Source organism: Leucopleurus acutus (genome assembly GCF_964270905.1).
Source record: "Leucopleurus acutus genome assembly, chromosome: 1".
NCBI lineage: Eukaryota > Metazoa > Chordata > Mammalia > Artiodactyla > Delphinidae > Leucopleurus > Leucopleurus acutus.
The window spans coordinates 201157052-201430019 of NC_139142.1; the positions used below are offsets into that span (position 1 = coordinate 201157052).

The following is a 272968-nucleotide window of genomic DNA, read 5'->3' on the forward strand; positions in this document are numbered from 1 at the left end:
CACCACCTGGCCACTGACCTGGGGGAAAGACGAATTGCTCACCACAGTCTATGTGCTTCTTGTTACGGGCACAAAACAAGTTGTTGACAAACCGAGCCCAAGGATGCGTGTTTCTAGCCTGTGTTAAGACTTCAAGTTTCTTAGCAAGATCCAAAAATTGGGAGATTTCATATCTGATTTCTAGCTTCTCTTAAAGAAAAAGATATGCTAATATTAGTCTCCAAATTCCTGCGTGAGTAGAATCGACAAAAGCCTGGTAACGGCTCCAGGTTAACCGTCCAGGTTAACACAGCCCCCACCTTCCCCATTGCCTTAGACCTCCTCAGACTCCTTTGCCTCTTTGCTTAATATCCAGCCTCCCTCATTCTATCCTTCCATCCATCCATCCATGTATCAATCCTTCCTTCTATCTTTCCTTTTTCCTTTCCTTCCTTCCTGTACTAACCCTTTCCCTGTCGAAGAGTCTCTCCTCTCATGCTTCCTTCAGCGTACCTCACCTCTTCTGTAAAGGTTTTCCTGACTGCCCAGTATCCCCACCTCCTAGTTAATCATTGACTCTTCTCTAGCTACTCTCTCTGACATGCATATCTGCATGTATTTATCTACACATATTGGACAACCAAGATGTCTATTGAGAGACTAGCATGCAGTAGGCACTCAGCGAGGGGCTGCACGTATAAAATCAAGTACAATATGGTCCTGGGCGGCATGGGGTGCACAGTGTGTGGCAAGTGTCAGGATAAAAGGTCCACAGAGTGTGGTGGAGAAGTGAGGAAAGGGCCCTCCATCTGGACCAGGCTCTCCAGAGCAAGGGACTTCCTTGATCAGAGATTTGAAGGACAAGGAATTAATGGCTTAGCTAATAAATTGAGGAAAAGTGAATTTTAGGAAATCATAATCTGAGAAGGCACAGAAGCATAAAGGGAATTGCAATCAGCTCTATATTGTTACAGATAAGGGTACATTTCCTGAAGCAGCAAAAAAATGAGGCAAGAATCATTTTAACCTCTTTGTTCAAATCCATGGTTTCCTTTCACTCCATTTTTTTTTTTAAGAAGATGTTGGGGGTAGGAGTTTATTAATTAATTTATTTATTTTTGCTGTGTTGGGTCTTTGTTTCTGTACGAGGGCTTTCTCTAGTTGTAGCAAGCGGGGGCCACCCTTCATTGCGGTGCGCGGGCCTCTCACTATCGTGGCCTCTCTTGTTGCGGAGCACAGGCTGCAGACGCGCAGGCTCAGTAGTTGTGGCTCACGGGCCCAGTTGCTCCGCGGCATGTGGGATCCTCCCAGACCAGGGCTTGAACCCGTGTCCCCTGCATCGGCAGGCAGATTCTCAACCACTGCGCCGCCAGGGAAGCCCTGAGTCCATTTTAAGTGGTAGAATTGATTAAAGATCACGGTTAAAATACATAAAGGTGATTGTATTTTAGAAGAGAGACTTAATTTTTAACTTAAGAGACCTACATTTTTCATCTTAGTTCTGTGATTTTATGTGACTATGGAGCCCGCTCTCGAGCTTTCTTTGGAAGCTAGAGTTTGGAAGGGAATTTGGAAGCGGGAACACAATACAGGCCATTTTTAACACGAAGCCTATCATGCTGCTTTGTTCTCACAAGCACAGATAGAAAGATTAAAGAGAAGAGGTTCACAAATGGTCACGACAGTTGGATAGGGCTGTACAAGGACAGCTCACTTATTGGGGGTAAAATAAAAACTTGTTTTACCCCAGATTTTTCCAAATTATTTTTGGAAGTTACAACACAATCAAATTTGATTCCCCAAATCTTCTCCTGGGGATTGTTTGGCAAATATGAAATGTAAGTGAGGAAAAATTTCCTCCCAACCTTCCAAATGGAGTTTTCTGTCATCATATCAGGAAAATAGAACCTGAATTTATCTTGCAAGCAGACTAGATGTTATTTCACCTTTTATTTTCCCCTGAAATTACTTTCAAGGATTAAGTCAGAAAGAGAAGGGCTTCCCTGGTGGTGCAGTGGTTAAGAATCCGCCTGCCAATGCAGGGGAACATGCGTTCGAGCCCTGGTCTGGGAAGATCCCACGTGCCGCAGAGCAGCTAAGCCCGTGAGCCACAACTACTGAGCCCGTGAGCCACAGCTACTGAGCCCGCGTGCCTAGAGCCCGTGCTCCGCAACAAGAGAAGCCACCGCAATGAGAAGCCCGCACACTGCAATGAGGAGTAGCCCCCGCTCGCTGCAACTAGAGAAAGCCCGCGCGCAGTAACGAAGACCCAACACAGCCAAAAATAAACAAATAAAAATAAATAAATAAATTTATTTTTTTAAAAAAAAGAAGAAAGAGAGGGATTATTTTGTACCAATAATGTGTTCTCTCTATAGCTGGATTTTAGTTATCACCGCCTGAAGCATACTTAGCACACTTTAACATTGGTGTTTAGTGCTTAAAATTTCAGGTTCCACATACAAAGTTCCAAATATATCTGCCAAATGCGGCAAACCCCCCATGAAAGTTATTCATTTTGAAGTAGTAGTTTCCTTGATGTTCTAAAGATAAGGACCCCTGCATTCTTTAGCCAAATACCTTGTCTTCTGATAGCTAATAAACTTCAGAATTGAACATAAGAACTTTGTCGTGAACATTCAAATATTCACAAAGGAAGGCGTGTGCTCTAGCGCTTTTCATGGGGTTGGCTACCTTGATAATGACATGAGTAGTCCTCATAGACTGCTGGGCAGGGTTTTAGATGCTCCCAGTGAATAAATCTGATTTTTTTCCCCTGCTGAATTCTTCACTGTGAATCCAGTGTTACGGGAGCATCACCCCTGCACATTCCAATCCATGTTTTTAAGCTCATTTGTTCAGAAGAATTTTGAAAGGGCTTCAAAGATATTATTGGTTTGGTTGTAGCCCCCAAGGCTTGAGAAACGGCTTCCTTACTTCCACACCATCTTTAACCACAAGTCACGCATAAAGATAAGGTGTAACACAATGTTCTTGAGGATAATCATAAGATTCATCAGACTAAGGGGAGGAAAAAGCCAGGATTTAAGCTTTTGCAAAACTTAAAAATGTGGCCTCAGCAGATAAGACCTTCTAATTCCTGACTATAGAATTCGAGAAAAAAATTCTGGAACAGCTTTGAAATATCCTCTCAAAGAAACTTTTGGGAGCCCTCAGAATGAATTGTTCCCCGAGAATTTCTCCAGCGTTGTGAAGTTTGGTCCTCCAGTGATTTAAAAGGGATACTTGATACAAAATCTTTACAGCCATTACAGTTTTTCTTAATATGTTCTAATATTGTTTAATATTATATACCACAGAGAATTGCACTCTAGTAATAAGATCGACCCGTATAAAAATAAGGTTCGTGTGAATCCAATTTAAATGCCATGATAAATGAGGAGTTTGGGATTAACATATACCCACTACTCTATATAAACTAGGTAATCAACAAGGACCTACTGTATAGCACAGGGAACTCTACTCAATATTCTGTAATAACTTATGTGGGAAAAGAATCTAAAGAAGAATGGATATATGTGTATGCGTAACTGATTCACTTCGCTGCACACCTGAAACTAACACAGCATTGTAAATCAACTAGACTCCAATATAAAATAAACATTAAATTAAAAAAATAAATAAATGCCATGATACCCGCGGTGGGGACGACATAGTTCCTTTGATCCGTGTACTTAGGCACAAAAAAGTTGAACGCTTGTCGTCTGTGATAACCTGCTTCCAACCTTGACATACAAGTGAGCCTCATCAGGTTTGTGTTTTGGCTGGCATCTTCAGTTGCCTTCCAGAAAAAATTATTCCTTTTTAATGAGGAGTGTTTCCAAGAGTGCCAAGCTGGTTTTGAAGAATAAATCGATGCTGATGGCAGAAGACGACCGCCTAGTTCCGCCTCATACCTGAGCCCAGGAAGCAAAATATTTGTTCGTTTTGTGTGTTTACCCATGTCGGCCTGACACATGCCACCGTTGCATGGAGACTTAGACAAATTTAAAATAGTTTTATGGTTCTCTGACTTTATTTGCTGTTGGGCTAACGCCATTGTCAAACAATACAGAGATATAAAAAGAGAAAAGAATGATTCCCCTTCTCTTACCAATTCATCCTTCTGAGGTAAGTCGAGTTATGTACCCATCCTCTTCTTCATATGCTCCTGCAAATACATCTTTATATTAACACACAAATACGTAGTGTTTTTACCTTATAAAAGTAGCGTTATATTGCACAGTTTTCTGCAACTTGCTTTATCACTTACCAGCTTCTCATGGGGGAATCCCCCTGGACCATACAGACAAATTATTCATTTTCATTTTAAAGAACACCCAAAACTTAAGATTCTGATTCACTTTGCATTAAAATGTATTAAAATGGGGAAGGAATTTTTTAAATCATACTGTATTTCTATCTAGTAACATAAGTTTTCATTTATTGAGGTGTTTTTTGTTTGTTTTGTTAGTTTGTTTTTTGGCTACACAGCTTGTGGGATCTCAGTTCTCTGACCAGGGATTGAACCTGGGCCACGGCAGTGAAAGCCCAGAATCCTAACCACTAGGCCACCAGGGAACTCCGTTATTGAGGTTTTATTTTACATCTTTCAAGAGGAAAAAAAAGGTTTTCATGTAGCTATTGTAATTCTTTGTTAAATTTTTTATTTTTTAGATTTTATTACTGTCATGAAAAAGCTTTTATTTTCCATTTATGTTTAAGTGGTTATCACTAGTATGGTAGATTGTACTATTCGTCATTATCTACTTCCTCCATGGTACGAGAGGTCTGCTTGTTGGACATCATTTGCAGTACCTTCTTAGAGATGAAGCACCCATCCATCCTATCCCCATTTGTGTTGGCCATGCGACTTGCTTTGGCCAATGAATATATGACATAAACACAGCAAACCGAAGCTTGAAATTCAAGTGTGTGATAATACTTGTCCTCTTGAGCTCCTGCTCTCTGGCATGAACATGGCCAGGTTGGGGCTACTTCTTCAGCCTAGATCCTGGAACAAGAATGCTCGTGAAGCAGACCTGCAGCCAACCCGTAGCTTGGAGCAGGGTAGCTGCCAACCATCAAGACCTGTGAAGGGTGTCATAATTTACTTTACTTTCAAGTTAAGACGTTCATTTGCCCATTGCATGGATGCTGACAGAAGACACAACTCCTAGACCAGAGACAAAAGACGGCAGCCAGAGTGAGTGTCAGCACGTTTGTGTTGGTTCCCCGAGTCTTCATTCCTATGGTGGGGCCCGGATCCATGCCTGAACACAAAGTCGGTTGCATCACAGGAGAGGGACAGTGAACTTGAAATCCCATCACGTCATAGCAAGCAGTAAGCAAGCCTGCTCTTTGCCCCAGAGGTAGGTATTACCTTCTCCCTCAAGGTTGCTCACTGCATACTCAACCCTGAGGAATGGCTGGGTAAAAAAAAATGATCGGGGTTTTGAAGGCTTAACATACCCAGCAGGACACATAGGGACACAAGAGGCTCATGGAAGAGTATCTCCCACCACCAACCCTCAGGCCTCATGGAATGTCAGTGAGAAATAAATGTTTGCTATTGTATCAGGGTTGTTTTGCTACAGAACAAAGTTAACTGATGCAACAAGTACAGAGAAAAATCCATTGACATCTGTATATTTATCTTACATCTTGCCACCATACCTTAGTCTCTTATTTAAAAAAATAATTTAGTATAGTTTCTTGAGTTCTCTAAGTATAACAACATCTTCTGCAAATAAAGTGAATTCTCGCTGCCCTCCCCCAGTATTTATGGTGATTGTTATTATTTTGTGTTCTTACCTTCAGCATTAGCCTGAGTTTCTAATTTTTGAATAATAATGGTGATAGCAAACATGCCACTCTTCATTCCAAACCTAACCTTTGATGCTTTGCTTGTGATGCTGGGGCTGGAATTCAGCAGACCGTGTTTTTGCTTTGCAAGGTGGCACCCTGTTAAACTGTGCTGATAAAGAGTTCACTGGCAGAGAGCTCCCAGGAAGGAGAAGGAAGCAGGGATTGTTCCTTACTGTTTGTTTTCTGGTCACTCCTCATTTGCTCCCTGTTCTATGAGCGTCAACCTACCGATGCTGCTTCATCCTGACAGAGCAGTTCCTTCCCACAGCAGCAGGACAATCCCATGAACAGTTTTCTAACATGTGTAGGAACCGCCTCTTTGCAGCCCCAACCCAGAGATACATGACATCTGCGTTTCATTTCCTCGAGGCCTTTCTCTAAGCGTCTAAGCTTTAAAAACTCCAATTTCTCTTCTTGATCCCACTCCATCATATAGTGGTAGCTGTTTTCTGCAGTTGCTACCACTGTGATCCCAAGTTCTCTTTTTGTTTTTAAGCTACCTTGTGAAGTTGACACCTAGGTAATAATTCTTTATATTAAATTCTCTCTGCTAAAATAACTGGTGTGGTGTCTGCCTCTTGACTGACCTCTGATTGAGAAAGTAGCTTTCCCTATTTATTTTCTGATTTTAATGATGACGCTTTACCCATTAGCCTTTTAGCCCTGTAACTGCTGGGTTTTGGTTTTTGGTTGATTGTTACTGAAGTTTATCAAGTGTGTTTCTTGTATATATTGACAAATGCATTTTTTCTTTCTTGTTAATGTAAGAAACTAGACATTTTCGTAATGTTGAATCATCCTATTCCATATTTCTGGAATAAATAGCTAATAGTTAACACATTTGTAGCACTTACTACATATGCTCCAGGCATTTTATATATATAAATTCACTTAGCAAACCTCCTTGGTCATGGCTCATAATTACATTGCCAAATGTTTATTTAGAACTTATATTGATAACTGAAATTCAACAATATTTAGAGTTTTATCTCTTGTATTGATATTACTTGTTCCTACTGTCTTATCACCTCTATCGAACTGAAAGATCCTTGAAAATCAATGTCTTACTATGCAGTCAGTACCTCAGTATCATGCAAGAGTGTGTGATTGATGTTTGTTGAATGAGTAAACACACTTAATAGATCTAAAGTAAGTCTACTTTATGAAAATTAGCATTTCTTCTGTAACATAAATTCTGATTTAAAAATTTAAAAATTTAAATTTAAAAATATTTAAAAATTTAAAAATATTTGTATTTGTAAGTACACATTTAAAAATATTTGTAAGTAATCAAAATACATAAAAATGGATACATTTAATATTAAACTAGACTTTTCTGGGCATATGTATGCATTTCAGAACTCTAACATTTTAAGAATTATCGCTTATCCTGTCTCCTTAAATGTCTCTTCATAGAGTTTTAAAATTCTCCAACATTTTGTTAATAGCAATAATTACTGTTGTATATTTTTGAGTTACTGCATTATGTTTTGTGATGTAGATTATATCAAAATTATTCCTTTTTCCAGAAGATTAAAGACAAATTAGTAAAAGATATGCATCAAGGATTCTTAATGTATGAAACCATTTTCAACAAAATGTTTTTTATTTAAGTCAAAATTGGATTTCCACGGTTTAGGGCTTCAGGGCTTCTAAGCCATTGCTCCCACAGATTTAAGACTTGAACTGGACATCGAAGGCTATCGTGCGGCCTCTTCAAGGCACTAGCTAAAGTTTTGGTAACCGTTTTCTGTGGTTTAGCTTTGCTTGAATCCTTCCCTTCAAAGCAGCTGTTGCTATGTCATTGAGATTAAGTTTAAGGACAAGATGTGTTATAATTTATTTGTATGTTTTTTTCAATTATATTTTAAGGATCTTCTGTGTGCACAGGAAAATACTGGCAGGCGGGTAAGTAAAGATGTTATCGTCTACCACCAAGGATTGTGCAACATAAGGACCCACATGCAGACCCACATTTTATATAGAAATAACATTGTGGGACAAACTTTTTTTTGCAATCCCAAAGCAATAGGAAAAAGAAAAAAAAAACCTATCATAAGGAGAGGAGCACAGCGCTATATTGGCACCCTGAGGATTTTTTCCTTATTTGTTTTTGCTGTTGTTGTTTTAATTCTAGGTTCTGATTTTATGTAGTTTGGGGGGTAATGACTGGGCATTTATGATCACAATCACAAAGGATCTTTTTCTCACACCCTTTCATCATGTTTGGAAGCAGTAATATAAACCATGGTAATAGAAATTATTTTACTATTATTTATTTTTTCACCTTCCCTAATACCCTAAAGTTTATAACTCTAATTTTCATGAGTAGGAATGACATATGTGTGTGTGTGTGTGTGTATATATATATATATACACACACTGAAAACTGAAACACAGTAGTTTTATAAAGCTTGGGCTGGATTTATTTGAAAAAATACTCTATTTTAATTCATTATGTAGCCTTTTTAATAAAGTCTAACTTTATTAAAGTGACCTAAAATTCATTTTATCAGTTCAATTCACTTATCTCAGCCTATGTGGTTTCTGTGTGTGTGTATCATCCACCTGATGGTGGCAAAAATGCTACACAGTTTCGAAAACTACAAATATAAAGAGCTATTTTGATGATCATCTAATTTTAGAAGCAAATTATGGCATAGAACTACAGTTTAATTATATTAAGTATAGTCTCCATTACTGTCATTACAATTACTCCATTACTCCATTACAATTTTTATCTCAGTTTTCACTTTACCTCTGAACATAGATTCTTCTTTTCATAGGTTTTCCTGAATTATGATTTAAAGACAAGGAAATAAGAAATGCATATAGTTTATAGTGTGTTAAGTGACAGACACGAGGATCTATTTCAGGAAATTAAAATGGCAACCTGGGGGAATTTGTTTCCTATAAATTAGGTTTATTAAGAAATACAAATTTTCTCATTCACATCAATTACATAATATTTAGAAACACTAGAAAGTCGGTAGTTTAAAACTTCACACAATTGACTTAAAGAAGAGGTTTGTTCAAAGTTTTTCACCAACTCTCTGGAATGCCAGTCCTAGGATAAAACATAAGACATACTATCTATTTTTTTCTGGTGCTAGCAGCCCCTTTATTGGGTGGCTTAAGAACTGTTCAGTTTTCTGTACAGTTTTTGATTGCTTTTTAATGGTTTTTTTTTGTTTCATTCTTTTCAAAATGTTGATACTATTTTCACAGAAAAAAAAGAAGCATAGACCAAAATAAGAAAATTATGTTGAGCAAATGTTAATGGAAATTGACTTAGGTTTTAAAACTGAAGTGGACACTTTTGAGCTGTGAAGTTCTGAGTTTTGTTTTATTTTCATCAAAAATTCTCAGATTTTATGAGAGCAACTGAAGTCAGGAGACCATCCTGAAGGAAAAATTGGGGGGGAAAAGGTGAAAATAGAATATTTCAGTTGCACAGCAACATCTTTGCTGTTTTGAAAATAAACCTTTGCAGGTGTGTTTCCGATCTGACTTTCTGGCTCAAGGAAGAACGTTTATCATTTTCTGAATTTACCAGCAATTGGTGTGCACTGAGGGCTCATTTATTTCTTACAAAATGTCGCTAACTCACTCCTGTCCTCTTAAATTCAAAACAGCTGCTAGCCACTGGCAGGATCTAAATCTTAACAGAGACAGAATTCCAGACTCTCTGGATGCCTGTATTACACTCTTGTTAATAAGGATCTCTGTCCATCAAGGTGACGACAGGACAACGTGGGGCTATACACGTTTTCTCTGTCCATATGTAAAAAGCTAGAGCTTTTATTTTGTTAACAAAACCCCATGATTTCATTAAATAACCCCTCTGATTATTGGTGTCATTTGATGAAGCACTATAATTTAGTTTTGCTTGAAGCCCCCTAACTTCCGAAGTTGTTTCCTTTCTAGGCAGTTATATTTTTAATGTTATCTGGGAGTTAGAGTAGCCTTATTTACTGGAAGTAGCAGAGGGATCCAAACTCAACTTTAAAAGGTGAGGCAAATTTGGGAAAAGAAACATATTCTTTAGTTTTCAATTGTTTAGAATTTTATTTTCAGATACCATTTTCACAATGTAGAATTTATAATCTCAGCATTTCCTTGTAAAGAAGACAATAATTTCAACTTTTCCAATGACTACCTCACTGTTTAAAGTAAGAATTTTGACATAAGCCTTAAATACCGAGATTTTCAGTCAAAGATACAATACTGCTTACTTTACCAAAAAGAAATCATTTTGTTTTTCTTAGGTTTTCTTGCAGAACGACTGTTCAATTTCTATAAAGATAGATTCATCTGTTGTGAACAAGGCTGAAGATTATTTTCATGCATAAGATAAATCACTGGAAGAGACAGTAAAGCATTCAAAATGTACTTTATGTCCTACCAGAGAAAAATCCAAATCACTCTTCTCCACAGTGAATTCCTGGTTTCCTGCAAGATAAGATCTCATCCTGTTAAGGACTTCATCTTGGAAGAAGAGAGAACATCATCTCTCAAGGGAGCTCCAGTATCATAATTCATAAAATCAAATATATCAATAAACACAGCTCTAATTTTAAAATAGCCATCCAAGTCTCTGGAACCTAGAGCCTAAACACTCGATGTTAAACTGTAGTATTTTATAATAACATAAATCTGTAAAAGAGAACAAATAATTGTTTAATTATTTAAAAGTTTTCATTCTCATGAATAAAATTTAAATGCTCAGCAATCCTTAATTACAACATTTGGAATCCCTTCCTTAGTGATGAGAATTAACTTTGCAATTTAATTTGCCGCTTTACCATGTGAAAAAGAAAGATAAAAAATAAGCCTCTTGGGAACGGGAAGAAAATTTCTAGTCTCTCACCAGCCAATCCAGTTTTTAATCAGCACTCTCTCTCTCTTTCTCTCGACATTATTGGCATTTTCACCCCCATTCCTCCCCCAGTTCTGGTTTACAGACATAACTAACTGTACAGATCTGAGGTTTGGATTTCATTTCACCTTGAAGTGTTTGCCTAGATTTGTTTTACTGGTCAGCATGGTAGTCCAGAATGCAGAAAAGATTTTAAACAAATTATAGATTCTGCTAAAGAAGATGCATGATATTCTAGGTATAAGATACCAGGAAAGAAGTATAGCAAAAATTTCCAAATGTTTACTACTTTTTCTTATAGTGTCAGGCTTACCTCTAGGTGGTCACAAAGCACTGAGCTGATCTCCCTGTGCTATGTGGCTGCTTCCCACTATCTATTTTACATTTGGTAGTGTATATATGTCAATACTACTCTCTCACTTCATCCCAGCTTACCCTTCCCCATCCCCGTGTCCTCAAGTCCATTCTCTACGTCTTTATTCCTGTCCTGCCCCTAGGTTCTTGAGAACTTTTTTTTTTTTTTTTTTTAGATTCCATATATATGTGTTAGCATATGGTATTTGTTTTTCTCTTTCTGACTTACTTCACTCTGTATGACAGACTCTAGGTCCATCCACCTCACTACAAATAATTCAATTTCATTTCTTTTTATGGCTGAGTAATATTCCATTGTATAAATGGGCCACATCTTCTTTATCCATTTAGCCAATGATGGACACTTAGGTTGCTTCCATGTCCTGGCTATTGTAAATAGTGCTGCAATGAATATTGTGGTACATGACTCTTTTTGAATTATGGTTTTCTAAGGGTATATGCCCAGTGGGATTGCTGGGTCATATGGTAGTTCTATTTGTAGTTTTTTAAGGAACCTCCATACTGTTCTCCATAGTGGCTGTACCAATTCACATTCCCACCAGCAGTGCAAGAGGGCTCCCTTTTCTCCACACCCTCTCCAGCATTTACTGTTTGTAGATTTTTTGATGATGGCCATCATGAATGCATTTTAAAGTATTTAAATAAATGAAGTTTTTTACAAGGAAGTTTTAAGTGAACTGAGAAGTTACCAATCTAGTCTCTTAATTAGCTGAGAAAAGCTTCTTGAGAAAAATGGGGTTTAAGGAGTACAAGCTACAGAATATCTGGATCTTCTCCTTCCTGCAAACTGGGGGGTTCTTGGAGTTCAGCTGCCACCTTGGATGGAGAGGTGACTTTGAGAATGTAGATCAAGCATTGACTGAGCAACAAGATGGAAAGAGCCTGAATCCCTGGCACCACTGTGGGCGAACTTGTCCTGGACCACATATATCCAGGCAGTTTTACGCATCGAGAAATAAACTTCAAATTTGTTTAAGCCTGTTATCTCAGGGGGTTTCTGTCACTTGCATCCAAACCTTATCTTGACTAATGTCAACAGCAGTACCTAAAGTATGACTAGACAAGAGAATTTCCCCCAAATAACAGACTTATTAAATACCCACATTCTATACAGCCTCGGAGCTCACTTTAAAGTATAATTTAAAGGTGATTGAGTCTACCATTTGTGGTATAGAACAAAACGGAAACGTGATAATTAACAAGATAATTAACTTTCCTTCTCCCATGTTGTTACCTGAGAACAGAGGCCAAGGAAAGGAGAGAAACTTCTGTGACTCTCTGCTGGGTAAGCCTGTGTGCTCTGTGAATGCAATCCGTACAACACGCACGTAGGCCTGGCCATACTGTGCATCCAACCCTCTATATTGCACTTCAATTTCTCTTAAGTATTTTTCTTTTTTGTTTAAATACCAAAAAGCAATATCTTATTGGAAAAAATCTCTAATGCACAAGAAGTTTATTCTCTAGAAGACAGACATAGAAACAGTGAAAAATCTATCTATAGGGCAAAATGTAACTATTGAAAATCATTACTTCACTTGGAGCATTAGTGGATTTCTGAGCAAAGCTGTTTATTTTGCAGGTTTTATGATCCTTCTTAAGCTAGAGTCTTAAATGATCCAGCCCTTCACTTTCCAGATCCATCATAAACTCCAGTGCCACGTGGGTAGCTTAAATAGCCCCCAGTTGGGGTTATGGGAAAACAGGGAACATCTGTGTCTCTGAACTGGGCAGCTTCACTCCAACGATGAATGCCCTGGGTGAAGAGGGGGGCTCACATCATCAGAGCCTCTGATATTTGGAAGAAGCCAAAATACTTGCTTTTTAAATGTTATCTTCTGATATTCAAGAATTTAAAAACACAACATGGACCAAATCGAACACCTCAGTGACCTGAGCACCATCTCTAGCTTAAAGTCCAGGTGCAACTGGATCTGACCTTGCAAAATCAGATTTTAAAATTTAACTTTAATTTGGCCTCATTATATTGCTTTAACTGATTACAAACTGCCTGAACCCAACATAAAGGGTAAACAATAAATGACATTTTGTCAAGTAGAGAAGAGACATGCCAAATTAATTACCAAGGGGAACCTTCACATACCTTTAGAGCCAAATAGAACTCAACTGGGATAAAACTCAGAGAAGTTGTGACTTTGTTTTCCCAGAACAACAGGGCTTTGCAGATAATCAAAGAGTTTGGGTGATGACAGTGATGACTTTTGTCTCCTAGGTTGCACCCACCTGCCACCTGTCAGGGAGATGACATACCCTCCTCAACTGAATTCAAGAAAGTTGCCCAAGGCCTTTCACATTCCGGAAACTGTGTTAGGTGCTAAGGACACAAAGTTGAGTGAATCAATCTCCGTCTTCAAAGAATTCATAGCTTAGTGGGGAGAAAGACGTATAAGCATTTATAAAGCAGTATACTGTGTGCTATTAAATCAAAGATGCTATCTGTGATAAGATAAATCATTTTTTTGTAAAACTAAGAAAAAAATTAAATTATGTTATCCTTTCCATTTTAAGATGCATTCTGATTTGAGAGACATTTAAATGTCATGTGCTATAGAAGTTTCTTTAAGGAGCAGAGGGAAGAGATGGTTTGACCACCTGGGCAAAGCAATGAGCTCCAGGGTAGTATTTAAGGCTGAAATTGGGAGTCAGATAACTTTAAGCTACGTGACCTAGGGCAAGTCACTTAACATCACTTTTTCTCTCATCTGTAAAAGACATAAAAATAGTAGCTACTCTGAAGAGTTGTTGTGAAGATTAAATAAAGATTTCACATAGAGCGCTGATCAGTGATTTAGATCTAAGCGCTCAAAAAAGTTGGCTGTTTTTAGCAGAGAGAGTTAATGATAGGACTTGAAGAAAGACTAGGTCTTTTCCAAGAGATAAGGGAGAAAACAGATCCCACGGAGGAATAACAGAATACACAAAGACTTCAAGCCTGTTTCTGGAACATTCTGCTTGACTGCGGTGCTGTGGTAGGTGAGGTTTCTTCCTTGAGGAATTCTGGGTCTTTCTGACACCTTCTTCTTTCTCCTGCACCTTCTTCCCCTGCCCTCGAATCCCAACACACCCACAAGGCAGCTTGGTTCCTTCAGCTTTTCACTCAAAAGCATGCACCTGGCCCTTTACTCAGTCACGGACTTGGCCTCTCAGAGCCACACCACTAGTGACTTGCTTTCCTTTTCCCTCCTCACTCCCCCACCCCACTCTTGCCTTTGGGAGAAGCCTTTGTCCAATATCCTTTGTCTGAAAGGATTCACTGCTGTTCCCTAGTGCCTGTCAATTTCTTTCCAGGGACTTCATGCAAATAAGGGTGCAGGTGGCCTGCCCTGATTTCGCAGAGTTCCCTGAGGGCTAACACCCTATTAGGGCTTTCACTCTGAACAACGTTCAGTGATCCTAATCCCCTCTGAAGCTTGGAGAAGTTACTGGATTTCTCCAAATAACTGGGCACAGAAGTACCCAGGCAAGCGGACCCTGTTCAGGGTTTTGCGATATTATGCTGCACCATCCTTCAAACAGTTATTCCTCCTAAAGGATTTTTCTTCTCGGTATTATTTCTATTAACACAGTGCCCCCTGTTTAGGAAGCAGCTAGTATCCTGAGTAAGAAACCAGCCAGTGTGTGGATTTGAGGTCATGTATCCATCCGTTCATTCCTCCACACATCTTTAGTGAGTACCTGCTCAGGGTAGGGTCCTCAGGTACCAGTAAACCTTTGAGGTTGAACAAGACCAATATTACCCCTACTCTCACAGAGCATACAGTCCAGCAGGGGAGGAGGTGAAAATCATTTCCAAGGCCCAGAGCAAAGGCAGTTTAGGCAAAGCTTCTCGGGGGAAGCTTCTGCAAAGGAGAGACCACAGGATGGGGAGAATTAGCTAAGTAAAGGGATGAGAGAAGAGAGGTGATAAAATGAGATACGAAATAGAACTTTGCAAACCGTGTCACAGCAGCTGTAAGATTGTGGGCTTATGAACGTACCTCCTTCTGCAGCCCCCCAATCTCTGTCCCCAGTCTTTCTTCCACCAAGCTACCCATCTCTGCTCCTTTCTCATGACAACCTCTCTTTTTTTGGGTGTAACTCTTGTTTTGTGGCTGTTTATCATGTTGTCATTATTACAGTCTTGGTTTTTGTCCTGGAGACAAGAGCCCTTCTGGATGTAGAAGTGACCTGGTTATTGTGTTGATTACCTCGACCAGATCCTGGAGCTGGGAGGGATGCAAGGGGGTTGGAATGGGATTTGGTTTGTCTTGATCTTGATTCTGAATGCTGAAATATGCATAGAAGTCAGGCAAGTGGTGGTTATAATAGTGTTTCTGAAACTTTTTGAATTGAGATCCATGGTAAGAAATACATTAACATAGCAACTCGGAAAACACACACGTTATTGAAACAGTAGTTTACTGAAGCTTGTGTTTTGGGAACAATTACCCTTATTGCACGGGATACAATTTGATATTTGGGATTCTGATTAGTGTTTTTCAGGCTGGTAATCCATTAATGGGTCACAAAATCAATTTACTAGGTCATGATGAGCACCTCAAAAATGGAAATAGAAGTGCGGAGACAGGCCAGGAAATGGTGAAGAAGATACCCCTACACTGTGGTCAGTCTTTAGGAGCTAGAATTTACAGACCTTGCACTTTCCAAGTCCCTGTTTCTTGCCTTGTTACTTGAAACTCAATACAGATCGGTGGTTATGGCTGCAGATTCTAGAGTATCTTGACTCTGTTACTCAGAGGCTGTGAGACGTGTGACACATGGTCTCCTGCACTCTGCTTGCCCCGTGTGTAAATGGGAGATAATAACAGCACTTTCCTCATCCAGTTGCAAGGATTAAATGAATTAATGCAGTGTCTGGTGCATATAAACACTCCACAAATATTAGCCATTATATTTCAACCTTTTGTTTTGCCCTAGTGTTAAGGTTCAGCTTTTCGCAGTTTGCCAATAGGACAAAAGGAACAGTTATGAAGTACAGGGCCCTGGAACCCAGCTTGCTAGGGGCAGCAGATACCAAAGTGAAACAACCACCAGGGGAAACTGAAACTGAAACCCCAAGGGCCAGAGTGAAGGAAGGTCCTTAGTCCTTCCAGTGGTAACCCTTGAATGTCCAGGGATTTGTTTTGTTTTTGTTTTTCCTTAAAGAAAGCAGTTCTCCTAACAGTTCCTCTCTCTAATATCAACATACGTTTGACCCTAGCTCCTGGCTACTTATCTAGATCAGATTCCAGTCTGTTACAGAAACTTGACTGTATCTGATCATGTATTTCCCCCAAATTTCTACTTGATATTCCCTGAGGTTCCTCTCCTTGTTTGGGTACGCTTCCTGCCTGTCAATCTTTTGTTGGCCGCATTACTTCTTTCCTGCATCTAGCAAGACAGGAGGCTTTTGTTTTTGTTTTGTTTTGTTTGAAAATCTTGGGGTATCAAGAGAAAAAAATTGCTAAATAATAAGATGAGAAGAAAGGAATGTCTTCTGTCATACCATCTTACAGAGGCAAAAGTATTTTGTATTGAAGAACTTTTAATGCATTTGGTGTATACCTCTTAACCATTTCCATTCCATACAAGGACAGATGACATATACGATGTGTGGGACGCTCCCATAGGAGTATCTAGAATCTCCTTAAAAAAGGATTCCAATTTTGGGGCTTTTATAAGCATGTAAATAATGAAATTAACAATTTAAAGGTTTCTTAAAATTGTTGTTTTGCAAGGAAAATATACTGTCATTTGTTCAATATGCAGAAGTTTTAAAAAGTGCTTATTTTTCTATAACTGCTCCACAGAACAAAAACCTTATTTTTGTTAAAATTGTTATCTACAAACTCTAAAAATTTCTTATGTCATTTGATAATGATCGTTAAAACCTTGTATGATATATTAAGATAAAATGTACGAATAATATCCAAATCAGAAACTTCTCTAAGCTTTAATTACTTACGTGGATTTTTCCTGAATAACACGTTTATTTCTAACCAGCCCAGATATCAGGCGTTAAAGGCTAACATTCCCCAGCATCACTCTTTCTTATAAAAATACTGCAGTATTTTCAGCGAGAGTGTAAACAAACAATTGTTTCAGGTTTTATTTACACTGGAGCTGCCGGGCAAAATCCCCTGCTTCATCTAGCTATTTGTCGTGATTCCAAGTAAGTTTTTAAAAGTGATCCTTTCTCTCTTCAGTACTTCCTCCTTAGCGTCTATTTCCAAGGCCTGTTTTCCCCATTCTTTATTTTTCCTCAAGACATATTTGCCTGAGCCACTTTAAGCATCAAGTTTTTTTTTCTGCCTATAAGAGTAATAATATAAGAATCCAACAAGTCAGAAATAAATGTGTAGTATATTGCTGTCGGCTTTTCGAGCCTTCCTTTTTCCTTCCACTGAGCCATCTTTGAACCAGCACTTCATTTTTAAGAGCACAGGAAAGAGCCTAAAAAGGGGCAGAGACCCGTGGGACGGGCGCAGGAAGGTGTCGTCACGCGAGGAGGAGGTGGCGGAAAGTTTACAAGAGCGAAGAAGCGAACATCCTTGTTTGTACAGATCATCGCCTGCTAAGCTTAATAGAGGAGAACGGTAGTCTGCAAGTCGTCTCACTGAGCCAAAGCGGGAAACCCAGTAGGAAGGGTAGAGGCTAAAAACTCAAGTAAACGGCTAGGGGAGCCGCCGGGACAGGGTGGGGCCGCCGGGCGCCCGCCTAGCCTCGAGCGGGAGCCGGAAGCGCGGGCCCTAGGGGGCGGGGCCGAGCCGATGTGGGCGGGACCAAGCCGGAGCAGGTCCGGTTGGGGCGGGGCCTGGGGCGGGGCATAATCAGAGTGGGCGGAGCCAAGCCAGGGCCTATCCAGTTGGGGCGGAGTCTCGAGGGGGTGAGGCAGGAGCAAGGGCCGGTGGGGGAGCTGACCCCGCCCGGCCGAGGGGCCCGTGGCACCTGGTGAAGAGCAAATGGCTGTTTCCTCATGTGGAGGACTTTTAAGGAACACGTGAGGGAGGGAAGGCAATGTCTGTGGAAAATCTACCTCACAACCCTGGCGTCCTGCTCCAGCCCCCGGGCGACAGCCCGCTTGCTGTGTTCCCAGGGTCTTTGCAGCCACGTGGGCCGTCTGCGCCTGCGCCCACGCCCAGGACTCCGCGGCGGGGCGGGGCCGCTGAGGAAGGGCGTGTCTCCCGCCGGCGCGCGGGGGGCGGGGCCGTGGGGGGGCGGGCGGCGGCGACCCGCGGCCTGACCTGCCCGGGCGCCGGGTCTCATGACGTCACCTCGCCGTGACGCGCACGCGGTAGGAAAACTGTAAGTTTCTGAGGATTCCTGCAGTTCCCCGGGCCTGCGGGGCTAGCCCGGCTGCTCGCACCCCCGGAGTCGGTGGTGGCCGTGGGTTCTGCTCCTGGGGCGGTCCGGGGAGCCGCTGAACGCGGTGACGGGACAGGTGCCCGCCCGGGCCGGGAGCGCGCCCTCCGCGGCGGGAGGGACGGGCGTGCGAGCAGGCGAGGCCGCGCCCCGGCAGCACCGCAGCGTCTCCCCTGGGGCCGTGATCGAGGCCGGGGAGGGGGGAGTCCGGGGGGGAGAGGCCCCTTTCTTTCTTCCCCGATGGGGGCACTGGGTTCCCCTCTGCACATACTGAGTCAGGGGTGCAGGGTTCCTGCGGAGACACCCCCCCACCCCGCCCGGGCTTCCTCTGGGGTCCCGCGAGCGACCAGGTGGCTGAGGCGGAGACACTTGCAGGGATGACCACTTGCTGCCTCAGTGCCCTTTTCGCGTACACTGGAGGCGAAGCGGCCTCCGGCCTCCCCCCGAGGCAGCCCCAGGGCCGGGCGCGTCGTGAGAGCACGCGAGGTGACACTAGCATGTGACCGCGCCAGGAGAAAGCGTACAAAGGCAGTGGGCTACCCTGCGAACGTGGGGACCCGCAGCCCTCTGACAGAGGTCTCGTGGGCCGGGGTCCTTGCCGCGGGTCTGCCTCCCGCCTTCCTCCGCCCGCTCTGATCCTGGACCGCCCTCGAGCCCGACGGCCGATCTGAACGTGGTGGACGGGGGCCAAGAAGTCGCTGGAAGCGTCACCGCAGCGCTCTCGGCGATTATGAGGCCCCGCCGTGCGGGTTTGCAGAGAGAACTCTGAGCGCCCCGGAAGAGTCGCGGGGTGCTGCCGTGTCCCTTTGGAACGCCCCGCCGTCGTAGCTGCCTGCCCGCCCGGGCTTGGTGCGCCGCCGACGCGTTAGTGCTGTGCCAGAATCGTTCTCAGATGCAGGGCAGGTGCTTGTCAGGAACTTCGAAGGGCGGAGGACCAGGCACCCCCGGTGTATTTATTCAGGAGACTGAGATCACGTTTCCGTAGAGTCAGCTCCAGGGCCTAATACTCTTCCATCCTAGTTTGAAGGGCCTTAGGCTGGGAACGCAGGTGTTCGAACCTTTGTTCTGCTCGTTACTAGCCTTTGCGTCCAAAGATGAGTCACCCAAACTTGGAACTTGAATCTTCTCCCTAAAATGGGAGATGACGGTATGCGTAGTGTCGCTCTCCTGAGGTTCAGCTGTGGTCATGAAGGTGAAAATGAGAGGCTGGCTCAGTACGGTGTCGTTACTAAGAAATTCACGCCGGTTCCCTTACCTGGGGAAGAGGTGTGTTGTGCTCTCAGAGTCAGGTCCTGGGTCAGAAGCGGAACTAGAGCATCAAATGAGATGACATGTCCAACCTAGTGGAGCTCACGTTCCGGCGGGGCACTGGGCAGCAAAGAGCAAGGACGTGATGTTATTTCAGACGGCAGTAAGTGCGGTGAAGCAAAGGAAGACAAGGCCAAGAGTGGGAGAGCAGGGCAGGTCGTTTCAGAGGGGGTCTGTCTGGGGACACCTCTCAAAGGGGGTGGTAGTTGAATGGATTGACGGGAGAGGAAGAGCCTGAGGTAAGAGCATGTCAGGCAGGAATAATCATAGCAGTGAACCTTGCCTGGAGCTTACTGTGTGTGAGGCCCTCGTCTAAACGCCTAATGAAGTTTTTACAGCCTTCTGAGGTCTGTATTACTATCTCCATTTTTATCGATGGGGATAGGGCCTTTGTAGGCATGGGGCAGTGAAGATGCTCCTCGAAGCGTGATGGAAAGCCACAGGGAGGTTTGCATCATGGGAATAGCATCTGACTTTAGTGCTCTTGGAGAGTTAGCCGGAGGGTCGTGGAGCGGGGAGTGTTGAGAGTGGGGAGGTGGGAGAGTCTTCCTGCCCCCTGGGAAGAGACGCTGGGCGCCTGCACTAGGGAGGTACTGGCGAGGTGATGGTATGTGGGGAAAGTCGTGGAAAGCTTCTGAAGCCAGGAGTGCTGGTGTGGACTTGCTAGTTGGAGGGTGGGGAAAAGGAAGAAGTGATGACTTCTCAGGTTTTAGGCTGGAACAGCTGGATGGATAGTGGCGCTGTTTCCCGGGACGAGAGAAAGGGGTTTGGGAAGAAAACCGTGCATTCTGTTTTGGACGAGTTTTAGATGCCTGACAGACATAGTAACAGCAGTACTGGCGCTAGGAATAACAGCAAGCACCGTGTAAGCGTGAACTGTGTGCCCGATGGGGTTTTAAGCATGTTTACACATGTTAATTCATTTAATCCTTATATCACAGCTGTGTGTGCCAGGAGCCCTCAGGGCCCCCACTTTACGCGGGAGAAGACAGAGGCACAGAGAGGTTCAGAGTGACCCGCCTGCTGGCACCCAGCTGGGCAGTGATGGAGCTGGGATTCAGACCCCAAGCCCTCTGACTTCCAAGCCCATGCAGTTTATCCCTGTAACGCCCTGCAAGTCGACACGTTGAGTAGGCCCTTGGGTGTATGGATGTGGAACTCAGGGGAATGGTCAGGGCTGAAGACACACGTTTGTGTTTCTTAAGAGAAAGCCCTCTTTGGTTCCTCATTAAGCCTTGATTGGCAAGGGGAGAAAGGAACACAGGCAGTTGGCGCTGTGCTAACTGGCCTTTCATTACTTGATTCCGTTCAGGCAGCCAACATCCGTCCAGGCTGAGGTTCGTATCTCTTCTACTTCTCTGTCTCTAGTCCCGAATCTGGTGCTTGCCATGGAGTAGATGTTAGGCATGACTTTATATGCAGGATATTGGCCGAGGTTTGGGGAGTTCAGAGATGAATAAAACATAGCTCTCTTTCTGGAGGAGCAGAGTGTGAGGAAGGACCCGTGGGGATAAAACTAGAGTGGACGGACCGCACGCTAATGAGCTCATCCTGGCCTTCTTGCCGCCCCCGCTCTGCCCCGCACGCTTGAGGGGTGGGGCGGGGCGGGGTCAGAGGAGCAAAAGAAGGCCTGAGCGGTCGGTCGCAGGATGGATTCGAGGTTCCCCAAGAGTCCTTTTCAAGAAAGAATGACTCAGAGCCTTGCCTAGTTTACTATATTTGCATTAGTTTTATTTGGCAACCGTATAATTTTTCCCAAGTGAAATACAGTTTGATATTTGAATATCATGGTGGAGTGATGAGTTTTTCCAGTTCTGTTACATCAGTGTTGACAGGGCCAGCTGGTGAAATAAGGGAGTTGCCTTAAAATGTTGCAGCTTGCATAATAGAGGGCGATGGAGGGGTTGTGTGAAGTGTTTAGGCAGGTTTCCGCCCGGTTAAGTGAATCAGGCCAAAGTTCCACACATCGGAATGAGTTTGAGTTTCTCTGCGGATCATCCCGTTAACACTGAGCTGTATTTCTTGTCAGAGAAAGAGGATCTGGTGATATTTGTCATGAGTGGAATTGTGTGGAACAATGTGGAAACACAGGAACTTGAACCATACATACAAAAATAGGTATGTTATTTCTGTGGGTTTCTTTCAGGGCGTACTATAACCTCCATACATTTATCACAATTTTATTACTTCCTAATGTGAGTATTTCACATCTGAACCATTGCAGATTATATATTGATAAATTTATGCCATTGTAGATTTCATGATTAATTTCAGAGCTTTTCCCCTACAACAGATAACAGTTATATTTTGTTTAGCTTTTTTAGCTTTCAGTGGGAGAGTTGATCTGAATAACCAAGTCCCAGGACTCTAAAACAGGAATCCTCCGCAAGTATAGAAGTGGAGATGTGCTATCTCATTTTGCAGTTCACAAAATCTTAAATCTGCTATTGTAGCGTCCCTAAATTTAATGGAGTTGAAGTGATTATCACTATTTTTTTTAACCACAATTGCAGTTAGCTTCCTTAAGAACATTAGATATGGTATAAAGTAGAATTGCGTCTTAAGTGGCCTGTTGATGACTCAGGCTTTGTCACTTTTTAAGTTCAGGCTCTGGGACAGCAGGTTGACGATTAATTGTGTCAGGTAGCTCCCGGCAGAGGGGCAGTGATGGTCAGCCGTCCTGTTTGAAGACAACAGAAGCCACTCTTTCTAACACTGACCAGGTGAAATATAGCATCCTAGATAACTTATCCAAATTGCGTTTAAAATTTATATTTACCTAGGCAAATTTAAAAACTACCATGTTAAGAGTACCAGTGTAAGTACTGATATTATGGAAATTGTTTCTTGTAGAAAACCATGCGTCTAGCCCAGTGATGGAACGTAGTAGGCATTAAATGTAATTCTTAAAATTCTACTTCGTATGGTTTCTTTTATTTTTGCACATTACCTTCAACATATATATTATATATTTACAGTAATAGCTGAATACTAATTTGGGTAATTTTACTTAATATTTTAAATGTTTAAATATGTTTAATTTTAATAATTTAAATAGCTATGGAACACTTAATTTTGATTAATTTCATATTTGGTTGCTTAGAAATTAAAACGTCAAGGCTTGATTTTTTTTTTTCTTTTTCAACGTAAACACTAACGAATAAGAATTAGTAAGTCTGGGTGGAGACTAAGCTTTAGTGACAGGCTAACCAAATTGTTACCCCAAAAAAACTCCCAAGAAGAGAATTCTTAGAGAGGATGAAGTAAAAACAGCATGTTGATGGAAGAGATAATTGAACCGTAACTCCCTACCGTACCTGTAATTCTTCTTACGACGTTACTGTCCTACAGACAGCATTCTTTTCTTGAGTTCTTATGTTGCAAAACTGTTAGTTTTTCAGACTGCATTGTAAGCCACCAGTCTATAGGGAGAGAGAGAGAGATGTGAGATAAATACGACTGGAAGGTAGTACTATGGCTGTAGCTCAGTGGATCGCAACTGGGGATGATCTTGTCCCCTCCCCAGCTCACCCTGGGGACATCTGGCAATGCCTGGAGACATCTTTAGGTGTCACAGCTGTGTGGGAGGGGTGCTGCTCTGCGCATCCAGTTGGTGGCGGCCAAGGATGCGCCTACATACCCTACGGTGCACAGAGCAACCCCGACATTGAAACATGATCTGGTTCAAGTGTCAACACTGCTGCTGTTGAGAAACCCTGCAATGTATAGCTTTCTTCTTTTCCTTTTTTTCCCTGATGCTTTAGAAATTGAAGGGGTAGTTTTAAGTGGCAGACACCCGACTCGAACAAAAGAGTGTGTTGAACTGCTTTTAGTTCATTGGAGAGCTGAGCCAATTTGGTGCGTTCATTGCGTGGAAAAGAATTCTTGTAGCTAATGGCCGAGTGGTTGCCAACGGGTCTGGTGTGTCGGGTATGTTCTTAGGCGTGAAATGTTTTTCTTAGTAAAGTTAATTTAATTGGAGCATTATATAATCCTGGGTTGTAACAAGTTTGTTAGTATGAATCCTCTTCATTTTTGTGGGTGTGGAATTAATTATCTCCCAGTCAAAACTCCCAGGGTTTCTCTATATTTGAGAAATCCTTTTCACATTAATTGTCATAAATACCCCATGAAATGTGTAGGGTATGCGTTACACCACTGTTTGACAGATGAGGAAACCGACTTAGATCAAATGACTTGTCATGTGTATTATAGCAAGTTAGTGACAAAAGTAAGTCTAGGACTCAGAGGTCCAGATGCTTAGGACACTTTTAAAGTTACTATTTATCATTATCTCTTTTAATCTTTCTGACAGTCCTGTGAAATAATTCCTATTTTATAGGCGAGGAAACAGGTTCAGAGATATTAAGTAACTTATTCAAGGTCACCAAACTCATAATGTAGTTTTGACTGTTTCCTCTGAGCTATACTGGCTCTCCATGGATTCTTCTCTAGAAATAAATTTGACAGTTTCTGTATGAATTCACCAAATCTATGCCTAACCTAACTAAGTAGGCCTCTTGGCACTGTAGGTGAGGGAAAATTCTCGTCTACCCTCTTTGGGTCTCTAGCTGGGCCTGAGAATTAAACTGACATAAAACAGATTAACAGGAGAAAAACATACACATTTTATTAAACTTTTACATATGCATGGGAGCCCTCACAAGAGAATGAAGACCTGAAGAAGTGACCAGAGCAGGAAGCTTTTGCACATTTTAGACAAACGATAACTTTGTGAAGAGTTGACAAGACAAAGGGGTGTGGGCCAGGGGCAGTGAGTGGTGAGGAGGTAACAGCAAGACAAGGGTTTTACTGTAATAAGGTCTGTTTGTACAGATTTCTCAGCCCCCAGTTCCCCGCCTCTGCTGCTAAGAATGTCTTCCTCCTGGTACAGAGAGAGTGCCTTTCACATGGGAGTTTATCTCTTGCTTTCAGGAAGGACAAAGGAGACTCAGAGTGTCTTTCTTGCACCTGCTATTTCTTAAGTGCCTTTAATTCAAAATAACCAATATGCCAAAATGGCAGATCTTGCGGTGACATTCTGGTTTCCTTTAACACCTAGTCAAATGTTCATGTTAACTTGAATCAATTGGTAATTCAGTGTTCGTAATCCTACTCTGACTGGACTCGAGTGGAAACTTCACGGAGCTTTGATAAACCGTAAGGTAACACCACTTGCCATTTAGAATTTATTTTTTGAGAACGCTAAGTCCACAAGCCATCCAAAACGTGGCCCTCAGCCGTATCTGAGTGCACTTGGGTCAGGCAGCCCTCTCGCACGATTCACTTTGCCAGTCTGATGGAGGGATTTATATTTGGGATAGGACTCCCATTCATTCTAATTTTCTAATTAGAACCTATATTACTCTCTTCAGCCATCTTTTGTGTCAAATTGAGACAGTTTTTCTTACTTTTTTCCATGCTGACCTAAACCTCAAACAAAATAACATAATGGTTGGGTTTTATTTGCCTTTCTGAAACATTGAGAGTTCATCTTACTCTAAATGAGCACAGACACCATTGTTGTGAGGTGGCAGGAGCTGGGGTGGTCGCTTTATTTTCTAGACTGAAAAATTTAAGAAGAGATGATCAGCTTACCCAAGCAAACCAATCTCAAAGATGGGATTTAGAATTTACGTTTCCAGATCTTAAAAAACCAAGCCACACTGTCATTTCTATTAGGTCAGAAAGAGTATCTACTTAAATATTTGCTCAGTTACCATATTCTTTGAAGACTATTTGATGACACTCAATTCTTGATACAAGTTTCAGTAATTGGAAATTTTGGTGTTTCATATGGTACATCCATCGGCTGGGTTTGGACCATTGATAGTGTGAGGTGTGGGTCTGGGATGGAGAGGAGAAGGAAAGGGACCCCTTTGTTAGTGCAGCTGTGTATTGGGCTAGAAGGATTATACTTAGGCTTGAAAGGCAAAGACTCTCAACTTTCCATAAAATTGAATTATTATAACAAATATTTTTCTTAGCTTCATGAAGAAAAATGCTAATAACCAAGTAACCATAATATTTATCGTATTATTGAGGGAAGAGCCCACCACTCCAGTGTAGCTAAATCAAAGCTGAATTTCATACTTGCTGAGCAAGGGAGAATCATGCCTGCAGAATATAGTCCTCACAACAGGCAGAGATGTGCTTAGGTGGGATTTGGAGGAAGCATGGAGTTTCAGGATTTTTGTTTTTCAAAAGTGAGACAGTTTAAGGATTGGTTGACTTTAAACTTGGAGTTTAGGGACTGGCCAGCTTTGAGGAGCGAGGGTACTGAAGGGGGGGCAGTTCCGGATTGGCTTACTTTCTCAGCTGCGTACTTAAGTGGAGATATTGAGTAGAGTTTAAGGATTGATTGATTGGGGCTTATTTAAAACCGGTTCTGTGTTTACTTGTTCCCAGCTTGGGACAAGAGCCAAGGAATAATCTTTTCCTTTCTTGAAGTTGAAGAATAGGTACTTTAAATTTTCCACGTTTATGTCAAACCTTTGTTAGCAGTGGTGCTAATATAACACTTCTGATTTTGCTTTTCTTCTGAAACATAAAAGAAAAAAAAAAAGAGTGCAGTGAATATCATTTGTTTCCTACCCAGTAGCCTCAGGACTCTATGATATTTGGGACCCAGGCTGTTTCAAGGATTATTTTTATATGTAGTTAAAAAGGTAATATGTGATTTATGGAAATACTTTAATGCCTTAGACTTTACGGTGAAAGCTGTGTGACTTCTATGTTTACCTTTCTCTCTTGTGGGGGTGTGTTGTGTCAGATGCCTGCCACAGTTCGTCCTGATGGAGGCTGAATTATAGATCTAAAAGCTTGCTGGGTTTGCTGTTGTTAGAGGTACCTCCAGAAGTGATCTCCTTTTGAAAGCAAACTAGCAATTTTCCCTATACCAACACTTTAGAAGTGTTCACGATTATATTGCATGTCTTTTATATAAGGGAGGCTGAGTCACGTTAGTATCTGTAAATCAGTTTACCACAACTATTATATTAGAGTACCATTCATATAAAGTATTTTGGTTTAGTATTTATTTTGAAATATTTTTATGCTTCGGAATGAAATAAAGAGCTATTTATGACTATTTCTCGGAACTGTGCCAAAATGTTGGTCTTTTTCTAAATTGATCTCTCATAGTAAGAGCTTAGTTTTAAAAATGTTTTCCTCTGGAGATGTTAAAATCAACTCAGAGGGCATTATTTATCCTAGAAGTTCAAGAAGGCAAAATGAGTTGTTGGTGTACTTTGTGTTTTGAATCGAAATTTTATTTAAAATAGCATACATGCTGTATTTACACGAAATAAGCTCATAATATTTAAAAAAGAATGGGTGCTGGGCTTCCCTGGTGGCGCAGTGGTTGAGAGTCCGCCTGCCGATGCAGGGGACGCGGGTTCGTGCCCCGGTCTGGGAAGATCCCACGTGCCGCAGAGCGGCTGGGCCCGTGAGCCATGGCCGCTGGGCCTGTGCGTCTGGAGCCTGTGCTCCGCAGCGGGAGAGGCCACAACAGTGACAGGCCCGCGTACCGCAAAAAAAAAAAAAAAAAAAAAAAAGAATGAGTGCTGTATACGTTGTGTTTATAGGCTTCTCCTATTCCCTTCCCTTTTTTTAAAAAAAATATTTAATTTATTTATTGTTTGGCTGCGTTGGGTCTTCGTTGCTGTGCGCGGGCTTTCTTTGGTTGCGGTGAGCGGAGCGGGGGCTGCTCTTTGTTGAGGTGCGCGGGCTCTAGGCACGCGAGCTCAGTAGTTGTGACTCGCGGGCCCTAGGCACGCGGGCTCTGTAGTTGTGGCGCGCGGGCTACGTTGCTCCACGACATGTGGGATCTTCCTGGACCAGCGCTTGAACCCGTGTCCCCTGCGTTGGCAGGCGGATTCTTAACCACTGCGCCGCCAGGGAAGTCCCCCTATTCCCTTCCTTAACCTACAGCTTTTGCGTCTTACCTCTGCCTTCCAGATGGATATCATCCAGTGCTAAAGCTATAGTTGTGATTTAGATAAAGCATTTTTACGTGAAAGCTCTTTGAAACCGTGAAGCCTGATTCTCGTTTTTATTTACAGTCCAAGTTTCTGACCTGCTATGAGAGTTAACCTTAAGAGGTTAATCTTCATCTAGTAGCAAAATTAACGTTATGATGTTCCTTATGAAAGAGCTGTTGATTACGAAATGATACTCAAGCATATTCAATCCTCAACATTTCATTTTTACAAATTTATTCTAAATAGGTACTTAAGTTTTCTAGGAAAAAGTCTATGATGCCTGACCATGGTTACTGGGATTATTCCTGTACTACCTACTGTATGAAGTTATGATTTGAAGTGTGGTTTTTCTCTGTGCACATGCAGTGAATAGTTGGGCTTGTATTGCCTAGTGGTGTGATGAAAAAAGAATCTTAGGCTAGGTGATCTTTTGTAATAAAATGGAAAAATACAGGGTTATATGCACTTCAATAAAAGCCTTGTTTTCTGGACTTTGCTAATATAAAAGATATAAAATGGTATCACGTAGGTTTAATTTGCATTTCTTTGATTACTAGTGAGACTCAGCTTCTCTTCATTCACTTGTTAGCCACGTGGATTTCACCTGTGCTTGCCAGATTTAGAAAGTAAAAATACAGGACATTATAAAATTTGAATTTCAAATAAACAACAAATAATTTTTTAGTATAAGTGTATACTGTGTAGTAGTCAGGCCATGCTTATACTGAATTTTTTTCATTATCTATCTTTAATTCAGAGTTAATGGGGCAGCCTGTATTTTATCTGACCACTTGGATTTTATTTTCGGTGAATTGTCTGCTTGTCTCTTACCCACTTTTCAATTGCACTTCCTGTCTTTTTATTGTTATTTTTCAAGAGTCCTTGGCATACAATGGCTATTAAATCCCTTGGTTCTTTTTAGATGTTGCGAATAGGTAGTCCCAGTCTTTTGCCTGTCTGTTAACTTTGTCTAGAACGTCCTTTGTTGAATAACAAGTCCTTAATTTTGAGGGCCTTGTTGTTATTACTTGTTAAATTCCATCAAAATTTCCCCATGGCCAGGTAGAGCTGCACTTAAAAACACAAAGTCTCAGCTCCCTTACAGCAACAAAGGTTGATTTCTTACTCATGACATGTCCGTGGCTCTGTTCCACATCGTCTGTTCCACTAAGCCAAAGGAATAGGCTTTTTGGAGACATTGCTGTTCTGTGGCAGAAGGAAAAGGATGTGGCAGAATCAGGTGCTTGGACGTGGCATGTGTTACTTCTGTTCATATTTTATTGGCCAAAGCAAATTAAATGGTTGAGCCTGAAATCAGTCAGACGGGAAGAACCGTCTCAGGTCACGTGGCCTGCCTGACATCACTGGGGTGTGGTGGTTTAATCCTCCTGTCATGAGTCAGATGACCTCAAGGTAGCTCACCTTGAATTGAGGGAAAGATGGGTCTGCCACAGAAGCCAGCAAGTGAAGGAGGAGAAAAGACAAGCTTAGTATCTATGACGGGACTGTCTTTAGTTGTGGTTGCTTTCATGTGGTACTGACTGAAGGCAAACAGACCTGTTGAATTTTTGAGAGGTTTACATTGGCAAAGATGCCACAAGTTTGGCTTGTAAAAGCCTGTGGTGGGTTTGACATTGACACCTAAAGCAACCCTTGACCCCCAAATTGGCACCAGCTGTTTGCCACGTCTTTGGAGCACATAGTTTTCCGTATCCACTTCACATATGACTAGAAAGGATGATGGAAATTTAAAAAAAAAAAAAGAATTTTCCAGAGGCAAAGCCAGGCTCCAGCAGACAAACTGATAAAGGAGATCCCTCCCCTTCCCCCCAGAGGACAGGACTGGGTTTAACCAAGGGTCTGGCTTCCTTGGCGGAGGGGGGATTCTTCACCTTTCTTTTCCAGCTGTATCTCATCATTGGTAAGAATGTGTATTTGCCATTCTTTTCTTTTCAGAATGGGAGACTTAACTGCATTCATCTTATTTTCGTTTCGTTGTATTTTGGTTGCTATGGTGGTGGTGGAGAGCAAAAGGTTCCTGGTCTGTTAGTTTGTAGGTCACTGGGCTGGGCTGGAGCCACGTCGGTATCTGTTGCAGAGACTGTGCGTTGCCCAGAGATCGTAGACTCGGAGTGGAATCCAGGGATTGGATGGGCGCCCCTTTAGGAAGGAGACGACTCTTCCAGAGTCGGGAGAAGGATACCCTCTCACCTCTGACATTTAGCTCGGCCTACAGAGAAATTGTATTTCTTAGGCTCCTTGTAGGCGGATGAGGCCACATGTCTAAGTTTTGGCCAGTGGGTGGGAGTGGAAACGATGAGTGCAACTTCTAAACCACATTTGTATTCAGATCCGCTGTTAGTCCTGTTCTTTTCCCCCACCCACAAGAGCAAGGTGTTGTTAGCCAGCTTCTGTCCTGCAGACCAGGGCAGTGTCCACAGGGGGTGGTGGGACAAGACAGAAGGAACCTCAGTCCCTGGACCTTCCTGAGACCACCTGTCTGCCCCCGAACTGTTACATGGGAGAGAAACAAACTCCTCTTTCATTTGAGCCACTGTATTCTTGGCTTTGTCACAGCAGATTGGCCTATATCCTAGTTAGTACAGATGGCAATGAGGTTAGCAGGAAACAAACAGGGAAAGTTAGATTTGAAATTGTTCTTAGTGATTTTTTTGTTCAGTTGAAGTTTTTCACTTATATAGTCTTTCTATGAAAATTTATTTTTCAAACTGCTTAGCCAAGAGTTTAGAAATAAGCTCTTTTACTGGAACCTCACTCTGATGACGATTATGATATATTCCTTTTTATTTCATATGTGTATGTTTTACATGTTGATATAAAATTTTGTAGCCTGATATTTTCATGTGATACCCATTTTCTCTGCTGCTTTAGAGTTCTTGTACTTGCACAGTTATTGTTACATAACATTCAGCTTTACCACGCTTTAATTAAAGTGCAATTATCGTTGGCTGCTGTGGACTGAATTGTGTCCCCCCAGATTCACGTCGAAGCCTTGACCCGCCATGTCACCGTGTTGGAGATCGGGCTTTTAAGGAGGCGATTAAGGTTAAGTGCGATTATGAGGGTGGATCCCGATCCTACTGGTGTCCTCACAAGAAGGGGAAGAGACACCAGAGAGCTTTCTCTGCCATGTGAGAACGCGGTGAGAAGCAGGCTTTCTGGATCCCAGGAAGAGCGCTCTCACCAGGACCCAACCATGCTGGGCTGCCAGCCTCCAGAACTGTGAGGAAATGAAGTTATGCTCTTGAAGCCACCTTAGTCATGGTACTTTGTTACAGCAGCCCAAGCTGACTAAGCCCAAGCCCGGGCTTGTAACTGCTACACCACATAGAGAGGCTTTTCTCAGATCACACAGTAGATAGCAAAGCAGACTGCCAAGAAGGGTCCAAAAAAGTCAAGCACCAAGAAAGAATAATGCCACTGAAGCCAAGAGACAAGCACTAATGTCACTGAAGCCAGGAGACAAGATGCCGATGTTCAATTGACAGGTTTAATAAATTCGTAGTGGATTTTCAGCTAAGAAGTCACATGTGTTTGCAGGCAAAATCCAGATCTCAGGGGGTCGAGCAGTGAATTGGGAGTGGGGAAGCAGAACCGCGAAAATAGTGAGTTCAAGCTGTCTTACAAGACACTTGGCTGCGCAGAGAAAAGGGAAAAGAGGACAAAGGCAAGAGAGAGACATAATGTCTGGGGCAGTTGTATTAGTTTTGTTTGTTCATTTGTTTTGTGATGGGAGAATTTGAGCCTTTGCGTGCAGTGGGGCAGAAGCCTGATGAGAAGGGGAAGGGGAAGGGGAAGATGGGGAAGGGGCAGGTGGACCCGTGACGGGGTAGATCCCTGAGGAGGTGGGCTGCCTCGCGTGCCTTCCAGAGCTCTGGCTGGGGTTCACTTCGGGCAGGAAGAAGGACATCCGCCCTCCGCGCTGCCAGGAAGGAGGTGAGAGCGGGCGTGTGGTCGGTGATCGGAGGGACGGAGGAAACGGAGGGAGTCTGACCTAATGACCTCTCTTGTTCCTGTGGAGGTGATGTCGCTTACGGAGTGGGGGGGAGGGGAGGAAGCGTGAAGAAAGTGATGGAAGCCTGGAATTGTTTCTGTCGGCTGTGAGAGAGGGACTGGATTGGGAGCCCTAAAAAAGATGGATGGGCTCCTGGTGGGGGACCGTGTGTTTGCAGAGTCCCCCGTCGGCACGGCTGGGGCTTTTTATAGCAGCGACCTCTGGGTGGCTGCGGTGTGCGAGTGAAGAAGTAGATCCTTAGGCTGGTTGAGGGGAAGGACAGGCCGGCGAGAAAGTTGAGAGTTTAGGCAAAGGAGTGATTGCAAACCTGGGTGATCAGATCCTAGGTCACAGTGGACAAGCAGTAAAGCTGAGCGCGTGGTTGATGGGTCAGGTACGAAAGGAGAAGGGTTTGGGGAAACGCTGGAGGCCTAAACGCATTTCAGATCACGCAGGACTGATTCATTCGCTCATTCCATAAATGGTGAACATCTGTCCTCCAGGCACTGTTCTCAGTGGTCTGGCTCCCAAGACCAAAACAGTGATCAAAACAAAGTCCCCGCCCTGGTAGAGCTTCCTCCTAGGCGGGGAGGCAGATGGCAAACAGGGATAATTTCAGACAGAAAGAAAATGTTCAAGAGAAAAATGAAGAAAGGTCAAGGGTCAGAGAGCGATAGCGTGAACAGGAAGAGGCGACCTCGGAGCAGACTCGAGCGTCATCAGGACACAGCAGTGCACGTGGGTCCGGACGCAGCCCGGGCAGAGCCCCGGCCAGGGCTCGGAGCACGAGTGAGAGAGTGAGAGGAGAGAGGCGTGGTGTGTCCAGGCTGCCCTGAGGAATTAGGGTTTGGTTCAGGTGTCGTGGGAAAGACACCCACCAGTCAGAGGAGTGACGGTCTACTTTCTGACGGTTCACGTTGGCTGCTCTGTGGGAGGCTGGTTGGCAACGGAGGCCAGGGATCTGGGGAGCAAGAAGGAGAGACTGGGGCCAGCAAGCGGCATTTTGGAGTTGAAGGTTTGAGCAGTTGAGTGGTGCTGGGTGAAGGAGCCCAGGCTGTTCCTTTAAGCAGACGCACCCACTCCACAATAGGCATTCTTTTCAGTGGATAAAGGCCTGACCCTGACCCCTGGCTTATTCCACACCCTTTCCTGTTTTTGACTCTGCTCCCCACCGGCTTCATTACCCATTCTCCCCTTTCTTCCTCACCTCGTCTTTCAGATCTGATGCACATTGTTGTCTGCCTGGCCAAGACTTCCTCTAGTCTTAAGGTTTTCAGACCTTTTCGTTGCAGTCTAATTTCAGTCTTCAGAAAGTGTCCGTGGAGGCCCAGTACGTAAGACAGGTGAAGTGCAGTGCTCTGCCCACTTACAGCTCTTCTGTGATCCTCCCTGAGCAACCCTGAGATGCCTCCAGAAAACGCCTAGCCTCCCAGGTCACAGTGTGGAAAAGGCCCGCCTTGAACTGGGGTGCTGCTGCTTGCAGCCAGCATCCCTGGGGTCACCTCAGGTCATGCTCCCCCAGCTGATCTGTGCCTCGTAAATCCTTAGGCACCTCTACGAAGGGAGTGTGGGAACCTCCAGTTACAAAGTGGCGTGCTGAGGGCACTCAAAACTAGGAGGCGGGCATGTCTTCCCCAGCGTTAGCTTTACTTGCTGGCTGTCATTTAATTTACTAAATTTGCGTGGTAAAGATGGATGAGCGATGAGTTACTGATAAGCCATGAGTTCTGTCTTTCCTTCTCAACAGATTCGTATATTGACCCTCATCGAGAATGGTAAATTTTTTTTATAACAAAAGAACATCGATGTATTATAGTTTAGAATATAACATTGGTGGGAACTCTTTAAGAGAACAGTCTAAGAAATTTTAAGTTTGCCTGGGCCCGTTAGGGCTGGGCCTTCAGTCTTCTGAGGATTATTTGGTCCCTCTGCTCTGTACTAGGAATGCTTTGATAGACAAGGTTAGAACTGCCTTTGTAAGTTAGTGAATTTTTGTTCTGTATTTTTGTTTTTATGTTTAATGGAGCTAGTATAACTTTTTTTTGCTCAGCATGGAGTAGGAACTGGCCAGGATAGAGACTCAGGACCTTCAGGTTTTTCTGATTAAAGGTAAAACTGTGAGTATTTTCCTCTTCTAGTCAAGTTTCATTTTGACAAATGTCATTAAACTAAGCACTACTGCATTATAAAAAGGATTTACAAGAAGCAAGGGATGGCCTATTAAGGCCAATACTCAAAAACAAGGTCGTCCTAGGCCACAAAATAAGTTTGGCACTTCGGATTTTTTGAAAAACAGGATATCGCCTACATTAAAATCTGTAGTGTTTCATCTGAGTTGAGGGTGGATCTTTAAGCAGTAAGATGAAAAATTGCTTTCTTTGGATTGTTTGCTATTAAGAAATTTTTTTAGGGCTAGGGACTTTGCATAACACTGCCAAGTTATCAGACTAATGAGGGTAAGGATTTGGTTATGTTCAGGAATGCATCCTGAGCTAGGAGTCAAACAGTGCCTGCGACGTAACACTTCATAACTATTTTTTCCAGTGAATGAAGGAACCATCTTTTATATAACTTGGAAATAACATTGTCAGATTATAGATACAAGATAGCATCAGGGTTGAACTGGGGGAGACTTTGTGGAAGTTCTGCTGCAGTGTCATCAGTATACATTGATAACAATGTATATTCATAACAATGAATGAATATCAATATTCATTCATCTTTAAATGAATAAAACCAGGAGCACAGCTGTAAGCTTACTTTTGAGTCAGCCAGTTGTCAAGTCTGTTTAATGACATGCCAATTCTATCTGTAAAATGGGGATACCAACACGGCATCTGTTTATTTAGTGCAAGTAGCTGCACTAAGATGAGATGAGATACACAGAGTGGGAGAAAATACATAAAAATTATATATCTGATAATGTACTTGTATCTAGAATTTATACAGAACTCTTACAGCTCAGTAGTAAAAAGGACAAATGACTCAATTAAAAAATGGGCAAATGATCTGTATAGACATTTCTCCAAAGCAGACTTACAAATGCCTGGTAAGCACATGCAACGATGCTTAGCAGCATTCGGCATAGGGGTGTGCAAATCAGAACCACAGAAGGTAGTGTGCATAGCCACTACCCGGCTGCAATCAAAGATGGGTGTCAGCCAGGATCTGGGGAAGCTGGAACCTTTATACATGCTGCTGGGAATGTATAAGGGGGCAGCCACTTTGGAAAACAGCTTGGCAGTTCTTTAAAAGGTTAAAAACGTCAAGTTACCATGGGTTACCTAGCAATTCCATTCTTAGGTATATACCCCAAAGAAATTAAAACGTACATTCACACAAACACTTGTACATGAATGTTTATCGCAGCATTATTCCTAATAGTTAAAAAGTAGAGACAGCCCAGATGTCCATCAAATGATGACTAGATAAACAAAATGTAGTATAGCCACACGGTGGAATATTATTCAGCAAGGAAAAAGGAATGAAGTGCTGACATATGCTGCAACATGGATGGATCTCAAAACGTTATAATACATTGTATGATTCCATTTATATGAAATGTCCAGAATGGGCCATTCCATAGGGACAGAAGTAGATGAGTAGCCTGGGGGCATTGGAGGCGGGGGGACGGGGAGTGACTCCTGATGGGCAGGGAGCTTCTTTTCAGGATGACGCAAACAGTCTGAAATGGCTTTGCTGATGGTTGCACAACTCTGTGAATATACTAAAAGCAATGAATAGTGTACTTTAAAAGGGTGAGTTGTATAGTAGGTGAATTATATCTCAGTAAAGCTATTAAAAAAAGAATATATGAGGTAATATGTAGGGATATACTTTGAGCTATTTGAGAAGATCCTAGTAATATTATAGTTTGACTGTAAGGCCTTTAAATAGTAGCAGGATGACTTAGATATGTTTCCTTGCTTGCAGGGCTGTGATTTTATGCCATGACTCAACTTTATAAGGCTGTAACTCAGCAGTATAAAATATTGAAAATGTTGAAACATAAAATGAAAACTGCTTGGCTTACTATTTTTATTTAATAGGATTTTCTGAATCAGTTAATTAGCAACAAGTAGAATGTGTCATTAAGGAGTTAGATTTTAGAATCATAAAATTTTAGAGCTGGAAGAAACTTTAAAGTCATCTATTTGAGGTTCCCTCATATTATTTTGTAAGTGAGAAAACGGAGTCCTGCAGAGGTTAAATATGATAGCTTAGGTCACAAAGTTGAGTAAACTCTAGAACTGAGTCAGTGTTCTTTGGGTTGATTACTGTTGGTTTTAGTGCATTAATAGTATTAGCACTGACAGTATCAATAGCAGCTATTTAAGTGCTTCCTATGTACTTGGCATTCTGTTAGGTACTTTATGTGTGTTATCTTGGCTCATCTGCACAGCAGTCTATGGGTGATTTGTTTCACCTGTGTATGAGTTTCCTGTTGCTGCTGTTACAAATTAACAAAAACTTCATGCCTTGAAATAGCACAAATTTATTTCACAGTTCTGGAGGTCAGAAGCCCAAAATGGGTCTTACTGAGAGCTGGTAGGGCTGCATTCCTTTCTGGAAGCTTCAGTAGAGATGCGTTTTCTTGTCTGTTCCATCTTCTATAGGCTGCCCACACTTCCTTTGCTCGTGGCCTCCTTCCACTGTCCGCAGTGGCAGATTGAGTCTTTCAGATGCTGTTTCTCTGGTTCTGATTCTTCATCCCTCTTCTCCCATTAAGGACCCATCTCAGTAATCCAGTATACTCTCTTTTTCTTTTTTTTGCGGTACGCGGGCCTCTCACTGCTGTGGCCTCTCCCGTTGCGGAGCACAGGCTCCGGACGCGCAGGCTCAGCGGCCACGGCTCACGGGCCCAGCCGCTCCGCGGCACGTGGGATCTTCCCGGACCGGGGCACGAACCCGCGTGCCCTGCATCGGCAGGCGGACTCTCAACCACTGCGCCACCAGGGAAGCCCCAGGATACTCTCATTTTAAGGTCAGTTGATTGGCACTTGCAATCATAATTCCCCCTTGTCATGTAACCTACCATGTTCACAGATTTCAGGGATTTGCACCTGGATATCCTTGGGGGAGGGGTCATTATTTTGCCTCCTGCAATCTGTTAATGAGAGAGATTGAGGTCCAGAGAGGTTAGCTAAGTTGTCCACGGTCGCAACGTTAGTAAATGAAAGAGCTCATAGTTTAACCCAGGTCTGTTATTTAGCATATCTTTCGCAATGATGCAATCTTTTCTACAAATGCCATTTGATTCTTGTCTGGAAGAGAGAGTAGGATGGTTGGCAGTATTCAGATGGTAAATAGCTATTTCTTCTTAAAGTAAAATCACATTTACTTTAATAATATCAAGAAATAGGCTATGGGCTTCCCTGGTGGCGCAGTGGTTGGGGGTCCGCCTGCCGATGCAGGGGACACGGGTTCGTGCCCCAGTTGGGGAAGATCCCACATGCCGCGGAGCGGCTGGGCCCGTGGGCCATGGCCGCTGAGCCTGCGCGTCCGGAGCCTGTGCTCCGCAACGGGAGAGGCCACAGCAGTGAGAGGCCCGCGTACCGAAAAAAAAAAAAAAAAAAAATAGGCTATATTATTGTGAAGCAATTAAAAGAATGGTAGAGAATTACATTTATTGATGTGGGAAAGTGTTTATGACTCCTTGAGACTTTCAGTTCGTTCCTCCCCCCCCATTTCTCTCTATTCATGAGTTCCCCGTGGTCATCAGTTCCTTCCTCATCCAGGCTTCTGCCCCAGTTCCAGGTACTCGCCTGCAGACTCCCCCACCCCTTTGCACCCCTTTGATCTCCTGCCTGGCGAACACTCAGGGCTGGACGAGCCCGACTACCTGCGTGTTGGTTTCACGTTAATGGTACGTACACTCTGCAGCCTCAGAATTGCCGGTAGCCTCCCCAGGTGCCTTTTATCTCACTCCCCACAGCATCCCGCCTCCGGGCTTTCAGACCTCTCACCCGTCCCGTCCCGTGTTACCTGGCATCTCAGCAGTCCTCCGCGCAGTTGACCGCAGTTGCCCATTGCTTCATTGCGGGAACCCCCTGCTCTTGGCCTTTGTCACCCCACCCTTTCCTGGCTGCTCCTTTTCAGTCTTCTGTGTCGGCCCCTCCGCTTCTGCCTGACTGCTCGGTGAGGAGCCCTCAAGGTCTAGTCCTCTTTTTCTCCCCTCGCCCTTTTGATTTTAACTATGATCTATTTGAGTCAGTCTCCCGTGTTCATGTCTCTCGCCCACGCTCTCTCAGCCTCGGCACTAGTGACGTTTGGGGCTGGATGACAGTTTGCTGCAGGGCTGTCTTGTGCATTGCAGGATGGTCAGCAGCATCTCTGGCCTCTACCCACTAGATGCCAGTAGAACCCCTCTGTCCCCGGTGTGACAACCGCAAGTGTCACCACTCATTGCTGAGTATCTCCTGGGGGCAAAATCGCCCCCAGTGGAGACCCACTTACCAAGCCTGAAGCTCCCTTCTGAGGCTCTAAGGATAGCGCCTTTTGGCAGCTCCGTCTGCCCGTCTCCTAACAAATTTAACAGAACCAAAGTGGACTCTCGTTCTTTCTCCCGACTCGCTGCCCTCCAGCTTTCCTCATTTCAGATCATGCGTGACCTTGCAGGGCACTGGAGGTACTTCAGCTTTTATTCTGAGTGAACTAGGGAGCTGTCAGAGAGTTTGGGGCTAAGAAATGATAGGCTCTCATTTAGATCAGGTCTTTGTTGAGAACATACTGTAAGTTGGAGGGTTGAAGCAGGAAGACTAGTTAAGAATACTGCGGTGATCCAGGTGAAAAGGTAGGAGGAGCTTGTACCAGGGTGGTGGCAGAGGAGGTGGTAAGGAGTACGGTATCTTTGGTTTACGCCTTAAATATAGGTATCCCTGAGAAGAGGAATGCATGGTGGCATCATGAGATTAACATCTTTGTGTGATTTGTTTATCAAGTATTTTCTAAGATCTTGAAGGAAGCAGGATTTGGTAGATCAGAGAAGAGAGTAGCCAAAGCCGGGACCCTGTGGGGATGTTACCTGAACGAATGCAGGCCAGGTTGGGTGGCGAAATGAGAGACCCCATGGGGGGAGGGTAAGCAGGGCATCCAGTACAGCCAGGCCCACCTCACAGTCTTCTCCTGGGCTGGCCCTCCCACTCTAAAACAAGTACCTGTGCCAGGGCAGGTAGAAGCAATGGAAGTCAGGAGACGTGTCTTCACCAGACCTTGTGAGCAGTTTGTTTGGGCTGTAAGGCTCTCAGCTGACGTGGGGTGGCAGTTGGCATTTGGGGTGGGAAGGTTGTTGTCATACAGGGTGGCCCTGCACGTTGTGGAACACTGAGGATCTCTGGTCCCTCACTGAGAGCAGCGTGTGTGTGCTCCCTCATCGTGACATCTAAACCGTGCCCCTGCCCTCTAAGTTCCACATTCCCATGGGCGTCGGTCACGTTCAACTGCAAACCACCACGGACTAAGCCCTTTTTATTTATTTAAATTTGGTAGTTTATTTTCATGAATTTTTCCCTTTTAAAAAAAATTGGAGTATAGTTGATTTACAGTGTTGTGTTAGTTTCACGTGTATAGCACAGTGATTCAGTTATATATATATATCTATATATATACATATGTATACATATATATCCTTTTTTTTTAAGATTTTTTTTATATGCACCCTTTTTAAAGTCTTTATTGAGTTTGTTACAGTATTGCTTCTGTTTTGGTGTTTTGGCCTTGGGGCATGTGGGATCTTAGCTCCCTGACCAGGGATCGAACCTGCACCCCCTGCATTGGAAGGCGAGGTCTTAACCACTGGACTGCCAGGGAAGTCCCTATATATCTATTCTTTTTCAGATTCTTTTCCCTTATAGGTTATTACAAAATATTGAGTAGAGTTCCCTGTGCTATGCAGTAGGACCTTGCTGGTTGGTTATCTGTTTTATACAGAGTGGTGTATGTATGTTAATCCCAAACTCCTGATTTACCCCTTCTCTCTGCCGCCCCAGTAACCATACATTTGTTTTCTATGTCTGAGGGTCCATTTCTGTTTTGTAAATAAGTTCATTTGTATTTTTTTTTTTTTAGATTCCACATATAAGTAATATATGATATTTGTCTTTGATTTACTTCACTCAGTATGACAATCTCTAGGTCCATCCATGTTGCTGCAAATGGCATTATTTCTTCTTTTTTATGGCGGAGTAGTATTCCATTGTATATATACCACATCTTCTTTATCCATTCATCTGTCGATGGACATTTAGGTTGCTTCCATGTCTTGGCTATTGTCAGTAGTTCTACAATGAATGTTGGGGTGCATGCATCTTTTTGAATTATAGTTTTCTCCAGATACTTGCCCAGGAGTGGGATTGCAGGATCGTTTGGTAGCTCTATTTTTAGTTTTTTAAGGAACCTGCATACTGTTCTCCATCATGGCTGCGCCAGTTTACATTCCCACCAGCAGTGTAGGAGGCTCCTTAAGCCCTTTTTTCAATTTGAAAATTGTCTTCCATAACATGAAGTCAAAGGGCCATGGCATGGCAGACCCTTAAAGAAAACCTAGATATTTGATTTCTAGTTTTAGGGGCTTAGAAAGTAGAGCAGTGAATATTGCCGCCAGTACTTTAAAATTAGCATCCCTTAAATGTTTTCTGTCCCCAATAGGTACCTTAAAATATTCATTCTTAACTCTTCTGTAGAGGGTGTGGGTGTCTCAGGGCCATCTCTAAAGATAGTGCACAGGGCACCTGTTCCAGCTGCTGCCTTCCCAGCCTTGAAGTGTGAGGGAATTTGAATAAAATAAGCGAGGAGTTGGGATGAAAGCAAATTCCCTGGCTGTATCTTAGGAAAGGGGTGGGAGTAGAGTTGGAAGAGGAAGGTTAATGGCTGTGTGTGAATGTTTATGCACGTCATGTGTTTATCAGGTCTAGCTGCTATCCAGAGCGAGGTATCTTTACAATCACATTTTAGACAAAGTAGTAGGAAATAGAATGTACTACTCATCAGATTTGTGAAAGTTTGATAACTCAGAATTTGGAGCAGTGAAAAACTCACCAAAGAAAAGATCATCAATTTGGATATATAAAATTGAAGACTTGTTCACAATGGAAAAATAATATAACAGACTGGGGGAAATGCTCATATCACGTGTGACTGAGGGTTAATATCTGTAATACCGGAGGAGTTCTCTCAAACTTAATGAGGAGAAAACTGTCAAGATTTAGGACATAGGTGGACAGAGAATTTTAGCAGGTAAGGAATACAATTAGTAATAAAAATGGGTAATCAAAGAAGTGCATTTTAAATCAGCCTTCTCTCAGAAGTACTGGAAATTAAGATAATTCCCGATTCCAGCGAGGTTTTAAGGGATTGGGGCCGTTTTCTGTTTTCTGTTTCTTGTGCTGTAGCTACCCCCAGCCGCTGCCTTTGTCTCAACGTGACATATGACTCTTCTGCCTCGTCCATATTGCGTCTTTCACCTCTTCCTCCTGGGCTCTGTCTTCTCTCGAGAGCAGCAACCCGATAGGAGCGGGGCATCCCACCCGACCCAGCGCTGCTGCTGAGCCGCCCTCTGAGTTGACTCCGCACCATACTGTGGTCTTGGGTGTATGAGTCAACCCCTGCCACCTGTCTGGGGGGTTCCTGAAGTTAGGGGTGGGCGATGGCGCCTCAGAGCCTGGCGCACAGAAGCTGTTCAACCACGTGGGCTCTCTCAAACTTCATAGCTGTACAGCTGAATGTCTCTTCTGAAATTCTGGCTGACAGCCAACGGTTAGAGGACTGAGTTGGACTAAGAGACCACTGCCGTGTCCCAGACAGGAGGGGTGGCTTACATCAAGGCAGTGACGGCAGAAATGGGTGGCAAGGAGCATGTTTGGGACAGTTTCCTGTGTAGACTTAATGACAGAGTTGATGTGTAGGGGTAGGGAGAACGAGGAGTTGTAGATCGATGTTTCTTAACTTTTAGTGTGCATATGAATCGCCTGGGGATTTTGTTTAAAGGTAGCTCCTGATTCAGCAGGTCTGGGGTAGGGCCAGAGACTCTGGGTTTCCAGGAGATGAGCCGCACCGTTGGTCTGTGGACCAGTCTTTAAGTAGCAAGGGTGAGATAACTTGAGTTTCAGGCTCCAGTGCCTAGATGATGTCTATATCAGAAATGGGAAACACGGGAGAAAAGAAAGGGTGAGGAGGACCTGGGAGATGGAGTGAAGTCCTTGTGGGACGTTCAGGTTGAAAATTATAGACAGCTGCACACTTGGATGTTCAACTCAAGAGAAAATCAGGCCTAGAGATACAAGTTTGGGAATCAGCACTTCATCAGTTATAGTAAGTAAAAGCCACAAGAATGAATGACATTACCTGCAAGAAAGAGATAAAGGTATTATTAGAAAATATGCTTATTCCTGCTTGCGAGAATTTTAATGTTCCAAGTTACTTTGTAAACCAGCAGTATGGAGGAAGTTGGATAGGTGAGCCCCTGCATGTGAACAAGCTGTAGGGATAAATCCAGAAGTGGAGAAGTCTTCTTTGGAAGACCTCTTGAGTCCTTGGTAATGACCATAGATCAGGTTAAGTATTCCATAGATCAAGTTTAAAAAGCATTGGTGTACCTTCTCTTAGGAAAATTCATTCATACAAACAAATATGTATTAAACATCTTCAAATGCCAGCCACTCCTCTGATCTCTGGGCTTAGGATAACACACAGAATGTATCCCCAACACGGCAGAGATTATGGGGGAGACTGGCAAAGTGGGTTCCCTGCAGTGTGATGCATGCTGTTGTGGGGAAGTGTGGCAGGGCCCCACGACTCAGCATGGGGACAAGGGACAGCTTTTTTGTGGAAGCAGCATGTAAACAGAGACCGGAAGTCCGAGAGGAGGTGACCACGAAGAGGACGGGAAGGGCTTGACAGTGACGACTTGGAGGGGAGAAGGCTCTGCAGGTTGAAGGAGGGTGGTATGGCTGGACCACAGAGTGTGGGGAGGGAGAGTTGTGAGGGATGAGGCTGGGGAAGGGAACAGAGTCCATGATGAGGCCCTTTCCCCCTGGGACCTGGTGGAGGGTGGAGGGAGAAAACGATGTATTTTCCAAAGGAAAAAGTATTATTCTGCCTGGGGGTAGTTCAAACAATAGTCCTATGCATGTGGTTTCATAAGGCTTTTATGGACTGGCCTAGTAATGGAATGACTCATAGTAACATTGTTTCTGTAGGAAAATGTTTTGGGCTTCAAAAACTTACAATTTAACTTACAAAACAATTTTTTTTCACCATTTCGGGACTGCTTGGATGGGCATACAACTCTAGTGCGTTTTGTTATTTGTGCTCCAATCATGCTTTCTCTGGTGTTTATCTGTGTGGCTCCAGTGTTGATTTTCCACCCTCTGATAGGAATCAAAGGAATCATTCCGCAGACGGAGGAACAGGTTGAGAAAATATGTGGAAATAAAAATAGAAATCCTTTTACAAGTTGTTTTGTTTTCAGAGTGTTTGTTCTTTAAAGTTAAGGATTACTCCATAAACTATATTGTGGTGTCGTGTTGTATACTATGAAAGTATGGAAAATGAAACTGACATGGAAATTGTAAACGGAAAGTAAGAGAGAGTGGTAGGGTTTCACTACTGAAGTCAAATGGAATGCTGAAGGTAAACTACACGGATAAAATACCTGTCTTTCAAAAAGACTTTAATAACCATGAGCTTAGCTTAGCACCATCATAATTATCATCATCGTTATCTTCATTACAGCTATTGTTATCATTAGAAATACTAGATTATTTTTTTTTTAAGCAGAAAAGAACTGTTAAGGCCAGTCCCTTTATAAAATAGAACTACATGAGCTTCATTTTGTTTAATAAGTGGAACTTGAGGCTGAAACTCCTTCAAATTCCCAGGTCTCCAGTAGGCCAAGTTAATTTCATCCACACCCATCTCGTGAAAATCTTTCTTTCTGTATTAGTTAGAATGCTTTCAGCTGACAAATAACTGAAGACTCAACTGTGAACAACTTAAATAGTAAGTAAATTTAATGCTCTCATATAACTAGAAATCTGGAAGAAAGATGGTTTTATAGTTGGTTCACGTAGCAGCTGACTGCTGTCATTAGGCTCTTGGGATCTTTCTGTCTTTCTGTTCTGCTGTCATGCTGAGTGAGCTTTTGTCCTCAAGCTTGTCCCTTCCTGGTCTCAAGATGGCAGGCGGCTTTAGCTCCAAGATCGACATCCTCATATCAAAGCACCCAAGACTGTAAGAAGCGGTGTCTCTTGTCTTGGTTCGGGCTGCTATAACAAAATGCTGTATACTGGGTGGCTTCAGCAACAGACATTTTATTTCTCACAGTTCTGGAGTCTGGGAAGTCCAAGATCAAGGTGCCTGAAGATTTGATTTTTCACGAGCTTGCAGACAACTATCTTTTTCCTGTTTCCTCGCACGGCAGAGAGAGAGAGCTCTAGGCTCCTATATTATAAGGACACTAAACTCATTTTGGGGCTCCATGCTTCTAAACTAATCTAACCCTAATAGCCTCCAAAGACCTCACCTCCAGATACCATCACATTGGGGATTAAGGCTTTAACATAGGGTTTTTGGGGGGCACAAATATTCAAGCCATAGCATCTTTCTTATGTCTTTTTTCAGAGAGAAAAAGAAGCCTCCCAGAAGACTTGACTTCACTAGCCAAATTTACACGATATATCCCATTTCTAAACCAGTCAGTGGCAAGGGATATAGAAGTCCAGTGATTGGCTTTGGCTACTCAAGATTTATGGCCCTCCAGCCTCCTCTCAGAGAAGAACGAACTTAGGATTCTGGTATCCAGGACGGAGAGTGGACTGGTGAGGCCAGCCACTCGTGTCCACCACCCCTTCCAAGGCCAGCTCCTCTGCCTGGGCTCTGAATCCTTTTTTGCACTTGGAGGACTTTATTCTGTTCATCATTTTTTCTCATCTTTATTTTTAGTCTGTCTCCTCTTTCTCTTCAAGCTTATTGAAAGAAGGGTCTGTGCGTGCTGTCTCCATTTCTTTTCCTCCAGTTTATTCCGTAGATCTCCTGTAACCTGGATTCTGCTGCCCCTAATAGGAAACCTCCCCTTCTGTCATCCGCGCCCACCCAATTGCCTGGGCCTTTGCCAGTATTACCGCTAGTGTTTGGCAAGACCGGTGCTTCTCCAGGTTTAGCGTGTGCACCAGAATCGTTTGGAGGGTGACTAAAATACAGGCCCTTGGGTTCCATCCCCAGAGCTTCTAAATCAGTCAGTCTGAGCTAGGGCTTGTAGAGCTGAGCTTACTGAACCTCTCTGCAGACATTTGGTATTGTTGATTTTACTGCCACCTTTCTGAGTTTCAGAGCTCAAAATTACTCTCAAACCTGCACTTGTTCCTTTTGTATTTTTTTTTTAATTGATGAATGGCAGTGTCCTTTTTCTCACGTAAGAAACCTGGAACTCACCGTGATTCTTTATTCTTCCTTACCCCCATCTACAGTCGATTTATGTTGCATACTCTGAATATCCCTCCAGTGCATCATTTCATCTCCATCCTTATTGTCTCTGCTGTAGTGTGAGCCCTATCTTTTCACCCATATTGCTGTAATGCTCTTTAAAAGTGCTTGTCCTGTCTCCAATCTCAGACTTTCTCTTATTTATACTTCATACTGTTGTTAATGCAGGTCTAATCACATTATTCCTGAGCTCAAAATTCTTTGGCCTCCTACACCTTCCAGATAAAATCCAGACTCCCTCCCACGCAAGCAGAGGGCTTCAGACCTGGGTCTCTGCCTGCCTGGCTAGCGTTTGCTTCTCTCACTTCTCTACTCTTCCTGGGCGTTAGTACCTGAACCTGCCATGATTCTGATTCTCTTGAGCTTTTGAGCCTTTGCATGTTTTCTCTTAGCCTGAAACACTTCTCTTTCTCCCTTCACTGCTTATCTTCCAGGACTTAGCTCAGGGCTGCCTCTACTATCACTCTGCTTCCCTGGTCCCTTTTCTGTCCCTGGGAGTTAGATGCTCCTTTTCTGTACAGCCATGGACATATGTAAGTTGTACTCATTTAGCTCTTAAGCACACTGCTCGATTCTGGAGGTTTATTTGGTGCTTATCCTCCTCTAGACTATAATTTCTTTCAGGACAAAGACTGTACTTTCCATCTGTTTCTTAATATAGTTCCTAACATAATTAGTCATTGTTTGTTGAGTGATTGAATGTTAAGGACCATTTTTAGTGATAGAAACTAGTCATAAAACCCAATCTGGAGGGCTTCCCTGGTGGCACAGTGGCTGGGAGTCCGCCTGCCGATGCAGGGGACATGGGTTCGTGCCCCGGTCCGGGAGGATCCCACATGCCGCGGAGCGGCTGGGCCCGTGAGCCATGGCCGCTGAGCCTGCGCGTCCGGAGCCTGTGCTCCGCAACGCGAGAGGCCACAACAGTGAGAGGCCCGTGTACTGCAAAAAAAAAAACAAAACAAAACAAAACAAAAAACCCAAAAAAACCCCAATCTGGAGAACTGAGAGCCCAATCTGGGGAACAAATTGGAGGGTGACAAAAACACTGTAGGCTTTACATCTAGTTGGATTTGTTCAAGATTCTGGAGGAATTGGTATTACTTAGAGACTGTGACAGGGCAGGGATGGGAGTTGGTGATGTATTATAGAAATCACTTTAGTGATATTCAGACTAGGTGGCCATTTTCATTTCCTTGATAATTTGGATGAAATTTGGAGATATGAACATCCGATTCCAATGTTATAGCATATATAACGTGTGCCATATATACCTATGTCTATATCTATATTTACATCTATATGTAGATACAGACATATTGGTTCATTTGGTTGCTCTTTGAGAAGTTTATGCAAACTTAAAAACAAATTACGGGTGTCGCAAAGCTGCCATCTTTGCGATATGTAAATTTTATTTAAAAATTTTAAAGGTTAGCTTATTCATCCATTGTTCTTGAAAAACACACATCTGCCAAACATTTGATAGCAGTTGTATGTTCCAAGCCTGCACTGGCCATGTGCTAAATAACCACCAGCCACGTGTGGTTATTTACATTTGAATTTAAATTCGTTAGAATTAAAATCAATGAAAAATTCAGTTCCTCAGTCGTGCTGGCCACATTTCAAGTGCTCAGTAACTGTGTGGGACAGTGCAAATATAGGATATTTCCTTATTATATTGACAATAATTTAGTCAGATGATGAGCATATAACCTCAAATTCCTGTTTTTAAAAAAATCCAAAAATGTTCCTTAAAAAGTGTTTTTATTATAAAATAAAACAAAGGTATGAAAGTCACCCAAATCAGATATATGATTTAATGAATTATTACAATGCCAGTAGCACCCAGGTCAAGAATTAGACCTTCATGAGTCACCCTTGAAATTCTTCCTTGTGTCCTGTGTCAATCACAGCCCTCTCTTCTCTCGTAAGTAAGCGTCATCCCAAATCTTCCTAGTAATCACTTGCATTTTTCTTTTTGTAATTTTTGGATCCAGTTTGTTTCCTTCAACACTATCGTTTGGTTTTAACCAAAGTAAAAACATTTTTATTCAGATACGATTTCCATGCTGTAAAATTAATCCATTTAAAGTATACAATTCAGTGGTTTTCGTGTCTTCTCAGAATTGTACAGCCATCACCACAGTCTAGGCTTTAGAACATTTTTGTCACACCAGGAAAAAACATGTGCCCCTTAGCAGTCATTCCTCTTCCCCACCCTCCCAGTCACCCCAGCCCTGGCAACCATTAATCTATTTTCTGTCTCTATAGCTTGCTTATTCTGATTTTTCATGTAAATCAAGTCACACAACATGTGGTCTTTTGTGTCTGACTTCTTTCACTTAGTGTAACACTTTTGAGGTTCATCCGTGGCATAGCATATATTAGTATTTTATTCCTTTTTGTTGCTGAAGACTATCCCATTGTATGGATATGCCACATTTTGTTTGTCCATTGATCAGCCGATGGACGTCTGGGTTGTTTGCACTTATTGGCTGTTATGAATAATGCTGCTGTGAGCATTTACATACAAGTTTTTGTGTGGATGTATGCTTTCATTTCCCTTGAATATATACTTAGTAGTGGGAATTGCTGGGTCAAGTGGTACTCTATGGTTTAACCTTTTGAGGAACTGCGGAACTGTTAGAAAAACAGGCTACACCATTTTGCATAACCAACAGCAATGTAGAGGGTTCCAGTTTCTCCACATCTTCATCAATATTTGTTATTATCTCTTTTTCATTATATCCATCTTAAAGGGTATAAAGTAGTATCTCATTGAGTATCTAATTGACTGTAAATGTATTATGGTTTTCTTTTTTTTAATTTTTTTAAAAAAATTATTTATTTATTTATTTTTGGCTGTGTTGGGTCTTTGTTGCTGTGCGCGGGCTTTCTCCAGTTGCCGCGAGTGGGGGCTGCTCTTTGTTGTGGTGCACGGGCTTCTCATTGCGGTGGCTTCTCTTGTTGCGGAGCACGGGCTCTAGGCGCTAGGGCTCAGTAGTTGTAGCACGCGGGCTCTTGAGCGCAGACTCAGTTGTTGTGGCACATGGGCTTAGTTGCTGCACGGCATGTGGGATCTTCCCAGACCAGGGCTTGAACCTGTGTCCCCTGCATTGGCAGGTGGATTCTTAACGACTGCGCCACCAGGGAAGTCCCTGTATTATGGTTTTCATCTGCATTTCCCCAGTGGCAAATGACGTTGAGCATCTTCTTAATGTGTTTATTAGCCATTTGTAAATGTTCTTTGGAGAAACATCTATTCAAATCCTTTGCTCATTTAAAAATTTTAAATTATAGTTATAAAATAATGATAATTTTGATTATATAATTGTTTACCTTTTTATTAAAGGCTTACAAAAGTTCTTTATAACTGATACCAGTCCCTTTTCAGATATATGATTTACAATTATTTACTCCCATTCTGCGTTTTTTCCCCCGCTTTCTTTATATTATCATTTGCAGTACAAAATATTTTAATTTAGATGGATCCCAATTTATCTATTTTATCTTTTGTCACTTGTACTTTTGGTATCATATTTAACAAACCATTGCCTAATTCAAGACCATAACGATTTACTGCTCTGTTTTCTTCTAAGAGTTTTATAGTTTTAGCACTTACATTGAAGTCTCTGATCCATTTTTAGTTAATTTTTATGTAAGAAAAGGTCCAACTTTATTTTTTTTTGCATTTGGACATTCATTTGTCCCTGCACCATTTGTTGAAAAGACTGTACTTTGTCAATTAAATTGTTTTGGATGGCCCTCTGTCAAAATTGATTATAAATGTAAGAGTTTATTTCTGAACTCTTAATTCACTTCCATTGTTTTACATGTTTGTCTTTATATCAGTACCATAATGTGTTGATCACTGCAACCGTATAGTAAGTTTTGAAATTGGGATACGTGAATCTTCCAACTCTGTTCTCCTTTTTAAAGATTGTTTGGCTATTCTGGGTTCCTTGCATATCCGAATGAGTTTTAGGATGTTTTTTAATTTCTGCAGAAAAGGCAGCTTGGATCATTATAGTAATTGTGCTGAATATGTAGACCAGTAAGGGGAGTATTGATATCCTAACAATATTAAGTCTTAACAACCCATGAATGTAGCATGTTTTTTTAATTTTTTCCAACGTTTTGTAGTTTCCAGTGAGTGAGTCCTGTACTGGTTTTGTTAAATATTGAATATATTCCTGAGTATTTTATTCTTTTTGATGTGATTGTAAATGCAGCTCTTTTCTTAATTTCATTCTTTTATGTTTGGGTTGGTCATTGCTGTTGTATAGAAATAGATTGAATTTGTATGTTAATCTTATATGCTGCAACCTTGTTGAACCTGGTTATTTGTGTTTAATAGTTTGTTTTTTTTTAGTTGGTCCCTTAGGATTTGCTATAAATTCATATCATCTATGAAGAGATAGTCATACTTATTCCTTTCTGGATGCTGATTTTGTTTGCTTGGTTTTTTTTCTTACCTGATTACAATGGTTAGTTACACCTGCAGTGAAATGTTGAGTAGAAATGGTAAGAAATAGAACATTGTATTCTTTTTTTTTTTTTTTTTTTTTTTTTGCGGTAAGCAGGCCTCTCACTGTTGTGGCCTCTCCCGTTGCGGAGCACAGGCTCTGGACGCGCAGGCGGCATGTGGGATCCTCCCGGACCGGGGCAGAAACCCGTGTTCCCTGCATCGGCAGGCGGACTCTGAACCACTGCGCCACCAGCGAAGCCCGAACATTGTATTCTTGTTCCTAATTTTAGGAGTGATCCATTCAGTCTTTCACTATTAAGTAGAATATTAGCTGTGATTTTTTTGTGTGTGGATGCCCTTTGTCTGGTTTAGGAAGTTCCTTTCTATTCCTGGTTTGTTGAATGAGTTTTATGACAAGACTGTTGGATTTTGGAAAATGCCTTTTCTCAATTGATATGATCATGTGCCTTTTATTTTTTCTTTTATTAATTTGGTTTGCTAATATTTTGTGGAAGATTTTTGCATCAATAGCTATAAAGAATATTGGTCTGTAGATATCTCATGATGTCTTTGTCTAGCTTTGGTATCAGAGTATTACTGGCCCCTGGCCCCACAGAAGTATTATCTCCTTTTTTTTTTTTTTCTTTCTTTTTTTGGGAAGAGTTTGTCAAAGATTGGTATTAATTCTCATTTAAATGTTTGGTCGAATTTACCAGTGAAGTCCTTTGAGTCTGCACTTATATCTGTTGGAAGTGTTTTTAATCACCAATTCAGTCTCTTGCTATAAGCCTTTTTAGAGATTCCGTTTTTTCTTCAGTTTTAGTAGTTTGTATTTTTCTAGGAATTTGTTCTTTTCCTCCAAGTTATCCACTTTGTTGTTGTACAGTTGTTCATAGTATTCCTTTATAATACTTTTTATTTCTGTATAATCAATAGTAATGTCCTTTTATTCATTTGTAATTTTTGTGTTCCCTCATTTTTTCCTTGGTCACTATAACTAAAGGGTTGTCAGTTTCGGGGATCTTTTCAAAGAAACCATTTTTGTTTTCATTGATTGTCTTTCGTGTTTTTCTGTTCTTTATTTCGTTTGTTTGCATTTTAATCTTTATTGTTTCTTTCTTGCTGCTTGCTTAGGTTTGGATTGCACTTTTTTCTTGGTTCTTAAGATGGAAGTTCAGGTTATTGATTTGAGATCTTTCTTCTTTTATAATATAGGCATTTACAGCTATAAATTTTCCTCTAAGCACTGCTTTCTTTAGCTACATCCCATAGGCTTTGGTATGTTATATTTTAGTTTTCATTCATCTCAAGGTATTTTCTAATTTCCTTTACGATTTCTTCTTTGTTTCATTGGCTACTTACCAGTGTATTGTTTTATTTCCATGTATTTGTGAATTTCCAAAATTTCCTTCTGTTACTGATTTCTGATTGCATTCCATTGTGGAATGGATTTTAGTCACATGATTTTAATCACTTTAAATTCTTGAGGGTTGTTTGTGGCCTAGAATATGGTCTCTTTTAGAGAATGTTTCATGTGCACTTGAGAAGACGGCCTTGTGTGTTGGGTGGAGTGTTGTATAGATGTCTGGCAGGTCTAGCTGGCTTACACTTTTATTCCAATCTTCTATTTCCCTGTTGTTTTTTTCCCTGGTTTTTCCATCTAGTGTTGAAAGGGGATAAGAAGTCTATTATCATTTTTGAATTGTTTATTTATTCTTTCAGTTCTTCTTCCTCTGTTGTTCTTGTAGCTTTACCGCCCATTTTGGCTGATTTTCTTACAGTTGCTGTTTCATCGTGTGTCACTTTCTATCCTTTTACTTTCAACCTATTTGTATCATTGAACCTACCGTCTCCTGTAGACAGTATACAGTTGGGTTTTTAAAAATACCCTCTGATAATCTTTGCCTTTTGATTGGATTGTTTAGTCTATTCACATTTAATATTATTGATATGGTTGGATTTACACCTGCCACTTTGCTTTTTGTTTTCCACAGGTCTTATGCCTTCTTTTGTTCTTTTTTTTTTTTTTTTACTGTCCTCTTTTGAAATAAGTGAATCTCTTCCAGTGTGGTATCTTAACTCCTTTAATAATTTTTAAATTATACATTTTGAATTAGTTTCTTAGTGTTTGCTCTAGGGCTTACAATATAGCTCTCAGCTTAAGAGAATCTACTTCTGATTTTTACCTACTTCAGCAAAATTAAGAAACTCCTCTCCTGTATAGCTCTATTTCTCTCTCCTTGTTTTTTTTGCTACTACTGTTATCTATATTACGTCTATATATTGTAGAAACCCAACAATATATTATTATAGTTTTTCTTTTATGTAAGTCTTTTAAAGAAGCTGAGAGAAGAAAGGAGAGCAGGTGCATATTTATGGAGTTAGTTATATTAACTTTTCTACTTTTCATCCACCTCATATATTCTGTGGGTCTCAGTTACCATCTGGTGTTATTTCCCTACTCCAGCACAAGGCAGGTTTGCTCTCATCTGCTTCCTCTGTGTTACTATCATCAAATACATAAAATTTTACATGTTGTTATTAGCCCAACAATACACTTGTATGCATACTGTTTCATTGAATTGCTCTGTAAATCAGTTAAGAGACGGGAGAGAAGTATGCAATTGTAGTCTCTTTTGTAATTATGTACATAATTCTTGGCAGTCTGTTTTTTGTATGCATTCAAACTACTGTTTGGTGTCATTTGCTTTCAACCTGAAGAACTCTTTTCAGTATTTCTTATAAAGCAGATCTCCTAGCAACAAATTCTCTCAGTTTTTGTTTTTCTGGGAATGTCTTGGTTCCACCTTCGTGGTTGAAAGATAGTTTTGCTGGATGTAAGATTCTTAATTCACAGTTTTTTATCTTCAGCATTTTGAATATTCAGTCCTACTACCTCCTAGTTTCCTCTGCTTCTGATGAGAAGTCAGCTGTCAGTCTTATTGGGGTTCCTTGTATGTGATGAGTCATTTTTCTCTTGCTGATTTCAAGATTTTTTTCTTTGCTTCTCAACATTTTGATTATATTTTGTCTGGGTGTGGATCTCTATATTTATCTGGTTTGGAGTTTGTTGAACTTCTTAGATGTGTAGATTACTAATGTTTTTCATCAAATTTGGGGAGATTTCAGCCATTATTTAAATCTTTGTTCTGTGCCTTTCTCTTTTTCTGTGGTGCTCTGTTCATGTTTCTTCATTCTTCTTTTCTTCCCATTCTTCAAATTGTATATAATCTCTATCAATGTATCTTCAAGCACTCTGATTCTTTCTTCTTCCAGTTCATGTCTACTCTTGGGCTCCTATAGTGAATTTTCCATTTCAGTTATTGTACTTTTTCAGTTATTGTACAATTCCAAAATTTCTATTTGCTGCTTTTTTTCTGTAATTTCCTTATCTTTATTGATATTCTCTATTTGCTGAAACATTGTCATTATACTTTTCTCTAATTCTTTATCCATGGTTTCCTTTAGTTCTGTGAACTTATTTGGAATAGCTGATTTGAAGTCTGTCTCTGTTAAGTCTAACATCTGGGCCCCTTTAGAATCAGTTTGTGTTGCCTGCCTTTTTTTCCTGAAAATGGGATTGCTGCTTCTTTGCACATTTTGCAATATTTGTTGAAAACCGGGCATTTTAAATAACATGTAGCAACTCTGTGTAGTGATCACCCTGGGAATGGGGGTTAATACTGTTTGCTTGGTTATTTATATATATTTTTAGTGACTTGGATGAACTGACTGTGTGAAAGCTGTTACCTCCAGTGGACAACATTGGATGTCTCTACTCAAATTTATTTTCTTGTTTTTTCTTTTATCTTTACTACCCAAGGGTTACCCCTTGGTCAGATAAGCCACTCATTGGTTAAAGGCTGGGCTTATACCCTCCTAGCCAGTTAGAATTTTACTCTTTACCATTAGACGTGCATGTGGCTTGAAGAGTGCTATTGTAGTTGAAAGAGTTTAGGTATTACCCAGTCATACGGTTCATAAAGGAAAGGCAGGATAAATCCTTGAGCTTTTTCTTTGATTTAATAGTTTTTAAGAATGATTAATTGGTTCTCTGTCATCTCTTGAAGATGACCAATTATTAAAAAAATTTTGAACTCTTAGAATTAAACATTTGATGGGTTTTAATCCATTTCAGTTATTATCATTAATGAAGCTCAAATTATTCCATCTTTGGCCAGTGGGAGCCTTTTGAGATTGGCTCCTGAGTCCTAGAATTAGCCATTTCTCTAAGAAGCTCTGGTCTCTAAGGGATGCTCAATGATGCTGGATTGGCCTTTGTTTGTAGGCCTTTTCTGTAATCAGAGTTAAGAAATATATGCACATATTTAAGATAAAATAAAATACCTCACAAGGTCATATTGATGCTTCCAATTAAAACTCTAGACTACAGTGTATTTGAATCTTCCTTCTATATCTCCTTTTCTCTGTGCCAAGAATCCTGGTTTTTCAAAGACACAAGTGATTATAGAATTAGAAAATCCCATAATTATTCATTTATTTTTATCCCATATTACACATGCAGTAGTCTCAGAATGACAACAGTAATACTACTGAAAACATTAAAAAGCATACTTTTGCTTATACTCTCACCATCTTTACAGCATTTAGGACTGGCAGTGTCTTCTGAGACATTGTTTGTTTAGCAAAATGAAATGTTTGCTTAGCAACATTTTAGAGCACCTTCTCTTTCTCAGACTCCCTGCTACAAAGGAGGAAGAGACACAACCTTGTTCTCTAAAAGCTGGATTGTTGGGTTACGTGGTGTCATTCCGGTATAGGAAGGCATGGCCCCCAAATCTGGGTTTTTCTTCTTCTTTAAAGGTACTGTTAATGATGTAATTGCATACTTCCTAAAATAAAACTCTTTCATTTTCTGCTCTTGTCAGGGAGCAGCTTCCATTGGGGGGAGATGCTTGATACTTCCTAATCTCTGTTACCTAGTGTATTAGTCAGGTTGTGCAGAGAAATACAGCTAGCAGGAGATATATCTATGTATGCTATCACAGCTTTTGTGGATGCACTATAGATAGATGGATGGAAAGATAGAAAAATAGGATATACTAGCTAGATAGATAGATAGGGAGAGAGAGTTCGTTTTTATGTTAAGGAACTGGCTCACATGATTGTGGGAGCTGGCAAGTGTGAAATTTGTAGAGTAGGCCAGCAGGCAGAAATTTTAGGTGAACGTTGATGATGTAGTCTTGAGTCCAAAATTTGCAGGGCAGCCCAGCAGACTGGAAACTCAGGCAGGTTTCTGTGTTGCAGTCTTGAGGCAGAATTGCTTCTTTCTCGGGAAGGTTCCGTCTTTGCTCTTAAGGCCTTCAGCTGATTGGTTGGGGCCCACCACATTATGGAGAGCGATCTGCTTGAGAGTCAACTGATTGTAAATGTTATCACACCCACGGGGACTGCCACAGAGACACACAGACTAGTGCCAGACCAACCAGCTGGGCACCGTAGTCCAGCCAAGTTGACACATAAAATTAACCACCAAGGTCAGGTTAACCATTTAATTTATTGCCCAAACTGAGACTCTTTTGAGAATCAGAATTACTGAAAAATAATAAAATTGTATAATTTTATTTGTTGACTAACATATTTATTTTTATTGTATTTTAAAAACAAGTTTATTTCTGAAAAATGTTAACATATTTCCATGTTAATATTTAAAAAAACCCCAAAACATCACAACAAACATCACAACAAAATTATTTCATACTGAGTTTTTTCAACTTTAAAAAGACCATAAATAGAATTCTCAGTAGAAGCCCACATACATTATTTAGTTTCTTAGTCATAATTTGTCTGTAGTACTGGGTCTCTGTATGTTTCTGAAAGGAATGTAGTTTTGAAACACAGTTGTATTGTTTTTAATTGTTTCGTAAAATTATAGTCTTCAAAGTTTCATTTTATGATTACTAAACTTGAAACTTGATTCTTTTCAGTAGTTACTAATTGCTGTAAATCATAATCTTTAAATTTGAGAATATAATATCTGTATAGATACTAAGGTACCTGGTAAGTTCAAAGCAAATTCTACTAAATTGAGGTCATTCTAAATTTTGATTTTTTTTTTTAGTAGTTTAACAGGGAAATATTCCAGCCCATATATTTTCACAGGTACTGTCTTTTCACTCTATTTAGAGTACCTTTATTCAATGACATTTTTACAAGAGAAAGCTTGTCAGATAAGTTGTATTTATTTAGAAGTCTTCTGAACATTTTACCAGATTTTTTTTTTGTTTTAATTTTTAAAATTTTTATTCATTTATTTTTGGCCGCACTGCACGGCACGCGGGATCTTAGTTGCCTGACCAGGGATTGAACCTGCGCCCCCTGCAGTGGAAGCATGGAGTCTTAACCACTGGACTGCCAGGGAAGTCCCCCATTTTACCAAATTTAGATGCTGCTAGATTGTAAGCATTTGGAAGTCCATTTCATCCTGGTACAAAGTATAAACTTATCTAAGTAAAAAAACTGGTTCTCTGTATAAATTAAATCTGAATTAAAGATTTCCAACTGACTGAACAAAATGAAGCCAAGATTTAGAGTGCTCAGCTGAAAAAATTTCAATGCTATTGATGATTTTACTAAGTGAGTCTTAAAAGCCTCCAGGATTTCTAAGATATGTAGCAACAAGAGAAAACAGGTACTGCCATGTTGGAGTAGTATTTTTTTTTTTTTTTTTTTTTTTTTGCGGTACGTGGGCCTCTCACTGCTGTGGCCTCTCCCGTTGCGGAGCACAGGCTCCGGACGCGCAGGCCTAGCGGCCATGGCTCACAGGCCTATCCTCTCCGCGGCATGTGGGATCTTCCCGGACCGGGGCACGAACCCGTGTCCCCCGCATCGGCAGGCGGACTCTCAACCACCGCGCCACCAGGGAAGCCCGGAGTAGTATTTTTTTTTTATTCAACGTTATCTTTGTCACACGAGTGACAGTTTCTGTGTGTGTGTGTGTGTGTGTGTGTGTGTTTAAATATTTGTCAGTTGTGATTGCTAGACTGTCACATCTTTGGTGGATGTAATTGTGGGACGTGTTTGCTTCTACTTTGGTCATATTTTGCCGTTCACGTGGTACAGTTGTGAATTATATGTGAATCACAACCATGTCCAAGTTTATTTCTGTGCCGTACTTTTTAAAATTAGTAAGACCATTGTTTTTTACTCTGTGATTCTGTGCTTGACCAAAGTTTGTATTTGTGTATCTCTGTACAATCAAATATAGTCTATCCTCATTATTTATAGATTCCATTTTGCGAATTCTCCCTACTCACAAAAATTTATTTGTAACCCCCAAATCGGTATTCTTGGTCCTTTTGTAGTCATTTAGGGCCATTTGCAGAGGAACAGGAAATTTGGATTGCTTAACACACTTGTTCCCAGCTGAGGTAAAGCAAGGCTTTCTTCTTTCAGCTTTCAAACTCTAAACAAGTATCCTTTTTGTGGTGCCACTTTTCTTTGTATTTTTGTGCCTCTTGTTGGTGATTTCACTGTTTACAGTGACTCCCAGCATAGTATATTGTATATTGTTCCTAAGTGCAGGAAGGTCGTGACGTGTTGTATTTTACAGAGAAAATACGTGTCTTAAGTAAGCTTTATTCAGGCATGAGTTGGTGCGATGGACTGTGAGTTCAGTGTTAATGAACCGGTAATATATATTAAATATAGCGTCTTTATACAGAAAGACACGTAACGCAAGGTTATGTTGGACCAGTTGAAGAAGTTGTAGCCAGAGGCTCCCAGGAACCTAACTCTGTTTCTCCTTTAAGAGCAGTACTTTGGTATTTGCTAATTCAGTGTTCATGGTGACCTTATAGAACTTCATTGCTGCAGTTAATGAAAACTGACTATAATTGCATCATTGTTGTTGAACTTCCTGAGTTTAAACAGCAGCTACAGCAATGTCAGGCATATCACATAGTACAGAATGAACCTCCAAAAGCTTTACTTTGATTCCATGAATTGGATGAAAACTATCAACCCATTATTGGAATTAACTGATTTCTATTTAATGTATCTCTTGACACTGATAGAAAGCTGGCATGACTTAAGTGTAAACTTCTTCTGCTAATAGAGCCAACAAAATAACAGCTGTCCCTTAATTTTAACTATGTAAACAAGACACTTTGTAATCAGAACTGAGCAAGATTAAAGACTAGTCATTTGATCTAAATGAAAAGTCATGCTTTATAGAATAATATATAAAGCATCTTCTTCATCTGCTTTTCTGAAATTGGTATCTTCGAGCTACTCATAGTTGGGGCAGCAGCATTTTGAATATTTTTTCCACCTCCACCGAAGACTGCAGGATTTAGCTGTCCCTCGGCCTCTCCTGTCCAAGTGCACTTCCTTTTTCTGCCCATGGTTTGGGTGCTGACTTTGAGAACGAGGTGTCAGTTATAGCCCATCCAGAGAGAGGTCTTTCACATTTAACCACAGGTTAAATTGACAATTGGATTCACTGCGCGTGTATCTCACAGCACTCACCAAGATCCGGGCACAGCCTGGAAGTAAATGTTCCGGCTTATTATAACACTCTCGTTAAAAAAAATCGCTAGAAAGTGGAGAATCCAGGACAAATAATAAATTGCGGGGGTGGGGACACTGTGACAATGGACCTAAGTTGAGACTGTCTCAGTCAAACTGACACACATGGTCGCTTTACCAGACACGTGTCTTTTCAAAAATCTCCTGACCCCAAATTCCTGATTACTGTTTTCCCCTCACAAGGCTGTGCCCTCAATGTGATTCACTTGTTTGTGACTACTTAGTAATTTCCACAGCATTACGCACGTGGAAAAGAATGTGAAACATTCTTATTAGTCAGTTTTATTCATTGTAGCACTTCCTTCTTTCTAGAACATTTTCTGTTTATTTAAAACTTGTATTAAATTTTGCATGCCTTCATTTTTAAACATTTTTAAAGACATGTAATAAATTTATGGTATTGTTCTTCCTTAAATTAGTTCTTTTGTTAGCTTAATAAAATATCATATAATAAGTTTTAAAATTTGGGAATGAAAGGAATACAGTTGTTAACATATATTTGATAAAAATGGATTATCTGAATATGATTATGATAATACTTTATATTCTATTACAGGATTAAATTAAAAGGATTTACCATACATCTTATGACTCTTTACTGGAGCCTTGGGAGATAGGTAAGTGACAAGCATTTTTTGAAGAGATATTTCTGAAACATTAGATGATTTGATCTCATAGGTTCCTGACAAAGTAGACAATGGAGTATATCTTACTTCAGTGATTTACCTCTTTTTCTCCTCAGTAAAAATGGTAGAAATACCGTGTTTACGTGAATGTAATGTAACATTCTCTGGTATCCAATAAATCATATTTTCCAGGGAGTTCTAGGTTTATTTTGTAGAATAATTATACAGAGAACATTGCCAATAAGAGAAACAAGTGAGGCATATTTCAAAAGTTAAAGCCCTAAAAAAATCGTTAAATGCAAAGTGGTGCCCTGGATTGTATCTTAGAACTGAAAAAAGACATCAGTGAAAAGCAGGTGAGCCCCAAGTAGAGTTGATAGCTTAGTTAATAGTAAATGTACCAGTGTCAGTTTCTCAGTATTGACAAATGTACCATGGTAGTGTAAGATGTTAACTTTAGGTGGAGTTTGGTGAAAGGAATACAGGAACTCTTCTGTAAATCTAAAATTATTCCAAAGTAAAAATTTTTCTTTAAAGCCAAAAAAAATCGAGACTTATTTGAAAATTATAGTTTAGAAGTAGCTTTTCTGTGTAACAGTTTGAAAAATCAAAATAATTAATTACCTTTAGAAAAACCCAGATGCCGTGCATTAGAGACGCAGGGAAATATGTGACGATAGGTTTCACTTTTCAGTTCATGGGAGGCGTGGGATTTCATTTTCTCGACATTGGCCTGGTGTCCATGAACATCTCCTTGAGCTCGGTTACAGACTTGCTCTTTGATTCCTTTAAGGTACTTGTGTGTTCTTTGGTGGTTTAGTACTGCTCTTTCTGTTAACATAAGCAGGCCCTTTCCACGGTTCCCAGTGTACCGCTTTTTTCTTTTTCTTTTCTTTTCTTTGACGTACTGTTCGGGGCAAAAAGGCCAGTGATGTGACTCAGTGGTTTGGAGTTGAGACCCTTTTAGGGTGGTTTTGTTCAGTCACATCTACTTGAGCTTCTAGGTCAGGCGCTGGACTCAGCTGACCTCTCGTTAAAGAGCCATTTCTGTAGTTGAGCTGAAATAATTGATTGCTGTCAGATAATTGAAATTGTCAGTTTCCAAAATGAACTCTGGCAGTATAACTCTTTTAAATTTCTATAAATATTAAAAGACTATAAGAAGGGAGCTCCGTAGTTTGCTGAACTATTACATAACTTGTCATTAATAAAAGTAAAATAGCCCTGCCGGCCTTTAAATGGTCTCCTGCTGCTGCTGCCAACTGTAGTGATTTTAGTTAAACTTAAATTTCATGAAGGGAAATAGAAGTAGATTCCGCTTAAAGGATACAGGCGTTTAAACAGCAGACCCAGGCCTGAGTGACTTCTGCAGGATAGTTGTTAGGCTTGGATGATATTTGTTCAGAATTGGTGTTGTAAATTCTATTGGCGTGAGATTGATATCTTTACTTCTTAGTGACGTAGCATAATTGTGCCAGCCTTGGTAGGAAAGTTTAGAAAAAGGGAGGAGCATTTTTTCAGGACAAGTTGAAATTCCATTGATCAAATTATGGTCCACACATAAAATCAAGCAAAAAAGCTTTTTATTCTTCTGTGCTCGAAGAGCCTTGCAAGTGTTGTTTCTGGAGACATGCTTTACCACTCAGCTGGCTGGCTGTTACTTTAGGGTCACCTAAAGTATAAATGGCGGTCGCTAATAGGCACTGAGCGCTTTCTATGTACCAGGCACTTTGTTTACAGTGATCTCATTTAATCTTCACAAACACCTATGAGCTAGTTTGGAACTCCCATCATAGATGAGGCTGGAGGGTAACAGATGTCTCCAGGGCAGCCCTGAAGGTGTGGGGCAGAAAGAGCCGATTGCCACGGTGTGCAGTACCTACAGTTTAGTTCCTGGTATTGCCAGCTTCCAGGGAATCCTGAGTCTGTGGACACACGGTCAACTTCAGATTACAACAACTCTTCTGGGTAAAAGGATGTCTGATCATACCGGGTGACCTAGAGCGGACTCCCCCCGGGGTAGTGGGCCTGGAGTGGAGTCTCTGCTGCCCGTCGCAGCCGTGCCCTGGCTCATCCTCTGGTTCCCAAGCACGTCAGTTGTTCTCTGTCACCTGATGAATTGCCGAACAGTCACGCATTGTGTGCTTCATTGATCAGACGCCAGGAACTCTTGGCAGCTCTGGGGAGCGTGATCTCAGCGTGCCTCCTGGTCGGCGCTGGGCAACTGCAAGCTGTTAGTGGGGGTGAGAACTTGGATCCAGAAGCCAGGACCCATGCCAGAGGCCAGGGACGGGGTAACTGAGCAGCGGGCATGTGAAATGGAGCTCTCCAGACTCCGTCAGCTGGCCAGGAGGCAGAAGGAGAGTTGCACGTGACTCTGAAAGGTGGTCTTTGAAGAAGATTATGACGTCTGGCTGTGGGTTTTGTACTTTGTAGATATAAAATACTCCCAGTTGCTTTTTGAGGAAGAATGAGAATGTTGCCAACTTACACATCATAGTGCTTGTTACAATGGGCAGAAACCACTCTCTCTGAAGCTTTTCCCCGTCAGTTCTAGCCATGTCTTTCTGTGGCCCTAAATCTCCAGTCCTTCTTATACTTGAAAGCGTAAAACGCACGCAGGATTACAAACTCTCCTTCTCGGTGTCCTCTTCTTCGTGGTCTCTGACGGTTGGTGTCCTTCAGGGCTCAGTCTTTGGTTGCCTTCGCTGCTTATTCTCTATGTGATCTCATGCGTCCCTCACTTTAAATACCGTGTGTCCCCCCCAGTTTATTTCTTTGCCTTGATCTCTCCGATGAGCTCCAGGCTCCTATCCGTCTGCCTATCCAACGTCTCTATTCAGAAGCCCAGTAAGCATTTCAGACTTACGTATGTGCAGCGGGACGCCTGGTCTCTCTTCCCCAGACATGCCCTCCGCTTACTCAGTGGTCCACTCAGTTGCTCGGGCCAAAACCTAGAAGTCATCTTTGACTTTCCTCTTTGCTTCGTAACCCACATCCAGTCTATCGGGGGGCTTAGATGTCTTCCTTGCCCCCACTGCTACTCTAGTATAATTATATAATGTAACTTATAATCACCACTGTAAGTTACCTAGATGACAGCAATAGTCTCCTCGCTGGCCTTCCTCATCTCTAGTCCGTGCTCCATATAGCAGCGAAAGTAGGTTTTGTTTTGTTTTGTTTCGTTTGTTTGAGTTTTAATGCTAAACAGTTCCTGTCCTTTCCCTGTTCACAACCCTGCAGTGTCTGCCCACTACACTCAGGATAAACTTCTCACCCCGTTCTACCAGGCCCTGCATGTTCTCCCTGCTGCCTTTTCGCCCGCCGTTCTCTGTGCGCTCATGTGGCGCTATAGCCACAGTTGCTTTCTTGCTGTCCCTCAAATTCTCCAAGTCCATTCGGAATTGGCTAAATCCCTCCTACCCCCTACCCTATACCCTCATCCTGGCCATTTCAGCTTTTAACCTGGTGCCAGTGGAGGTAGATTTAGAGAGAAAAGTACATTTCTGAGGCTCTGTAGCACGTGTAGTGGGAGAGGTCAGAGGTCACCCTAGAAGTTTTGCAGTCTCGTTGTTCCAAGTTTCTGTAATTTGAATTGCTCTCAAGCGTGAGAGGGCCTGGAGATGCAGAGCTGCAGAAAGACGTTGCTAGAATTGATGGGGAGAAGTTGCAGAGAGAGAGGTTTCTGAGGAGAGAGAACATTCTATAAGCAGTAGAAGGAATAAGTTGGTAACAGTGACATCTGCATATAAATAGACGGGCTGCTGCAGAGGACAGTGGGTTCTTTGTCACTGACGGTGTCAACTGGAGGCTGATCTACCTCCTGGGGTGTTGCAGAGGAAGATGGGCTGGAGTGGGGGAGGGGAGAGTGGTTTTTCTCGCCAGAGCTGGTCTCCCCAACTCTGAGATTATATCCGTTTTCAGAATCTTCTTTTTTCAGACGACTCCTCCTGTCTTTGTATTGGGAAGCTTTCATCCATAAATTATAAAGGTGAACTTCTAGGTGAAGTTCCCAGCATTTGAGGTGAAAGAAGAGCTCCTGTCGAGGTACTCAGGTGGGCAAAGTCCTCAGCTAAGGCGTTTCCTTGGAGGCATTTTTCTTTCTTTCATTTTTCAATTTAAAATTTATTTAGATTGATATTAGGTCTGAAATAAATAATACACACATACACAAATTCTGTAATAGATTTTAGTTATTAAACAAAAGTGTACTGAGTCTTAGAAGTAAAGAGCATGATATTTGGAAATGGCCTTTGGTCAGAGTTTGCTAGAAATGGAAAGTTCATCCTATTCTGATGCCAGAAGCGCTTTGAGAAGGACTCACTGTGCTTCCCTGTGTCATCGACGGTGATCCAGCCATTCCCTTCTCTTCTCTTGGAAGGACAAAAATAGGATTTAAATAATAGAGAACTTTAAGTTACAAGCGCTTTTAGTTAGACCCCAGAAAGTCTATTAATGCAGATTCCAGTTTCTTATAACAACTGAACTGTGGAACTTGGAATTAGTGATATAGGAAGGAATGATTTTCAGGCACTCTGTGATACTAAAGTACTTTATACTTGATTGCTCTGGTAACTAGCGCCTAAATAATAGGATGACACATTTAAAGATCGCCCGCAGCCTGACACAGGTGCCTGTAGCGCCAGGGTCCGGTCAGCCCGCCCCCGTGCATATGCTGGCGCACTATGTGAAATCAGCGTTCTAATGAAGACACCGTTCTGCCTCTAAGGAAGGCCTGAACTCTGTAACATGTTTCCACCTAGAATCTCTCTGGTTTCCCTGTCTTCTCCAGGCTTCTGACTTTGCTCCCCTCTTTCCCATTAGAGCGACCTCTGTCTTTTAGATTTGACTCCTTCTTCTCTTTTTTTTTTCAACGGATATTATTATTTTTAAAAAATCTTTATTGGAGTATAATTGCTCTACAATGGTGTGTTAATTTCTGCTGTATCAAAAAGTGAATCAACTATACGTATACATATATCCCCATATCCCCTCCCTCTTGCGTCTCCCTCCCACCCTCCCTATCCCACCCCTCTAGATGGTCACAAAACACCGAGGTGATCTCCCTGTGCTATGTGTCTGCTTCCCACTAGCTAGCTATTTTACATTTGGTAGTGTATATATGTGCATGCCACTCTCTCACTTCGTCCCAGCTTACCCTTCCCCCTCCCCGTGTCCTCAAGTCCATTCTCTACGTCTGCATCTTTATTCCTGTTCTGCCCCTACGTTCTTCAGACCCATTTTTCTTTTTGATTCCATATATATGTGTTAACATACGGTATTTGTTTTTCTCTTTCTGACTTACTTCACTCTGTAGGACAGACTCTAGGTCCATCCACCTCACTACAAATAACTCAATTTCATTTCTTTTTATGGCTGAGTAATATTCCATTGTATATATGTGCCACATCTTCTTTATCCATTCATCTGTCGATGGACACTTAGGTTGCTTCCATGTCCTGGCTGTTGTAAATAGAGCTGCAATGAACATTGTGGTACATGACTCTTTTTGAATTATGGTTTTCTCAGGGTATATGCCCAGTAGTGGGATTGCTGGGTCGTATGGTAGTTCTATTTTTATTTTTTTAAGGAACCTCCATACTGTTCTCCATAGTGACTTTATCAATTTACATTCCCACCAACAGTGCAAGAGTGTTCCCTTTTCTCCACACCCTCTTCAGCATTTATTGTTTGTAGATCCTTTGTATTTCTGCAGTGTCAGTTGTTACTTCTTCTTTTTCATTTCTAATTCTATTGATTTGAGTCTTCTCTCTTTTTCTTGATGAATCTGGCTAATGGTTTATCAATTTTGTTTATCTTCTCAAAGAACCACCTTTTAGTTTTATTGATCTTTGCTATGGTTTCCTTCATTTCTTTTTTTATTAACTAAAGTCCATGCTTTATTCAGATTTTCTTATTTATTTATTTATTTTTACATCTTTATTGGAGTATAATTGCTTTACAATGGTGTGTTAATTTCTGCTTTATAACAAAGTGAATCAGTTATACATATACATATGTTCCCATATCTCTTCCCTCTTGCGTCTCCCTCCCACCCTCCCTATCCCAACCCTCTAGGTGGTCACAAAGCACCAAGTTGATCTCCCTGTGCTATGCAGCTGTTTCCCACTAGCTATCAATTTTATGTTTGGTAGTATATATATGTCCATGCCACTCTCTCGCTTTGTCACAGCTTACCCTTCCCCCTCCCCATACCCTCAGGTCCATTCTCTAGTAGATCTGTGTCTTTATTCCTGTCTTACCCCTAGGTTCTTCATGACATTTTTTTCTTCTTAGATTCCATATATATGTGTTAGCATACGGTATTTGTCTTTCTCCTTCTGACTTACTTCACTCTGTATGACAGACTCTGGGTCCAATCCACCTCACAACAAATAACTCAATTTCATTTCTCTTTATGGCTGAGTAGTATTCCATTGTATATATGTGCCACATCTTCTTTATCCATTCATCGGATGATGGACACTTAGGTTGTTTCCATCTCCTGGCTATTGTAAATAGAGCTGTAATGAACATTTTGGTACATGACTATTTCTGAATTATGGTTTTCTCAGGATATATATATACCCACTAGTGGGATTGCTGGGTCATATGGTACTTCTATTTGTAGTTTTTTAAGGAACCTCCATACTGTTCTCCATAGTGGCTGTACCAATTCACATTCCCACCAGCAGTGCAAGAGTGTTCCCTTTTCTCCACACCCTCTCCAGCATTTATTGTTTCTAGATTTTTTGATGATGGCCATTCTGACTGGTGTGAGATGATATCTCATTGTAGTTTTGATTTGCATTTCTCTAATGATTAATGATGTTGAGCATTCTTTCATGTGTTTGTTGGCAGTCTGTATATCGTCTTTGGAGAAATGACTGTTTAGGTCTTCTGCCCATTTTTGGATTGGGTTGTTTGTTTTCTTGTTATTAAGCTGCATGAGCTGCTTATAAATTTTGGAGATTAATCCTTTGTCAGTTGCTTCATTTACAAATATTTTCTCCCATTCTGAGGGTTGTCTTTCGGTCTTGTTTATGGTTTCCTTTGCTGTGCAAAAGCTTTTAAGTTTCATTAGGTCCCATTTGTTTATTTTTGTTTTTATTTCCATTTCTCTAGGAGGTGGGTCAAAAAGGATCTTGCTGTGATTTATGTCATAGAGTGTTCTGCCTATGTTTTCTTCTAAGAGTGTGATAGTTTCTGGTCTTACATTTAGGTCTTTAATCCATTTTGAGCTTATTTTTGTATGGTGTTAGGGAGTGTTCTAATCTCATACTTTTACATGTACCTGTCCAGTTTTCCCAGCACCACTTATTGAAGAGGCTGTCCTTTCTCCACTGTACATTCCTGCCTCCTTTATCAAAGATAAGGTGACCATATGTGCGTGGGTTTATCTCTGGGCTTTCTATCCTGTTCCATTGATCTATCTTTCTGTTTTTGTGCCAGTACCATACTGTCTTGATTACTGTAGCTTTGTTGTATAGTCTGAAGTCCGGGAGCCTGATTCCTTCAGCTCTGTTTTTTGTTCTCAAGATTGCTTTGGCTATTCGGGGTCTTTTGTGTTTCCATACAAATTGTGAAATTTTTTGTTCTAGTTCTGTGAAAAATGCCAGTGGTAGTTTGATAAGGATTGCATTGAATCTGTAGATTGCTTTGGGTAGTAGAGTCATTTTCACAATGTTGATTCTTCCAATCCAAGAACACGGTATATTTCTCCCTCTGTTTGTATCATCTTTAATTTCTCTCATCAGTGTCTTATAATTTTCTGCATACAGGTCTTTTGTCTCCTTAGGTAGGTTTTAGATATTTTATTCTTTTTGTTGCAGTGGTAAATGGGAGTGTTTTCTTGATTTCACTTTCAGATTTTTCATCATTAGTGTATAGGAATGCCAGAGATTTCTGTGCATTAATTTTGTATCCTGCTACTTTACCAAATTCATTGATTAGCTCTAGTAGTTTTCTGGTAGCATCTTTAGGATTCTCTATGTATAGTATCATGTCATCTGCAAACAGTGACAGCTTTACTTCTTCTTTTCCGATTTGGATTCCTTTAATTTCCTTTTCTTCTCTGATTGCTGTGGTTAAAACTTCCAAAACTATGTTGAATAAGAGTGGTGAGAGTGGGCAACCTTGTCTTGTTCCTGATCTTAGTGGAAATGCTTTCAGTTTTTCACCATTGAGGATGATGTTGGCTGTGGGTTTGTCATATATGGCCTTTATTATGTTGAGGATAGTTCCCTCTATGCCTACTTTCTGCGGGGTTTTTATCATAAATGGGTGTTGAATTTTGTCAAAAGCTGTCTCTGCATGTATTGAGATGACCATACGGTTTTTCTCCTTCAGTTTGTAATTTGGTGTATCACATTGATTGATTGGCATATATTGAAGAATCCTTGCATTCCTGGAATATACCCAACTTGATCATGGTGTATGGTCCTTTTAATGTGCTGTTGGATTCTGTTTGCCAGTATTTTCTTGAGGATTTTTGCATCTATGTTCATCAGTGATATTGGCCTGTAGCTTTCTTTCTTTGTGACATCCTTGTCTGGTTTTGGTATCAGGGTGATGGTGGCCTCGTAGAATGAGTTTGGGAGTGTTCCTGCCTCTGCTATATTTTGGAAGAGTTTGAGAAGGATAGATGTTAGCTTTTCTCTAAATGTTTGATAGAATTCGCCTGTGAAGCCATCTGGTCCTGGGCTTTTGTTTGTTGGAAGATTTTTAATCACAGTTTCAATTTCAGTGCTTGTGATTGGTCTGTTCATATTTTCTGTTTCTTCCTGATTCAGTTTTGGCAGGTTGTGCATTTCTAAGAATTTGTCCATTTCTTCCAGGTTGTCCATTTTATTGGCATAGAGTTGCTCGTAGTAATCTCTCATGATCTTTTGTATTTCTGCAGTGTCAGTTGTTAATTCTCCTTTTTCATTTCTAATTCTGTTGATTTGAGTCTTCTCCCTTTTTTTCTTGATGAGTCTGGCTAGTGGTTTATCAATTTTGTTTATCTTCTCAAAGAACCAGCTTTTAGTTTTATTGATCTTTGCTATCATTTCCTTCATTTGTTTTTCATTTATTTCTGATCTGATTTTTATGATTTCTTTCCTTCCGCCAACTTTGGGGTTTTTTTGTTTTTCTTTCTCTAATTGCTTTAGGTGCAAGGTTAGGATGTTTCCTGTTTCTTAAGGTAGTATTGTATTGCTATAAACTTCCCTCTTAGAACTGCTTTTGCTGCATCCCATAGGTTTTGGGTTGTCGTGTCTCCGTTGTCATTTGTTTCTAGGTATTTTTTGATTTCCTCTTCAGTTTCTTCAGTGATCACTTCATTATTCTGCATCCCATAGGTTTTGGGTCGCCTTGTCTCCATTGTCATTTGTTTCTAGGTATTTTTTGATTTCCTCTTTGGTTTCTTCAGTGATCACTTCGTTATTAAGTGGTGTATTGTTTAGCCTCCATGTGTTTGTATTTTTTACAGATCTTTTCCTGTAATTGATATCTAGTCTCATAACGTTGTGGTTGGAAAAGATACTTGATACAATTTCAATTTTCATAAATTTACTGAGGCTTGATTTGTGACCCAAGATATGATCTATCCTGGAGAATGTTCCATGAGCACTTGAGAAAAATGTGTATTCTGTTGTTTTTGGATGGAATGTCCTGTAAATATCAATTAAGTCCCTCTTGTTTAATGTGTCATTTAAAGCTTGTGTTTCCTTATTTATTTTCATTTTGGATGATCTGTCCGTTGGTGAAAGTGGGGTGTTAAAGTCCCCTACTGTGAATGTGTTACTGTCAATTTGCCCTTTTATGGCTGTTAGTGTTTGCCTTATGTATTGAGGTGCTCCTATGTGGGGTGCATAAATATTTACAATTTTTATATCTTCTTCTTGGATTGATCCCTTGATCATTATGTAGTATCCTTCTTTGTCTCTTGTAATAGTCTTTATTTTAAAGTCTATTTTGTCTGATATGAGAATTGCTACTCCAGCTTTCTTTTGCTTTCCATTTGCATGGAATATCTTTTTCCATCCCCTCACTTTAAGTCTGTATGTGTCCTTAGGTCTGAAGTGGTTCTCTTGTAGACAGTATATATATGGGTCTTGTTTTTGTATCCATTCAGCCAGTCTGTGTCTTTTGGTTGGAGTATTTAATCCATTTACATTTAAGGTGGTTATCGATATGTGTGTTCCTATTACCATTTTCTTAATTGTTTGGGGTGTGTTATTGTGGGTCTTTTCCTTCTCTGTGTTTCCTGCCTAGAGAAGTTCCTTTAGGATTTGTTGTAAAGCTGGTTTGGTGGTGCTGACTTCTGTTAGCTTTTGCTTGTCTGTAAAGGTTTTAATTTCTCCATCAAATCTGAATGAGATCCTTGCTGGGTAGAGTAGTCTTGGTTGTAGGTTTTTCTTTTTCATCACTTTAAATATGTCCTGCCACTCCCTTCTGGCTTGCAGAGTTTCTGCTGAGAAATCAGCTGTTAACCTTATGGCGATTCCCTTATATATTATTTGTTGTATTATTTGTTGTGTTATTTTTTGAAAGTTTGATTAATATGTGTCTCAGCGTGTTTCTCCTTGGATTTATCTTATATGGGACTCTCTGCGTTTCCTGGACTTGATTGACTATTTCCTTTCCCATATTATGGACGTTTTCAACTATAATCTCTTCAAATATTTGACTCCTTCTTCTTGATTACCGCTTTGACCTCACACAAAACTGCTGTGCTGACCTAAAACATACCATTCGGATTATGTCCTGTGTTGTTATTCCTGTTTTGAATTGAGCCACGGATCCTCCTAGGAGGAGAGATGGCCAGTGGTACCTTCTCGATGGTGAAGGTGACATGATCATGGCACACGTGTCATGCTTCTCAGTGTCTGGCACTGAGGCAGTTAGACTAATTTTTACACCTGACCTTGGCAGAAGACTAATATATCCACACTCCTTTAAAGCCAGTATTGAAATAATCAATAAAGGGAAAAGCAGTTCTCAAATGTAGTACACTTCTCTCTGTCAAATTAAAGAGGTATTTGAGCTATATGCAGATGATGTTGGAAAGTTCAGGTCTTGAAATGGCCTCAGGTCCACTCAGAGCCTCTTTAGTTACTCGTTTTTCCTCTTAATAACGAGAGTAAACACATACATAGCTTACTGTGTTCTAATCGCTTTGTATGTTTTAGCTAATTTAGTCCTCACGGCAGTCCTGTGAGGTATATATTGGGTGGGCCAAAAAGTGCCTTCAGTTTTTTAAGTAAAAATAAAAGACACATTTTTCATTTTCACCAAGAACTTTATTGAACAATGTATTCACCCTTTTGTTCCGCTACCTTCTGCCATTTTTCAGGCAACTTCATAATTCCATCTTCCCAAAACTTTCTATCTTTTTGAGCAAAGAACTGTTCAACGTGCCTTTTACAGTCTTCTAGAGAATTGAAAGTTTTTCCATTAAGAGAATTTGTAAAGACCGAAATAAATGGAAATCTGAAGGTTCAGTGTCTGGTGATATGGTGGATGAATCAGAACTTCCCAGTCAAGCTGTAACAGTTTTTGCCTGGTCATCAAAAAAACATGTGGTCTTGTGTTATCCTGATGGAAGATTATGTGTTTTCTGTTGACTAATTCTGGACACTTTTCGTCGAGTGCCACTTTCAGTTGGTCTAATTGGAAACGGTACTTGTTGGAATTAATCGTTTGGTTTTCTCGAAGGAGCTCATAATGGAGGACTCCCTTCCAATTCCACCATATAGACAACATCCCCTTCTTTGGATGAAGACCGGCCTTTGGTGTGGTTGGTAGTGGTTCATTTCACTTGCCTCACGATCTCTTCTGTTCCACATTGTTGTACAGTATCCAGTTGTCATTGCCCATCACAGTTTGTTTTAAAAATGGAACGTTTTCATTATGTTTCAAAACGTAGAGAACTGCATGTAGAAATATGGTCAAGAAGGGTTTTTTTTGCTTATGTGAGACCCAAACATCCAAGCGATTCACATAACCAAGCTGGTGAGAATGATTTTCAAAGCTTGATTTGGATATTTAGAGTATGTCAGCTATCTCCCAGGGGTATAACGTTGATTGTTCTCAGTTAATGTCTCGATTTGATCGCTGTCAACTTCAACTGGTCTACCCGACCATGGAGCATTGTCTAATGAGAAATCTCCAGCACGAAACTTCGCAAACCACTTTTGACACGTTTGATCAGTCACAGGGCCTTTTCCATACACTGCACAAATCTTTTTGTGCGTTTCAGTTGCATTTTTACCTTTCTTGAAATAATAAAGCATAATATACCGAAAATGTTGCTCTTTTTCCTTCCATCTTTGATATCAAAATGGCTACACAAAAATTCACCAATTTTGATGAGTCTTTTTTTAAATGCACTCTGGTATGACAGCTGTCACATACAGTCCAACAAAATTGTTTCCAATGAAGTTAAAGACAGCTGAGTACTACCGGAGCCATCTTACAGAAAAAAATGAACCTTTTGGCCCACCCAATGTGTGTATACATATGTATGTATATGCTTAGCAAAACTCTGTGAGGACACATGCCAAATATTAACAGTTGTTATCTTCTAAGTGATAGATTTATAGATGGCATATATTTTCATCTTTATATTTTTGGCCTTTTCCAGTTTTCAGTAGTGAGCCTGCATAATTTTCTAGATTTAGTTTGTGATTATTAATGTTAATACAACTGTCAGATAACTATATACTACAACTTAGTTCATGACAGCCTAGCCTTGGAGGAAACATTTGCTTCCTACCACCAACTTACCTCTCTTCAACCTCCCCTAAAACATCTGCTCTTTCTTTTATTCTCCGTAAATGTATAAGCTATTTAATGGTTTAGAGGGGCTTCATTTTAAGCCTTTACTTAGGTATCTACCCACACAAATAATAAAGCACAAGTATTTTTAAGAATAAGGGTAACAAAATAAATACTTTTTTCTATTCAATTTTTGTAAATTTTTTTGTATTCAATCCTAAGGAAAAAAGAATCTAAATAAATACCCTTTATCTACCCTCCCCCTCTCCTAGGAAGGTATGCTCAGTAGGTTTCTTAGAGGGAGATCAGTTCTCGTTTCAGCGTTTAAAGTTCAATAACCAAATTTAAAAGTGAAGTACCTGACTCTTACTATGGAGCAGGGAAGGAAGTAGCAAGGAGACAGGATAGAAAAGCCTGATTCATTTGAAATCTCACCTTCCTAGAGAGGTGGGTGTTGGACAGAGAAAGTATTTCTGAAATCTCCGTAGGGGGGCTCCTGAGGATCTGCTGAACACCAAACCATGCACAGGATGAAGCCCCCAAAAGGACATCTCATGAGAAATGAAAAAGTACCAGGTCACTGTAAGGTTGAGCCCTAGAGTAAAGGTTCCTCTATACAAGCCGTGAACGAGCTTAAAACTAAGCCTCAAAAGAATCATGTTAATCCACAGTAACAACTGTCTGCTAGAAATTCAGCACTGTTTAAACAAATACAAGAAATCCAGCATTCAGCCACTTAAAATTCACAGTGAATTGCATCCAGTCAAACATCACTAGATGAAGAAAGGAGCAGGAGAAAAACCCCATAACCAGGAGCCAATAGAAATAGACCCTGAAGTGACAGAGATGATAGAACTAGCAGATAGGTACTTTAAAACAGCTGTTGTAAATATGGCTCATGTACATACACATAATGAGGAATGAAATAGGAGATAGAAAAAAGAAAATATTGGAACAGCCAGAGATAGAAAAATATAGTAACTGAAACGAAAATTATACTAGATGGGATTAAGTGCAGATTAGCTCTTTCAGGAGAAAAGCTCAGTGAACTTGAAAACATAGTGAGAATTTAACCAAAAGCATAGAGAGAAAAAAGGTTGAAAAAGATGAAAAGCACCTTGGTTGCCTATAGTATGATAACCATGGGCATAAGTGTAATTGTAGTCTCAGAATTTAGAGGGAGGGTGAAAGAGAAAAATATCAATGGCTGAAATTTCCCCAAATTTGAAGAAAATATAAACCCGTTGATCCAAGAAATTCAACAGAGCCCAGGCAAGATAAACAACACACACACACACACACACACACACACACACACACACACACGGTACATCAAGAAAATTGCTGAAAATTAGTGATAAAGAGAAAAATGTTAAAATTAGGCAGAGGGAATAAAAAGGTATTACATACAAAGGAATAAAGTCAAGAATGGCAGCAGACTTGTCATCAGAAACTATGCAAACCAGGATGCAATTTAATAGCAATTTTCAAGTGCTAGAAAAATTGTCAACCTAGGATTTTACAGCCAGTAAAAATACAAAATAAAGGAGAAAAAGAATAAGGGCCAAATAAGAACTTTTTTAGACAAAAACTGAGACAACTCATGACCAGCAGATATACATTACAAGAAATATTGAAGGAAGTTTATTAGGCAAAAGATATCAGGTGGAAATTGGACTATACAAAGGGATAAAGAATGCTAAAAGTGGTTCATATGTTGATAAACAAAAAAAATTTTTCTCCCTGTTTCAGTTTCTTTAAAACATAAATGTCTCTTTAAATAAAAAATAATGACAGTGTTTATCTAGTGAGATTTATAACGTACGTAAAAGTAAAATGTATGACATTAGGGCTTCCCTGGTGGCACAGTGGTTGAGAGTCCGCCTGCCGATGCAGGGGACACGGGTTCGTGCCCCGGTCCGGGAGGATCCCACATGCCACGGAGCGGCTGGGCCCGTGAGCCATGGCCGCTGAGCCTGCGCGTCTGGAGCCTGTGCTCCGCAACGGGAGAGGCCACAACAGTGAGAGGCCCGTGTACCGCAAAAAAAAAAAAAAAAAAAAGTATGACATCAATGGCTCAAAGAATGGGTTGGGGAAAGGAAGCATATCATAAGGGTCTTATACATGAAGTGGTATAATATTTTTTGAAGGTAGGTTGTCTTAAGCTAAAGAGTATTCACGAAAATAGCTAAAAAAGAGTTTTAACTAATAAGAAACCAATGGTGGATATGAAGTGAAATCCTAAAAACTAATCCAAAATAAGACAGGAAAAAAGGGGAGAAGGACCAAAACTAGATGGACAAATAGAAAACTTGTAACAATATGGTAGGACAACATTCAGTCATATCAGTAATCACATTAAATGTAAATGATCTACTCTAATCAGAAGGCAAAGATTGTCAAGTTGGATAAAAAACCAAGGTAACCTTCAAAATAGGTTAGAAACAAAAGGGTGTAAAATGTATACAATGTAAGCACGAAGTGTGAGAAAACTGGAGTGGCTATAGTAATATCAGAGTGGGCTTCATAACAAGTGATATTAAGAAGGTTAAAGAGGGACACTTCATAATAATGAGAAATGGGTCAATTTGTCAAGAAGAAATAATAACCTTAAATTCCACAATACTACATTGTAAAAATACACAAAGCAGAAACTGATAGCACTGAAAAAAAAGAAACTGACAAATCTTCAATTGTAGTTGTAGATTTTAATACCCATATCAGTAATTGATGGAAAAAGTTGAAACATGATCAGGGAGGATATAGATGCACATAACAACACTGTAAACCAACTTGACTTCACTGACATTTACAGAACGTTCCACTCACCAGTAGCAGAATATGCATTCTTTTCAAGTGCACGTGGAATATCCACCAAGATAGCCCTCCATCTTCTAATATATAAAACAAGTCTCATTAAGTTTAAAATGATGGAAATTATGCAGAGTGTATCCTATGACCACAATATAATTAAGCTAGAAATCAATATCAGAAAGATATCTGGAAAATCCTCAACATTTGTAATTACACCACATACTTCTAACTAGCACATTGGTCAAAAAAAAGGAGGGGTGATTAAAAGATGTTTTGAAGTGGATCACAATAAAAACACATCAAAATTTCTGGGATATATGTGAGGCAGTGTTTAGGCAAATCTTTAAATGATCTAAGTGCCCACCTTAAGAAGGTAGAAAAAGAAGATCAAATTAAAACGAAAGTAAGTAGAAGGAAGGAAATAGTAAACAAAAGAACAGAAATTGATGAAATAGAAAAACAGGTAAACAACAGATAAACGAGGAAACCAAATGCAGGCTTGTTGAGAAAACGATTAAACCTCTAGCTATCCTAATCAACAAAAATAAAGAGGAAACACATGTTACTAAGTATAATGTCAGAATTGAAAGAGGGGACATCACAACAGATTGTACAGAAATTAAAAACATATAGAAAGAATATTACAAACATCTTTTGTACATAAGTTTGACGACTTTGATGAAATGGATACATTCCTTGGAAGGCACAAATTATGTAATGAAATTGACTTCGGAAGAAGGATAACATTAGAGTAGCACCGTATCTATTAAAGAAGTTATATTCCTGCTTAAAAACCTTCCCACACAAACAAACCAAACCAAAACCAAGAACTCCAGGCCCATACATGTTTTAACTGATGAATTCTATCAAACATTTGAAGGAGAAATAATTCAGAAAATAGATGAAAAGGAAACTCTTCCCAACTCATTTTAGGACACTAGCATTATGCTAACATCAAAACTAGGTGAAGACATTACAAGAAAAGAAAACTATAAACAAATATCCTTCTTGAACATAGGTGAAACATTTTGTGAACGAACCATTAGTAAGTCAAATCCAGCAGGATATTAAAAATGAGTTTATTCGAGGGACGCAAGGTTGGCTTAACATTGGAAAATTCACTAGCGTAAGTTCATCACTTTAACAGAAAAAAGCTATATGATCCTGTCAGTAGTTACAGGAGAAAGCATTGGAGTACATTCAACAGCCATTTGTGATAAAATCTGTCAGGAAACGAGAAACAGAAGAGGATTTTCTTAACCTGACGAAAGACATCTACATGTAACTTCTAGCTGAAGTCCTATTTAAAGTCAAAAGATGGAGTGCTTTCCTCCTAAGACAGGACACAAGACAAGTATGCCCATCTCCTCCATATGTGCATCTAATACTGTAACGGAGGCCCCAGCCAGTGTAACAGGCAATAAAAAGAAACAAATGACATACACATTGGCAAGGTAGAAATAAAAGGTCTTTATTTGCAGACAGCATGATCATGTATAGAGAAAATGCTAAGAAATCTCTAAAATGCCACTAGAATTTGTCATTGAATTTATTAGCAAGCTTGCAGGACGCAGAGTAGATACACAAAATCAGTTTTATGTATATATACCAGCAATGAAAAATTAGAAATTGAAATTGAAAATTTATATCAAAATACAAAGGACCTATAAAAACTAAAAAATGTATTTACAAGAACAATATTGGAAGGTTTTTAGTACCTAATTTCAAGACTTCCTCTACTTTTTAAAGCTCCTCCTTTAAAGCTGCGGTGATCAAGGTAGTGTTGGCCTAAGGTAAACATATATATCAATGGAATAGAATAGAGAATCCAGAAATAGACCCACACATATATGGTCAGTTGATTTCTGACAGTTGTGCCAAGTTAATTCAATGGGGAAAGGATAGTCTTTTTAACAAATGGTACTGGAACACGTGGATATTAAATGTAAAAACATTAACCTCAACTCTTACTTCTTCTAGATATAAAAATAACTTGAAAAGAATCATGGATCTAAATATAAAAGACTAAAACTTCAAGAAAAAATTACAGGAGAAAATACTCGTGAACTTGGGATAGGCAAAATTTCTTGGGGCCCAAAAAGGATGAACCATAAAAGAAAAACTGACAAATGGGACTCCATCAAAATTTAAAACTTCTATTCTTCAAAAGACATCGTTAAGAAAATGAAAAGGTGATCTTTAAACAGAGAGAACATATTCACAATACATATACCTGACAAATGACTTGTAGCCAGAATATATAAAACTCTTACAGCTCATTAAAAAGACAACCCAGTTAAAAATCTAGGCACAAGAAAATAATGAATGCAGCACAGGAAAAGGTGTTCAACATCATTAGACATCAGAAAAATGCAAACCAAAACAATGAGATACCATTGTATATTCATCAGAATAGCTAAAATTAAAAATTAAAAGAACAAGTGTTAGAATGGAACTTTCATATATTGCTGGTAGGAAAGTAAAACAATAAAACCATTTAAACTGTTTGGCAGTGTGTTATAAAGTTAAACATTTACCATAACATACAACAATTTTGCTACTAAATATTTACCTAAGAGAAGTGATGACGTATATTTACACACATACTTGTACATGAATGTCCATAGCAGCTTTATTCATAACAGCCTCAAGCTGGGAGCAACTTAAATGTCCATAAACTAGTGGATGGATGAACACATTGTGGCATATATCCATGTAATAATATACTACTCAGCATTTAAAGGGAATAACGTACTGATACATACAGCAACATGAATGAATCTCAGAAACGTTATGCTGAGTTCAGTAAGCCAGACACAAAAGAATACAAACTCTATGATTCCATTTACTGCCCACAATTATTATACCAGAAATGATGCTAAAAAACCCCCAAACAAACAGATTTAATCTATAGTCACAATAAACAGACATGTTGTCTGCAGCTGAGGATGGAGTGTGATTGACCTGGATGGGGCTCAAGGGAACCTTTTGGTTTGATCGGTGTGTTCTATATCTCGACTATGGTGGTGATTATATGGATATAGGTATATGTTTGTAAAATTCATTGAAATGTACACATTTTACCTCAATAATGTTGTTTTGGAAAAAATTCCAAAAATTTGAAAGTTAATTTACTAACAAAACATTAACTTCTGTCTAATGTTAGAAGGCCTCTCTGTGTAAGGCTGAAACTGAGTTGACCTGAAAATTCCATTTAGATAAATCAGTATACACAATATAAATAAAAATACATGAATTAAATATCCTTAAACAAGGAAAGAGAGTAGATGAATTCTCAGTGTAGTTAGCCTATGATTTGATGTATTGGAATGGGACCCTAGCATCCTTAAAATTCATTGATGTACCTTTCTAATTTCTTTAATTGATATTTGGTAGTGTCTTTGGCACTAAGAAGAATCCAGCTAAAATGAAGTAATTACATATAATCCGCTCTTGATTTTGTTTTCTTGTTCTTTTCATTTTTTTAACTAGAAAGAATATGTAGAAGATACTCCAGTGTCACTTACGATCTATTTTTCCTGTTAGGAATAGAACTCCTAGATTTTACCTGTGCACATACATGGCTGCCCATCCAGAAACTACATTTCTCTGCTTCTCTTGCAGCAGGGTGTGGCTTTGGACTAATGAGAGGTGACTGGTGACGTGTATAAGGTTACCTCATTAAGGACAAGCTACTGGCCCTAGACTTTCTCTTTTCTCTTTCTGCTGGCGGGGATGTTACATCAGGTATAGCAGCCACCTTAGGTCCAGAGATGGAAGCCATGTGGAAGCTGATAGAGTCATCTTGGGTCCCTGAATGATCTTGTGACGCACACCTCCCCCTGCACCCCGCATTGTGACATGAAAAAGAAAAATCTCTAACTACTACTAGTAGTTACTAGTCTACTAGTCTACTACTCTAACTACTATATTTTTGAGTCCTTTTGTTATGGTAGAAATTTTATACCCTAATACAAAATGGAAAGCATTTAAGACTTTTAAGTTTTTCTCTGTGTACTGTTTTGCCATAGCCAGTATATTTTGGTGTGTATTCTCATCTATTTATTTATTTAGGCTGTGTTGGGTCTTCGTTGCCGCACACGGGCTTTCTCTGGTTGCAGCGAGTGGGGGCTACTCTTTGTTGCGGTGCACGGGCTTCTCATTGTGGTGGCTTCTCTTGTTGCAGAGCACAGGCTCTAGGCGCGCAGGCTTCAGTAGTTGCAGCATGTGGGCTCAGTAGTTGTGGCATGTGGGCCCTAGATCGGCAGGCTTCAGTAGTTGCGTCGCATAGGCTAAGTAGTTGTGGCTCACGGGCTCTAGAGCGCAGGCTCAGTAGTTGTGGCACACAGGCTTAGTTGCTCTGCGGCATGGGGAACCTTCCCAGTCCAGGGATTGAACCCATGTCCTCTGCATTGGCAGGTGGATTCTTAACCACTGCACCACCAGGGAAGTCCCTGATATGTATTCTCAATTAAAATAATTTCTAAACTAGCATATGATTTCATGCCAAGAGTTCTCTTTGATCCAGTAGTTATTTAGGAGAGTGTTTCTCCAATTGACAAGTTACTTTTAAAATTTAGGTACTTACTAATTAGTAATAAATTGATACACAGCATTCTGCTTTTCTAATTTTTAAATGTCTTCATTGACTAATTTATGATCAGTTTTAGTAAAGTTTCACAGACTTTTTCAAAGAATTTGTCTTCCTTGTAAAATACTAAAATATTTATTTATTATGTTGTTTAACTTTTCTATAATTATTTTTTATCTGATCTCAAAGGCTTAAAGATGTAAATCAGTGATTTCTTCCATTAATTTTTCTTTATATTTCTCTTTTTTTTGTTTTGCTTTGTGTGTTCATGTATTATTAACTGTCAGTATCTCAACTGAGGATTATACCTTTTATCAGAATAATATCACTTTTTTCCTAATTTATGCCTTGTGCTTTGTGTTTTAGCTGACATTAATATTGCTACTTTAGTTTATATTTCCCTATGTATCTGTGTACTTCTTATTATATTTATCCTTTCTTTGTCATTTCTTTTAGATATGTTTTCTATAAGTGGAGCATAGTTGGATTTCATAGTTGGATTTTTTAACCTAATGGGAGGAACCTTTGTCTTTTAACAGGTATTTTAACTCATTTATATTTATTGTCAAAATTGATCTTTAATTCGTTTTATTTCATTGATCTTGTTTCTTTTATACAAGTCTTTTATTTTCCATTGTGTTTTGGGCTTTTTGCTATTTGATTTAAAGTTTATCTTTGTTTAATTTGGTTTTGAATTTTGCCTGCTTTGAAATCTGCTGCTGATTATTTTTAAGTTTTTTTGAAACGTTAAATCTATGTCATCCCTATAATTAAGTCAAGAATGAGATGGTATCTTTTGTCTTCCCTCAGTAGGAAATGAGAAATTTAATAAAGTTTTACTTATCTGCCTCTCAGTTTTCATTGATATCTTAGATTTTTATCTCAGACTATTATTAAATTGTAATTTAAAATAATTTGTAAGATATTTTCATTAATTTTTATAGCTATAGGAATTATGAAAACCCTAAGATTGTCACAACTTTAAATAAATTGCCATGTTTTCCAAGTATATATCAAAGTGAACCTTAAGAAAGTCATTAAAAATATGCTCTTTTGCCATATTACGTTACTTCTCATTTTCTTGACCTATTTCTGTATTATATCTTAAAAAGACACTTTTTATTATTGCCCACATTCAGGCCCTTTCCTTCTCATTAGACTGGGAAAAAAGAAGAAATAGTCAAATTGAAGTTAACGTATCAAATTTTGTATTTGGTGTTTGCAATGGCAAAGTATAAGATTCAGAATATGTTTGGGATTATTGAATTACTGGATTTTATGGTGATGGGTAGGGAAACATTACCAGTTATTTACGAGTAAGCTTGTTTTCTGAGATGTCCCTGTCAGTTATGGTACCAGGTGGCACAGGGCATGGCATTTACATTCTCCTCAATGTTTGCTCAGTGTCAGAGGCCGTCCTTTTGCTTTGAGTCCCTGATAGAGTGTTAGGATGCTCCTAGTCGTGTGCCCTTCTCAAGTGGGCGTCATGTCCATTCCCTCACTATCATAAGCGTGCTTGTGTACAGGGCTTTCCCATTTTTTTCAGAATATACTTGAGGCCTATTTATGGAAGCGGCTCTTAGAGGACACGCAGCCTTGTCTTGGAAATAGTGTGGAGGAAAGAAGCCTGTAGCAGTTGCAAGGGGTAACATCTTTAAGAAAATAGTAATGTAGCTGTTACTTTGAACTGGAAGGCTTGTCTTTATTTCTCATATTTTTTTAGCAGATAATTATGTAGCTGGACTACCAGAATGCAGGGAGTGAGGGGAAGCTGCGGACAGCCTCTTCAGGATTGCGGGTCAGGGTGAAGCTCTTGGCCAGACTCCTTTCCGTGTGGCGTGTGGAAAGCAAACGGGCTGAGGAGAATGCAGGAGGACCGTTAGTCTTGCTTTGATCCTCTGTTTTCCTTTGTGGCCATGGCAAACGTCTCAGCTCTTCTGGGCCTCAGGCGGGGTCTGTGCTGTGAGGTTGATGACTGTCCAAGATGCTTTCTCACTTTAAAACTCCACGCCTGGCCAGGGCACCAGGGGTAGCAAGGGAGTTTCCATCTGACAGAGCTTTTATTTCGTTTAAGCAAAGAAGTTAGCTTCATTTCATCTTGGAAAGTCAAGAGAAATAAATCACTTCTCTTACCACCTTGAGTAAGGAGAATTGGAAGGATCATATGTGACTCATGTATTTATGCTCCGACCTGACATTAGCAAGTGACACACGTTGTGGTGGACTGTCCCGCCATAACACCTGGAAGTAATCTAGTAATAGAATGACTCAGAGGAATGTGAAATCACCATTTTTTTCCCTGAGAAAACTAAGATATTTATCTAGACTCCCAGAAGGTTCTTGCCTTTTTCCCTGGGATGTGTGCATGTTTTGAGATTGAGGGTCCTGGGAGGTAGGCCCACTGTGCGACCTTCAGCCAGGCATCAGATTGTGAAGGTCATGCCGAAGATCTTTCATTGATGAGGTCCTGAGTGGTCCAAAGGCTGCTTGCCCTGAGTTTGTGTTTCATGAGGTCAGCAGTAGGAGGCCGCCCAAACAGGCTTTTTGTCCTAAGCTGAGCTGGGCATGGTCACAAGCAGGGTGGGCAGAGAGAGTTTTCAGATAATGAACATGTCACAATTGTGGAAGAGCGAGGACACAGTGCTGACTGAATGGAATCTGTACAGCAGTCAGAGGACGACTCTTTTTGAAGAAGGGCTTTGTTCTGGCTAGGTTCTGGAGGATGATTCCCGACAAAGGCTCCATCCAGAGCAGTGTGGAAAAAAGATCATTGCTTCTTTTCTCTATAGTCATCACTTGGAGGACTAAAAAGTCATTGAAAAGTTTTATTTCCTGCTCTATCAAGAGCTTCTAGGGGAAAAGAAAAAAGAGAATTGTTTCATTTCAGAAATGCATTTTGTTTCAGTCAATAAAAAGTTGCTGTGAATAAGTCAAAATAACATGCAAAATAAATTGGAAACATGGATAAAAAAAGTAGGTGGTAGGCTTTTATTAACCGCCAGTGTGAGGTAGGCCCTTCTAGGGATGCAGAAACCAACGTTCAGTAACCTCTGTTCTCAGGAACTGAGCTTGAGTGAGGCAGACAGATAGATGGCTAATGCTTACTATGTTTCAATTGGGTTTTTATAGAGCAGCTACTCTATGCAAGACACTGCACTAGGTGCTGAGTCTACAAGGCGAGGTAGATAGAGTCCCTGTTCTCAAGATATTTAGAGTCCAGAGTGAGATGCGTCACCAGGCATGCCGAGCACCAGGTACGCGGAGGCGTACGGGAAGACATCAGTAATTAGAATGCACAGGACGGAATACACAGGCGACTTTGAACTTGCGCCAAGAGCTAAGCAGTCTCGAGGCACCGATTCCTGCAGCAGTTGCCGTAAGCTGTGCTTATTAACGTTCTGGCCTCAGAGCTACACCTTTCTGATGTTAAGGATAATAAAAATAGCCAAGAATCGTACAGTGCTTGACTCTGTTCTAGTGCTTTACACATAACAACTTATGTAATCCTTGCAACAGTCCTATCAGGTAGTGTTAATATTAGACCAGAAACTGAGGCCCAGAGCAGGTGGGTAACAGCTAGCCTGCGGTGGGTCACCACGGTGCTAGGTTGAGGCTTCTAGAATCAAGGAAGCCAGCTACAGGAGGAGCCATTGTTCAGAGGTTTGCAGATATAGCAGCTTAACATTAATGAGCCCATAGCTGAGCATATGGGAGAAAAAAATTGTTGATACATGTGCTTTTCATTTGCTAGAAATACAGATGTATATTGTTGTTGTTGAAATTGCCCTATACTAGCTACACATTATATCTAGAATTTTTATTTGAAATTATAGGAAAATAACTTTTGATCAAATAGTATTACCCATTTATTTACAGAGAAGGGCTTTCTTGAATTATAAATATATCTAAAAGAGATCGTACTGCTTCCCGCAAACACCGACTCCACAGCTCCTTGAGGTGGAGATTTCTATTCAGCCTAATGTCCTCCTGGTCAAGTAAGAGGCTGCTTTCTCTGCCTCTCATCTGTTGAAATGTCTGTCCCTGTTTACAGTACTGGAGGTCTTTAATTTATAAGCTGGATTTGTAAATTGCAGGGGCCTGGGGCTTCCCCTGGTGCGTGAACCACAGGAGGCCTGCTATTTGCTTCTTTGAGGGAGTTCGTAAGACCTTTTGTGACCTGGTTTGCCCACAGTTCATAGGCTCACATCTAGGTGATCTGAAGGAAGAAGAATGGGGTGAAAAAGTCTAAGTTATGGTTGTGAACGGGAAGGAAAGTTAGAATTTTAAAACCAGCATCAAAATGGTACAGACAAGAATTAGAAGCTAGGAAGAGCCTAGGAGGAGAGGTTTTTAATTAGAGCAACCCTCAAGACGTTGGAAATTGTTGTGACGATTTTAAATGGCCTTAAAAAGAATCAGCAACTTGACTTTCTGTATGTGGTTTATGAAATGTAAACACACACAGAATTCAAGGGGAAACGGTGATTTTTCAATGTAAAACTGTTTCGATTTATGGCTTCCTGGACATTGAAAGCCTCCTTGCACCTTGATTAAATACATTGAGTGGTTTTAAAATGTAATAAAATTGTAAGGCAGGTTTTCTTTCTTTTCTTTTTGCACAAGCAGGTATTTTCAGTGTAACAATCAGGAAGATTAGGCAATCTGTGACATAAAGCTTGAATGGTGTTACTAAATAGGGAAAAGGAGCCTTAGACCTCTTTTTGACTCTATCTACAAATAAAATAAACTTTTTCATGCAATACTGAAATCAACTATGCAGTTGAAGAAACTTATTAAGATAATACTTTGTGTAAATCTATTTTCTACTTTGCTTTACTAAAAATTTTATTTATAGAAGGAATACATAAATACCTTTTTTTAAAAAAAAAAAAGAAGCCTTACAAATCAAGGATTTAAAGGGATTAATGTTCCCTTTGACCATCACGGTCCCTGGGTCATCATTTTGCCCTTTATTCTTCCAAATCTTGTTCTGAATACTTACATGCATATATTTGTATGCCTAGAACAGATATTTATGTTTTGTGTAGATGTTAAAAAATAACCCACAGAGGGACTTCCCTGATATTTATGTTTTGTGTAGATGTTAAAAAATAACCCACAGAGGGACTTCCCTGGCGGTCCAGTGGTTCAGACTCCGCATTTCCAGTGCAGGGGGCGTGGGTTCGATCCCTGGTTGGGGAACTAAGATCCCACACGCCACAGTGTGGCCAAAAACAAAAACAAAAAGACCCCATCGAATGTATTGTTTTGCTGGTTGACTCAAATATGACGTTGCATTATATCTTTTGTTTTTAGTAGTTCAGTAATGTTACTGACTGCAGCTGGTATTTACTGAATAGTTATTATGTGCTAGGCAAGATGTTTAGCATCTTTCATATAATTTTGTTTCATAATCTGCATAATAAGCTTCAGAGGTGAATAAAAGTCATTGATTTTACGTGAGTCAAATTCCACCGTCAATATGTCTCACATTTACGTTAAATTACTAATGCCAGTAGTTCCATCATTGTTTAATAAGGCTTCAAAAATAAAACATTTGGAATGATTTTTTGAATTGCTAAGAATGTCACTGTTAGTTCTGTTAGATTTGTTGTTCCTGTGCTGTTGGCCTCTCCACCCAGCCCTGGGAGTGAGTGTCTCTGCTAAGCCAGAAGGCCGGGAATGTGCTCACCTTTTAGGCATGAACAGGTAGTATGTGTCATGTATGACTCATTCTAAATGAAGAACAGACAACCCCAGACATTTCCTCAGTAGTTAATGGTTTTCAAAGCCCATGCCTGTGATGATGTCCTTATTTGGGGGACAGTTACATGATACAAGTCCTAAGTGTGAGCAGGTTTGTTTTTGAAAGATGCTTTTCACTGTGCTTTTGGCCATTCCGGTCTGAGGAGTAAAGGCTGCTGTCGTAGGAACTCTGATTGTTTTTATGGGAATTGGTAGAAAAGGAGCGATGTTGGGTGGGTTGAGAGAAAAAAAGATTCTGCTTATTATGTGTACTCTGACTTTAGAGTTTGGATGAAGATATTTTCAAAATTTCCTGACAAAGTAGAAAGCTTTAATGTCTGGGCAGCTGTCAGAAGAGTTTAGATCTCAGCTCTTCTGCTCAACTAGCTGGGGAATCTTATAAAAGCCACTTATGCTGTTTCAATCAAATGATAATAATACCCACTTAATAAAGTTGTGGGGTGGAATTAACGTAAAGTGCCTTGTACAGTGTGAAGCACTGTATGAATGTGCAAATATTGGGTGATACTCGTACTGTTTTCATCATCGGAACTGTCGTGAAGGTCGTCTGCAGTTTGCCTCTTTTACTATTGCCTCTGTCCTGAGAAATTAACCTGCTTTCCTCTGTCGTTCATTACATGGAAGGGAGTACTGTAACAGAGCTCTGTGGTCTTCAGAAGAGCAGAAGGGGCCTTACTGCTGAATCATTGAACGAATACTGAAGTACAGCCAGCATTTTTTCAGGCCTAATGTAAGAACTGAAAAGATCATCTACAGTAACTCAAGAAGCGGAGATATGCCAAAGGTCCCAATAAATATCATTTCATTGTCACCAGTACATAGTGTTTGTAGCTGTATTTGGCCTTTTTGTCTTCAAGAGAAAAGTAGACAAGTATTAATTAATATCTGTCTATTTAGAAAAGTGTTTGTTACTAAATTCTGTTGCAGTGGGACCTGGTTTGAAAAAAACCATCAGAAATTATCTTGTGTTCTGGCTTCTTTTTGGCTATAAAAGACTTAAATTATTCTGAAATCTCAAATAACGTTCAAAGAAGGTATGAAGTTTTTATGCTTATCAGAAGGAGGCATGGATTAAAGCGATTAAGAGGCCTTCCAAGTGAGCTCTCATTTCCAGGTGAGCAGATAGCGCCATTGAGTTTCCGTGTGGTCCACGCGGTGATGGGGAACTGATCGTTGCTTGGGAGCCCAGTCAGAAGTCTACAGTTGAAATCTCAGTTGCTGTTTGGGTGGCGTGCCATGCACTGTACAGAGTCACTACTGGTACAGGTTGTTTCTAGGGGAAGCTGTGTGTGCTTTGGAGGAGAGGTACATGCTGAAAACAGAGCAAAACAAGAAACGAATCTTTGGTTTTGTTGTTCCTTCTTCTGGATACTTCTAAAAAGCTAACCCCTCTTCTGGATACTTCTAAAAAGCTAACCCCTCTTCTGGATACTTCTAAAAAGCTAACCCCTCTTCTGGATACTTCTAAAAAGCTAACCCCTCTTCTGGATACTTCTAAAAAGCTAACCCCTCTTCTGGATACTTCTAAAAAGCTAACCCCTCTTCTGGATACTTCTAAAAAGCTAACCCTTTTAACTTTCATTGGTGGTTTGCTTTGTCATCTCTGTATTCACTTTCATTTATTTCTTGACCTACTGTCTATGGCAAACCATCTCTATCCTGGTTATACCAAGGGAAAAAGTGAAATCTTGTTTCAGAGTGACCTGTAAAATTCTATTCCGTATTTTAGACTTAGCCCACTGGAGATATCACTTTCTTCTTCATTTTATTTCACTACCCCACCATGCCCTTACTGTCCGAGCACCATGGGGTTGTTTGTTTGTTGTTTTTTTAATGAATCTCACACTCACCTATTTATAGAAACTGAGCATTTCCCCCTTTCCCAGAGGCAGCTGTGGCAAGAGTAGCTTGTTTGCTTGAGATGGGAACCAGCGGGGCTCTAAAGCAGCCCAGGATCTGCACAGTCACACTCGATTCTCCTTAACTAGCAAGTAGAACTATGTTAACTTGCCTTGACTATCCCTAAGCAGCTCTTTAAAAAAAAAAAAAAGTTTACAATCAGTTGAATTCTCTAAGCTTCTGGCTTACAATAGTGAAAAAACTTTTACATAGAGTAGATAACGGATGGAGTAAGAATTTCTGATTCGTTTGCATGTTATTTATTGTGGAAAGAATGTTTTCCCTACAGACTGACAAGGAACAAGATGTTTAAACATAAGCCAGGGTGGAGACCTGTTTGTTTGGTCAGCTTCAGAGAAGCCACGTTTCCCTACTTATGAAGAGTCTGCCAACTCTTCTATCCTCGCCACCCCCGCGTGATTCTTCAAGTTTCCTCGGGATTTTTACTTAGGCCTCTTGTCGGATGAGGCAGTGATAGAGTGCCTACGTGGCAATCAGAAAGGCTAAAGGCTTTTTCCTGCAGCAGCATGATTTTATCATGTCATTATGAGTTTATGCTGTGTGTGTGTGTGTGTGTGTGTGTGTGTGTGTGTGTAAAATCGCTTTTTCCCAGTCCCCTTCTGCTGTTGGCTTGTGTATTCGCATTGCTGGGTGGCAGCAGGACCCCATTTATCACAGGCGGTAGCAGTGGGTACGGAGATATGAAAGGGTTACTGTTCACATTTCCTGTGTAATTCCCTCTGATCTTACTGAGCTGTAATTCCTTTCTTGATGTTAAACATTCCCAGGCTCCTATAACCTTCTCGCCGGGTTGCACTAGCCAAGTTTGTCCCAGGTGATCATGTAGGCGGACCTCCTGTTTTTAAAGATTAGAAATCACTCCTTCGTCCGGGAGATAGGCTACATGCTCATTACTTTTCAATCCCAGAAGAAATCCCTTTGATTTGAAACCAGAACAGAGCACTAACATATTAGTTTTAAAATTCACATTTAGCAGCCAACAATCAAATTTGTTGTCAAATTAATTGTGTCGATTTAACAATCTGCCGATTGCTGGTTTAGTGAATTTCGAGGTAAATGAAAGCCCGTTGATCTAGTGAAGACTTACGTTCTTCCTTCTAAAAGCACACGTGAAAAATGGGTTCTGATTAGCAAAGGGTACATTTTGATGCCACTGCCTTACTTTTAGCTTATGTGATTGGTAGTGTGTTTTAAGTTGCCTCAGATGTAAAGCTGCTTAGCCGAAACGGCAACATTTCTGCTTCAGTTCAGTTCAGGAGGTTGTAGCTGAGCGTAGGGAGATACTTACTTTCTACTTTTTCTCTGGTTTTTAAAGTATATAGCAGCTCATTTTTATTCCACCACTTTTTAAATATACATTTTTGTGGTTGGCAAAAGGTTTTCTATTTTTGCCTTTTCCCCTTGAGTTTTGGGAGAAAATGTTACGCTCCTGTGCAGCGTCCGTATGTGTCAGCGGCTGCTGATGAACTGGTAGGGACCCGGCGTACCTGTTCCAACACTGGCCTCGTCCAGGTAATGGGCTGCCCTTTAGACGCAGCCCTGGGTAAGTTTGCTCGTGTTGTTTAGAGCGCATTGCCATGTACCCACCCATCAACTTGGGGTTTGGGGATGGATAGAATCGAAACAATGTCTCTTTGAAGGAGTTTCTAGAATAAGTTTGCTGGCCAAAGCTATTTACGTGGCTTAAAGCAGTGAGATAAAATATTTTTTGTGCACCTTCCCATGTGTAATATGGTTTTCCATGAAGGCGGGTGGAGGAAGTTTTACATTGATTCTGTTTGGATCTGCCTTAGGGGTCAGCATGCCTGTTGATATTTCTCATTCCCTTTTAGGCTGCCTGAGACAGCCTGTCACGCAGGTGGCTTTCGATAGAGGGTTGTTTGAATGCATGAAGTAGATTACGTTTGTAGATTCTGAAGTGTTCCGTCTGTGCGCGATTAAGCACGTGTCTAACAATGTAACCCTCTCTCCTCTTACTACTTGGTCATAGAGAAAAAGGACATTTAGTCATAAATTACTTAAATTATAGATAGTCTGTTAACATTTCCTAAGACCAGTAAGCCCATTTATTATTCTCATGATGGGAAGATGCTTATATTTTCTCCCATATCATTATTCCTAGGGCCATCATAAAGCACTCAATGGTAATGTTAATTAGTGGACAGATACTTACACATACTTAGAGAATGCCGACATACACAGCATCGTGCCTGGCACTGTGCGTTCTCCAAAGATGTGTGCGACTTTGGTCCTACCACCGGGAGTCCAGACTTCTCAACAAACAGGATCTGTACACTGGTCAGTTAAACAGCAACTTAAGGTCCATAAAAATGATTATGGGCTATGTGAGAGGCCTGAACGAGAATCAGGTGGCTTAGTGGAGAAGTCATTTCACTTGAGTTAGAGAGCAGTGAGAGATTTCATCAAGGAAGCTTGAGTCGGGCATTAAACTAATGGTTGGGGTTCAGATAGGAAGGAGTGAGTCTCTTTGACATTTATATATATGGGTGATCATTATCACACTTTGTGTTCCCAACAGTGGTGAAGAAACAGCAACAAGAAACTTAAGTATATGATGGAGACCTTTCTCCATTGGTGACTTATTTATTCCTTATTTTTTACTGAAGTGGAATTTCAAAACAGCTTCCACCAAGGACATACAGCAGCTCTTTAAGTTACCATAAGGATTCACTTCAGTAGGGAGTGTCCTCCCAAATTTCTCACCCATTTAAAATTTCAGCAGGAAGGCAGGAATAAGATACATTGAAAAATTATCATTCATGACTCCACGTTGGTAATAGAGGCCCCATCCAATCTCAGTGGCAAGTTTAACAGCTCTCACTGTTGAGTTACATCTCGATTTGAAGTCTAACATATAAGGAGATAGATCCAAACTGACAGTTCTTTTTTGCACAGATATTGGTGGTGGTAGTCACTATAGATAAATACAACTTCACAGCAGTGTTTTATTAACCCCTTAAAAGTTCTTCTACAGTAAAGCAATTGTTACATTAATATCCCAAACTCCTTTAATCCAGTTTGTTTTGGTTTTGTAAAGCAAATTTAAAAATGGGTAGAATTTTTATTGGGATCCTTGGACTGTATTTCCTTATTATTATTATTAAAAACAAATACTTTAGTGCATTTAATTTTAGAGCCAGACTTCTGTCTCTAGTTTCATTCTTTTATTGTATAAAACAGCCAAGGGAAGAATTATACAGCAAAGAAGTGAAACCAGTTTTTCTAACACAGTAAGGACGGAATCTTAAGACGGTCTGCTGACTTTCTTTTAGTCTTTTGGCCAGTAGCAAATTTATGTGGCCCTCTGCATATTTCTGAATATGCCCATTTGTTCAGCCATATGAACTGAAGTGTGATAATGAAGGGGAAACTATAGCCAGTGCTTGTTTCCCATATTTTTGTGACGATCTTGGCTTTCAAGATATTACTAAGTGATCCACGATTAAAGAGTGTGGTGGTTGGCTCATTTTATGTAAGGTGAGAGCATTTCAGTGAATATTGATATTTTAGTTAACCTAGTATTTCCCAAATATATTTGACGGAAATGCCCACTGCCTTCCTTCCTGCCTTCCTTCCTTCCTTCCTTCTTCCCTTCCTTCCTTCCTCCGGCTTCCTTCTTTTCTTCCTTTCTTTTTTAAGAACACCTATTAAAATCTCTTGTAGAACAAGTTTCAGGAGTTATAACTATAAACTTTACACACACACACGTATATATTATTCAGGTCTACTGCTTAGGTCCATTTTCTTCTTCATCTTCACCTTTTCTAGGGCATAGGATGGGATATAGAAGGAAAAAGAATAATTTTTAAGACTTGCTAGCTATTCTGATGTCGTGGTTAGTGGGAAAGAGTCTGAGGCTTCTTTCTGTCTAAAGCAAGGTATGAGATTTCTCTGCTGATTTATTTCAAGAGTTCCTACTCTCTGCATCTTCTATAGCTTTGAACGATCAGTTGACCAAGCGTAACAGAAGTTACCTGTGGTGGGAAGAGTAGGGTGGATTGGAGGTAAAACGAGACTTTCACTTTCTACTATAAATACTTCTGTTTTGTTTGAATGTTTCCATTAGTGTAAATTCCTTTTGTAACCTTAAAACAAAGGACAAATTAGAAGCTCTCACTAGTTGAGAGAACCTCTATTTTATGCAAGGATTGCTTACTCCAAGCTTTTGTATACACTAGCCTCTGTGGTGTTTTTAAACTCACTTTGAAAAAAGTCAAAAAATTTAAACCATGTTTTCAGAAACAAACTTATATGATGGCAAATCTGATTAAAGTTAATATCCCTTGCCTCCACTGTATCTTGTACATATTTCTGTTGTTGCTATTAATATACTGCACCATCATTCTCTATTTACGTGCGAAATGGGGAACTGTGTCTTACTTATCTCTGTATCTTCAGCACCTAACTTTGAACCGTGTTGTAAGCATTCAATAAATGTTTGTTGTTGTGGGTGTAGGGAATGGAGAGGCTTAATTTAATATTTATTCCTAGGGGAATATATTAGTGATTGTCACTTTCAAATCTTAAGAGGAATATGTTCTTTTAAAAATACCTTTAAAATATCATTTATTTTATTTTTGTGAAATGTAAATAAATACATCTGTCTTTTTTCAGAATTTAAGATGGTATTCATTAGTGCATATAATGTAAAATAAAATTTAAAATAAATGAATAAAATAACAAAGTTGGAGGACTTTGTTACTTCCCAGTGTTAAAACTCACTATAAAGCGACAGTAACCCAGACACAGTGACCTTGCCATAAGGATGGGCGTACGAGTCAGTAGAGTGGAATCAAGAGTCCAGAAATAAACCTTACATTTTTGGTCCATTGTATTTTGACAAAGCTGCTAAGACTATTCAGTAGGGAAAAGGTTCTCTTTTAAACAAATGGTTCTGTGGAAATTGGGTATCCTTATGCCAAAAAATGAACTTCCTCATAAAAATCAACCATACACAAAAATTAACTCAAAGTTAATTATGGACCTAAATGTAAGAGCTGAAACTGTAAAATGTGTAAAAGAAAGCACAGAAGGAATTTCATGGCCCTGGATTAGGCAAAGAGTTGTTAGATGTAACACCAAAAGCATGTGACATAACAGAAGAAATTGATAAATTTAACTTTATTAAATTACAAGCTTTTGTGCTTCGGAAGACACTGTTAAGGAACTGAAAAGACAAGCCACAGAGGAAATATTTTCAAATCATGTCTGATAAAGGACTGTGTCTAGAACATATAAAGAACTTTAACAGTTCAATAATAAGACAACTCAATTTTAAAATGAGAAAAAGAACTGAATAGATATTTCATCAAACAATACATAAATGACGAATGAGCGCATGGAAATGTGCTCAGCATCATTAGTTAGTAGGAAAATGCACATTTAAAACACAGTGAGGGGCTTCCCTGGTGGCGCAGTGGTTGAGAGTCCGCCTGCCGACGCAGGGGACCCGGGTTCGTGCCCCGGTCCGGGAGGATCCCACGTGCCGCGGAGCGGCTGGGCCTGTGAGCCATGGCTGCTGAGCCTGCGCGTCCGGAGCCTGTGCTCCGCAACGGGAGAGGCCACAGCGGTGAGAGGCCCGCGTACCGCAAAAATAAATAAATAAATAAATAAAACACAGTGAGATAACTACTTTGTCCCCAGCAGGATGCCCATAAGTCAAACAGACAGACGCTGTCTAATGTCTAGGATATGGAGAAGCAGGAACTCTCATGCATTGTTGGTGGGAGTGTAAAATGGTGCACCCACCTTGGTAAACAGTTTGGCCATTTCTTTAAAAATTAAACCAAGTTACCATATGCAGTGGTCAGGTTCTCCAGAGAAACAGAACGCATAGGATGTGTTTGTATGTGGGACGAAAGTTACTTTAAGGAATTGGCTCACAGGATTGTGGAGGTTTGGTGAGTCCAAAAGCTGATAGGGGAGGCTTGCAGGCCGGGAACTCAGGAAAGGGATGCAGTTTGAGTCCAAAGCCAATCTGCTGGAAAACCAGGGAGAGTCGACGTTGCTGATGAAGTCTGAAGGCCATCTTCTGGGGAGTTCCCTCTTGTGCAGAGAAGTTGGCCTTTTGTCATTTTCAGGTCTTCAACTAATTGGATGAGGCCCACCCACCTTATGGAGCCCAGTCTGCTTTACTCAGAGGCCATCAATTTAAATGTAAATCTCATCCAAAAACACTCTCCCAGAATAAAGTTTAACCAAACATCTGGGCACTGTGCCCGGCCACGTTGACACAGAGAATTAACCATTACACCTTAATAACCCAGCAGTTCCACTTCTCAGAATCTACCCAAGAGAAATGAAAACATACATCCACACAGACTTGTATGCCATTGTTCATAGTACCTTTATTCATAACAGACACAAATGAGAAGCAATCCAAATGTCCCTCAACCTTTACATGGATAAACAAAATGTGGTATGTCCAGACACTGGGCTACCACTTGGCAGTTGAAAAAGGGAAAATACTGATATGTGCTGACACATGGATGAACCTCAAAAATACTATACTAAGTGAAAGAAGCCAAATTCAAAAGACTAAAAATTGTATGACTCCATTTGTAGGAAATGTCTACATAGAGCAAATCAGAGGAGCTTTGGGAGTGGGCCTGGGAACTGACTGTATGTGGACTCAAGGGAATTTGCGAGGGGGTTGGAACTGTTCTAAAATTGGGTTCCAGTGATTACTGCACACTTCTGTAAATTGACTAAAACGTCAATGAACTGTACACTTACAGCAGATGAATTTCATGGTTTGTCAAGTGTATCTCAATACTGTTAAAAAAAAAAAAGAGGAGTGACAAAAATGGGACAAATAGGCTAAGGGTAGGACACACAATGCATCTCATAAAAGCTCCTTTATTTGCTTGAGGTGATTCACAGATTTTGCTCCGAGCTCTTTAAAGAGACCTCTCCCAAGGTGAGCTATGTTTTCCAGTGTTTACAATGTCAAATTTTATCAGCATCTTAGGAGAAACCTAATGATTGTACTTCAAAGAGAAGCATGTCCTTTCAGTCGTAGTGCAGCGTACTCAGCTCTGTCCTCAGCAGCGTCCTTGGAGTCAGTAACTGACAGTGCTCTTCTCCACACCTGTCTCTTAAACCTCCCTTCAGTGCAGCGTAGTGGCTGCACATCAAGGGCAGTTCACAGAACACACCAGTTCTGCTGCGTGAATGGGGAGGTGAGCGTAAGAGGACGAAGCCAAGAATGCTGCTGCTCTCGGGTGGTCCCTCTTAATCCGGACACGCGGTTAGAGAGTAAAGAATGGATGGACGGAATAGACAGATGGTAGTCCTGCAGGAGCTTTCGGTGAAAACTGAGTAACGGGAAGTTTAGCATCTCACACCCTGGCAAGTACCTAGAATGCAGTCATTCTCAGTTACAGGTTAGATATGGGGCCATTTGCTTTAATAGCCAGTGAGGTGGGGAGATTGGCAACCTCTTAGGGAAGCTGGGGAACCTGAGGAGGGAAAGTATTTAAATAGACTGCCTACCGCCTATGCGTAGATGTGGCCTGAAGAAATACGTGCTGGTGGGTTATGGCTCTCCCTGAGAAATAATTTTGGCTGTTCTCCAGTGCTTAGACTGCTTAGAACAGGGCCTCATTCTGTCTCTAAAGACAGTAGAATATGGCCACAGACGTTAGCTTGGAATGGTGTGCTTTTCATTGTGAATTTTCACAAGTGAGGCATGCTTGTTGTAAAACATTTTTAACTATTTAATTCATATGTCAAGTATAGAATATGTAGAATAAAAAAGTAAGGTCTCCTTTCATTTCTCTATTCCCTTCTTAGCTATTTTCCTATATTTAAATATATATTTAAATTGTTTCCAGTTTTTAGCTGTTATGATGCTGCAGTAAACATACTGGCACCGGGCACTCCTCTATTTATAAAAAGATATGAGTGTACACACGCACACACACATACACACGTGTGTGTGTGTGTGTGTGTGTGTGTGTGTGTGTGTGTATATATATATATACTCGTATATGTTATCACCTTAGTAACAGCTATTACCTGGTCTGTACTTAATAATTTACCTTAGTACACCAGTATTTCTTTATGTTCTTTTTTAAAATCACTGCTTGAGACTACTACAAATGGTCTTAATTTTGTATTTGTAATTCTAGTCTTGTTTTAATCACGAGAAACTGTCTAAATAAGCATTTGTTAAATGAACTACAGGACAACCTGTGAGTGCATCTTTTGGCTTGATTATATGTGAAAAGTAGCTTACTTAGTAAGAAGAAAATTGTTGGTTTTAATTGCAGTAACTTAGTTGAAGTTTATTATGTTTGGAGAATTGTTTTATAGTATCTCTGAGAATGCTGGCCTTTTTTTTTTTTGCGGTACGCGGGCCTCTCACTGTTGTGGCCTCTCCCTGTTGTGGCCTCTCCCGTTGTGGAGCACAGGCTCCAGACGCACAGGCTCAGTGGCCATGGCTCACGGGCCCAGCCGCTCTGTGGCATGTGGGATCCTCCTGGACCGGGGCACGAGCCGTGTCCCCTGCATTGGCAGGCGGCCTCTCAACCACTGCGCCACCAGGGAAGCCCCAATGCTGGCCTTTTATCTCTAAGAAACCATTTTACCGTATAATGAACTTTGCAGATTACTTCTGCATAAGACCTAGGCTTAGGCTTCTGCTTCCAGTTCAGTTGTAGAGGTTAGAGGCAGGACAGTGTGGCCCCTGAAACAACCTAAGTAAATTACAAAAAATCACTATTTCAGTGATCTGTTATTACATAATAAATTGCGCCAACACTGAGTGGTTGAAAACAGCAGTTGTGCTGTATAGCTCATGATTCTGTGGGTTGGGAGTTCAGGCAGTCTCAGCTGTTGATTTTTCTGTTCCATGTTGCACTGACTGATATCACTGGATGGTGTTCATCTGTAGATGGATTGGATGCTCTGGAGGATCCAGGATATCTTACTCACATATATGGTACCTGGAAAAATGTAGAAGACTGTGTTCACATGATCTTTCTAGCATAGCCTCAGGGTCGTCAGACTTCTACTATTGTGGCTTGGGACTCCTAGAGAGAATTTTCCAAGAGATAGGAAGGGAAAGGTGCTTTAGGGGAAGGCCTAAAACTGGAAACTGGCCCCACATCAGTTCTGCCATATTGTGTTGGTCAAAGCAGTGCCGGAGCCCTCCCAGTTTCAATGAGATGGGACATAGGCGTGGCCTCTCAATGGAAGAGGTATCAGGGAATTTGTGATCATCTTTAATCTACCACAGTTAGATTAAATCTGGCCACAAATCATTTTGCATTCCTCCTATATTCAGAATATACTCAACCCCTCCCAAGAATCCCAGAATTCTCATCCCACTGTGGCTTTACCCTCAAGCTTCAGTTCCAGCACCTTGTCATTTAAGTCAGGTCCAGATGTAACGACACCAGGAAGCTCCTCTGGTGTAGTTCCTCTCAACAGACAAGTTATTTATTCAACACATAATGGAGAAGCAGGCATAGAATAACTGAAGTAAACATTTCCACTCAAAATCCAGGAAACAGGAGGTACATAGCTTTCACTGGTTCATAGCAATTTTGAAATTCTGATGTTGTCATTTCTTTATTAGGTCATTTCTACTCCCTGGAAATGATTGTCCATGGCTCCTGGCTTCACTCAAGCAATTCTGAGTCACCCAGCTTTTTCTGTACGAAATGGTTCATGTTTATAACCGGGTAGTCTTTTCAGCCTTGCTTCCTGCTAGTAGAAATTTGAGAATCCAGAAGCATCTTTTCAGTTTGTTCTCTCTCTGCTCCTTTCAGTCCAATCTGACATAATTCTTTTGAAAACTTTGTGAGATTCCTGTGTATCACATTATAATCCACTCCGTTAGACAGAAGTCATACCCACATTTGTTTTGAGATATGCTTTTTTCTACTTCAGATTGTGTGTCAAGGCACTAGAAGATGATACCCATAAGATTCTTAGAAGCTGGCTTCCCTGGTGGCGCAGTGGTTGAGAGTCCGCCTGCCGATGCAGGGGACGTGGGTTGGTGCCCCGGTCTGGGAAGATCCCACATGCCACGGAGCGGCTGGGCCCGTGAGCCATGGCCGCTGAGCCTGTGCGTCTGGAGCCTGTGCTCTGCGACGGGACAGGCCACAGCAGTGAGAGGCCCGCGTACTGCAAAAAAAAAAAAAAAAAAAAAAAAAAGATTCTTAGAAGCTTTTCTGTTTGAAAGAGTCCAAAAGGCACACCCTCAAGATTCCTAGAGGCCTTTTATCTAGTAAAGAGAGTCTAAGTAAGAGGCACACTCTTAAGATTCTTAGAACTGAACTAGATACAACTTTAAATCATTTTTCAGTCTCAATACAGTATTTTATAGTCACACTCTAGAAATTTTTATCCTGAAACCATGCTTTACTGGCAGAGCCCTAGACTTGATTTTTACTTTGAAGCCATTTCTTACTTTTCTGTCTGGGGAGAATGGGGATGAGAAAATGTTTTATGTTTGAAAAGAGCAAGTCCTGGCTCCTCTAAATTCTGCTTGAAAATGAAATGATTCTTTTGTAACTCATCTTTCTCTTTGCATTCCATATCATACTTGGCTAAAAGAGACATCACTTTCAACCTTCTGCCTGGCAATCTCCTTAGCCAAGTCTGCCACTTTATTGGGCACATTTTCTCTTTTCTATTTTATGCAAGGAATAGTGTTGCAATTTTTCCACCACTGTGTAAGAGGGCTTGTCATTTCTCCATCTGTTAACATTTTCATTAATGTCCTTTAAGCTTTCATTAACAGTATTCTTGAGGCCCTTCCTGTTTCTGCTCACCACCTGGTCCCAAAGCCAATGTCACTATTTTTAGATTTTTATTACAGAGTCCCACTTCCATGTACCAGTATCTGTTATGGTTATCTAATTCTGTAACAAATTACCTAAAAACTTGTAATCTTAGAGCAACAACCATTTTGTTGTACTTCACAAATTGTAGGTCAGTGAAAAGGGCAGGCTCAGATGGTGGTTATTCTTCTCCATGTAGCATCAGCTGAGGTTAGTTGGTGGCATTCAGTTAAAGGATGGGCTGGTTTGAAGAGTCCAAGACAGTTTTACTCACATTTCTGACACTTTGACAAGGATCATTCAAAAGCTATTCTTGGCTGGGGCTGTCAACCAGAGTGCCTACACCTAGCTTTTTCAGCATGACACTCTCACTGTAATTAGACTGTGGTGACAGTAGCACAAAAGACAGGAAGGAGGAAATAGGTATCTTCTGTTGTAAAATTCTTACTTATATGTGAAGTGGTGTACTATTATTAGAAGTTAGATTGTGGTAAGTTAAAGCGCTATAGTTTAAGCACCAGAGCAACCACTAAAACTACAAAAGAAACAGGTATGTCTAATAAGCCAACAGTGGAGATAAAATGAAATACTAAAAAATATTCAGTTCCAGATAAGGCAAGAGAAAATGGGAAAAGGATAAATTTGGGCAAATAGAAAATAGCAAGATGGTTACTTTGAATGCAGTCATATAAATAGTTATATTGAGTATAAATGGTCTAAATGCTCTGAAGGTGGAGATCATCAGGCTAGATAAAAACGCAAGACCTACTAACCACATACTGTCCACAAGAAATCCTCTTCATATATGAACACACAGGTTATAAGTAAAAGGATTGAAAAAGATACGCCATGCAAACACTAATCATTAAGAAAACTGGACTGGCTGTATTAATATACAACAAAATAGGCTTCTGAGCAGGGAATATTACTAGTGGTATTGAGAGATATTTCATAATGACAAGAGAATCAGTTTATCAAAAAGACATGACAATCCTAAATGTCTATGAGCCCAATAACAGAGCTTCAAAATACTTGAAGCAAAAATTGACAGAACAGAAAGGATAAATAGGCAAAACTACAGTTGTAGTTAGTCTCAAACACTTCTCTCTCAGCATTTGATTTATAAGTAGGCAGGCTATTAATAAAAACTAGAATCTGGAGCAACACTGTTAACCAGTGGACTTAATTGACATTTATAGAATATTGCACTCAATAATAGAGGAACACACATTCTTTTCAAGTACACGTGAAATTTTCATCAAGGTAGATCATATAACAAGTCTCAATAGACTTTAAAAGATTTAAACTATACAGGATATGTTCTTTTACTATTTCTAAATTGAACTAAAAGTAAATAACAATAGAATATATAGAATTCCTCCCTCAAATATTTAGAAATTAAACAATACAGTTTAAAATAAACCATGGTTCCAAGAAATCACAAGAAAAATTAGAAAACATTTTTTAACTGAATGAAAAATGAAAACACATTATATCAGTATTTATGCAGCTAAAGCAGTGCTCAGAGGAAAATGTATAGCTTTAAAATACATACATTAGAAAAGAAGAAAAGTCTAAAACCAATTATCTAAGCTTTCACCTTAAGGAGCTGGAAAAGTCAAAGCAAAATGAACCCGAAGTATGCGGAAGGTAGAAAACAAGAAGTAGAAATCAATAAAATAAAATATTATAAAACAGACAAATAATAGAGAAAATTGATGAAAGCAAAAGCTGTTTTATTATTGTTTTTTACCAGATCAGGTTAGTTGGCCTTCTTTAGTGTCAGTTCAGTGCCTTCCATATATATATTCCTAGATATAAGAGGTTAAAATTGTCAGCGTCTTAGGCTCTAGGCCCAGAAACTGGTGCCTTGTCATATCCACCATATTTTATTGGTCAAATAAGTCAAAGAGGTTACCCAAATTCAAGGTTGGGGAGAGACATATATACCCACTTCTCAGTGGGAGAAGTTTCAAAATATTTGTGTCACTCTTAAGCACAGTCATTTTTGAAGACCTCAGAGAGCTATGAAAACGAAGAGTGCTGAATGAGCTGAAATAGCAGAAATGGAGGAGCATGTAGGAGATGAGATTGCTAGTCATCCTTCCTGAGCGTGTTTGCTGAGAATGGACACTGGCTAAGGATCAAGCTTGCTATGGAAGTGAAACTCTATGAGGGGAAAGAGGAACCATGGGAATTTTGATGGTCACATAGTCTGGCATGGTGAACTGGAACCTAGGGAGGCCTCAGACACACAGCTCGTTTTCCCCATAGGTTGTTTGCTAAGCCTTGGGGCGGGATGGGAGGTTGGGAAGTTGAGCTGGAAATATGCAGTGAAGTCTTCTGCAGTCCTGCAGTGCTTAGGAGACCGTCTCCATGTGATGGAGTAGGGTGCAGCTGCAATAAACACACCACTGATTTCACCTTTGAGATGTTTTACACCAGAAGTAAGCTGATTAGATTGAAGTGAGCAGCTTCTCACCCTACCTGTCTAATAGAGGAAAGGATGGACCCTCACTGGGAGAAGATAACATCAACCACAGTTTTATGGCTGTTACATTGACAGTATTGATAATAAACTAAAAAGTTAGGTGACATGTGAAAAGTAAAAAAAAAAAAAAAAAGTTCAAAGAAGAAGGTACAAGAGAAGCAGATCCACCGATGATACAGACTTAGGAGTTACCAAACAAAGATTTTATAGCTGTTGTAAATGTGTTAAAGGAAATAAAGGAAGAGGCTAGCAAAGTGGATGAAAAGATGAACAGTATCAACAGAAAGTTGGGATCTATCAAAAAATAATCAAGTGGATATTCTAGAGCTGAGAAATATGGTATCTGAAATTAAGATTTGAGTTTAAGAGCAAACTTGGCACAACAAAAATAACTAGAACTAGTGAACTAAAGGAAAGTTCAGTGGAAAAAAGTACAAGCTCAGAAAGAAAAAGGAATGGAAAGAAAAAAAACAGCTTAAGAGACATAGGGGATTGAGTCACTTCATCTAATGTACATGTGGTTGGAGTCCCAGGAGGAGAGAATGAGCAAAAGAAATATTTGAAAAGATAATGACCAAAGGTTTTCCAAACTGATGAAAGATAGCAATCCACAAGTTCAAGAAGCACCAGAAACTTAGTGAACCCCAAGCAAGATTAATATGAAGAAAAACACACCTAAGTACAACTTAGTGAGACTTGTGAAAACCAGCTATAAAGAGAAAAATCTTAAAACAACTGAAGGAAATAAACCACACTCCCTTCAATGGAGCAACAGTAAGATTGGTGGCTGACTGTCCTACAGACATTATTAAAATCAGATCATAAAGGAATGACATCCTTAAATTTTAAGTGCAGAAAGGAAGAATATGGCCAACCTGAAACTCTATACCCAGCAAAAAAAATTTTTTTAATTGAAGGCAAAATAAAGATGTTTTTAGACAAAAGGTGTGACACTTCCTCACAAGTAGACCCACAGTACAATAATACTAAAGAAAGTTATTCACTCTGAAAACAAGTAATCCCAAGTGAACCATAAAAGCTCAGGGAAAAATGAAGAGCATAGGGAAGCATAAATATATGAGTAAGTATAAAAGATTTCAGACCATTGAAAGCAACAATAGTAATGTTTTGTGGGGCCTTAAACATACATAGAAATGGAGTTAAACTGGTATTTTTGTCTTGCTCAGGAAGTGGTAAATGTCAACTGTAAATCAAGAAAGTATTTATAATCTGTAAGATAATTGCTAATAATATTACAAAAATGTTTAAACAAAAACTTCACCAAAAGTAAAATGATATAATAAAAAATTGATTAATCAAAAAAAGAGGAATAAGTGAAGAAAAAAGAGCAGATGGAATGAATAGAAAATTTATAACAGAAAGGTATCCTTAAATATAATTAAATTACGTGTAAATAGGCTTATTCCTCCAATTAAAAAACAAATTTTTGGACTGGATTTTTTAAAAATAAAAAATATATAGTTTGCATAAGTTATATATCACATAAAAGGGTATGGAAAACAAAGAAAAGGTACACTATACAAATACTGACCAAAAACTCTTGTATATTAATATCAGACAAAGCAGACTTTATGCCAAGAAGAATTATGAGAGATAAAGGGGGGCATTTTATAATGATAAAGGATCAATTCAGTAGGAAGACAGAACAGTTCTAAATTTATATGTTCCTAACAACATAACTTCAAAATATATAAAGCTAAAATTGACAGGACAAAAAGGAGAAGTAGATAAATCATAGTCGGAGAATTTAACAACCTTCTTTCAACCACTAATATAACAAGCAGATTTAAAAAAACTTTTTTTTATTGTGGTAAAAGTCACATAATGTAAAGCATACTATTTAAACCATATTTAACTGTCCAGTTCAGTGGTGCTAAGTGCATTCACATTGTTGTGCAGCTCTCACCATCATCCATCTCCCGCATTTTTCACCTTCCTAAATGGAAACTCTGTCCCCATGAAACACTAACTCCCTATTTCCTTCCCCCCACCCCCAGGCTCCTGGCATCTACCAATGTACTTTCTGACTCTGAATTTGGCTATTCTAGGTGCCTCATATAAGCGGAATCAAACAGTATTTGTCTGCACCTAATGTATATTGGAATGCAGGTATTATTTTGTTATTTAAGGTTATTTAAGGTTATTTTGTTATTTAAGGTTAACTTAATATATGTCCAGCAAGCAGATTTTTAACAATCAGTAAGGTGATAGAATATTTAAACAATGTGATTAATTTGACCTATTTATAGAACATTATTTGCTATTTATAGAACATTATTTCCAACAACTGCAGAATGCACATTTTTTTCAAGCATGCGTGGAACTTTTACCAGAATAGAACGTGTGCTAAGCCAAAAAGCCAATCTCAACAGATTTCAAAGGATCGATATCATAAAGTATATGTTCCATGGTGGAATTAAACTAGAAATATATAACAGAAAGATAAAAAAGTTCTCAATTTGCATGGAAAATAAGCAGCACACTTTTAAATAATCCGTAGGTCAAAGAAGTACTCACAACCACAATCAGAAAATATATTGAGGGCTTCCCTGGTGGCGTAGTGGTTGAGAGTCCGCCTGCCGATGCAGGGGACACGGGTTCGTGCCCTGGTCCAGGAAGATCCCACATGCCGCGGAGCGGCTGCGCCCATGAGCCATGACCGCTGAGCCTGCACGTCCGGAGACTGTGCTCCGCAACGGGAGAGGCCACAACAGTGAGAGGCCTGCGTACTGCAAAGGAAAGGAAAAATCAAAAAAAAAAAAATATATATATATATATATATTGAACAGAATCAGTATCAGAACATGTGAGACACAAAGTAGTGCCTGGGGAGAATTGTACAGCTTTAAATGAATTTGTTTAAAAGGTAACGTTAGGGCTTCCCTGGTGGCGCAGTGGTTAAGAGTCCACCTGCCGATGCAGAGGACACGGGTTCGTGCCCAGGTCCGGGAAGATCCCACATGCTGCGGAGCGGCTGGGCCCGTGAGCCATGACCTCTGAGCCTGCGCGTCCAGAGCCTGTGCTCCGCAACGGGAGAGGCCACAACAATGAGAGGCCCATGTACTGCAAAAAACAGAAAAAAAAAAAAAAAAGAAGGTAACATTAAAAGCCAGCCATCTAATCTTGCATCTCAAAAAGCTAGAAAAAGAAATGCAAACTAAATTCAGATAAACTGGAAATAACTAACAGAAAAAAAGACAAAGAAAATTAGCAAAGTCAAAGGTGTTTCTTTGAAAATATTAATAAAATTGATAAACTCCTACTTAAAATAAAGAGCTCAAATTAACAATATGGTATAAAAAGGAAATATTACTAGAGATCCCAGAAATATTAAAGGATAAGAAAACACTATGAACACCTTTATGTCAGTACATTTGACAACTTGTATGAAATGGACAAATTCCTTATCAAACTGACACTCAAAAAAGTAAAAATTGTGAATAGTATTATACCTTTTAAAGGCATTGAATCTGGGACTTTCCTGGTGGCACAGTGGTTAAGAATCCACCTGCCTATGCAGGGGACACAGGTTCAATCCCTGGTCCGGGAAGATCCCACATGCTGCAGAGCAACTAAGCCTGTGTGCCACAGATATGAAGCCTGTGCTCTAGAGCCCGCAAGCCACAACTACTGAGCCCGCGTGCCCTAGAGCCCATGTGCCACAACTACTGAGCCCGCGTGCCACAACTGCTGAAACCTGCACGCCTACAGCCCGTGCTCCACAACAAGAGAAGCCACTGCAATGAGAAGCCTGCGCACTGTAACAAAGAGTAGCCCCTGCTCGCCGCAACTAGAGAAAGCCCACGTGCAGCAACGAAGACCCAACACAGCCAAAAACAAAAAAGGCATTGAATCCATGCTTCGAAATCTTCCCATCTCTAGTAATGTTCTTCACCTGAACTAGGTCTCAGTTTTAGGTCTCTGATGTAAAAGTTCACTGTGGCTGTGACAAGATTTAGACTCAACTCCCCTTCCATAGTTTCCTTCAGATTGATCTCCGTTTATTTACTTTTCATCCCTGTTTTTGGAGTTTGAGGCGTCCAATTAAGTATATCACATTTTCCTTCTGCCAGCTTCCGAACCTTTGAGAAGCAGACATAACTCAGGCTGGCATAAAAATGTCGACCTTATTTGTGGGGGAACTGGGTAAAAGCATCCGTAGGTCTGACTCTAGTCATCGTACCCCTTCGAATTGGACTGACCTAACTTGCCCTTCTGAGTTTGCCATGTGGATGAGAGGGGAATGTATGCAGGTTTGGGCAAGCAAGTTCTAAGAGAGGGTGAGAGACTGGTGACATGTGTGGTCAGTCTTTCACTCTCTCTCATCAAATAGATAAGGCAGAGAGAGAGAGAGAGAGAGGGAGAGAGAGAGGGAGAGGGAGAGGGAGGGAGAGAGGGAGAGAGGGAGAGAAAGAATGGTGTTTTTTCACCTGTCAACCTGGTTGGAGCCCTACTCTTATTATCCTCTTTCTCTAAGAAGTCAGATCTACCCTGTTCAGATGGAACCCCCAGTTCCACTGCCAACCTACTTCTGGGTCTTCATGTCATCTGGACCCCCTGCTCTATTTTGAATAAGTTTTTATAATTTTGATCTTACCCCCAGAATTCTTGCCTCTCCTCTGCAGAAATGTAAACCTGGCTTTCGTAGGCAGTGCTATTTTTTAACTGTACTATAACAAGTTATATTCTTTAACTTGATCAGTGCTGTCAACCAGAATCATCTCAAGATCTCAAATGCTGAAAGTCCCTCTGTTTTCCTTCCTCCTCTTCTCTGGCTAGTGTTTTCCCTTCAAAGCCTCAAATTCAGAGATTCCTTCAGTTATATACTGTCTCTCCACCTCTCTTTCCCTCCCCCCTCTCTATCACAGCAGATGGCCGTGCTATTGATCTTAACTTCCTCAACTGTACGCCCTTCTACACAATAATTTTTATCTATATCCGTCACCCATCCTTTCTTCCATTTCTAACCATAAAGAAAAAACAGTTTCTCCTCTTAACATGGCGAACTCTAACCAGACGTCTTTTCCCACCTTCTCACTAGACTTTGCTCCATTATTAACCTCTCTTCCTTTTACTGGCATTAAAAATGAAAACAACAAGTCTTGTTAAAGATTCAGCTTTCCTTTCAAACTATGCCAGGCCTCTTAGAGTAGTTAATTCCATTTCTCCATTTTCTTTAATTCCCCCAATTACTGGAAGTTTCTGTTCTCTTTTATTGCCATCCTGAAATTTCTTTCTAAGCTCACCAGCGCCTGTTAAGTTATTCTTAGCCCTCCTTCTGCCCTGAAAAGGCAGGACCGGGTGCTGCCTCCTTTGCCTTTTCTTCCTCAACTTCACTGATGGACCGCAGACTTTGTGGAAAGCTCCCCTCTCAAATAAGTAAACCTTTTAGAAGGTAAGCAAACTGTCTTATTGACTTGCTGTAACAAGGGAGACCACACAGATGATTCTGAAGGACTGCCTGCTTTAGGAAATGAATTTAGGATTTTTATAGGTTGATTATAGGTTCATTATAGGTTTTATAGGTTGATTATCAAGTTCTAGGGTAAGAGGTCAGAAGTGAGCTGAGTCTTTGGGTTGGTTGATTTCTTAAAGTCATGATCAATGCCCACACGCAAGGTGGTGATTGAAAGGGAAGGTCTGTGGCGGCCGAGGACACTGCGTCTGTGACTGTCCGACTGAATGCTGGTAACCGTTCCAGCCCTCAGTCTTGCATAACTGATGGCGTGGTTATTCGCGTTCTCACTTTCAAGCACGTCTTCAGTGTATTTTTGACGATTTAAATCCGTTGCAGTTGCCCTGGTTTCCCCTTACCTTGGCTATTACAGTAACAAAATAGGTCTCACCGCCTTTCGAATCTTCTCATAGTAACTCTGAAACCAGAGCCATCTTTCTAGAGTACAAATTCGAATGAGTTTTCTACTGAAAACCCTTGGTGGCTCTTTTTATGTATAAAATACAGCTGCATATACTGAGTGTAGCGTTCAGCCCCTTTTCCAGTCCTCGTCTGTCTGTTGGTCTGTGGGTTTCCTGCTCCCTCCCTCCGTCCTGCTTTTCCCCCTCACTCCCTGCCCCCCTTTTCTCTTCCTCACCCCCAGACTATGCTTGTATTATAGAAGTATACTGACTTTTCTGAGCTCATACTCTGTATTGTGGCCTCTGTGCCTAAAACAAAATAATTTTTGTTTCTTCTTGGAACGTTATTTGTTTCTAAACCTTACCTTTATCCGATTGTTAAAAGTCCTGTCTCTTTTCAAACTGTATTTAAATGTCACCTTTACAGAGCATGTTACTTTGCTGGGACTATGTAGCAAAATCCTGCAGACGGGGTGACTTCAACAGCAGTCTGTTTGCTCGGTCTTGGAAGCTAGTCATCTGAGATCAAGGTGTCGCAGGCTTGGTTTCCTCTGAGGGCTCTCTCCTTAGCTTGCAGATGTCCGCCTTCTTTCCTTGTCCTCACATGGTCTTTCCCCTGGTGTGTCTCTTTGTGTCCTAACTTCCTCTTCCTATAGGGGCACCAGTCAGATTGGATTAGGGCCCACCCTAAAGGCCTTATTTTAATTTAATCATATCTTAAAGGGCCTTATCTCCAAATACAGACACATCCTGATGTACTGGGGGATGAGGGCTTCGACACATGATTTTGGGGGGTTAGAAGACACGGTTTAGTCCATAACACAGAGCCTCTGTACGTCTTCCCTGCAGTGAGGAGCCCTCCCCCAAACCCGAAGCACTCTGGACCACTTGCAGCGTTTATTGTATTTGCCTTGATGTGGGGTTTTTCGAGTTGATCTGTCTGTCCCTGGTGGTTTGTGGGTTTCCTAAGGACAGGAACTATCTCTTACTCAACTTCATCGCTCCCTGCTCTCTAGTGCTGAGTGGGGCTTGATTGTTCGCTAAATTGTAAACGATTCAGTGTAAATCAGGCTTAAATATCTAATACTATATTTTCCAGAAGTTTTAGGAGATTGACATAAAAAATATAGGAAGGGAATATGTTATACTTCCTATTTTAGAAGTCTTTGAGCATAGCTTGAGATTTTTATCTTAGGTTCTTAAATTATACATAATATAAGTAATGTCAGTTTTATAGAACTAAATATAACTCTTTTATGATGTTTAATCATCTAATTGGCTTCTGTGAGCTACCTATCAGTTCTTTCAATTTTATTACTTCCATTACATTTGTTTTCAGATAAAGATGAATGTCATGTCTCAACCAACACTGAAAATGTGAAGTTTAGAAGACATTTGCTGAGTCAAGTCACCTCACGTAAGTCTGCTCACATCTCTCAGCATCAGCTTAATATTGATTTAAAATGTAAAGAATTAAGTTCACCACCTTTGAGGCTTTCTCAACGCTCGAATTGCTCAGAATATCTCAGAGTCCCCTTGTATACTGAATCACTGGTCTTGGAAAATAGTGGAAAGATGATTACTTACTAAATTTCATGTGCTTATTAAAAATATAATGTTTAAAATCAAGGTATTATTTTAAAACTGAGAGTAGCACTTCAAAATCGTCCTTTATTTTGTATCAAGTCTAGGCAACAAGTCCCAGCCGTGTGCCAAACTTAATAGTTCTAAAACGGTTTTCCATTGTAACAAATGTTTTGTATTTCAGTTTCTTAAGTCTTTGTACGGTTTTTTAAAATATGTTCTTGATCATTAAAGGGAGATATATAGTAACTGGAACCTTAAATGGTTAACTATTTATTCAAAAAATGTAGCTTTGAAAAGTCATCTTAACCAATCCCAACTATTATAATTATCTCCTAATGGTCTTCTGTCTTCATTCTGTCTTCTATCCTGTTTTTGTTGCCAGACAGATCTGCACATAGAACCACTCCAATAATTTTAAAACCCTTTAATAGCTCCCCACTCACTACTGGATAGAATCCATGCCTTCCCCTGGCATTCACAGCCCTCTCCCAAGCTCCTAAAAATACCCCCCGCCTTAGCCAGCTGAGCTCTCTCCTGTTCTCTGACTTCTCATTCTTGTCAGTGCCTCTGCGTCTCAACTTGGACTGTTTCCTTGGTGTTCTCTGTGACGTCTTTTGCTCCTCCCTTTCTGGTTTCTCTGCCAGTTGAAATCTTGGCGCAAGCTGGCCCCTCAAGCCTCAGCTCAGGTGTGGACCCCTCCACGAAGCTTTCCCTGATCACTCCAGCTAGAAGCACGAGCTCTTCCCCTCTCTGCTGGCTTCGCCCAGGATTTTGTTTTTACCACTGTTTCAGCACATTTCACCCTGCAGCTTTAGTGTGTGTGTTGATGTCTGTCTTATCTCCCACCCGAGGTTGTGAGGGCCAGAAAATCAAACCTCTTGTCTGACTTATTTTTGTCTTACACAGCATTCGGCAATAACCTTTAATAGTGCTTGGTAAATATTTGTATAACAAATTGAGAATGTGCCTGGACTTTTCTCCCATCATCCCCTTCCGTCTTTCATCCTTACAGACACATATGGTCCGTATTCATGGCAACTGTTCTCCCTCGTTGTGCCCTCCTGGCAGGCCTGCACACTGCCATCTTATCCTAGGCAAACACTGACCGTGGTGTAATTAACAAGATACGGTCAGTTCCCAGCCTCAGAAATAAACTGTAGTCCCAAAGTTCATGTCTAATTCTGCTGTTTGGAATGCAGAAAGCATTTTTCCACAAAAACAATGTTATAAATAGTGGTTAGGTTTCTCAGCCAGCCCTCCCAAGACTAGTTAACCCAGAAGTACCAGTGCAGCCTCCGTGTATCACATTGTTTTGTAGAGAACCTCTAACTCTGGATATGGAAACACATCTCTCATTCCCTAGAAACAGAACAGTAACTTTCTGGGCAGCCTGAGCTGTAGGAGGGTCTGAGCTGGGGCTCTGGCATGGCCCCTCCCCCCATATTGGATACCCTCATACCAGCAGCTTTTTGGTTTTCAGTATTTGCATAAGGAACATTTACCGATAGGTCACTGATACTCTCATGTCTTCGGAATTGAGGGCAAGGGGACACTTGCTCTTCTCATCATCCCACAGTAGATTCGGATGGTAAATAGGGCTTCAGCTGCCCTGTCACATGGGGGTTAAGTGAGGTATTGACAGATGAGGAGTGTCTTACTACTGCTCACTTTCAGTTGTCCTGTGGGCTTATGGGAATTAAATATATAAGCATGGAAAATACTTCTCTCTATAGGAAAAACACATTTCTAGGCATCAGCTCTGTATTTGACATGACATCAGTTTTGTGGACAAGCGATTCTCATTCCTACGTGGGCGTAGTGATGCTTTGCCGTGAAAAGCACCCGTGTGTGTAAACAGCCCCGGAGGCTGACGGTTTCTGCTGTCAGGCTGTAAGAATAGCACTCCATAAAATTTAGAGAATTTAACATGTTCAGCATCTTATGAGCTTGGAGCACAGGAGTGAGTGTCTATTTTATGTTTAGTGCTGTCCTAGATGCTGGGGACTGGGGAACGGGAACCAAAGATAATATGAAAAGTGTCCTTTCTCCTCCAGGAGCCTGAATCAGGGAGTAGAGTATGAAAGAAGCATTCACAGTGCAAACAATATGTTGTTAATTGCCATAAAGTACTTCAGGAAGGTAGCAAACGTTCTTAGGATGATCAGAATGGCATGATTCCCCATGGTTATAAAGATAGTGGTGGGATTTCATTTAGTCTCAGAGCAATGGTGAAGGTCTAAATAAAGAGCTAGGAGAGGAAATGATATTCCAGGTTGGATTAACAGCATGAACAGAGGACTAGAGTTACAAACAGACAAGCGAAACAGCATTACTGGCTGGAACAGAAGGTTTAGTTTACGTCAGTGAAATAATAGGTGGGAAAATGGCGCCAGTGGTTCCACCCTGGCAGTGAATAAGCGCTCATCCGTAGATCTTTTTAAACATACAAGTCCCTGGATCTTAACCCCGGAACTAATAAATAGAATTGCTGGGGCATGAGACCTAAGCCTGTTTATCTTTTAAAGCTCCCCCAGTGGTTGAGAACCACTGAATTAGAAGGAGGGGCTGAACGTAGGAGTCAGGCCTCTGTCCCTCAAGCAGTGGGAAGCCCTCAGGGGCTTCTGAGACGGGTGACATATGAGCAACGGGCGTTTGCCAAGATAAAGGATTCGTCAACTGCATGTGAATGGCAGAGAAATAAGAACCAGCTTGAGTCTGAGCAGTGGTGGTGGGAAGGCAGAGGTCACATGTGTACGTGTGCATGGAGGTATGGGAGTCAGCGATGTCAGCCTTGACCTCGGTGTGATTTCTTTTATAAACCGCTTATACAACTTCACCCTCATTAGTCTGATCTGTTTTCTCTTACAACCTGGCAACTTAAACAGTAATTTCCGCCAGTTTGCATTTAGTGGAAGGAGACCATTGTCTACTCATGTCCACGTCTAACTCATAATCATGAGTGAAGTTGTGTGTATGAGGAATGTGACCTGTAGCGTACGCGTAAAGCGTGTACTAGCCACCCACACGTGCAGTAAGACAACCTCAGTTCTCACTGGGCAGGATTGCGCCAACAGCCGGAGTCACGTGTACGATACTTACTGGCACATGATTCTCTAGCATCTAGTTGAAATTGAAGCAATAGTCTAAATTATGCTCTGCGCTTTAATATTTTTAGCAAGAGATTTGATAAGCGCTTCATTTTTCTGGCAGCAGACCCACGCCTGCTTCCTGACAGCAGCAGCTGCCCTTCCTCTGAGTTCATGCTTCTCTCCTGCCCACACCTCATCCCCTCCCCTCCGGGCCCATCCCCTGCTGGTGTCTGTGCACCACACCACACCCCATCCTCACCCGGGGGGCAGCAGAGAGGAGATTAAAGCAGTCAGAATTTCACTTCTCCTTTGCCACTGACATGGCCGGCTGACCCTGGAGTCACACTCCTGGCCGACCCCGGACGTGAAGGCTGCCAGCGTATCCACACTCAGAAGTCTCAAACCACGCCTTAGTCGGACATGTTTCCCATCTCTTTGACGTATTTTAAATAATTTATGTTTGGCAACAATGGGCCATGTTTATTAGATGGCAGAGAATAAATTCAAGGTGTGATGTTTTGATATGACCTGTCCCCTTTAAAAAAGGATTCAACATCATGGATTTTTAAAAAAGAACCACCCTCTTGGCTATTCTGTAACAGTACATACAGTGACAGCAGTTCCTGCTCTGGTCTTCTTTGCCTGTGGCAGTTAATTTACTCTTGTGTTATCAATATCTCCAGCTCTCTTGACTTAACTTTTTTATAACAACTTAGGCTTTCACTAACCATCCACATGTTTAACCAGACAATGGATGGTCTGCTCAGATTTGAGGGAGCCTGTAGGAAAAAGGGAAGCGGGGAGAACTAAAATTTGTTGAGTACCCACTCCGTGCCATGTCCTTTACATGTCTTTTATGATCTTAACTCCATTTTACAACGGAGGAACTTGGGATTTAGAGAGGTTTTAAAAATGTATCTGATGTCAGAGGTCTAGTCAGCGATAGAACTGGGTTTTGATCCCAGGTCTGGCTATCTAACTGTTTAAGCAGACTGATCCTACAGGTCTGCGTGACTTTTATTTGTTGGGAAACATCAGTGAACTTGGAATTGGGGGGGGGGGTGGGTGTAAGCTTTACCTCCCTCACTAATAACCGTGACCATTTTAATGAAATTTTTAACAACTTTATTGGAGTATAATTGCTTTACAATGGTGTGTTAGTTTCTGCTTTATAAGAAAGTGAATCAGTTATACATATACATATGTTCCCATATCTCTTCCCTTTTGCGTCTCCCTCCCTCCCACTCCCCCTATCCCACCCCTCCAGGCGGTCACAAAGCACCGAGCTGATCTCCCTGTGCTATGCGGCTGCTTCCCACTAGCTATCTATTTTACGTTTGGTAGTGTATATATGTCCATGCCACTCTCTCACTTCGTCCCAGCTTACCCTTCCCCCTCCCCGTATCCTCAAGTCCATTCTCTAGTAGGTCTGCGTCTTTATTCCTGTCTTGCCCCTAGGTTCTTCATGACCTTTTTTTTTTTTTTTTTAGATTCCATATATATGTGTTAGCATATGGTATTTGTTTTTCTCTTTCTGACTTACTTCACTCTGTATGACAGACTCTAGGTCCATCCACCTCACTACAAATAACTCAATTTCGTTTCTTTTTATGGCTGAGTAATATTCCATTGTATATGTGTGCCACATCTTCTTTACCCATTCATCTGTCGATGGATGCTTAGGTTTCTTCCATGTCCTGGCTAATGTAAATAGAGCTGCAATGAACGTTGTGGTACATGACTCTTTTTGAATTATGGTTTTCTCAGGGTATATGCCCAGTAGTGGGATTGCTGGGTCGTATGGTAGTTCTATTTTTATTTTTTTAAGGAGCCTCCATACTGTTCTCCATAGTGGCTGTATCACTTCACATTCCCACCAGCAGTGCAAGAGTGTTCCCTTTTCTCCACACCCTCTCCAGCATTTATTGTTTGTAGATTTTTTGATGATGGCCATTCTGACTGGTGTGAGATGATATCTCATTGTAGTTTTGATTTGCATTTCTCTAATGATTAGTGATGTTGAGCATTCTTTCATGTGTTTGTTGGCAATCTGTATATCTTCTTTGGAGAATAATGAAATTTTAATTTAAAATATTTAATGCTCTCAGCTTCAGTTTCCTCATTTATCCTATGGGGATAAAACCTGCTTTACTGACCATTTGGGATGGTTGTGAGAATAATAAGCTAGTGAATTTCAGTATGATTTTACAGGTATAAAAACCCTTGAAAGATTGAGAGATTTTTAATGAAAGCAAAAAACAAGCAAAAACCCACAAAGCATTAAATGAGATGATTTGGATAGATTTTGTGGTATTTCACTTCTTAACATTGCTCTACAAACTTTCCAAATAATATTTGTCAGTTTTGTAAGTCCCCACCACCATGGTTTGCCAAACTGCGTCACTGAATTAAACATCTCAGTGCAGCAGAGAGAGTCCTGGCTACATACCAGGTACCTCATTTCACTTACCAGAAGCAATCATTAGTTTCTATACCATATCCAACAGGTCTGAACTCTGGTAGATACTGAAATGTTCATAGCCAGTGAGGACTCAGAACGTTCTAAGGCTGTTCACTAGTCATAGACTTACCGGACTAAAGTTAATGTTAACATTCTCAGGATAATTCTTTATATTTTTGAAGTTTTTAATAAGCCTGAGTAATAAAGTCACATTTTGTAAAAGTACTTTCACAAAACTGCTCTTCAAAAGTGTTTCCAGGTTTCTGGGCAACGTTCATAGGTTACAGGATGGTGAATACTGAAAGAGAGCTCTGAGCTATTGTCATCCACTTAAACTTCTTCCACGTATACAGAGAAGAGATAAGAAATGTAGGGAACTCGTTAAGTTACAAGGACGAGGTTACGAATGAAGTGGCCATGAGCCTGAGAAGTACCAAGGTCATGTCCTAGGTTTACCCCAAACCTTTACCCCATTAAAGCCCTAAGTCTCTCCTGAAAGGCAAATGCCTTAGGAAGACCAGCTGAGACCATGGGAGAATAGTATTAGAATAGTATTCAGATGTGGATCCAGAAGACTGCACCTGTTCAGTCTTGGACCCAGAAGTGCGTAGGGCTCTTCCGCATCTGCCATGCGTCCCAGGAGGGGTCCCTAGTCCTGAGGTGCTGACTCCCACCTGACTTCTAGTGCCAGCACTGCGCTTGCTTCCTACATCTGGTGGATGGATGCCTCCAGGAAGGGAAAGGAGACACAGGAAGCAAAGTAAACATACAAAGCAGAGACTGTCCATAATTGTGGACCATGTTTGGCTTGCACAATGTTCTTTTTAAACGTGAATTCATTATTAACTAGCATTATTCTAACTAGTTCCTAATTGAATTTGCTGTTAATTAATTTAATGTGCGAATCCAGATTTCTGGGTTCTCTTGAAAACTGTCAGATGTGGCAGCTTTAGTCCTACCTTTGCAGGTGGCTGTCGTCCGTTAGAGCTGACGAGAAGTTGCCTCAATGAGATGGGAGCCTGTGCTTTCCAGTTCTCACAGCCCCACCCCTGGCTGTTGGTTTCCTTTAAATAGAATGAAGAGGAAAGTTAAATGTTGCTTATACTGCCATTTGTGTTAAAATTGGAAATAACAGGTTGATAGGATAGCACATTTCAGTATAAGTGAAAGACTGTGTTATTGTCCTAGGGCTGTTGTAACAATGTACCATAAACTGGGTGGCGTCAAACAACCAAAGTTTGTTCTCTCATTGTTTGGAGGCTAGAAATCTGAACTCAAGGTGTTGGCAGGGTCCTGCTCCCTCAGAGGCCTCGGGGGAGGATCCGTGTTTCCTCTTGTAGCTGCTGGTAGTCCCACGTGCTCCTTGGCTTGTGGCACCATCACTCCAGCCTCTGCCCCCATCTTCTCTTGGCTGTCTTCCCTGTGTCCAGACTTTCCTCTTATGAGGACAGTAGTCGTATTGTATTAGGGCCTGCCCTAATGCAGGACAAACTCATTTTAACTGAGTTATGTCTACGAAGACCCTATTTCCAAATAAGGTTACGTTCACGGTTACCCGGACTTAGGACTTCAGTGTAACATTTTGCAGGGGCACAATTCGACCCGTAACTGATGGCATATTTCTTGGTGGAGTGCAGAGTAATAGTTCAAGGGCAGAGGTCCCCGGAACAGGGTGCCTGCATTCGTACTTACAACTTGTGTGCTCTGTAATATTGGACCAGCCGCTTACCCCTCTCAGTGACTCTCCATGCCCTCGTCTGTCAAATGAGGATGATGGTACCCGCCTCACAGGGCTGAAGTGAAGACAAAGTGAGGTAATACATGGAAAGGACTTGGAACAGCATATGGCACGTGCTAAGTTTCAATAAACTGAGCCATTATTATCTTCACTGTTATTCACTCTTACTCATATACACAAGTTCTGTGCATGCAAGGAGTTTCCGTGCCCAAAGCTGTTATTTAAGATAGCATTATGAAGCAAGCCATGGACAAAGTAGAAATAATAGATAGAAATGCTGCATGAAAACAAAAAAAAAAGCAACTTAAACCAATAAAGAGAGTGAGAGAGGCTGGAATGTTAATAAGATTTACTTTTTCCTGCAAATAAAAGAATCATAATACATTAAAAATGTTTAGTCTCCTCACTGTATTGGATTACCTGCCCAGCCTCTAGATGCACTTGAAAGTGATAAAGACCCAGGCAGGAACTTCAGACCTAGAGGCTTAGATGTTGACTCTTGGGCTGGTGAGCACAGTGGCCCGGAGATAACGCTGGGGAGGTTAGTCCAGGGAGAGCATCCAAGGAACACATCCCTTCTAAGTATCCCCGCCTGCCTCCTTGGAAGCACGTTATTACTGTCTGCCTCCTTCCCATAAACCCTTGCATTGAAATTATCCTGGTTTCCCGTCACTGGGCCAGAGATTGAGGCCGAATAATTCTTTACATTTAGACCCTACTTTTCTTCCAAAGGGACCAAATATTTTGAGATATATTATTTCATTTTTCCACATAGCGTTTATGTAAGACAGCCGTACAACTTGAATTTTATTAAAAACTGAGAACTCCAGTAGAGAAGGTTTAAAGAAATGACAGGACTTTCTGAAGCCCCTGGAAGAAAATTCTTCTGCAGCTTAGGGCTGTTGGGTATGCAGTACTACAGAACGTATATGTGCCTCATTCTCCGAGGTAGTACTGTCCTGAAAACATGAGACTATTCAGATAAAACCAAATATGTTACCCAAATGGTGAAAGGGGCGCATGGGTATGATATTTACTATTTGTGATTTTGTTTTAATGAAAGAAGTTAGGCTGTTTAATTTTTGGCAAAGAAGTGGTGTTGTGTCATTCAATTATTAGTAATTTGGAACATTTCAATTAAATGATGAATTCATCAGGACTCCTTCAGTTGCAAATGCAAGAAAGCCAGTTCAAGCCAGCTTATGAAAATCAAAGGAACTTAATTGTTTATATAACTACGGTTTCCTGAGGTACATCTGGCGTCAGGCATGGTTGCAGCCAGGAACTCGGATGATCTCATCTGGACTCTTTTTCAGCTCTGCTGGTTTCTTTATTCGTCATTCTCCAGACAGCATGTGATCAGTGAGATGACCGGCAGCAGCTTGAGACTGTCATCTTCTCAGCTGAGCAGTCCCAACAGAAAGAGAACTTGTGGGGCTAAACACCTTGCTGCCTGCCTTAGAGAAGATGTGAATCAACCCTCCTTGACCCCGTGTGTGATGAGTCATCACTGAGGCCCAGCGGAGGGCATGATTTCCCAGTGCTTCAGTAAAGAGGTGCGGTCCAGGGACTGGAAGCCCCCCTGGGGTCTTGTCGTGCAGCAGAGAGGCTTTCTCCAAAGGAATTCAAAGAAGGGTGGTGGGAGTGTGTGCTCAGCAGACCAAAACTGTAGTGGCCTCAAAGCGTTACAAATGGTGTGTGGTGGAGACTGTAAGTTCTGATTTTAAGATGGCAAATAGAGAACTTTCTGCCTTCTCCTATTACAAAATCCATCCAGAACAAAGGAAATAAGAAAAAAAAATTCCGGCTCTATCTTTGATAAAAAGTAGGTGACATTAGTAACCCACAAATATGAACACAGAAGTCATATGACCCTGTGACTTAGCCGAGGACGGTGAAACACCTAAGCCCCACAGAGGAGAGTAACACGCCAGGAAGCAGCTTTGCCCACAGAACCCTAGGAGGTCTCAGGCTAGGCTGGAGAGGCAGCTAAGGCATCCGGTTAGAAACAGACCCCGCCCGCTGAAGGTCTGTGAAAGGACCAGTTGGACACTCGGATCCTTGTCTCACCCCAGCCAGATAACTACCTTCCCCACAGCCCAGGCGATGGAAGGTTTATTCTCTGGAGGCGTTGACACTTCAGAGAATCGAGGCTCAGGGACACGGGAGCTGTGGAGGGTGGGGTCAAGTAGACATCCGCCCTGCTCTTAGGGCATCAGGGGCCAAGTTCCCAGTCAGGTGCTGGGGGATTGTCCAGAGAGCCTGATGGGTCCCAGAGAGACTTCCTATAGGGGTTCCCCACAGGGAAAGCCAGCTTGCTCTTCCGTGAAGAGCAAGCTTCCACAAGCCCAGCCCACAGGCGGAGCTGCCGTCTTGCTTTACTAATAACCTCCACTTAAATAGGGAGAGTCAGCCAAGGATCGCCAGCTATTTGGGAATACCTCCCGTATGAAAGCAGAGATAAGACAAACAGAAGTAAAGAACTATGAGGGAACAAAACAGCAGGGAACTTAAGAAACAAACTGTAATTACTATCTCTGAAAATGTGGGAAGATTTTGCATAGCAGAATCCTTTTTAAGAAGGAGAAGTAAAGGAGAGGAAAATTAAAGAACAAGAAGTAACTCACAAAAATTAGAAATGTGGCAGCTGAAATCAATTCCTTAGAGGGATTGAAAAATAAATTTGAGGAAGAAATAATTAGAGATGCAGTCCAGAAGATTCTGTTACTCACTTATACAAGAGAAAATTTGGAGAGAATTATCAAAGAAATAATACAAGACACTTTCCTAGAACAGAAAGAAAAGATAAACGATAAAGTTTCCAGAGAAGAAAAAGTGTCATATACAAAGTGTTCTGGATAAGAACAAACAAGGGACCTCTCAACATCAGTACTGATATAGAAACATAAATTGTGAAATATTCTCTTAAGGGATAATTTTTGTCATTAAAAAGCATTTCTTCTTTTACCTGAGAGTTAGTTACTGTCAAATATCTCTAGTTTCCTTAGCACATTTAAAATATTCTACTTACAAATTTTCCATTATTTAAACTTATTTAAGTGTTTTATATAATCCGAGGTACACCTGAAAATTTGTGTTTCAGAGATTTAGGATATTTTATGGTGCTTTTTTGTACCATAAATACATAAATATTTTATGTATTTTTTGATTCACTCAACAGATAATTGAGTGATCTTTTCTCAAGGTACTGTGGAGTTGATACTTCTTGGTTTTGTGTGATAGTCTAACATCTGGTCCATAGTTTTATAGTCAGTGATAATAAATATGACTGATTTAGAAACTCACTAATGATACTAGGGTATGTGGTAGCAGGACCTGCAAAATACTTCTCATTTTTTTTTTTTTTTGTCCCAACATACTGTGATATCTTTTTTTTTTTTTTTTTTGGCCGTGCCACATGGCTTGTGGGATCTTAGTTACCTGACCAGGGACCGAACCTGGGCTGGCAGTGAAAGAGCTGAGTCCTAACCACTGGACCACCAGGGAATTCCCCAAAACATATTGTGATTAGAAGTGACAAAGTTTGGGTCCTACTTTTCAAATATGTTTGGCTCTTATTTTTATACATGTATAAAACTATATTAATTGTGAGTAACAAAGTATCAGTGTAGAATATTAGTTTTTGTCTTATCTTTTATCAGTGTAGAAGACAGAGTCCTGAGTGCTAATTTCTTCCAGAAATTAGAGGCATCAAAAGTTGAAATTTAGCAAACACTTTTTTCAAATTTTAATTATTTGAAAAAATAATATTTTTAGGATTTGATGAATATTATTTTTGACTATATAACTAATAAAATGTATTATTATGGTATTTTTGGATTAAAAATCTTCTCCAAATAGCATTTTGGTTTTTAAAACATTCAGAATTTTAGGTTGTGAACGTTAAAAAAGAATTGAAATTTTAAGTGCAGTGCAACTCCCTCCGCTTTTTGGACTAGTTTCGAAAGCCTAATGAAATGGAAGGCAAGTGTCTTTTTCCACTTAAAAATGGTTATATTTTATTTCTTAATGTACTATAATGAGAACAAAATAATATAGAAAAGTCAAGAAATGAAAAAGTGCCAGGATTCTTCTTGCCAATATAACTTTTTAGAATTGTGCTGAGTTGCTTTTGCTGTAAAAACCAGACCCAGTCTCTTATGGATTCTCCAGGTAATGACATTTTGTGGAGGATTTTTGTAGTTCTTTTGGCTTAGCGAGGTCGAGAATTTTGAATTAGAATTATAAAACTGGAAGACATCCTCTTATTCATTTTACAAATGAAGGAACTGAAGTCCGGAGAAATCATGATTTATCCAGGGTCATACAGTTAACAGCGAGGGTTGGAGGAGAAACATGGCCTCCTGGCAGGCAGTTCAGTGAGTGATCTTTGTAAAAGACTCTTCGGGTTTATTCTCACCACCATCACGTTACGTGTAGTGTCCATAATTTATTGCATTAGGCCCAAGATGCAACTTACAAGTTTGTGTTTAATTTTCTGAAGCTGAGGGAACGTTTAGAATTAGGAATACTGACAGTGACCCAAAAAGATGGAACGGCAAGAAGCATTTGGAAGAACTGTTGCCTGGGGTAGAAGATGTCCCTTGCTTAGACTCTGGCCCTGCTCTCTAGAAGGAGCTCCATTGTTCATTATTCCCTAGGACCTGAATGTCTTCTGGAAGGTTCTTCTTTGCCCACCTTCCGCCAAGGTCACGCTTATACGGACATTGGGGGAATATTCCCGCCTTGGAGGCTGTGTAACCTTTGTTTCCTACTTTATGATCATGCAGTTTTGGTGGTTAGAGCATTGTTTTAGGAGTCAGCTGGAGGCTTAGAGGCAAGGCTTGGGGGGTGGGGGGCTGGCAACGTTATTCCCTCAGAAACTTAGCTGGCTTCTGACCTCCCTCCTTGTAGTTGACTCCATATGCCAGACGGAGGGATTACGTGTCCCATCTGTCAGGGACAGTCTCAGTTTATATCCCTCGTGCAGGTTAAGTGATAATGCCCTCTTTCACTCTCAAAACTGTTCCGGGTTGGACAGTAAATTGTGTATGGTCTCTCTAGCCAAAAAAGCATGCCAGGAAGCCCCACGCCTAATTTATTCCTTTGCTTCCTGTCTCCCGTTCCCCCCTCTCTCAGTGTATGGGGGCCCTTGGATGGCCGTTTGAAATAGGCTTCCTGGGAAGTTCACCGACTCAACCTGATCGGCGGCAAGGCTGACTTCCCCCTGTTCACCTGAGAAAACCTAACAGGCCATTTTTACTCAAAGCCTTTTTCAGTCTCCTCTCTTACTGTGTAAAATCCGGAAGCGGGCAGATTTTCTAACCCTGGGAGCCTCCAGACTTTGGGATTCTCTGCTCCCTTTCAGTTCTGCTCTCAGACCTGTCACTCCTTGCCTGTGCAGATTTCTTTCTTGTAAATTCTCAATAAATGCAGCAAGTAATAACGTTATTCTGATACTTTTTTCCATCTCTTTTTCCCTGTAGGCTTCGTTAGACACTTAGTTAACACTTAGATAGATAGCTCTGAAGCTATCTCAGGCATTTTCAAGCATTGAGGTATAATGTACATAGAGCAAAGACACAGCTTTCGGTTCAGTGAGATTGACAGTCGTATACACCGTGTAGGCCGCCACCAAGACTAAGATACAGAGCATCTCCATTGCCCCAGACGGAGGCCGCCCTCCAGTTAGCTCCCTGGAGACAGCCACTTTTCAACTTCTTTAACCACGGATGCCTCTTCACAAGCAGTACTTGTATTAAAAGTTTTGTGACTGTGTGACATGACTGTCCTTCTATCCTTTACTCGGTCTCTCCCTTGCCTGCTGCCGGGCTGCTAAGCAGTTGTCATATATTTTAGATTTTTTTTGTTTGGTCTGCACCCCACTTAAAGATACCATTTTTTTTACGTTAGCTGGGGAAAGCTAAGTGCTGTAGTAAGTGGACCACAAAAAAGGTAACAGCTTCAACCTATTTAAAGTGTATCTATTGCTAACGAGCAGTGCACTGAAGGCATCCTCCGTCAGTCAGTCGGTAACTGTCATTAACCTGGGCCTCTGAGTCCTCCAGTAGCTGGGGAAGGAGCAGGAAGCTACCTCACCCGCTTCTGGAAAGCCTCGACCTGAGATCTGACATTCAGCCCCATTCTTGTGGGGACAGCTATGCACAAGACCACCTCTGGTGCAAGGGAGGAGGGTTTGGAAATGTGGACTCTGGCTTGACACTACTTCTCAGTGACAGCTCCACACCATGAGGCGGGAAAGCAAAGTTTGGAAGATGTTAGTTGTCTACAAGGTTAATGTCAAAGCTTTTATTTTCTTTTAATAACATAGATGTTAGTTGTCTACAAGGTTAATGTCACAGCTTTTATTTTCTTTTAATAACATAATACCATATTGCTTTTCTTTTCTGTCTTCATGTTACTTCTTTTTCTCTGTGTTGTGTATTCTTTTATGCTTTTCAAATAAACGTTTTAGCATTGGAAAAAGTTTTAAAAGGGTATTGCTATCTCTATGATAGAAATGTTCAAGGCAAAAGCAATTTAGTTTCCTTAGACTATTCTGATGAAATTAAAATTATCTCTGGCTATTAGCAGATATAACTTAACTTTTAAAAGATAAGGATCCATGATATCACCATTTCTAATCAATATTGTATCAGAGATCCTAGCCGGCAGAGTAAAATAGAGGAGAAAACCCTAAAAAGAATAAAAATAAAAAAGTGTAGGAATGGAAAGGAAGAAAAAAACTGTCACTGTTGGCAAATGATATAAATGTCTATGTAGAAATTTTCCAGCACTCTGCAGCTAAATTCTTAGCATTAACTAGAGAGTTGAGCAAGGTTTTTGGACACAAAGTTTTTGTGGAAAAGCCAATTGCATTTCTATGGACCAGCAAAAACAGAAACAAAACAGAGGATGTAATTTTTTAAAAACATTTTATTTTGAAATGATTAGCATCCTACATAGCCGTGGTATATCTTCTCAAACTAAGAAATTAACATTGATACAATAATATTAACTGAACTGTGGCTTTATTCAGATTTTCCCAGTGTTTCTACTGATGTCCTTTTTCTGTTTCAGGGTCAAACCCAGGTAGCTGTTATCTCTTTAGTCTACTCCAATTTGTAGCAATTTCTTGATCTTTTCTTTCTGGGACCTGACGCTTTGAAGAGTAATGGTCAGATCCTTTGTAGAATGGACCTCAATTTGGGTTTGTCTGATGTTTTCTCATGGTTATGTCTCATCCAATCAACATGACATCACTGGCGATGTTAACCTTCATCACGTGGTGTCGCCAGGTTTCTCCACAGTGGAGTTACTGTAGAAAATGCAACTTAAAAAATATACAATTTACAGTAGAGGCACAATGTAAGTAGCATTTGAATAAATCTAACAAATAATGTCTATAGCCTTTATTGAGAAAGTTATAAACTTTTATCGAAAGACATTAGCTACAGTCCAGTTAAATGGAGAGAAACACAGTATTAATGGATTGGAAAACTTAATGTTGCAAAGATAGTAACTCTCTCAATGCACCTAGAATCAAATTCCTAACAAATTTCGGGGGTTTTAACATTACTACTACTAGTAGTAGTATTACTCATCTTTAATGTTGTTATTTTGGTGATGCTTAACATTATAATTCTGAACTTAACATGGTAGAGGAGTGGTCCAAGAATTACAAAGTGATGACAAAGTGTCTTTCCTACCTATATTGTGACTTAATGTAAAATTATAATAATTAAGCCAGTGTATGATATAAAGATATACAAATTGGCCAATGGAAAGAATAGAGAATTCAGAAACAGATCCATCTATATATGGAACCTAGATTTATAACAAAACTGGTATTGTAAACCACTGGGGGAAAGGACGGGTGGGCTTTTCAGTGTATCAAGTTGGGGCAAGAGATTGCTCATATGAAAGAGCATACTGTTGGATTCCTGTGTCATATCACAGGCAAAATGGGAAATGGTGAAATTATCAGTTATAAATTAATAATTTAAATTAGGCTTAATTATAAAATTAGAAGCAGAACCCAGGAAAGAACAGTTGAAGGAAAAAAACAAAGCTACCAAAGGAATGAAAACAAAATTGGAAGGCGTGGAAGGGAAAAGAGATGATACAGAAGAAGAGTGAGGTCATAGGGATTAGAGATGGGAGAAGGGAGCCAAGTCAGACAGACATTTAAAAGATGATGTAACGCCTTTGGGTTTAAAATAGCAGTGTTTACAGTATGCCAGAACTGCATCAGTTACTACCTTTCCTCATCCTTCTGAGCTATGTGCCAGAAATCAAAAAGCGATCTATAAATTAGTTTAACGATCTATCTACCAACAACTCAATTACTCAATCATTTGTGGAAAGCAAAGAATTGGAAACATATGACTTTGAAAGGGATTTATTATCACTTTCTCAGTTTGGGAAAGTTTATTAAAAAGGCTTAACTAAGATTTATCAAATAACTGTTATATTTATTACTCTTTTACTTAGAGGCACCTTGTTTAACCCAATATGCTTAGAAAGTGTTATTTAGAAACATTATTAATTTTAATATATACTCACCAACATACAATGAGTTTTTAGAGGAATATTTTGTCTTAACATATGTTTGAAACGTATTTTTATCAAAACCTTGCAGCTATAATGTACGTCACTGAATTGAGGGAAAATGGTTGCCATTTAATCTAATTGACAAAGCTTAGTCATCAACTTTAAACTTATCTTCCAAGTCAGACTTCCTTCTGTCAGTAAAAATCCGACTTGATTTTTCAGCTCAAATAAATATGTTAATGTACGTTTCCATGACAACCATCACACAGCTGAATTCTAATTCTAACACAGACAAATAGATAAGGCACAGAGCCTTGCCACGTGTTGCCTGGATACAGTGATGCTGCTGCCTTCGAGATTTCTTTGCTTTGCGCTCCCTAACGTCTCCCAGAGTTGAGTTGTACCTTTTACCATAGTAAGGGTTGTGGAAGGTAAGGTCCTTAAGTAAAAACACTCTCATTACTGCTTCATTCTACTATGTACCTGATTTTGTAATTTACTAACATGGGCCCACATACTCCATTTCTTAATAAAATAGGTATGTTATACGTATGATGGGGAGTGAACAAATCCTTACTGTAGTGCTTTGATTAAAGGAGGATTTACAGGTTTGGCTTCCTGGAGGGTTTTTGTATTCCAAGGCAAACACTAGCCGGGATTTGTGAGTGGTATGCATTTCTTTTGTAAAGTGGGAAAAGAGTGATTGTGAAGGAGGGGAAGAGGGAATGAGAAGAGGCTGGCATGGTACCTTGGCCTCAGGTACATTCTGGAAAAGGTCAGTAATAGGAAGGACGGAGGCTGAGGATCTGGAATTTGATTGCCTTTAAATGATCTGTGCCGACGTATCTCTTAGTCTTCATATAGCTCTAAATGTACCTCAATTGGTAGACCGCTGATACAGAAGACAGGCAGAAAAGGTCCATCGTATATATAATTGTAGATACAACAAGACACCCAAACTAATGAAGTAAATCCAATATTTAGAGATTAAGCTTTTCTGAAATAAAAGACAAATATAATCTGTATATTAAAGGAGCGTACTGTGTGTCTGTGCCTAGTAAAAGTGCTGGACCTCAGAGGTAAAGAACAATTCCTTTGGGGAACCAGGCACATAGGTTGAGTTTTTTTTGTAAGGGGGGAAATTATGTTGGCCTCAGATTTCAGTCAATGCAGGAAAATGGAATATACTTTAAAGATTTTGAAGAAAAGAATAGGTAACTTAGAGCTTTTTATATCTGTTTAAACAATCCTTCAAGTATAAGTCAACCAGCAAATAGTTTTGAACTTAAAGAATTTTCAAAAATGATTCCTTTGGGCCTTTATGGAGGCAATAATAGAGAACAGATTTTTTTAATCCTGGCTTTGCAGGGTAAAGATGTACTTGGAGCTGCCAGAACAGGATCTGGCAAGACTTTGATTTTCCTTATCCCAGTACTGGAAGCTTTTTATCATTCTTAATAGACTTTGACAGACAGACTCTGGGTCCTGATAATACGTTCTACGAGAGAACTTATCTATTTCTCAGGCCTTTTCTGAGAATTAGGAAAGAATCCTGGCTTTTCAGCAATCTCATCATCGATGGAAAGACCTGAGACAGGGTGTTTGAGAAGATCAACCACATAAATATATTATACTTGTTTGCATACAGGTTTGACTATTGAACACAAGGATGAAACAGTAAGTGTTCATGATACCAGTCTCCAAAGGTTAGTTCATGATGATTTAGAATAGAATCTTGGGCATGGACCTTTGCTGACACTACGAATGCTGTTATAAAAAAGAAAGAAAGAAAGAAAGAAAAAATCTTTCTAAATAACATTGACTTTGCTTTTTTCTAGGCAAAACAAGTCAGATCTGTAAAAGACCTTGTACCTTGTGTGCTTGAGTTTGAAAATCTCTGAATATGTTAGAGTTGGTGAGAAAAGTAAAATATAACATCCCTGTCCCTTTGGAATAAAACTACATAGGTTGTGAGCTGAAGTAAGAAATAAGTATCCTATATTCCTTTTTGAGAAGTATTATATTTTTTTCCAGTTGTCGAGAGGTTCGGTCCCTAAACCAAGTTTCCTACTGCCTGTACTCTGGTATTTCTATTCTTGACTTCTGTTGTTGACAACAGCAGATGAGAAAAATGCAAGTCTGTAATAAGTTTATCTGCAAGAGAGTGAACTGTGCTCTTTGCTACTGATACTATAGCCAGGGTGTTGGATATTCAGGCCACGAATTGAGTTCTTCAGTTTGATTGCCCAGAGGATACCAACTCATATTCACAGAGTCAGAAGAAAGAAAGGATAGTACAGCAACTTCTTGAGTAGAAAGTGCTTATGAAAGAAATAAAAATCAATCCAGAAAAATGTATGGACATCTAGAAAACAAAAACAAAAACTGGAGTCATCTTTAGCCCAAGATCAACAATGAAAAGAAAGAGGTCAAAGGTATTTTGTTTGTTTCTTTTTTTTTTTTTTTTTTTTTTTTTTTTTTTTTTTTTTTCGCGGTACGCAGGCCTCTCACTGTTGTGGCCTCTCCCGTTGCGGAGCACAGGCTCCGGACACGCAGGCTCAGCGGCCATGGCTCACGGGCCCAGCCGCTCCGCGGCATGTGGGATCTTCCCGGACCGGGGCACAAACCCACGTCCCCTGCATCGGCAGGCGGACTCTGAACCACTGTGCCACCAGGGGAGCCGGTATTTTGTTTCTTACATATGTAAGTATATCTGATGAAGGATGAAAGAGTATTTGATTTGAACAAGTTACGTTTACCCAAATAGGCTATATTTCTTGTTCTTACTATAAGCAACTCCTTGGATAAGATTCCTTCAGAAAGTGTAGAAACAGCTGACCAAAGAGTTGTTAATGAGCTTAAGGCTCTATCCCTCACCCATGACTAAGTGGAGGAATTTAGAGCTTATTGCAGTGAGAAAATGTCCATCATTAAGTAAGGTAGAAAAAGGCCAGAAGCAGGAGAGGAAGAGTACAAGCCGGCCAATGGTATTAATAAAGAAGAGGAGGGAGAGGAAGGGAGGCAGATGAGGGGAGACATGGAAGCGAAGATGGTCAAACCAAAAGGGCCTCAGACTCAGTCTGCTCCTAGTACTGATGAGGAAATCGCAGAAACAAAAAAAGTAATGAAACACTTTAAGTGAATAAGAAAATAACACGACCGATGAAGGGAAGTTGGTTCACCAGTGGCCGCCAATGTAGGAATCCACTGTGAAGGATACTAAGGAAGACGATCATGGTAGTATCAGCCCTGATAAAGCAGAGGATAGGCTTCAGGAAGAGGGTACATTTGATCAAGAAGAGCATGGGAAGAAAGTTAAGGCAAAGCATGTGGAGAAACGACTTCTAAAAAGTGAAACCAAAAGAGAAGCCAGCAAGAGGCAAGCAGAGGCCAAAGATGAAGGAGGGGATGATGCCTTTTAGGGCTGGGTGTGGTGTGTGATGAAGGATTTGATCCATTCACTCCCAGATCCTGATAAATACAGACGTCTGAAAAATCAGACAGTGAAGATGGAAAATGAAATTAGTGATACCTGGAAGAAGCAGAGAATGAGGAAGAGGACAACAGTGAGGTGAAAGGAGTGAAACAAGTTGCAGTAGAAAGGAGGCCACATGGGAAACCTACGAGCTTTGGGATACAGGCCTGTCTTTAGCAGAGGACAAAGGGCTTGTGTTATGTCTGCTCAGAAGTCGAAGCTAAATACTTCTTGCTCTACTCTTCTTGAAACCCTTGGTTATGACTATGTGGGCCTGAAGTCAAAAAAGAGTTGGCTTTGGAACAGTGAGGTACCAAGAGTCCCATCCTTAAAAGATCAGTGCAGCTTCAGATAGAAGTGGTCATATACTTAGCCCCCTTCTTGCCCCATCACAGAATGTGCTTAAAGTGAGTGGATTAAAGAAACTTCCTGATCCCATTTCCAGCATGTATGCTCTTGGATTATATCCGTTCCTTTATTTTACTGTCAAGTTGTGGAGTCCTTGTCCCATTTTTAGAAATTCTTGTCTTGCTTACTATTCAGAACATACTATGTTTATTCGTTTGTTTATTAAACAAAATTGCTCAGAATTTTGATGGATTTAGTATTTCCAAAAAGAGTGTGTATGATGGAGCAGGCCTATTTTGAATTGAGATTATCAATAATATGCCTATTTCCCATTTTTAATAAAAGTACAACATCTAAGAATAAAATTAACAAGAGTCATGCAAAAATTTCTACATTGGAAACAATAAAACATTATTGAGAAAAATTAAAGCAGACTTGAATAAATGAAGAAGGATGGCATGTTCGTGGATTGGAAGACTCAATTAGATGACAGTTCTCCCCAGATTGACCTATAGATTCAACTTAATCCCTATCATAATCCCACAGGCTTTTTTTTTTTTTTAATTGGCAAGCTGATTCTAAAAGTTATATGGAAACGTAAAAGACTGAGACTATCCAGAACAATCTCAAAATCATAGCTGGAGGAGTTGACTTCATAACCTAACCACAAACTACAGTAACCAAGATAGTGTGGTGCTGCCGTAAAGATCAACAAGCCGATGGATGCAACCGAATAGAGAGGCCGGAAGAGACCCACAGTTACGTGGTCGTTGGATTTCCAACCAAGACCCAAAGCAACCAAGTGGGGAGAGGAAGGGTTTTCAGTAAGTGGTGCTGGAATAACTGGATATCCATGTGGAAAAAAAAGAAATCTCAATTCCTACCTTGCACCGTGCACAAAGATTGATTTGAGATGGATCATATTACTTAAATGTAAAAGCTAGAACCATTAAGGCTTTTAGAGAAACACCCCAGAGAATATCTTCATGATTTGGAGGCAGGCAAAGATTTAAGTGTAGAAAGCACTAACCGTAAGAAAAAAATATATAACTTAGATTTTATCAGAATTTAAAAAAACAAACTTGTGGTCATCAAAAGACACCATTAAGAAAACAAAAAGATGAGCCACAGACTGGGAAAAAATACTCACAAAACCTGTGTTTGTCAAAGGGCTACAGAGATAATGAATTTATACAACTCCATAACAAAAACACAAAGCGGGGATAGGGACAAATGATTTGAAAAGACACTTTATAACAACAACGCTCCACCACAGAAGGTATTTGAGTGGCCAGTAAGCCGGTGTTCAGCATCATTAGTCGCTAGGGAGATGCAAGTTAAATCGATAGTGAGACACCCACCAGAATGGCTAAAATTAAACAGCTTGGTAGCACCGAATGTTAAGGATGTAGAGCAACTGGAACTCTTACATATTGTGTGAGAGGCTTAAACGGTGCAACCTCTCAGGAAAAAGATCTGGAAGTTTCCTTATAAAGCTAAACATACACTTACCTGGTGACCCAGCAATTCTACTCCTAGGTATCTACCCAAGAAGAATGAAAATATAAGTCCACAAGATAAGATGTAGACAAGAAGTACATAGCATATGGATATGTAACTTCATTCATAACAGCCAAAAACTAGAAGCAGCCCAGGTGTCTCAGCAAGAGAACGGATAAACAGACTGGTGTGTTCATAAAATAGAGTACTACTCTGAGAGAAAGAAACAGCACTGACACCAGCAACAACACGGCTGAATCCCATGATACTAACTGAGAGAAGCCTCATCCAAAAGAATACATCGTGCGATTCTCCATTTCTGTGAAGTTTTAGAACAAGCAAGATTTGTCTGTGAGAGAAAAGAATCTGAAGCGTGGTCGCCTCTAGGGGATGGAGCAACGGATGACTGGGGAGGATCACGAAGGCACTTTTTCTGAGGTGTGCTTATGGTGTGGGTTACAAGGTATATGCATTTGTTTAAAACTCATGGGATGGTCCACTTAAGATTTGTGCGTGTCATTGTATGTAAATTTCACTCCAAAAGAGGAAAAAACAGCTTAAAAAAAAATCTCAAGGAGGTACTATTTTATATCCAGCAGACTGGCAATGCAGTGGGGCACCCTGACCCCTCTGACCCTCACTAGTGGTGGTGTCAGTTGGATCGACCTTGAAAAACTTTGTCATTATCTAACAACTTGTGCATATACCAACCCAGCAGTTCCACTCCGAGAGATAGAAGCTCTTGCAAACATACATGGAGAAACGCATATGACAATGTTCCAGAAAACCAGAAAGAACTCAGATAGCCATCAACAAGAGAAGGCATAAATGGTGCCGTGTTGAAACATACCACTACAGGTGAACCTTAGGAATGTATAAGAATGCTTCCAATATGATTCCAACCAATATAATTCCATCCCAAATCTTACAGAATTTAAGATTTGATTCTTGATTTGACTAGGGATACATATGCTAACACTATAAAGGAAAGTGAGGGAAAAAATTCAAGGTGTTTGGGGAGAAGGCATGGCAAGAAGGAGTGGAATTGGAATGGGAAAGACCACAAAGACGACTTTGGAGTGACTGGTAATGTTCTATTCCCTAATCTCCACAGTAGGAAGACAGGTGTTCATGTTATTATTTTTCATTATAACTTACACATATGCAAAAATATTGTTTGGTATATATTCAATATTTAGTAATAATTTCATGAAAGATAATGTACATTTTAAATTTAATCTTTAAGAATTCTTTATTAGCAACAATATGATATGCAGGATATAAGAAGTTGGCTTTCTGATATCATTAATTCAGTCATTTATTCAAATGTTTATTAAATGCCTGTACACAGCCTGATAGGGATGTGACATTGGTTAAGCCTTTATTTGGAGACTAAGGTTTCCGTAGTTGTATCCTAAAATGAATTTGAAAAACGACTGAAATCGAAGATGGTTACAGTCTTACATAGGCCCAGCTTTGACCTCAGTCCCCTAATGCTAGTCCAGGGGACATCTGAAGGCACACTTTTAAGAATTGGGATGTCACTTGGACTGGTCATTGACCAGCCATTAAAGTTATCTTACAGTCGGGTCATGGAGAATGTCTCCCATAATTTATCTTCTTGAAACTTAACTATGATAAAAATTCTCAGGATGCTGTGGCTAACACTTAAATCTTACTGCTCTTCTGTTGAATCTTAAGCAGTTTCAAGGTATTTATGGATTTTTCATTTTAACATCTCCTGCAAAATTTGTGAGTAATTTTCATTAAATGAACTCGCCAGAAAATAAAGATTGAACTCTGTAGCTATAATGTGGTCCTGAGTTCGTAGCTTAAAATGAAAAGGGCTTACCCCAATCCTTGACTTTTTATAAGTATTCAAACATTCCTTTGAATGTCAAATAATAAATTCATAGTGCTAGATATCCAGCAAGATGGCAGTCCTGTTGCCTATATGAAGTGCTTAAATATACCCAATTGCAATTCCAAAGCTTTATTGCTTCATTTATCACAGGAAATGCCAGAGTTCTGAAATATTTTGTAAGGAAAGCTGCCCTACTTGTATGAATTCTCATAGGAATTACCAAGAATATTATGCCAATTCAATCCTAAGTATTGAAGTTAGAGTTCTAAATGACATTTAATAGTATGATTTATTTTCTGTCTTAAACTTTATAGGTCACATAAACAAGATCCTATCCTTTCATATTGCTTTTTATTGTTAAAGTGTCTGAGTGATGATAAAAATCTAAGCTTAAGAACTGTCAGATGATTTATGATATTTCATTTATTTTTCAAAGGATTGGGGTGTCACCAATAAGCCTATTAGAATTGTAGGTTTAAAGTTCCTCAATTTTAAAAAAGACCAGCTGCGTAAACAAGTGTGTTAGCTTTGTAATTTAATTCCGTGTGATTTTTTATAATACTTCAAAGTACCAAAGGAGGCAGTTTTTCTGAGGTCATAAATGCTTATTTATGTCATTATGATCTCAAACTTTCAAGTGCATTTCAAGATCTACTTTTTAAAATATTAATACGTTTTTATTGTGTTCTTTATAACCTCAAGACATTTCTCCTTTTGTCGACCTAAATCTGCCTTTCTTCATGGGCTGACATCAACAGCATGGAATGTGGATGAACTGGAGAAAAACTGCTTTAAAAAATTAGAATTCTGTAGTCAGGGATGGATAATCTAAACTATCTTTGCGAGTGTGCTGTAAGCACCTTAAAGCTGTTTTTTTTGTTGTTATTAAATTGTAAATTGGGGATAATTGTAAGTTCACATGCAGTTAAAAGAAATAACCCGTGTACCCTTTACATAGTTTCCCCCAAATGTAACTTCCAGGATACTAACATGGATACAATGCAGATCCTATTCAGATTTTCCTAGTTTTACTTGAACTCATTTGTGGCTGTATGTATTTAGTTCCTGTGCACTTGTTATCACAGGTATAGCTTCTTGTGTCTACTGTAGTCAAGATACAGTGCAGTTCCATTACAAGGATTTCTCAAGTTGCCATTTTATAACTACACTCGCCTACCTCCCCCACTTGCCAGCCCTGACCCCTGGCAACCACTGATCTGTCCTCTGTTTCTATAATTTTGTCATTTCAATAATGTTATATAAGTGGAATCTTAGAGTATATAATCTTTAGTGTTGACTTTTTCATTTAGCGTAATTCCCTTCAGATTCATCCATATTCTTGTGTGTATCAGTAGTTTGTTCCTTTTCATCGAGTGGCATTCCATCAAAATCTATTTTGATTTTTAGTCTTCATATGTACACACACGTAAAATATGAGATAATTAAAATATCAGTTTAAAAGTGGTTTAAGATATGTTACTATTAACCTATCAATTAAAATTCCAGGTAAGTTTTTAGTATCCTTTCAGTCATTTCGATTGGACTTGTCTGTGTCTTAAAGTACTAAGAGCAGATGCTTTGCCAGCTGTACACACATTTCCAGTAGGAAAAATAATGCTATTTTCTAACAATAACTCATTCTAATAAAAATTGGCAAGTTTGGAGAAAAGACAGTAGCTGATACCATGCAAGACAGGTCCTTGTTTTGAGTCCAGCAGATTTACTGTTTAGTTTTTTTTTTTTCTTTCATGTAGCCTATAGCTCATGTGCATTTCAAGATCTACTTTTCATGTAACCCAACTAGCTCTTTTCATACAGCCTATTATTATGCAAGTAACTCTCCTTACCCTTGTGCCTGTGTTTGTTAATGTGATAAATAAAGCTGTAGATGTGGATGAGATCTCCTAGGGAGAGACTATAAAGTGAGACCCAATGTTTACCTTGAGGAGCTCCAAGACTTAATGGCCAAGGGTGGCCGGAAAGGCAGCAAGAAAAAACCAGGGGCTTCTGGTTCATGACAGCTAAGAGAAAAGAGGGTATGAAGAAGGAATAGCCTCAGCTGAATCTTCTTCCCCACTTTCACATGTGGTAACTGTGCTCTTAAGTCTTTCTGCATCCAGGCCTGGGGAGGATGCAGAGACCTCCAGGACCTCGCTTCTCCAGAAGTGCTCAGTTGAGCTTGGGAGCCTCAGGAACCAACGTGAAAGAAGCTCTAGCCAGGCACACTGTGAATAAGAATAAGTGTACCTGCTATTACCCCTAATTCCGGTCATGAAGACAGTTGCAGAAATCTCTTTGCATCCCTATCATTATCACTGCCGTCTATGTGTACCATAGTTGTGTGGATATATTCGGACTTGGTTATCAAAATTGGAAGAAGGCATGACGTACCAGCATGACAAATGCATTTTTAGATTCAGGCCAGTGTTTCATGGTGGTTACCATGACTGCATAAGCCACAGCTCCTTCTAAAATGCCTTTACGATACTTAACTTTCTCACACGTAGTTAGATCGTACAGTTAATGTCATTACTTGGGGATGGAAAGCACCCTTCTGTTACTAACACTACCTTGAAACTTAAATGTCTGAAAATGATTCACCATGCAGTATTAAGAAGTAAAATGCTTTTATTACTTTCAATGAGAGGACAAGGCTCTAAAGGTAGGTGTTCAGGGTGAAAATGAAGGAGAGTGAGTAGGACCAGGAAAAGCAAATTAGAGTAAAAAGTAATTTTCTGAGATTTATCATTTCAGGTGTTTGAGTTCTGTTTTTTTTGGACATATAAAATCTCAGCCCAGAGCCAGGAACTCTGCAGTTTAGTCAGTTAGAAACTTGTGTTGTATTTTTGGAGTCGAATTTTCCTGTTGCCCACGTAAAGATGTCAGTGATCTAGAAGCAGCTCATGGGTACTTTGTGTGAGTTACTGAGTGTTGATTATGTGATAACCAGAACCAAAACTTAACCATGTCTTTGGATTTGTAACTTCATATAATTCAGTAGTCATTGTTTAGGTCATGTTCACATACATATACATTGAGAAATCTTAGTACTTTACTAAAGTGGTAAGCTTTTATATTATACAGTAGAATAAGGTAAATATTTTTATGGATTTTGCTTAAGATCCTAAATACTGTGTCTTTTTTTTTCAGTAAATGTAGATGTAACCTTCATGCCATACAAGTGATATTGTTTTGCATTTTTCTCTCAAGTTTGAAAATCCAATTATGTTTCCTGAGTGTGTTGAAGAAAATCAGCAAATTTTATCTTCTACACATTTTGAGAGAAATAACTGCAAACCTTATATAAGAATAATGCAAAGATTTGATTAGAAAATGTTTGCACACTGATGTATCATAATTTCCATATTTGCCTCATGAGGCCTACTTTTGAAAAGTCTGCAATGGATGCTACTTCCAGAGTATAGTCCATAAATGAAGTTCCTGTATTGAGAAATTTAGTTTTGCTATATCAGGCAAAATATGGTCTTTCTCTCAGAAAGTGCTTGGGCAGCTAACTTTCAGTCTTAGTGGTTTAAAGTAGCATTTCACATCTCACTGCACTTGTACTGATTTTTTTATTTGCAGGGTTTTTAAAATCTTTTCTTTTATACCATGGCCATGAGATCGATATGATATTAATCAGAAAAGGTAGAACAGCTACATTTATTTCCTACTCTGCTCTCCTTAGAGTTCTTCAGAATAAATGTGTTTAAGGGCAAATCCGAAGTAAAGGCTTCACCGTGTGTACCTCTTACCATTAGGGTGATACTAAGTGGAATGGTGAACACTTAGAAAGGTAAACCAGCTAGACCTAAGTGCCATGTATAGAGCACTGCGCTCAACACAGGCCGAGCGCACACTCCTTCCAGTGCACACGGCTCCATCTCCTTGACAGACTACGTTAGGCCATGAAACAAGCCTCAATAAATGTAAAAAGGATCGAAAACATACAAAGTATGTTCTCTGACCACAGTAGAATGCAATTAGAAATAAGTAGCAGAAGGAAATTTGGGAAATTCACAATTATGTGAAAGTTAAACAGCATACTCCTAAATAGCCAGTGGGTTAAAGAAGAAATCACGAGAGAAATTAGAAAATACCTTGATATAAAGTAACTTAAATACAACATGCCAAAATTTACAGGATGCAACCAAAGAAATTAGAGGGAAACTTATAGCTATAAATGCCTGCTTCTTTTTTTTTTTTTTTTTTTTTGCGGTACTCGGGCCTCTCACTGCTGTGGCCTCTCCCGTTGCGGAGCACAGGCTCCGGACGCGCAGGCTCAGTGACCATGGCTCACGGGCCCAGCCGCTCCACGGCATGTGGGATCTTCCTGGACCGGGGCACGAACCCGTGTCCCCTGCATCGGCAGGCGGACCCTCAACCACTACGCCACCAGGGAAGCCCCCCTGCTTCTTTCTTTTAAAGGCCACATGTTAAATGGTTTTATTTATATGAAATTTCCAGACTAAGCAAATCCATGGAGACAGAAAGTAAATCAGTGATTTCCGGGGACAGGCAGTGGGGTAGAGTGATGGGACAGTTGGGAATTAGATGGTGATGAGAGTTGTACAACTTTGTGAATATACCAAAAACCACTGAAATGTACACTTTGAAAGGGTGAATTTTATGGTATGTGAATTGTATCACAAATATAAATAAATAAATCTGAACTGAGCCCCTCCTGGGTATTCTGTCATTGTGCCCCAGATGCTTTGGGTAGCATATGAACACAAAGGGTGTGAACCCTGCCTTCTAGAGCTGCTAGTCTGTTGGGGGTAGTACCCCCGGTCTGGGGTACTAGACATGATCTAAGTATGATTACAATTGTGGTCAGTGATCTGAGGGCAAAAGATACCTGTTCACTATTAACAGGGGTATCTCAGCCAGACGAGGTCAAAAGACGGTCCTCCTAAGGAAGTGATACTGCCTTGAGATGTGAAGGATGGTTTCAGGTTATCGCAAAGAAAAGAGGCGTCACAGGGAGGGGGACCAGCATGTAGACAGTCTGGACGACAGAGCCACGGTATGTTCTGGGGGTTGGAGGAAGGCCAGTGTGGCTGGGCACAGAGAGTGGGGGTGAGGGGTGCAGGAGGAGACACAGAAGCGGACCGAGGCCGGACTGTGCAGAGCCTCGTGGGCGCATTATGGCTTGTAGTGGCTTTGATTCTGGACCGCACGGCACGCTCTGTGTTACGAGAGCATCACTGTGGCCGTGTCGGTTGCAGGAGCAGGCGTGGAAGCAGGTAGAAGGGTATTCAGTGGTCTCTCAGGGGATGGTAGAGCACACCTGGAGCCAGGTAATTGGCAGTGGAACTGAGAAGAAATGGACGTATCTGAGGGCTTTTTAAGAGAGAAAATTGACACGATCTGGTGAAGGCCTAGAGATGGGAAGTGAGGGAGGGCGTGTAAGGCATGGCTCCTGGACGCTGGGCTTTTGAAAGTGAGTAGGTCAGAGGGTCATTTCTGAGCCAAAGATTTTCCTCAGTCACACTTTGTATGGACAACTTCAAGCAACATGAATGTTTGTTGTTTTTTTTTTTTTTTTGAGAACTAGTTCTTTCTTACCAAGGCAGTCACACATTATGTAGAGCTATGCAATTTGCTGATAGCAAATATTTGGGGAAAGTTAAAAACTTTTTTGAGAAAACCAGGTACATTTTTTAGTATCTGCCAGATGCATTTCGGTCTTGGGCTCTTTTGGTCTTGGAGCCTCTTTTGGCCTAGCCTGCATCTTCAGGGTCTCATAATGTACTTGGCCTTGCTGCAGAGATCATCTGTCGTTTAAATTTCCTCATTTTGATGTAAGTATTGAAAATAGACTCTGAAATAATTTTCTGGCAAGTAACTACCTTCTAATGAGGAATAACTGAAATGAATCCAGTTTTAGCAATTCTTATTTCCTTGGCCAGCCAAAGTCTTCCAATGTCAAGCTCTTCAGAGATGTTTTTATTCTGCAGTTATATGGAGCAATAACAGTTTATTATAATTTCTAAAAGCCACTTTGGCAATTTAAGACTACACGGAAATAAACTTTATACCCTAAAATTTTTTTCAAATGACCTTTGAAGAGTTAGTTATTTGGGTATCCACTTGCATTTGGAACGTCAACATACAGAACCAACAGATGGGTAAAGACCTGATGAAGAAAATAGATCATGCCAATAGGTTGTGATTTAGGTTAAGTTTTACCGTAACTGTTACAAGGAAGGCCCTTCTGCTTACAGTGTTTATTGCTAATCTACCAGTAATAGACAAACCTTATAAATCTATAAATGCCACTGTGTACAGCAAAGCAGGAGGCAAATTTAAATTAGGGGAATAGAGAGTCATTTAGAGAAAGTCTTAGTGACCTGCCTTTTGCAGCCCTCTTCTGGGGCATGTTCACTAATGTTTGTTCTCATGGGCCAACACACACAGGAGGGAGTCAGACCATTGTTCATAATTTTTCCACGAGAACACTGAAGCTTGCATCCATTTGAATCAAGTTTCCTTTTTTGTAACTAGCAATATAGGCTCAATCTAAGGATTAGCTCTTTACTGGTAAGCATTAACTGTACCTGCTTATTCTATTGTGCATTTTAATTTCTGAGAATTGTCCTTTGAAATGGGGACTTTAAATGCCGACCTACTAGAGAATGGACTTGAGGATACGGTTAGGGGAAAGGGCAAGCTGGGACAAAGTGAGAGAGTAGCATGGACATATATACACTACCGAATGTAAAATAGATAGCTAGTGGGAAGCAGCCGCATAGCACAGGGAGATCAGCTCGGTGCTTTGTGACCACCTAGAGGGGTGGGATAGGGAGGGTGGGAGGGAGGGAGACGCAAGAGGGAAGAGATATGGGGACATATGTATATGTATAACTGACTCAATTTGTTATAAAGCAGAAACTAACACACCATCGTAAAGCAATTATACTCCAATAAAGATGTTAAAAAAAAAAGAAATGGGGACTTTAAGAACAGGGAGGGCTTCCTTGGTGGCTCAGTGGTTGAGAATCAGCCTGCCAATGCAGGGGACACAGGTTAGAGCCCTGGTCCGGGAAGATCCCACATGCCGCAGAGTGACCAAGCCCGTGTGCCACAACTACTGAGGCTGCGCTCTGGAGTTTGTGCGCCACAACTGCTGAGCCCGTATACCACGACTACTGAAGCCCACGCGCCTAGAGCCCGTGCTCCGCAACAAGAGAAGCCACCATAGTGAGAAGCCACTGTAGTGAGAAGCCCGCACACAGCAACGAAGAGTAGCCCCCGCTCACTGCAACTAGAGAAAGCCTGTGTGCAGCAACGGAGACCCAACACAGCAAAAAAAAAAAAAAGAAAGAAAAGAACAGGGAAATTTGGAGGTTAGAGGCAGTTGTGGTTAAAAGCAGAACCTAGTACCTGTCTTCAGACCTCAGCTCCACCATTTTACTAGCTGTGAGAGCTTAGATAAGTTACTTAACCTCTCTGTGCCTAATTCCTTATATGTGAAAGGGTGATCATAAAATACCCATCCCAAGGCTGTGGTGAGAATTAAATAAATTAGCACACATTTAAAATGGCTAGAACACTGTTTGGAAGATAGTAAGCTCAAAATAAATGTTAGTTGCTGCCGTTGTTGTTATATTGCTAAAATATAAAATAAATTAAATAGTAAATTAAATATAAATTAAATAAAGATAAAATATTAACTCTCACCTGAAAATTAAGATGTTATAACTCAGTTATGGTGGTCGTTTTTGTTGATTTTGTTTGTTGTTTGGACTGTTTTGGTGGAGCAAGGACAAGGTTACACGGCTAGTAAGTGGTGGAAACCAGGTTTCCTAAAGAGTTGGTTTAGGTCAGGAGTTAGCAAACTATGGCTTACAGGCCAAATTGGGCCTGTTTTTATACAGCTTGCAAGCTAAGAATGTTTTTACATTTCTAAATCATTGAGGGAACATCCAAAGAAGATAATATTTTGTGACACATGAAAATTACATAAAATGCAAGTGTCTTTGTCCATAAATTAAAAAGTTTATTGGTACACAGCCATGTTTATTCATGCTTATTGTCTCTGGCTGCTTTCACGCTACACCAGCAGAAAGGAGTAGCTGTACAGAGACCGTAGGGCCCATAAAACTGAAAATATATGCTAAATGGCCCATTACACAAAACGTGTTCTATTAGTTATATTGACTGAATGAATGAACTGTCCTGCTTTGACAAAAGATGTAAGCTTGCATAAGAAAGCATATGACTTTAGTTATCCTTGTGTCCAGAACACTTTTGTTTTGTTGTTTTGATTTAGCAAAAGTATAATTTTCCACCTTGGTTAAAATTCTGTTGAACCCGACATACAAGTTCATGAGTAGACTTAATTCAACTGTAGTAGATTGCGTAAGAGCAGACATGCCAAAAAACATACTTCTTCAGTAAAGAGTATTAAGATTTGGATTCCTCTCAAGAATTGTCAGAACAAAAGTTCAATTGTGTGTGTGTGTGTGTGTGTGTGTGTGTGTGTGTGTTTAAGGGTATTTGCCATCCCATAATTCTTTTTTAAAGATTCTTGAAATAGAATTCTGAAACAGTCTGCTAATAAGATGGATTTTACAGTGATAACATACCTGAAGAGTACAGTGTTATAATCCCACTTCAGGAGTTACTTGCAGTTTTTCTCAAGGCTTTGGCTTTGTGACTCAGAGCCTCATATTTCTAAGACAGCCCAACTGCGGAGGCTTTTGGCAATTGAGCCTAGAGAACATAGGTCTAGATTTTGTCCCACAGATCATTTAGGCAAATAACCTTTTCTTCTCTCCTTATGCTATTTTTAACTATGATGTGGATCTTTTTTGTTTTGGTTGGTTACATAATCTTCATTTAGGAAATGTTTTGCTCTTGAATATCTGTAAATCTTGCAACTCCTTTTGTTAAGGTTTACATCTTTCAAAGTATATTCATCAAATGCTTTTGAACGACTTCTCCCCTGCAAGGCCCCAGGGCTAATGGGAACAAGACAGAGCTGGGCCCTGCCCTTGGAGAGTTTTGAGTTTGTCAGGTTGATAGATGTTAAATTAACATAAGTATCATCAGTGTTGGGAAAGAAGAATTAAATTGTGTACTGGATTCATAAACTAAGAAAACCTAAACTCATCAGGGGAAGTCAGAGAATATATTGTTCCTTTGGAGTTTTTTATTTTTTAGTTTTCTGTATTTGAAAATCTGTTCTCGGCTAAATGCCTGTTACTAAGCTGAAATTATTTTGAGTTTAGCAAAAGTATTGAAATAAGAATTTTAAGAAATTACATCTAATGGCCCTCTTATTGATCTATGCACAATTTCCTAATTACTATTTATTGGTAGACATTAGATGGTTGAGTGATGAACCTCGTGCATTTGTTTTTGACAGAAAATTACTAAGTGTAATGATCACAGTAAATTTGGGATGAGGAAAATACAAAGTGAAAAAAGACTACCATTTAGTTTGTTAATTATCACTTGAAAATCAAAATATCCATTTATCCTTCTTGAACAGGAATGTTTTAAAAGTGGATTCTAGGGCTCCCCTGGTGGCGCAGTGGTTGAGAGTCCGCCTGCCGATGCAGGGGACACAGGTTCGTGCCCCGGTCCGGGAGGATCCCACATGCCATGGAGCGGCTGGGCCCGTGAGCCATGGCCGCTGAGCCTGCGCGTCCGGAGCCTGTGCTCCGCAACAAGAGAGGCCACAACAGTGAGAGGCCCGCGTACCGCAAAAAAAAAAAAGTGGATTCTAGCTAGTTGGTTTTTTTTCTCTCTTTTGGAACAGTTTTTGTTTATAATATAAAAATAGACGGTTATATATTTTATACACACATACACTGTGTTTATGTGTATGGGTGTATATATAAACACACACACCAAAAAATGTACAAAGAAAAGAGGGAATTTTCACCAACCCAAGTCCCAAAGGTAACCACTGTTGACAATTTGATGTTGCTCTTGGAAATACAACTTTTTTTTTTTTTTTTTAAGACAAATAGCATCAGAGCATACTCACTGTTCCACAGTTTGCTTCACTTAAGATTATTTCCTGGATGTCTTTCCCTGCCAGTGTTTACTGAGGACCACCTGCCTCTCCAGATCTACTTCATTCTTGTTGTTCTTATCACTGATAATGTTATTTTAAGTAGTCCATCCATAAGGTAAAATATTCACAAGGTTTGTTTACAGAAGAGTGTGCAGTGGAAGTCAGCCTCCTGCCCGAATGCGCACCCCAGGTCTCTCCAGGGGCAGCCACCCTGGCAGTTTCTTATCCTTTGAAATCGTTCCTTTATTTTTATATGCCTTCCCTTGGTGAGACTAAAATTAACCCCCTGCCCAGTCATTTATAGGGAATCTGAATGCTTAGTGAATTTCCAGCAGCAACCAATTGATCTTGTAATGTCAGCGTTTAAGATTGCATACCAACGGGCTTCCCTGGTGGCACAGTGGTTGAGGGTCCGCCTGCCGATGCAGGGGACACGGCTTCGTGCCCCCGTCCGGGAAGATTCCACATGCCGCGGAGCGGCTGGGCCCGTGAGCCGTGGCCGCTGAGCCTGAGCGTCCGGAGCCTGTGCCCCGCAACGGGAGGGGCCACAGCAGTGAGAGGCCCGCGTACCGCAAAAAAGAAAAAAAAAAAAAGATTGCATACCAAAATGAGAAAAGATTTCCCACTAGTTGTATTTCAGTTTTGCATTTCATGCCATGTGATTGTTTAGAGGCTATAATCCGTAGGTGTACAATCTTTGCCAATGTTTTAGATCCTTAAAATGTAACTGAATGTTCCCAGCAGAAGCCCCACAAGGCCTACATGCCCGAGAGCACCTCCTCCCACCTGCCCTCACCCACCCACTATGCTGTCTCACTGTCAACGTTGTGAATTACAGACCCAGGTCTTGGGCGGCCTTGCTGCCTTCATCTCAAAGCTAACTGAGGGATTTATGGCTAGTCTCTGAGATGCCTACGGTTATCCTAATCTGGAACCACTTGGGTTAACTTCATACCCTCAGCTTAATTTGGGTAGTGCCAGAGCCTGGGGAGGGGAGGGGGGTGGCTGGGGGAGCGGGCAGTGGATTGAAGTGGGGGGCACTCACCTCTGCCTGGGTCAACCTGGACCTGAGAAGCTGTTAGTTAGGGAAGCACTTGCCCTGTAACACTGGGTCTTTTGTCAACTGCTGACACTAAAGTCCCTCATGAACAGAGATGGTCTAGAAACCCCTGCCTGTCTGATAAACTCACCAGAGAATATGGAGTGATACATGTTTTGGAGAAATAAAAAGAAGTAAACCAGATCCAGTCTTCAGAGTGGCTATGTTGACATGCATATGGCCTGAGGAGCCCTAGATTGGGACTTCCTGTTTATAGGCAGTATTTACTTCTGTGTAAAATATGTTCCTCAAAATATACACAGATCTGTGAAAAATGCCATTGGTAGTTTGATAGGGATTGCGTTGAATCTGTAGATTGCTTTGAGTAATATAGTCATTTTCACAATATTGATTCTTCCAATCCAAGAACATGGTATATATCTCTCCATCTGTTTGTGTCATCTTTGATTTCTTTCATCAGTGTCATAGTTTTCTGCATACAGGTCTTTTGCCTCCTTAGGTAGGTTTATTCCTAGGTATTGTATTCTTTTTGTTGCAATGGTAAATGGGATTGTTACCTTAATTTCTTTCTGATTTTTTTGTTGTTAGTGTATAGGAATGTAAGAGATTTCTATGTATTAATTTTGTATCCTGCAGCTTTACTAAATTCATTGATTAGCTCTAGTAGTTTTCTGGTGGCATCTTTAGGATTTTCTATGTATAGGACCCCAATGTTCATAGCAGCACTATTTACAATAGCCAGGACATGGAAGCACCCTAAATGTCTGTCAGCAGATGAATGGATAAAGAGTGGTACGTATATACAATGGAATACTACTCAGCCATAAAAAGGAACGAAATTGGGTCATTTGTACAGACGTGGATGGACCTAGAGAGTGTCATACAGAGTGAAGTAAGTAAGCAAGAGAAAAACAAATATCGTATGTTAACGCATATATGTGGAGTTCAGAAAAATGGTGTAGGTGACCTTACTTTCCAAGCAGAAATAGAGACACAGAGGTAGAGAGCAAGTGTACGGATACCAAGTGGGGAAAGGGCGGGTGGGATGAATTGGGAGCTTGGGGCTGACATATATACACTATTGATACTATGTATAAAATAGACAACTGATGGGAACATACTGTAGAGCACAGGGAACTCCTAATGCACTGTGGTGTCCTAAATGGGAGGGAGATCCAAAAGGGAAGGGATATATGTATATGTACGGCTGATTCATTTTGCTGTACAGTAGACACTAACACAACGTTGTAAAGCAACTATACTCCAATAAAAATTCAAAAAAAAAAAGAAAAGAAAAAAAATAACATACACAGAAGTTAAGTGCATAATGCTATATAAGAAGATTCTATCACCAGAGAACTAGTAAAACATTATACAATTCCTTAATACATCATTTCTTTTCACATAGATTTATGTGTAGTATAAATATTGTATCTTTGTAAATATTCTTTAATTTTATTATTTTTCTTCACAGTTGAAGACATATATGCCTGGCTAAAGTCCACGGTGCTTCCAATATAGGTTAAAGATTTGCCTACTTAAAATATCCTGAATGATTGCCTTTTTTGCCTAAATTTATGTAGGTCATAAGACCCATGCTTCTTATCACTAGTATAATCACATTTACCTTTTTAAAACTGTAAAGAAAAGCATAACAAAATTTATCATCTTTCCCATCTTTTTGTACAACCAATCTCTAGAACTTCTTCATCTTGCAAAACTGCAGCCCTATACCCATCAAACAACAAATCCCCATTTTCCCTCCTCACAGCCCTTGGCAATCACCATTCTACTTTCTGTTTCTATGAATTTGACTACTCCAGGTACCTCATATAAGTAGAATCACAGAGTGTTTGTCTTTTTTTGTCTGACTTATTTCACTTAGCATGTCCTCAGGTTCATCATGTTGTAGCAGGTGTCAGAGTTTCCTTCCTTTTTAAAGCTGAACACTATTCCATCGTATGCATATACTACGTTTTGTTTATCCATTCATCCATTGATAGATAACTTGGGTTACCTCTGGGCGACTGTAAATAGTGTTGCTATGAACATAGGTGTGCATATATCTCTTCGATATCTGCTTTCTTTTCTTTTGGATATATACCCAGAAGTGAAATTGCTGAATCGTATGGTAATTTCTAGTTTTAATTTTTTGAGGAACCGCCATACTGTTTTTTATAGCAACTGTACCATTTTTCTTTCCCACCAACGGTACAGAAAGGTTCCAATTTCTCCATAGCTTTGCTGACACTTGAAATTTTCTTTTTTTTTTTTTTTTTGGTAGTAGCCATCCTCATGGATGTGGGGTGATATCTAATGATGGTTTTGATTTGCATTTCTCTAATGATAAGTAATATTGAACATCTTTTCATATGCTTTGTGACCATTTGTATGTATCTCCTTTGGACATATGTCTATTCAGCTCCTTCACCCTTTTTTTTTTTTTTTTTTTTTTTTGCGGTACGCGGGCCTCTCACTGCTGCGGCCTCTCCCGTTGCGGAGCACAGGCTCCGGCCGCGCAGGCTCAGCGGCCATGGCTCACGGGCCCAGCCGCTCCACGGCATGTGGGATCTTCCCGGACCGGGGCACGAACCTGTGTCCCCTGCATCGGCAGGTGGACTCTCAACCACTGTGCCACCAGGGAAGCCCCACCCATTTTTTAATTGGGTTATTTGGTTTGCTGCTGTTGTTGAGTTGTAGAGTTCTTTATATATTCTGAATATTACCCCCTTATTTAGACAAATGATTGCACATATTTTCTCCCATGCCATAGGCTGCTCTTTCACTCTATTGAATGTTTTCTTCGATGCACAGAAACTTTTAATTTTGATATGATACAGTTTGTCTATTTTTACTCTTGTTACCTGTGCTTTTGGTGTCCTATTAATCACATTTACCTTTAATCTTTTGAGCTCCACTGATTTTTCTAAAAGAATAAGAGCGAAATGTAAGGAAATATTTAAATAATCGTAAAACCGTTGCACAGACATAGTTGGACACGGCTTCAGAGTGAACTGTTGGCTGCTGGGCCGCACCGTCATGCACTAGCTTAAAAAGTCGCTTCATCAGCTAATGTGACAATGTGTATGAAGCCCAAAAGGCAGTTTGAGATGTGGATCTATAAAGTGTAAGGAAATGGATTTGGGGGCCACGGTAAAGCACATGAAAACAAAGGATCAGGAAACACTGGTAATCATATCCTTTCGTTGGAATCCCTGTGTGCGCACAATGAACCATTGTAGGAAGGCTTGCAAGACAAAATGTTCCTCTGTTTCCTTCCGCATTCTTCTGTTTCTCATCTTGCCTATGCGGTGATGCCTCATGGTCTGTTAACACTTCTAAGCGAATAGAGATAATTTGAAAGTTTTATTTGAAGCCTGACTTTCAAATTTAGAGCAGTAGAAGATGGTTCTTAGAATATGTAACTTCACTTGGCTCACCTTAAATGTTAATAAACTGTTGCAGTTGATCACCGCACGACCATTTGACAACCAGCCAATGGTTATTGACTGTTTAGACCAGCGACAATGCACAGAGTCTATAGGTGTCTTTCTGGCTGCAGTAGAGAGAGGAAGAGCCGGTTCTTAACTGGTTTTCTGTATCTTCTAAGATATTTAAAGAAACTGGAATTTAAGTGCTTTTTTTTTTATCACAAGCCATTTCTCCTTCTACAATAATGCTGCCATTGTGCCTGTTTCCCTCCCACTTGCTTTTTCTTTCTTTTGTGATTGCTGCCCATTCATCCTTCCCCTGCTCGTTAACCCACGTGGGTGTTGCCCGCCCTTCTTCTTGCCGGATTCTCCTTCCCACCCATCCAAACTTACCATTCCGTGTCTTCAGCCCTCCTCTCTCTTCCAGCCTCTGTAGGATTAAAATGAGCCCAACGGAGTCTCTGTGGAGACCATTTCGGATTTCAGGTCACTAGTGGACACACACAGCAAATACTTCCTAAGTACCAGGTCAGGTGGCTTCCTCTTCCACCTGGTGCCCAGGTGTTGGTCAGGCAGCTACCAGGAAATCCGTAAGCTTCAGTGTTGCCTCTGGACCATCTTGTCCTGCAAACACCTAAAGAAAGCAGTTTGAGTCTTGGAAACTTAAGCAGAAAAAAGAAGCTACTGAGACATCTACCCCACCCCCCGCCTTTATTTTCTTATAGGTATAAATAAATAGGGATCTTTATGAGCAAGCCTTAAGTTGACAAAAGAGACAACAGAAAACAAGTGAAAACTGCCCGTGACAGATAAGACTCTTGGCTCAGTCTCGTACCCATGTGAGGATTTTACTCCTTAAATAAAACTTTGTAGCAGATACAGAATTTTCTGCAATAAAATTCCATGTGTGCTTGTTTAACTTTTCAGTTCAGCGTTAGGTGAATGAGAATTCAGGTTATTGAGTGGTTACTTAGTTCCGGTAGCCCTCTGGCGAATCATTTTGCAGTATGAGAGGATGCAGTAATCATATTCGAGAAGTTTTATTCATTAACAAAAGGTACCAAAATAAATTGAGCCGGGGTCACAGCGTTTAATTTAATAGTATTCCAATAATAACTGCCATAATTAGTTTCAGATTTGCCTTCCTTCCCAGAGGACAAGGATTTTTAGCTTTTTGATGCCTATTTAAAGCATGAGAATGACAGGAAAATTAATGTCACGACCTTTAGAGCCTGTTTATGGTTTTTCCATGTCATACCCTAAAGGATGTGGGGAGTAGTGTGCATCTAAAATAAACCACTTAGTACGGACAAGTAAAAATTGGGTTAATTGGGTTCACCAGATCCTCAGCTGGTAGCACCTCAGTCAAGACTCCATTTCATATACAGAGGAGCACGCTTTATACACTATAAAATTATCTCTTAAACTACACCTGTTACATTCTGTGGTGTCTTGAGAAGAAAAACAATTTTAAAAGGACAGTTTTTCAAATACGTAGGATTTTTTCCTCCTATAACTTTATCTGGCTTGTCTGCTTCAATTAGGAAATCACTTTGTCTTTCCATTTTCACAACAAAAATGCGCTGACACCAACTCGCAGGCCGCACTCCCTGACCCGCACACCCACTTCCTTTGGGTGACTTGGGGCAGCACTGACTATTTTTCCCCTTTCTAGTCCATCAGGGACTTCCCGTAAACAATCACTTTCTAGATCCTTGAGAGGTGAAACTTGTTTTCACTTTATTGTCAGGGTTTGTGTATTTCAACAGAGAGCAAGGGTTGTCTGTTCAACTAGAGTTGAGAAAACTGTCTAGGCAAGCTGGACTCTCTGAAGCTTTTGGATTAGTTGGTTGAACTAATCCTGTGGCAAATTCGGCAAATAGCGTTTTGCAAGGAGTCTCATACGTCGTTGGGTAAGTCAGTACAGCTTCCTTGAATGACGGTACGGCAGTGTCCATAAAAATTTTAAGTTGACCCAGAAATTTCTTACCCTGACTTCACCCTTCGGATGGACTTGCACGTGCCAGCTAGGCTGTGAGTATAAGGATGCAGACTGCAGCTTCGTGGGTAGGAGCAGAAGGCTGAGAACAGTCTCACTGTCAGTCGGTAGGTGGCTAGTTCATAAACTGCGGCTCCATGCAACGAAATACTCTACAGCCTTTGCAAAGAAGGAAGAGGATCCGTAAGTGCTGATATGGAGAGCTCCTGAAAATGTATTAAGCGAAAACAGAGCAGCAGGTATAATCTGCTCTAATTTGGGGACGGGAGAACGGGTGATAGAGCATATTTCTACACGTTAGCTTGTGTACACACAGACTGTTGCTGAAAGGATTTCCACAAAGGTGCTAAGACTCGCTGCCTCTAAAGACGGGATCTGGGGGGTGTAGGTCGAGAGTCAGGCTTGTTCATTTTTCCTTCGCTTTTTCCATGTCGGAGATAAGCATTGTATGGTAACCTAAGCGATAGACCAACGCCATCAGTGGCGGCAAATAAAAGAACAATTTAGGTGATGCTGCACAGGTAGGCGTGTGACTGGGGTGTTCCAGGGAAAAGGTGAAAGTTTATTTTGGAAGAGGAAGACATCACCAGAATCATTCGTGAAGCAGTCCACACACTCACAGGAACGTGAAAAACTATGGAGCATAGATGAAGTTAGCAGGAAACAGAGCAGAGCAGGGGGGTTTTGTTTGTTTGTTTGTTTTTAATTGAACAGTCATTGTAAAGTTAATTGATGGGATTTTAATTCAGGGCAGAAATGGTAGAGAAGAAAAGAGCTAGAGATGGGAGCAGAGCTGAGAGGAGTGGGCGCCCTGGCAGTGCTGTGGGAGGGTGGAATTCCCAAAGACAGGCAGGCGGTAGAAATAGTTGTTGAAAGGACACCAAGTGGTCTGAGGTGATGCGACCAAAACTCCCTGGTGCTCAGCAGCCGAAAACGAATGTGAGGGATCCAGAATGATCTTCAAAGTGTATCCGTTTCCTGTAAACCTGCTTAGTTTGGAGATGATTTTGTCACTAAAGGTAGACAAGAGTGGTGGAAACGATCATTTCAAAATAATGAATTAAATCCGAATGGTTAGAAACACTGCCACCAGACTGCTGGAAGGAAACAAAATGCTGACCGATTTCACAGCGTGTCTCCATATCGTGGACGTGTAAGTGACAGCCTCTTTATTTGATAGTATTTATTTTACTGTCGAGTGTCATTTCTCACCAAATGGTGCAATTCTCTTTTGAAATGCTTTCATCTTCATCATGATGATAACCTCACAGCCCAGAAGGATCCATCCTTTTAGCATTGAGAAGCCAGGCTGGAAATTCCAAAGATGCTCTGTTTGATGTAGAAAGAACCAAATGTTTTTCTTACATCTTTATCTTTTACCTTTGAATAAATAAGGGATGGAAGAATGCCCGTTTGTTAAAACTTGCCTAAATCTTGGGTCTTTTTAGACTTAACTAAAATGCACTCAGGCCTTTTAACAGGAAAGCAGCATTGTCAAATTACTTCATTTATAGATAATTTGGGGAATCATTGTTTCCTACGACTTGTTATTGATAGTTAATGACACTTAAAACAATGTTGATATATCTGAAAAGTCCCACACCTGCTACTAGAGAAACTGAAGAAACGAGGACATTTTTTACATTTACGTAAGATAATTTTTAAGTCATTTTAGGAGTGCTTCAGTCCTAAAAACACAACCAGGCAATCTGCAGAGATCAAAGGAAATTTATTACTGAAAAAATTAACTTAGTCACTTATCTGTCACTTCAAGTTATAGAAAAGTATAGTAATGGCAGAATTAATAAGATATTGCTTCAGATTTCAAAAATCACTATTCATTTAAAAAATGACTCAGAATTTTAGAAACTCGTCTATTGAAAATAAAAGATTTAAATGGTATGAAAAGTACTAGATGGAACCATGCAAGTATTGTTAAATAATTTCTAGCACTCTTATTTTTACAGGATCATTGACATTTATTCATTCAATAAGCGTTTATTAAACCTTATTATAAACCAGGTACTTCTGCGTTCTGGAAGTATAAAGATAAATATGGCATTGCCCCTGCCATCAGGAAACTCACAAATTTAAGGGGAAAAATGGACAGATTTAAGCAGATGCTGCGTCCTAAGAGAGCCAGTCGAAGTGTGTTGAAAGGTAATGGACAGATCAGTAGAAATTTCTTGAATGGGCCAAGAAATTGTAGACATTGCAGAGGCGTTGAGTAGGAATTGTCTAGCAGGGCAGGGGCGAGAAGGCTGTTCATGAAGAGCTGTGGAGGCAAATGAGAACAGCCTTTTGAGATGCAGCTGCTAAATGTAGTGGTGATAGCCACACGGGCCAGTGTGCCGGGCTGAGGAGGTCGGGCTTCATCCGTGGACAGCAGGGAGCCACTGATGGACCTGAAGCACGAGGAAAACATGTTAATGGTTAGATTTGCATGAAAAAGACCCTTTCAGGACTACTGGGTAAAGATGATAGTGGAACTCAGAGATAAAGTTAAGGAATTTTTCCAGAAAGGGCAAAAACAAAAGAGGTTAAACACGGACTTCCCTGGCAGTTCAGTGGTTAAGCCTTCGCCTTCCAGTGCAAGGGGTGCGGGTTCAGTCCCTGGTTGGGGAGCGAAGATCCCACAGGCCTGGCAGCCAAAAAACCAAAACATAAAACAGAAGCAATATTGTAACAAATTCAGTAAAGACTTAAAAAACAAAAAGGTCCACATCAAAAAAAAAAAAAAAGAACTTTAAAAAAAAAGAGGTGAAACATGTGTGTGAAAAGGGGAAAAAAAGTGTTAACAGTCCAGGGAGGATAAACATCGGAATAAGAAGAGTTCAGGGGGAAAAGAACAGAGAAAAATAAATTAGGAAATCTTAGAAAAATAATTGAAGAAAATGTCCCAGGATCTAGAGTTTCCAGATTGAAAAGGCAAACACTTGGCAAATGGTTGAAAATAGGCTGAGAGACTTCATGGTGAAATTTCAAAACCTTGTTTCCATAGAGAAAAAAATAAAAACAGACTGCATACAAAGGATCACAAATAGCTTTGGATTTCTTAACAGCAACACTAGAAACCGGAAGACAGTGGAAATTTCAACCTGGACTTCTGTGCTCAGAAAAATTATTAAGCAAGATTTTTGTTGATTGAGAGATAAGAATAGAGATAAATCTTCAACCTTCACAGTGGGACACCAGGAGGTACTGCCTAACACTGAACAATCAAGAAGTGAGATTATAAGCATGTTAGTGACAGAATGGAGGTATAAATATAAGAAGAGTCAGCTCTAAGAATTCAAAGTGCTTGTTTCTGGGGAAGATAGATGAATAAGCTCTGGGGGTCTAATGTACAGCATGGTGATTATAGTTAGTAATACTATGTTGTGTTCTTAAAATCTGCCAAGAAAGTAGACCTTGAGTGTTCGTGCCGCAATTTAAGTGTTCTTACCACAGGGGGAAAAAAAAGTAACTGTGAGGTGACGGGTATGTTAATTGACCTGACTGTGGTAATCATTTCACAAAATATGCATGTGTCACATCATCACATTGTACACATTCGGTGTATACAATTTTATTTGTCAATTAATTATACCTCAGTAAATCTGAAAAAAATTTTTTTTAATTTTAGGAGGCAGGAGCTGCATTTAGGTTTCAGGTAGCCAAGTGGAGCTGTGTAATAAGCAGAGAATACTTCACCCTGGAACCTGGGAACTAGAGATACAAATTTAGAGCTGTGGTTAGAGCCTTAGAAGTTGAAGTAATCTTACAGAAAATCTGTGAAGGGGAAAAGAAAAACTAGGGTCTAAGGCTAGAATATATTTTCCTGGGTAGATTTTTATTAAGTTAGAAGAATGCCCTCCTAAACACTATACCCTGCCTAGTTCAGTCATATGTGGAACACACGTGAAAGAACAAATATCTATATGTGCTTGCACTTTACGAGGGTGAATGATTAGATCTTACAGGTGAAAATGACCTTGTTTGTATTTCTAAGTATATTCTAGTATATTCCTTTTTTTTCTTGGAAAAAAACAAATGAACTTTTTTGCCAAACTCAACAGTAACCTTTTTTTTTTTTTTTTCCTTTTGGAAGAATCCTGCAGAACTTTACTACCATAAATAATACCCTGTATTTTTAATAGTTTTTTTTTTACAAAGTATTTTCAACACATAGTATTCTAAGTTTAATCCTTTCTTCAGCCAAATGGGTTAAATAGTATTATCTCTCCCTTTCCAATTCAGGGAAACTAAAAGACAAAAAGATTCAATGACTTGTTCAAGCTCACAGAAGTTTCAATTAAAAACATACATCTCCCCACTCGGTCCACGGATCCTTCCACAACTTCTTAACACATTGCACAGTTGAGGTGGGGCTGGAACATGGTCCTGAAAATGAAGGGTCAGTCTAATCTTTTCGGGTTTTGGTTTGGGGAATAGCAGTGGATATCTGGTGAGACCACCTTAGCAATAGGTCTAAAATTAGGGGAAGTGGGACAACCCAGACTTTCTGTAACGCTCAGTAGAAGAGAAGTTGCCTTGGAGGGACTCGAACAAACTAGTCCCCCAGGACAACTCTGTAAAGCATTTTACTGTGTCAGTGACTGACATTCAGAAATATCTGAATTTAAAGAGACCCTTTTTTAAAAAAAAACTTATTTATTTATTTTTGGGTGTGTTGGGTCTTCATTGCTGCACGTGGGCTTTCTCTAGTTGTGGCGAGCGGGGGCTACTCACTGCGGTGGCTTGTTGCGGAGCACGGGCTCTAGGCATGCGGGCTTCAGTAGTTGTGGCTCGCAGGCTCAGTAGTTGTGGCTCGCGGGCTGTAGAGCGCAGGCTCAGTAGTTGTGGCGCACGGGCTTAGTTGCTTCGTGGCATGTGGGACCTTCCCGGACCAGGGCTCAAACCCGTGTCCCCTGCGTTGGCAGGCAGATTCTCAACCACTGTGCCACCAGGGAAGCCCAGAGAGGCACTTTTTAATTGAACTGATTAGCAGTGTTCAACCACTCAGGGGAGGAAGAAGATTGTCAAATACATTATATTAATGCAAATATTAATATAGGCAGTTAAGAATTTTCTAAGTGGATCAAAACTCATTCTGTAGATTATCTTTCACCTTTTCTAATCCTTTTGTGCCAATTTCAGAATTTTATTATTTGTTTCTTAAATAGGACAGATTGAGATGGGAATAAGCATTTATTATAACTGAGCAAATGACTGCTACTGTTAGTCAGAATCTGGGTACCATATGATTACATTCTTTTTGGAAAATTGAGCTTTAAGGTATTAGGATCCTCTCATTTATATAAAGATCTTGAGAAACTTGAATTCCATCCATGCTTAAAAAAGTTATTTTTTTAAATCAGTGAAATATAGTACAACGACTTTAAAAACAGGCCGTTGCCTATAAAGTTAAACCACTCAGCAGTTTCACGCTAGGCAGTTTCACCCAAGAGATATGAACATGTTTATCTACACAAAGACTTGGACACAAATATTTATAGCAGTTTTATTCATGAGAGCCAAAAACTGGCAACAGCTCAAATGCCCAACCATGGGTGAACGGATGAGCAAATTGCACTAGAGTCATAGGATGGCATACCATTCAGCAATAAAAAGAAATGATTTACTGATACGTACAATAAAAGAATGTATACTGTTTGATTTATATGAAATGATATGAAATTCTAGAACAGGCAAAACTAATTTATGGTGACAGAAAGCATCAGTGATTGCCTGGGGCCAGGGAAAGGGGGTGGGGGTGGATCATAAAAGAAAACAAGGGGTCTCTTTGAGGTAATGAGGGAACTTTTTGATGTTAATGTTCTATATTTTCTTGTAATGTATCTGGGATTTGTTTTAATCGGGCATGGTAGGGTTACAGACACAGAGACAACTGCGTTTGAAAGAAGAATTTATTACTTACAGTTCCCAAGAAAGGGGGTGTGCCAGGCATTCAGGGCCACATGGGGAAGCTCCAGGGTTGGAAGTTCCAGGGAAGGCGGGATGGGAAAGCGTGGCCTAGAGCCTTTATTGTGGTCTCCCTGGGAAAGGCGAAGCAGGGCAAAACAGTTTAGGATTGGCTAGTTTGAATGATGTCAGTGGTTCCAGGGTCTAAGGTAGTCCTAGCTGTCCAGTGCCTGGCCCTGGGGTGATTGAAGCCAGGGGAAATACTGGCTTGCTGTGTAAGAGTTCCATAAAGGAAGTGGTCGGGGATTTGGACTTTGCATTGAAAGATGTGCTCTCCGGAGGTGGGTTGCTATCTCTAGGATTATCTAGCCCTGGAAGGGGTACTCTGTCCAGCCAGCCAGGCCCCTCATATGTCAAAACATCATCAAATGTAGAAAAAGAAGAATGTAATTCCTACATAGATATATATACGTTTGTGTGTGTGTGTGTTTGCTGTATGTAGATTATACCTCAATAAAGCTGATTTGAAAAGTTTTTTTTAAAAAAACAGTGAAATATAATGGGCGCATGAAATTAAACAAGGTAGGAGAATTCATCCTCAAGTGCACTAAACGTTTGCAGACAATACCCAGGTTTATAAAAGAACAGAGCATCATTGAATACTTCATAGGTACAAGTTCATTCAGGCAGTTCCTTTCTTTCCCTCTCTGTGTTATGACTTTCCTTATTACAGTAAAAGAAAGGTGGCTTTTTCACTTATATGATGTCTGGGGTTATGCAGCCTTTCTGAGGCCTTTCCTGCCATGATGCTGAAGTATACGATGAGTGGTTCTTAGGGTTGGACAAAAAAGGCTTCAATCAGCTTCTCCTTCAACGTTTTCAGTGACAGAGTTCAGCATTTCAAATAGCAGGTAAGGGAGTGGGCGTCAGAGTTGAACGTCAATAGTCATGAGAAGCTGCTTCCTCGCATCCGGCTGAGGTTTGCTTCCTTGTAACTTGTCTCCCTTCCTGGGCTGACTACTGCCCACTGGAGTTACCTAGTGTCCCTCGAATCTTTCCTCCATGTAACTTCCCTTCCAATATTTCAAGATGACTATTGCTTTCCCCTGAATTCTCTCATTTCCCAGGTTCACTCCCTTCCCAGCTTCCCTAAATCACTTTTTCCCTATTACTTCATTCCCATTCTTTGTTTCACTGATTTTCCTTTAATTCTAGTTTCCAGCAACAAACCTTCTCTCTCTATTTCCATTGACTTGGTACACACTTGTACAGGTGTTCACGAGACAGAAAAATGGAGGAAAGGTGGAGGGGAAGGGAGACTGAACGCAGCGGTGCAGGAGCGTGTATATGCACTTAGGGACCAGACACACCTGGAGAATTGGCTGTGGCTCATCCAAGTGGCCTTGAGCACGTTACTTAATTTCCTTGGGCCTCAGGTTCTTGACCGTAAAGACGAGTACAGTGCTGATTCCCTGGCGAGGATAAGAAGTTGTGTGTGTGTGTGTGTGTGTGTGTGTGAATTACTTTGTAGGTCCAGCCCATAGCAAATACTCAGTGCAGAAGAGCTATAGTGTAGAATACAGTGGAGGGGCAGGTGTCTTCTGTAGATTCACAACTCTGGCTCTAGCCTCAAACCTAAAATCTGTGGGACAGTCCCTGTGCAATGCTTTAAAGCCCAGAGCCACGAGATCACCATAGAGTCAAAACTGAAGGAAGGCCTGGGAGAAGAACAGCTTCCCAGTCAATAGGTTAGTAGCGTTATCTTCATATATAAAGAAGAGCCTGTTACAAATGACCCATAGTTAGACACCTAGAGACTTTATTACCTTTTTAAATATTTTCATGTTTCAAGTTTTTCTGACCAATTGCATTATATTATGGCACTTATCTGAATGACAGTGTTTATTCTTTAGGAAATAGTTCCCTAGAAATAATTCCCTAATACTAATCAGTTAATATTAAGTTCCCTTAATAATCTCGAGTAACATCCACATTGTAGCTCTCTGGATGGTGCCTACGTCCACACACAAGAGCACGCACTTAAACGCATACTCACACTCTGGGTTAATGGTAAGAAGCTTATTGAGCATAGAGCAAACAGTTTTCATTTATTCTGTAAGATTCTTTATCTAGATGTGTTTTTAGGAAACTTGTCAAGGCAGCATAGCAAAGACAAGGCAAGGTGTGCCTTAGGTTTCCTCAACTAGAAGATTTCCATTTCCAGCACCATCAAGTTGTCACTTCTCAAGTAACCAATTCACCTAATTTTCATTTTTAAATTTTCATTTTTAATCAACTCTGTTTAAATGTGACATATAAGCTAAAATTAAAAGTAACCGTATGAGTGATTTATAAAGCATATTATATTAAGTCTTGCTATAATCGATAATATTCACTCACTGTGTTCTTTAATTTTTGTTCCTTTCCAATAGGTTTTTCTACTTAATATACTTTTCAGCATTTAAGTAGGAAAAGCCAGGTTATAATGATCAGAGATTCTCTAGACTGTGAAGGACACAGTGGCTGCTAAATGCTGTTTCATAGTTCCTTGAGTCAAGATGCCCGTTGACTTTGCTTGTGTGATATTTGAAAAATGCTAATACATCTTACATGACTTTTTAATGCATCTTCCCTGTAGAACATGTATATAATGGCCTTTTACTTCCAGCCCAATCAGAAGGTGAGATATTGTGATTACTCAGGTGTTTTCTTTAATACGCATTAGGTGTATTTATTGCCCTTTTGTTTTTCATAATTACAGTGGAGTTAAATACAGTCATGCTTTATGTGGCAGAAGAAGACAACAGACTCCATTTGAGTGAATTTTCTACTTTAAGTACCAAGATATTGGGGGTGTACAGTTGAGATTATTTTACTGGTAATGCTTATCTAATATAACATTCCAAAGCAATTAAAATAAAAACTTGATTTTTGTTTTGCTTTTTTTCAATTGCAGAGATAGTACTCGTTCATTGGGGAAACATAGCAATATGTCCATAAGCATAAGAAGGAAAGTTAAATAACAGTTTAATTCCTCACTCAGAGAGATAGCCGCTTTTAACATGGGGCAGTTTCTCCTAAGTTGGTTACAGAGTGGTACAGTAACCAGCTCCTCTCATATAAAAATGTGTGGCAAACATTTTTCAACTTTTTAAATACTTTAAGAAACAGTGTCTGTAATAGTTTCATTATAAAAATATATCCTAATTGACTTGGTGTATATCTTCAGTGGTAGCCTGAAGAATTTTAAAGAGATAATGCGGATGATGCTAGTGAAGATGGTAGTACATAGCTTTGCACAGTATCATGATTTTCTGAGGTGGAAGGAAGCTCTAGATTAAAAGGAATGCAGAACTTTAAGGCTCAGGGTGCATCCTGCAAAAATACCCGCCAAACGCTTTGCATGCACCTCTCTGTAGACTTTTTCCAAGCATGCATTGCTTTGTCTTTTTTTATTTTTGCCATTTTTTAGGGAAAGAAATTTAAATTTTTTCTTTTGAAATTTACGTTTCTTTGGTTATTAGTAAGGCTGGACATTCTAATGATTTACTAGTTTGACTTATATAAGTCTGCTAGTTTTATGGAGTGCTTTCTCATTCTTATTAATTTGTTTATAACAGACCTGAGAGTGCAAGGACCATTTCTACCATATCCTTGCATAGTTGCACCTCAAAGACTGTTTGTTAAATGAGTAAGTGGGTGACTATATATCTATTGTAAATTTTCCATTTTTTCCCAATATTTGCCTTAATTTTTGACAGCTGTATTAAGGTGTAATTGGCATACAATAAATTACATGTATTTAAACTGCGATGCAGTATGTTTTGCTATATGTATGTAACACCCATGAAGCCGTCACCACAATCAAGGTAGTGAATGTATTCTTCTCACTAATAGGTGGATATATGTTCGTCGTGCCCAGCTGTAGGCCCTTCCTCCCAACTCTCTGTCTTCCTGTGCTCAGGCAACTATTAATCAGCTTTTCATTCCTACAATTTGCATTTTCTAAACACTTATAAAAATGAGGGCATAAAATATGTACCCTTTCTTTATCTGGCTTCTTTCACACAGCATGATGTTTTCGCAGATTCATCCATATTGTAGTGTGGATCAATAACTTACTCCTTTACATTGCTGAGGAGTGCTATGTTGAATGGATATACCACAGTTTGTTTAACGGCTCACCTGTTGATGAACATTTGGGTTGTTTCTGGTTTGGGGCTACTATCAATAAAGCCGCTGTGAACATTCTTTGTACATATGCTTTCTTTTCTCTTGGATAAGTGGGAAGGAATTGCCTGGATCATATGATAGGTGTATCTTTAACTTAGGAAGAAAACGCCAAACTATTTTTCAAAGTAATTGTACCATTTCACATTACCACCAGCAGTGTGAAAGACTTCCACTTCCTCTACGTCCTTGCCAACGCCTCGGTATAGTGTTGTTGTGTTTTTTTTTTTATTTTAGCCATTCTAATAGGTGTGTGACTTTCACTTACATTTGTGGTTTTAACTTACATTTCTGTAATAACTAAGGACGTTGAGCACCTTTTTATGTCCTTGTTTGCAAGCCATATCTTTTTTGATGAAGCATCTCTTCAGATCTTTTGCCTGTTTTTTTAAATTGCATGTTTGTTTTTTTATTATTGAGTTTTGAGAGTACTTTATTCTGGATATAGTGTCTTTACATATTTATTATTTGCAATTATTTTCTTTCACTCTGCAGCTTGTCTTTTCCTTCGCTTAATAGTTTTTTAAAGAGCAGAAGTTTTTAATTTTGGAGTCCAACTTATTAGTTATTTTGTGGATTATGCTTTAGATGTCCTATCTAAGATGTATTTACATGATGAAAAGCCATAGTGTTTTAGAAGTTTTGTAGTTTTAGGTTTTACATTCAGGTGTGTGTTGCCCTTTGGATTTGTATGTGGTATGAGGTATATCTCAAAGTTTTGTTGTTGTTTGTGTATGGATATCCAATAGTCCAAGCACCATTTGTTGAAGTGACTATCTTTTCTCTACTGATTTCCCTCTGTACCTTCATGAAAAATCAGTTGGCCACATATGTATGGGTTTATTTCTAGACTCTCTAATAAGTCTTGAAATTAAAAGAGTATTATCTGTTTGTCTTATTGTTAAAAATGATTTTGGCTATTCTGGGTTCTTTACATTTCCGTGTGAATTTAAGAATAAGTTGGTTAATTTCTACAAAATGTCTCTTGGGATTTTGATTAAGATTCCATTGAATCTACAACTCTGTTTGCAGAGAATTACCATTTTAACAATATTGAGTCTTCTGACCTGTGAACATGGTATATCTCTCCATTTATTTACGTCCTTAAAAATTTCTCTCATCATTGTTTTGTAGTTTTCAGTGTTTCACGTCTTTTTTTCAGATTGACCCTTGTTTCATATTTTTGATGTTGTTACAAATAGCATTTTAATTTCTGATTTATTGTTTCATTTCTGATTGTTACTACTGTATGAGATGTAATTGATTTTTATGTATTGATCTTGTATTCTTTAACCTTGTTAAACTCACTTAGTTATATTTATAGATTCCATTGAATTTTCTATGTAGATATTCACGCCATCTGCAAATACAGTTTATGTCTTGTTTTCCAGTGAAGATGCATTTTATTCATTTTCTGCTTTACTGCATTGGCTAGAACTTCCAATACAATATTGGTGAGAGTAGATATCCTTCTCTTAATTGTAAACTTAGAGGGAAAGCATTCACTTCTTCTCTATTGGCATGATGTTAGCCATAGATTTTTTTCATAGATGTCCTTTACCAAGTTGGGGAAGTTTCCTTCTATTCTTACTTTTCTAAAAGATTTTTTTTAAAGGAATGAATGTTGGATTTTGTCACATGCATTTTCTGCATCTATTGAGATGATCACATAGTTTTTCTTTTTTTACTTTGTTAATATGGTGAATTACATTGATTTTGAATATTAAATACGTGTACATTCCTGGGATAACCCTACATGGTCAGGATGTGTTAATATTGTTGGATTTGATTTACTAACATCTTGTTTATAATTTTTGCATTTCTGTTAATGAGGGATATTGTCCGGAGATTTCTTTCCTTCCAGTGGCTTCTTGAGTGATTTTGGATTCTGGATAATGCTGGCCTCATAGAATTAGATACTTAGAATTCCCTCCTTTTCAGTTTTCTGGAAGAATTTGTGTATAATTGGTATTATTTCTTCCTTAAATATTATTTTTGTGTATAATTGGTATTAATTAATTGCTTTTATTTCTTTCTTAAATATTCAGTAGAATTCACCAAAGAAACCATTTGGGCCTAGAGTTCCTTAAGGGAAGATTTTTAACTAAACATTCAATTTCTTTGAAAACATAGGGCTCACTTTTTGAGTGAGCTTTGGTAGTTTGTGTCTTTCAGGGTAACTGTTCATTTTATTTAAATTATCAAATTTATTGTCAAAATGTTGTTTTTAATGGACCCTTATGTCTTTTTTTTTTTTTGGCGGTACGCGGGTCTCTCACTGTTGTGGCCTCTCCCGTTGCGGAGCATAGGCTCCGGACGCGCAGGCTCAGCGGCCATGGCTCACGGGCCCAGCCGCTCTGCGGCATGTGGGATCCTCCCGGACCGGGGCACGAACCCGTGTCCCCTGCATCGGCAGGCGGACTCTCAACCGCTGCGCCGCTGGGGAAGCCCCCTTACGTCTTTTTAATAGTGGTAGTCTGTAGTGATGACACCTCTCTCATTCCTGATACTGGTCATCTGTGTCTTCTTTCTCCTGATCAGTTGAGCTAAAAGTTTATCAATTTTATATATTCTCAAAGAATCTGCTTTTGATCTAATTGATTTTATCCATTTTTCTGTTGTCCATTTCACTTATTTTTTCTCTGATCTCTTATTTCCTTTCTTCTACTTACTTTGGGTTAATTGTACTATTTTTTTATTTTTTAAGGTGGAAACTGAGGCTTGAGACCTACCTTCTTTTCTAATATAGATGCTTTTAGTGCTCTAAATTACCCCCTGTGTACTGCTTTAATGGAATCATACAAATTTTGGTATGTTATGTTTGCATTTCATTCAGTTCAAAACACACTCTAATTTTCTTTTTGATTTCTTCTTTGATCCATAGGTTATTTATAGGTGTGTGATTTAGTTAACAAATATTTGGAGATTTTCCAGATACTTTTCTGTGATTTTGGCTTCTACTTTTATTCTATTGTGCTCCGAGAATATACATTATGACTTGAATCCTCTTAAGTGTATTGAGCCTTGCTTTTATGACCCAGAATATGGTGCCTTAATAAATATTTCGTGTGCACTTGAAAACAATGTGTATTCTGTTGTATTGGGTGGAATGTTCTATAAATGTCAATTAGGTAAAATTGGTTTATAGTGTCATTCAAATCTCCAGAGTCCTTAATGATTTTCTGTCTGCTTCTTTTATCGATTATTGGTTATTAATTATTCTCTATTTCTCCTTGCAGTTCTATCAGTTCTTGCTTTATGTATTTTGAAGCTCAGTTAATAGGGACATAAACATTTAGGATTTTTGTAGCCTTTTGATGAGTTGTCCTTTTATAATTATGAAATGACCTTCGTTATGCCTGGTAATATTCTTTGCTCTATAATCTGCTTTTTCTGATACTAATATAGCCACACCACCTTTCTTTTGACTAGTGCTAACATGATATATCTTTTTCCATTCTTTTACTTGTAATCTGTTTGTGTCCTTATATTTAAATTGCCTTTCTTACAGGCAGCATGTAGTTGGGTCTTGCTTTTTCGTCCAGTCTATCTTTTAATTGGGATATTTAGATCATTTATGTTTAATATGATTATTGATATGTTTAGGTTTTAATCTATCATCTTGCTTTTTGTTTTCCATTTATTCTACCTATTCTTTGTTCTCTTTTCCTGTTTTCCCTTGAAAACTGAGTATATTTATGATTCCATCTTTTTGTTGTTGGCATATTAGATAAAATTCTTTGTTTCGTGATTTTAGTTGTTGCTTTGGGGTGTATAATATACATGTTTAACTTATAATCTAGCTTCCAGTGATACTATACCACTTCACCTGTAGTCTAAAGAACCTTACAATAGTATACTTACATTTCTCCCCTCTCTACATTTGTCCTGAAATTCTCATACATTTTATTTTTACATATGTTATAAACCCCACAATGCAGTGTTAATTATTTTTATTTAAACCATTATATTTTAAAGAGATTTTATTAAGAAAAAAGCCTTACATGCTTATCATGTAGTTCTGATTTCTAGTGTTGAAATCTTCCTTTCTGTATATAGATCTATATTTTAATCTAATATCATGTTCCTTCTACTTAAAGGGCATCATTTAACATTCCTGTAGTGTGGGTGGGCTTGTGGTGAATTCCTTTGTCTTTTGTGTATACAAAAATGCCTTTATTTCTCCTTTATTTTTGAAAGATACTTTCTGTGAACATAGAATTCTAAATTACAGATCTTTTTTTCTTCAAGTACTTTAAAGATGCTGCCCTAATGTCTTCTTACTTGCATTGCCTCACTTTAAATCTTCCCTTTTTTCACTCGTTTTGAGCCATTTGGTCATGATATGCTTTGGTGTAGTTTTCATGTTTCTTATGCTTTAAGTTTTTTGAGCTTTTTGGATCTGTTCATAGCTTTACTCAAATTTGGAAGTTTCTGCCACTATTTTCTTAAAATAATTTTTCTGACTTTCCATCTCTCTCTTCTCCAGTTACTGATATACTAGACTGCTTAAAGTTGTCCTAGAGCCCACTGGTGATCTGTTCATTTTTCTTTTGCTCTCTTCTTCCTGAGTTTCATTTTGGATAGTCTCTATTACTATGCCTGCAAGTTCACTAGCATTTTCTTCCGACATGCCTAATATGCTGATAATCCTATCCAGTGTATTTTTTTACCTTATATATTGTAGTTTACATCTTTGGAAATTTTATTTGGGTCTTTTTTTATGTCTTTCCTGTCTAAACTTTTTGAACATATGAAATACAGTTATACATCTAGTGATCTTGTCTGCTAATCCTAACATCTGTGTCAGTTCAGGGGCAGTTTTTATTATTTTCTACGCTACGGCTCATATTTCCTGCCTCTCTGTATTGCTTCTGCTTCTTTATTAGGTGTCAGACACTCTGGCTTTTACTTTCTTGGGTGATGGATATTTTTGTCTTTCTATAAATATTCTTGACCCGTGTTCTAAATACACAGGTAAGACACTTGGAAACGGTTTGATCCTTTTAGGTCTTGCTTTAAGATTTGTGTTGTGAAACCAAAGAAGTGTTTGATGTAGGACCGATTCTTCCCCTTTATTAAAGCAAGATTATTCTTTGTACTGTACCCAGCGTTCTGTGAATTAGGAGTTTTTTCAGTCTGACTTGTAAGAACAGACAGTATTCCTGTGAGTACTTGATGGGAACCCTACTCATCGCTCGCTCGCTCGCTCGCTCGCTCTCTCTCTCTCTCTCTCCAGCTCTTTTCTTCATTACTCTGGGAATTTCCACCAGCTTTCTCCCTTCCTGCTCTGTAGATGATAGCATTCACCTCATTTGTTTCCTGTCTCTCAAAGATCAGTCTTTGTCACCTAAGGTCCAGTGTTTCGAAATATTGTTTTGTGTATTTTGTCTGTGTCTTGGTTGTTTCAGGAAGGAGGGCAAACCTGGTCTCTGTTGTTCAGTCTTGGCTGGAAGCAGAAGTCATGCCCTTTTATTTTACCTAGTTTTCTATTTTAAAGACATTTAAAATTTTCAATGAAAAAATTCATCAGTCTTTACCTTAATGGCTTCTGTCTTTGGCGTCGTGCTTAGAAACACTTCCGTGTTTGAAGGCTTACAAAAATATTTACCTGTATTTTTTCAAGGACTTTAATTGTCTTATACATTCAAATAGTTTATTAATATGGAACCCCGTATTCTAGACAATTTGGAAAGTAGCTAAAATGGAAGGGGAAACACCTGTAATTATATCACCAAGAACAAGGCTAATATCCATATTAACATATTTGCTGTCTTGCATTGTTCTGTGCCTTCGTTTTTTGTGCAGTTGTTCTCCTCGTGTGTCTGTCATTTGGTGTGTGCATCTGGTACATTGTATCATCACCATTTTCCATGTTGCGACGGAATCTTCAAAATTGCATTTTAATGACTGAATTATGTTTCATCAAATGATTAGATTGCAGTTATACTGCCTTTACTTATATTGTTAAACATTTTAGTTATTTCTTAAACAGAATCTATAAAACATGATTATCAGGCAGGGCATTTTTAGGGAACCTTAACTGCCTACTTGCACATTTCCCTGACCCTACGAGGGCAGAGAGGCAGATACAGGGCCCTCTCAGTGTGTCATTGCTCCCTCTCCAAGCCCACACCAGTGCATTCAGTGAAAGCCTGTCTGTATAAAAACTAGAAGGAAAATAAAAACTTCAGTTTCCCAGTAGTTCAGTCCATTCCTTATTACTCATATAGTTATAAATAAAAAGCTTGTAATTTATATTTTTCGTTTGTGTTAACATGGCATCTCAATTATTTTCTAATTATTATTTGTGCTTGGTTATTTTTAGGCAAATTGTTGTTCAAGTCAAAGACATCATAATGCAGAGTGCTTCATCAGTACCACCAAAAGATCAAGGTAAGATAAGCCATGCCAGGGAAACCGGTAATGTGTGTGTTGTAAAGAGTTTTAACTAATGCATTTAACGTCACTGTCCTCCAACCATAAGGTGACTTATTTCCTGGAACTAAGAACCAAAAATCCAATTACATATGAAAGTTGATGTCTTTTGGTAAATGACTTGAGTGTCTGTGGATTCCTGGTTTATCAGACGACGTCCCCTTTACTGAGGAGAGCCCGTCTCATCCCACGTAAAACTCACAGACGCCAGCACCTCAGCTGGTAATTTAGTTGGCGCTAACAGATGCCAAATGAAGTTACAGAGCATTGGCTTTAAACGAAGCAGAGTGACAGGTGTTCTAGTGAGAAGGATGTATACAGTATATATATTCTTGCACACGTATGCACACACAACACGCATGTAGAGAGAGAGAGGATGTTCGCTTATACATTTTTGACCTATTTCTTCCCATATACCCATTTAACAAAAAGAAACATAAAAGAAACTGTTTCCCCTCCATATGAATTTTTAAAAAGAAAATCATAGGTTTTTTTTTTTTTTTTTAGCAAGAGCTCCTGGACCTTTCAGGAAAGCCGTTTACAGGTGGAGATAGAGTCATTTCTGAATAAAGAATAACTAAATTTTCCTCAGTATAAACGGCAAAGTCTAACCTTTAAGAGGAATTCAAGTCTTTCCCTGGCCTCTACTGATTCTCTTCCCTACAGAAGGTTTGATATGTGTGTGAGAAAAATAATGCCTTTAAATGATTCAAAACTGGGCTTCCTTAGTGGAAGGTGTAGCTGTTCGCGAAAGGAGGGCATTTGCTTTAAAGACCCCTGAACTGGAGAAAACACTCTTTGTTTGCTCTGCCAAAATGAAAGGTGGTGGCGTAACTGTGAAGAGTGTGGCGTCTGTGTCTGAAAGTCATTTCTGCCCCTGCAGTGCATAACCTTGGGTACATCACTTGACCTTAACTTTCTCATCTATAAATCCGTAAAATGAAGAAAGTAAGCCCTACGCTCTAGGTGATGTGGGGATTGAAGGAGGTAATGCTGTAAATCACTCCGCACACGACTCCCCGCGGAGCGGGCCCTTATGAGGTGACGGCGGCTCTTGCTGTCAGGGGTGGTTATCAACACGTGGGCCCTGCCGGCCTGTGGAGGCCCATGCGGGAAGATGGGCACGGCTGCCTCCTGCTGGGGATGTCTCGCCGCCTTCAAAGGCCACGCGTGATCCAGGGGCGCTCATGGGAAGTGAACGCAGAGCAGACCCCCGGCTGGCTTCTCATCCAGGCCCGCGGCCAGAGGGAGAGTAAGAGCCCTTGAGGATCGCACACGTCCTAGCCCCAGACACTAGGGCAAGAGAGCGGACGGGGGCAGACGGGCAGGGAGAGCAGGCCCTCGCTAGAAGTTAGAAGTGTGCATGCCCGTGAGCGTTTCGGTGCGTGTGCCCTGGGAGATCTCTGCACTTGTAGCCGATCAGCGTCCGAGCTGGCCTGACCGCCTTCCCCTGAGCAGGCGAGGAGAGGTGTGGCTGCTTGGAAGAGGGAGTCAGGAAAGCTGGGCCCTGGCCCGGATATAGCCCCAGCCAGCTGTGCGCCGCCAGACCAGTTATTTTGCCCCTAAGCCTGGGTTTCTTACTAGCGAAGCCAGGATTCCTTGCCGTTCTTTCCCAGCTCTAGCAGGTTACGAGTCAGGGTGAGTAACTAAGCAACGAGCTGCTGGGTTTCTGGCTGACACAGGGAAGCAAAGCTTGTCTCCACTCACGCCTCTTGCCTACTTCGCTCTCCTCAGGGTTTACTTTGTTTTGTGTCTGCCTCTCTGAGCTGCTGTGTGAGCTTAGTTATTACCTCCATTGACTTGACCAAAGTGGAAGATGCCCTCACGCCTAGCGAGGATTCAGCAGCTCTCACAAATGCTGCATCAGTCTTTCCTGGGACCAAAGGTGTGTAAGCCCCAAACCCAGAATTTGACAGACAAAGAGATATAATAACTAAAAGATCTCAATTAATCGAGGGCCTCAGTGTAATAGTCACTCTACCTACAGCTTGACAGCCGTTGTTTTATTTAATGTTCACGATGTTCAATATAATCTTTCTTTCTGTGGTTCAGGGAGATTAGATTTTTTTTTTTTTACCAAGGTCACCAACCAGTTCAGTGACTGAGCTAAGATTTGAACCTAGAGCCATCAAAGTCCAAGACTGTTTGTCCCCTGCGTCATACTGTAAATTTATAAAGAAGAGCTCTAATCTAGTTTTAGATCATCCCCCTTTTTCTTCTCTGATGAAACATTGTGCTTAATTAAATATATGAATACTTAAAGCTATTTCAATCCAAAGTAAGCAGAAATTAGAATTTGTATCGTGGGAAATTATATCAGTAAGGAAAGCTATGAGGCCTAAGAATTGCCCGGTTATTCATTAATTTACTCATTTATCAATTGCTTTCTGTGTGTCCTGGATTACTATTCATATTTTTTAACAAAGAAAAATGCCAGATTTTTAAATTATGATTTTGTTTTCATTTCTTTCATCAAATATAATCACTTATGGGACATGAGAAGTTTGCTGATCACATGTCATTCATCAATTAAATGCTGAGTAATTTATGTAATGAACTATTGATGGCTGTCTATAAATTACAGTACATTCAAATTTCAGACTTGTAAGCACACGCGCGCGCACACAGGCGCACACGCACATTATACACGTTAACGTATGAAATTCAGGTAGGACATCACAGCAGAGTTGTGGAGCTTAAGAGAATCCATGGCATCATATATGACACTATCTTCTAACAAAATTTCATACAGTGCAAGCAGATTTAATGATCACCAAGACAGTACTTACCAGGAACTATGCCCAATGCTATGAGGGATCCAAAGATAAATCAGACAGAAGCCTGCGCTCTTACAAAACACAAAATCCTAGTAGAACAGCAGACATGTGTGTAATTAACCAGAATAAAGCATGACAAGCGCTGTATTAGACCTGAGTGTGACGTACTTGGAGAACAGTTGGTTGAGCCAGAAGTTTGAGGCTGGCCAGGAAACACGACAGGAGGTAGCGTTTGCTCAGGATGTGAGCACAAGTGTAGAAGTCAGTCAGGTGGGGTTTAGGGGTCACCGGATGTGGATTAAAGCTAGGGAAGAACTAGAGGAAACTAATTAGAAATTCCAGTGCCTTCTATTTAAATGTTTCCTAATTTTGGATAAAGAAATTAACATTGTAACATCACTCAGATAATTTGTAGTATATTAAAAGCTTGCCATTGTAATAGTGTCGTTATTATCCCTTTCTGTGTAAAAGTGCTACTTATAGAATCTCCAGAAGTTCATCAGACTTATTTTGTTACAATTTTCTATCTTCTCACGCATTCAGGATTTAGAGATAGGATTTATGGTTTTCCCATAACTTTCTTTTTTTGTTTGGTATTTTCAAATGATAAGCTAATAAAAATGTAAGGACATGTATTCTGTGTTGGAAAACAGCAAATTGTACAAGTGATAAACCATGTTTTGGGAAAAAAAAAAAAAAAGGCATGAAAACAACATGATAAGGCCAACTACAGCCGTAACTTCCACTTTAAATTTGTTGAAGGAAAGAAAACCACCAGAGTGACGGAAAATGCAAAGGCATTGATCTACTTGCCAGATGAGGAAACACACAAGTGAGCAGCCTTGCCAAATGGTTCTGTTAGAGGGACAGTTTACGTTCGTTATGTGCCAGGAAGAAGTTGACTGTAGTTGTGCCAGTTAAGGATTGAAGTGAGCACCTTGGAGAGGGCAGGATGAGTGTCAAGTTCCCACACAGTTAATTAACACAAGTCCCACTGTTCATTGGTCAGAAAAGAGTCTTAGGTCCCGGGAGGGTCTGTTTTGCTGGAGCCATTCAAACCTCTTAGATACTCGCCAGCTTCGCAATTCAGTTTTGCCATTTCCTAGGCAAGTGTGCTGTGAGTAGAAAGGTCTTAGCGGTCTTCTGACACTTTTCTCGGCTCTGTCATAACATGTGTATAGTTTAAACGTAGTTATCAAATTGTGAGAGCTGTTTCTGTCCAGTGAGAGCAAGAATAGATGGCGCTGAGGAAATGGCAGATGCTTGGAGGCATCTTACTTCTTTCGAGTAAGAAGTAGTGGGTCTTAATGACCCCCTTCAGGAACACTGCAGTTAGCTAAACGCGCTCTGTACCATGCCTACTAGTTTTCAAAACGTGTGCATTATTTAACTGTGAAGCCAATAGCCATTACTGTCTTTCATGTGAATTCAGATTTGGAGCTGTGATAAAAAAGAAGAAAAAAACCTAGATTTTCTGATTCAGTGAAATACTTTAAAAATAATCATGGCACAGCCTAAAAATATATTCTTATGTCTTAGAGACATAAAAAGCTGTACTTACATCTTACAGAAATAAACATTTTCGTATTAGTGAATATAGAATTTTTGAACTCAAGGAACACTTGGGGTAGGTAGTTAATAATGTTCTTTTTTTTTAAGTTTAGGAAAATGATCCTACTTATTTTAGACTCTTAGTATCAGTTGGGTTCTTTATGTAAACTTTTTAATGAATTTTCTGGTTTTGGTGGGCTTTAAAGCATCCTGGCATGTAGTGGTTTCTCAAATACATATTAAATTTTGTTAAAAGTGCTTTAAACTCTCAAACACTTAAAAAAAAACCATATTACTCAGGTGCTATGAAAAGATTTTAATCTTTGTTGTTTTATGAAACACCAAGCTGATGTTGTCAAGTCCATGTGTTCACTTAACAAGTATTTATTGCCTTTGGAGGGGCAAGGAGCAGGGAGCAAAGGGGGAAGAAGGAACACCAAACTAAGCTCTGCCCTCTTACAGCTCAGTGTCAATGAATAAAACCGGGCTGTCTATCCAGGCAGGAGTTGACCTTTTATGAGGACTCAGCCTAAGAATGGCTTATTGTCTTGTTATCTAACTGAAGTTTCACCCTTCGAACATGGTATTGGAGATGCTTCCCGAGCTCCTTTCCTGTCTTTTGTCCTCCGTAGCCCTCTCGGTCTGGGGAAAGAACACCAAGCTAAGAGCTGGACAGCTGAGCTCTGGTTATTCTTCTGCCCTTCTTTCTAGGCTCTGTGATCTTGGCTAAATCTGTGAGCCTCAGTCCTTTCATCTTTCGAATGCGGATGTTAATTTTGCCCTGACACAGTCCAATGAGATAAGGTACTGTTGATTCTCGTCACTTGCAGCCGTCACATTCTGTAAAGTCACCACAAACACTGAATTAGCTAATACTGCACCATGGTTCCTACGGGAAATGCAGGGTTAGGTTTCCTGTGAGCCTTTGGTCATTTTCATCAGCTATCAACACAAACCCTGGCTTTATGTGTGTTTCTGTTTAAAGACACCTCACTGAATGTATCTTGTTGATTCCATGACATTAATTGGCCTCACAGACGCAGCATTATAACTCATGCCTGAACAAAGCTTGTCGAACACACGTATTTTTTTCCATGCGGCACATCAGACTCTTCTAATGCTTAGGAACACTGCACAGCATATCAGCACTATGCTCGAGGGCTGTTTTAAGCAGTGAAATCACTAACAAAAAGGAAAAAAGTTTTTTAAATGTGGTGCTAAATAGACTGCAGAAAGGACGCTTGTTTACAGTATGGGAGCTGAAACAAGGCAGAGCACCAACTACTGCTAGGAACATGACACACACTTTCTGCCTGTGCATGTCTACACATGACCACGACAGTGCCACCAGTGTGGATTTGGGGGTTGCAAGCAGGTGAATGCACAAATACAGAATCTGCAAGTGCGGCTCAACCATGTATGAATGCCCTTTGTACATTCGTAGAGCGCAATATAAATCTCAGAGTCAGTTACAGAATAAAAGTGCTTTCGGAACGCAGGTATAATAACGTTGTGTAAAGTTGATATGATCGGTGTCACGTTAATCAGGTAATAAGTGTATTATTTGAAAGTGACCACAAGTTCTTAGCTCAGTAAAGCTACAAAGACAACTCCTGCTGTGAACTCTGGCTCCTCAGGGCTCACATTTAGTACACAGTAGCAGGGAGAAGCACTGTGACTTGTTGCTTTGCACTTAGTGGTTAAGGTGGCGTTGTGGCCTCATTAAAGGCGCGGAGGGGCATTCCCTATGTTTTACCAAAATATTATGTTTCTAAATATGTGACATTCATATGGAAACATTTTGATCTTAACTAGCGGTGTAAGTGCTGTTCTTGGGCTTTTGGTACCATTTTATGTTGCAGACCAAGTACAAATTGACATTTTCAGGCTGGTTTTGGTTAACTCCTTAAAGTTGGAAATTGGAACTTTCCAATGTAATAACCTGCTGTATTAATATGTTATGCTGTTGACAGAAGTACAAATGGAAAACACACACATACCTACAGAAATTTCCTTGTAGAACAAAATGGAAATGACTTGGGTGGCCTAAACCTTATCAGGTAGACCTCATATTGGGAGTTATTCTCCTATTTGAGATAAAATGCTAGAGTCTGGAATATCCTTTTTAGTAAATTCGGTTTATGAGTATCTCTGTTGTTTGAAATAGCCTGATTTCCACTGCTTAAAAAGCAGGCTACTCACCGGATCATCTCCTCTGGCCTGTATCAGTGTCACTGTAGCCACTCGGCAGCAGAGTCTGTCAGAAACTCCAATTAACCATGTAAATGTATTATAGCATCACATCTCACTTTGTCAGAACCCCTGCTGCCTTTCTATCATTAACATAAATGCAGGTGCAAACAGCATTTATGTACTTTGATAGGAAGCAGTTGGAGACATCTCACCGTGGGACCCAACATTTTCAGATTGTATACATCTGTTCAGATAATGTATGCGGCCCCAGCAACATGAACACAAGGATGGGAGCATCTGCCCCCAAGACCATTTGCCATATAACAGGTGCTTACATCTTTATTTATGCAGATAGTTGGTGTGATAAGCTGAGTGGGGATAAAGGAAAGAATTTCGACAGCGGTATTTAGATGTTATGCAAGCCAGAAGTATAGGCTAGGCATTTTATGTTTGTAAAAGTCTACTACTAATAGGAATGGAAATTTGTAAGTCTAGTCATGCTTTGAATGAACATCTTGTCTTTAAATTAATTGGCACCGAAACCCTAAAAACATTTACAGAAATTCCAATGTCCAACTTATATTAGAAACAGCAAGTTATTATTTTGGTTTTGATAAAGTAACTTTAAATGATTTTGAATGCATTTTGCTAAAAGTTCTGAAAGGAAAACAGTGCTCTGTTTTTTTCAAAAATTCTAATACTACTAAGAGAATCTTGTGATGATATTTCTTAAAATTTGAGAAAAAATGCAAATGTCATTAGTTTAAATATGTTATAAGATGTTCCATGAATATAAATTGAGTAAAATAAATTTCAAAGCATTAACATTTATAATATTTTTGTCAAAAAATTTTTTTATTTAAGATGTATTCTAACATTTCCAACTAGTGATATTTAATTATAATTTATATTTTTATTAGGATAAATTACCTTTAAACACTTCATTTTCACAACTCTGTCTCATGGAGCTGCCGTATTATATTCTCACAAGGGAAAAGCGTGAAGGAAACAAAAACTTATCACCCAAAAGCAAGACATTTCCAGATTTTATTTTCTATTCTCATTCACATACACACACAAAAAAATCAGAATCTTGAAAGAGCTTGAACTAGATTTCATGTAGTCGGCAGTTCTCAAACATTTTAGTTTCAGGCCCCTTTACGCTCTTAAAAACTGTTGAGGACTCAAAGAATATTTTTTTATGTCAGTAGTGTCAAATGGGATTTACCATATTTGAGATTATAAACTGAAAAAATATGCATTTGTGAATTCATTTTAAAATAACAGTAATCTCACTACAGCTCAACATAAATAACATATTTTGTGTAATTGGCTGTATTTTCCAAAGCAAAAAAATTAGTGAGAAGACTAGCATTGATTTATGTTTTTTGCAAATCTTTAAAGTCTGGCTTCACTGAAAATGGTAGGAGTCTCCTATCTGGTCCTGCATTCAGTATGTTGTGCTATATTGTTTATGTTGAAGTATTTGAAGAAAATCCAGCTTTACAGTAACTGGAAAGGGAGGGAGTATTTTAATAGCCTTTTCAGATAATTGTGGATAATTTTCTTTGCTACTACACCAAAATGTGTCAGATAACTATACCTGAGTTTAAACGAGTCAGGTAGCAGCTTAAAGTTTAGTTGTAATGTGAAATTTGAAACCGTGTCAGTGTACTTCTTGTATTCTGTTACATTTAGGTCCATCGTGCAATGTGTATTAGAAAACAGTTCACTGAGTTACGCAGATCTTCTATATATGTCATTTTATACAATATTTTAAAAATCATATTTGTTAAAATAACCAGCAGTCTTACCTGAAAAATCACTAAGTCTAGGGAAGCTTCAATATCCTGGTGATGGATTCAAGTTTTCCAACATTCTAATGCTGCTCGAAAGCATGATTTTTATCACTGGCCATGGGTACTGCCAGATGTTTTTTCTTGTAATGACAAGGCTCGTTCATTCACGTCTGAGAAAACGTCTGCGAGGTACCCAGGTCTGAATATGTTCTCTCAACATATGTCTGTCAGATGTTCTTTCAAGTCAAGATGGTTATTCCATGAAGAGCAGCTAGTCCAGCTTCAGACCATCACATGAGCACTGTTCCTCGTGGCCACCGTCATGCCTCAATGAGCAGCGGAAGTGCTCTGGGGGGGATGAACCGTGTCATCGTACAGAATTTTTAAAAGGCCCGCAAGGATCAAGGTTTAAGAAAACTGAAATTTTATCCTGCTTTTTTGTTCTGCTGAGGGAGTATGGTGGCAAGGGATGTGGCTGCTTGGACAGTTTGCTGTCACTGCCTGAGTTCACTTTTATCCAATTACGTCCTTTGCTCCATCAATGCAACATGTGCAGAGGCCGACAGCATAGAAAAGGCAAGTGACATCTTATTACGAGTATGAAAAGGGAGTGTGAGGACCCTCCCCAGGTTGGCAGGCCATACTTTGAGAAACCGTGCTCTAGTCTAATCCTCCCTTGGTAAAAAGAGAAACTTAAGGCCAGGAAAGATGATCTCGCGCAGGCTCACTCCAGTAGTAAGTGAAAGAACCAAAGCCAGGCCTCTGCTCTTTCTTGCATGTAATGCAACTCGTCTTGTTTACCCCGAGGAGCTTCCCTCTCACCACCCAAAAAAGGGAAATTCTCAGATGCTCTGTCAAGGTGACTAAAGGGGCAGGACTTACCTCATGAGGAATTGAGAAATTCTTTCAGCATTTTCAGACTTCTTCATTCAGTCCTAATGTTCTTCATTGACCTCAGTTTTAGAAGCAAGTGCAATAGGATTTGAAAAAAATCTGGGAAATTTATATTATAACTGAAATTATAAAAGACCTTAGTAATGATTTTTTTCCTTTCATTTTTGCTCATCATAAAAAACCTCTTTAAGTCGGTACCTAAAAGTGTTATTAAATTGATTGTGTAATCGATGCTTTAAAAAAGTTACGTTTTGACATAGGCCTAGAGGGTTTGTTCATCAGAAGCTCTGTAAAAGGACACCATGGAGTTTGGGATTAAAATATACACACGACTATATATAAAACCAACAAGTACCTACTGTACAGCACAGGGAACTCTACTCAATAACCTATAACAACCTATAACAGAAAAGAATCTAAAAGAGAATAGATATACATGTATACATATAACTGAATCACTTTGCTGTACACCTGAAACTAACACAACATTGTAAATAAACTGTATTTCAATAAAAAAATTTAAAAAAAAAGAAGAGGAAGGCCGCCACGGAAGAAGCCTGGCTTTTAAGCACTAGGGCACTGTGAAGGGACTCCCTCTGTGTTAATTTCCTTAAAATCTTAAATTTCCTGTAAGTCTCCAGTAGCCATGCTGTAGACTCCTGTTAGGAAAAGGAAGCGTGCGCTCTCTCCTGAGGGTTACACTCTGATTGGAAAAGGTCAGTCAAAAGGATCTTCATTTTCCCAGCGTCGAGATGGATGGCGTGGCACTCACAGCCACTGGAGGAGACCGACAATATAAACAGAGTCATCGCCAAACTCCTTCCTTAAGATCAGTGTGTTGGAACGGAAGGAGAGCAGCGTTGGGGCCAGAGTGGGTTCACACCCATCTCTCACCTACCAGCTTGTGACCTCGCCAGGAAGTTTCAGTTCCTGCGTCTGTGGCCCAGAGATGTTACTATCAAGAGCGGGTGGAGGATGAAGTGAGATCATAGCTTAAGCACCGAATCTGACTCTTGACGGAGGGACATTTTAGTCCTTCACAAGGGGGTTTAAGGGTTTAGGATGAGGAAAGATAGAGTTAATAAGTAGAAACGGGGAGCATATACTCTACCTATGGTAAATTTTCTCACAAAGAAAAGAAAGGAGATAGGGCAGTAGCTTGAAGAGGAGAGAAAGCCCAAGGATTATTTATGGTTGTTGGGTTTGTTTGTATAGTTTCTTGTCCAGCAAAAGCACAGGAGAAAGCAAGACAATACAGCTGAGAGCTATCAGGTCACTCATTTAGTGAATAACGTATTGCCTGATGGCCACGTACCAGACAGGGACTAGGGACCGAGGTCCTGGCAGTGAACAAAGCCAGCCCCTGCTTCCTTGGAGCTTACATTCTAGTGGGAGGAGACAGGTGATATAATCTCATTATAAACATAAGTGCTGTGAAGGACAATTAAAGAAAACAGTTGCGCACCTGGGGTGGAGCACGGCCTTCAGGTGGGATGGTCGGGAAGGCCTCCTGAACGCCCGGGGCTCGCTGATGGTGTAGGAGCCCAGAGGCAGCGGAGGGGCCTGGAGACAAGTGTGGGTGCAGCAGGTGTTGGGAACACCCCATTTCCTGATTCTGAGATACACATCTTCTTACCTTTTCGTGCTTTGGGACTCGGGGCATATGGTGTGTATTTAGAGCAATAGGGCCTCGCCCTCCTGACCCCCACCCCAGGAAAAAGTAACCATATTTGTGTTGTATAATTAAAGAGGAGAGTTTAGAAGTAGGAAGCACGGCCAGTGACCTCTCTCTTCCACACGAAGTGTCAGTCGCTTGAAGCTGCTAAAACAAAGTACCATGGACCGAGTGGCTTCCAAACAACAGAAATTTATTTCTCAAGTTTAGAGGCTGAAAGTCCAAGATCAGGCGCCAGCGTGGTCAGGTTCTGGTGAGAGCCCTCTTCTGGGTGGCAGGCTGCCATCTTCTCAGTGTACGCTCCTGCAGCAGAGAGAGAGGAAGAGAAGTCTCTGGGGTCCCTCTTATAAGGGCACCAGTCCCACTCATGAGGGCTCCACCCTCGTGACCTGATTAACTCCTAATACCATTACACTGGAGGTTAGCATTTCAATATGTGAATTTGGGGGTGGGGAGGGAAGGCACAAATACTCAGTTCATTGCAAGGTCAATGCCAAAAATCACTGACAGGAGAGAGAGCCATGGGGGAAGGGTAGGGTGGGGTAGAGGGGTGGGGCCTCAGACAAGCAGTGCGAGAAACCTGGGCTGGTCCCAGTGAGGGACTGAAGGGAGTCTGCTAGGACAAGAAACTGACTGTGGAATCAGTCTGCAGTCTCAGACTGGAAACCTGACATTTATGATGTTGTCCAGTGTTCACAGTGGTTGGATTTCTCCAGCACCAGGCAGCAGGCAGTGGGAGTGGAAAGCATGGGGGAAGTAGGGGAACCAGGCGGGGTAAGCACTGTGGAAAGACGCACGGCATGCCGGGAGTATCCAGGGATGATCAGGCAGGAAGCCAACTCCAGGACCAGGAGTATTTACCTAAGTACACATACCTATGTACGTGCAGAGCCTCGGGGAAAAGAGAACGCAGGTGGACTGTGTCATCACTCCATCCCCTTGGAGAAAATGGGGAGTTAACGCTTAAATGTTCTTAACCTGTGGACGAGAGTGAATGTTTCCTTCAGCCAGGTCTGTAGTTGTCATCCAAAGAACAATAAAGATATTGATGGAGGAGAAGCCGGGCAGAATTCAAAAGGAAAGGAGTCCAGATTGGTCCCACAGCTTTCACACTCCGAGGCCTTCGTGGTTTTGTACCTCAGAATCTGTACAGTATATGGGGGTTAGCTCACGGAGGTCCAGACTGGTCAGCCCCACGGGAATAACTCCCACAAGCCCAGGACCTTGGGGCCAGCAGTGCCCGGTGCTTCCTTTTCTTTCTCTTTATTTTCTTCCAAGTGTCAGTATCATAGGTGGTCTCTCTGTGTTAAGGTAAGATGTACCTTGATTGAAGAAATGAGGAACAGTAAAGATTCAGCAAGCAGGAGTTTTAGGGAATAACTATCCACATAACAAAGAAATACGTGGTGCTGTACATTTGTACTCACAAATCATGAACTGTTTGACATAAAAGCTGAGGTATAGAAAGACCTCCAGAAAAAACCAAAAATGTCCTAAATCAGTGTGAGTTGTGAAGATAAAATATCTGTACAACTCTACCATAAAGCAGTGCAACCATTATTTCATTTTTTAAAATGCAGTTTGCACATTCTTTAAAGATGTCTGTTCTATATATATACAGCAAATCTACTTTTGAAATTATGGTATAAAAATAAGAATATCTTTGTGATTCCAGTCCCTTGCTTTTAACTATCCTGCTGTTGAAACATTGTGATCTTTACCACTCTAGTTTCATAATCATGGTATTTTGACCAAAAGCAAGAACTTTCTGCACTGTGCTAGTTTAGTCGTTCCAGCTGACTGCGTGTTCTGATGTTGAAACCTTGTCTTTCCGTTCATCCCACTAAGGAAAAGGTTTTCTTCACCAACTGTCATCCCAGATATGTAACTGTTCCGACTGATATTGAAATATAAGGTATAAACAGAAGGGGTCCATTTTTAACTCGGTGGTGGAAGATTTCTTGCCCTGAGACGTTTATGTAGCTCACTAAAGCCCTTTTGCAGGAGGTGTTTCCCTGCTCACCAGTCCTGTTGAGAAACAGCTGACTCAGAAGAAGTCGGCATCTCCTGGAAAGACAGCGCGCGCAGGTATTTGTTCTATGGGAGTTAGAGTGTCGAACGATGTGATTTGCTGCTTTCACCTTGATGCGGTCCAGTCAGCAAGGCCTTCTGGGTTTCAGCCGTGTGACTCACCTGAACGTTCACAATCCTAGCAGTATTAACAGCAAAAAGAATAACGGGAGGACGGGCTTAACAAAGCATCCCTCTGGCTTGCTTTGCGTTCCTCATAGATCATTAGCTCTTAGTCAACTTCTGGCGCTACTCAGTCATTCTTAGATTTGGGTAAAGATACCAAGTTGACTGCTGTGTAATAGTGAATAAAATCTTGCTCACATTACAGGGGTTTTTTGGGTTTTTTTTTGCCAAAACGATAAATAACTTCATCTTTCTCAGTGCATTAAGAATAAGAATATATCATAGTTTTCAACTGTTTTTCATCAGAAGCACTTGAAATTAAAAATAGTTCCTCCCAGAAATGAGGACTGATACAGGGGGCTTAATTAAAATGAAGGAGAAATTCACTGAAACTGAGCATTATTAAAAAGTATTTTAAATGTAGTACTTTTTAAATTTTCATTTGGGACATTAATTATATGACCCCAAAAGAATAATTAGCTACTAGAATTTAACAAAAACCACATTGTGTAATTTTTTTTTCTTTTATTGCCGTTAATGTTTTAGGTAACTGGCTTTTAAATTTGTTCATAAAGAGTGCTTGTCTCCCCGTGCTTCGTGACATATTCACATATCTAATTTGTTCAATTTTATGGGCTACAGACCCTCTTTGGATGCTAGACTTTTCTTTCTATAAACAAGCTATCTTAAACTTACTTCTTAATGATCCCCCACCACCCCCGCAGCATACTGAAATCTACAAGTGCTGTCAAAGTTCTGGTTGCCCTGACCCACCCTCTGAGAGTCCCCATATTTTCTCTTCCGAATTGAGAAACCCCGTGGCCATTGCTCTCACCGTCCTCCTGAGATGTGGCCAGAGTCGCTAGTCCCACTCTAGACCCCGTCCCTCCCAGGACCCCTGAGACCTGGGCTTACCCCCATCCCCTGAAGGGCCACCAGGGGAGTGTTGTCCCCTGCTAAGCTGGAGAACAACAGCAGTTAGCATCAATGCTCAGTATAAACAAAAGAGGAGAGGGTGTCCCCAGAAAACAGCCCTTTACAATGCACGTATGTTCACTCCGATTCACTAGAACTGTTCATCTCCTTAGCAATTTGTCAACTGGATGCAAAAATTGGGGGGCGGGGCAGGGGAAGAGAGCCTGATAGGCTGGATCAGCTGTAATAAGTGAGCTGTCAGAGAGAAGTGCTTTACAGGTTTATGGGGAGCATCGTTCACAAGTAATAGTTATTTCCTCCCGCTTTCCTTGATTTACCTCTTAAAAAAGAAATACCCGTTTAAGGGTTCAGTGCTGCTGCCGTATGATTCACGGTCAAGATTTGTGCGTTTTTTCCTCCCACCAAAAATAAATGTCAGGAGCTTCGTACTTCTTGGCAAGAGAAGGTAGGAAACTGCTGAGAATCTAACATGTGGTAAGCACTACCCTGGCACGTTTAATGCGTACTTTCTTCATTTAATCCTGACAGCGACCAGATACTATTATGCCCATTTCATAAAGGGGAACATTCAGGCTGAGTGACTCTTCCAAACCACGAGACAGAGACAGGAGTTGAACCCACATCTGTCTGAACCCCCAAACCCGTGATCTTACCACTAGAGACTGTGATGGTGACTGTCACCATGCATAATAGCTTCCAGGCAGCAGGTAGACCTGGGAAGAGCCTTTGGAGTCACGCGGGCCAAGGCTTGAGTTCCAGCCTGTTACCCGCTGGCTGCCAAATCTTCATCTGTAAAATGCACATAACAGTAATTCCTGACCTAGCGCGTTGTGGGGATTAAAGGACATAACGCATGCAAAGTATTTTGCACAGCACCTGACACGTAAATTGGGAACATGCTCGCTTCCTTTGTACAGTGTCAGATTTCCTGAACTTGGGCTCCTAGTAGGATGACTCTAGGCGGGCTGAGTGCTGTAGATGTGTGGACTGGAGTGATGCTTGGCATCCCGAGTCCTTGGAAACAAAGCACCCGTGTGCCTGTGTTGCCAGCGCGCTTTACGGTACCATCTCTCCCGCCAGCACTCAGTACAGCCCTGTAGATGGCGCCGCAGAGCCGGGACATGCAGGGGAACGGGTGGGCGATGGCTCCACGTGTTTGTAGGTTTTTCAACAGAATTAAGTTGAGCTCCCTTGTGTTCTGAGACGTTTCTTTCATCTCAGTTTTCTCCGGGGTTTCACCATGCTTGTTCTAACCAGAGACCATCCTGGGAAACAGTTTGAACCCCAACTGGAACTTATTATTGGAAAGCCAAGTGGGAGGGAGGACAGGGATGCCAACCAATAAAATTGAAGATAGGGTTTTTCAGTTCAATAACGTTAAAACCTAAACAAGTCCTAAAAGTTTTGGCTCTTTCGTGGCCAAGACTTGGCAACACTTTCGCTCTGAGCCTGGAGCCAGGGGCTGCGTCAAGAGCGGGGGGCCCCCTCTCTCCACCTGCTCTCCGCTCCGGCTTAGCCGCGGGCCCTCGGGTCCCCGCAGGTGGAATGAGGGGCAGCCGTGCCCGAACCAGCCAAGGGTCGGGTGGGAAGAACTCTGTTCAGAAGCAGCACTGCGGGCCTTGGCTCATGCCGGTGGGAATCAGGAAGTGAGCTGTTTGCGGCTCTTGGACAGTCGCCTGCCCCGTGTTCCTGTCTCTTAACACTGTGTGCGGGACCACGCTGTGGCACAGTCGGATGGGGCTGGCTCAGATGCGGGCGCGCGGTGCCACTGGGCCCTCGGCTTCCATCCGCCGCCTGGCAGGGCAGCTGACACGCACCAGCCCCGGGCTCTGGAGGAGATGGAGGGGGACGCACACGGTGCTTTCTCTGGACAGATACCTGGCCGCCTTTCTGGGTTTGTCAGAACCCTGTGGATAGGAAGTGGGAACTTTGAATATCTGCTTTTACCTTCAGGTGACTATTACCTTTTCATCAGTTCTCTAATAAGTGGGCTGTTGGAAAGAATCATTTGATGGTAATTGAAGTTTGGAGATATGACAAGCCATTGCTATTTCAAATTTTTTTCCTCTCCTTAAAATCCAGAGATAAAAATTATATTTTGGAGCTAATTAGAGCAATTTTGTAAAGAATTTTCCCCCTTTTGAGGGGAGGATGAAGGAGAGGAAGGAAGTTCACTGCTTTGCATTGGAATGGGACGGACCTGGGTTGTGTGGATTTTGGCATGTAATTAACTTCCTCAAGCCTCTTTTTGCCTCATCTGTAAAAGGGGACAATAATGTTTATTTGCAGAGTTTGCATAAGGATTCAATTAAAAGACCAGCACAGATTCTAGACCATAATAAGGACTCATTGCCTCCTCGTTTTCCTTTAATCCACAGTTAGATCAAATTCTCACCAACTGTAAATGTCACTCTTCAAAATAATTGTTCAATATGCTTAACATATTAAAAACAGTCCACATTTAAAATCCTAATACTATTTGCATTGTAGAACTGTGCAAAAATTAATTTTACTGAGTGAGGCTTTTATGTTTTCAGTTTAGAAAAGTCCATGTTTAGTGCCTGAAAGTCCTGTGGGTCTCTCTAACTGTGTTATGGGTAATTCCGCAGGATTTCCAGAAATGATGAATGTCAGTAGAAATTTCGACTTACCATTTAGTGCACAGTTCTGTGAAATCTGTAAGTCAGTAGGTGACAGGTGACGGGGTTTAGATCACACCATCTGGGAGAGGCCTTGTAAATGTGTCATGGAATAAACCACTGTTGCAACTACATGGCCAAGAAAGACTTCCCACGATCAGACATCTCAGTGTTTTAAAAAACTTAATGGCATTTGCAGTTTCTCTAAACACTCCTATTGATCAAACCTCTTTAAAAAGAAAAAGAAAAGAAAACCCCTGTAGTTATTGTGGCATAACTGACCTTTACTGCAGACCGCCCTGCTTTATTCTAAAGAGCCAGTGTTGGGAGGAACAGTTCTCAGGACTGCGGTTGTCCTTCGGGGATGAGCTCTGATGCTTCTCAGGGCTGAACCTTGGGGGGTAGTGATGAACTGCCTGTCAGACGATTCGATTACTTCCCTTATCATTAGCAATTCTCATCATTAAGTAGGCAAGGAAAGTAAAAACCCGAGATGCTCTCAAGGTGTCATCTGGACACAGTCATTTACGTAGGGACGCACACTTACCCATCACAGATATCCCCACGGATACCCCTTGGCAAAACGGATCCAAAAGGGAAACTTTCGTTTTCCTTTTATTCATTCAAAAAATATTTGTAAGTACCTCCTGTGTGCCAGGCCCAGAGTGTATTCAGTGGGAGATACACATTCATCCCACCCCGACCTGTACTTCCCCCGGTGGCTCCACCCCGAAGGCCACACTAAGGCCAGTTTCTTTAGTTTCCTTTGAGAGAGATTATACAGGAGTAGATCTGTGTGTGTTTCTCCCTGCTTTTTTTTTAAATCCAAGTGATAGCGTACGATAAACCTCACATCTTGGAGAGTATTCCACATCAGTCTAACTCATTCTTCTTTTCCACTGTGGCATAGTATTCCGTTGGATGGTTGGATGAGTATTGTATTGGTACCCTGTTGCTGGACGTTTTAGTAATTCCTAGGGTTTCTTTTTTCCTTCTATTTTTGTGGCCTCGCCGTCTTTCTCCTGCCTTGCTTTTCTTCTGATGCATCGTTTCCTTCCCTATCACTGCATCATTAATGATTCTAGGAGGTGGGACTCGGCACCACCTTCGTGAAGACCCCACCCTTGTATGTAATCCCCAACAGATCCGGGCAGGCATGAGCAAGGTAGCTTACTGTGCAAGGCCTTGTCTTTTCACGCCACAGATTTCTTGTGACTAGCTTGTGGTTAGTGATCATGGAGCCAGTTGATACGCTCTTCTACGCCAGCACCCACTTCTTTGAGTTGCAGGGAACTTAAGGGTGACTCTGCGCGGCGGGCCCCGTACTCCTCACCCAGGGCCCTGTGGTCCCAGGCCACCAGGCTGCTCGCCGGCCAGTGCTCTCTGTTGCCGGGGCAGCTGGCTGCCCTAAGGGGCTTCCTGTGCTCCTGGGCCACGGTCGGCCTCCTTTTCATTTGACTGCCGTTGCTCTTTGTGTGCGATTTTATTTCCACTGTAATGGACGAACTCTTGAAGATCAGTTGAAGCACATCCACTTTTTTTTGTTTTGCGGTACGCGGGCCTCTCACTGCTGTGGCCTCTCCCGCTGCGGAGCACAGGCTCCGGACGCGCAGGCTCAGCGGCCATGGCTCACGGGCCCAGCCGCTCCGCGGCACGTGGGATCCTCCCGGACCGGGGCACGAACCCGCGTCCCCTGCATCGGCCACCAAGGAAGGCCGAAGCACATCCACTTTACATGTATCATAATTAGCTCCCTCCCTCGCCTTTGGAATGGCTCAATAAAGATAGTTGGTTTCATTGCTGGAAACCTTAACTGTCAGAAGGTTGCTTCCTTACACTTGGTCATAAAACCTAGGAAGCCCCTTCCCAGTGGAAGTCTTCGGGGACCTTGACGGGACCTTGACCACCGGTTGTTGCTTCAGCTGCATCTTCTCTTCTTTGTTATTTCTGCTCCTCATTGTGCTGACGTCGCCATTCTCTGCCTCTGAGGGTCAGTTTTCTGTTTCTAGCTGTTCCTCCTCTCTTCACTCTAATCCCCGTCTTTTTCCCTCCTCGCATGTCTGTTTTCTTTAAAGCGACGTCTACTCCAGAGCTTGCTTGTTTCTGCCACTATTTGTGGGGTTCACATCCCAACAGCATCATTTACTGTCTCTCTTGTTAGTTCCTCAGGTGGTTCGTCAGTTGGCCTCACCTCTCCCCTTTATCTCAAAAGGTTTTGTTGTTGTTTGGTTTGGTTTTTCGTTTGTTTGTTTGTTTTTAAATCATGGTGCAAACCCATTTCCTTATGCTGGCAGTGGGCAAATTTTCAAAGTAATTTGGCATTGTTCAAGCTTGCTTTTAAGTTTTTTTTTTTTTCTTTCAGCCACTGGTCACTTTATCACAAATACCACTTACAAATTAAACAAATAATTATCAGATTTCTGAGCCCATGCCTAACCCTGTTCCAGGCCCTGAAGAGGCAGATAAACTCCCCTCCCTCGAGAAATTCACTCCAGGGGTGGGGGGGCTGCGGACCGTAATGAAGTCCGTGAGCACGTGTACGGGAGAAAATTAAAACAGGAAGGCGGGGCAGGGAGCTCAGAATGGGGTACAGGTTACTGAGGCGCTCAGGGAAGAGTTCATCACGAAGAGGCCATTTGAACAAAACTTGAAGGGAATGCTGCAGCAGGTACCGGCGGTCACCTAGGGAAGCAGTCAGGGTGGTGAGAGCGCAGGCGAGGGCCAGCCCCGGGGGGGGGGTGGTTGGCGTGCCTGGAGGCAGTGCGGGTCAGAGGGCTCCCAGGAGCCGAGGGCGCCAGGCCCTGGAGGCCCCTGCGAGGACTTGGGCTCTGGCTCGGGGACGAAGAGCCGACTGCACAGACTTGAGCAAGACAAGTGACGTGTCTTGTGCTGCGATGCGTCACTGTCACGTACTATTTCAAGAGGACTTGCGGCTAATTAAGGCCAGCATAGCCTTTCTTCCAGCTCTTCTCGCTATAAATATTGTGTGCTCGATCACTTAGGAGTATGGCCTAGACAGAAATCACCCAATGTTTCTTCTTTTTTCCCTCCCTCACCCCCAATAGGTTGTGTAGATGCAAAGACCATTGTGATTGTTAGTGGAATTATTTAATAAGCCTTGTCCCTAGGCAACCAAAAGCTTTCAATACTTTTAAGCTCTCTGCAAACTTTCACCAGTTCTGATTTAGTATATTTATCAATACGTACAACTTACGTCAGTACTTCTTCCAGAAAGATGAGATGAGGCTTAACATGAAAGACGTTTAAATTTAAAGGCTGTGAAAACAGAAGTAAACAATGAATTAAATTATGCAGGAAGATGAGGCAAATGTAGCGTATCAATTTGGGTGACTGTTGTGAGGTGATCGACCAGTCAGTTTAGCCGTGAACTTCATGGTAGCAAAGCCAAAAAGGAAAAACAACAGATTGCATAATTATCCTTGTCTGATTCCCCCAGGCCGTAACACGACTCCTTTTCCCTCTTCCTCTAATGTAAGCTACCAAAGTAAATTGGTCAGTCAGTGTATATTTCAACCTTATTCCTCCTGTGCTACTTATTTGTTACTGGCAGAGTGTCATTTTTGCTGAAAACATCAATTTTCTGCTAAAATTGCCACTTCACTAACTGTAGACATGAAAATCAAGGTTGACTTTTTTTAATGTTTATTTGTCTGCTTTACCAGATTGCCAGCTACCTAAGGCAGAAATTGTATCCATTCATCTTTAGATCCTTGGTGGCCCCTAAAGAAATAGTTCTTCAGTCCTCTTCCTATGACTCCAAAACCTAACAGGCTCTGAAAACAGAAAATGTTATCAAACGTTGGGTACCAAAACTCATTCAGAGGCAAAGCCTGAACTGAAATAAGACCCTTTAAAAACCTTCATGTTTTTCCCCCTTGTGAATACTCACATGTTACTCCAGAGGTGGTACTAGGTTTAACTAGGGGTACTCGGCAGACTCTGCTGGGTGTTATGTAATATCTGGCGTGAGCATCTCACTACTTTCCTAAAATTTGAAAGTGTAAATTCCAAAATACATCTGGCCGCAGTGGTTTCAGAAGAGGACTCACGGGCCTGCCACATCCACTGTCTAGAATAGCGTAGGTATCTGGTAAACACGCCATCCACTGTCTAGAATAGCGTAGGTACCTGGTAAACGCGTTGAAGTGAAGCTTGACTAACACGAGGTACTTAGAAAATGGGAAGCTCCTCTGCAGCCAGGCCTTAGGAGCTTGAGGCCTCAGGGGATCAAGTCAGTGAATCAGCCCTGAGAAGCAAGAACTGCTTCCTTAATTGTTCCTCAGAGCAGTAATCACTGCTCTTCCGTCAGCCTAATAAATCTGGGGAATGTGAAGTGTTAGTCTGTCAGTTAAAGTTGTTCCTCTTGGTGTCCTGGAAGGGGCTTTTTGTGTGATTCATGTATTTTTTATGTTGTCTCTGTATCTTATCACTCTGTATCTTTTTGTTTTTCTTCCAACATGCTTGTAAGGTGTCACGTCAGCTTTTTTAATACTGGTGATTTAATTGCAAAAGCACACATAAACAGTTTGGAAGGTATGAGAAGAAATCCACAAGTCACATGGGAAAACAGCCACCAAGCCAGCATTCGGGCTGGAATTCATACACTGTGCAGAACGAATTGGCTGCCAGTGGGTCAAACTCTGTATCCTGAAATTGAGTGAAAAAGAAGTTTGATACAAGAAACATTTGTTTCCTACCAAAGATACAGTGGGAAATAGCAAGGCAGATCCAATACGGGCTTCACGCTCACAGAGCTTAATAGGGAAAGCAAGACAGTTATATGAAAGAAATAGAGTACAAGGCAGAACATGCCAGAGGGTGGGCAGCCCGGGAGCTTGGGGGAGGGGGGGGTCGCCCTGGTGGAATTAGGCCAGTGGAGAGGAGGGACTTGTGGAATACAAGGAGGGGGAAGCCCCAGCTCTCAGGAAGCTCTGTGTTTAGTCGTGGAGATGCATAAACAGATAAATTACCGTGGAAAGTGGTGAATCATCAGTCCTGGGAGGGTGGGCAGGAGCTGACCTTCAGGCTGGGTCTTGAGGAACATGGGGTTTGCCCCCAAGGGCAGGGCTGGGTCTAGGGATGCTTCCAGGCAGAGGGAATGGTAAGATGCTTATGTGACACCAGCGTGACTTTTTATGCTGCATTGTCCTTGCAGGTGAATCAAACAGCCCTCCTGGAACGATTCAGGGTGGGAAGGGTCTGCAGGGTAAGAGTCAGTTTAGAACCATCGCTCCAAAACTTGCGCCCCGAGTCCTGGCGCCCAGAGTGGTCCCGGGCCCGGCGCCCTCCCTCTCTGACCACGCGCATCCAGGCCCCTCCCTCGGCTCGAAGGCCCTGGGGATGCCCCCCCAGAATTACGCGCTGATGCAGGTGGCCGGCCAGGAAGGGACCTTCTCTCTCGTCGCTCTGCCACACGTCGCCTCCGCTCAGCCACTCCAGAAACCCAGACTGCCTCTGCCCAAGAACCTGAAGCTGCCCATCCCCCGGTACCAACGCCCAGGACATAGCAAAGGAGCCAGAAAGAAACCGGGGTGCAGCTCCTCCGACAGGGGCTGTAGCCAAGCTCCCGCCCAAACCCAAGCGGCCCCTCCCCTGCCTGAGCATCCCGAGGCCCCGCACAAGCCCAGCCCACCCAAGCCGGCGCTGGCACCCGGCCAGGCCCCGGCCTCGCTGACCAGTGGGGGTGGCCGTGGAGACCCTGGGCCCCCAGGGACCAGCGACCACGGAGGTCGGGACCCTCCCGCCGCCCCAGCGCTGTCCACACCGGAGGAGCCCTCTGCCGAGTGGGGCCTCCCGAAGAGTTCAGGGAGAGCAGGCGTTGCAGGCAAGAAGGCCTCCAGGAAGCCTGCTGTCGCCAGGGGAGAACTTAGAGAACAGGTCGACCCTGCCAGGGCCGCGACCCATTTGTCGCCAGGCGTTATTGGAAACGCGGTTCAGGTGGTCCCTTCCATCCCCAGAGGTAAACTGCCCATCCTGCCCTACTCAAGAACGAGGGCGTCGCAAGTTTACAAAGGCGGGGCAGCTGTGAACGTTGCGCATGTTTCTCTCCCTGGGCTCAGGGCAGCCGGTGATAAGACCTCGTCCATCCCGGAGGGCTTCTGTTCGGCCCCCCAGGTGGCCGACAGGGCACCTGCCCCACAGGCGTCGTGGCAGAGCCCCTGCGACAGGGCCTACTGTCCGGCCCCCAAAGCCGACCTCAACCACAAAACAAAACCGAACGGCGGGGCAGCCAAGAGAAGAGGAAGAAAACGGAAGGTCCCGGATGAACTTCTGACATTTCAGGGTAAAAGGAGGAAATGTGTCAGTAATAAGTGTAAAGATGGCAAAGAAAGAGCCAAAGCCGAGCCCCAGGAATCCAGGGACCAAAAACCTGGGGCTGTGAAAAAGTACCGCAGCATCATGCCCAAACCTGTCCTGGTCCTGCCGGCCCTGGCTGCCCTGGCCTCGCCCGCGGCCACGCTACAGCCCCCGGCGCCCGGCAGCCGGGAGCACGCGTCGTTCAATCACTCCCTCGCCGCCCCCAAGCATCTGGGCTGCAGGCAGGACGACGGCCCCTCCCCGAAGCCCGGCTCGGCCTTTAGAAATGGGTTCTCCGGCCTCAAGAAGCCTTCGCACGGATGCCATGTGTGCGAGCACGCCTTCCAGCCCAAGCAGCACCTCCGCGAGCGCGCCAACACGCACAGCGACAGCCGGCCCTACAGCTGCCGGCTCTGCCGCAAAGCCTACGTGCGGCCGGGCAGCCTGAGCGCACACGTGCGGCTGCATCACGGCGACTCCCGGCTCAGGAGGCTCGTGTGCTGCGAATTCTGCGCGAAGGTGTTCGGCCACGTCAGAGTCTACTTCGGCCACCTGAAAGAGGTGCACGGGGTGGCCGTCAGCACCGAGCCCTCCCCCTGTGAGCCGCAGCCGCAGCCGGGGGACTTGCTGAGGACCAGGGAGCAGACTGCCCGAGGGATGGAGGGACCGGTGGACAGGTGAGTGTGGGGATGCTTCGGATTTGAGGTCAGGGCCAGATTCCACATGCGGCAAGGTGGGTTTGGAAGACCCTCCCCCAGGTTAAGATTTCATAAGGGAGCTGCCACCTCTTCCCCCTGTTCTGTGAAGAGTGGCCACATTCCTCTCCGGTCTCTGATCATTAGTGATTTTTGATGACTCCGCCTTCTACGAGCCAGGACACAGAGGTCCCTTTGAGGGACGCTGGGGGCAGTTGGGCAAGAGATTGATTTTGCATCTGAAATATGAAAGATTAACTTAGTGTCTATAGTTCTGGTGCTTCCGAGAAGTAATGTTCTCCAAACTCTTGGCCACAGAATGTATACCCAAAGAGCACCATTTAGCCCAGAACACGGCGTGGCAGGTGGCGGGGACTCAGCGCGGCTCTGCTGCACGGACCAGCCCCTGGGTGCGGGCCCGAGGCGCAGCACTTGCCCTGTTTCCCCGTCAGACTGGGTTTACCGTCTCCTGTGTCCTTGTCTGTTCAGCGCTGCTTCCCAGCACCGTAAGCGAGCCAGCTGAGTAATCGGAAAGACTGCCAGGCGGGTCTGAGAGTTGGAGTAAACCAGGGAAACGCCCTGGTCTGTCCACCTTGCTCTAGGTGATGGGGCGGAGGTTGCGCTGAAGGGAATGCTCGTCAGCACCGTGAAACTTAAAACATTTTCCAGCACTTTAGCTCCTCGGCCCCTGACCGTTCCCAGTTGTCCTAATGGTTCTAAATCCTTTCTGTTCAATTTCAGCTTGGTCTGTCATATTCATTAAAAATAAGTTACGCCTGTCCTGTTTCCTCCCGGCCTTTCTGGGGGTTTCTCTATGTCTCTGTAGGCATTTCTGCCCCTTTTCCTGAGGTACATAGCGGCCTCCCCAAAGAAACCTCACTTCTTAATTGTTGAACGGAGTCCACGCTGAGTTTTAGCTAAGGTGTCCAGCCTGCACTGGGTGCTCAGGGAGAAGGAGGGCCCTGGGGGGCGGGGGGACAGTCGCCTCAGCTGGACCCAGCGAGTTCCTGCCGCTCTCCTGGTGCTCACGTCTGTTGCCATGGTAACCGAAGAACAGGTGGCTCCCGGGGGAGCCTCCTTCCGAAGTGGACCCTGCGGGCGTGGGAAGCGTGAGGCCCCAGGCAGCACTGACCTTGGCCTTCACCGTGGCCTCTGCCTCCCACGCGCTCTCTGCTTGCCCCTCCCTCGGCCCCTCCTCGGTGAGTGTGTCTGAGATCCCCGAAGGCCAGGAGCTGTAAGGAGAAGTTCCGCTTGTATTCTTCCATGAGATCTGATACAGACTCTTTCCCCCCTTTCCAGGGAGACCAAGTCCAGCCTGGAAGAAGACCTCCTTCTAAACCAGGCTGATGAGGTCAAATTCCAGATCAGATGTGGCCGCTGTCAGATCACTGCCCAGTCTTTTGCTGAAATCAAGTTCCACCTGCTTTACGTTCATGGAGAGGAAATCCAGGGCCAGTTGCAAGAGGAGCTCTCACCCTCCCCAGGAAGCAGGGGAGCTCAGGGAGAACTGGTTCAACAGGCTGCTCCTTTCTGGAAACATCCTGAGAGAAGAAAGCAGCTTAAGCACCGTCCCTTGGACGGGGAGCTCTGTGCAGTCCCCAGACTGAAAAAGCAACTCTACCTCCGTCATCAGAATGAGGTGGAGATACTTGCGAAACGTGAAGGAGCCCAGCCAGGACCCAGTGAGCCCGGAGGACACCCCCAGGGCCCCGAGGGTCCCGGCCCCGACGCTGCCCTCTCCCTGCCCCGGCCTGGCTTTCGCTGCGTCCTTTGTGCACAGATGCTGGGAAGGAAGGAAGAGCTGCTCCTGCATTGGGAAGAGCGCCACAAGTGCGAGGACCCTCTGAACCTCTGGACGGTTCTCAGCACGCTCTCCAGCCAGGGAGTCATCGAACCTTCCAGCGAGACCGGAAAATGAGACAGGGAGCCGGGGGGTAAGGGGAGGTTTTCTCTCCGCTTCCTCTGTTCCATGGTGGTGCTTAATACCAAAAATCAAGCAGGTTAGAATCAGCTTTAATGAGCACAGTGAGTTTTGTACACTTTTATTTTATTATGAAATATATATGTATGGGGCTTCCCTGGTGGCACAGTGGTTGAGAGTCCGCCTGCCGATGCAGGGGGCGCAGGTTCGTGCCCCGGTCCGGGAGGATCCCACATGCCGCGGAGCGGCTGGGCCCGTGAGCCATGGCCGCTGAGCCTGCGCGTCCGGAGCCTGTGCTCCGCAACGGGAGAGGCCACAGCAGTGAGAGGCCCGCGTACCGCAGAAGAAACAAACAAACAAAAATATATATACACACACACACACACACACACACACACACACACACACACACATATATGTACATATGCCCTTGATGCATATTTTTCTAACATAATGCAGTTTTATTTTAAAATTCTATGTCCTGTTAGTATCTGAGACTTTATTTCCGATTCAATAAAAAGATAAATTTGCAGATTGAAATGTAGAGTATTATAGGCTATTCTTCAAGTACGGTTTTTAGTAAAAACACGTGTTTGAGTTATTTCCTGTCTGTGTGCGTGTATGTGTCCTTTTGTTCACATGTTTTCTGTTTAAGTAGGTCGACAAATGTGGTAAATGTCCAGGTGACAAAATCATTTTTGTCTCAACCCTGGCATATTGTTGATCTTTGTCATATTCTCTAGTTTGTTTGAATATGCCGTAGAGCAGCACCTTAAATAAGGTTCTCATCTGTCATAACTGGAAGTCCGTGTTTTCAGGACTTTGATTTTTTTTAATTCATTTTCTTAAGTGCACATCCGTTGAAGCTTAGATGCTATAAGTCTGATACCTGTAGTGTTCCCGTCAAAGTCATCAGCCATTTCTTAGTACTTCAGCTAATAGAAAAACCACTTTTTTGTTAAAGTTATTTTCAAAAACTCTTTTGAGTCAGAAAATTTACAACCTGGAGAGTGAACTGGGTAGTTCAGCCCAGATGTCAGGTGTCTCAGCGGCCTTTCCTCTTCCCCAGTAACTTCAGAGGGCTGTCACTGGCTGATCAATTTTAGATGCAACTGTGCCTTTCAAGCCCGGGTCCTCTTTGAAAGTCAGGAGTAAATGATTGCCTGTTAAATTCTTGGGAAATTACCTCGAATCAGAAATGTTGCCATTTGAAGTTTCTGGCCATCCTGGCTGCAAAATCGTTCTCTCGGAATGCGGGAGTCTGAACACTTCAAGCCACTGGGATCCCAGGCTTTGGTTGAAAGCGCCGTGCACGTGGCCAGCCCTGTTCCGGAAGCTGGGCCCGGGCATCGTCATAACATTTTTCTGTGTTAAAGGAAGTTACCTAAACGGAGGAAGACCTAAATTCTAACTGATGAGCTAGCGGGTCTTAAATCATCTTTCTGAATGTCTCGTTTTAAAACCAAGCGTTCATAAGTACAATTTGGTTCAAATAGCACAAAAAAAGGAAAACTCAATCCTTGGCTTTTTTACAAATAGTTTTATAAATTTGAGAATAAGAAGGCAGGGATAGAAATCTCGGAAAGATTCTGCTGTGGTTCATCAATCGATCACACTGCACCCAATCTCAGAGAGATACTATCAGACCTCCACTGTGTGAATATTTTTAGAACTCGGCTAGTCACGGGACAGCTTCACCACTCAGCGCAGCATCTAGTTTGTTTTGGGAAGAGTGGTCTCGGAGACACTAACAAATGAGAGCTACCACGAATACTACTTGAGTTCAAACCATGAAACTTGACTTAAACTCTAAAGTGCTTCTTAGACCCCTCTGTCTTCAGATGCTAAGCAGTAGTTCTGAAATCCTGGCCAAGGCCTCGGGCAGAGGGGCAAGTCCGGTTGGAGACAAAGGTGTGGGGGGCAGAGTGCATCCACCCCGCACGTAGAGGAGAGTCCGAAGTCCCCACGGTTGCGAGGACTCTCCCCTGTGGCCCATGTTTAATCCCATATTCTTGCAGTGAGAACAAGACAGCAAGGGCTCAGGTAGCCTCTGGAAAGAAATAGAGGGTTAGGATGGGCCAAGAGCAAAGCTGGGGAGATGCAGTTGGCTCTTCACGAAGTGCTCTGCCTGGGTCCCCTTCTCAGGACGCTCCCTGCGTTTCTCCAGGAGCAGCCCAGTGCCACGTAGGTCAGGGAGTTTCTGGTCCTTAACGACGACGCTTCTTCAGTGGGAATGCTGCGAAAAGGGACTCCGACTGGGGAGGTCGGATAAAAGGGAATCGTTCAGCTAAAGAACTTCGGGAACAGCTCAGGTTGATTCCCCGGGGGGTCTTGCTTGCCAATCCTTCCGTGGGCGCAGACGTCCCAGCCTACGTAGGTGACCCACAGGCAGTGACGTGTACAAGGAGGTGCTGTGAGGCTTACTGCCCGTGAGTTACCTTTCGAGGCCCCATTCTCCCACCGGTAAGATGGGAGCCGTGACACCCCCCTCACCAAAGCATCTGTCGTGAATGGTCGATGCCACACAAATAGAGCGTGGGGCACACTTGGGCCACGGAGTAACTGGGGGCTGTTATTTATTATACCTTTGGGCAGACTTGCAAGAAGGGGTATGTGATGCCGTAGAAGGGTAACTTAAAACAGCTCAGGTCGGCCTCACGTCCAGAATTCAAGGATAAAACCTCTACGGAGAACCACAGACATTTGCATCTTTGCATAAAAAGTGTATTTTAATTTTTAAATAAACTGGGATTGGGATCACATGGAGGTTTGGCGTCTATTTAGTCAATACAGGAGGTAAACTTCACTAGATGATCTCTGTTCTCAGTTCCACTGTGGGCCACGAATCCCTCCCCGTGGCTGCCCTCCGCGGCCTCTGCTGGCCCTGGTCACAGCGCCCGCCCCAGTGTCCTGAACCTCACAGTGGGCTTGTCTGTTTCCCACACTGGACCATAAGCCTTTTGAGGGCAGGGACTGTGTCTTTGCTCAGCACATAGCCCCAGAGGATCCAGCCCCTGACAAGGAACAGTGTACAATATTTGTTGAAAAAATAGATACGTGAGCAAAAAACACATAAAATTGTCCCTTTCCCTTTCCATGAATAAATCCAGCTTCAGGAGCTCCCCACCTTAGAGCTAGGAAGGCACGGAGGCAGATTTGGTCTTAAATGCAGCACGTCCATTTCACTGCATGTCTTTTGCTTCTCGGCAAGTTGTCCCAGAGCCAGAAAAATGAGGGGTTTTTTTGTTTTTTGTTTTTCTTTTTCTTTTGGCCCTAAATTATTTCTGAAAGTTACAGCATTTTAGATTTGTATTGTTTCATTAGCTGTCACTTTTATTCACGACCCCTTTCGTTTCTCTCTCTTTCTCTGGACCTGTTCCTGCTGGAGCTTGACCGTTCCTCTCATATGGAAAGTTGTCTGTCCATCAGCACGCCATAAATAATCCAACCTGCGTGCATTCCACTGTCTTCCCTGGCTCCATGCTCCTTCCCACCCCCCAGCTGCCCCGCTCCAGTTTTCTGTGGCCCCAGTGACATGATCGTTGGCAATAAATGCTCAGCTCCATTTATTTACTGGAATTCTCAGATCTGACCAGTTTGCTCCATTCAAAGCTGCTGACGTGTTTTGTTAGGTACGCATTCTGTAGAATCTCCCCTTTGTGCTGAGCTCGGAGGAAAGGGCCCCGGTAAGGATGAACTGGGATTTAACAGGTATTTAGCTTCAACTTTATATGGACTTGCCTAACGTCAGGCAGTCAGCAGCTTATCTGGACTTGGGGTCCAACACATATTTGAACCATATTCACCTCTCCAGGGATGCTCCTTTTGGAGGTGAAATGTTTATTGTATCTCATATTTGGTCATGGTCATGGTTATCCCCGTAATAAAACTGTAACCGTGGTTTTGCAAGCATATTTTAAACTTGTGTTTAGGATGTTAGCTAAGTAGTACATCACATCTTCCGTGCTCTGAAGTGTGAGAATGTTTCAATGTGTTGCCCTAACCCTAGGAGAAAATCCAGGGTCTACTGAAGGAGACCAAATGTGCCACTTGTTCTGATTTTGATGTGAAGCTAAACAGGTTTGGGATTTTTTTTTTTTTTTGTCAGTGAACCTTGCTCACATGTTCAAAATTGCCCACCACGCCTTGGTCAGCTTAGCCATAAAGAAGTCACCTGTAATAGGATGGCAGCACTTGCCTCTCTCAGTACATTCCACGGACAAAGTTGCAAGTGATTAGCATCACAATAGATCATGTTTTGATAAATCAGCCACTAAGTGCTACTCAAAAAAATGAAAGATTTTACCTTCTGTCATTAAGTAGGAATTTAATCTCCAGTCAGGTGTGGCAAAGAGACCGCCCACCAGGTGTTCTAAGGGCATTTGCAGAAACAGCAATGAACTTGATCTGATTATTGCCTGAGTTGTCATGCAGACCTTACCACAAAAATTTGGCCACGGAGGAGATCCAGGGGCTCAAACATACGAGCTGCAGGACCCTCCCTAAGCTCTGGCTATTTCGGGAAGTCATTGCTAAGTGTGTGCTCTTATGAAACTAATACACTGCCTTTCCCCAGTCTCATCCAAATTAAAGCAGTTAAATTTTTCCTAAGACATTCATTGAACCAAGCCTTTTTGACAATGGTCACAACTAAGGAAAGCTGAAATATCCAGGAAGACTTAAGTCCTTTGAATGGTGTTTATTCTTTCTTGAAGTAAAGGGTGGGTAGGGCCAGCACGAGGGCAGCAGTGCCACGTCAAGACACGGCATGAGGAACTTTTTGATGATGGAAGGAAAGGCCTGGTGGGGTGCCGTAGGGTAGTGGCGAGCCTGGGTCTAGGGTCCAGGCAGCAGAATGGGATTAATAGTTTGGTACCACCTCCATGGAACAAGCCAAATTTGACCATTTCTATCAAAATCTTTTTAAAATGCACAGACGTTTTGACCCAGGAACTCCACTTCCAGGAATCTGGCCTATAGCTATTACTGCACGAGTTCACAGACAGATGTGGACAAAGAAAGGCGCCTGCCATATCAGGAAACAAAGGATGTTGCAGCCGTCAAGCTGTCAGCCACTGCAGCCGCCCCAGACTGTGCACCCAGCGCGGATTCGGGATGGAGACACCCAGGATGCCGGCCCCAGATAGCTAAGGTGCATATCAAAGGCATCATTTCAGTGAGCCCAGACCCTTGCGTCTTCCCATACACAGAAAATTGCTAAATTCATTAATTTGAGATGTCTGGTTTTCTTTAATTAACAGTCATCATTCGATGTTCTGATGACCTGGGGTTTTTTTGCAAAAACTCCTATATATCCTGGCTTCTCCCTTCCGGTCCCTCCAAGCGATCTGAGAGCCTCTCTCCATGGCCTAAGTGCTTAGCATGTCCACCAAATAAAACGTAATTCTCAACTTCAGGGTTGTGGGTTTTTTTCAGTCGACACATATGTGAGGATGTTTAGGGCAGCATTGTTTATAAGACTGAACACAAATTCAAGTATCCGTCAGAGCCGGTTTAAAGAAGCTTCAGTGCTCCAGGGGACGGAATACCGTGCTGCAGGAGAAGAGATGGAAGTTACACCTCATGTGCTGAAATCTGTACTGTGTGCAGGAAGCAAGATGCAGAGCACGTACGGTGTGCTGTCATGTGAAAAAGGAGGAAGGAAGGGTGGGCGAGAAGGGGTCGATGTGTGCTTGTAATATGCATAGGAGTTTTCCAGGAAGGGGGCTTCGGGAAAGGGGTACCAGGAGATGGCAAAGCGGGACACTTACTTTTGCGTTATTGGAATGTTTGGCTGCATTTTATTTATTGTTTTTGGGTTGCAAAATGTCTTCACCGGATTAAGCAGTAGCTGGGCTGCCGTCGTTCGGGAAGGCCTCGGCAACGCTGTGAAGGAAGGAGAAGTCGTCGGACCCCTTGAGCTTGAGCCCCTGCTGCCTGACAGTACCGCACCACAGCCCACAGGTACAAAAGTTTCATTTCGTAAACATAATACAGTCTACATAATCATGCACTTTGCATCTTGAATGTTCTAATTTCTTCTTTTAATTCTGGCTCCCTCGCACTAAATTCATCTCATGACCCACCAATGAGGCCCCAATCTGAACTAGACTGCTACAGCCGTCAGACTAGTCACCCTCCCTGTCCCTCTGTGGCCTCCCTGGGCTGTCTGTCAACCCGGGCCCTCCAGTCCCTGCTGTCAGGGCCTGAAGGAGCACCGCCTCTCTCCCCAGATTTGCATTTTACAGGCCTCCTGAAGGGTGGCCTCAAGCCAAAGGGATGACTAATGCTGGCAAGTTCTGAAGCCCTGTGGCCGCTAAGAAGGCCTTCTGGTGCCTCAGTGATGCCCTGGGGGGCTCCTGAGTGCCCTTTGGAAAAGAGTGAAGGTCCCTTAGGAACCCAGAGGCATCGCCACCTGGCCCAGGCTCACCCTGAAAAGCTCTTCTAAAGTTTCAGTTGACCAGAGTTACTGACTCTGGGTTTGGGCTGGGTTTGAAATCGTCTCTCATTTCTCATCCTAATTCAAATAAAATGGTGCAGCAGAAATCTGGTCCTCTGAAGAAGATGCAGATTCTGACGGCATTGGAACCTACTGGAACCAACAGCCTTCCTCTCCCCTCTGCCCTCTCCTCCTCTCCTCGCCTGTGCTAAGCCCACATCAGGCCAGGTTTTCTGAGGATGTGGGTATGACCCCCTCCTTCTCGTCCTCCTGGCCTCACTGTCCTGTCAAATGTTCTGCCGTTTTGCCAGGCCTGCGGTATAACTGGGTCACAAGGGTAGAACGTGGCCGAAGAAAGGGCCACTTAGACTTCAAAACGATCTGTATCCTTCCACCATCTCCAGGGAGTGACGCTGAAACTAGACCAAGTCTCTCACGGATGCGAACAAACTCCCACCCCCTCCCATGTCCAATACCTGGTGCTGCCGTGAACACAAAGTCTGTCTGTCACGCAGCTGTCGCTTGGCCCAAAGCACTCAAAGTTAACACCTAGTTAATCACATTCTCCTGTGTGTATTCCTCGGAGGGCCCTCTCTCGCAATTTTCATGTGTTGGCTTAAATAAAGTCTGTCTGGTTCCCCTTTTCATAGCAGCTTAAATCTGTCCCAAGTTGCCCAAAAAAGTGTTTATGGAACTACTCACGGGTCCTCCAGGGAGATTTCCCAATCAACACACATGCGTGAGTGCCCAGCTCATGTGGAGACCCACACCCTAGCCCACTTGGGGCCCCCCGGCTGGAAAGCCAGCCCAGCACAGAGCGCCACTGGTCTGAGAAGATCTTCTGCACTTCCGGTCACATGGGGCTACCCAGGAGATGCTGTTGCCCAGCTGTACTTTTCCGTTTGCACATAGACGGGAGCATAGGACTCTTTCATTGACAGTAAGAGGCAGTAGGAGAGAAGGAAATTGGCTGTGATCGGATGTTTTCATTTTGCTTTGATTTTCATCAGTGCCCTGAAAACACTATTTCAAACATCTTCATCATCTCATACGGAAAATAATAACCTCAGTAGTATTTGTTAACTCTGAGGGCCCTTATTATCGAAGAGGGCAATCTTATGCCAGTTTCACAAAGGACTCGTGCTTTTCTGGGTCCGGTGAGGTTCACTGGGGATTTCAGTCCACTCACAACTGGGAAAATTTCCCCATCATAAAATCCATTGCCAAAATGGACACCAATTGGCCTCCTGGTTGACAATCCCAGAAGGGAAAGTTCTGGGCTCCAAAACGAAGCGATTTGCTCAAGAGTTGAGACAGTAGCAGGAAATCATGCTGTCTTGACCCAAGGTTTGCTCTCTGCTGAGGATAACGGAGAGTTTGGGGCTGCAGGGCCATCAGTGTCACAAGTAATCCATTCAGAAATCGCGAAAGGCCTTCTACTATTAACAAGGAATTTAAAACAGTTTCAGCCGGACTTAAGCATACTTGGGCATTAACAGTCTTTTAACTTAGTGGGAAAAAACCACTGCGACTTAGTTGGTGGTGAAGCTGATGGAGGGGGAAGATGAAAGAGCTACTTCTCCTGAAGCGGGCGTGTTTGACCAAATTTCAGGAAAACAGCCTAATGGCTCTCTTTCTACGCCTTGTGGCTGAAGGTGTGATTTGCGTGGACCACATCAGTCTCAGGTAGAGTGAATCGGCTCGCTGCGCTGTGAGGTTGGCATTAAACCTTTCACACCCGGGCCTTCCCCGGCGGTCCAGTGGTTAAGACGCCGCGCTTCCGGTGCAGGGGGCGCGGGTTCAATCCCCGGTCGGGGGGCTTGGATCCCGCCTGCAGTATGGCATGGCCAAAAAAATGAAAACTAAACCTTTCACAGCGGGCAGCCCTACGGTCCAAACTGCAGCCAGTCTAGCTGAGAGCGGCCCGTTTCCTAAGGGCAGCCTGACACGGGTGCCCGTACGGCCGGCAGCAAGCTTATCCCAGTATTTTGTCACATTCAACAACATCCTCGAGAAAATGGCCTAAATGGACATTCTTTTAGAAGACCAGAAAAATAAGATCAACAACCACCGAAAAGTCTGTGGAATCTGAAGCATGTAGAAAATCGCCCCCCGGACCCCATGGGCTGTATTATTTCCCCCTTTTAAACCAATATTTATCATATAACCGCGGTTTTACAGCCAAGCCATCCTGAACATGTCCCGTCCAGGGAACACGGGTGGAAATAACCGCCCCTCCCCACCCCCCGGCTCTGAGACCCCGGCCTTGGAGCTGAGCCCCTCCCGCCCCCAGCCCTGCTCTCTCCCCTGCAGGGCGGGGCTGCCTATCCCGCCCCCGCCCAGGCTCTGCTCGGCTGGCCCCGCCTCTCCATCCGTGCGCCCGTGGTCCACGTGGCCACTCACGTGGTCACTCGCGGTGGGCCCGTTCCCGCGGAGGTGGCGGGAGGCTTCCTCTGCTTCCTCCTCAGACGGGGACACGCTTTTTTACGGGGCCCCGAACTGGGAGGCAGCCCTCCATTTCTCCCAGTGAGCACTTATTCTTTGTTTCGTCTCCCTTTCTGCGCACCCTTGGGTCAAGCCTGGGGGAAGGCGCTGGGAGCCAACCCAGAAGCCCCCCAGCGGGCTCTGCTCCCGCCTTCATCACTTCTGGGTGGGCCCTCTGCACCCGCAGCTGCGGACTGGGGAGTCGCCAACAGCGGAGTCCGCCCCCTGGCAGGCTCGCCCTCACCCCGCCTCCCAAGCCCACCCCCAGTGCGGGGCGGGGGCCGGACACCCCGAGGGCCTGGCAGCAGCTGCTCCCGTCCCGTTCCAAAGCCCGCTTCTGCCGCCTCGGCTTGGGATTCACGCAGATGGGCGTGGAGTGGAGTCCCGTCTTCCTGGGTGAGTTTGTTGACTGAAAAAGAAAAAGCACAGCCTGAAAGTTGCCAGTTCAGGAGTCTTACTGAGGACTCTAGCCTGGGGATCAGCCTCTGAGATCGCTCTGAGGGACTGTTCCAAAGAGGTAAGGGAGGATATATAGGAGGTTTTGCTGAAGAAAAAATGTAGTCCAACGTCAAAAGATGACTGTTAATCACAAGGACAGACATCTGAGGTTAGTGATTTGAGTGCTTTTCTGTGTATGGGAAGAGGCAAGAGTCTGGGCTCATTGAAATGATTCCTTTCGTAGCATCTTCCTAGGGCCAGCATCTGACCTTCACCCTCCTGAGTGCCCCCCACCAGGGGCCAGCTGCAGTAGCTGATAGCTTGGGGGTGGGCAGCATTCACTGTTTACCGGAAGGGCAGACAACATTCTTTGTCCGGAAGTTCTCACCTCCCCAAGGAAGGCTAAAATCCTCAACTGTCAAACCTACCTTTCTAGCCCAAGAAGCACAGTTCGCTGGGTTTTGTGAACCAATGCTATCAAGTGATATATACAAAGTGCAGGTGACAAGGTACCACAGGCACAGAACATATGCACAACGCAGGTTTTCAGGACGTTGCATTAAGAGAGAGGGCGCTGAAGAATGAGACTTCAAAGGAAGCATTGAACCCGCACCTTCCCAGAGTGAAGTGGGGACGGGTGGTTTCCAGAATACATGCCCAGATGGGCATTTGAGTGGTGTCCTCTCACTGGATCACCTGCTCTGGCTCTAGGGGCATCGGAGGGCCACTTCTGGTAAATGAAAAGCAGGCATGTGGAGACTCTGATGAATGTCTTCATTGGAATCGTACTGCTGTGGAGGTCGAGGAAACCCGCGGAAGATTCTGGTTTCCTAAGTAAGCTGTGCTTCTCAAGTTCAAGGTGCTGTTTCTTTCATGAAACTTGATTAGCAACTAATTAAACGGAGGAAGGACCGTCCACAGCACAGGTGACCAACAGGGTTCCCACTGCAGACAGGTCGAAGCAATTGAATGTGTGAAGCACGCTGTTTGTGTGTTTCCGGGGCTGTGAAAGTGATGGCCTGGCTAAGCACCAAAAAACACAACCCTTGAACACCACGGCCAAGGCCCACCCTTCTATAAAACATGTGCTCTCTTCTCCGAAGCAGGGAGCATCACCAGCTCAAAAAGCAAGCCCAGGACCGGTTTCTTCTGAGGTGGGGAGCAGAGTACGGCCCACCGACAATGGCCGATTGTGATTTATTAGTGGAGGGAAATTCGGAATTGAACTTCACCGTTGGGATTTACTTGCATTTGAAAGCAATGCAGTTAGCGGTCCATCTTTCAACACTGAAAGTATTTTGTCCACTTTTCTATCCTTCTGATGAATTAAGGGCTTATGAAAGGTGAGGGGTGGAAAACATTAGCAGCTGAAGCTCTTAGTGGATCTGCTTGCCAGTTCAGGCTGGATGGAAAAACACAGGGGCCAATTTTACATTGTTTCCCCACCAATTCCCATCAGCCGTGAACTGTGATGCTTTCCTACGGCTGCAGTGAGTGGATAATAAGAGTTCCCGGTCCTCCGGTTCTCCAAGCTGTTTTGAACGAGGTCTGCTAATTGAATTCAGTTGTTTGCAGTTTTAAATGTTCCGTATTTTCCACAGAGCAAGAATGTATTAAACTCATTTCATCTGTCATCCAAGAAGAATTGGAGCCTGCATTTTTATTACCAACTGATTCGTGTTCACCTTCATCCTCGAATTTTTTCTGAAATGTTTACGATGTAATTAAAAACAATCAAGTCAAATTATCTATTTGAATTGGTCCCTTTGGGGGAAGATGAAGGAGCAGGAAAGGTGCCTGTGATGACATCATTTTGCATCGTTGCCTTCTCACACAGAAATACATCGTGTAATCTGGTCACCGAGAGCATTCTGTAATGTCACTGCTGATTTAACAATTACAGAATATTGTAATTAAACGTTCAAATGCTCTCGTGCATTTTCCCATTAACAAATGATCCTGGAACTTGATTCATTTCAGCGTTTAGAAAGGTCCTGGGTTTGGTAATGTTGCTTCCTGCCACGCACACCTCCAGGGAAAACTATGATCTGAATCCTGAAGTCGGACCCAATTAAACTCTTGCATCTTCCCCACTGCGGCCGTAAGACGAACCACTTTTTCAGTCATGGCTCAGACAGGCTTGTCAGGTTTCTAGGGCTCCGCATGCCTACTGCCAGCCTCGAAAAAGCATTCCCTGGGAACAGTCTCATAATAGGGAAGAAAAATGATAAATCCACAAAGGCAGGAGCCACAATGCACGATGCTGGGCACAGCGCTGACTAAACATCGGGGCAGCTGGACCTGGTTAGGAGCCCAGCTGCTGGCACAAGAGTTTGCTGCTTTGCTGGGCATAAAGAGGTAGGTAGCTGAGACACCATAGAGCAGAAAATGAAACTTCTGTATTGAAACGTCAGAAGAGGAGAAAGGCTTACAACCCAATTTGCCTTGGGGCTGACTAATTACAGGGGCAAATCCTTAGATAAGATGTCACATAGGAAATTAGCAAAGCAGGAGCCATCGATCATGTCTCCTTAATTTTAAAGTTAGTTTTAACGATTCCCCAGACAATGGACAGAAATCACGTTCATGACTTGAGTTTCTCCTCCAGAGAGTTGAATGTTGGGTAACGTTGCTCCATCTGACTTTTCCCCTGGCTTTGGTATTAAATAAACAAACACCACCAACAACGAAACCCTAGCGGCTAATTAAGATCAAGCAAATGAGTTGTCAAAAGAAAACTACCTTCTCTTCCTGGGAGGATGGTTGCCAGTCTGTTTTGCTTTGGAGGATTTAGACAGCTCTGCCCTGCTGGGCATTAAATACAAACCTCAGATTTGCCGCAAAGAATGTTGTTTTTAAGAAGGAGATTGGGGAATTCGCTGGCGGTCCAGTGGTTAGGACTCTGCGCTTTCACTGCCGAGGGTGCGGGTTCAATCCCTGGTCAGGGAATTAAGATCCCACCAGCTGCAGGCGGCCGGAACAAAAAAAAAAAAAAAAAAAGATGTTTTTTGCATTTTCCTCTCTGACCTAAAGCAGGAGGTCTCTGGCGTGTCATATAGCCAACCTCTTTTATCACTCTTAATTTATAAAGCCATGGGACATTAGGTTCACGGGGTCAGAGGCGAGGACCAGGGCACCAGGCCATCGTGATGAGGCCTGCGGGACCCTGAGCCCCTCACCAGTTCTGACACCCAGTGCCTGCACCCCGTGGAGTTGCTTCATCAATATCAGCTCTGCTTAACCTGCCCCTTCTTTTTTCTCCTGCTGCCCATGCATTAGTGCATCTTTAAGATGAGCCCAAATCCTTCTATACATTTCCCCAAAGTTCAGCAAAGAGTGGTAGTTTTTTAAATGTGATCTGAGCACTAATTAGCTAATGCTTTCTCATTCATGCTGGTTCATTATTAGCCAAGCAGAGCACGGCAGCCCATCCTTCGTGTTTAGAGGGATGTTACATTTGATGTCACAGTCCTTCTCAAGGCGCTCGCCTTCCAGGTAGCCTCCAGCACCACCACCCTGGGGTCAGAAGGGAGGTGGCCGCAGGTGTTCCGCGCTGAGCAGAGCCAGCCTGGACAGGTCTGGAGCTGGACAGGCCATGCTGTCCTCCCCCATGTCTGAGCTATGGTGTAGGAACATTCCAGAGTGTCCACCAGCCGTGCACTGGGGTCTGAACAGAGACTGCAGTAGCACCCAACAGCCCGGGGCAGGACACAGACCATTACCCATCCACCAGGAGGGCACGGCTGGGGCATGCGGGAAAGGAAGTCGGGAGAGGCCCCGAGGGCCAGCCGGGCTGCCCAAGGCACGTGCGGAAGCTTTGCTTCTGCAGATTTTGTTCCCGGACTGGATGTTTGCAGCACCTCCAAACGGGAAGCGGCTCAGGCCACCCCACAGCCTGGAGAGCTAGGTGGACCCAACAACTGAGGCTCTCGTTAAGCCCGCCCCAGTCAGCTCCTGACCTGCCAGCCACGGGTGCCATGGGGCAGAGGCTCTTTGGGGCGCCATGGGCGGGGGAGAGTTAGATGGAAGGGGTCAGAGGGTGTGGAAGAGGAAGAAAGGGGGTGGAGAAGCTGAGGGTCTCCAGCGGAAAGGGTTAGGAAGGCCTGAAGGAAAAGGCCGGTTTGGAAGGAGGCCAGCACAGAAGGACCCTTCAAAGCCCGAGGGGCTGGTCCAGGCCAGGTCCCAGGACCCAGTCTCCTGCAGCTCCTCGGCCTGCAGGGATAGCCAAGGCGAGCTCTGCCGGACTCAACGCTGTTTTCTGGAATGAGGGATGCTTGAGCTAAACCCGATCTCCATCTTAGTGCTTCGGGGAAAAATCCCATTAGAACTTCTGAAGCGCAGTGGGATTTATGGCTGGAGAGGGCTGGATCCATGGGAATTGATGTGTTTGGTGCACCTGCACCTCCCCCCTCCCCAGCCAGCCGCCAGCCAGCCCCTGCTGAAAAGCCCTGAGCTGGGCTGAAACGCGCCTTGCTGGAGACGGTGGAGGTAAAACAGGATTTAAAGCAGTGCATTCTACCGGGCAACCTTATCTGGCTTAACTGCTCTGCGTTTTCAGCTGTGTGTGGATGTGAAGGGTAATTACCATCGCATGTTACCTGAGATTACAAGGTTGTGTTCCAACTAATGACACCACGAGAACCAAGCGGTTGTTAATATTTAATCAGTCTGTGGGCTTAACAATTGGGTCAATGAGGTATGTAATTATGTAATTATAAAAGACATTTCAGATAGGAATGGCTGGTACTGGTATTAATACCAAAGGTGAGAGCTGGTAGAAATACCCCACCGGGTCGTTTCAGAAATATCACCAAAGAAGGACCTTCGAGGGGAGGGTATCCCTTAGAAAACGATGAGCACAGATTGAAGATCGTTTCCAGCACGTGGACTTCTTCTCTTCTTTCAGACCCCCATATGGAACATCAGGCCAGATGTTTTACTGATGTCACAGATAACTATCACTGCAGTATTTAAATGGACCCCAAGAGAAAAGCTCCAGAATTTTCTTAATTGCATTCTAAAGGTGAGTGATATTTAGTGGCTATAGGTGCTGGTGGATTTTTGCTTCTTTGTTTATTTTTTATTTTTGGTTGGCATTCAGGAGAGACTGACCAAAAATCGGGCAGTGAAGCCCCGTGCCACCTTCCTGGGGCTGCAGCTCCCCACCCTGGGTGGCACCTGTCTGCCAAGGGAGCAGCCCACATTGTCTCTGCTGGGAGATGCTGCTGGCATCCCTGTGCTCTACCTGGGGTTCCAGCTTCTCTCTGGTGCTCGTGGCTCCTCAGTGGAAAATGCCATTTCTAACCGGGGGGCTGGGGGGCGGGGGGATGGGGGGATGGGGGCAGGCAGCCAATCAGCTGAGTGTCCCTGCTCCATGGCCTGTGCCTGCAAAACATGGCTGAGAGCCCGTTAAAGGCACCCGGCAGATGTGAGCGCCCAGACTGGAGCCGCCGTCGGCCAGGACAATGGCCGTCGGAGATAGGAATCCGAGTGTGTGTGTGTGTAATTTATTGTGGGAAAATCCACATCCCTCGAGAGCCATTTGTCAACGCTGCCAACAAGCCCTCTCCCCTCGCTCCACTCCTGCATCGTTTTAAGGATCACCTAGATGCACCCGTGCCGGGGCGCAGAGGTGCGTTGCAGCTCAGGACACCCATCCCATCCCCCCACCTGGCAGCCCAGCCTCCGCCCCCTCCTCCAGGTCTTGGGGCCCCCAGCGTGTGCCTTCCCTTCTTCCTGGGCTGCGGGAAGGATGGTTCCAGAAGCCGCTTTTGCACCCTGCCTGTGTAGCAGTGTCTGTCGGCACGTTCCAGCGCTGGCTGGGAGCAGGACCCTCCTGGCGCCCCGGTCTCCACGGAGGGTGACACTGTAGTTCCGGGAGATGCGTGATGATGCGGAGGTCGGAGGCCGCCGTCTGTGGAGGCCTTCCCCAGCCTCTCTAGAGAGAGGGCCCATCTCCCCTTGCCCTTGTGAAGCTGAATGGCCCGTCGGAAAACCGCGGGCCCAGGCGCCAGACAGACGTGGGTTTGGATGCTGGCCTACCCCGCACTGTCAGCGTGAACCAGGGGGTGACTCTCCGTCCCACGCCTTCACGTCCCCCTCCGAAGAATGGGCCGATTCTGCTTCAATCAGAGGCTTGTGGGCAGTAAGGGGAAGCCCAGCCCTGGGGCAAATACTCTGGAGACTTGGGTTTTCTTCCCCTCAGGCTGCCTTGGGTTACTTATCGGTGCCACTGGCGGCGGTGAGTCCCTCAAAGCAAAGGAGGGGTGACTCCTTATCACACCTCTTCCAAACTGCCAGTTCGGGCATCATTTAAGGGACTGGCATCCTTTGCCCGTGGCCAGAAACCACGGTGTCCCTCTGCAGCGAGCTTCCCGAAGCTCAGCGTTTGCACCAGACAGGATGCCAGCGAGGAAGTGGGGAAGGTGGGGGGCAGGGTTGGCTAACCCAGCCAGAAAGTTCATGCAGCTGCCGCCAGATGCCCAAGTGATGATGTCACCAAGGCTCCATCGCTGGTCCCCTCCAGCTTGCTGGGTTTATTCTCCGAACAGACCTGCACGTGGGGCTGGCACGGGCCGGGCCTTAGAGCTCACGGCCGCACAGAGCAGCCTCTCCGCTCGGCCAGCAGTGTCCAGGGGAGGACCTGGGGCCTGGCCACGGGTCTGGGCTGTGTGCTGTCCCTGCTCAAGCCCCGGTCACCTGCCCGCTCTGGGTCTGGGACAGGGCGCCGTGAGTAGAGAGCCGCCCGCTCTGTGGAGAGGGGGCTCGCCAAGGAAGGCGTGCTGGACACAGTCAGATGTCCATCCCAGTAACCGCATTGCCCAGGCTCCCTCTTGTGTCCATGCCTCTTGCAGACGAGCGGGTTGCTTCATCCTATTGCCCAACCAGAAAGAAAGCAGGAGACGCCAGTGGGAAGGCCCTGGGTGGGGTTCGGAGGGCGGGGGGAAGAGGCCCTGATTCCATGAATCTCTTTTTATGAGCGTGGCCACAGCTGTGGCGTCTCTGATTCTCCGGGGGCCCCCGGGGTGGGACTGACAGCCTCTGCCTGGAGACAAGGCCGGGCTGCGGGGACCGGGGAGCAGGGGGTGAGCCTGAGACGCCTCTGCTCCCCGGGCCCGGCTCCAGCCTGAACGGGGCCCATCAGTCTGGTCCTTTATCTCTGATTGAAATATTTATCGGGCTTTTTCAAAGGCCACCGCGGCTCCGGAAATCTTTCCCAGCACCCCTCCGTGGGGCCGGAATCTGTCATCATGGAGCCTCGTGCTGGGGCGGGGCTGCAGTGGGGCTGGGTGCTGCCTCTGAAGGGCAGCCAGGCCACTGACCCACCCAGAGGAATGAGGTCTCAAGTTCAAGGGCAACGTGCACTCTCCCTCTGCCCCTCCATCCTCACCCTCCCTCGTGTTCTGCCCTGCAGCTGGCAGCTGAATCATCCCGTGGAGGGGGCCAAACCGGGAGGGAAGGGAAGCGGGACGCAGGGGGCTCTCGGGAACCGGGTGCGTGCTGCAGGACAGCAGAGGAGGGCTTCCTGGGGGAGGTGATGTAGACTGGGAGCCTGGAGAAGGGAAGGCGTGCAGGGAGGACGTGATGCTGACCGTGGGTGCTGGCAGGTGTGGGGGGCACTGGCGGGGGCACTGGGGCTGGCGGGCTGGACTGCGCGCCCTCGTCTCTGTGGCAGTGGGTACCCCCGGGGGTTTCCAGACGCAGAGTCTCTGGGCTTTTCATCTTCTGGAGCCTCGGCTGTGTTGAGGATGGACAGTCAAGGGCGGGGAGAGCCCCTGGGAGGCCGCGAACTCGGGGGCCTGGACGGAGGGAGGGAAGTAGGGCCACTCCCTTCTTCCATCAAGGCCAACGTGCCCGGGCGCGCACCTGTGCTGGGGGCTGAGCCCGGACGAGACAGGTGGGCTTCCCACCCTCAGAGGCACCCCACCCCGCCCCGGAGCCACCCACCCCAACTTCCTGCGGAAACGAGTGAACTAACTGTGTGAAGTGTCCGCGCGCAGCCCTTTGCGGCTCCAGACTGGCCGGCCCAGGCTGGAGGGCGGATGGTGGGTCTAGGGGGCCGCAGGCAGGCGGGGTGCGGGGAGGGACGGGGGCGGCCTGGGGGCCACTTCCCAGGGTCCCGCTTCGGGGAGCTGAATGGGTGGGGATGCCAGCCACGCGGGGATGGTGCCAGGGGCTGAGGGCTGCGGACAGGCCGGCGAGATGGACTCCCACAGGACGAGGCTGAGGTGCCCGAGGACTGCCCGCGTGGCGACGTCCTCCTCCCTGCGCCTTCTCTTTCCTCCCTGTGCCCCCCTCCGCACTGTCAGCGCCCCCCGGAAGAGCTCGGGGAGCCTGGTGGGCGTCTGCGCTCCAGCTTGGGGGCCGCACGCGCAAGGATGCTGGGGCTGACGCGGCTGGACCAGCCCCGGCCCAGGGAAGCCATGCTTGAACCCCTGAGAGGTGAACAGGGCGGGTGGCTGGCGAGGGCCATCCCGGAGGCAGAGCAGGGAGAGCCCAGGCGGCACGCGCGCCCCCAGCCCAGCTCGGTTCCGAGCCTCCGAGCCACCGGGGCGGCACAGCAGGTGCCAGACACCGGCTCAGCTGCATCGAATACGTGCTCAACCAAAGAGGTAAATCGTTCCAAGGATGCTGCCCCGTACTTTTCAGCAGGTAGGCACTGGAGCAACCGAAGTGCTGCCTCGTTTTGCCTGGGCTCTGTAGGTCATTTACGTTATTCCTTCGGATAATATTCCATTGAAACATGCACCGTGGCAACCCCTGCACCGTTTATGCTCCTTTGGACACTTTTCAGGTGGCAACTTGCCCCATAACAGGGCGGGGACGAAGGGAAGAGCTTAGACAGGGGACGGACTGGAATAGCCCACATAGCTGGGAGCTCACTGCAGGGGAGCCTCCGGCCATGGACGGAGCCTGCAGGACGGAGCCGGCTCCAGCCTTCCGGGAGGACTTGATTCCACAGCCCGAGGCCTCTCCCAAGCTGGTCCCCACCTGCCCCTCCCCCTTCCTCGCCTCTCTGCCTCCCCCTCCCCCTTTCCCGTGTCACTGTGCCCATCTTCTTCCCTCCTTCCATCTTCTTTACAGACGTTTGGACCAAAGCTGATGGTGGCAGCACCTCCTACTCCCCCGTTGACTGCAGCCTGCGTCCTTACCTCCACGTGACGACGTCCTTGGCCTAGAGTCTCTCCAGATTTCTCCCAACCCGTAGCTGCAGCTCCCGCCTCTTCACCAGACCCAGTACCACCCCTAGCTCTCAAAAGAAGTTCTACAGGTAAACTTTCCCAAGAATTCTAGAAACATAGTAAATCCCTAGTCCCCCAAAGAATCGAGGAAACTTTCTTCAGGTCTTTGGTGGAAAATTTTCACTGCCGTAGTCAAATCATTCACCGGCTTCTCATCTCTCTCCTCATGCTAGAAAGTTAGTGCCAAGAAAGCAGTGCGTTTGTTCTGCTTCACTTCTGTGTCCCTGGGGCCTGGCAGGCGCCTGGCATGAAGCAGAGCCTAATACCATCTGCTGAGGGACAGAGGGGCCTCATCTTGACTTGGGTCAGGTTCAACAGCCTCATGCACTTGAGACCACGCCACCTGTTTGAGATGTGGCCCTCCACACAAAAGGCAGCGGTGCGACGCTGCCTCTGAACTTGGGTGAACGTGAGAGAATCAGAGGGAAGCCGTCCCCTTAACTTCCCATAACAAACAAAGAGACTTTGCTCGTTAACTCGGGCCATCCATTATCGGCGTCGCCGTCCCGCTCTCCTAGGCAGATAAAATGCACTTGGCAGACAGGGACGGGCGTCTGCAGAACATCTGCAGACCTTCCAGCAGGAGTTAATAAGCCACGCTAATCAGGTTAGTTCTGGGCCTTTTGCTTTAAAAGCATCATCCTGCTTTCAGTGTGGAAGACCCCGAACAGGAGGCACGCCCATCTGGGAATTCCTCTTGAAATTCTCCAGGAGTTGGTTAACGACAAACACAGCCACAGCCAGCAACGGCTCAAGGGATGGCTTCTCCGTCGCATGTGTTATCGGGTTGGACGTTTCTGCTCTGGCTTCTTGGAGTTTGTTCCTAAAAAGTATCCCCAAATATGTTGATGGAGGCAAGACTCTGAAGAAAAAGAGGCCAATCCCACGCGGCATTTAATCAGAATCAGCCGCTTTCTAGGCTGGGGGTTGAGGGCATAGCCAGCGAAGGGGGAGAGGGCAACACTGCACTAGATCGGCAGGAACGAGCCATCCCTAAGCCCAGCTCATTTCAGTAAAAACAGGCATGAGGTGAAAGCAAGTTTGGAAACTGAATTCTCCCAACATGACTCAAGGGTTGTCTTTCTGATGCCAGTTTGCAATTTGGTTTTTAATAGGTGGATAAAAGTCTAATCTCCACGTGAAGAATAGGACATCCGACATATCATGCGAGCATGAAGTGGAAAGGGGCTCTTCCCCAAAACCTAGAGAAACACCCGAATGCATATTCTGGAGAGGGAGATAATGTCCAGTGGGTCTGTTGTATAATGCAGCTGCGTACGGGGCAGGGGGAGGGGGAGGAAATAGGATTTAAAAATACAACCGTGTATGTCAGAGACGGGTTATAAAAGCATAGGTTTCTCTTTCAGGAGCCTCTGAAGTTGGAAAGTATGAATTACATACACTCATTAAGACTTGTTACGTTAAATTCAGAGTAAAATTAGAAGTCACGTTAATGATCCCGCCATCCAACAACTGGGCAGCAGATGCTGGAGCTTCTGGTTAAGAGATTACATGGTTCGAGACGACGATTTGCCGTATGTGTCCCTGGCCAAGAGGAGGTGTAACAAACATATTATCAGACACAGAAAATATGCAGCCCTGGAAAAGGGACGTACGAATCGGACTGCCCGTGATGCTTTCAAAGCTGCACATTTTTCCACTAAACCGCTGTTTCGGAGAATTAGTTGCTTTTTTTTTTTTTTTTTTCCTTAGAACGAAGAGTTAATCTTATCCAGGTTCAGAGCCAGAAACCTGTCATATGAAATCCCAGCGAAGACCGACATTCTTTCCAGGTTCGGTACTCGCTGTGGAGCTGAGTTTTCCAACGATGCCCAGGCTAAGTAGCTGTTAGGAGAAACGGAGCCACTTGTGGCCCCTCTGGGGGGCTCGGGGGGACGGCTCTCCTGGCGTGCGGGTTCCTTTTGCGGGGGAAATGCCACTTGGGAAGCATGAATAAGGAAACCTGAAAGACTGGGAGGGACTGGGGCGTCCCGGTTTACAGACACCAGGAGGTCACAGGTTTGGTCCCCTGCAGAGGTGCCCAGCGCACTGATGGAAAGTGTCCCAGGCTTCAAGCTTCAAGCCTGCGAGTTTTAACTCCTACCCCTTCCAACCATCAGAAGAGGAAGAGCTGCAAGAGAGCTGTGAACAGAGGAGTGTCCACGGGAGCGGGGAGGCTGCAGCCAGGCTCCCCATCCAGGGATGCGTGCAGGGAGACGGGCGCAGGCCGCCCTTTCCATCCTGTTCTCCTACACGAGCCGAGGGGCCGGCGGGGACGGGTATGACACGATTCTGCTGGTTCCGTGCATCCAAGCCCTCTTCTCTTTTCCACGTTGCTTGCAGCACTTTAGCTCTTTCGGGGACCGGGCAGGGCTTCATTGTTTTTCTGGATTCCAGGGTGTACCCCACAAGTTACCCGGGGTGGCTGGGAATGAAGCCACTCTGCAGTGTTCTCGGACGTAGCAGTCACAGCTGCCTGACCTCGAAGGGAGCAGTGGACCCAAGAAACCAACCATGAGGCAAAACCTGGGGGTCCACGCCCCCCAGTCACGCACCCTCGGGCCGGAAACTTGCAAACGAGGAAGCGCACCGGGGCCGGCTGGCGAATGCCTTGCTCGCCTAGCTCGCATCTGACCGGTGCCCACCGTGTGCCAGCTTCCGAGCCAGCCGCCGGGCAGAGACATGGACCCCCGCCCCCGGGGGCTCACAGTCCAGTCGGGATACACACCTGGCACTGGGGTCCCCCCTGCTCTGAGCTCTGGGGGTGTCAGGGTGCTGCCCACCTGCCTGCCTGTACTTCCTGTCCCAGCCCGTCACCTGCCAGCCCGCGGTGGGCAAACCTCCAGCTGCCGTGTCACCTGACTGCTTCTCGGGATGCCTCCTGGTCTCCAGGCTTCCCTAGGGTCCCGGCCAGGAGAGGAGATGGTCCCCATGTCACGGCTCAGAGGCCCTGTTGGCGGTCCTCCCCGACCCTTGATAGCTGAGAGCCGCAAAGCTGGGACTAAATAGAGAGGTGAGCCTCCTGGGGACCTGGGAAATACCGGGGCGGAGACCTGCAGGTCTTCAGTTTGCAAATTGTGCATCTTAACCACGAGGGTCCCCTGTGTTTGAAGAGCGCGTTTCTCCATAAAGCGCAGGACAGGCAGGGCTTTCAGGTGACCAACCTGCATCAGCACCTCCTCGGCAGCAGGCAGGAGGTGCCCAGACGGAGCGTGACAGGAACGGGCCAGAACCCCTGCTCCTCCTGCCAAGGAAGCGGACAGATGATGAAGGCAAAGAAGTCAACTGTGGTTTATTCGAAGGGAAACCGTTACGGAGAAAGAGGAATCAGGCGAGAGGGAGAGGATGACGCGTCACGGCCGTTACGAGTAGAGTGACCCGTGAAGGTGGCACTTAGAGCACGAATTTGGAGGCGAGGAAGCAGCTACTCGGGTATCTGGGAAGCGCACCCCCAGTGGAGGGACAAAGGCCCTGAGGTCGGAGCCCCCCGCCCTGGGCTGGAGGGAAGAGGGGCAGAGCGTAGGACACGAGGCCAGGGGTGCAGCAGGCCAGTCAGGGGTCTGAGCTCTGAGTGTGCGGGGCCTCAGAGGGCCACAGCGGACGCACAGGGTGAGGCCTCGCCCCATGGAGTGGGAAGCAAGGGCGGGCGTCACAGTAGCAATGCAGGAAAGGAGGCTCTTGACCTAGGTGCCAGTTCGTGGTGGACTGGATGTGACGTGTGGAAGAAAGAAAGAAAGAAACCGGGGACCGCGTCCAGGTCGTTGGACTGGGCGCCTGGGTGCCCAGGCGGATGGGTTGGCATCACCCAAGGAGGGGGCAGGCCTGGTGTGGGGCGATCGGGGTGAAGTGTGAGACACACATAAAACCACGTGAGGATGTCAGGCGGGCAGGAGTTCAGTGCAGACAGAAGGCTGGAATCCCCAGCACAGAGGCGTTCTTCAAGCCCCCAGATGGCAGCGCTCATGGGGAAGTGGGTGAGGCTAAAAGAGGCCTGAGCCCGAGCCCTGCGGGCAGACAGGTTAGACCCACTTTACCCACCAAGGTCTAGAGACGTCTCTGTCCAAGGCTGCGGAAGGGGGTCCACTTGGCCGGCCCCCAGCTCCTAGGGCCCTGGGAGACAGGCCCCCAGCCCACTTCCTCTTGTCTACTGGGCTTCTCTCAGGCCAGGAGCAGCAGTGATGGCCAGTCGCCAAGTGTCACACGGGATCAGGGTGGGCAGGATGCTGCACGCGGACCCACACGACCCCCGAGGCTGCCAACCAGACAGCAGTGCGCAGTGTGGCCACAGGCCCAGGAACAAAGGCAGGTCGGTCACTGCACAGCATCTGCAGTTCTGCACAGAACGAGCCCTGCTACGCCCTGGGGCTCGGAAGCAGCCGGTCAAATGGGCTTCCCAGCAAACCCCCAAACCCGATCTCTTTCCTGGGCCAGACCCCAAGACGAAGGTTCCAGAAGGTTCCAGAAGGTCCCTCAGTCCCTTCTCCCCTCCAACCTCTCCCCACTAGGTGGCTGGGAGTTAGGGCTACATTCCCAGGTAGCATTTCCTCAACATGAAGCCACGTTTCTCAAACCCAGGCGCCTGGAGATCCCTCTAGATTCTTCGATTCCCACATTGTTCTAGAGGAAACTCTGGTCACCTCAATCCACGCTGAGAATTACTGACTGTGGAAATCCACATGTCTGGTGTTTGTTTTTGTGTTTTTGAGCCTGAGATTAGAAAGGCTTTAGGTCCTGAACCTCTTCCCCGGGGTGGGGGGCGGTGCGTGGCCCAGAGTTCGAAAGGCCAGCTCTGGATTTCCGTAGCCTCTCGGTAAGGCCTTACTCCCCTCACCCGTGAAACGGGAACAATAACCGTCCCTGGTTCTCGGGGTTAAATGAGTTAGTAAGTGTCAGGTTCTTAGAATAGTGCCTGATATAAGGAGCCCTCACGCAGTCCCAGGGACCCTTATTACCCCCGCAGGACTGTGACAAATGGACAGAGCCCTCTGCCTAGGCCAGGTTGGAGCCGTAGTCGGAAAACAGAAAGTTTCGCATTATTTAAGCCTGGCGCACGCCGAGGCCTGCGTCACTTCGAACTGCAGTGTGAAGGGGTCAAACGGGGACTTCTTTAGAGCGACCGAAGTTTCTCTCTGTTACACTTTAAACACAGTCTCGCCAGGTGTCCGGGGAGCAGGACGAATTAAGATAGTCTCGGCCAGTGAATGAAATCCAGGGTTTGGAATCCAAAGAGACAGAAGCCCGAGCAGCGTCAGGCAGCTGGATGGGCAGAAAATTGTCCCCTTTTGGTGTTTTCTTTTCATCCACAGACTTTCGTACGTGTCCTCGGGCATCTGTCACTCCCAGGGACCATCAGGCTTGGCTGGAGCGATGCAGTCCTTGACGCTGGGTTCTGAAGACTCAGGGAACATGCGTTCATTGCTGTTGTTTGGAAAACCAGGTGAGCTGCTGTGCGGCTCAGCCCCCCTGGGTGCCGGCTGGAGGGGACTCGGGGCGGCTGGAGTGTATGCTCAGCCTGTGATCCCGCAGCCTTGCCTGCCCAGCCCCAGGGACCAGCACCCTCGCAGTCGGGGGACATTCTTTCCTGGGGGCATCCCTGAATTTTCCTGGGCATCTACAACTGCAGTCACCCGCTCACAATTCTCATTTCTGCTCCCACCTTGTAAACTTTCGCAGCCAAGTATTTGCCAGAGCCCTGGGGCCACCACCTGCGTTAGCCTCCAGCCAAGCAAGGACCTGCAGGGAGGCATAGACTTGAGGTTCTAGTTTACATTTTTTCGAATGAATGTTAAAACAAAAACATAACTACTGAAATTAAAAATGCTTGTTTGTGCAACACCAAGGTCACCCAGCTTGCCTTGGACGGACCGTCATCACACTTTGGGATGAAGAAAGTAAACATGACAGAACTGTGATCAGAGCCAAATAAATTTCATCTTTGTTACAAAATAAATTGACGAGGACTTTAAAGAATTACCTCCTCACGGCATTCCTTTAAAACTTAATTTCTGGGGCAGTGGTTAAGAATCCACCTGCCAATGAAGGGGACACAGGTTCGAGCCCTGGTCCGGGAAGATCCCACATGCCGCAGAGCAACTAAGCCCGTGCGCCACAACTACTGAGCCTGTGCTCTAGAGCCCGCAAGCCACAACTACTGAGCCCACGTGCCGCAACTCCTGAAGCCCGCACGCCTAGAGCCTGTGCTCTGCCACAAGAGAAGCCACTGCAATGAGAAGCCCGTGCACCACAACAAAGAGTGGCCCCCGCTCGCCACAACTAGAGAAAGCCCGTGTGCAGCAACGAAGACCCGCCGCCGCCAAAAATCAATCAATCAATAAAAGCTTAATTTCTGTGTCCTTAGAGGAGGTAATCATGTCATTGTTCATAGAACAGTGGTTTCTGATTGTGTGTTGCATCTTTATGCCTAAACACACGTTTTCACATAAAAAAAAAAAGCCACTGGTTTTCAAAAAAGATGCAAGAGGCTTTCACTGCCAGACCTGTGAGGGTCCTTAAACGGTCAGAGAACCCTGTCTGAGACATGAGTATGCTGAGGCTCTAGAGCAGCTGAAGGGAAGTCCACGCACGCCAAGGTGAGGCGCTGGTTCCCCCTGTGCCCCCCTCCTTCCCGGAAGACGCCCCTTGCTCCCTTGCCCTCTGCCGGATCCCAGCCCCGTACACCAGAGGCCTCGCTCCCACTCTCCCTGCCCTCCTGGGAGCCTCTGTACGTCCTCTGGCTTGGGCACCTCCTCCTGGCTGCTCTCCAGACCGTCTTCCCCTGACCCGCCACATCCAGTGTACCCCACATTTACAGGCAGCTCCCTGCAGGCCACCCTAGAGACACAAAGGGGAATGAAAGCCAGTCCCAGGCTCGCACCAGCGGCACTTGGCCTCTGGGGCGACCCTCTGGCCTCAGTCTCCGCCATCACACTCTGAGGGCTGCCGAGGGTCTCTGGCAGGACCTTCCTGGAACTGTGATTCCGGAGGTGGGAGGCCTTGGTGTCTGGCGGAGGGAACCAGACCACATGGGAAGATGTCTGCTCGGTTTCGAGAGTTTTGTTAGATGCTGCACCGCTGGGGCTCTATTAGGTGGTCCCAGAGATTGGAGTCCATGGAATGTCAGCGTTCCTCGAGAAGATCTATGAGAAGCAGGCCCTGTGATCAAGGCAATGTGGGCAACACTGCAGACTCTGATCTCCCTTTGGAGCACGATACCGTGCTAACTTACGAAGGACTCCCAGGAATCCTAGAGTGGAGAAACTTGTTCAGCCCAGCGCGTCCCCATCTTATCTGATCACAGAATCCTTTCCTGGCAGACGACATCTGGAGAGGATGGAGAACACTGGATTCTCCTACGGTCCAGCTCAAAACCCCGATATCTCGTTTCCTCTGATCCGGTGGCAAGCTCTCAAAATTCGGGACAGATTGATTTTTCAGGGACGGTAACAATCTCTGATAATTGCTGCTTAGAAGCCTTCCCTCCCCCTCTCTCCCATAAGAAACTTAACCACAGGGGGAAAAAAATGAAGTTCTGGCCTCGAAACAGCTGGAGCTGATGAATTCCAGAAGCAAGTATCCCTCTAAGCATCTATGTGAGAGAGAGATGCATGCCACGGAGGCTATGTAAATATAATTACTTCTAAGTAGAATACCTTCAACATTTCCCATTTTCCATGAGGTAGCAGGGAGGTCACGGTGAGGCCAGTCGTCCAAATATGGCTGCCGATCCCTCTGAGTCAGCAAAGTGTATTAAAAAAAAGATCTTTGGGAGAGAAATTTCTATTTTCATATTCTAGTTAAGTCTCTCCAAACGTATGGGATATTATATTTAGAGCTGCGGTTTTCAAACCTGTTTTCAAAGCATGAAAAACCCCCCTTTCGAGGAGAATCATACTCAAAACCCCTTCCCACAAGCCCCAGGCCAGCTTCCGAGGCAGCCTCAGGAGACCCCAGGAATCCGGTCTGGACATCTGTGCTCTGGGGCCTTGGTGCTCAGAGGCAGGCCTCAGACCAGAAACTTCTCGTCACCCGGGCGCCTGTTGGAAATGCAGCCTCTGGGCTCCACCCAGACCTGCCTTTACACTCCGCCTCCAGGGAATCTGGGTGCACGTTAACGCTGAAGAGGCAGATACGGGGATTTCTTCCTCGATTGGATCATTCTAAATACCAGGATGAGGCTTCTGGAAGGTTAGTCTGGAAATGTTCGACACCCAGCCCGGTGACGGCTCTGAGTAGGTAATCCAAGCGAGTGCTGTCGTCTGCTTCATGCTTCTCATCTGCAGAATCTACTGTGTACCCGTCCTCTCACAGAAATGGCGAGAGAAGAAGTGAGGGTGGCCTGGAAGGAGGCAGGAGAAGAGAGAGCAAAATGGTTAAAAGGAGAGCGTGTGAACCAGAGTGCCGGGGCTTGAACCGAACACTCCCACCAGCTCCCCGCCTCCCACCCCCGGGTGGAATCGGGAGGGTTGATTAAGGTCCTGTCCTATTATCCCCATCATCACAGGGGGGTGGGGGGTGATGGCCATGGTGAACATGATGATGGCACCTGTCAAACGACTGATAAGCAGGAAGCACCTGGAATCGCCTGGGCGGCCGGTCAGGGCTGTCACTCCCGAGTCAGTAGGCTCTAGACGCGTGCCCTGGGCGGTGCTTGTAAGCACCTGGGCTGTGAGCCCTTCCGGGCCCGGGGTGCAGCTGGGGCCTCCCGGGCAGCCCCGCTGCAGGGTGGTGCTGGCAGCCGGGAGCCTTTCTGCATGTGCTCAGAGCCTCTGCAGCCTCTCTGGTTTCTCGGCACCGTGAACCACTTGGTCTCAGTCCAGGGATTTGCTCTTATAGAAAAGAGAGGAAAAAAATAGAAAAGTTGTGGAAAACTGACACAAGGAATTAGGTCACCCTAGAAATGCTAAGACATCAGCAAAGCCCTTGATTAGGAGGATTTCATTTGGGGACCTCTGGTGGCCGCCAGGCCCTGGCTGTGTAGGCAGAGAATTCCAGATGGGACAGGCAGGCGGGTGAAGGTCAAGACGATCCGCCTCCTGACCTCCGCCTTTCTGCTGCCGAGGGCAAGCTGCGGGGCTGCCCCACTGGTGAGGGTCTTGGACCTGGGGTCTGGGAGTTTGGGATCCTGATGTGGTGACCGAAGCAGGCTGCCCCTCGTCGTGGGATTCAGCATCGAGCTCCCTCCCCTCCTTCGGGGGCCTCATCATTGGACTTTCGCTTCCTTGGTTTTGATGCCAGCGTCGTGTTCGCAGAGACGGAGCAATTGTCACCATTTGCCCTGCAAAACACCTCAAATGATGAAAGCTAGTCTTCCACTCTGCTGTAAGCCTTTAAGCCACTTACCAGACTGTTCTTACTATAAATGCATCTCTGCATAGACAGTCACCAGCCTCTGGAACACATTTACACCTTGGAGCGGCGGAATGCATTTTAATGGCATTAGTAAGAGCTGGGACCCGAGCAAAGCGGTAAGGCCCTCTCTTGCTCAGTTCAAGGCGGCTGGATGGGGCAGTGGACCACCTGTCTCGCAGGAGCCGGGCTGCAGGGAAAGGGATGCTGCGACCCATGCCGAGTGAGAAGGGAGGGCTTGAAAGGAAAGGGGGCTTGTAGGTGGTGGTTGGATTTAACCGAAAAAAGAAGCAAAGGGAGAAAGGCTTGTGATGCGGTGGAATGAGCACCAGGCTTGCGATTAGCTCTGAGGCAAGTTATCTGCCTGTTTCCCCATCTGTGAAATGGGTGCAATGGTATCTATCTACTCCCGTGAAGAAGATGAAAAGGGAGTTTCCGAATCCATTAAGCACCACATCATACGGCCTCTGCTGTTGGTCAGACACTGACTAGGAGACCGGCCCTGTGTTTGCAGCAACCCTGAAGGAAGGCAGGGTGGCTGTGCCCATTTTACAGATAAGGAGAGCAAGACGGTTCCCTAACTTGCCCAGGGCCACGTGGCTGGCAGGCGGTGGAGCTGAGCTTTGGCTGCAGGGCTGCCTGGCTGCGTCTTTACTTCGGGAAGGATGTGCTGTGTTTCCTGGTGACTGTGTAACGGGACAAAGCCACATGCCTGGAAACAGCAGCCTGAGTCCGTGAACTAGCTCCTCTTCTGCACGACTGCACCCCTGTGTGTACCCCGGCCCCTCTCCAGCGCCCACCACCCAGGAGCGGTGAGCTCTCTGGTCACTTGCAGTGCCGGCCACCCTGAGCCAGGGCAACAAGGAGCCAGACTTGCAAAAGTCCTTCTCCTCCAGAGTCCTGTGTCCGGCTGCTTAGACGGCAGGTGGGACCAGGACGCCGAGCACCTCTGCCAGGCCCTGGCCGGCAGCCGGCGCCTCTCTGGGTCTACACTTACAGAGGGGAGAGTGCAGACCTCCCTCACGGGGCTTCTAGAGCGGGACAGCCCGCTGTCACGGCAACTCCAGTCATTCCCCAAGCGCCCGCTGAGCCCGCTTACTCTAAAGGCTCTCAGTGTGAAGAGAAACCCGTCCCTGTTTTCCCTGCAAGGGTGTCGGCCGGCCACCTCCACCCAGTCTCCTGTCCTCTAGGTGAAACCTCCCTGCCCCCTTGTCTTCGGGGCTGTGGGACTGAGTTCTCAGAGCTACCGGTTTCCTGCAGCCCGAGCTCTCCTTGCTCTGTCCACCCACGTCCGGTCTCCATCCTTCCCAGCTCAGGACCCAGAGAGATGACCAACCGTTCTAAGCCTCGACGGCTCGGGCGGAAGGTGGCAGCCCTGGGGGGGAGGCAGGCAGCGTTCTCGGCAGCAGCTGGCCCTAGGAGAGCTGAATGATTAGGGGATTCTGTAGGTGCCAGGTTCATGATCTGGGGATGAAGATGGGCTTTTCTGCGATTGTCCATGTTACATTGCTGATCCTTCATCTGCATTTATAGACCCCCACTTCCAAGAAAGTCTGGAAATTCTGAAAACCTGGAAATGTATCAGCCATTCCCCTTCCTGAGCCGCTGGGAACATCAGAGAACGAAGCCGCCAGCTGGACCCCATGCTCCACAGAGCGGGTGATGCTGGTTGGGAAAGGAGAGAGAGAGACAGAGACAGAGACAGACAGAGAGACAGAGAGACGGAGAGGGAGAGAAAGAGAGAGAGAGGGAGAGAGAGGGAGGGAGGGAGGGGGAGAGAGAGAGAGGGAGAGAGACAGAGACAGAGAGACAGGGAGAGAAAGAGAGAGGAGAGGGAGGGAGGGAGGGAGGGAGGGGGAGAGAGGGAATGAGCTGGAATCCAGTCCAGCTGGACCCCAAAGCCCAGACTCTTTGTTCATACCTCCACCCAGCCCCTCCGTCCTGGGCTATCTGCCTGTCCAGGTCAGATGGGGAGGGGAGGGGAGGGGTCGGCTCAGCCCCCCAGGGAGCAGGGGCTCCCACCTCCTCTGCTCCCTCCCCTCCCCCTGTTAAAGTGCAATCGTGTAACTAACACATGTCAGATGAGCTCAATTTGGTAATTCTGGGCACCTGCAGTGCCGAGGGCCCGAGGGCCCATCCTGCACGGGGAGGGGCGGGCTTGGTGCGGCTGGCCCTGCCCACCCTCAGCCTGTGGTCAGGACTTTGCGACCAGGCTTGGGGGATGCTCCAGGAGCTACCGTATCCTCCCCAAGTTCACGTTCCTAAGAAACCACTCTCAGATTGAGGGCTGAAAGGAAGGGGCAGAAGAGAAGAGAGCAGACGTCAGGGGAAGACGCAGGAGAAAGGAGACGGGCTGACGTGACGTGGACTCCCGTGAGCTCGAGCTTAACTTGGGTCCGATTGTAAGTTAATGCCCGCCTCCGAGATGATTTAATTAGAGGCACATCCCACAGGCCACCTGTTGGTTTAGCTCTTTTTCCTGTCTGGTGGGGATGCTGGGACTCCCCGGGGGAACATGGAGCAATAGCCAGTGACTAGATTCTCCTGGGGGAAATGAGTGAGAAAATGTTCAACCCCAGACCCGAAACTGTTAGATTTTCGTCCCTAATTGGAACGCAGACCCCTTGGTAACAGCGCACGCTTGTCTGCATCTCCCACGTGCGTGTTGTGTTTTCTTTATGGGGTTGGGAAGGGCGGGGGAAGGCGGGCTCGGCCCTGGTTCTGCTGGTGTCTGCACAGCGTCACCCCCGAGCTGGGTGTCTCTGATTAAATCACAGTCTCCCCACTGCTTCTCCACGTCAGGGGGGGACTCGCGTCAGGCCGCTTGTGCTACATACACGACTTCACAACGGTTCGCATTTCTTTTCTGCCGTTCATTCCCAAACAGCTGGAGGCCCGAGAGGGAATTCAAACCAAGTTGCCGGTGGATGGGCCCAGAGACTGTTGCCGTCCTACAGGCATCCCCGGGACCAGGGCACAGGACGCGGGGCTGCGACATTGGCTCACGATGAGCCGTGGCCTCTGAGGACGGCGCCGCACCAGCCCCCCGGGCCCCCTCCTCCAAAGGCTTTGCTAAATCTACTCCTCAGAGGGTCACCCTTCCCGCTGTGACGTCCTCGCACCATCAGGTACTGTCTGGATCATTTTTGCCGTATCCACGTACCACATACTGTAGTCTGCTGCTTACTCCATCCTTTTTCCTTAAGTGGACTCACGTTTTTACTTCGATAAATTAGTTTATAAGGAAATGACCTCACGTTCTTACTTCGATAAATTAGTTTATAAGGAAATGAACTACCGCCGCACTAAAGGGGAAAGTGGTATCATTTGTCAGCCGGGGAAGTTACCATTTTAAAAAACGCCATGAAAACCACGGTGTTCTCAGAATGTAGCTGCTGCCTGGGGCCGGCTCTGCCCCGCAGAGGGAAGGGCATCGCCGGGGGACACGCCGCGTGTTGGGGCTCCCTCTGACGTCACCAGGCGGGACGGGAAGCATCTCTCACCAGGGACGCAGGGTCCCTCAGCTGGTCTCTGGGTTCCTGATGCTGGGGCGGCTCCTTGCCGGCATCCTGCCGTGTGGCCCCCGTCCTGCCAGCCATCAGGACCTCCTGGTCTCCAGCTCTGTGTGTCCCCGAAGTCCTCCCCTCTCCTTGGCCCCGGCACCATTGCCCTGCCTTCCAGATTCTTCCTCCCGTTCACCTCGTTTGGAATTCTGCCCTTCCTGCCCGTCCTTTGTGGGCTGGTGCAGCAGAGGGCTGGGAGCTGTGTAGACATCTCCAGTCAGGAGGACTGCGGGGCCACCTCACTGACCCCAGCGTCCTGGGACGTCACTCCAGGACGGGGCTCCAGGTGCACCAGCTAGGCTGGGGTGGTGGGTGTCTGTGGGTGCCCAGAGCCCACAGCTGGGTCGGTGTGGTACCAGCTGGCCGAAGGGCCTGTCGACAATCAGGGCTTGGCCTCCCGGCCTCCAGGTCCCCAGGCAGTGGGTGCCCAAAGGACAGGCCGAGCCTGGCACGGTCAGAGCTCGCAGGACTGTCCCTGTGGGTCACAGATGCACCCTCCATTCAAACCCTGCAGCCGAGTGATGCCCACTTCCCTGTGCTGGACCCGGTGGTCGGCCTGGGGGCGGGCGCTGCTGGTAGCCGGGCAGGTGTCCCCCGCTGCTGCCCCCTCCCCTGTCTCACCCTCTCCCAGGGCCCCTCCTAGCCGGCAAGCGCGTCTGCTCTAAGGTTCTCATGGGTGTTGTGGCATCCATCCCTCCTGCCTCCCAGGTGTGTGCTTAGCCTGGGACCGCGCTGGAGGCGGATTGTTGATTCCAAGGTGAGGATGCCGACCCGGTCCGGATGGAGGGGGTGGGTAGGCGGAGGACAGCATGCCCACCCCGCCGCGGCCGCGCTCGGCTCCGGGGCCGCCCGTTTCCTCCTGCGGGCTGTGGGGCTGTGCTCCGCCTCTGAGACCCTCCCTGGGGTGACGAGGGTCCCTCGGCAAACACCTGTTTCCGATTTCTCCCAGGCTTAACCTCAGGTTGGGGCAGTGATGCCGCTTCGCTGGGACCCACTCCTGGGCGTGGCTGTGCAGTGTGTTTGCTCAGAGGGGTGGGGGAGCCCAAGCCCACGCCCCGCGTCCCTCAGGCTGGGAGACGCCGGGAAATAGAGCTCACAGGGGCCGCGTCGGGGGAGACCAGAGTGATGAGGAAAGCGCAGACAGGGGCTTCCACGACGCTGAGTGACCACCCATCTCCCTGGCCGCCGTGGAGGCCCTGGGACGGGCTCCCACCCGCCTGGCGTGAGGGCGGCCAGCTGACCGGTCAGGCTTTAACCCCGGCCGTCCGACTGCAAGGCCAGGCGCTCTCACTACGGTGAGAACAGATTCCCTCTGGCACTCTTCGTGTTTTCACACCTGTTGAAGTGTGAACACTCTTAGATTAGACGAGGATGCTAAGGTAGTTAGATTCACTGCGCTTTTCCTTGTCCGACAGCTGCTTTTGCTAGACTGTCCTGGGCCCTGGGTCCCCGGCTTCCTCAGGAAAGAGAGGGAACCAAGGCCAAGCCTAGAGACACGATTCTTTTTTTTTAATGTTACCGAAGTCTGGTTGATTTACAATGTTATGTTAATTTCTCCTGTGCAGCAGAGTGACTCAGTCACACATATATATTCTTTTTCATATTCTTTTCCATTGTGGTTTGTCACAGGATATTGAATACAGTTCCCTGCTTTTTTTGTTTTTAAACTTTATTGAAGTACAGCTGATTTACAGTGTTGTGTTCACAATTCTTGGTTTGAAATGGAGACTTTGAAAAAACAGAACAGTGCTCTCCGCCATCAGGGGCAGCAGAGCCACAGGCCTGGCCTGCGGGGCTGGATGGACCCAGCAGATGCTGGGGTCCTGGGGTCTATCTATCAGGGAGATGCAGGGCGCTGAGCATGGGGGCTCCCCTGAGTCTCCCCCTCACAGCCACCCTCCTCGGTGCTGCCTGCCCAGCCGGCCAGAGCACCCGTGGGCTTAGCTTGGCGGTGGCGGAGCGCCTGGGGACCCTGGGCAGACACGCTGCAGCCCCCAGGACGATGGGGCTGACGTGCTCGACTGCCAACCCGGGCTCTGCAGCAAGAAAGCAAACACGCCTTCAGCCGGCCTGACACATGGCCCTAAGACTTTAATAAAGCAACTCTTTGACACAAAACATAGGGATGGTTCCTTGGACCTGTTTCAGTGGATCGTGTCGCTCTTTGCTCTTGGAGATGTTACAAGCCTGTGAGGGACACAGTCCAGAGTCTAGTTTTACAAGGTTTTTGCTTAGAAGTGCAACCGCGTGTTGGCTCGGCCGACGCACAAATCTTTGGAAGAGTTTAGGGGGGAGAAAGATTAAAGTGACTCTAAAACCACAAACTATGTACAGAATGTATTACGGACTTGAATTTGCGGGTTTTTGTTCTTTTTTTTTTTTCCTTGCCTCCTGCAGCTTGGGGCAATGGTTTCCAGAAGAGTCTGTTGTTTGGATTTAAAACTGCTTTGTGGAAATACTCTGTTCTCCAAGGTTCTGCGGGTCACGGAACAGTTGGCCGGAGTCCTGGTGGGCCCCCGGGAGGCTGGTTCTCTGGGTGATTCGGGCAGGGCTGGGCCTGGACTAGGGGCTCCGGGAGTCCGGCCTGGGTGGGAGTGGGGCCGGCCAGGTGAGCCCAGGGGCTGAACACCAGAAGTCCAGACCTCACTGGTCTCTTGTTTTCCTGCCTAATTTCTAGTTAAAGAAAGTGGGTCCTAGGGGCTTCCCTGCTGCTTTTGTCTTGTTTTGTCCTGAAGAGTTCACACCCTAGGGTGGGCCTTAGACACAAACCTCATCACCACCCTGACCTTCTGAGCTTCCAGCTGCTTCTGAGTCCAGGGTGGTTTTGATCATGGAACACAGCGTTGCGAGACCAGACGGGGCAGGAGGCTTCATGGCTGGGACTGCCCCTCCCTGTGTTTCGTGGGTGGTGAGATCCCACACACAGTGGATCGCTGTTGCCTATCGTCCTGGGCGTGTGTCTTGTTACCTAATCAGAGGGCGAGCTCTGTCAAGACAGACCCCATCCCTCAGAGCTCCTTTCTTTGCCCTGGTGGTAAGAGGATTCAATACAGAATATGTGGAATCTAAAATAAGACACAAATCAACATATCTACAAAACAAAAACAGACTCGCAGACATAGAGAATAGATTTGTGGTTGCCAAGGGGGAGGGAGGGTGGGGGAGGGATGGAGTGGGAGTGTGGGGTGAGCAGATGCAAACTATTATGTACAGGAGGCATCAACAACAAGGTCCTACTGTAGAGCACAGGGAACTATATTCAGTATCCTGTGGTGAACCATCATGGAAAAGAATATGAAAAAAATATATATATATATATATGTAAAACTGAGTCACTTTGCTGTACAGAAGAAATGAACACAACATTGTAAATCAACTATACTTCAATAAAATTAAAAAAAAACACATAATCTGGATTTCATTGGAAGTTCCAGACCCAGCATTCCGGCCTCAGGCATCAGGCCTGGAAGAGGAATGTAAGAACGGCCGAATGCCTGCGATAAAGGCGCTGGTCCTATGTTTCTGGTGATTTTCTGGCAACCTTTAGCCAATCCTTGGCTACAATCCTTGGCTTATAGAAGCATCACCCCCACCTCTGCCTTCGTGTTTGCATGGGGTTCTCCCCATGTGCACGTCTGGGTCCAAGTTTCCCCCTTTTAAGGACACCAGCCATATTGGATTAGGGCCCACCCTCATGACCTCATCTACACTTAACCAATTACATCTACAATGACCCTGTTTCCAAAGAAGGTCATGTTCTGTGGAACTGGGGGTTAGGACTTCAACATATGGGTTTTGAGGGGGGTGGGAGGGATATAATTCAACCCATCACACCACCCTACCTCTTGGACCTTGGGACAGTGGGTGAATACTTCTGAACCACATTTTCTCCATCTGTGGCATTGCTGGTCTTTTAAGATTCTTTCCAGCTGCTAAGCTCAGTGATTCCAAAAGTCTGGAGCACATGATGGTCTATTTCATTCCCTTTCTTAACGGTTTTAGAGCAAGTAATTCTTTTCATTGGACGTCATTTTTAAAAGCACTTTATCTGGGCTTTAAGAAACTTATCATGGTTATTTGCATGGGTGATACTCAATATATTTAATGCCCAGTATGGGGGGCCCCAACCAAACAAATGGCCGCTGGCCGTTACAGCTGCACTGAACATATTGGTGTGTACTGATGTGTACAGGCTGGATCCCAGCCCTGGGCCTTTCCGTATTTGCCTCATGTCTCCTTTTCGACTTAATATTCTTCTTTCCAAAAAAAATTTTTTTTCTGGCTTTAAAATAGACATATAATCATTGTTGAAAATTTAGAGGACCCGAATTTTAAAAACCTAAAATACCACTTCTTAGTGATACATTATGGTATTGAAGCAGGTTTTTATGTGTATTCTTCTTTTTTCATATTTTAGCCTTGATATCCTTCTGTGCATTAAATACTTTTCGAAAATATAATTTTTATTTTTGCAAAAATTCTATCCTACGGATGTGCTATTTCCATTTTTTTAGTATTACAAATCACCCTGTCTTGAACATAATGATGTTAAGCACAGTGGTATTTAATCTTTGTGTCTGTCCTAACTGCTTCCTTAGGTGAAGCTCCGTAGCGTGGAATTACTGAACAAAAGTTTATACATATTTTAAATGTGTATTGTCGAAATGCCCTCCGGAAAGGTGGTGACGAAGAACACGCTCACCAGCAGTGTCTGAAATTACCTTCGTTTCCTATCGGGATATTTGCTCTTTTCTTATTGATTTGTACAAGCCCTTGTTATACTTAAGATATTGGATCTATTCCCAGCACACGTGTTGAAAGTATGGACTTCACAGTTCTCAAAGTAAAGGTCCATATGCCTTATCACATGAGATTCTCACAGTGTCAAGTTCTATGACTTGTACACAGAAACACCCAGTCAATAGCCACAGCATATAAAGGGATGACATCTGCCATTAAGAAGCATATGTTGTAGCCCAAGGAATTTAAACAGATACAAAAACCAAAGTGAAACAAATGCTATAATGGAGGCGTCAAATACTGTGGGATCAAAGAGGAAAGTGTGATCCGTTCCAACGAGGAGAACCTGGGAGGTCCAATTTCATTTGGGTCTCGAGTATGATTTTTAACCAGAGAAGGAGACATTCTAGGCTGAAGGGTCAGCATAAATACAGCACATGGCATGACAATGCCTGGTGTGTTTGAGAGAGAGAGAGGGGCGTTCACGCCTCCCAGTGCTAAGAGGACCTTGAAGGCTACAGGGCTTTATGTAGACAGTAGGACCGAGTGGAGAACACTCTGCCCTGACCTGTGTTTGGGGAGGATGGTGCTGGCAACCGTGTGGATGAGAGAAGGGAGAAGAGAGAGACCGCTAACTTGCTTTAAAGGAATCTTTGTGGGACTTCAGACCAAGAGGGCAGCAAGGGAGGGAAATTCAGAAATTTTGTTTCTGAGCCACTTAGTCGGGTGGCTAGAGGACAGTGCGTGCGGTGGGGCTCCTTCCCAAGGGGCCGTAAGAGGGCAGGGCTGTTTCTCTATAGCGTCACAAACCTTTGCCTTGAGACGGACAAGTTGAAATGTCTGTAAGGGAGACACCAGAGCAGGCCTTGTTACAAGTTACCCTGTTCATTTTTTCAAGTTCTTTCCACATACGGGGAAAAGAGAATCACTCAAATGGAAATCGTTGCCATCTGCTGTAAAATAACAACAAAATTAAAAGAATAGGCAAATACGGTTTTAGCTGGCTGCCTGACGAAATGGGTTGAAATGCCAGGGAGGTAGAGGCAGTTGCTCTGCTATTGATGGCACAGCCCATAATACTCAGCAAAATGCTGTTTTCAGGTTTAAATCTTAGTGAAGGCTTTTAATGTTTAGCCTCTAAAGAGGATCCTCTCTTTTTGTTTTTGGAGATGATGTGATTGAAATGACAAAGTGGTAAGTTAAGAATTTCAATGAGGGCACTTCTGGCCTCTGAGGAACAGTCCAGAATACCCCTAGATCTAGAAAAGTGTGTGGCTTTTCTGGACTTCAGGTATTTCTTTAGCTACCCTTCTTCCAGCCCCCCAGGGACACTGGCTCAAAGTGTCTCCTCCGGCCTCTGTCTCCCCCCCTCACTCCAGAGGGGCTGAGAAATACAGTCACGACAAGATGTAACTGACACTCAAGGCCGGTGTGTGCCAACCTGGGGAGTTGGCTCTTTCTGGGGTTGGGACCCCCGTCACTAGGAAGGTGGCGTCCCAGGTGTCCTCTCTCTGTCAGAGGCCCCCTTATCTCCCTCCTCCCTTGATGCCGTGTCTCCACCCTGAAATCTCTTCTTCCTCCCCTCCCCTTGCAGCGTGTAGCGGGCAGGGACAGGGAAGTGGGTCTGGGGTCAGAGGGCTGGGATTCGGACCTGCCATTGTCATGCCAGTTACTGAACCTCCCCCGGCTTCCGGAACCTTGAACTGCAAAATGGGATCACAACGTGCCTTATCCGTTCACAGTTAAACCCACCGACGGGTGCAGTGCTGGGCACAGAAGAGGCGGGCGGGCTGTGTGGCCCCCGTTCCCAGTCTCTGCGGGGCAGGTAATTACCCTGTCGTCTGAACTTGTAGGGGACGTTCAGTTTACACTCCTGCATTACCGAGAGCATCCCTGCGGGCAGAAACACCCCCATTCTGCCTCCGGTCCCCACCGCAGTCGTCTCCCCAGCTGCCAGCTGACGCCTGAGCCCCCTGAGGCTCTACAGAGACCTTTTGCCTCTGGGTGACAGATGACTCTCTTCTCCTCTGGCCCAGGGAGGGGGGACCACCGCCTAATGTTACCGAATGTGGCGAGTATTCAGATGTAGCGACCAAAGCCACTGCCTGGATCAGTTATTTTCCAGGGTTCTCGTGTATTCCCTTCTCTCCTACCCTTTCTTCATAGCCAGAAGGGGTGGAAATTCCCTAATTCATCTGTGCACTTCGAGGAGAATGAGAATGATGAACGCGCTGCAGTTCGTGGAATAAATAGCTCTTGTAAAGCCAGACTAGGTACGTGATTTGCAATACGGATTTTCCCGTCCGAGTTCTTAGAATCTGTTCCGTCAGCACATTCGGGCTCTGTGTCCAGACATACGTCAAGTGAACGGCATCACCTCCAGCCCCGCTCAGGGTGTGGGTGGGGCTTCGGTTTGTCTCGGAAGGCCGGGCTGAGGGATATGCAGGGAGCAGGCTCCGGGTGGATGTGTGTGGTCGGAGAGTTGCCCGCCGGCCTCCTGCTGTCTGGAGGACAGAGCCTAGTACCCAGTGGTCCCCAGGCCTCCCTCCCACCTGCATCTAAGTCCCTCCCCTCCACAGGGCTTTGCACACAGCAGCTGTGAACCGCCCAGCAGGCCTGCCTCCGGGGGACCACAGGTACCTCTGAGAACTCCCAGGGGACCTGGCCAGCCTGGCCGAGCAGCTGATGGTGGTGGGGGGAGGGGAGAGGTAGACAGGGAGTCAAACACAGCTTGCAAATTTTTTTAAAATAAATTTATCTATTTTTGGCCGCGTTGGGTCTGCGTTGCTGCGTGCGGGCTTTCTCTAGTTGTGGCGAGCGGGGGCTACTCTTCATGGCGGTGCGCGGGCTTCTCATTGCGGTGGCTTCTCTTGTTGAAGAGCACGGGCTCTAGGGGCATGGACTTCAGTAGTTGTAGCTCGCCGGCTCTAAAGTGCAGGCTCAGTAGTTGTGGCGCACGGGCTTAGTTGCTCCGCGGCATGTGGGATCTTCCTGGACCAGGGCTTGAACCCGTGTCCCCTGCATTGGCAGGTGGATTCTTAACCACTGCGCCACCAGGGAAGCCTGTTTACAAATTCTTAAACAAGAAAATCTGCTATAAAATAGCCCTGCTTGGCTCTAAAACAAGCGCCTCTGTAGCTCATCCTGGAATCTGTAAGATATCAAGAGCCAAGCCCCAGGACGGGGTGGGCAGGTGCGTGGGTGCTGCCTCTCCTTGGGCTACCTGCCCACGCGCCCCGTCTCCCTGGAGGGCAAGGCTGGGCTCTGAGCGCGCTGTGTGGAGGCCTCAGCCCTGCCACCTTCCTGCCTTATGGGACTCTGTGCTGAGTTGTTGGCTCCACTGGCCAGAGGGTCACGTGCCTTCCTTTGCTTTGAGATGAAATGATGCTACAGGATGCATAGAGTGACAGACGTCGTATTGGAAAAGCCACCTGTGACTTGGAGGGTTCAGGTCTGAGGTACCCACTTAATAAGTGACTTGGGAAGCTCACCTCGGACCTCCCGGGCCCTTGCAGGCTCTGCTACAATCCTGTCCCCGGGATCCAAGGCCACAAGGGCACCCTCTAAGCAGGAATATTCTTAGTGTCTCTGGCTGAGGTGCCAGAAGACCCCCTTCCCCTTGCACCACGTGCTCCACCGTCACAGCTACTTGGTCGACAGGTGACATCTGGGTAGAGACTTGGAGGCAGGGAGACGTGTGGATATCTGGAGACGCCTTCCAGGAGGGGAATAGCCAGTGCAGAGGCTGCGGTGGGAGTGAGCTGACCCGGTGGAGAAGTGGCTGGCGGGAAGCTGGGGAGTGAGCCAGAGGGGTGGCGGGGTCCCACCTCGGGGCGCCTGAGGGCCATCGGAGCGCCACCTGCTTTTACTGGGAGGAAGGGAATGGGTGGGAATCACTGGGGGATTTGGAGCAGAGGAGAGGGCGATGCTCTGAAGACAGACGTGTGGCCTGTGTGCACATTCAGACACCGAGGTGAGCACACCCAGGCCTCAGCGTGAGTCAGTCTGAGTCGCAGGACTGCCATCCAGCAGATGTGGCAGCTAAGTGCTAGTGAAGGTCACTACTTGGGCACTTAGACAATGGTGGGACTGAGGTCACAGATGAGACAAGGCTGACGGCAGAGAATCCAAGGCACAGATCCACTTCCAAACTGCAGATGGCCAGGGTGGGAGAGCCAGGCACCCAGGGGTTTCCCCGGTAAGTGCTGGGCGCCCAGCCCTCCTGTCCGGCCCGGGGCGTCCCGCCCAGAATTGCACCTCCTAAACCACGCCCTTGACATTCATGGCCATGTAACTTCATTGCTCCTGATGGCAGTAGTCTGTTTAGTTAACCTTTGGCTTCCTTTTTTCCTGGTACTTTTATACATCTGGTTCTGGTAAAATAAAAAGATTCACTCCATTTACAACTGTACTTCCTGTGCTGGCCCGGGCTTCCCTCCCCCTGCCCCCAGCTGAGGCGGACATGACAGAGCCCCTCCGGAGAGACCCTCCAGGGGCGGGACAGCGCCCGCTGTGTCCCCCGGGACATCAGAGACTGCCCCTCCCTGGGACCGGCCACCGCACCCCCTTGGAAGTCACCACTTAGGAAGGGCCTTTCCAGGACACCACACTGCAGCATAGGGTCCCCTCCCAGGCTTTACCGGGACCCCAGGTGGAACAAGCTGCCTCCTGAGAATGTGTGTTCTTGGTCCTGTGTGGGTTTTACACTGGTCCCCCTTTATCCACTGGGGATACGGTCCGTGACCCCCGGTGGAGGCCTGAAACCATGGATAGTACTGAACTCCATAGACACTATGCTTTTTCCTGTACTTACCCACTACGATGAAGTTTAATGTATAAATACACACAGAGATGAACAAATATAGCTAAAAGTAAAACAGAACAATTATAATAATACAACATCTTATTGTAAAAATGTCATGCCTTCTCCATCTGAACTAAGCATTTATCACCCACTGTGACCGTAACTTTTGCAGTTTGAGGTGCAACAGCAGGACCAGCACGAATTCTCTCTTCCTTCTTCACAATTTCATGAATAGGAGATTTGTTCTGAATGTAGATCTTAGCAACCTCAGCGAGATTTCATCAGTCCTCAGAATGGCATGCAACTTAGAACATGTGACTTGTTTATTTCTGGAATTTTCCATTTAGTATTTTCTTTTTTAAGTTTTTGTTTTATATTGGAGCATAGTTGATTCACAACCTTGTGTGAGTCGTACACCTGAAACTAACACAACATTGTTAATCATTTAATATTTTCGGACCACGGTTGACCGCACGTAACTAGAGCCTCGGAAGGTGAAACCGTGGATAAGGGGGAAAGACTGTACTTACTGTTTCCTACCAGCTGCCGCGTTTGCTTGTGTTCAAGCAAGATGCAAACTCTTCAGTACAGGGAAGCCTCTGACCTGCAAAGGCTCACAGAGTCTGTATGTAGAAGAACAGGAAGAAAGATGCCAGAAGAAGGAGGGCCCCGCAAGGCCCGGGGAGGCCACTCAGTGCGCAGGGGCCGGGGCCGGGAATTAGGATGGGGGCTCCAGGCGCCCGAGCTCGAGGGACACCCAGAGAAGGGCCCCCACCCCGGCCACCGGGGCCAGCCTCGGGCTCCTTTGGGTCTCCCGGTCACGTGCTCCAGCAAGATTCCTGCAGGTGCGGCGGTGGAGCCCGACCTGCACACACGCTGCCCCCTGACCACAGCGCTGACCTGCCTGTGAGTCTGAGCCCTGCCTGCGCCATCCCAGCCCTTCCCACCCCCAGAGAGGACGGCACCTGTCGCACAGGAGGAGGCCACCCTGAAACACCATAACTCACAGTGCCGCCCACGCACGGGGCTCCGGACCCGCGGCCCTCGTGGATACAAAGGGGCAGTGCACACAGATGCACACACACACCCTGCACACTGTACACACCCCGCACTGTACACACTATACACACTGTACACACTGTACACACTACACACTGTACACACTGTAAACACTATACACACTGTACACACTGTACACACTACACACTGTACACACTGTACACACTGTACACACTATACACACTGTACACACTGTACACACTGAACACACTGAACACACTATACACACTGAACACACTATACACACTGTACACACTGTACACACTATACACACTGAACACACTGAACACACTGTGCACACTGTACACACTATACACACTGTACACACTATACACACTGTACACACTGTACACACTGTACACACTACGCACACTATACACACTACACACTGTACACACTACACACTATACACACTATGCACACTATACACACACACACCACACTTCACACACACTACCCTCTGCACACACGTTCCCCACAGATACACACACATACACTCCGAACAGACACATGCCAATCCACACACACACACACACACACACACACACACACACACACACAAATATCCATGTCCAAAAACATGACAGCAAAGCAAAAAGATCAAAATATTCAGATTGACTAGTGTTCAAAGAAATACAGTTTTTTAAGAAATATGCAATTGGCCACATTAAACAAAGTGCTGCTCTGGTGTTGAGAACACAGGCTCTGGCGTCAGGCCGCCTGGCACGAGGTGTCACCTCCCTGCTTACGTGCTCAGTGACAGCGGGCAGGTGAGTGAACCTCTGTCCCTCCTTCAGCTCTTCTGGGATGAGGGCCTGACAGCACCGACTTCAGAGCTGGGGTGTGAGGCTTTAATAAGTCAAAGTATGTGAGGTGCTGAGAACAGAGCCTGCCACGTGGGGAGGACCCCACATGTCCCTCTGTTGTCACCATGGTAACCGTTACGGCTGATGTGGACCAGGGGCCCAGCCTGAGCCCCTCATCCCTACTGGTGGGGACGTCTCTCTGGAAGGTGATGTTAAGACACATCAAGTCCTGAAAAACCGTTCCACCACGTGACCCAGTGCCTGCTTTACCCTGAGGACACAGCAGAGGGGTGCCCACGGACTTGTGTTTAAGGATGTTCCCTGCAGCACTGCTTGTAGCAAGAGAAGGAAAAACAGACTGCCTGAGGCTCCTACACCAGGAGGTGGGTCATGGGCCACCCGCCCGGTGCCCAAGCAAGGGACCTGGACATCACCCTCTGTTCCTTCCTCACATCCAGTCCTCGGCCAAGCTCTGTCGTTTCCACCTCTTCCCTTAGGGATCTGACCGCTTCCCAGATTCACCCGTTCACGCCTGCGCTGGAGCAGGACTTCCTCAGAGCCACACCCTGCCCACCGAGGATGCCCGGTACACGCAGGGTGACGCTCTGTCCTTTCCCACCACGCTCACCACCTTGGCAATGACCGGATCCCCACTTCCTTCTCCCCCACCAGGTGGTGAGTCCCCCCAAGGGCCGGGCTGGCCGTCTCACTAAAATTGTGTCCCCAAAGCCTGGGACAGCGCCTGGCATACTCCATGTTTCCTGACTGAGGAACAAGCCAGTGAAAGAAGGCATGTGATTCAGCCTTCAAGCCATATTCTCAACAAATCCATATGGCAAAATGCTCACCATACGGTATTAGATGAGGAAAAAGCCTAAAAAACTGGATCTGTAGCATGACGTTAACGTCATTATATACAGATACATGTGTAAAAACCCAGACGAAAGGCATTAAATTGTTAGCCGTGGTTATTCCTGGACATTTTAATTTTATATATATATATATATATATATATATATATATATATATATATATGCCTGTCTTTTCCAGATATTTTGCAATGTCCATTTCCTTTATAATCATGAAAACAGTGGGAAAATAGACGGATACAGCACCGGATCCAGAATCTGGGGCATTAGCCATGATTGGAGTCCAGGACGTGGGTGGTTGAGGCAGCCTGCGAAACGTCCACATTTGAACTTGCCCACGATGTCTATTAAAGCATCGTTTCCAGAGCAGCTCTGTACAATCACTGGTGATTCTGCTAATAACAGGCTCCTTCCTTTCTCGTGGGGACTCATTAGGCTGAGCGCATCAGAGGTGACAGGTAGTGGTTTCAGAAAGATAACAGAAATGTTTTTCTTCTTCTTAACAGAAAATGTCAGGGTAAATGAGTTTTGTTTTTTTTTTCTTCGTAAGTCATCATACTACACATTCAGGGGAATGTGGTCAGAGGCTCTTACAGGAGGACTTGTGTCTACGTCTATGTCTTTGTTTGCAGTAACTGTTGCAAGGTACCAAGGTGACAGCCCCACAGTCGGGCCATCGGAGCATCTCTAGGCCAGACCTCCCCAGGCTTGGGAAACTGCACAGTCCCAGGGACGCAGCACACAGAGAGGTGGCCCTTGGATGGACCCAGGGAGGATGGAACCTCGTGGGAGGGACATTGGTTTCAAGTCTTGATCTGGACCCTGGATTTCTTCTATTGCCAGATTGCTCAGGACCTTGGCTTTTCCATCAGTCAAATTGGAATGTGTGTGCATCTCTCTGAGACAGTTGTAAGAAGTAGTGAAATGTACAGCACTGCCTTTGGGGATATGTCCTCCCGACCTTCCGCCCAGAGGTCTCTCTCGAGAAGATCACCAAATGAGGAATGGAATGGAGAGAAGGAGGGCTGTTCAGCCTGGAGAAGAGTTTTTTTTTTTTTTTTTTTTTTTAAAGGACAGGAAGTTGGAGCATAAAAGGTGTCATATGTATGCAGGATAGATTTGTCCCATGTGGCGTCCCAGAGCAGAACTGGAGCCTGGGGTGCAAGTAATAGAAAGTAAGATTTCTGCTTCCCTTAAAAAAGAACCTTCTAGGACTTCCCTGGTAGTGCAGTGGTTAAGAATCCACCTGCCAATGCAGGAGACACGGGTTCGAGCCCTGGTCCGGGAAGATCCCACATGCCATGGAGCAACTAAATCTGTGCGCCACAACTACTGAGCCTGAGCTCTAGAGCCCGAGAGCCACAACTACTGAGCCCGCACACCACAACTACTGAGCCTGTGCTCCAGAGCCTGTGCTCCACAACAAGAGAAGCCACCGCAATGAGAAGCCCGTGCACTGCAACGAAGAGTAGCCCCCGCTCGCCGCAACTAGAGAAAGCCCGCGCGCAGCAACAAAGACCCAACGCAGCCAAAAGTAAATAAATTTATATTTTAAAAAAAAGAACCTTCTAGGAACAAAAAGTAATCCAAAGGGCTGTCCTGTAGGGCAGTACTGAGTCACCTGTCACTGTGAATATTTCACTGGGACTGGTGATCACAGGGGAGTTTCGGGAGAGGGATTCAGCGTTAAGTTGAAGACAGGTAACCGCTAACATTTTTCCCAACTCCAAGAACCTATGTTTCTGCCACTTGGCCTTTCTGATTTTGGAACTGCTTGAAAATAATGTCTAATTCCTCCCAACCATGTTATCTAGGTCCAGCCAGAGCTGCAATGGCCAGAAGTTCCCCCTCCCCACTTGCCCGGGATGGTGGAAATCTGTCATGTTTATTGCTATCTCCCTCTTACATGAAGAGCTCACAATGAATCCTGCCTTCCCAGAATAAAGGTCAGAACTCGAATTCCCAGCCTTCCCTGCAGGAAGGATAAAGGCTTGACCCCTCAAATGGTCCCATTCAAGACCTGAACTTGGAAGTGAATGACCTGGAGGGAAACAAGGTGAGGGTGGGGAGAGGAGGAGGGAGTTCCTCCTGGGGCCTCCATACTTTCTTAGAAGTGTTCTGGGTGATGGCAGAGACATCCGCCTTTCAGTGGTGGCGGCTGTTTCCCAGACACTGCAAGGTCAAGCCCTGGGACCGGAAGTTCCACTAGTGCTAGCAGAGGTGGCACGTGCACCCAGGCAGGCCTCTGGCATTAGTGGCTCCGAGTGCGGAGGCCACCGCAGTCTATCCTTGGAGCCTGCGGCCGGGGTTTGGGAACGCTCCTGGAAGTTCAGCCTCAGCTCTTACCCGCACCCGTCCGTGATGCTGCATGTTCTAACATCACCTGAGAGAACGGCTAGATGCTCGCCTGAGTCGTTTTCTCTTTGTCCTTGGGCACACACGGGGCTGGGCTGCTGGACTGCCTTTTCCAGGCTTCCTGGCCTTTGCGTGTGGCCACATGACTGTGCTCTAACTAATGGAATGTGGGCAGAAATGAAGGACTTCCATGCCTGGTCCCAACCCCGCCCCTCGTCCTCCCACCCCCGTGCAGTCCTCCATGCTCTTAGCTCCCAGGATGGGGGAGAGACCCAGTGGAAGACACAAGGTCCCTAGAAGATGGTGGAGCCAGGAGAAGTAAAGGAGCCCGGGGCCCTTGAATTCCCGCGACTGGACTGTGCCCCAAAATAAGCCTCTAATTGTGTTAAGCCACTTTGATATGAGTGTTGTGTTAGGGCTAGCCCCTCCTGACTAATACACTTAAGAAATCCATTTTCTGCTGAACTAGATTTATTTTTTATGACCAAGAGCGCCGAGTGTTTCACCTCCCTACCTGGTCTGCCCTCAAGAAGTCTAATGCGAGAGACAGTCACGCCCGCGGGCAAGCCTCCCTCCGGCCAGGAGGCACCGGGCTCCACTCTCCTCCCCTGGCGATCCCCACCCTTCCTCCGGCCCAGGCCACAGAAGTCTCCCTGAGAAAGTCGGCTTCTCCTCCGCTGTGGTCTTGCCCCGCGTCTGCGACTTCACACCTAACTCCCTGCCTGACGCGGAGGGAAGTCAGGCACGTTCTTCCCGGCGCCCCTGAACTCGGCGTAAGGAATCCTGCCTCCTCTTTATTGTAAGGCGAAGCTGGCGCTGGGTCAGGAGCCCAGAGAGCCAGCCATGAGGAAATTACCCTACGCCGGGTTAAAATCAGGCTTTGGGTTAGCGCAGTAGATGCCCTTTGGCACGTCTGGCCCCTCCCACGCCTTAAGTCTCCCCAACCCGCCACGGGTGGGTGGGCCCATGGCATCCATGTTTGTAGCATGTGACTGAGTCCTCACAGCGGATTGGGCCAGGGCTGGGCACGTGATCTAAGCGGGGCCAACCGGAGACTTCGTGCCTGAAAGCAGGAAATGCAGCATCACCTGGGCTGCCCTGAGCCCACCTGTTGAATGGATCGTCGTATGTGCCAGGTAGACTGAGAAAAGAGGCCTAGAGGAAGCCAGTTGAACAAAAAGCAGCAGAAATAGAGAAGAAAAGGTAAGTGAAGGAGAAACTAGGAACTTTCTGAGCCCGGTGCATCCTGGGTTGTGGGTCCACTAGCAAACCCCCTACCCGTAAAATAAGCTTTCTCTAGTTTGCATAAGCCAGTTCAAGGTAGCCTGTAAAATCTAAACTGGAAGAGTCTTACCTGATAAAGGAAGAAGTAGAAAAGGTCACCCCACAGATTGCCTCCTCATGGAAGCCAAGGCACCTGCTGGCTTGCCCTGAACTGGGAAACCTAAAAGTACTGGGAGCTAGGGAAAATGTGGCAGCTGGAGAGACCTCTGGGGATTTATCGTCAGCGAAACGTGCCCGACTGATTTTCCAGCCGAGCAGCCTCATGTCAGAGCCGAGCAAACGCAGGGAACCCGGGGCCGGGCGGGAGCTCTCTGGATAAGTCAGCACGTGTTGCTAGGCTGGCGACGAGCGACGCGCCTAACTCCCTGGCCCCGCCGGTCCCCGCGCCGCGGAGACGCGCGCTCCCTGCGCACACGTGCGCACTCGGCCGGCGCGCGAGGGGCTGCGGAGGCCTGGCCTCGGGGGAGACGCTCGGGCCCCGCGCCCACCCCACCCCTGCGCGGCGGGGAGGGCCCAGCCCGCCGGGCCTTTCAGAGTTAATTAGCCTTCATGCATATGGATGGTACCGCCGACAGAACGCCGTGGCGGGGTCGCGACCTGACCCCGGCGAGGCGTGCAGAAAGAAAAGACTCCTCTTCCCAGCTCGCTCCCTCACTGAAAGCCCAGCTGCCGGGCGCAGCGCCGGGGTGTGATCGCCGCCGCCCCATTTCTCCGCAGAAGAAGCGCTTGCGGGGAGGCAGGGGGCGCTGTCCCCGGCCCCCATGAGCAGCCATCCCCCTGATCTGTCGCCGTACTGATATCGGCGCTGGGAGTTTACTCCGAAGCTTTCCTTTCCCGTGATGGTTTTCATTTCCTGTCATTTAAAGCTGCAGCCTTTATGGAATATCACATGGTTTTCGTTTACACAGGAAATCAGCTGCAGTTGTGAGATGCCGACTTACTTTTTTTGTTTGTTTTTTAATCCTCCCCCCCTTAAAAAAATTGAGAGGGAAAGGGGGAAAAAAAGCCAGCTAGCAACAGTTTGTTTTGAAATCGTTTTCCTTTTTGATCCCAGGTCCCTGTTCTCCGAAGTGGTCTGCGGTTGTACAGAAAGCAGCAGTTTCTTTCTGACACGTGGTAGTCACTTTACGTGAAGAAAGCCTAGCACCAAAAGATGCTTTCGCTTTTTCCAGGCCAGGGATGGGGGCGCGGGCGCAGCTGCGCCAGCAGCTCCGCCCCCGGGATGCGCCGCTTGACCCGCCGCGATCCGCCCAGGGAGCCGCGGGCCCGGCTGTGTCCAGGAGCTGGGTTTACCCTCCTGGAAAGGTGGCACGTACTGCCCAGTTACCCATTCTGGGATCCCTCTGCTTGAACCCGAAAGGAGCAGTGTCCTGACCGACCCCCGACCCCGGACCCCCCAAGGACCACAATAGAAGTCTGTCCTCGACCCGGTCCCAACACATCACGCCAGGAATCAGAGAATCGCAGGGCTTCAAAACGGGGGTGAGGATGGTGTGGAAGAATTCGCGATTCGTTCTTTAAGCCCCGCCCTGCAGTTACTAGTGAGTTAGGAACTGCAGACTAGAAGCAGCCCCGCCCCCCAAGACCGCACTCCCTGGTTACCCTCTGCACGCCCGCCCTGAGGGCAACTAGACGGCCCTGGGCAATAGCGCCACCTGGTGCCCAGCATCCCTCCCAGCGATTCCTCGTATCCCTTTCCAGGATGCTGCGCCGCCTGAAGAGATCAAGGGTGCCCAGAATGGGTTCAGGACTCCAGGGGAGCTCCCACCTGGGGTTGAAATGGCCCCTGCCTCCTCCCGTCTTGTCCCTGAAGGAGCTTAAAGCACAGGGAACAGGAGGTGCTCCTGTCTCTACAGAGGCACCCATGATAACAGACCCACTCCTTTCATGGAAGGCTGAGTCCTCAATTAAATGGAAAATGCCCTTGAAGAGATGCAATTTAGGCACCTCTTTCAGAGTGAACCAATGTGTTACCTTTTCCCAAGGGTGAGCGGGCATCTAGAGAGGCGAGAAAGCAAAGAGGCAGGAGGCCCACCCTGAGGCCCGGGAGGGCCAGAGCCAGCACTGCGGCCGCCCTTCAAGGGCCCGGGCCATCCCTGCGGTGGGACTGGGCGGAAGGGAGGGACGGCTCTGGAAGGCTGGGTACGGACAGGGCCTGCGCGCACTTCATGGGTGAGCAGGGGGCCTCACAGGACCCAGGTGTCCCTCCGCGACCGCTGCAGCCCTGGCAGCTGAGACCCCTTTAACTGAGACTCAGGCAGCCCGCCCGTGACCGTCCGCACCGCCCCTCTCCCAGCCCGTAAACCAGCAGCCCTCTGTGTGAACATGAGCCCCACGTGTTTACGGGCTGTCTGCGGGGACGAGAAGGGGACAGGGCTTAGTGCTGCAGCCCTTTCAGCCTCCAGGTATTAAGCTGCGTGACGTGACCCATTCTCTGAAACCAAATGTTTGCAAGGACACCCGGAAGCCACCTGGGAATTTCTCTGGGCTTCCACGGGTCAGCAGGCAGAGCTCCCCTCTGTTACGCAGGGGAGCCGCCCGCCGGCTGTCACCGCCGGCCCCAGATCGGGGTGCGCAGGCAAAGTCTGCGGCAGGCCTGTGAGCCCGGTGAAAGGAACCCTGCCCCTTTCCGCAGCAGCAGGCGGCTGTGGTCTCTGTCTGAGGCCCTGAGCTGTTTTCCTCCCAGGAAGCTGACTGGCCTCCTGCTGCCTATTACCTGACTGGGGCTGCGGGAGTCAGCGTGATCCTGCGTCCAGACTCTTCAGCCCCGGGGTGAGCTCCGCTGGGGAGACCAGTTCGTCCCGAGCCAACGCCCTGATTGGGTCCCTTGTGAGATGCACCTTCTTCCTCCATGTCCCACCCAGCACTCCTCTTTTTCCTGCCCTTTCTCTGGAAGTATGGAGTTTATTGGTCTCTGCACGGAGGACGGGGGGGAATGATCTTAATTAAGAAAAGATCCAGCTCTGGCCTGGCTGTTTCGGTTTTAGGCGGTTGCCAGCGAGTCACGAGGACTCTCACGTGAAACCTTCTCCGCTCAGGGCTCTTTCTGGTCCCCTTACTTGACCATCTGGAAGATGGGAGAGTTTTTGGAGGGAAGTTTGGGCAAGAAAAATCAGATGCGTGAAAGCCTCTTTCTCAGCCTCGCAGCTTCTGAGGATCCCCGCATTTCTGGCCAAGAGTGGGTCCTGCCGGCCCCACGCCCCAGGCTGCCTCCCCCAGAGAAGGCCTTCCCGACTCTGGTGCGTTGGCCCCTGGACTCAGTTAACATTTCAATATGTATTTATTCCTGTTGCATGAAAAAAAAAACAAAAAAAATAACCTGGTAAGGTGCCAGAACGAGATAATGATGCTGTTTATCCGCGACTGTGTCGTTCGCTGTTGTTGACAGTCAAATAAATCAACATAGTAAACACAATTTGCTCAGAAACGGCTGAGGAAAAGCAGATGGTTAGCACATTTCAGCAGACCTGTTGGTTCAAGTCTGCACGGATGTTTAGACTCTGCGCTGCCTGCAACAGATGCTCGCCTGGGTCCCCACGTGAAGGGCCCAGGCGACGCTTGCGCTGGCCCTTGGGGGCGGGGAGGGCAGCCCGCCCGCTGGGGGGCAAGCACCCAGCCCATTAGCATTCACAGCCCGTGGCCGCCCAGCGCCCGGCCTTTGTGTGCCGGGAACAAGCCAGCTTTCTTCCCCGGGAGGATGGCGCCTAAGAGCCCCACGCGGCTACTGCCTTCGAGCTTTCCAGTGGCTTTGGGGGCCAGAGGGCCTCGCTTGGCACTCAGAGTGGGTGCCTCGTGGTGCTCAAAAGAGAAGAAAAAGTTATTTTTGCAGCAGGAGGAGGCTGTGGCTACCCGGTGCCAGGGAAGCCGTGGAGTGGTGTTGGGCGGGTCACTCCTGGGAGGGGACGGGACCAGCCGGTCGCTGCCATCCTAGGTCCTGGTGACCAGGCCCTGCTTCCGCCTCCAGCTCCAGTCTGTGTCTGGGGATGCCAGGGCTGTCCCTGGAAAGGGGACCCTTACCAGGGCCCCGACGGGCCCAAGAAGCTCCTGGACATGTCGGCACTGCCGGGGCACTTCTGTATGCAGAGCCCCGGGGTGGATGCTGGAGCCTTCAGAGATGGCTCAGGCGTGATTTCCCACGGGAAGGTTTAGGGGGGGAGATGCAGCGGTGTATGAAATCACCAGGAAGAGGGAGGCTCTGATGCAGGGTGGCCCGCCTGCCCGCTGCGCTGCGGCTTAGCTGTGTGACGCCGCACAGGGACCCAGAGTCCGTCTCCTTGTTCCCTAAGCGGGCTTGTTCTGAAGACGGGGTATGGTGACAGTTGCAAGCGTGCTTAGCACCACGCCCCGCATGTGCTACGTGCCCACCAAACGGCAGCCACCGTTCATCCTGCCGGCAACATGCAAGGCGGCTGCGTGGGAAAGGCAGCATGTGCCCTGGGTCCAGGGGTAATTAGGACCTCATCCAACTGTCTGATAACTTCCTCAGACAGAGCACAGCCAAGACTTACCCGTCTGCTGATTTGCTCCTGAGCGGCCCCCGACTGCCCCGCCCCTTCCCCTTTGCTCCAGGCAGGATGCAGGATGGACCGCTCGGCACCTCTGACCCTGCTCTTGGGCTGGGCTCTCCGGGAGGCCGAGGTGAGACGGAGTTGGAAGGCTCAGGGTGGCGGGGGTGGGGGGGGCGGATCTGGAGGAGGCAGGGCGAGCCTTCAGACCGGGATGCAGGTCTGACACCTGGGAAGGGAGAAAGGGAGGAAGGAAGATGGGGCCTCAGGAGCCTCAGACACCGGAGCAGCTCTAGAAAGCTCGCCCCGGCCCGGAGGTGCTGTGTGTGAGCCCCGCCTCTGCTCTCCCGGATGGCTTGCGCAAGTCTAATAGGAAAATCTAGTAGGGAGAGTGTTCTGGAAAGCTAGGGGCACCAAGTACCTGGCAGGAATTGATCCCTTATCTAAACATTTTAGGGTTTTTAGTATAACAGCCACTATGGTGCTAACCTGCTGGGGAAGGATGACTCAGAACCAACATCCCTTCTCTCTGTGTAGCCTTGAAAATCCTTTAGCACAAAAAGCCTACTTTCATTTTCTAGCCTAGGAGCCTGGCTCAACTGTTGGCAATGTAGTCATTACCAGCGGCCTTAGTTCTAGAACGTTCCAGAAATGTGCTCTGCGACTTTGAGCACTTTGCTAGCATAACTCTTAGGTTATCTTGTGGGGGCAGTGGGAGGGTCTGTCTGTACAAAGCTCTCCTTGCTGACGTTCATGCCCAGTTGTTTCCAGTTGATACATACCCCAGACAAGCAGCATGGCCCCTAGAACCGTACCCCACGCCAACCTTAAACCCCCTGGAACTTCTGATGGTCCCAGGCCCTCTCTCCTGACTAGCAGAGCGCCGCGCCGTCAGTACGGCACGTCATCGCCCAATGATGGCAAAAATCTCCATTGGCTGGTGCAGCTGTGGCACAGATGTCCTGCACGGCAGTTAGAACATCGCCGGCGATCGATCAGCGCTGTCTCAGAGACATGGACCGCAAGCATGGAGCCAGAAACTGTGACAGCAAGAGCCGTGCGGACCCTTCGCAGGGAAATGGTCACAGACTCAGGACCCGCGGCGGGCCCCTCCCGCCCACCAGGAAGGCCTGCACGCTGTGGATCAGGCGCTGCGTTTTGGCAGGGCCCAGGCTTGAGTCTCTGTGCCAAACTAGGGTGTGCACCCCTAGAGTCTGCTCCTGGGGATAGATGCCTGGAGTTTGTGCTAAACCCGAACCCCGCAATTTGTGGTCCTCAAGCCCTGGGTCCCGCCTCTGGCGTTTGTGTGGCAGATGGCTGCCAGGCTCACTCAGTACGCACTGCTTTGTGAAGCCGCTCGGGCTGTGCTGAGCTCTAGTTGTGGTAGGCCGCAGCCAGTTTAAAAGAAATTTCTCCCAACGAGATAGCATCCCTCCAGGGTCCCCAGCGCATGTCTCCCTGCGTTCCTTTCTGCCAGAATAGGCGGCCTTTAGGGATGACGGGCTGCCACGTGGACCCTCAAAACTCACTGAGGTTCCTGGAAGGAGGAGGATGGAGCAGTTCGCCTGCCCGTCAGCAGGAGGCGCTGCAGTCTGCGCCACTGGACTTGAGCCTGGAGGGCACGGAAGAGATGGCCCAGCCGAGCCCTCATTTTGCAGGTGTGGAAACCGGGGGCAAAGCAGCGACATGACTGTCCAAGGTCACACGGCCAGAGCCGGACCACAGGCCAGTCTGATGTTTGGGTCTCACTTCCATTCACCGTGTTGTTCTACCTCATCTTTTTTTTTTTTCCTTTTAATTTTATTTATTTATTTATTTTGGTTGTGCCGGGTCTTAGTGGTGGCAGTCGGGCTCCTTAGTTGCGGCAGGTGGTCTCCTTAGTTGTGGCACGTGAACTCTTAGTTGCAGCACGCGTGTGAGATCTGGTCCCCTAACCAGGGACTGAACCTGTGTCCCCTGCATTGGAAGGCGTATTCTTAACCGCTGCGCCACCAGGGAAGTCCCCACATCATCTTTTAAATGTAAATCATTGTGTGTGTTTGCGGGGGAGAGGGTTAGTACATTCTCAATTAAAGGGAAATTCTTCAATAAAATCTGACATTAAAAAAAAAAAGAGTCAGCACAAAGCCATACCTAGATTCTGAGACCCTGAGTTGAAAGGCTCCTGACCCTGTAACATGGCAAGGACACAGGAGGAGGACGTGAGTTTACAGACGGACAGACTCCAGGGACATTTGTCCCAGGGAGGAGGAGTCTAGGGCTTTGACTTGGCTCTGAAAGGGCTATGATTCCAGAAAGTCCGGCTTGCTCTGTCCCTGTCTCTTCCAGGGTGAGCAGAATTGCCGTACAAGTCAGAGCGCTGTGCGCTGCCCTGGATGTCGGGGTCTGCGTGGGCGACCCCTGAGGCTGCTTGCCCCAGGGCCAATCTGAGTCAGGCACGGCCTTCTCAGGGCCCCTCTTCTGGTCCAGACCAGGTGGCAGTGTTTGTCCCCGACCTGGTCCACTCGGACTTGTCTCCCGTGGCTTCTGGTACTACGCGGAGGGCCACCTCTGGACCCCGGCCGATGTCCTGACCCCACCTGCCCTGCTCTGGTGGAAGCCCCCTTTCAAAGTCACCATTGCACTGGCATCGAGCCTTCTTCCAGAAGACATCCAGGTGGACCCTGAGGAGGTCAGGACTGATCAGTCACTGGTTGTAGGGGCGAGGAGCCCCCAGCTCTGCACCCCCGAGGTCACCAGGGCCTCATAAACCCTGTCTCCAACAAGGTCCCACAGACAGCAGCACCTCGTTCATTCTGATGTTTGTTCAATACTCATTTGCACAGTAACTCTTCTAAGGGTCATCCAGTGGGGACCGTCCCTCTTAGGGCTCCACAGCTGAACATTTACTGACATGCTGACACGAAGCTTCCAGGAAAAGAAAGAATTTCAGGACTTTACGGACCAGTGAGATTCTGCACAGTTCTCCATTAAGTTTCACTCTCCCTATTTCAAGGGAAAATCGTTTTCCCAAGTGACTGGGGGAGTCAGTGCCTGGTCTGGGGTCAACCCTTCCAATGCCGGCCACAGTCCCTCTGGCCTCGTGAGCAGCTTTAATGAGCAAGGGAAGCACCAGGGCCCACAGAGCAGCTGCTGGGAGGCGAGGAAGAACGGACACCCGCGTGGGGACGGCCCCCTGTCCGTCCGTCTGTCTTCTCGCTGATGACGGCCCCAGTACCCTGCTGGTTGATGCTAAGACTCACGGAAGGCAGGTCTGGGAGTGCCTGTCATTAGACCAGCCTTTGTGGAGCAGCTCCCACCTACCAGGCACGGTGCTGGGTGCCGGGGCCACAGGAACTGGGAAACGGGCTGCCACGTTCGCCCTGGGCAGATGCAGGAGGGCAGCTGTTTCTGGTCCAGCAGGAAGTGCCCCGGGGCAGGGGAGGTGTGGTGGGCTTTACGAAGAGCGTCCCGGGCAGACAGGGCCGCTCCAGTGAGCCTGGCAGGGTGGTGGATGCTGGCAGGCGAGGACGGGGACAGAGGTGCTGGCCTGGGCTCCTCGTCACCCCAGTGTCTGGCCAGGTCCCCGCGTGTGCACACGCCTGGCCCTTCTAGCGCTGACGTCAGTACCTGCAGGCCCACGGGGCCCGGAGGAGGTAGGAGCAGCTGCCGCGCCCTGCGCCTCCTTGGCCAGGTGCGCCACGGTGGGAGCGGCGCTCCCCACGTCAGCACCTGTTCCTCCTGCCCGAGCCCCTCCTGTTGGTTGTGCAAAAGGACACGCCAGGCGCACCCCTGCCCCAGGCGAGGCGTGCATTGGGGGTGTGGCTTTTCAGGTGGGTTAACTGCCGCGCCGTGACCCGGGGCCGGGCCAGGAGATGCAGCGCCCAGCCTTGCCCAGGTGTCTGGACGCCTCTCAGATTCCTCAGAGCGGCCTGGGGAACACCCCCCAACACAAGCCTTGTGGGTTAACAAACGCCATTTAAGAATGATGAGAAATGATTGATAATTAATTTCAGGAGAGTAGCCCTCGCCAAATAAGCCATTAAACGGGCTCTCGCTGGCTGTCCGTTCAGCTCATTGTCAGGCCTCCAGCACTCAGGAAAAGCAGCACCAGGTTTTAGCCAAAGTTTCCAGTCCGACTCTGCCGTTTTCGGCCGCTTTCCTGATTCCTGGGGCCCCTGATGTCCCAGCAGAGTCCACCCTGGTTCTCTGCAGACCAGGGCTGCAGGGCGTTGGTCTTGCAGGGCGTTGGGTGGGGGGCACCTTGGGTTTTTCTCCCAAGTGATCACAGGCAAAGCCCGAGAAATTCTCATTTTTATGTTTATGTCCGTCCTGATCTTTGTTCCCAGTTGTCAGGAAAGATAAGGAACAGAGATCCGAGCAGCCAGGACGCGTGCCCTAAGCCTCAGCGCTGGTCCAGGGACAGAGCGGAGCTGAGGCTGCCCAGGGACTGCGGGCCCCCGTCCTCAGAGTTGACAGTGGCACAGGGAGTTCGCTGAGGTGGGTTTGCACCAGTGAGCATCTGGTGAGTGAGGGAAAGAGCTTGGAATGGGGGCGTGTGTGCCGGGGGGGGGGGGGCGGGCAGTGGCCAGAAGGGGGCAGCTGGGGGCGGCTGCATTTTCTGCCTCCTCTCTCCAGGCTGGCCGGTGGCTGGCTGTGCTTTTGTCGGATGCATGGCCTCGTGAGAAGAGCCATGACCAGCTCACCTTGGAAGATTGAGATGCGAGCGCGTGGGGGACAAAAGCAACCAAACCCCTATTGACAGTGGCGTGTGGTGTCCAATGAGGGGTTTGGACAATGTAAACCCTCCCGTAAAAGGCAGGAGAGGCAGCAAGCCCTGCCGTTGAGATCTTGGAAATTCTTCACCCAGAAAGGATTTGAGCTCTGTCCTAAAAGCATGGTAGGATCTGGAAGAAGGTGTGTGGGGTCCTGGGAACAGGCTCGGGACAACACAGGTGCATCAGAGTCCCCGGGCGGCGGATGTGGAGGGGAGCGGGCGGGTCCTGCTGGAGAGCTGGGTGAGAGCTTTGAACGGAAGACTGTAATACGATGGAAGATTTGTTCTGAAGGAAGTGATGAGATGGGAGTGTGGTCCAGGGCTCTCGCAGTGGAAGACATGGTGGGGGGCTGTTGCCAACCCCCATGAGTGATGCTTCAGGAGGCTCTGGCCGTGGGGTGCAGGGTGGATCGTTGGGATACAGAGCAGTCTCCTCAATCTGCAACTCCGGGCTACCGGAGGATACATTATACCCCAAACAGCTGTTAGGTATTAGGCTGCAAGTGGCAGAAAAGCTGCAAGTGGCAGAAAAGCCCCCAGTAACAATGACTTAAGGACGGTTATTTTTTTCTCTTATTTTAAAAATTCCGGGGTAGACAGTTAAGGATTGGCTGGTTTTCCTTGGTGTTAGGGATCCAGATTGCTTCTAGCTGGTTGATCTGCGGCACATACCTTTTACTCCTAACAACTTCTCATGGTCCAAGGCGGCTGCTGCAACTCCAGCCTTCGCATGTCACTCCAAGCAACAGGAAGAAGGAGGAGATGAAGAAGGAGTATGGAAGACTAAAGATGGCCATAAATTCCTTGACAAGTCTCCCAGTGAGAAGTGGGGATTGTGCCCCCTTCCCTTGAGTGAACTACTGTGTCCACTAGAAGGTGGCAGTAGTCATGTCGTGCCAGTTTCCAAACCCACATCTGAAGACGATGGCAGACTACACAGCCTCTAGGAATAGTCTCTCTGGAATAATGAGCTGTCGGGTGATGCCCTTGACCATCCTGACTGCCATGCTGGAGAGGCCACGTGTAGGGACTCTGGCTGACAGTCTCTGTTGATCCTGGCCTTCCTGCCGTCTCCACCTACGCGCCAGCCGTGTGGCCCCCATAGGTCAGCCCCCACACCAGCTGAGTGTCACCAGCTGACCCAGTGGAGGAAAAAATCATATCACCCAGTGGGCTCCATCCAAGTTTTGGATCCGCAAAATTGTGGAAAACAATAAAAATGATTGTTGTTTAAAACCCCCCAAGTTTGGGGGTAATTTGTTATGCAGCCATGGATAACCGGAACAAAATTTAGTACCTGGAAGTGGGCTCCTGCCTCACAGAAACCTAACACATGGCCTTGGCTTTGGGATGAAGCATTGGGCAAAGCTGGGAGGACCTTGGGAAGGTCGTTAATAAAAGCCAGAAGGACCTCAAAGAGACTTGATGAGAGCTTGGAGGAAAGTGAGGAAAATATTATTTGGAGGCTGGACAGAAAGCTTAGCAACACTGTCACCCCTGGCAACATGGAAAATAGGATACGCAATGAACCCAAGGCCCTGGCTGAGGAGACGCCAGGCAGAAGATAGAACACGCCACTGGCTTCTTCCAGCTGCCTGCGATAAGCTGTATGAAGAGACAGATGGACTAGGGAAATATAAAGGGACCAGGGCTTTCTGGGTGTGATAACGCAACTGTGTCTCCTTGCCGCTGTCTCCCAGAAAAAGTGACTCACAGTGAGACGTGGCTTTAGGACAAAGATAAAATCCAGGGCACTGTCTGCGTAGCATGGCCTCAGGGTGACCATCCCAAGGTGTGGCTCTAAGACTTCTTTCCAGACCTTAGAAAGATGTAAGGATATACCTTGCAGGGCTTCTAAGAGCCTTAAAGGCGGGCCTTGCAGACTTTCTCGGTTAGACAACGGGGCTTTTAAGAGTTCTAAGGGCATTGCTCCCAACAGCTCCTGACTAAGAGCCACTGGGAGCCCCTCCCCAAGAGTAGGACTTGGCTGTAATCGGGGAACCAGAGATGTGGCCTGGATGGGTTTCCAAATTGCCATGGACCAGCTGCTGATACAGGCTCGCTCTCCTCCCTGCTTTGCACGGAGCGTGTTACGTGGAGGTGGAGCTTTCCTGCCCCGATATCACATTGTTTGTTGAATGGGTGGGTCATGGCACTCTTTTCTCTGGTTCACAGGTCTTCAGAACAAGAGAAACTGGGCCTGAGTTGCTGTTCATGAGGAAACACCGAGATGGATCTGGACCTGCCTTGGGAAGCGCACTGCGGGACCTCGAGCCTGAGCCTGAGCCGTGATGGGGAGAGACCTTCGGGGGTCTTTGGATTCTGTGTGCAGAACGAATGTAAGTAATTCATGCCCGAGGGAGGTCTGTGGAGGGTCAAGTTCTTTGACGGTCGTGCTGTGGGCCTGGATCCCAAACTGGCTGGATTTGATGGGTGTTCACTGGAGGCGACTTTCTATTCCGGTTGAAATGCAAGCGAAAGCACAGCAGGTTGGTCCTTGGGGTCAGCACATCAGTTCTAGAAAGCCCAGGCTGGACTCTGAGGGATGATAAATGGGCGACACTCCACGGGGAGCTGGGGGCCGAGAAGTAAACAGGAGAGATCAGGCTCCAGGTCTGCTTGCCCGTCCGTAGCTTCCGTTGCGGCTGTAGAGGGTGCCCCTCGCTGGGGAAGGTGACACAATCTAACAGACTCTGCTGTGACCCTCTCAGGGGTTACACGTGGAAGGACAGAGGTGGCAGGGGCCGAGGAGCCCGTGGTGAGATGTGGCTCCCTTGACAGCCCATGAAAAATGACTGAGAAAAAGTGAGTTTTTCAGCTCTCTGGGGGTGGGTCCCGAGCTCTTTCCCGTGGGAGGTCAGAGTCCCCGGGAGGAGGTATAGCCCAGGGACGGGGTGGCCCTGTGGGACCAGCTTCCACCTGTCTGCACGCTCCCCTTGCATTTTTCTTGTAGCTCTGTGACCACGTCCAGTTTTTTCTGCTCACCCGTTCTCCTGAAGGCACGCTCACTTCTGTCTCCCCAGAAACACTTTAGAAGTGATGACTAAACCAGGCCTCCAAGGTCAGGGCCCACGTGAGCCCCACTGCGGGACAGGGTGAACAGATGCAGGAAAGGGCCCCAGATGCGTATTTCAGCCCCTCCCAGAAACTCCCTCTCTGCTCCGCATCTGCCAGAAGTTCTGCGTTTGTGCTTTAGGCTCTTCCTTTAAGTAACCGAACCGAATGGATTCTACTGTGCGCGATCATCATTGCCTCGAGTTAAACCATAAAAAAGTTTTACTGCTCGTCTGCAGTCCGGCTGTTATAAAGTAAGTAAATTGGAGTGTACGAGTTTAAGAGCTTGGAACTAGTTTCCTGCGGGGACAAAAGTGGCAGCTGTCAGACACCTAGCTGCTAAGTCATCACTGTGCGTCCCGTTGTAGGAACGGGGCCACCGGGGCCTGAGGCGCTGCAGACGGGGATGCAGGGAAGGAGGACGCAGGGGCTGCTCCCGGGAGCGGAAGGCTGAGGCACACATAAGACCTGGTGCAGGGCTTCCCTGGTGGCGCAGTGGTTGGGAGTCCGCCTGCCGACGCAGGGGACACGGGTTCGTGCCCCGGTCCGGGAAGATCCCACATGCCACGGAGCGGCTGGGCCCGTGAGCCGTGGCCGCTGAGCCTGCGCGTCCGGAGCCTGTGCTCCGCAACGGGAGAGGCCACAGCAGTGAGAGGCCGGCGTACCACAAAAAAAAAAAAAAAAAAAAAAAAGACCTGGTGTAGGAGTCCAGGCCTTATTTTCTCTTCCTAATTTTTTCCTAAATGAGCAAATGCCCTGCTCTAGAAATGGCAAGCATTTTCCGAACGATGGTCCAGGTAGAGTCCCGCACTCCTGAGAAAGCGCTTAAAACCAAACTTCAGGAGCAGATGTCAGCATTTTGGCCTCTCCTGACGTCAGTCGTTGAAGGTGCAGATGGCAGCTGACATGCTGAGTGGGCGGGGCTGGAGCTGGCCCCTCCCTCCCAGAGGCATTAAAAAGCATCATCCCCTAGAATACCCACCAGGGTGATGGGCCAAGCCGGGGAAAGGTGGGCCGTACATTGGAAAACACTTGTTTTCACTCCAAGTTATGCGTGGAGCCCCTCCCCAGAGGGAACAGATGATCGCGGGCTGCTGTTCAGGACGGCTGGTGATGGGTGACGGGGCCCGGGCTGCCCCGAGAGCCCTCGCCTGTAGCTCAGCCTCGCCCTGGTCTCACCAGCCTTCCCGGTGGCGCCCAGGGACCCCAGCCTGGACCATGCTTTCCGGGCCACTGGGCTGCAGGAGCAGAGCTGTGTGGGCCAGCCAGCGCCTCACCACACACGCCCCGCCCCCCCCACCCCCCGAGTCCCCCACCACTCGCTGCCTTGGTGGGCTGTCCCGTCCCTCTGGCCAGGCCATGGTGGGCAGCGCGTCCTGCCCGGAGCGGGGGCTGGACTGCAGATCCTGTTTCAGGAAGCAGCTCGGCCTCCCGCCTAATTGTAGGGGTGGGAACAGAAAGGCAGCCACAGGGCTTTCCTTTGCCAAGGAAAAGGCCGGAGTTGGGTCCTCCTCCCAGCTTTCATTTCAAAGAAGGCGAAAAACAATCCGCTCATTTTGCCTGAGTGCTGCCTTCCCAGGGTGAAAATGGAGACTTTGATGTGTCTCTGCCCGCCCAGCTCTCCAGGCCACCTGCCTCGGGGGCGGCCTCAGGGTGAAGCACTCACCCCTGCCACCCAGTTCCAGGGCCCGGGACAGGACAGTGCAGGAGGCAGGCACCGCAGGGCGTGGGGCAGGGGACGCACTGCACTGTGGCTACTCCTCGGGAGGGGCCGTGGACGCGGTGCGTGGCCGCCTCCAGGTCTGCCAGGGCCCAGCTGGCCTTCCGGGAGCACCGATCTGGGCTCAGGTGGGGCTCCTTTGCATGAACGCTGCAAGAACAGCTTTCCTACTCAGGCCTCTGGAATTGGCCGTGGGGTCTGAGCTGGGGCAGAAGGAAGCCGCTTCTCTCACCCCATCAGCCCCCGTGGGGCACGGCTGGGCCACAAGGCCTGCCTGACTAAGCTGGGCTGTACTATCAAAGCGGTGCTTGATTCATTAAAGCTAGAAAATTTTTAAACCCAGTCTTCCTTAAGGTTTTAAGCTCAGCTTTTAACAAATCTCGCATTCATTTTTCACTTGAAACGTTTCACCCCATTTTGAGCTGTCATCTTACCCAGCCGGTCCATTTAAAAGCTTGGAAGGCTTCGTGGATCGTCCATAAGGGTGTCAGCCTTACCCGCAGTTCAGTCCAAGCAGTTTTCCTCTCTGTCTCCCTTTCCATCCAAATGCCCCATTATCTGAAGGGAAAAAGTGACTTGGGAAATTGTCAGTGTTCAGATGTGAACTTTCCTCCAATGTAAATCTGGAGACGTGGTTCTCTGTGCGCTCCATCTTGTTGTAGGTGCCTTATGTACGTGGCACGTGGATTTTTAGAGTCCAGGGCAAGCTGCCTCTTTCATCACTCAGACCAGAACATTTCAGCGAGAAGCCCTCTCTCTGTGTCTCTTCTCGTTCCATCTGGAAGACAGGCTCACGGCGCCCATTAAGGTGGGCTGCTGGCACTGCACACCTTGCCCTCAAAAGCCTGGTGGCCCATCTGGAGCACCTCCACCTCCGTCCATCCCTGAGCTGACCTGAGGGCCCAGCTCCATCCTCAGCCGCTTTGTCTCATCCCAGGCCTGCGGGTAGAGTGAGAGATTTGCTCATCTGGGGCGCCCCCCAACGCCGCCCCGGGCACGTCCTTCCAGACCTCACCTCTAGAGCCGAGCTCAGGTCTGTTATTCTGCACCCGAGTCCCATCGGCACATGGCTCATCTGTTAGGATATCGCCAAGCAAATCTTATACATTTCATAAAACTGTTTTTGTATCAGTGGATACTTCCACGGGAAGTGATTTTTCAGGTATGACTTGGAAGAAAACTTTATTGCTACAGAGTTAGGGAAGCTTCCAAATTTAAACACACACACAGCATGAACTTTGCAATAATAGACTATTAACAGAGTCTTTGTAGAGTTTTCAGTGAGTCCTCTTCCCATGTTGTCTCTGGACGATAAGCGATGGTCATTAACAACAGCTGGGGGACTTGAGTTACCGGCTGAAGGCATCCCAGGTGTGCCCCACCGTCTAGGGCCTGAGCCCTACCAGTACCAGAGGGCTGGCCATGAGCAGCCTCGCTTGGCTTGCTGGAAACCAGTAGCGGTGTAACACTCTGACTAGGTAATTGGAAAGTTGCCCTTTGGGATCCATATATTTTAGTTTCAAGACCTTCATTCATGAGCAAGTTTATTCAATGAGGAACAGGCACGGGGGGGGGGCCTGTGCAGAGCTAAGAAAAATGTCCACCGGGCCAATTACACGCACTGGGGCCCTTTAACAGCCCTGGTGCTGGGCATGTCACGTCTGTAAGAAAGTGCATGGCATTGCACTGGTTCGCGTGTGCGTCAGCGAGTTGGGATTTCTGCGTTCACTCGGATTGATTTTTCTTTTCCTTCGTAATTCTGCTAAAAAACAAAATCAAACCTCCCGTCAGCCTTCTGGAACTTCCGGGAAGGTCCCTTTGCTGAGGAGCTCGGAATCTGTGCAGAGTTACAGGGGCAGAGCTGGAAACCCCTCTTCCGCAGCCCTGTCCGTCCTGGGCTGCGTCTGGGCGCCCACGGGCCCCCAAGGCCGCCGTGGGTGAACAGGAGGCCAGTCAGCAAACTCAGTCCAACCCGACGGAGTTTCTGTCGGCGGAGGCACGAGAAAACCTCGCTGATGGTGTGAAAGGGCAGCTACGTCGTGACGGGAATGAAATTTTCCTCCTCTCCTCTAATTACAAAGAAGAAAAAAAACACACACCAAAAAAATGTTTAAAATATCTTAATATCGGCCCATACAACCCAAGCCACCATCTTAAGCTTCGAAGGCCGAGTACTTTGAGGCGGTTTCCGATCGTAACTCCACCTCAGGGGAGTTCCAGCGGTCGTGGGGACGATTCTGCTCCGGAGACGTGTCCCGCGGCCCTGCGTGCGGGGCTCATGCTAGGTGCGGAGCCTCGTACAGACGAAGGACAAACGTGGCCGGTTGGTTTGATCGGGGAGAAGCCGTGTCCCGGGCCTTCTTCTCCACTAACCACCAGCATGGCCCTGGCTCTGGCTCCACCCCGTCGTCAGTGTCACAGGGGACACCCCGCGCCACGGCCCTTTGGGGCTCGGACCCAAGGCCTGACCCTGATAGGGCTACAGGGACTTGCAGACTCATCCTTCCTCACAGCTCGCTCCCTCTGGGGCTGCTTGGGCCATGGAAGGGGTGCGGACAGAGTGAGACCATTGTGGCCTCCAAGGCCTCCGGACACTGGGCTCTGTGTGGCCCCCTAGGGTGCAGGAATCTTCCATCTCTTCGGAATTCCCGTCTCTTGCCTTTCTGTGTTAACTCACTTGCACTGCCCTCGGCTGGGCCTTGAGGAGGCTGTAGGGGATGGAAGAAGGGACTTCCATGGACTGACAGGAGGGGGACCTGGGGGTCAGTGGGGGTCATTCAGCATTGGCGCTGGCCTCTTAGGCAGGTAGGAGGTCTTTAAATGGTCCCTCGTGCCTCTCATTTCGGTATCCACGGTCGCCCCAAGGTCACCCAGCGCTCACTTCTGAAGTCCTGCCTTACTGGCCGTTGCTGCCCACGGTTCGCGTCCACATGGGGCGTCATCTGGGGTCTGTGCCGGATCTCCCATCATGTCCTGCCCATCTTTGCCTCTTTCCACCCTGCACCAACTCCCCAGCCTTGTGAGGCCCAGCACAGTTCTCTGAATTCTGAAAGTGAACAAAGCTCTGCTGAATCGTTTACTCTTTTTTATTTATTTAATGTATTTATAGCCACCTTTTCTAGAAGGCATTTAAGATGACTCATAAGACACAGGGAAAACAGCTAGATGGACAAATTTATTTTTTGAGTAAATGAATTCCAGTTCTTTCCAGATATGAGAATCTGAGAGTTGACACACACAAGGTCCCTTCTGCATAAAAATACGCACGTAAAGCAGCAGTCCTGAAACATACGCCCAAAGAAGCGGTCCTGAAACATACACGCAAAAAGCCGTGGAGGGGCCATATTCTTGAGTCTGTAAAGAAGACCCGCCTCCTGGAGCCTCCCACCTGGTCATGCAGTGACTGACAGAGTTTCATGCGTGTAAATCATTTTTCCTCACTGGAGTACGTGGCACTTGAAGAGGGGAATGGCCAGCTATGTTTGTGTCCACCAAAGGGCATATGCTAAAACCTCGGCCCGCAGGAGAGGTGTAATCGAAATCTTGGCCTGAATTGAGCCCAGCCCTGGACGCAGTTGCCCATAAAGGCTACAGCAAACGATATAACATTTTCCTTACTCACCCCCGTAATGGGGCCAGTTGCTACGTGCCCTTAAGCCTTTTAAAATATGTGTAGCATTTAATGGGCTATCCAATCTCTGTACCAATTAGGGCCCTGGATTTCAAGCCCAGAAGCTGAAATTTCCTGAAAAGATAGCGTAGCTCACAGAATCTGCAGGAAGCATCGGGAATGAGACTGTGGAAACACGGGGTCTGGGGGGGAAGGTCATCTATGCGGACTTGGTCCCATTGCTGCTGCTGACTTACCACTAGCGGGTCCTGCCCTTGTCACCCTGGAGTCACAAAACTACCATCACCACCGCATTCTCACCTGTCTCACGGTGTGCCTCACTCCCTCGAGAACTAAGCCCAGGGACCCAGTCCAAAGCGAGTGACTTCACTCTGTCTTCCTGTCCAGACGTCCAGTTCCACTGCAGGCAGCCACGCCACCCTGCAATCCTTGAACCCTGGGCACGCTGAACACCGTTCTAGGTAGACCCGGCCCAGTCTCCCAAGCCCTTCCCTCCATGAGCACTTGATTCCGGAGACCCCAGGCCATCGTTCAGCTCTTTTCCCACTGTGGTTCAGAACCCCATCTCTGAGCAAGGGAACGGCTCTGCCCTCAGCCGGGCAACAATCCAGGCTCCTCCCCATTTCCTCTGGAGTTTGCTTACTGGCAACCCGCTCACACTTGGCAACGTCTCCCCGGCTAGACTGTCACCCTCAGGAAGGCAGACTGGGACTGATTATCCTGCCCATCAGCGTGATACCATTGGCTAAAATATTGCCAGACGAGCAGCAGATATTGATGAACGTGTTGATTAAATGAAAGAATATATGATTTCATTAGCACTCCGTGTCGCAGAGCTACGCTTAGGAAATTCTTTCCTGGAATTCTAAAATCCTCCTTGCACAGCCAAGATTAGCCAAGAGCCACGTCTGGTTTCTTGAAGGGAACAGCAGCCTCTGAAGTAGGACCCTTGGCTGCCTCTTAAAGGCTAGAGAGTAACCATCCCCCAGTTGTAACCCTCAGGCCCATCGGTGTTTCACATCAGTGATGGAGCGAGGGGTGGGTATGATTATCTGAACTCATCCAGCCTAACTTGGGGTGGGGACCCCAGACTGGGGGCTTCTTCTAACTTAGGGTCCTCTGTGAAGTGGATTCAGGACTGGCCTGGACCTACAGAATTAGGTGCAAACTCTTGGGCCTACCTGCTGAGCGATGGCCTCTGAGTGACCAACTCAGGTTTTTCAGAGGCTCAGGGTTTTGAGTCTTTGAAATTGTGATGAGTCTGCAGGGCACTGCTTGGCAATTTTTCGTGATAAATGATGGACTGAAGTGTTCGGTGGAGTCTTTGCTGATTATTTTCAAAGCATTGCTTAGAAATTGTCCAAACAAAATCCCCTCCGTTCTGAACACACGGTTTGTCTGCGTACAAACATTACAAATAGCGTTCACAGGAGTTTAGTTGCTGGTGTCCAGCTCCTCCGTTTCTGGGGCCCCTAGTGAGCCGAGTACTAGCCCAGGGAAAGTGATGACGTGTTAGTGCATCTCTGTAGAAAGCTGCTTCTTGGTCAGACGGATCACAGCCAGATTGGAGAGTCTTCGAAAGAGCTGACCCGAAAGGGCCCTTCAGGGTCGTCCACGCCAACTTTGTTTTAATTGAACTGTAGTTGATTTACAATATTGTGTTAGTTTCAGGTGAAGGCGAAGTGATTCAGTTATACATACACATACCGATTCTTTTTCATGATAGGTTATTACAAGACATTGACTATAGTTCCCTGTGCTCTGCAGTAAATCCTTGTTGCTTATCTAGTTTATATTTAGTGGTGCGCCAACTTCTTAACCTAAGAGGAATTGGAGGCCCCGAGGGAGCCTTAAAGACCTAGGCTGGGCTGGCACCCGGTTCGCCCCGCCTTGAGAGAACTTAAGCCCGTCGGTGCTGGTTCTGGTGCGGGAGGCTGAGAAGTGAACGCCACGACCGACCTGACGCCTGGATGGGTCTCAGCACCTGGGGATGTTCCTCGGTGTCTCTTCTTACGCCTTGTTTGCCCTTGGACGTGGCTGGGCCCTCTGGGGCCGAGTCTGCAGCTGGCCTTGGCCCACCTGTTCCCCCGCCTGTTTCCCGGATGCCCTGATGGGGGGGGGGGGAGGGGCCCGGCCAGCAGCAGCACGGCAGATGGAATTCATTCCGGGGGAGCCCGGGGCGGCAAGCCCGGCCCGGCCCGAAGTGGAAACTGGTCCTCCACCAGATGGGGGCCAACTCCAGCCGCTCCACGCCTTCTTCACACGAGATGTTCTGCTTTCTTTGGAAAGTAACTTTACACGAGCCCGTCCAGGCTGAGGCGGGGAGTTGGAAGTCTATCATCGGCCCATGGGGAAGCAGGAACAAAAGTCAAAACGGCCCAAGATCCGGTCCTTCTGCCCATTCCAGCCCCGGTCCCGTGGCCTCCAGCTGGAATGGCTGAGACAGCTGGGATTTATCAGCGGCCCGACATTAACCCATTGGCTCCAGGAGTTGGGATTTCCTGAACCCAAAGCACTAATTTCTGCCATTTTTTTTACCTTTCCTCTCTGACTTCTAAGGAAGCAGGGAGCGTGTGTGGGCGAGGAGGCCAATTTGGGCAGCAGGTTGTTTCAAGTGAACTCGGCAGCTCAGGGAGGGAGGAAAATGAGCTCCAGTGGCCCTTGTTTATTGTTCCTGTGGGGTCCCCGCGTTCCTGCCCAATGCGGCCTGTCTGTCTCTGGCTTTTGGAAGACAAAACCCTAGGTAACAGGGACCCTCATCACCCCTCCCTGAACTGATTACATAAACAAACGTGGGGATCTTGGACCGCAGAGGTGACCCTCCCCCAGCTCGGGGGGCGCCGTCGGGTCCCAAGTGAGCTAAGCACCCTCGTTCGGCTGGGCCCGGGCAGCCCGTGAGTGCAGGGGCGACAGAAGGGGCCCACTGCCTATGCTCTCTCACCCCCTCTTCCGAGGCTCGCCCACAGGCCCGGCCGTAGCCGGACTGTGAAAGGAAGCCGACGTGCAGCGGGACTGGAGGCCAGCTTCCACCTGGCCAATCAGCTCCAGCCTCCCCACGTGGCGGCCGGGCGGGCGCGTGCGCACACGCACACTCGAGAAGCTTAACTCAGGGCCCGGCGCGGCGGAGGACGGGGTCGTGGCAGTTTCCCGCCGCCCCTGCGATATCTTCTTGGTCTCCTGCTCACGCTGACCTTTCCCCGTGAAGGTCCCCACCAGGTACGTGCGTGTTGGGTCTGCGGCCGAGTGGCTGCCGTGTAGGTAACCGTGCTATTTGCCAATGAGCTGCAAAGGTACGGAACCCAGGAGCCGCGTCTGCGCGTATCGGGCGCACAGTTCCCCCGTCCACTCTGCCGCCCCTCTCCTGCCAGCCCCTTCTCCCCGGCGGCTGCCCACCCCAGCCTGGGAGCTCAGAGACCTCCTTTTCAGTAAGCACTCGGCTGTGGGACCCCAGCACCCTCCAAGCATCGCTCCAGAGCCCCGGGGAGGAGGGAGAGGCGCGGGGATTTGAGAGGAAACAGCTGAGTCATGGTACTAGCTTGTGGAATGGGTGGGGGGGGGGGCCTTCATTTCCTCACAATTCTTGGGGCCTTTTCTAAACTGGTATCTGGGGTCTCGGGGCGTCAGCACCAGGGGAAGGCAGCCCTCTGGAGACCAGGCCGAGGTGAAGGCAGGGGACACCCTGTCACCTGGCTGCAAGCCAGGGACAAGAAAGCAGGGAGGCCATTGGTGTCTGCACCAGCGGCCGGGAGAGAAGAGGAGGGCGGCCGGGCCCTGCCAGTGGGCCCAAAACAGGGGCTTCCGGAATGTTTCAAGTGCTGTCACAGACGGAACCCCCGACAGGCCTCCGTGCTGCCCTCCGTCTGGAAACGGTAGCGTTTGTTGTCCGAGCTGCATAGCCTTGTGTGCTGTGAAGGGCGAGTTCCCCCAGGAAGGCTGCGCTTTGAGGAGTTTATAGATTGGTCTCCTCCAGGACAGGAGCCCCTGGGCTGTTGACAAGCAGGAGGGAAGAAAGGAGAAGGAGGGTTCTGCCGTCGTATTCGGTTTCCTTTACAGTTATTCCCTGGGCGGCCCAGAGAGGAAACAGCAAAACAGTCTTAAAGAAAAGGAAGTAAATACGAGAAGGAGACGAGGATAGCTAATACTCTTTCCCTTAGACCCGACTTTCACTTGCTTATAAACACCCTAAAAGACAGCCCAGATTTATTTAAACGGCCCGGATGATACATAAAGCAGTGGAGAAGCAGGTGTGGGACATTGCAGCTCAGGCAGGCTTGGAAACAGATGAAGGAAACCAGGCTCACAGCTGCAGGGATGGGGCGAGGAGGGGCGCTGACAGCACCCAATGCCAACAAGAGAAAGGGCACCCTTGTCGCCGGGCCAGACAGCTGCAGGGCGAGCCTTCGGGGCTGCTCCCAGAGCCGCCCTGACGGGTGACGGAAAGGACAGGTAGGGAGTGTGAGTTTTGGATCAGGCGGCTGCCCGGTGCTCTGATCCCTCGCGGGCCTCTGCTCGTTTGTATGGCGAATAAACGACTGTTAAACACGTATCACTTGGGTGAAAAGGGCCTGGCCTGCAGGCACTGGGCGCTCTGGAAGTGTCTGCGGTGGTCAGTTTGTGCTCGGTGGTGGCTTCAGGGCCACCTGGCAAAGGCGGAGCTGCGGGCGTTGTCGCCGTGGGCAGCCGGACAGCACGCTCTGCCGCCGGGGAGGGTGCAGGCCCCCAGACCCTCTGGGAGGAGGGGACAGAAAGCCCGGTCGGGGTCACCCATTTCTCCAGCAGGAGCCAGGCCCTCCTCCTAACAGGTGCGTCTGCTCCAGGGCCGCCTGCGGGCTCAGCGGCGGGGCCTTTTCCACTTTGGGTTGGAGGGCTAAGGGGCCGCTTTACCGTTTGGCAAGCGGATGGGCAGGCGTCTTCCTAAGCGGGGTCTGTCGCATCATTTTCTTGTCCTGCTGTCCCTCTGGGCGCTGTCTCTAGACCCACGGGCAGCGGAAGCCACAGCCCGCCCTCCACTGCTGGGTGGTACAGACACGTGCCGCAGTCACATTGAACTTTCCAGAGCTGTCACGTCTCGGGGTCCTCAGCCTTTGGAAGACCCTGCTCCCTGGCGTGGGGCATCCAGCCTTGCCTTCACGGTCCCCTTCGGCGTGTCCAGTGGCTCTAGCTCCTGACGTCCGCCACGGGCCGCCAGCGAGCCGTGCGGGGTCAGAGGGGGCCTGCCAGCCGCCTGGCCTCCGCCCCTGGCTCCCTCCCCTCCCCCCTGCCTCGGTTCAGGATTCCAGCTTCAGGATGGCGAGCGGGCAGCCCCGCACAGAGACGAGCCCCAGGCCGGGGCCTCCAGAGGCCGACTGGAGCTCCGTGGGCCTTGGCGCGGGCCGCGGTGCCGGCTCGAAGGGGAAGCAGGGCTTCCCGGCCCTGCCCCCTCCCGGCCTGCAGTTTCCTTCCGCTGGTTTCGTCGCCTCTTTCCACTGGCTGTGACTTCACCGCGGACACCAGCCTCCGTCAGTTGGCAAGTGGGGACGGAGCCAGCTGGCTTTCTGAGCGGCCTCATCCCCAGTGTGCTCCGGCGCAGGGCACACTCGGCCGCGGCTTCCCCGCCTGCAGCCTGGCTCCCGGCAGGCCTGGGGCCCCCTCTGCCGGCGGCCGGCGTCCACGGCACCCGGGGCGGGGCCTCGGGAGGGCGGGCCGCCCGCAGCTCTAGCGGGGAAGCCAGCTCAGAGCTGACCTGCACCTCTCTTGGCTCCTAGGGTGACCGACGATGGGAAGGGAGGACAGAATCGGTCCAGCTGGCCATGCTTAACTGGGGACGCCTGCTTTCCTAGGCTGAACCACCAGCCTTCCGTGTGCGCGGATCGGTTTAGATGCTCTTCAGCAAGGTGGAGCTGTCTGGCCATAATGCAGGGCACAACTTCCCACGATGCTCTAATGGGCTTTATCGCTTTAGGTCAATTTTCTGTTTGCTTCTCACCCCAGAGATCGTCCTGAGATCCAGTGTAGGGCCTGGAGCCCTGCTCCCAGCGGCCGTTCGGGTTTCTGAGTACTGTGTGAGTGACTCTATGAACCAGTCGGGGATTGGTGTGTAGCTCTGGGACAGAAAGCTCTGGTCTCCCGAAATGTCGAGGAATGAAAAGGCCTGTGATCTGACAGCCCGCGGGGCCCGTCACCAACTTCTCTCCAAGGCCGTCCAGCCTGGGGCCTCCCACCAGGCTGCCCATCTGCATGGGCCGAGCTCTGTTAACAGCCCACCAGCATCTGCAAGCTGGAAATTTCTAGCATCTTCCTGAACACACGTCGGGTTGAAACTCTCCCCGGTGGACAGCGGTGGAGACAGGCAAGCCTCGGCCGGGCCACGCAGAATTAAAATAGCCCAGAAGGGCTTCCCTGGTGGCGCAGTGGTTGAGAGTCCGCCTGCCGATCCAGGGGACACGGGTTCGTGCCCCGGTCCGGGAGGATCCCACATGCCGCGGAGCAGCTGGGCCCGTGAGCCATGGCCACTGAGCCTGCGCGTCCGGAGCCTGTGCTCCGCAACGGGAGAGGCCCCAACAGTGAGAGGCCCGCGTACCGCAAAAAAAAAAAAAAATAGCCCAATGGCCCGCAGAGGGTGTTTTCTTTCGGCTGTCTGTAGGGCCGGATTTCCTGAGGAGTGGGAGTGTGAGAGGCATGAACCTCTGTCACTCGCCTCAGGAAACCCTGACTCCCCAGATGGCGAGCAGACCCCCCCCCCGAGGGCCCCTCCGAGCCAGGCAGAGGCTCAGCACAGGCCCCACTGGCTGTCCGTGGGAGGCTGGGGGCAGGTGACGGGCCGGTGTCAGGGGCATGTCAGCAACCACGGCCTCTGCGCGGAGCGAGGCTTGGGACCGCCGACCTGCCTGGTGGGCACTGGGCCTGCGGTGCCCACGGCCCCCAGTTCCTCACCCCGGTTTGTGTTCATGGCATCCTTCTCTCCCAGCCCGCTTGTCCGTGGTCGGCGATGACAGCCCCGTTGCCAGGATGACGGTGGCGCCGGGAAGGCCCTCCTGTTGGCCATGGGGCGCCTGTTGTCCCAGACGGGTCTCCGCGCCCCGGCCTGAAGGCCCCTTCATCCCTGCCCCGGCCCAGCACCTGCCTGGCCCCTGGGCCTGACTCCGCCCCAGCTCCAAGCTCCTGTGTCGGCTCCCTGAGGCCTGCGCGGCCCATCTGTCCTCCTGCCCCGCGCGCCTGTCTCCTGGCCTCTGCCTCTGGCCGCTCATCACACGGCCTTCTGTCCGTCCAGTTTCCCTCGAAGGCTCTGTATCCATCTCTCCTGCCCGATTGGAGCCCCATCTCAACGCCCGCTTTGATGAGCCCCTGTGGCCCTCACGCCCCAGGCTCTGGGCCTGGCTCCCTGCTCCCCATGGGCCTTTGACAAGTTACCCCGCCTCAGGGGGTCTCAACTGGGGGATAGCGTCGCCCCACAGGGGACACTGGCCACGTCCCAAGACTTTCTTGGTTGTCACGCGTGGGATGGTCCTCTGCTGCGTGGGGGCCCGGGATGCTGCCGAACCCCCCCCGCCCCCTGGTGCATGGGGGAGCGTCCGCCCCAAATAGGGACGACGCATAGCGAGGAACCTGCCTTGGTCTCCCCACCCGTGAGAGAGGAAGGTGGTGGAAAAGGCGCCAGGACGGCCCGCGTGAAAGCAGATGAGACAGTCGATGCTCTTTGCATCCTGCCCTCCCTGCCCCTCCTGCAGTACTTCTTTGGGGGGGGGGCGTTGGTGGGAGTTAACAGCCCGCGCCGCACGCATGCTTGTGTGGGTGAGCCCACGGCGTCCTCCTGGAAACCCAATTGCACAGGGACTAGTGTGGACCCTACTTTCCGGAAGAGGAAATGGGCGCTCAGAGCCACCAGGAAGGAGCTGGAGGGTGCCCGCTCGTGGATGAGGGCTTTCCCAGCCCGCACTCGAGTCCCCGGTCTCATCACCTCGAGACAGCGTCTGGAGCAGCATTCGAAAACGGGAGACACTGTGCAGGTGTGCTTGCGATTCTCTACCTGTAGCCCCTCCCACAGGCTCCCTGCGGAGACTCAGCGGTCCCAGCAGACGAATTCAATGTGCCTGACGCTGGCGGGTCAGGAGAGGCTGTGGTGTGGCCCGGAGGCCGAGTCACCAGAACCTTGGAGAGTGCCAGAAGCTGGAGGGGGCTCCGTGGCTCCAGGGGAGCCCGAGACCTAGTGAGGAGCGGCCCCTCACGGCCCACGCCCGGCCTGGCTGGCATCTCTGGCGCTTGAGCGGCACACGCGTGCCCCTGGCGGAGGGCACTGCTGGCCAGGGCCTGGGGCGGTTTGCCTTGTGGCAGCAGCACGGCGGCCAGGGCAGCGGTGCTCACCCCCGGAGTGCGGGGCGCCCCCAAGCTTGTCGGGGTGGGCAGCTCGCATCACGCTGTGACGTCCACAGCACGACTCTGTCCCCTATAGCAAGGCCAAGGTCTCTGTCAGGCACCAGGGAGAGGTGGCCAAGCTCCTTTGGGGACGCACGTCCAGGAAGATGGAAGGCCCAGCCTCACGCCATCTACCGAACCACAGTCAGCCACTGTCTTCCTGTACGTAAAGGGCAGCTCAAGTCAGGGTGGCTCGCCTCTCGTGACCTGGCCGGCTTTGGGGAGCAGTTACTCATCTCCGTCATCATTTCCTCTTTGTTTTTCCATTTGGGAAGTAAGAGATTAAATCTGTAGGTGAAAATCTCTTTCCCAGGTTCTCCTCTGAAAATAATTCTGAGGTTAGGGACGGTTACTCCTCTGCTCTGGGCATAATGCCCGTAAGACGAGTGACACTGACAAAACTCTCCGGGCAACACACAAGAAGCAACATAATCCTTCTGGGAAAAAACATCAACCCAATAAGAAGATAATATATTGCCCGCTCCCCTGTAAATAAAATGGGCCACGTCACCTGCCTGTGAGTGATGACCAGTTTATCCAGTGTACGCTGAATAATGATTTTCCGAGGGGGCAGCAGCTCTTATGATAAAGTGTTACTGCTCTAGCTGTATTATTATAAACAACATCCAATTTATGGTGTTAGGAAGCAGTAATGTGCCACCGTCGTTTAGAATGAGCCGTAAAATCTAGGCTGTCATGTGTTTTCTGGCTGCACATTTCAAACGATTAATATTCCTGTAACACAGTCTTGATCGCAGGACCAATTTAGAAATTACTTGTTCAATATGATGATTGAATTGCAGAGTTAGAGCTTGCCGTGGCCAAAGGTGAATCGCCACATGTGACGAACCTTGTACAGCTTCTCAGACGGAAGGAACTGTTTGAGACATTGGGGATTCTGGGTGAATTTCAAATGAGGTCCCTTCACCTTAGGAGGATGCCACGGTCTTGCCTGCCTTCCAGAGGAAGATGAGTCACTGGTGTTTTCCTGCATCCAAATACCACGGCTGTTCCCTGGGCCTGAGTCAGTCTACGGAGGCGGCAGACACACACCCAGGAGGACCCTTCACCTTGACAGATGGCAGAGTCTCTCCCCTGCTCTCCCCGAAAGGTCTTAAATAAGGTCATCTTCTTCTTCCCCAGCTCAGGGAAGCCAGACAGAACTGCAGGCCTGGGGGACGCAGAATGAGCCCTAGGAGACATAGAGCTTGGAGTGATGCCCCTCTAAAATCTATGCCACCAACAACCAGGTGGAAAGAGTGACAGGTGATGGGGACATTGTCACTGACTAATAGGTTATTTTAAATACGTGGGCAGGGCCAGGCCCGAAATTTTCATCCATACTGTGTCAGCAAAAGAGCGTCGTTCTATCATTTCGTTTGCAAAACCTGTTTCAGCCTTCTGTTCACGTGTAAACATGTCCTACGTTTCCTCGGTCATTTCAGAAGTGCTGTCTTTTGTGTATCTGTAGGTTCCCAAGGATGGAGGTGAATTCCAAAGACGAATTTCCCTGTATCCTGCATGGCCCACTGCATCTAAAATGGAAGAGCCAGGAAGAAACCAGCCACTCACTGGTGGTAAGTGTCTGGGGAGAGGGACGCTCGTACACATGCTCGGGACGGTACGCCCTGTTAGGAAACTCGGGAAAGACAGTGTGGCCGTAAGTATCCAGACCTGTGTTCTCTGACGCAGCCATTCCACTTCCAGGAATTTATTCTCAGGAAGAGTCAGTGGAGGAGTGCTGAGCACAGCATCCCTGCTGCTCCCAAATGCCCAGCGTAAGGGAATCTGTTCAGTGAGTGTGGGGTCATCCATACGATGTAATGGTAAACAGCCTTGGAAACCGTGTTATGGACCACGTGGTGATCTATTGCCCAATGCAAAGGGCCACTTCAAAAGCACATCTCATAAGACCTCAATTTCATATAAAAACGGATATCTTACACAGGCTCGGGGGGGGGGAAGGATCGCGAAAACGTTAACGCCGATTATCTCTGTAGTTGAGAGAGTGAGTGGGTGTCAGTTTTTCTTCTTGGCGCCTGGCTGAATGTTCTAGAACAGACACGCATTACATCTGTTATCAGAGGAAAAGAATCCGTGTGATCGTTGAAGCACATTTGCCAGTTGTTAGCAGAATTCTTACAGAGACTGTGAGAATTTGTATGATATACTGTGTCCCGTCAGATCGTGTTATATAAAGTTCTGTTCGTCACCAGGGGACGGGTCAGGGAGCTTCTTGGCGGTTCCATTTATGATGAGATGATCGGGAGAAGAAGTGGGGAAAGGAGGTCTGGGGCCTGTTGGACACGGGATTTTCTAAAGAAAATCATTTATGATGACCTCACCTTGGAAGGAAGGTGTAAGAAGAGTCCTGGATACCTTTTGGGTTGGAATTCACCATACATTGGAAAGAAAGTGGTCAACTTATCCCATAACATAACTTGCAATCCTGGTAGCATTAAGCTGCCATCCACGTAAAATGGAGCAGTGAAGGCAAGACCAGTCATGCCGCCGCCGCTCAGAGTGAGGTCCTGTGCGCAAAGCGCCAATAAGAGAGGAGCCTGGCCAGGGCAGCTGGAGTGGGTCATCACCGTCGTGGCACCGTGAGACCCAGCCCTAAGCCTCCAGTTTCCCCAGACGGAAGCCCTGGCGGGGAGGGCGAGGAGGACCGGCCCTGTGTAGGAGCAGCCGTAACACCACCTTCCTTGTCAGCCGCAGTCCGTGCACCTGTGTGCGTGCACGCCAGCCAGAGCTCACCCACGTGCTGTGTGTGTGTGTGCGCGCGCGCGCCCATGCGTGTGAGCCAGCCGCCATCCTGACTGAGGTCCTGCTTTGTTCTGGCACCAGGGCCGGTGCTGTGGGTGCCCCCGCTTTGTTCTCTGTGTCTTAATAAACAGCCACTTCCTCTTTCATGGTAGTGAGGGCTCAGTTCCTTAGAATCACGGGGGGAGCTTGTGTAGGGGGACATGTAACTGTATTATGCCCTCCAGCACCCAGATTCCCTTCAGCATTTCTCAACAGAGGTGCTGTTGGCACTGGAGCAACAAAAAAGTGTTGTTGCGTGGGATTGGCCCAACGCCTTACTTCAATGTCTTTAGTTTTCCGAAAGAATTCCTCCAAAGGAATGCCATTGGGGCCCTTTCTGAACCTGTGGTCCCCCAAAACGCCCTCACCACTCTTCCAAAGCCACTGCAGGAGCCATTCTGAAATCAGAGGTTTACTCCCCGCATAGAGGTGGGTCGATTCTCAAAGCTGGACCCTGCTGCTGTCTCCATCTGTGCCCGCCGCTCTGGGAGAGAGTGGCTTTGCATAGCCACCCAGTTTGTATGATGGCTTTCCTGTTTGTTATTCCTGGCTTTCCAATACCCCATCCCTCTGATGATTGGATGCATGGAACTTGTGGCCTTGACCTATTTTGTGAGGTCATAAATCTTGGAATATCAGAGATGGGTCAGGGCCCTATATTTCAACTCACTCATTCATTCAGTCAATATTTGTAAAGAACCTACTACTGTTAGTTCCTCTGTTAAGGTACGGGTATACAGTAGTGATCAGAGAAATCAATCCAACAGTCACATGACTGATACGTAATTGTAGACTGAGATGCATATTCTGAGGAAGGAAAAGAAAGACTTCAGGGGAATTTGTTCTAAAGGACCCCCCCTAGACCGAGCAGCCAGGGAAGGTTTTTAGTGAAAGGATGCTTGAGCAGAGACCCGAAGGGGATGGCTGGATGGAAGGGGTGGCCGTGCGTGCTGGCACTGGGTCATTCCGGATGCAGGGAAGAGGGTGTGCGAAGGCCTGTGCGAGAGCTGCCAGGCCTGGGAGGAGACGCAGAAGCCAGGGTGGGCAGAGCACAGAGGACAAGGGCATCTGAGTAGCGGCCTGGGAGGTTTGTTAGAGAATTGTTTTTCCTTTTTTTTAACAATGTTGTGTTAATTCCTGCTATACAGCCGAGTGATTCAGGTATACGTATATTGTACATTCTTTTTTCCATATTCTTTTCCATTATGGCTTATCGTGGAATACTGAATGTACTTCTCTGTGCTCTACACTATACGTTGTTGTTGATCCATCCTATATATACTAGTTGGCGTCTGCTAATCCCAACTCCCACTCCATCCCTTCTCCTCCCCTCCCCCCTTGGCAGCCAGGAGTCTGTTCTTTATATCTCTGAGTCTATTTCTGTTTCATAGGTATGTTAATTTGTGTCCTATTTTAGAGTCCTCATATAAGTGATATCATATGGTATTTGTCTTTCTCTTTCTGCTTTCTTCACTTAGTATGATAATGTCTAGCTGCATCCATGTTGCTGCAAATGGCATTATTTTGTTCTTTTTTATGGCTGAGTAGTATTCCATTGTATATATAGACCACATCTTCTTTATTCATTCATCTGGCGGTGGACATTTAGGTCGTTTCCACATCTTGGCTATTGTGAATAGTGCTGCTATGAACGTAGGGATGCATGTATCTTTTTGAATTAGGGTTTTGTCTGGATATATGCCCAGTAGTGGGATTGCAGGATCGTATGATAGCTCTATTTTTAGTTTCTTAAGGAACCTCCATACTGATCTCCATAGTGGCTGTATCAACTTACATTCCCACCAACAGTGTAGGAGGGTTCCCTTTTCTCCACACTTTCTCCAGCATTTATTGTTTGTAGACTTGTTACTGATGACCATTCTGACCTGTGTGAGATGATACCACACTGTAGTTTTCTGCATTTCTCAAATAGCTAGTGATGTTGAACATCGTTTCATGTGCCTTCTGGCCATCTGTATGTCTTCTGCCCATTATTTTATATTTTATTTATTTATTTATTTTGCGGTACGCGGGCCTCTCACTGTTTTGGCCTCTCCCGTTGCGGAGCACAGGCTCCGGATGTGCAGGCTCAGCGGCCATGGCTCACGGGCCCAGCCGCTCCGCGGCATGTGGGATCTTCCCGGACCGGGGCACGAACCCGTGTCCCCTGCATCGGCAGGTGGACTCTCAACCTCTGCGCCACCGGGGAAGCCCCTTCTGCCCATTTTTGATGGGGTTGTTTGTTTTTTGATGTTGAGCTGTATGAGCTGCTTGTATATTTGGAGATTAAGCCCTTGTCAGTCACATCATTTGCAAATATTTTCTCGTATTCCATGGGTTGTCTTTTTGTCTTGTTAATGGTTGGCCTGGCCCCTCTGCTGTGAGATGGAGGCCTATGTATGTCTCTAGGAAGGCTCTCAGAGGCCCCTACCCGGGGCCATTCATTAGTAAGATGGTGTTTGTGATGTCTCCCTCCATGTGTGGGGGCCCCCCTTCCATTCCGAAAGTGTAGACGGCACGGTGATTTCTGGTGCCACAAGCTCCGAGTCTCCCGACAGTTGGTTGTTGGGCACTTCGGCTCAGCTCTGACACTGACACCCAAGCCTCACAGGTTAAGGGCTGCATCCTACAAGGCTGCTCCCATGTCAAACACCAGTCACAAGTCCTGGGCGTCCCCTACTTCCCACCAGCTGGCTGTCAGTCGGGTTCCTGTGATCATTTGCTAGAACACCTCCGAGAACTCAGGAACACGCTGCACTCCCATTTACCAGTTTATTACAAGGATGCGACAAAGGATACAAGTGAACACCTATGTGGGGAGAAACACAGGGCGAGGTCCGGAAGGCTCCCAGGCCCAGGGGCTTCTGCCCTGTGCACTTGGGGTGCCCGCCCTCGTGGCACATGGCTGTGTCCACCAGCCTAGAAGCTCCCTGAACCCCATGCCATTGGGCTTTCTATGGAGGCATCATCATGTAGTGATGATGGATCATAACTCGGTCTCCAGCCCCTCTCCCCTCTCAGAGGTTGGGGATTGGGGCTGAAAGTTCTGAGCTTCTAATCACCATTCGGTCTCTGGGGACCTGCCCCACTCTGAGCTATCTAGGGACCCAACAGCAGTTGCCCTATTAGGACAAGAGATTTTCCCATCACCCAGGAAGTTCCGAGAGATGGTTCCAGCCACAAAGACCAAATAGTAGGACAAAAGACACTCCTCTCACCCCATCACTTAGGAATTTCCGGGGGTCTCTGTATGAGGAACCAGCGACAGGGACCAAATACACGTTTCTTCTTATGCTGTAGGTGGCTGGTCCACGGCTGGCCCAACCTGGAGTAGGGCAGGGGCACTCCCGGGGAATTCTAGAACAGTCTGCAGCTGCCGCCCATCCGCCAACCTGCCCTGAGCACCACCCTTACCTGCCGGCAGGGGGAGCCCGTCTCCGACGCAGGACCCACCTCTGAGGGCAGCGGAGGCCTCGGGACAGGGAGGGGGCGGGGTGAGGAGGGGGCCTGCTCAGGCTGCGGGCTTGTGCCCCCGGAGTGTGACTGTGTCACGCGGCTGGGACCTCTGCCACCACAGGCACGGGGCAGCAGCAAGAACGGGGCAGCGCTCGCCGCTCGCTGGCTTCTGATCTGAGCAGATCTTAGCCGCGTTACCGCTCACCCTGGAGCCCTGCAGGGAGGCAGGAGCAGCCCCATCTTACAGGCGAGTAACCGGCGGCTCCCGGACGCCTGCAGACCTGCTCAGCGTCACGGTCTAGTGGCAGAGGCGGGATACACACCCCACCTGGTGGGCGCCAGTGTCTGTCGTGTGCGTTTTCGTGATGGTCGGGGGACAGAACCCAGACCCAGGAGCCGATCCTGGAGGCTGGCCACACCCAGACCACAGCCGGCTGACTTACCCGTAAACTAAACCAGGGCGCCGCGAGCCCGGAGATGCCGTAGAGACTCCCGTTCGCGGCTTGCAGCCTTCGCTAGGCCGCCAGGATGGAGGGGAAGTTCCTCAGCTATTTCCAAGCTCTCTTTCCGGTGTCTCTGGGACCCTATTTGAGAGGCTTCTGTGCATCTTCGTGAATTCAGGCTTTCCAGCCCTGGCACGGGCCCCTCGGGCACCGCGAGTAGGCATCTGGGCAGGGCCGGGAGAGCACGGCGGCAGTCCACCGCTGCCGCCGCCGTAGGCAAGCCTAAAGCTCGCGTACAAAGAGCTTGACCCCCGCCCCCCCCGGGGAAGGACGGCCCCGTGCTCCCCACACCCACTTTTCCTGCTGCCCCTCCGGCCACTTAACTCACTTTCTTTGGCCAAAGAGACCGGTGTGTGTGTGGGGGGGAAGCCAAGTTGTGCCCTTGGGGCAACTCCGCTTCTATTTTCAAACCCGCGGATGCTCCCACACCTGCTGAAGCGCCGTCCTCTCCCTTCCCAGCCTCTCCCACACCTCGCTCCCTCTCCGAACGCCCCCTGCCTGACCTTCCCAGGTGCACCATGATCCGTTCTAAACAGCCGGTCCTTAAGCAACTTGCTGCGGAAAAAACAAATAACCTGACGAGCGCTTTAAACTGCTTCCACCCCTCCAGGCCCCTCTGGACCCCCGAGGGGGACTGGACGTCTGTTTACCCATCACAGCAAACGGTGTGCACACGCCACCTTGCGACCTCCTTCTGGAAACGTTCCTTTCCGAGGCCCCCTCCATGTATGGACATGAGCGGCACGCTGGCCCTCTCCAGCGGCTCTGCAGCGGGCCGCGGGGTTGCAGCGTTTCGGGCTTTGCTTAGTCATCACAGGATGGCTCGGCGTTTGGGTTGCCTCCAGACCGAGGCTGTTATAAGTAGCCTTGCTGCCTTCCAGTTGCTTTTGCACCGAGTCACCCACTGCTTAGCTCTTTAGCTGTTTCCTGGGGAGGGTCCTCCCTCACCGGAGCAGCAGGAATGTGCTTTAATCTCTTGGGTCCTCCCCCCTGCCCGCAGGGGTGCTGAGCCCAAGAAGAGCTTCCTAGCAAAAAGAGCCACTTCTTGAGCCTCTGCTCTCTGCCAGGCCCCCGGGAAAGCACGTTCTGTGTATTTTCTCATTTAATCCTCAGGGCGTCCCTGTGCAGTAGGGGCCACTGGGATTCTGATTTTATAAATGGGAAAATCAGTGAACTCATCTGTGCCCGCAGGCAGGTGAACTCCTGTGCCCTCCCAGTGCGACTGGTGGCTCGTCCCAGGCTGACCTGCAGCTTGGGAAGAACGTTCCTCACATCAGCCCCATGCGGGATCCTGTGATGGAAAGTCAGTGCCTGGGCTGCTAGTTTCAGGTAGAAGCCACCTGCGGGGGTATCTGCCCGGGATGCCTGTCTGTCCCACCAGGTTCAGAGCGAGCTCCGTATGCCCACTCCAGCTTCTGAGCCCCCAGATGAGTTTTCAGAACAGAAGATGTGGTCTTCCTCGGGTTCCCAGGGGAGAAGGGGGGCAGGAAGGACGTGGGGTTCTGCTCGCGGGGCCCTGGGCACCTCGGGCATCTTAGAGGCAGAGGACCACAGGCGTGCCCCGTGTCTGAGAAACCCCTGAGGGCCGGCAGCAGAGGCCCTGGGGCGAAGGAGGGCTGCAGGGCCACAGCCCCAGGAGAGGAAAGGACAGCGGCTTCCTCCTCTTCCTGAAACTCCTGCCTGGTGGGGCAGCTCAGGGCAGCTGCGGCCCTGGAGCGAGTCCTCGGCGCGAGACACGGAGAAGCACGCGGCCTCCGCCCTCCTCGCCCCTCCGGCCGGCTGGTCCTAGCCACGTATGTCCCTGTCTGAGAGAAGGGGCCTCACCAAGGTGGCTCCTGCGAGACCATCGGGGCTGGAGAAGCCTTTTAGATCGCCTGACCCGGCCCGCGGCCTTCAGACAGGTGAGGATCCGCCACCGCTTCTCCGCGGAGGCTGCCGCGGTCCAGAGAGGCGAGTCCACGGGCTGGGGGCTGCTCGAGGCCGCACGTCCCGGGGGCCACGGCTGCGGCAGCACCACAGGCTGCACTGGCACGGCTCCCCAGCAAGCACCCGGCGTCTTTTAAGATAGCATCATTTTTCTTTCTGATTCAAAAAACAGTCTCTCATTTTAGAAACTGTCGAAAAAGGAAAATCAAAACTGTCCGTTATCTCATCACTTGGCAACGGTCACCGAGGATGAACACTTGGCTCTATCTTACATTCTTCTTCACGCACACGCTTTTTACATAATTACGTTCACTTACGTAGTATTTTGTGTGGCTTGCTTGTCTCACTTACCACTATCGACATTTCCCCCAGTCATTCGGAGATCTTTGTAAATACGCGTTTCATAACTACATACGTGTCGCTTGATATCATGCCAAACTTTTCTTAACTACTTCCTTAGATAATAGTCGCTCAATTCCGGTTTTCTGCTGTCGTTCATAATTCTGGGGCTAACGTTTTCGGAGTAAGCTTTGTCTGTATTTTTGCGAACTTCCATAGTCTGGATTCCCCAGGTGTGGAATGACTGGGTCCAGGTTCTTGGTAAATCGCTCTCCAGGGCAGGTGCGTCCTTTTATACTCCTGCGGCAGGGCCTGCTTCACCCCTCCAGTCTGAGAGTTCCCATTAAAAAATTTAAAATATGTAATAAAATGATCAAAGCCCATCAACGTCTGCAGTCATGACTTTCTCCATGCCTCAGCTCCGTCAGTCACGCGGCTGATAAGGAGCATGTCCCCTATACCAGACTCTGTGCTAAGCATCTTACCTGCTTTATCTCGTGGGATCTTCCCAGCAACCCTGGCCAGGTGCTGTTACTGCCAGTGCTTTGCAGATAAGAAACCTGAGACAACAGAGAGGTTCAGCAGGTTGCCCGAAGCACACAGCTGGTAAGTGGGGAGACTGCAGTTAAAGGGTCTCTTACCTGCCTCCTCCACCCACCCATCTCGAATGCCAGGGCCAAGCTGGGCCCGGGTCCGGACCGCTCTGCCCGGCACGGGTCTTACTGCTGGTTCAGAGTGAGGACCCCATGAGGAGCTTCCTACCTGGTTGACTTCATGGCGTATCAAGGGCTCGGCCTGTCAGGGTCAAACCAACCGAAGCAGCCGTAGCCGTTCACACTGCTGCCAGACTCATCGCCACGAAGCGCTGGGCCGTTCGTGACGCGCCGAGCGCTCTGCGGGATGGAAGGTTGGGAGAACATCCTCTTTCCGTCAGAAGTTTATAGATTAGTTGAGGGGTGAGCGGAAATACACAAATGGCCGCTTTATAAGATGGACTACGTAAGGGCCTTGAAAGAGAGATTTGAGGGTCTTGGGTGGTCAGAGAAGGGAGGGGCAGCTGGCTGGAGGGCTCCACTGAGGAGGCGCCATGTAAGCAGCATGAAGGGAGGGAAGAAGTTCAGTTGGCACAGGTGGCAGGCGGGGACCCCGGGCAGAAGGCCTCACTGACCCAAGGGGTGGAAGGCTGTCGAAGAAGTGGTGGGATGTCCTGCGCGGGGAGCCGTGAGGGGC

The 272968-nt window shown here is 45.1% G+C and overlaps 1 protein-coding gene across 1 annotated transcript; it reads left to right on the top strand.

The window, feature by feature from the left end:
- Nucleotides 1–21805: 21805 nt before the first annotated feature.
- On the top strand, nucleotides 21806–189581 carry ZNF438 (zinc finger protein 438). Its single transcript, XM_082847858.1, has 8 exons — nucleotides 21806–21889; nucleotides 58819–58879; nucleotides 79512–79594; nucleotides 107263–107340; nucleotides 163521–163588; nucleotides 176524–176607; nucleotides 185467–187285; nucleotides 188603–189581. Exons 5-8 carry the CDS (start codon nucleotides 163552–163554, stop codon nucleotides 189219–189221), a joined length of 2559 nt encoding a protein of 852 aa, XP_082703984.1. The 5' UTR covers nucleotides 21806–21889; nucleotides 58819–58879; nucleotides 79512–79594; nucleotides 107263–107340; nucleotides 163521–163551; the 3' UTR covers nucleotides 189222–189581.
- The last annotated feature ends 83387 nt before the right edge of the window (nucleotides 189582–272968 follow it).

What these genes read in the sequence shown, in the direction of transcription:
- ZNF438 (XM_082847858.1), top strand. Translation starts at nt 163,552, where the DNA reads ATGCAGAGTGCTTCATCAGTACCACCAAAAGATCAAG. An exon ending in TGGAAAGACAGCGCGCGCAG is followed by an intron (nt 176,608 to 185,466) that starts GTATTTGTTCTA and finishes TTGTCCTTGCAG; the next exon opens with GTGAATCAAACAGCCCTCCT. An exon ending in ATGGAGGGACCGGTGGACAG is followed by an intron (nt 187,286 to 188,602) that starts GTGAGTGTGGGG and finishes CCCCCTTTCCAG; the next exon opens with GGAGACCAAGTCCAGCCTGG.